General features: G+C 38.2%; 3 protein-coding genes, 1 long non-coding RNA gene and 2 pseudogenes across 8 annotated transcripts, besides 16 other annotated features; 4 read left to right on the top strand and 2 right to left on the bottom strand.

The window, feature by feature from the left end:
* Positions 1-29,128: 29,128 nt before the first annotated feature.
* On the bottom strand, positions 29,129-141,706 carry APLF (aprataxin and PNKP like factor). The gene is made up of 10 exons (NM_173545.3): positions 141,464-141,706; positions 119,030-119,101; positions 106,388-106,560; positions 96,064-96,211; positions 95,611-95,743; positions 83,049-83,230; positions 71,064-71,419; positions 63,979-64,104; positions 41,904-41,950; positions 29,129-31,471 (listed from the first exon to the last, which is right to left on the bottom strand). Exons 1-10 carry the CDS (start codon positions 141,557-141,559, stop codon positions 31,269-31,271), a joined length of 1,536 nt encoding a protein of 511 aa, NP_775816.1. The 5' UTR covers positions 141,560-141,706; the 3' UTR covers positions 29,129-31,268.
* Positions 79,752-81,277, top strand: LOC100420887 (putative UPF0607 protein ENSP00000383783 pseudogene; annotated as a pseudogene).
* Positions 140,973-141,867: an enhancer, noted in NCBI's record as "NANOG-H3K27ac hESC enhancer chr2:68694556-68695450 (GRCh37/hg19 assembly coordinates)". NCBI's record gives its function as "activates a minimal SCP1, AML or CMV promoter by ChIP-STARR-seq in naive H9 embryonic stem cells {active_cell/tissue: H9 hESC(naive)}" and the evidence as "EXISTENCE:reporter gene assay evidence [ECO:0000049][PMID:30033119]".
* Positions 141,422-141,631: a silencer, noted in NCBI's record as "silent region_11593". NCBI's record gives its function as "represses an Ori minimal core promoter by ATAC-STARR-seq in GM12878 lymphoblastoid cells {active_cell/tissue: GM12878}" and the evidence as "EXISTENCE:reporter gene assay evidence [ECO:0000049][PMID:35858748]".
* Positions 141,868-142,763: an enhancer, noted in NCBI's record as "H3K27ac hESC enhancer chr2:68693660-68694555 (GRCh37/hg19 assembly coordinates)". NCBI's record gives its function as "activates a minimal SCP1, AML or CMV promoter by ChIP-STARR-seq in naive H9 embryonic stem cells {active_cell/tissue: H9 hESC(naive)}" and the evidence as "EXISTENCE:reporter gene assay evidence [ECO:0000049][PMID:30033119]".
* On the top strand, positions 141,997-149,869 carry FBXO48 (F-box protein 48). Of its 4 annotated transcripts, none has more exons than NM_001024680.3 (4): positions 141,997-142,080; positions 142,821-143,147; positions 144,113-144,451; positions 144,921-149,869. In NM_001024680.3, the coding sequence occupies exons 3-4, from the start codon at positions 144,146-144,148 to the stop codon at positions 145,080-145,082; spliced, it is 468 nt and encodes a 155-aa protein (NP_001019851.1). In that variant the 5' UTR covers positions 141,997-142,080; positions 142,821-143,147; positions 144,113-144,145; the 3' UTR covers positions 145,083-149,869. The 4 variants fall into 4 exon arrangements, 3 of the variants coding, with proteins under 3 accessions (NP_001019851.1, XP_005264464.1, XP_016859926.1); XM_005264407.4 differs by having other exon boundaries at positions 142,818-143,147; XM_017004437.3 differs by having other exon boundaries at positions 141,997-142,084; positions 142,818-143,147.
* Positions 142,857-142,916: an enhancer, noted in NCBI's record as "active region_15957". NCBI's record gives its function as "activates an Ori minimal core promoter by ATAC-STARR-seq in GM12878 lymphoblastoid cells {active_cell/tissue: GM12878}" and the evidence as "EXISTENCE:reporter gene assay evidence [ECO:0000049][PMID:35858748]".
* Positions 160,105-161,400, top strand: WDR4P2 (WDR4 pseudogene 2; annotated as a pseudogene).
* Positions 167,251-167,490: a silencer, noted in NCBI's record as "silent region_11592". NCBI's record gives its function as "represses an Ori minimal core promoter by ATAC-STARR-seq in GM12878 lymphoblastoid cells {active_cell/tissue: GM12878}" and the evidence as "EXISTENCE:reporter gene assay evidence [ECO:0000049][PMID:35858748]".
* Positions 167,681-167,730: an enhancer, noted in NCBI's record as "active region_15956". NCBI's record gives its function as "activates an Ori minimal core promoter by ATAC-STARR-seq in GM12878 lymphoblastoid cells {active_cell/tissue: GM12878}" and the evidence as "EXISTENCE:reporter gene assay evidence [ECO:0000049][PMID:35858748]".
* Positions 167,821-167,870: an enhancer, noted in NCBI's record as "active region_15955". NCBI's record gives its function as "activates an Ori minimal core promoter by ATAC-STARR-seq in GM12878 lymphoblastoid cells {active_cell/tissue: GM12878}" and the evidence as "EXISTENCE:reporter gene assay evidence [ECO:0000049][PMID:35858748]".
* Positions 184,948-185,057: an enhancer, noted in NCBI's record as "active region_15954". NCBI's record gives its function as "activates an Ori minimal core promoter by ATAC-STARR-seq in GM12878 lymphoblastoid cells {active_cell/tissue: GM12878}" and the evidence as "EXISTENCE:reporter gene assay evidence [ECO:0000049][PMID:35858748]".
* Positions 185,178-185,417: an enhancer, noted in NCBI's record as "active region_15953". NCBI's record gives its function as "activates an Ori minimal core promoter by ATAC-STARR-seq in GM12878 lymphoblastoid cells {active_cell/tissue: GM12878}" and the evidence as "EXISTENCE:reporter gene assay evidence [ECO:0000049][PMID:35858748]".
* Positions 185,758-185,827: a silencer, noted in NCBI's record as "silent region_11591". NCBI's record gives its function as "represses an Ori minimal core promoter by ATAC-STARR-seq in GM12878 lymphoblastoid cells {active_cell/tissue: GM12878}" and the evidence as "EXISTENCE:reporter gene assay evidence [ECO:0000049][PMID:35858748]".
* Positions 204,082-204,131: a silencer, noted in NCBI's record as "silent region_11590". NCBI's record gives its function as "represses an Ori minimal core promoter by ATAC-STARR-seq in GM12878 lymphoblastoid cells {active_cell/tissue: GM12878}" and the evidence as "EXISTENCE:reporter gene assay evidence [ECO:0000049][PMID:35858748]".
* On the bottom strand, positions 211,838-244,009 carry PLEK (pleckstrin). 2 transcript variants are annotated; one of them, NM_002664.3, is made up of 9 exons: positions 243,898-244,009; positions 228,808-228,963; positions 228,387-228,568; positions 226,658-226,749; positions 222,605-222,789; positions 220,800-220,904; positions 216,046-216,129; positions 215,115-215,184; positions 211,838-213,611 (listed from the first exon to the last, which is right to left on the bottom strand). In NM_002664.3, the coding sequence occupies exons 1-9, from the start codon at positions 243,937-243,939 to the stop codon at positions 213,475-213,477; spliced, it is 1,053 nt and encodes a 350-aa protein (NP_002655.2). In that variant the 5' UTR covers positions 243,940-244,009; the 3' UTR covers positions 211,838-213,474. The 2 variants fall into 2 exon arrangements, with proteins under 2 accessions (NP_002655.2, XP_047300728.1); XM_047444772.1 differs by lacking the exon at positions 220,800-220,904.
* Positions 220,096-220,145: an enhancer, noted in NCBI's record as "active region_15952". NCBI's record gives its function as "activates an Ori minimal core promoter by ATAC-STARR-seq in GM12878 lymphoblastoid cells {active_cell/tissue: GM12878}" and the evidence as "EXISTENCE:reporter gene assay evidence [ECO:0000049][PMID:35858748]".
* Positions 221,396-221,815: an enhancer, noted in NCBI's record as "active region_15951". NCBI's record gives its function as "activates an Ori minimal core promoter by ATAC-STARR-seq in GM12878 lymphoblastoid cells {active_cell/tissue: GM12878}" and the evidence as "EXISTENCE:reporter gene assay evidence [ECO:0000049][PMID:35858748]".
* Positions 221,836-222,015: an enhancer, noted in NCBI's record as "active region_15950". NCBI's record gives its function as "activates an Ori minimal core promoter by ATAC-STARR-seq in GM12878 lymphoblastoid cells {active_cell/tissue: GM12878}" and the evidence as "EXISTENCE:reporter gene assay evidence [ECO:0000049][PMID:35858748]".
* Positions 242,887-248,074, top strand: LOC101927723 (uncharacterized). Its single transcript, NR_187652.1, has 2 exons — positions 242,887-243,876; positions 246,832-248,074. It is a non-coding gene; the product is annotated as an uncharacterized LOC101927723 (long non-coding RNA).
* Positions 243,970-244,049: an enhancer, noted in NCBI's record as "active region_15949". NCBI's record gives its function as "activates an Ori minimal core promoter by ATAC-STARR-seq in GM12878 lymphoblastoid cells {active_cell/tissue: GM12878}" and the evidence as "EXISTENCE:reporter gene assay evidence [ECO:0000049][PMID:35858748]".
* Positions 246,981-247,050: an enhancer, noted in NCBI's record as "active region_15948". NCBI's record gives its function as "activates an Ori minimal core promoter by ATAC-STARR-seq in GM12878 lymphoblastoid cells {active_cell/tissue: GM12878}" and the evidence as "EXISTENCE:reporter gene assay evidence [ECO:0000049][PMID:35858748]".
* Positions 248,075-249,545: the final 1,471 nt, after the last annotated feature.

The following is a 249,545-nucleotide window of genomic DNA, read 5'->3' as shown; positions in this document are numbered from 1 at the left end:
AATGCTTACATCAAGAAGTTAGAACGATCTCAAATTTGGAATAGAGAACCCAGTCATAAAGCTACTTACCTACAGCCATCTAATCTTTGACAAAGCTGACAAAAAGAAACAATGGGAAAATGACTTCCCATTCAACAAATAGTGCTGGGATACCTAGCTAGCCATATGCAGAAGAATGAAACTGGACATTTACCTTTCACCATATACAAAAATAAACTGAAGATGGATTAATGATTTAAGCATAAGACCTCGAACTATAAAAATTCTAGAAGAAAACCTATGAAATACCATTCTGAACATGGGCCTTGGAAAGGAATTTATGACTAAGTCCTCAAAAGCAGTTGCAACAAAACAAAAAATTGACAGTTAAACTAAACAGTTTCTGTAAAGCAAAAGAAACTATCAACAGAGCAAATAGACAACCTACATAATGGGAGAAAATATTTGCAAACTATCATCTGACAAAGGTGGAATATCCAGAATCTATAAGGAAATTTAACAATTCAACAAGCAAAAAACAAATAAAACAACCCCATTTAAAAATGTGCGAAAGACGTGAATAATCACTTCTCAATGCAAGTGGCCAATAAATATATTTTTAAATGCTCATCATTACTAATCATCTGACAAATGCAAATTGAAACAACAACAAGATACCATCTCACACCAGTCAGAAGGCCTATTATTAAAAAGTCAAAAAACAACAGATGCTGGTGAGGCTGTGGAGAAAAGGAACATTTATATACTATTGGTGGGAATGTAAATTAGTTCAGTAGCTGTGGAAAGCAGTTTGAAGATTTCTTGAAGAACTTAAAACAGAACTACCATTCAACCCAGCAGTCCCATTACTGGGTATATACACAAAGGAAAATAAATCATTATACCAAAAATACACATACACTTGTGTGTTCATTGCAGCACTATTCACAATAGCAAAGACATGGAATCAGCCTTGTTGCCCATAAACAGTGGATTTGATAAAGAAAATGTGGTACATATTTATTTCTATACACCATGAAATATACACAACAATAAAAAGAATGACATAATATCTTTTACAGGAGCATGGATATAGCTGGAGGCCATATCCTAAGCAAATTAACACAGAAACAAAAAAACAAATACCACATGTTCTCATTTATAAGTGGTACCTAAACATTGGATCCACATGGACAAAACAACAGACACTATGGACTACTAGCAGAGGGAGGGAAGGGAGCAAAGGTTGAAAAACTACATATTATACCCAGCTCAGTACATGAGTGACAGGATCATTCACACCTCAGACCTCAGCATCACACAACATACCAATTGACAAATCCACCCACATACCCCCAAATCTAAAATAAAAGCTGAAATTATAAAAAAAGAAAGTCTCTAAGAATATATTGAAATGCATATTAAAACTATTAAGGCAGCTTATTTAATGGCCCAATAAAAGATCAGCATAGGAAAATTAAGTTGTTTCCTTATTCATAGCAATAGCAATAACTAATCAGAAAATGTTTCATTCACAAAGGTAAAAATAATTATAAAGTACTTAAAAATAAGAGTAACAAGAAATGTGCAAGACAAGAACACTATAATGAAAATGGACATGAAAAAAGAACTGAGTAGATGGAAGGGGTCAGGACACCTGGTTGAGATTAAATTTTGTAAATATATTAGCACTTCCCACATTAAATTGTACATTTAATTCATTCCCATTAAAAATTCGAATAGAATTCCTTATTAAATTTGACAAATGTATTCTTAAGTTAATCTTTAAGAATAAGCTTCAGTTTGCTTTCTCTGTGCCTTCTGTTAGAAGGGGCCTGCTTCTCAGTATCAACGGTAAGTTTTACCCTGTGGTAATTAACCAAAGAGGCAGAAGCTGAGTTACAAATGCTTCAGCAATGGCATGCCTCCCAGCTACAGCCACAAAAGTTTTTGCTTCTGTTTCAGTAGATTTACTAACGTGGGGGTGAGGGTATGCTTGTGTTTTTGCAGGAGATGAGCAAACCATGTAGGTACCCTCAAGATGTGTACAACCATGGAACAGGAGACTGGAAGGACCCATGGATCCCAACCATGGACCAGGTTCCCCCAGTACAAGCCATGCTGAGAAACTGCTGGAGCACCAGGGTTTTACCTGTAGATGCTTAACGGACCAATGCTTTCTGACTGAACTCCTCTCTACCCTGAATACAACAGACCCTAATAGGTAGGCAGGAGTATCATCGCCCCTATTCAGCATGAAGAAGTTACAGAAGACAGACTTTCATCCTTCTGCAACCCCTAGGTTGTAAAAGGGAAAGGGGAGACATGTGGGAAGCATTCAAACCAGAGTGACTCCATTTTGAATAAGGGCTAAGAAAAATGAAGCTGGACCACCAACCAGCAATTAAGGGCTACACATCCTGCAATTGCCTTGCTCAATTAATTTTTTTAAAAAAGGCCACCTTATGCTAGTAATAATGATAGCTGTGGCGATTTTATAAAAAAGAGAAGGGGGCACGTTGGGAGAAAAGAGTGCTGGGAGAGAAACTGAGGCAGGGCTTGCATGTCTGCTAGACTTTCTGGCTCCTTGCTTCTAGCACTACCATTATCTCAAGCAGCCATATATTTCTCATTCACTTGATACACCATTTCCTTTCAATCCCCACATCCTCACCACTTGTTTCTTTGTTTGAGCACCAATAAATAGCATGAGCTCCCAGAGCTCAGGGCCTTCGCAGCCTCCACACTCGTGATGGCCCCGTTTCCCACTTTCTCTCTCAAACTGTCTTTTTCTTCGCCCCCAGGACCTGGTGTTTGGTCTTATCAACGCTACACAAATGTAGGTCCAAATTCTATGCTGTCATTTAGTACCTTTAACTTCCACAGCAGGAAGGGGAACATCACTTTGCTTTCATTTCAGGTACTTGAGAAAGTAAGTGGATGCATATTAGAGGTATTTGAAATCACCTAGAGAAACCCAAAAGACTAGAAACAAATATTCACCTTAACAAGTCTGGATGCCATAAAACATTTTATAACCAGGAGTTTCAAACCTACATGTCTGCCTAGAAGGCAATGTAAATAGGTTAAGCTGTAAGAGATAACTAGACTTGAGGTTTATCAAATGCCTCAGGTCTTCCGGTGAGGGTAGAAGTATTGAGTGTTAGTGTTTATGGTGACTACTTAATAAACCAGCCAGTTGTGACATGGCCCATGCTGTGGCCTGCAAAATGTTCCAAGTAAGTTAGGGAAGTTGATGATAATTGAAATGGGGGCCACAGTGACATCACTGACCACATGAAAACAAGAAGATACAAATCTGCTGGAAAAGCATCAGAATCAACTACAGGAGACAGAAGTTATTTTAAGAAGACTGTGTCCAATTTGCCACTTCCAATGGTAGAAGATGCATTTACTTATTACTCCCTGATGTATGACTTTTCATTTAGATCAACCATTCTTTTAAGTTAATTAACTCTGTTTTAATTGAAAGTTTTTTGGTGTGTGCAAAAAATAAAGCAATAGCTATTAATGTATTGGCTCCATTTATAAAAGAAAAATTATATATAAACATTTTATATTGGTGTCCTCAAATAAGTCCAAATGAAATTCAGTTGAGCTGATTCCAACAAAGGTTTAATCTTTTCTTTTTCAACATTCAGAATTATAGTAAAGTTTTTGGAAGTTTATTCTAGCAAAGGAAAACATTTGAAATTATTGTAAATGTTATTATAAATCCAAGTAATAAGTTCAACAATGAAAATAGAAGTACTTATTGTGTGTGTCCATCTAAATTTTAATGAAGCATAGTATTATGGTAAAAGCAATGTTCTTCTTAAGAAACTTATGGAGCAGAAACATACAAAATTAGGTTTCTGCACACAAATTCATAATTATAATCAAATTTGCAATATTCTAAAAAACAAATGGAAGCCACAGTTGGCACCATTTATAAATATTACATATATACACAGAATAACATAAATACAACATCTTTACATTGATAATATCATTCAGTTAAAAAAAACTCTTTAGGTTGGCATCAGGCATTCAGTTAAAAAGAAACTCTTTAGGTTGGCATCCAGTACTTTTTCTCTTTGTTTTCTGTTATTAATCAGATTCTAGAAATGTTTGTGCCTTTGAAAAACTACTTCATAAATCAACTTGTCTCAGAAATGTATTAGAATTTTTAATACTTCCTCTAAATTTTGATTGCATTTTGAGCATAAACAATTTAAAGTCTAATTATTCAATGACTATAACACCAAAACGACTTAAATTTTGAAACTTTTTGCAACATGGTACAAGTCCCAAGGAGGGCAATTTGGCAATACAGAGTGAAATTATATTTTCCCCTTGACCTAGCAATCCCACATCTAGAAATTTACCCTGAAGGTATGCTTCCATAATTATGAAATAATACATGTATGAGGTTACATTTGTGGAATTATTTTTAATAAAGACTAGAAGCATCTGACATACCCACCAATAAAGGACCTATTGAATAAATTATCATCAAAAAAATTTTTTGAAATGTTTAGAAAATTACAATTATTGAAAACAAAGCTCCTAAACAGAAATGTTGACATTTATTTCTTTCAAATCTGGAGAAAGGGAAAAATTAAATGAGAGCTTTAACTCTGATAATGCTTTGGAATATCTCTACCTGTGAGAAGAGCCTTTTTATTTTTTTAACTGTGGAAAAAACACATAAAATAAAATTTGCCATCTTAACAATGTTTAAGTGTACAGCCTCAGTTATGTTAAGTATTTTCAAATTGTTTTGCATCTAATCTCCAGATCTTTTTCATCTTGCAAAATTGAAATTCCATATTCATTAAACAACTCCCCATTTTCCCACTAGTCTCAGCCTCTGAAATCACTGTTCTTTTTTAATTTGACTACCCAAGCTACCTCATATAAGTAGAATCATGCAATCGCTTTGTAACTGGCTTATTTTACACAGCATGATGTCTTCAAGGGTTATTTATGCTGCAGCATGTGTCAGAATTCCTTTTGTTTTGAGGCTGAATAATATTCCATCGAATGTATATGACATGTTGTTTATCCAATCATCTGTCAGTGAACATGAGCTGCTTCCACTTCTTGACTATAATGAATAGTGACACTATAAACATGAGTGTACAAATATCTCTTTGAGATCCTGCTTTCAATACTTTCGGAAATATGCCCAGAAGTGGTATTGTTGAATCATACAATAATTCCATCTTTAATTTTTTGAGAAACATTTTTTTTTATAACATAGTGTTTTCCACAGCGGCTGCACCATTTTACTTTCCTATCAGCAGTGCACACAGGAGTTCCAATTTTTCCACATCCTCATCAATGCTTATTATTTTGTTTTATTTGGTTTTGATAGTAGCCATCCTAATAGATATGAGGTTTTGATTTGCATTTACCTAATGAGTAGTGATTCTGAGCATCTTTTCATATGCTTGTTGATCATTTGTATATCTTCTTTAGTAAAATGTTTATTCAAGTCGATTGCCCACTTTTGAATGGTTATTTGTATTTTTGTTGTTGAGTTGTAGGCATTCTTTACATATTCTCAACATTAAACCCTTATCAGATATAATATTTGCAAATATTTTCTACCATTCTATAGGTTGCTTTTGTGTTGTTGATTACATCCTTTCGTGCACAGAAGTTTTTTATTTTGATGCAGTCCAATTTGTCTATTTTCACTTTGGTGGCTTGTGCTTTGGTGTCATATTCAAGAAATTATTCCCAAATCTAATGGCACGAAGTTTTGTCCTTATGTTTTCTGCTAAGGGTTTTATAGTTGCAGGTTTTGTGTTTAGGTTCTTTAAATCCTTTTAAGTGAATTTTTGAATATGGTATGAAGTAGGCATCCAACCTCATTATTTTGCATTTTTCCAGCACTATTTGTTGAAAAAACTATTCTTTCTCCACTGAACTGTCTTGACACTGTTGTTAAAAATTATATGACCATATATATGATAATTTATTTCTGAGCTCTCTAGTCTATTACATTGGTCTGTATGTCTGTGTTATGCCAGTACCACACTGTTTGGATTACCGTAGCTTTGTAATAAGTTTTGAAATCAGAAAGTGTGAAACCTCCAGCCTTGATCTTTTTCAATATTGTTTTGGCTATCTGAGATGCTTTGAGAATTGAAATATATGACTTTTAGGATGGATTTTTCTATTTCTGCAAAAAATATCATTGATATTTTGACAAGGATTGCATTAAATTTGTAGATCCCTTTGGAAGTGTTGGCATCTTGGTGATATTAAGTCTTCTAATCTATGAACACAGAATATCTTCCCATTTATTTTTGTCCTCTTTAATTTTTCTCAGCAATGTTTATAGTTTTCAGTGTGTAAGTCTTTTACTTCTTTAACTTTATTCTGAAATATTTTATTCTTTTTGATGCTATTGTAAATGGAATTGTTTTCTTAATTTTGTTTTCAGATTGTGTATTGTTAGTGTACAGAAATACAACTGATTTTTGTGTGTTGATTTTACATCCCACAACTTTGCTGAACTTATTAGTTCTAATAGTTTTTGTGGCATCTTTAGGGTTTTCTACATGTAAGATCATGTTGACAGTAAACAGAAGTAATTTTACTTCTTCTTCCTTTCCAATTTTGATGCTTTTTAAAAAACTTGCCTGATTACTCCAGCTAGGACTTCCAGTACTATGTTACAGAAGTACTAAAAACAAGTATTTTTATTTTGTTCCTGTTCTTAGAGGAAAAGCTTTTGGTCTTTCACCACTGAGTATGTTAGCTGTGTGGTTTTCATTTATGACCTTTATATGTTGAGGTAGTTTTCTTCTGTTCCTATTTTGTTGAGTGTTTTGTTCATTAGAGGGTATTGAATTTTGTCAAATGCTTTTTCTGCATCAGTCTTCATCAGGGATCTCAGGCTGTAATTTTCTTTTCTTGTAGTGTGTTTGTCTGGCTTTGGTATCAAAATGAGTTTGGAAGTGGCCCCTCCTCTTCGATATATTGGAAGAGATTGAGGAGGACTGGTGTCTATTCTTCTTTAAATGTTTGGTAGAATTCACCAGTGAAGCCATCTGGTCCTGGGATTTTCTTTGTTGGCAGGTTTTTTATTACTGACTCAATCCCCTTTACTAGTTATGAATCAGTTCACAATTTCTGTTTCTTCATGATTCAGTCTTGGTAGGCTGTGTGCTTCTAGGAAATTATTCATTTCTTCTAGGTTACCAAATTTGTTAATGTACAAGTGTTCACAGTATTATCTTATAATCCTTATTGTTGTAAAATTGGCTGTAATGGCTCCTGTTTTATTTTTTATTTTAGTTGGGTCTTCTCTCGTTTTTTCTTAGTTAAGCTGAAGTTTTGTCCTTCGCTATTCATTTCTAATTTCATTCCATTGTAATTGGAAAAGATACTTTGTATGATTTAAATTTTCTTAAATTTGTTAAGACTTATTTTGTGGACTAACATGGTCTGTTGTGGAGAATGCGCACCTGAGAAAAATGTGTATCTTATTCCTGTGGGTTGATGGTCTATATATGTCTGTCAGTACCAATAGGTCTATAGTGTTGTTCATGTCCTTTAGTTTGCTTATTGATCTTTTATAAGCTGTTCTCTCCATTACTGAAATTGAGGTATTGAAGTTTCCTATTATTGTAGATCTATTTCTCCTTTCAATTCTTTCAGTGTTTATTTTGTATACTTAGGAGCTCTGATGTTGGTGCATATATATTTATAATTGTTATATCCTCTTGGTAAATTAATCTTTTTATCATTAACAATGTTCTTTTTCTCTCTTGTAACAGTCTTTGACTTAAAGTCTATTCTGTGTGATAGTAGTAGTATGCTATTCCATCACTTTTGGTTACAATTTGCAAGGAATATTTTTTCCGTGTGTTTAATTTCAACCTATGCATGTCCTTAAATCTAAAATGAGTCTTTTTTGTCTCTAAAGTGAGAGAGCATATAGTAGAATCATGGTTTGTTATTCATTCAGCCAATCTATGTATTTTGGTTGGAGAGTTTAACCACTTACATTTAATATAATTACGGATAGGGAAGAATTTACTACTGCTATTTTGTTAATTGTTTTCTGTATGTCTTATAGCTTTTTGGTTCCTGAGAAAAGAATTTTCTGATGGAGCTCCTACTTATAATTAGATAATTGTATACCCTGTGCTGGAATGAAATGAAATTGAATGGGCCTATGATTTATATATATATATATATATTTTTAAATTATACTTTAAGTTCTAGTGTACATGTGCACAATGTGCAGGTTTGTTACATATGTATACATGTGCTATGTTGGTGTGCTGCACCCATTAACTCGTCATTTACATTAGGTATATCTCCTAATGCTATCCCTCCCCACTCCCCCAACCCTACAACAGGTCCCAGTGTGTGATGTTCCCCTTCCTGCATCCAAGTATTCTCACTGTTCAATTCCCACCTATGAGTGAGAACATGTGGTGTTTGGTTTTTTGTCCTTGCGGTAGTTTGCTGAGAATGATGGTTTCCAGCTTCATCCATGTCCCTGCAAAGGACATGAACTCATCCTTTTTTATGGCTGCATAGTATTCCATGGTGTATATGTGCCACATTTTCTTAATCCAGTCTATCATTGTTGGACATTTGGGTTAGTTCCAAGTCTTTGGTATTGTGAGTAGTGCTGCAATAAACATACATGTGCATGTGTGTTTATAGCAGCATGAGTTATATTCCTTCGGGTATATACCTAGTAATGGGATGGCTGGGTCAAATGGTATTTCTAGTTCTAGATCCCTGAGGAATCGCCACACTGTCTTCCACAATGGTTGATCTAGTTTACAGTCCCACCAACAGTGTAAAAGTGTTCCTGTTTCTCCACATCCTCTCCAGCATCTGTTGTTTCCTGACTTTTTAATGATCACCATTCTAACTGGTGTGAGATGATATCTCATTGTGGTGTTGATTTGCATTTCTCTGATGGCCAGTGATGATGAGCAGTTTTTCATGTGTCTGTTGGCTGCATAAATGTCTTCTTTTGAGAAGTGTCTGTTCATATCCTTCGCCCACTTTTTGATGGGGTTGCTTTTTCGTGTAAATTTGTTTGAGTTCTTTGTAGATTCTGGATATTAGCCCTTTGTCAGATGAGTAGATTGCAAAAATTTTCCCCCATTCTGTAGGTTTCCTGTTCACTCTGATGGTTGTTTCTTTTGCTGTGCAGAAGCCCTTTAGTTTAATTAGATCCTATTTGTCAATTTTGGCTTTCATTGCCATTGCTTTTGGTGTTTTAGACATGAAGTTCTTGCCCATGCCTATGTCCTGAAAGGTATTGCCTAGGTTTTCTTCTAGGGTTTTTATGGTTTTAGGTCTATCATTTAAGTCTTTAATCCATCTTGAATTTATTTTTGTATAAGGTGTAAGGAAGGGATCCAGTTTTTCCCAGCACCATTTGTTAAACAGGGAATCCTTTTCCCATTTCTTGTTTTTGTCAGATTTGTCAAAGATCAGATAGTTGTAGATGTGTGGTATTATTTCTGAGGGCTCTGTTCTGTTCCATTGGTCTATATCTATGTTTTGGTAAGAGTACCATGCTGTTTTGGTTACTGTAGCCTTGTAGTATAGTTTGAAGTCAGGTAGTGTGATGCCTCCAGCTTTGTTCTTTTGGCTTAGGATTGACTTGGCAATGCAGGCTCTTTGTTGGTTCCATATGAACTTTAAAGTTGTTTTTTCCAATTCTGTGAAGAAAGTCATTGGTAGCTTGATGGGGATGGCATTGAATCTACAAATTACCTTGGGCAGTATGGCCATTTTCACGATATTGATTCTTCCTATCCATGAGCATGGAATGTTCTTCCATTTGTTTGTGTCCTTTTATTTTGTTGTGCAGTGGTTTGTAGTTCTCCTTGAAGAGGTCCTTCACATCCCTTGTAAGTTGGATTCCTAGGTATTTTATTCTCTTTGAAGCAATTGTGAATGGGAGTTCACTCATTATTTGGCTCTCTGTTTTTCTGTTATTTGTATATAAAAATGCTTGTGATTCTTGCACATTGATCTTGTATCCTGAGACTTTGCTGAAGTTGCTTATCAGCTTAAGGAGATTTTGGGTTGAGACAATGGGGTTTTCTAGATATAGAATCATGTCATCTGCAAACAGGGAAAATTTGACTTCCTCTTTTCCTAATTGAATACCCTTTATTTCTTTCTCCTGCCTGATTGCCCTGGCCAGAACTTCCAACACTATGTTGAATAGGAGTGGTGAGAGAGGGCATCCCTGTCTTGTGTCAGTTTTCAAAGGGAATGCTTCCAGTTTTTGCCCATTCAGTATGATATTGGCTGTGGGTTTGTTATAAATAGCTCTTATTATTTTTAGATACATCCCATCAATACCTATTTTATTGAGAGTTTTTAGCATGAAGGGCTGTTGAATTTTGTCAAAATTCAACATCTTTTCTGCATCTATTGAGATAATCATGTGGTTTTTGTCTCTGGTTCTGTTTATATGCTGGATTACGTTTATTGATTTGTGTATGTTGAACCAGCCTTGCATCCCAGGGCTGAAGCCCACTTGATCATGGTGGATAAGCTTTTGGATGTGCTACTGGATTCGATTTGCCAGTATTTTATTGAGAATTTTTCCATCGATATTCATCAGGGATATTGGTCTAAAATTCTCTTTTTTGTTGTGTCTCTGCCAGGCTTTGGTATCAGGATGATGCTGGCCTCATAAAATGAGTTAGGGAGGATTCCCTCTTTTTCTGTTGATTGGAATAGTTTCAGAAGGAATGGTACCAGCTCCACCTTATACCTCTGGTAGAATTTGGCTGTGAATCCATCTGGTCCTGGACTTTTTTGGTTGGTAAGCTATTAATTATTGCCTCAATTTCAGAGCCTATTATTGGTCTATTCAGGATTCAACTTCTTCCTGGTTTAGTCTTGGGAGGGTGTATGTGTCGAGGAACTTATCCATTTCTTCTAGATTTTCTAGTTTATTTGCGTAGAGGTGTTTATAGTATTCTCTCATGGTAGTTTGTATTTCTGTGGGATCAGTGGTGATATCCCCTTTATCATTTTTTATTGTGTCTATTTGATTCTTCTCTCTTTTCTTCTTTATTAGTCTTGCTAGTGGTCTATCAATTTTGTTGATCTTTTCAAAAAACCAGCTCCTGGATTCACTGATTTTTTGAAGGGTTTTTTTGTGTCTCTATCTCCTTCAGTTCTTCTCTGATCTTAGTTATTTCTTGCCTTCTGCTAGCTTTTGAATGTGTTTGCTCTTGCTTCTCTAGTTCTTTTAATTGTGATGTTAGGGTGTCAATTTTAGATCTTTCCTGCTTCCTCTTGTGGACATTTAGTGCTATAAATTTCCCTCTAAGCACTGCTTTAAATGTGTCCCAGAGATTCTGGCATGTTGTGTCTTTGTTCTCGTTGGTTTCAAAGAACATCTTTATTTCTGCCTTCATTTCATTATGTACCCAGTAGTCATTCAGGAGCAGGTTGTTCAGTTTCCATGTAGTTGAGCGGTTTTGAGTGAGTTTTTTAATCCTGAGTTCTAGTTTGATTGCACTGTGGTCAGAGAGACAGTTTTTTACAATTTCTGTTCTTTTACATTTGCTGAGGAGTGCTTTACTTCCAACTATGTGGTCAATTTTGGAATAAGTGAGGTGTGGTCTTGAGAAGAATGTATGTTCTGTTGATTTGGGGTGGAGAGTTCTGTAGATGTCTATTAGGTCCGCTTGGTGCAGAGCTGAGTTTAATTCCTAGATATCCTTGTTAACTTTCTGTCTCGTTGATCTGTCTAATGTTGACAGTGGGATGTTAAAGTCTCCCATTATTATTGTGTGGGAGTCTAAGTCTCTTTGTAGGTCTCTAAGGACTTGCTTTATGAATCTGGGTGCTCCTGTATTGGGTGCATATATATTTAGGATAGTTAGCTCTTCTTGTTGAATTGATCCCTTTACCATTATGTAATGGCCTTCTTTGTCTCTTTTGATCTTTGTTGGTTTAAAGTCTGTTTTATTAGAGACTAGGATTGCAACCCCTGCCTTTTTTTGTTTTCCATTCGCTTGGTAGATCTTCCTCCATCCCTTTATTTTGAGCCGAATAGGGCTATGATTTTTATAACATCTGAAACTCTGCTAAAAGACTCCAAAAGCTTATACAGACAACTTATATTTGATGTGTCTGTTATGTAAAAACATTTCTTAAGAAAAAATATTCTGAATACAGGTAAAAGACAGTACCTCTGAAAATGTTGGGGTTGACATATTGTTTCATTTCAATATAAAACAAAATAGATTTGGGAATAGCCTCCATTTAGAATAATTTTCTTTAAGCTTACTGGGTACTTCAATATCTATACTGAGAGTATTTTCTCCATTAACGATATTATGTTCTGCAGAGAAGAAACAAATGAAGGCATAAACAATTTCAAATTCATTAACCATAAATGACAACTGTGAACAAGACTTCAGATAATTTTATGAAAAAATTAAAAATTAGATCATATTTTAAAAAATACATTCTTTAGTAAAATACTACTGTCACAGAATTAGAGACAAATATGGTTAAGAAACTGATTCAAGTACAAGAATATGTATGAAGAATAAATATTCTGCTTGTATTATTTTTTTAAATTTAAAAACATAATGAAATTTTAAATTTGGGCTAATTATAGACACAGATGTATTTATATTTTTAAAAGGATTTCATTTTTGAAAAATGATTTGAATAAAACTATTTTGCAGGTCTGCTAATACAACAAAAAAAAATTTGTTGTTTAATAAATAAGTATTTTAAAAGCATTTTAAAAGATTTTAGTGTTCTCTTTCATTTTCAGAAGTGTTCCAATGTGGTGTTGAATTATAGTCACCCTCACTGTACATAACATATCTGGACATCCCTAAACATAGGCTAAACATAGGCTCATCCTTACTTGTCCTTAGACTCAGAAATTTCATTTAAAGATGAGGCTGCCTCCCATAGGCAGCTGTATTCTTGAAGGCTACACCCTCCACTAACATGGGAGGACTGGAGAAAATCCAAGCTAGGTACCAACCAGACAAAGAAAGAACCCCAGCATGTTCTGCAATAGCCAAACTGATCCTGATAAGGAAGGGAAATTTTCTCCCAAGCAATTGATTCTCTTTGAAAGATTTGAGAAAAGGGTGCTGGGATTTCAAAGAAGAGGGCAACCTGCAGAGCCCACAAAGTAAGGGAAAGAAAGGTCACAAAGAGGACTTTGGATACACAAGAAAATAACAGCTGCATTACTCACAGTAGCAAAGACATGGAATCAACCCAAATGCCCATCAATAATAGACTGGATAAAGAAAATGTGGTATATATACACCACGGAATACTATGCAGCCATAAAAAAGAATGAGATCATGTTCTTTGCAGGGACATGGATGGAGCTGGAAGCTGTTATCCTCAGCAAACTAATGCAGGAACAGAAACCAAACACCACATGTTCTCACTTATAAGTAGGAGCTGAATGATGAGAACACATGGACACATGGGGTGGGTGGGGAACGACACAGGCTGAGGCCTGTCAAGAGGGAGAGCATCAGGAAGAACAGCTAATGGGTGCTGGGCTTAATACCTAGGTGATGGGTTGATCTGTGCAGCAAACCACCATGGCACACGTTTACCTATGTAACAAACCTGCATATCCCGCACATGTACCCTGGAACTGAAAATAGAAGTTGATAAATAAAAATAAATAAATGCTGATAACTTGGAAAAAAAGAGAAAAAGAAAATAACAGCTGCAGTTACATGTATCTAGTGCCACCACACCATGTGCTAAGCACTTGATGGACACATTACATACATATTTTCTCCTCATCCTTTCAACACTTCTACAAGATGGGTGTGTTATCCCCATTTTCCAGATAAAAATCTGAAGCTCACCCAGGTCTGGGAGCTCTTTGCTGCTACACCACCCTGTCTGCCCCGGTAGAGGGCGATGGAGAGCATATACAAAAACAAAAAGAAAACAAAACAAAAAGCATGTAAGTAAAGAAAGGCAAGTAAATCAAGGTTACAACTGGAGAAAACGATTTGTTCTTATAAGCAAGAATGACTAAAGACCTTAACAGACTATGAAAAACCTAGATGTTCAAAATAAATTGGCTTTGGATACACTTGAGAACAGTGGGCTGCCAGAGCCCTTATTAAGTCTACCAGAAACAAAAATGCCCTCTTTTGGGTGAAACATGTGCAGGGAGCCAAAGCTGGATATTAATTACCGAGTGACTTCAACTACCAGCCACCCTCTAGAAGTCCGCTGTGAAGTGGAATGTAAAATAACACAGGTAATCACAGACACAGGTTGCTGGAAATGATGCAAACACATTATTCTCCCCAAATTAAAACACTCTACTCATGTCCAGAGCTTGAAAATTTGTTTCCCAGTAAAGGTCAAGAAAAGCAAACATTGCTTGAATTTAATTATTAAGCCAGCTGTCAGTCACTGGCAGTGACACAAGCAGGAAGACATTTCAAGGCAGGAAATCAGCTGCAGTTAGCATGACAGGGTCCTTGCATCTTTAATCAGGAACTCCTCTGTCAGAATATTTTATTTATCACTGAAAGAATAATGCCAAGTTGGCATCTATTTTATTCCCTTACTGTATCTTTTTTCTTTTTTAAATAGCAAATCTAGCAAACAAGACCTTAGTTTACTAAGATTCGATGGATTTCAGTAGGGCTGATAACTGTATTAATTTGCATTAACTGTCCATATTCTAAAGTAGTGCCCTGAAGCAAGATCGAAACATGAGATACCAATGGCAATTCATTTTGCTTATAAGTTTAGGCATGAGAGTGACTGGTCCAGACAGAAGAACTGGTTCTATCCCCTGAATCCGCCACTACCAACTAGCAGTGGCTTCAAAAATTATAGGGGTGTGTGGGTAGAAACCAAGATTGGTAGATGGGAAGGAAGGGAGTACTTGGATTGATACAGAGTGAATGAGGAAGAGGCCTCAAACATCTGCCATTGCCTCTAGAACAACCACTGCAACTAATTTTTCCTCTGTAACTTTGGTGAATTCACATAAACTCTTGAATCTTTAATTTACCAGTTGCGAAACAGGAATAGGATACTCAAAAAGGAAGTTACTAATAATGGTCTGAAGGTGGTGGTGGCTATGAGTGGTTATGAGTGATTTTTATATTGTTCTTTCTGCTTGTCTGTTTTCTCTGGTTTTTCCAAAATAGAATTTAAAGCATGTTATAAAATTTAAATATTCTATGATTTTTATACATCAAAGTTTCCTTAAGATTGAGTTAAGGACTAGCTACTGATGAATTTTTTGATGAAAAATCCATGTTTACACATGGGTTTATAGTAGAGGAAGGAATTCATCATTGACTCAAATTATAGTCAACATTCGTCTACGGTCAACACTGCTTCTCAATGAATTCTAAAGCTTCTTCCAGCAGGAAAATTAAATGATTATGATATCTTTACTACTTTCTTCCAATACATATTTTCCAGTGACCATGATGGTACAGAAATACCATCAGGGCTTACTGTCTGACACGGGGTTAATGAGCAATATAGAAAAGTTCATCAATTCAGGAAACTACCTAAAGGTCATGATTAATTACATTTTCAATAGCCTTTAATTTTTTTCAGGATAACGATGGTCATAAAGAAAAAATGATTTTTAAATTATATTGAATTAAATTAAAATGATATAACTAAAAACAGAAAACAAAGATGCAAATGTATACTTAATACCAAAGAAAGTCTTATTTTTAAGTTTCTATCTCTCCTTTAGACACATATCAGCATATGTAATGACACATTTCATTAACATGCATGTACAATCTTCATCATTTCCACTTGGAGTTCTTTTTAAGCTTTTTAATAATTTGAGTGCTATTAATGGTTATGATAGAAATGTTTATGCTTCCCATGTATGGATTTATTATTCAGCTGACATGGGCTTGGATTTTGTTGGTTATAGTGTAACTCACTTTCTCTTCTAGAATATTCATTTTCTCAAAGTCACAAGATATACATTTAGTTTAGTAGAACAAATATTTACAGATAATCAGACATGTATATAGCACTGGGCTAGGTATTATGTGAGAAAAAGAGAACACAGCCCATTCCCTCAAGAAAAGTAGACCATCGGTGACACTTCTAACATGACCACTTCTTCCCTATTGAGACAGGGCTGTCAGCTAGAAGTTAGGGAGCCCTGAAGAGCTCTAGATGTCCTTGGTAATACTTCCTCTTCCCTGCCTTCAGGATGCCCCAAGCCTTGGCTGCCCACGGACAAATCCAGGTTGGAAGCTGCAATGAGAGCTCAGTACCCTGTATCACAACTTATCCCAACATGCTGTCACCCGTTTGCTTCAGTCACCACCAGGATCCAAGATGCCAGTTCACTTATTCCTCATCTATTATCTTATACCTGTGTGTTCAACAGGTATACAAATATGACTCAGTTTCTCACTCCTTCACAACCCTAAACTCTTGACCTTTGTAACTCACAGCCTGTCATTTGCAAAATCCCCTAAATGCTCACCTCTTCTCTGAACATTCCCATGATCTAGCCCTACACAATCTGGCTCCTGCCTACTTCTACCAGAGGAAGCCCTCTCCCACCCCTCCTCTCCACCTTGATCCTTCTACCATAAGCACTCTAGTTTTCCTGCTGTTTCTGGAACTCCCCAGGCTCCTTCCTGCCCGTGGCCTTTGTACTTGTCAGCTCCGTTTGGTATACTCTCTTCCTACACCTTCTCCTGGCCACTGCCTTGTTCACTCAGGTCTGTATTCACACATCACTCCTCAGGGAGGCCTTTCCTGACCACGGATCTAAAACAGCCACCACCCCTCACACCTATCGCAAGCTCCCACCCCACCATTCTCTATGCTTTTCCCCTGCTTTATTTCTATAGCACTTATTACACCTATCGTAGTCTCTATTTTGTTGGTGTATTTCCTGTTATCTCATTATACTATAAACTCCATTTGGGAAAGAACGTTGTCTCATTCATCTCTGCATCTTCTATGCCAAGAACAATGTCTGTGGCAGTTCCAGCTGCTCAACAAGTATGTGTTGAATGAATGAGTGAATGAGTATTTCAGAATTTTCAGAATGCCCCAGAAAAAAATTCATGGTTATATAAGTTTTAGAAACAGTAGATATATAAACCCAGTTTTAAAGACTCACAGGACACATTTGCTTATGCAAGGCTATGTCAAGTCTCAAAGCAACAAACCCATTTAATTCCGCATTTCAAAATTAATTTCATCATGGTACCCTTTTTAAGCCTCACCTATAAATATCTATAGAATCAGAATTCCATTTGGGAAAGATTGCTGTTGGCAACTGAAATCTGTTGAGGATACTTTAGAGGAGAATGACATCTCTTGACCTCTGGACAATCCCCTACTTCCTTCCCTTTCTTCCATCTCCAATTTCCTAATTTCTTTTATAGGCCAGAACAGAACCCACTCTCAGGAGTCTGGGCACTGGGAATCTGGGGCTCACTTAAGAGAAAGTCTCTCTGTTGGTGGACACTCAAGAGACTCTGTTACCCAAAGAGCTACACTGAGGTGAGCAATGTGTCACCCAAGCTTATCTCACATGGGTGACAGGAACCTCCAGTACAGCAGTATCCAGCCTTGCCCCAGTTCCAGCCTCCTCCAACATAAAACTCCCTTCCTCATGGTAAGATATGAGGGTTGGAGGCCATTGTTAGGAGAGTGAGGGTAAATCCCCTTGCCTCTTCAACTTGCTACTTTTTACCATTTTTACATGTATCCTGGGAGTTAGGTTTAAAGGCTTAATTAGATTCAGGTTAACATTTTTGGCAAGGGTGGAGTCAGCTCCTTCTTTGGGCGAACTCTGATGGAAGTTATCTGTGATCTGCCCCTCGGTGGGACCTGGCTGCACTCTCTTTTCCACGTCACCTCCATTGAGTATCAGGTCTGACTTGGGCTCAGAAGCTGAGTCTGGTGGCCTCATGTATTCATTGCCTGTTACATATAAACTGAAGTTCACAGCATTCTCTGTCTCCTTGGTATGCTGTAGGCATGGGCTACAGTTAATTTTATTTTCTCTTTACCAATTAAAACGATGCTTTCCCCAAATAAAGCATATTATTATTTTAAAATTTATGGACCCTGTGAATTTTACAACTGACTTTCCCCCTTGTTTGGGAAGACTGAGAGCTGGATTTGCTCCTCTATAAACCAGTATATGAGCTATGCTTTTCTGTACATTCTTGTGAATTAACTTCATCCCTGGCTTAAGCTTTCTATTCTGCTTTTGTGTTCAATTCTCCATCTATTTCTTTTTCATCTTGTGTATTTCTGTAAGCTGCCTTGGTTCCTTAATGGAATGAGGCAGGAATGTAAATCCACAGAGCAGCAGAGTGTTTGTAGGCATAGGAAGATGCCGGCATGTGTTGACATACTTATTTGCCTATCTTGCAAAGTTTAATCATCAGAACTGAAGGTCATGAAGCACTGCACCATACTGGGTAATGACATGGCATTTCCATTGGCATTTAATGGTAAATTGCATTGCCTTTCACAGTACTAAAACTGTTGTTGTAGAAGAAAGAAATACTTTGGATTCTGGAAATTAAAGCAAATGGGAGAAATAATGTAAACCACCTTATCTATTGGAGGCCAAAGTTTCAAGCTTGTATTCTGGCTGGAACTCTCAGCCTAGTGCTACCCAAACCCATCTGACTTCCAGTCCTCAATTTGCTCTTCCTGAGAGGGAAGGTGGAATTCTTTAAGAATTGTGATCTTTCCCTGAACGTGTTTTAAAATTGAGGACGATGGAAAAGAAAAAATAAAATGAGTATCAGACACTTTGCAATTAGCTATTTAAGAGAAATACATCTTAAGTAAGGAGGAGCTAACGGAGTCTTTTGTAGCCTACACAGCTCTGAGCTGACTCCCAAGTTCAGCTTCAGGTATTATCAGGCTGTCGACAGGTCAAGAAAGAAGACATGAGAAGAGCTGGCCCCTGCGTATAGAGAACACTAGCCTTGTCTTCCATGCTCACTTGTCTCATCTGCTTGAGAACTTCATTTCTGCCTGTCTTTGGGCTGTTTACCCCATAAAAGCCCAACTTTGCTATTCTGAATCTTGGATCCTTGCCCAAGAGATTAGTTAATGCATTTGTGTACATGGCAGTGTTGAAAAACAAAAGTTGCCAGGCAGCAGAAAGACAACCAACCATCCTCCCACAAACATGACTTTAGATCTTGGTTTGAACAAATCAAGTAGTGTGATGTGGAACAAATTCATACACTAGAAGGAAGTTCCTGGATGGCCTGGATTTCTGTCACCCCAGTGCCTGGAGCAGAGCTTGGCACTAAGTGGGAGCTCAGTAAGTATTTATTTGTTGAACAAATGAGAGGATGCTAGGAGTTACATAGGCCAGTACAACTTCGTAGCATTGGTGTTTAATGGTCACAGATCACAAAGGCACAGATCATGTCCTGTGCTGAAAATGAGTTAACAAATTCAAACAGGCTGGAGCTGAGCTGTCCCCTATTGCCCAGAGCTCCCAAATACCAATTGTTTGCTTTCCTTCCTTTGCAGCATTGGGAGCCATTCAGTGACTTAGAAGACGATGTTAGAGTGTGAGAGGTCACACAAAGATATGAGGCTCCTGAGTGTTCAGCTGACAGCCCCACCCCACTGACCAGGACAAAGGTTGCCCCTCTCTGCTTCTACTGCCCCCTTTTTTTTTTTTTTTTTTGAATCGGGGTCTTGCTCTGTTGCTCAAGATGGAGTGAAGCAGCACAATCTTCTCTGCTCATGGCAACTTCCATCTTTTGGGTTCAAGTGATCCTCCTGTCTCAGCTTCCCAAATAGCTGGGATTAAAGCGGGCACCACCACACCCAGCTAACTTTCGTATTTTTAGTAGAGACGGGATTTCGCCATGTTGGTGAACAGGCTGGTCTTGAACTCCTGACCTCAAGTGATCCACCCGCCTCAGCCTCCCAAAATGCTGGAATTACAGGTGTAAGCCGCTGCACCCAGCCTGCTTCTACCCCATGTTCTGAGAGTTCTGCCTGTGGCTTCTCCTCTGCAAAGTTACCTCCAACCTTGTCTTCAGCCCTGTTTCTCCTGATGGAGCCAGTGTAGGAAGTGGTGGGTAGGCAGTGCGTCCTGCCTCCAGTCCCTGGGAAGGTCCCAGGCCGCTCTGCCTCTTCTGTCCCTCTCATGCTGTAGGAGCTGCCAAGGACAACCTTGAGGAAAGGCAAAGGCGTTCCTCAGCCTGCCAGGCGGTGTGACCTGTGTGGCCCTTGCTCTGCTTCCCAGCTTTGGTGTTGTTATTTCTTTACCTATAATGTGTGTTAAACCTAAAACTCCATTCCCAGCTGCTGCAGTTTAAAGCTATACTTAACTCTCTAATAATAAGCTAATATATGTTGGTGCAACACTTTGCACTCTGTGGTCCAAAGATCTGAAGAACATTTTTTTATTCCCCCCGAAAATGTGAAGAACATTTTTTTTTAGTCAGGATGCATTTACATAGCACCTGTGTAACAAAATAAGACTCATTACTTGGCAAAATGCCAGAATTTCATGTTACAGCGTTGTCAAACTTTTAAAAGACAAACATTAACTTTGCAACATTTCTGTCAGCCTGACTCCTTACTTACTAACTTTTGGAGAAAGGAAAAGAAAGATCATAACAAGCAATGACCAAAATTTGCTTAATTGACACCATAGTGTTCATTACATAGCTTAATCTTAATTTAAACTCTAGTGTAATAACTAAAAGTTGGTTTGTTTCTCCTTATGCTGTATGTAACAGACAGGACTGACTAGCTTAAGGAAAATATGAAGAGCTGCTGGGGTCGTTTGATGAAAGGAAGAGTTGACCAGCCAGAGAACCAGACAGCTCTGAGGCCTCAGCAATGGAGGCCTGGGGACCTGCTCTCCAGAGTGCTGTGGTAGAGAGCGCCTCTGATACGAGGCGCTCCTTGTCCCTGTCCTTATCTACTCAAAAAAAAAAAAAAAAAAACCCTAGAAAAAGCACCCGACTGGCCCTGCTAGCGTAAGGGGTCACCCCAAACCAGTTGCTGAGGTCAGAAGGGTAAGGTCATGTGCCTGGGCCGTGGCCCCTGGAGGCTCTCTTCTGTGCGCCGGCACTGTCCCCAGAGAAGGAATCAGCCAGTGAGGCAGCTCCCCAGGGTCTCCACCAAGGGAAACACAAATGTTCTTCTTTAAAATGAACCAAGTAGGTGGGGTGCGATGGCTCATGCCTGTAATCCCAGTACTTTGGGAGGCCAAGGGGGCAGGATCCCTTAATCCCAGGAGTTTGAGACCAGTCTAGGCAACACAGGGAAACCCCATGTCTACAAAAAAAAAAAAATTTTTTTTTAATTACCTGGACATGGTGGGGCATGCCTGTAGTCCCAGCTGCTTGGGAAGCTGAGGCGGGAGGATTGCTTGAGCCCAGGAATTTGAGACTGCAGTCAATGGTGATTGTACCATTGCCCTCTGGCTTAGGTGACAGAGCCAGACCCTGTCTTAAAAAATAATAATAATTAAATTAAATTAAAAAGAATAAAATGAACCAATGGTGGCTCCTGTTGGTGTAATGTCGTGTTGAGAGATGCAGGGAATGTCATTAACTCGACACTGTCACTCCAACAGGCTTGATCTCACTATTTCGTTAACACTTCTAAGGTGAAGTGCTAATGACTTTTATTGGTTTAGGAGGACAATAGTCAGTGTGCTAGTTTGAAAGAAAAGTTTGGGGAAAACAAACATGTATCCTTCCTTAGGGAATATCTACATAAACATCCAGACTGCTAATTCCAGACAGCTGTTTATTTCACAGGCCAGTAAGCCTGCTAAGTCAAAAAACGGACATCTCCTTAGCAGGAGGCATGTGTTAATATTTAGGTATGGACGACTAATGCCATTTTGAGATGTCAACCATTAATTAAAAATAACAAGTGCTATATCTAAGAATAACAGGCAGATTGATCTGTGGCTATTAATTAGACCTAGCAAGCAACATGATTTTATCTTCTGTCAGTTAGCTCTTAGTAATCAACATTGTCAAAGGAAAGTGACTTTTATCAGCATGGAATTAAGGGTGCTGGGCACACAGTTTGCTTAATCTCAGTTTTGGAACAACAAATTTCTCTTTCAAAATAAAAGAGATGAATTACAATGATATACTTTCCTTAAGCTAGCACTAACACAATTAGGAAGATTCTGGTCCTCCCACTTAAGCACTGAGGTAAGGGGGGCAGAGGTTGTCTGGAGTCCTAATTAGCTCATGTTCTTCAACCCACATTTCTTATCCAGTGATGAGAACCATGGGGAGAAAGCCTCCTGGCTTCTTACCTTTTGGTGCTCTACTAACAGAAGAGAAACAATCCTGAGTGTTCACCTGCTGACCTAATGATGCCAACAGTGAAGAGTCCAAGCACCAAGATATCAAGGAGAACTGAATCATGCAATGTTTATGGTGAATGCTGAATATCACAGAATGTCAGGAGTTGTCCAGAAGAGGGTGGGAAGATGAAGAGTGAAGATGCGGGAAATTATTTGCTGAAAAAAAGTTTGATATAATTCATTTGTAATTCCCAATGTTTGGTACTATCCTACGAGTAGAAACGTGAATACTTTCCATTTCCTCTGTGGCTATTAATCTGTTCACCCTTTTTAATGTCTTATAAAGTACACTTTGGAAAGTTATTTTTTTTAGAAAGTCATACATTCATCTACATTTACAAATTGACATGAAGTTGTACATACTCTCTTACAAAATTTTAAAATATCCATATTTGTAGTTCTAACCCTTTTTATTTTTAATGTTTGTCTTTTTTTTTTTTTTTTTTTGCTAAGAGTTGTCTCTATTTTTTCTCTTATTGATCAAGTCTGTTGGGTTTTCCTTTTTTAGTCTTTTATCTAAAGATTTTACTAATTCTATCCTATCCTTGGCTAATTCGGATGCTCTGCTTTTGTCTAGCTCTAAAATACTTAGTTGATTTATTATTAATCTTTTTTCTTATACATGTAAGACAATATTATTTTTCTTCAAATATATTACTTGCTACATAATAGTAACATAATACTCTAATTGTTGCTTATTTTTAAACAGCTTACAAGTTCAACCTGATGCCTTTTTTTCCAGAGATATGATTTTAATCTACTCAGAAGGATGGATTAAAATATCACATCCATTAGATTTATTTTTCCTGTCCTTTGGTTGTTCGTTTCTAATTTCATTACACCATAGGAGGTTTCCACTGTGGGCTCCACAGACAAAATGAAACCCATGGCACAAACAAGGAAGTTTCCTGACAGTGTAGTTAGCACCAATGTGAGCCGCTAAACTCACAGCTAATGAAGGTTAAAATCTCAAGAATAATCTGTGTCACTGATGGAATTACTGTGTGTATAATTTTATGGTTTCAAAGAATATTGGCTACTTCTATTCTTGACTTTCCATCTTTTATGCTTTATGAAAAATGAAAGTCGCACAGATTAATCCCAAACTTCAGAATGATTAATTTTCTTTTGAGGCGTCACAAACTCTGCTTGCTTTTCATTGTTGGGCCTGGACTGAACTCCTCATTAGAGATATATAGAAGTGGGCTTATACTGCTTGCTTTCCAAAGCTGTCCTTCAACAGCATCTTATCCATGAACCAGAAAGCTGTGTGTGTGTGTGTGTGTGTGTGTGTGTGTGTGTGTGTATTTTAATACTAATACTAGTGCCCCATCTGAGAGATTCTGACCCAGTAGGTCTCTCATGGAACCCAGCACCTATTGTTTTTTAAAGAAATTCACAGGGGATTCTGATGCACAGCTAGGTTAAGGATCACTGTATTAATAAATTTAACTAATACAAAAATGCTAACAGAAGTACAAGTACCCATTCCTTAACTTTCACAACATTGTAATCTCTCTGCAGATTCCTTCTTTCTGACTATAAAACATGCTGTGTGTTCCCACCGTAAAAACAATGCCACACAAAACAAACCTCTACTGATTTTATCATCTCTACACTTCCCTAGAGTGATTGCAATCCATTTATTTCTTCTCAACCATTTCTTCCTGAACACCCTGACATCTTGCTTCTCCCATGCTACTCTTTTGGTCATCATCACTCATGTCCAAAGAGTCATTTATCCATTCAACAAGTATGTATTGAGCACCAGTTATGTTCTAGGCACTGTTCTTAACACTGGAAATTTGGCACTGAAAACAATGGACAAATACCCTTGTCTTGATGAAGTTTACATTCTAGCAAAGTGAGAAAGAAAAACGAACAGAGGTAAATTACACAGTATTCTGAGAAATACATATTATGAAAAAAATAGAGCTAGGTATAAGAGATCAGAAGTGTATATGTGGGGATGGAGTGGAGGAAGCAGAAATGTCAAATAGGGTGACCAAGTAAGGCCTTAGACATTTCCCTCAAGGGGAACAACTCTTGAAGGAGGTGATGGTCTGATCCATGTGATTATCTTGGGAAAGAGCATTCGAGGCAGAATGAACAGCCAGGCCGTAGACCTGAAGTCAGGAACATATGTGAGAAAAAATAAGGAGGCTAATCCAGCTGGATCAGAGAAAGTGAAAAATTGTAGTAGGTGAGGCTGGGGAGATAATAAAGGACATAATAAAGACTCTGGCTTTGGTCTGAGTGAGACTGGAGACCACTGGAGGGTTTGGGACAAGGGTGTAATATGATTTGACTTAAGCTGTAATAGGATTACTCTGACTGCTGTGCTCTGAATAAACTTATAGGAGACCAAAGGTTGGAGCAGGGAGCCCAAGTTGATAGCAGTTGAAGTGCAGAAATATAGTCAGATTCTGGATATATTTTGAAAGTAGAATCAACAAGATTTTGCTGATTGTTGAAGGAAGTGGGACTGAAGAATAAATATTCTTAAGGTTTTGTGGCCTGAGCAAGGGCAAAGAAGTTTCAGAAGGACAATTAGAATTCAGTATTAAACATGTGAAGTTTGAGGTGTTTATCCTACAGTCAAGTGGAAATGTTGGGTAGGCAGTTGGATATATAAAGGCTTGGAGCTTAGGGAAGAGGTCTCTCCTTGAGATACAAATTTAGGAGTTTTCAGCATATGGAAAAGAGCCACAAGATTGCATAAAATCACCATGGAAATGAATGTAGAGAGGAAAAGGAACCTAGGACCAAGGACTCTGCCCTGGAACACTTTAAGTGTTCATGGAAAAAAGAAATACCAAGCAAAGAACACTGGGAGTAAGGTGGGTAGAAAACTCAAGACATTCTAATTTCCTGGAAGTCAAGTGAAGGAAATGTTCCAAGGAGATGGAAGTGACCTTTTGTTTCAAATGTTGAGGAAAGATTGAGAAGGATGAGGGCTGAGAAATGACCATAGGATTCAGGAGAGTGGAAATCACTGATGCACCTGACAAAAGCAGTTTCAGTGGAAAAGGTGGTGGGAAAGGCTTGATTTTGTAACCAAGTTCAGGCTCATCCTACTCATCGCACAACAGCCAATAAGTAGGGAGACAAGGAGTTGGAGCAAGGAAGGCAACTTAATTTTGGAAAGCCAGTAAACCGAGAAGATGGCCGACTAACGTCCTAAAGTACCATCTTAAATCAGAACAAATTTCAGGCTGCTTTTATGTTAAGGGCAAAAGGAAGAGGAGGGGGTTGGGACAAAGAAGTGACCAATGAGTACAAATATGTGGGCACCAGTAAGAGTCCAAGGGCTTTGGGAACTTCTTTGTGCTTGGTCAGGTCACAATGCACCTATAAATCTTTAATAAAACATAATTGTTTACATACTTCCTCAATAATCACAGAATTAGTTTCAAAAACTACATGATTCCTGTTTTCACATTTAATCTCAGTGCTCTGAAATTATCCTAGCCTACGTGTAGCAATGGGTAAAGGTCCCTTAAATGAAAATGGAATTAGTTATGTTAGTTCTTTTGATGTTTTTCTGTTACAATTTTAAGGACTTAAAGGATGGGCACTGGTGACAGCAAGTATAGACAACACTTTTGACGAATTTTCCTGTTAAGGGGAGAAGATAAATAGGGTAGTAAAGCTGTTGCAGGGAGTGAATTAAGGAAAGTTTTTTTGTCTCTCTTTAAGATGGAAGAAATATTATTAAGTTTACATGGTGATGGGAATGAATCAGTACATAGGAAAAAACTGATGAGATGGGAGAGGGGGAGGAATTACCAGTGTAATGTCCTTAAGCACGTAAGAGATGCCTGGATCTAGGGAAATGATTTTAAATAAAATAATAAACAATTTATCTATAATACCGGGGGAGAAGATAAAGAATTTGAGAATAGCTGGTAGGTGGGTAGATGCAGGTGAGAGTTTGTAAAAGTTCTCATTGAATAGCTTCAATTATCTCAGTGAAGTAGGAAGCTAAATCTAATCTCAGTTCTTAGGTGTGTAACCATTCTATAGCAACTGACAATATTAACTACTTCTTCCTTCTTAATATTCATTCTACTTTCAGCTCCCGTGACACAGAAAGTTCCTAACATTCCTCTTCTTCTAATTCCTCTGAAGAATCTTTTTATCTATCTTCCTATCCCTTAAATTATGACACTAAATATCTTGTCCTCAACTCTCTTTTACCACTTACTCCTTTGGTGACTGTGGTAGACATTACTAGTGTTCACTCTGTTTCTCATCTTTTCTGGACACCCATAAGACTGTACTTCCCAAGCCCCTTCTAGTGGTTAAAGCCATGTAATTACTTCTGGCCAATGAGCTGCAAACAGGAGTGATGTCACTTCAGCCTGAAGCCTTTAATTACACTATAACCCTCTACTTTCTGTATTCCCTTGCAGTCATGATTAAGAAGGTCTCACGATCCAGATGATACAACTGCAAGAAGGCAGAGACTGTAAAATGCTGGAATGCTGAGTTGCTACATGGAAGACAGTGCCCTAGAGGGTCACCCAACACAGAAAATCTTGGCATAAGAAAATGTTCCTTGTGTTAAGACACTGAGATTTTGGGGTTATCCTAGCATAACTAGTCTAACTGAATGGCACAGTGACCTACTGGAGTGGTTCTCAAAATTTTCAGCCTCAGGAGTCTTTTCACTCTTAAAAATTACTGAGAAACCCAAAAAGCTTTTGTTTATGAGGGTCGTATTTGTAGACAGTTACCATACTGGAGATTATAATTGAGAAATTTTTAAAATATTTAGTAATTCACTTAAAAAGAAGAGTAAACCCATTACACACTGATACATGTATTTTATAAAAAATAATTATATATTTTAAAGAATTTAGTCAGATGAATGGCATTGTTTTACATTTTTGCAAATCTCTTTAATGTCTGTCTTCTCTAGAAGACAGGTAGATTCCTGTATCTGCTCTCCTATGTTGTTTTGCTTAAAGTACATGGAGCAAACCAGGCCTTACACAGATATGTAGTTGAAAAGGAAGGAGTATTTTAATAGGCTTTTCAGGTAATGGTGGATATTCTTCTTGATGTCACAAAAATAGACAAATTGCAGTTTCTGGAAGATTAGTTGAAATATGGAATCTGAAACCATATTAATGAACTTAACAGACTCTGTTACATTAAGTCCATTGCTTCATCTTACACTTTGACTGGATCTCTTACCCATGCCTGGTTTTATAACATCATACACTGGTTATGTGGAAAATGTTGGCTTACTAAGTTTTGCAGCTCTTCCAAATATTGATACATTTTATTATATCATATCACCTACAATATCATCAGAATAGTTTTTAGAGTTTTGAAAAGCTATCAAGCTAATGGTGATGAATCCAAGTTCTTCCAAAATTCTGATTTTTGCTTAAAAGCTCAAATTTCAGCATTACAGCAAATACTGTTGGTTGTTTTCCTTGAAAACAGGGCTCATTTAGTTCATGTTTGATAAAACATCTGCCAAATACTGAAGTTTGAATAATCATAATATGTCTGCCAGTCATTCTTTCAAGTAAAAATTTTGTTCCATAAAAAAATCTGTTAGTTCATCCTGCAACTCAATCACACCAAGATTTTCTCATGACTGAGACTGTATATACTTCAGTATACAGCCAGAGGGGTATTTCTGTTACACTCTAGCTTCTCCTTCTCTGACTGGTCCCATTCTATCCACTATGTTATTTGAATGCTTGCCTCATTGCCTTTGTAAAATCTTTTACTGTAGATACCATTTCTTTTTCTTTTTTGTATCTTTCATGGTATTTAGTAGTCACTGTCACTGAATGAATAAATATCCTATTGTCCAGAATAGAGAGTAAGCACATTGAAAATAGGGACTCTATGTTATTCTTTGAATTGCTGACACCTAAGACAGTATCTTGGGCACAACAGAGTATAAATGTGGTTGTTTATGATGATAAAGTTTATTATGTACATTATATTAGGGTGGCCAATAATAATCTCAATCATAATTATTCCTTATCACTTTACTTTCAGTACATATTGTAGAGGTGAAGCTTTGTAGGCTAGGTTTGTAGATTGGCAGGAAAAGATCCCCCTCCCCCACATGCACACACCATTATGGACTCCTGGCCAACAAAGAGACTGAATGGGAATGAGGTGGTCTCACAGAGCAGGGCTGGATGCAGCGTGCTGGTGGACAGTTTCCCCCTCAGTGAGGTGTGCTGGTGACACTGAACAATTAGTTGTAAGAAACTACCCATTTACTCTCAGCTTTACATCAACATTCTGGAGTAATTATGCTCACAATCTATCTGCTTTCATTACAATGAATGTTTAGGATCCTCTAGTTCTAGAAACTCAGTATCAATAGGGCCATCCTCAACCAGGGGAAAACACCAAAGTCAGTGTTCAAGTGTCCCCCAAAACTCTTCAGGTCTCCAGTTTCCCAGGGTCCTAGAAAACCCATCCCCCCTCAAAAGTTTAGCCAGAAAATATTTGCTTTTAAAATTAGGCACATAGGTGAGAAATGTATATATGATAATTTTTACCATGACAGAGGAGGCTGGGATATAGTTTCAGTTCCAGGAACACCATGACAGGGAGAATTGGCTCTTATCCACTGTATAGAACAGCAATTAATTTAAAAAATCAAGCTTTGTTAATGGTGCTCTTGAGACCACTGACAGCCTAATGTTACCGGTTTTCCCTCTGTTTTGGAAAACACAGATCTAAACACAGTCCAATTACACTTTCATTTTCATTACACTTCAGTCAATTAAGCTATACATTTATTTATACAATAGTTATACTCAAAAGTGTCTTCAGGATGATTATGAAAGTTGCATTAAAACTGTATCGTTAAAAGCAGCTACCATGAACTATTACATTACTACGAAGAATATCCTTTGATATTAAATATTTTTTTCCTTCTAAAAGACTGGTATTACCCTTTGCATTACTTTTTTGTGACAGATTTATTGAAATATATAGTTCACGTGCAATGAAATCTACCCTTTGAAAGTGTACAATGCATTGTTTGTAATATATTTACAGAGTTGTGCAACCATCACTGCCATCTAATCTTAGAACATTTTTATCACTCAAAAGGAAATCCTATACTCATTAGCAGTCACTCCCCATTCTTCCTCCCCAAGTCCCTGGCAACCACAAATTTGCTTTCTGTCTTTATGGATTTGCCTGTTTTGGAAATTTCATATAAATGAGTTCATACAGTATGTGGCCTTTTGTGTCTGGCTTCTTTTACTTGCCTTCAAGGTTCATCTATCTTGTAGCATGTATCAGTACTTTATTCCTTTTTATGACCAAATAATATTCCATTGCACAGATATACCACGTTTTGCTTATCCATTCACCCAGTTGATAGTTGATAGACTTTGGGTGTTTATACTTTTTGGCTGTTAAGAATAATGCTTCTATTGACATTGTGTACAGTTTTTATGTGGAAATGTTTTCAATTCCTCTGGGTATATACCTAGGAGTAGATTATGTAACACTTCAAGGATTAAGTTAGTGGCAGGGATGAGAATAAGTTAAATATTACATTCGTAGATTTGTTATACTACCAAGGCTAAAGGGACATTATAAGGGGAAAAATAGTTCCCAAATAACAATAAGAGATAAAAATCAGAATAATAGGTTATAGTCTAGAGAAATGTTTATCTTATTCTTGTTCCAGTTTAAGTAAATATTAAATATTGTATAATTACTGGGAGATATATTTTAAAGCAATGAGAAAATATTATTATAAATATGTTTTGATCTTTTAAGATATAAATTTTTAGGTTCCTTTAGAGTAGAAAATAATAGCATTTAACAAAGATTCTTTTGGCTTAGTGATTTATGATTTCAATAAATATCTCCTGCTCTGTGTACACAACCCAACTGTTATTAAAGATTCTAAACTACATTTTAACAATTCAAAGTCACGTAATATGAAGAGCATTATAGGGCTTAAAGTAGTTTTAGAACAGAAATACAGAAAGATACTTTGTAAAACTGGAGAATAAGTGGTTTCTTCTTGATATGGGAGGCCAGAATCTTGAACTTTCAACTGGCAAACAACTTGCTACTTTCATCTGAGGTCAAAAAAACTAAGGCAAAACTAATGCCATTTGAGAAAGTTATGTCGTTTCTCTATTCTTAATATAAAGACAGCACACTGAGAGTTAAAATAATCAGCTAGGACTTTAGTTTGAAAAAAAAGGTCAAGTTTTTTGAGTTTTTTTACTTTTAAATTCAAACATACAGTAAATTGCAGATGTGGAACACAAAATAACATTCCCTACATGGTGAACATTTCTCTTCTACAGCCTAGTTGAATCTATTTTCAGTACCCATTTGGAACCAATCTTCCCAAGTTTTGAAGGATAAAAGTAGTAAGTGAAATTGCAAAGCTCACATCTAAGGTACTAGAAAAAAAACGCCATTATGTAATGGCTGCATTTTTTAAAGCCTGGTTCTGCTTACAGAATTACTTCAGTAACAATGAAAAGAGGCATGTTTTCATGTACTTTGCCTGGTTATACTTGCAGAGTACTCCATAATCTTTGGAAAAAAATTTAAAAAGACCAAAGTTTTATGCAACCTATGGCTTTTACTTTTTATTACCAATATACAAAGTACATAAAAAATATCCATTTTTACTCTACCTTCTCTGTCTTCCTATTTCCAGATGCTTTAAGTAGGAAAGAAAAGGCAAGGCAACAAAAAATTCCATCTATTATACTGAAGGCTGACGTTTCAATGTCTCATTTGTAAAGAGTCAGTAGTAAAAGTCATTAACTATCAAAAGAAGGAAAATAACTGTCACTTAAGTACCTCCTTAGTTCATAAATGTTTTCCCACAAAGAAAAAGTAAATGTAAGGCAGATATGACTACAGAAGTTAGTTACTATTTTCTTTTCATAAACCTTTTTGCTTCTTTCAAAAGCTCTTCCACATCTTCCTTCTCTTCATCTTCCTTTCCTGGTTCCCAGTCAGAATCTTCATCTGTTGGCTCATAGTCTTCTTCCTCATCATCTAGAAAGCTGTCGTTCAGGTCATACTCATTGGGTTGCCCAACATTATCATTATCTTCATCTAAAACATTTCTCACTGCAAAACAGAAGATTGGTACACAACACATCAATCACCACTCAACCTGGGATGACAGACATCTACCTATAAAATGTCTTTCTGCATCCAGAGGATTAATTTTATTAATGCATAGCTTACCACTACAAATTTCTGGAAACGGCACTAAAATGATGCTTTGTTATTTATTATTCTAACTTTTCCTACCATGAGGCTCCTGAAACTAAAATGACCCATGAGATTAATAATAATGGTTCCTTAATCTCATAATCATATTCACAACATCCCATCTTCCCATGTGGTAGAATGTATTTTTGTCCCAATTATTCACTGCCCCTTCCTGTGATATGATTATACTTCCTCACTTCTCAGTGATTGCTCAAAGAAATGTGAGTGGAAATAGTGTGTGTCACTTCCAAAAGGATGCTTTAAGACTCTTTCTCTGGTTCTGCTATTGCCATTTCCCCTCTGCCACAAGAACAGCATGTCCCAGATAGAGGCTGATCCCTCAGCCTGGATTCCAAGATGAGAATACACATGGCACAGGGCCACAGCCAATTCACAGCTGCAATAAGGAGAAATACACTTAAATAAGTGTATTTATTGTTATAAGGCACTGAAATTTAGAAATGTTTGTTATCACAGCAAACCTAGCAAAAGCTTGCTGACACATCAGGGCGTGAGCTTAGATACTTTGGAAAGTTTAGTTTTATAGGTCTAAGATATTCTTACAGTTCATGTTTCAGTAAGACTAGGAATGCCATAATAATAGACATTAGAATTTACAGATTTCTAAGTAATATTATAATACTAGAATTCTTCTGTCTCCAAATTCATTTCTTCCCCGATCTTACTCTTTCCACAGCGAGCTACAGAGTTGCTTTAAAATAAAGCAGTGAAAGACTCTAGGACAGTGTGGAACATTTAAGAAACAATTAGGAAGATTTCATCTAGAAATCTGAATGGCAGAGGACAGTCCCTAATGAACAGCAAATGTATAGGTTAAAAACATTAATGTCTGTACTTTAGTATACACTTTGGTTAACATCTTTCTAAAATGTTCACATGCAACATATAGTTATAATTTTAAAAATAAAGTCAATGAATTGGGAAAAATGAGAAAAATGACAAAGGAAGTAATGTATCTGTCCTTTTAACCCTTATAGCCCAATATATTTATATTTTTCTTAATATCAGTACGCATTCCAGAAAGGATTTGAGACAGCTTATAATAATAAAATGCTAATAAAGGTAGAAACCAAAAACATAAAAAGCAGAATACACATATGATAACCTCAATTTTTAACACAATTATTAAAAATAGAGCATCAAATTTATCCCCAAGATTCTTGGTAGCCAAGGCTAAAAAGGCAATATAATAACTTGCCCAATTATCATTATAGTAGGAAGCTCACCAGTTCCTTAAGGAAAATCTTGCATTACATATATCTGTATATACAGCTCCTGTAAACATCTTGAGGGCATGTTTTATGTCTAATCTCAGTTACCCATATTTTTAAAATAATAAAATGCATTTTTTAAAAATTGGAAGGCAGTTTGCAGTCGGGAAAGGGAATGAGAAGGAAAGAACATCAATATCTCTATTTTTGTCTATTTTCCTCTTGGAAATACCTTATACACATAACTTTTTTTTCTAAGATGTGAATGCACATTATCACATAACATGTCCTAATGATATCTCAATAAACAGTTTCCTTTCAGATTCAGAAATCACTTACCAGCTTTACAAGAAAAACAGATATAAAGGTGAAACAACTCCAGGTTCTCTGCTCACTTCATTGGCTGCTCCTTCTCAGTTTTCTTTGCTGGATTTTCCTCATCATCCTAATCTCTAAATTTTAGAGCTGGAACCTCTTCTCTAACTCACTCCTTAGATGATTCCATCCAGTCTTATGTCCTAAATTCCCAAATTCACATCTTAAGCCCTGACCTACTGCCCTGAATTCCAGACTCATTTATCTGGATACTTAAGCATTATCTGTACTTGGATGACTTACAGGCACCTGGAATATAACATTTCCAGAACATAACTCTTTAGTTGCTTTACCCAGATCTGGTCATTCTATTTATCAGTCTTGAATATATGACTTCTCTAATCATCCAACCATCTAGTTGTTTTAGCAAGAAATCTTGTAGTCATCCTTTAATATCCCTCACCGAGAACCCAACATCTAATACCTCAAGAGATCCTGTTAGCTTTACCTGCAAAGTAAATCCACCACTTCTGATCACATCCACTCTAATGCCCTGGCCCCAATACTATCATTTTCTTCCTGAATACAATATCCTCCTAACTGGCTCTCTTGCTTCCATTCTAGTCTATTCTTCACAAAAAAAAGTCAGAAAACCTTCCAATAGCTTTCTGTCTCACTCTAAATAAAATCTAAAGTCTTTATTTACAGGTCTCAGCTTTGAAGACTCTACTCAACTAGCCCACTGGTAGTTTTCTGATCTCATCCTATGCCATTCTGTTTACTCACACTGTTCCAATTCTATTTGCTCTTTGCTATTCCTAGAACAGTCCAAGCATGGTCATCACCAGGGATTTTAAATTCATGATTCCCAACGCCTGGCATATTCTTCCTTAGATAATCACCTGGCTTGCTCCCTCCTCCAAGCTTTGGCTCCAATGTCAAATTATCAGAGTGCTTCTTTTACCATCCTGACATGGCATTCCCCATACCATGTACACACCCTTGCTATTCTGTCCTCCTACACAGCTTATTTTTCTTCTAATTATCAACACATGACAACAAATAATTGCTTGTGTGTCCACTGCCCATCTGTGTACAATTCTGCAAGAGCAGGGCTTTGTTTCTACTGTGTCCTTAGCTCAGACAACAGCGCTTAACATGTGGGAGCACTTAATAAATATATTTGTTGAATATATCAATGAATGAATAAATGAACCATTTGCAAATCAACTACTGAACATCTTTAGTTTTACAGAAACTCTTATTTTAGCCTACACTTTTGATCACTAGCCTGCCAGTCAATATAATGAATTACATAAAAGACTTTAATTCTGCTAAATGAAGCCTCAGTGAACCCTGGAAATATTTAGCAACTTATTAAGAAGCCTCATTTGTTGAGGCAGTAAGACCACATTAATCGGAAGAATTTTGTTTGTTTACTCAGAAAAAAGTTTATATCTGTCATCACTTACATTTTATGTTTACCTTTACACATTCATGTTCTTCTTACAGGAAGTCCAGAATCTAACAAAACCATCTGTAACAGAATTCAACGTGGCTAGTAGCCAAATGTAATCCACCTTAACTCACATGAACAGGTACTTTTATACTTTAAGTGAAAACACTTGAAGAGCCAAGTCATGACATGAGCACAAAGTCAGCTCTAGAATTCAGCTCTGTGTCCTGTTAGTGGTGTCACACAGATCCTTCATAACAGGGTTATAAATGCTGACATGTGATTATCTTTGTGGGACCAATTATTTAATAGATTATACTGTGGAAAATTCAATTAATAACTTTAAATGTTATATAAAACAAATGCTACCTAGATGACTTTCCTTTTTAAAAAATTGCTAGTAGAGTCTGAAGGTGTTTTTAGAGAAATATCCAATTCTGCCTTTCAGTGTAACTGGGCCAAAAAAAAAAATTAAACTTTACTTACCTGGAAAATACTCTGAATACTGATTTTTACAATAACACACGTATTCTCATTACAATATTCCCAAGTAAATTTATCTTAGAAAGCTTCCTTTTTTTTTTTTTTTAATTTGGGTTAACACTTCTAAGTCCAGGTAAACTTGAAAGAAATAAGTCTTTTCTCTATTTTTGCCTAGAATGCTTATAAATTTCTTCCTGCTAGTTACTGCTGCTCTCATTTGATTGTCTATGAGAACCTGAAGTTGTTCCGGCTTTTTATCTGTTTTTATTGTAAAGCTGTTAAGTGATTTCTGAATCTGAAAGGAAACTGTCTTATTGAGATATCATTAGGACATGTTATGTGATAATGTGCATTCACATCTTACCCAACAAAAAGACTCTTTAAAATAGCACAGTTTAAGAGAAAGAGGACTAGACCAGGGGTTAGAAGTCCAACTATCTGTGTTATAAATGAACTCATGACAATGAACAAGTCACTTAACCTAATGGAAATTACTTTTTTTTTTTTTTTTTTTGAGACAAGGTCTCGCTTTGTTGCCCAGGCTGGAGTGCAATGGCACAATCTCGGCTCACTGCAACCTCTGTCTCCCGGGTTCAAACGATTCTCCTGCCTCAGCCTCCTGAGTAGCTGGGATTACAGGCCCCCGCCACCACGCCCAGCTACTTTTTGTATTTTTAGTAGAGATGGGGTTCCACCATTTTGGTCAGGCTGGTCTTGAACTCCTGACCTCAGGTGATCCACCCGCCTCGGCCCCCCAAAGTGCTAGGATTACAGGTGTGAGCCACTGTGCCTGGCCGGAAATTACTTTTTAAACTACACATCAAACATTAAATGATCACAAAGATATTTCTAACTCCAGAGTTCTAATTTTAAGGCCACAACAGGAACCTTTATTTTCTCTACAAATCAGTGAAGTAAAATGAAATGTGGACAGGGATTGACAGCTTGACTACTTGAAGCCAGCACTGGAGAAATAAGCTGTCACTGGTTTGTAAACCCTGATGGGTAATGCTGATCTACCATGGTGATGAAAAATAACTTTTAGAAAAAATAATAAACTCTTTAACATGTTTAAAACAACATATTATTTACTATATGGGATTAGAATGTGGTAATTTCTGATTTTTTTATATATGCAGAGGAATTTGTAATATGAGAATGACAATTCTAAATGTTTTTCTGATATTTCTTTTACAATTTAAAATTTCACTGTTAGTTCTTATCCCAAGAACTAAGTCTTCAAACTACTGCAGAGTATACTGTGTGACATACATGCCAGAAGAAATGTTGATTTTGCATGGAGAAAAATCTTTTCAAATTGCAGTGTTTTGTTTTGTTTTGTTTTGTTGAGACAGAGTGTTGCTCTGTTGCCCAGGGTAGAGTGCAGTGACACAATCACGGCTCACTGCATTTTTGACATCCTGGGCTCAAGTGATACTCCCACCTCAGTCTCCCAAGTAGCTGGGAACAGAGGTGTGCCCATCACCACAACTGGTTAATTTTTTTTATTTTTTGTAGAGATGTGGTCTCACTCTGTTGCCCAGGCTGGTCATGAACTCCTGGGCTCAAGCGATCCTCCTGCCTTGGCCTCCCAGAGTGCTGGGATTATAGGCATGAGCCACCACACCCAGCCAAACTGCAGATTTTTACCAAAGTTTTTTGGTGTTACATCTAAGATGACAGGTGCTTCACAGCAGATTAATAGCTTAACATTGATAATTCTTCATGTTTTCTTTTCTTTTACTTTCTATTAAATCTTAGGACTAATTAGGATGTTAATTTTTATTAAGTAAATAAATATTTTGCCTCAATATTCCTAAAGATGAAAATTTACTATATCTACAAGAACAAACATTTTTAATAACGCTTCATTTTACTATTAAAGAGTAATTTTTTTAAATGCACTAAGCAACTAGTTGGTATTCATATTTTATTTTGTATATTTCTGATCTACTTTATTATATATAAAGTTCATTTCTTTTTATAATTCCATTGCATCAGGCTTTCTCATATTCCATATTCTCTTAGCTTTCCACACATTAAGCAGCAGTTTATAGAATTTCATGTAAATCCCACTAAGCCTCCTTAATAGTTTTCTTTCTGGATCTTTTAGTTTCAACTTCTGAATAAAAAAGTATATATAAGCACATACATGTATACAATTGTAGAAATAGAGAAACCTTAAAGTAGCTATCAGTGGAACATTCTAAATTTTCACAAATGGTATCAATCACCTAGAATAATACATATCACATAATAATAGAGGCCAGAAAGGAGGACCCCAATAATTAGATAAAATATTGATGATAATTTCCTTTAAATGTTGTCAACAGGTGAGGCAGCTAAAAAAGAATAAAATTCTTCAGAATTGGGAAAAACTACTTTAAAGTTCATATGGAACAAAAAAGAGCCTGCATTGCCAAGTCAATCCTAAGCCAAAAGAACAAAGCTGGAGGCATCACGCTACCTGACTTCAAACTATACTACAAGGCTACAGTAACCTAAACAGCATGGTACTGGTACCAAAACAGAGATATACATCAATGGAACAGAAGAGCCCTCAGAAATAACACCACACATCTACAACTATCTGATCTTTGACAAACCTGAGAAAAACAAGAAATGGGGAAAGGATTCCCTATTTAATAAATGGTGCTGGGAAAACTGGCTAGCCATATGTAGAAAGCTGAAACTGGATCCCTTCCTTACACCTTATACAAAAATTAATTCAAGATGGATTAAAGACTTAAATGTTAGACCTAAAACCATAAAAACCCTAGAAGAAAACCTAGGCAATACCATTCAGGACATAGGCATAAGCAAGGACTTCATGTCTAAAACACCAAAAGCAATGGCAACAAAAGCCAAAATTGACAAATGGGATCTAATTAAACTAAAGAGCTTCTGCACAGCAAAAGAAACTACCATCAGAGTGAACAGGCAACCTACAGAATTGGAAAAAATTTTTGCAATCTACTCACCTGACAAAGGGCTAATATCCAGAATCTACAAAGAACTCAAACAAATTTACAAGAAAAAAAAACAACCCCATCAAAAAGGGGGTGAAGGATATGAACAGACACTTCTCAAAAGAAGACATTTATGCAGCCAACAGACACATGAAAAAATGCTCATCATCACTGGCCATCAGAGAAATGTAAATCAAAACCACAATGAGATACCATCTCACACCAGTTAGAATGGCAATCATAAAAAAGTCAGGAAACAACAGGTGCTGGAGAGGATATGGAGAAACAAGAACACTTTTACACTGTTGGTGGGACTGTAAACTAGTTCAACCATTGTGGAAGACAGTGTGGCAATTCCTCAGGGATCTAGAACTAGAAATACCATTTGACCCAGCCATCCCATTACTGGGTATATACCCAAAGGAATATAAATCATGCTGCTATAAAGACACATGCACACGTATATGTTTACTGCGGCACTACTCACAATAGCAAAGACTTGGAACTAACCCAAATGTCCAACAATGATAGACTGGATTAAGAAAATGTGGCACATATACACCGTGGAATACTATGCAGCCATAAAAAAGGATGAGTTCATGTCCTTTGCAGGGACATGGATGAAGCTGGAAACCAACATTCTCAGCAAACTATCGCAAGGACAAAAAACCAAACACCACATGTTCTCACTTATAGGTGGGAACTGAACAATGAGAACACTTGGACATGGGAAGGGGAACATCACACACTGGGGCCTGTTGTGGGGTGGGGGGAGTGGGGGAGGGATAGCATTAGGAGATATACCTAATGTAAATGATGAGGTAATGGATGCAGCACACCAACATGGCACATGTATACATATGTAACAAACCTGCACACTGTGCACATGTACCCTAGAACTTAAAGCATAATAAAAATATATATATATATTAAAAAAAAAAGAATAAAACAAAATCTTCCTGGTACTGGTTACTTTTGCATTCAATAACTTGTGCAAAAATTGTAGCACTCGAAAAAGTGTGGAGACTTAAATAAAATTTTAAACCAATTATATATACAAGAAACTTAACAAATGACAGGAGTCCAACCTACAAGAAACAGAATGCACTATATAAACTGTTACATGTATAGAAGAACCCTATAGATGAAAGTGTTTTAGGGGTATTACAAATCAGAAATTAAAGAGTAAGAATTTAATGTAGTTATTTTAATGTTGGCACTATATTAATAATTGTATTATCTTGTTATATATGTTCTTATGATACCCCCACCTCAAATTCAACATGTTTAAATGAAAGCAAAAACAACAAAACTCCCCAGTTCACCCTATTCTCTATCATGTGTCTTCTCCAGTCTCCTGATAATGTGTACTATAATCCTGAGTCATCCTGACTTCATTTACCTCATCCCCATATCACAGCCAACTGATTAGTTGGTAAATCCTCTTGATTCATCCTTCAAAAATCCCTCTTGTATCCAATCCAACCTCTCCATGTTCATGATGGCCGCCCTAGTTCTAACCCTTTATTCTACCTAACTAATCTCCAGGCTTCCCCTTCTCTAATTCAAACTGTATTCACCAGCTTGATTTTGGTAAAATATTGGCTCATCATTATTTGCCAAAGTGCCCATGTCTTTGGTCTGGCTGTTGAGAGCTTCCATAATCTAGCTTCAATACACCCTTTTAGCATCAGCCACAGTAGCTATAGAGACTTTCCACATCAATTAAAATGATCCACTTGCTAACTCCAACTACAACACTTCTACCTTGATGTCTTTGATTGATCTATTTCTCACTTTGCCTGTGATGTCCTATACCAATCTCCCACACAGCAAAGAAACAAAGGTGACTGAAATCCTACCATCTTAAAGGCCAACTTTTACTTAAAATTCTCATATCAAGTCTACCTGATAATCCCCAGCAGAAAGTACTCCCTCCCTTTCCCTGGAGATTTCAGAGCATCTCACGGCAAGTTGGGAGACCCAGAGCTGGTTCCCATAACCACAATTACGAGCCGGCTCTCATCTCTCTGTAGCTTTGCTCACATGGAAGACATTCAACAAAGGAATATGTGAATGTGTGAGTAAATGAATCAATACATAGCTGAGATTAACATTTGGGGGTACTGTTAAATTTTAATGATTTGGGATACAAGAAAAACAAGTATGTTAGAATTCTGTATTAGATATCTCTAAATCAGAAAAATACAATGATACCTCAACATTTAATATTTGAAATACTCAAAATCCCCAATTTTTAGGTTTTGTAGGGTAAGAGATGTTCTGACTATATTGCCACATAGCAACTTTTGAAAGTACATTAAAAATATGACTAAACCTATAGCCTTAAACTTATTCCTTTAAAATATCTATACTTCTATTAAAAATGCTTTTCAATAAAGTTTTCCTTTAAAAAGTTAATTGTCCTAAAATATGTTCTTCATTCAAAAAATACTTCAATAATTTCAAGAAATTTTTCAACAAAAATTCAGATATTTTTAACTATGCTATATGATGTGTAGTCATAGTTTTTAGATAAATATTTCCTATTTCTATAAAGTTATATAAATGTGTCAAATGCTCTTGCATGGGACAATGCTATAATTTGTCAACAATATATACTTTTAATCAAATACAATTACATTATTTCTAGAAAGGAAGACTTTATTAAACTACCATAACTGCCACACCATGAGATATGACCACAGTAAAGAAAGTATAATATATAACATGTAACCTCCATACTATGTTAGCTCAGATAAAGGGAATATTTTTATGTCTGGAGTACTAAAGCACTAAAGTGTGTTTCAATAAGAAATGTCAAATGGAATTCCCTTACAGTGAAATCATTTACTTTCATCACTTACTTGATTACAAGTCAGCTGTTTGTATGCACATATAAATGCAAGTGAGTGCAGCCTGGATAGTATGCATTTTATTTTCTCATTCTGTGAGCAGAAATATTATGCGCTGAATCAGCCTCTGTATTATATGAATGATATGAAAAAGCCAGATTTTATTAAAGAAGAAAAATACAGTTTAGAAGCATAACAAACAGAAGGTAAAACAGATTGAGGTAAGTAGGACAGAAGGACATTTGATGGTTGCTTCTCTGGTGTCTCTCCCCCTCCTCTCTTCCTCAAAGCTCTAGCTTTTATTGGAGATGGCTATGGTTCTGATGAAGGTGACTCCATTCTGGTTTCAGGAGCGGTACAAACTAATCAGTGGCCATGGTGATTGGATCAAGGTTAAGACTGTGATCTAATCCAGTAATAAAAAGTGAATTTTCTGATTTTTCCTAGGAATCATGAGGGTCAAAGTTGTTTGTATTCCTTACGGGTGATTATCGTCCCAGCTGAATAAGGACACATAAAGTCCCTCGTTGGAAGAGGAGCCAGCCTTAGGATGATAATGACCCCTCTAAAGACAGAATGAAGGAAAAAATTGGGTCTTTGGGGACACTATTGACATTATTAATGAGCCAAAGCAATATAGCTTATCTAAATCCAGCCCTAGCTCTGGACGTTTTAGTTACAGAAGTCAATTATCATTTAGGCCAGTTTGAGATTTTGCTTTCAGGTACTTGCAAACAAAAGAATCCTAAGAGATACAAGGCAAATATATATTGTGGACAATGGGGAAAGCATTTGCTATACAAAAGGGTCACAGTTGTGTTTTTTTTTAATATAAGAAAAATCATTAAAATCAGCAATTCAACAAATTCACAGAAGCAGAGATTTTAAAATATTTTCATAATAACTGGAAACTAGGTTTAATAGGAAAATCATTTAAAGGTTTCATTTTGAATTTTCTGAAGTAAACTTACTTACCTGGAAGCGTATTATGTCTATATTCTATCTTGTGCTGGGGATTCTTCCTGAAAGAAGAATGCAAAAATAAGAGCTAGTCTTCCAATTACTAAAAGTTGATGACTATTTACACTAAACCAGAACACTGACTAACTTACAAATAAACTTAGGACCCAATAGGCCTCTTATGAAAAAGCATTTGTTGTTTAATTACAATATTTCCTGTGTGCCTACTCCATGCCAAGCACATTTCTAGATGCAAAGATAGAGTGATGAAGAAGACAAAGTTCTTACCTCAAGAACTTATACTCTAGAAAGAGGGAAAAGACAAAATATATATTTCCATAATATATCATATTTTTAAACTGTCATGTATCACATATATGCAAATATAAAATAGAATCCAAAACTATGACACAAATATCAAATATGTATTAAGTACATATGTGCCTACAGTATTAAAAAATTCTAAGGCTCTTCTTGAATCTAAAGAAAACAGTATTCTTTCAAAAGAACACCAATCACTTGTTATGAAAAAACACAAAAGTTAATTTTGTTGATAAATTCAGATAACATATTCTGAAGTCAAACAAAAAAAACATATTCTGGAATCAAACAAAAAGTGTTTGAAGATCTATTTTTGATTATACGTACTTATGATCCCTTCTATTATTTTGTTAGTTAAACAAATGTTTGGGTACCCTATATGTACAAGACATTCTCCAAATATCCCAGCAGTAAAATCCAAGGCAACAGATTCATCATGACCAAACTGACTGGTACCCCTTTCTTAGGGAACTGACAAAGCACAGCTGGGGTACACTAACAACAGATATGTGCTGAGGTGACAACTTTCGAATATACCTGTGTCAGGAGTGATTATTTTTACATGACAAATGTTCATTTGTTCATTCAGCAAGTATTGGCTGAATGTTTCACTATATTCCGGCTCTAAGCAGGCAATGAGGATAAAATATTTAACCAGATACACATTCTTGCCCCTAAGGAGACAGAGTCTGGGGGCAGGAGCAAGGTAGACATTAAAGAAGCACTTTCTTCACTGAAAAATAAGAACATCTTCTGTGAAGATAGGAAATACTCCTTATAATATATCTTTTAGGGCACAGGAACTAAGTCAAGCCTTAAATCTTCTCTTTCTCAGGCTAAATAACATTCGTTCTTCATTTTCTTTCTTTTCAATAGGGCAAGTAAGGCAATTTTTAAAAAGTATATAACAGGTAAAATATGACTTTAAATTTTTCTATAAATCCTCCCATTCAACTTTATAATTCCACATCTACTGCAGTGGAGAAAAATGGCCAGTCTCAGGAAGTGGATCTCTAGCCCCGAACCTAGTCTATGAGTCATAGGATGTAAATATGTACTAGGAATGATCTCAGAGCAGATACTTGCCTCCTCCAGGTGACAGATGAGCAATGTGAGCCTAAGGAGATGAAGTTCACCCCCAGGTTTGTGCTTTCCAACTTGGGTAACGAACATATTAAGAAAGACGTCCAGGCAAAATTATGGACTACATTCTTAAAATATCTCTGAAATAATCAGGCGATTAAATTTTCCACTTATAAATTCCTTTATGAGTCTATTGTAAAAAAATGTATCCAACTGCTTTTTCACCATTTAAAAAAGTATAGTGTGTTTAAAATATTTCATAATAAAAATTATACTTTAAAAATATTGCATTTTTTCCTCCGTGCCTTCGATACTATTGTGATATTGGTAAACAAAGTAAAATAATTTCTAACAACATAGAACCATCTGCTTGAAAAATATTTGTCTTCTTGTTTCCAGCACTGCCTACTATATTTGCTCCAAATATTAACTTCTTTTATCTATGTATGTATGTATGTATGTATGTATGTATGTATGTATGTATCTATCTGTCTATCTGTCTATCTAACTATCCATCCATCCATCAATCCATCTGTCTTAGAGACAGGTCTCACTCTGTTATCCAGGCTAGAGTGCAGGGCACAATCATAGCTCACTTCAGCCTCAAACTCCTGAGCTCAGGTGATCCTCCCACCTCAGCCTCTTGAGTACAGCTAGGACTGCAGGTATGGGGTCATTGAGCCCATCCTAATTTCCTGTCCCTCCATCATAATTTGTTGGGCAATAGGAAGTATTATAAATACATAAATTTAAATTACTTGATAAAACCAAGAAAAATAGAGTGTTATTGCTTTTGAGAGCTGTGATAATCATGAAATCTATTTTCCGAGATAGGTTTTAACTAGTGTTACTTTCAAGAGTTTCAACTGATAACCCTGGAATCTTTGTAATGCTATCCAACAGAACTTTTTGTCATGAGGGAAATTTGCTCTGTGTTGTCCAATAAAACCACTAACTGTATGTGACTGTTAAGCACTTGAAATATGGGTAACAAAGCTGAGAAAATGAATTTTAAATTGTATTTAGTTAATTCATATTTAAATGTAAACAGCCACATGTGGCTAGTGGCTATCATATTGGACAACAGTTTTAATTCAAAAACCAAGAAAAGAGTGATCCTCTCTCCTCAGCCAAGATTAATTACAATTAATCCTTCTCAAACCACAGCCAAACACCCTCTTTCTTATGAAGTGACTCTCAAACGAAGTAAACATTCTATAGGTAGAAATGCTATGATTGAAAGTATGAGGTTAGTGACTATAGTCAGAAAGACCCCATTGGAATCCTGACTCAGCCACCTCCCTGCACGCTGTCTGAGCTTCAGTTTTCCCACATGTAAAAGGGAGATAACAACAGAACCCATACTCACAAGAAGCTGTTGTGAGGATTCATGAGATAATGCAAAATAAGTCTTTAATCTAAGGGCTTGGTAGGTGTTAAATAAATAATGTTAGCCTTTGATCCCTTCATTATTAGCTCAAGAAACAGTTACAGAATACTTATTACATGCCAGGCCTTGTGTCAGTGTGACACTCATCCCTAATCTCTCTTCTTTCTGGTAACTTTTCCTACAATGCAAGTATTAAACACAGTGCAAAAGTGTAACTCCACAGTTAATTAAGGTCCTAATTCAACAGCTTTGAAAACTGGAAAAAAGATTCTATACAAGATTGTGTGTTTAGCATAACTAACCCAAATTTGACCTTTTGATGAAAAAGAAATTTAAACTTGAAAATAAAATAAGCTGTACAACTTAGTTGTGATGAAGACAGCTGCAAATGAACAAAGCTATGGTGACGATTTGTGGGAAGATCTTTCCTACTGACCATGCTGGTGCAGGTCACTGACTTAATTAAATTCAGTCTTTATTAAAGTATAATTAGTGCTGGGCATCAGGAACGGAGAAAGATAAAAATGGGGAACATTAATACCAAAGATATTTTTCATCTTTACTTTAGAAAAAATGGTTACTAGTCATTTGAGATTTTCAGTAAATTTTATTTTGAAAAAATTTCATACCTACTTTAAAAAGCAGGCAAGACTAGTACACTGAAATTCCATATATCTTCATCAAGATTTTTCAAGTGTTAACATTCTATATGGGTGTCTTACTGTTATTATCTATCTATAATCATTTGAGATTAAGGCTTTTCCTCCTTCTTTTAATATATGTTTGCTTCGGGTACCAAGCAGTTCTCTTTTCCTGCTTTGCCCTTAACAGTTAAGTAGGATCATTGAAAAGTTGAATATGGTCTTAATTGTTTGCTACTTCAAAAGCTGCTTTAGAAATGCTCAAGTAACTAAATGTCAGGCTTTTTAAATAAAGTACAGTAATGAAACCTAAGGAGTTAGAGACTCAAGTATGGTTTAAGCACCAAATACCGATTAAACAACTGCTGACATCAGTTGTCAGGCTAGAAAGATTAAAAAGGAGAGTAACTTTTTAAGAAGAGAAAGTGAAGACAGAGTATCACAAAGTGGGGGAGTGGGGTTCAACTTAAAAGTTTCAGAAGGTAGTTCCTCATTCTCTATTATCCTGGAAAACATTCCCAGTTGCACTCGCATGCACCATCTGCATCCACCAACCTCACATCCTACTTAGGAAAAGGCAAGTCATTTCAGAATAAATGAGCAAATAACTATGAAAGAAGTGTTACATTTAATTATTCCAAAAAGGAAGAGCAGAAAATGTAATGTGAAATTTTATATTTTAAAAAGGGGAAAAAATGTTAGGTACATGTACAGGTTTTCATCTGCCTTAGAAGGGGAAAGTTGTTTCTTTGAGAATCTTCCATCCTTTCCTAGAACGTGCTCTTTTCATAAAAAGACAGGTAAAATACTGTAATGCAGACCAGAAGAAACTAGCTGAGTTGGTGTTTTTCAACTGGACACTGAACTTCCAACCTAAAGCAAAAGAAATAATATCGATAAAACTTTGCCAGCTATTTCACTGAAAATGAAGGAAAAGAGTATCTATGACAGGCTCAAAAATTTGCTGTTGGGGTATTTATTCTCTTTGATGGTAAACAGAACTCACAGAATAGATGGACTTTAACAAGAAAATGAGCCCAAACAGAAAAGATAGTTTATCACACACAAAATCACACACTCAAAAACAAATTTTAGATATGTTTGGTTTACATAAAAATTTAAATGCTAAATTGAGTCTTCAAAAGCTACATTCTTAAATTATCTTTTCCTTCAAGGTCCTTCATAATCTCAGTGCCAATTATTAGCAGCTCAATCTTTTGTTTCTACTCTAGGGGAGTACTTTGTGATTCTTCCCCATTTTTATGAACTTGTTCATAGCTTTTTTGCCAAGTATATTCTTCTAACTCTATACTACTACCTAAGTTCAAATCATATCGCTTTCATGAAAGTAACTTTAATAATCACTGGGAAATAGCTCCAGAATATATTGTCTATATTTACCACTTGGTACCTACCATGTCATTTCTTGTCCTGTCATCTAAATTTTCAGCACACATACAAACACACACTTGCACATGTATGCATTATCTCTATCATCTGTCAAATCAGCGGCTGGAGGGCATGAGATTTTTCTTAAACTTTTTAATATCTTTCATAGCACCTACAAAAGTATCTCTCTCCAGCTGGTTTTCAATTACATTTTTCACAGATCAGTCCATCTATTAGAATATAATCAACCTTTTTCCTTCAAAAACATGTTTTAAATTAAGCTTACACATAAGTTTTCAAAATGAGTTTTGTATCCTTTGACCAATACCTCTCCAACCCACCCCTCCTTCCAGCCTCTAGTAACCACTATTCTGCTTCTATGAGTGGGAAGTTCTTAGATTCCACATATAAGTGATACCATGTGGTAACTGCCTTTCTGTGCCTGGCATATTTCACTTAACATAATGTTCTCTAGGTTCATCTACCTTATCACAAACGGTATCATTTCCATCTTTTCTAAGGCTGAATTGTATTCCATTGTGTATATATACCACATTTTCTTTACCCCTTCATCCACTGATGGACACTTACATGGATTCCATCATTTGCAACACAAACCAGAAGTTTAAAATTCTCATTGGTTGGAGTACAAAAAACAGTTTCTAATAATTTCTGGACTAAAACTTTCTCGAGTTAATGCTAACACTTATAATTTTTTATTTTTAGTAAACCCTAATCTATAGATTCCAATGATTTTCAGAAATCTACCCTTTGAAAAACAGTTTTTCTGTGGGATATGTTCCAGGGAATGGCTATTCTTATCAGGTTAAAGATACTGTCAATGTGCTGAAATCGCTCTGCACTCACACCTATAAAGTTAATAATCAAAGTACTCATTAAATCTTCTTACACAAACCCAAGACTAAAATATGTCAGAATTTCCTGCCATTAACAACGCACATTACTTCCTCAGGAAACAATGAAAATATGACACTCATATTAATCAGACTCTATTGCAATCAGATTCCTGAGATACAGACTGCTCCGCATTGTAAGACACTTAGCTCTAGTCAATCAATCACTCAGTTCAACCAGAAACACCAAGAGTCCTCCACAAATGCTGAAGATGTAGATGCCACAGTGTCTTGGGCCTGTTCTCATCTGGCAATTTAAACTTTGGATCACTAGCATTATGTTGTGAAAGGGGCTCAGATTTCAAGATCAGGAGAGCTGAGCCTAATTCAAACTCCACTGTTTATTGGTTGTACAAGTTACAGCAACTCCTTTGAACCAACTCTCTTTCCTCATCTGAAAAGGAGGGATAACACTGTCTACCTCACATAAGATTGTTCCAAGGGTTAAAGTAGTGTGTATAAAAATCTGCATGCTATTAAGCATTTTAGAGATATCAGTTATTCAGATAGACATAAAAATCAATTTTACTTTAGGATATTCAACAATGGCTAGAAATCCTATGTGCTGGTAAAAGTCACTGTCAATTAATATTAAATAGCTGAATTTTTCCTTCAATAATATATAAAATTCCTGCTGAATATTTTCCCTGTCATATCTCACACATTTATATAATATTTTCTAACATCTGTCTATGCATATTCCATTTTCGAAAGTCAGTTATTTCATAACAAGGCAAAATACCTTTTGCATGTAACTCTAAGTCAAAGCTAAATGGCAACTCTGTACAACTCTTTGGGGGAATACGAGCATTTGAAATAACTTTCAAGGGCAATGCCAAATTCCACCAGATCTTTTTCCTAACAATGAAGAGGATTACTTAATCAGAGCTCATTCATAAAAGATTTACATCAACCTTTTTCTCAAATGGCATTTTCTGTAACTCAGCCGGTCTCAAAGTCCTTTTTGTTTTTTTCATTGTTAATTATTAACAGTTTGAGATCTAAACATAAAGCTATATAACCATAACCACATCAGATTTTTGTGAGCTGCTGTATTTTAAAATATGTATTTTCAAAAACATTATTCTGATTTTAATGATGTAGGTGCATAAGTAACAAAAAGTTTAGGTAATAGCTTATTTAAATACTGTAAGGAACATAGTAGTTTATAAATTTTTCCATTATGACAAAGTTATAAATCTTTGTAATTATAATAAACCAATGGAAAATTTGACCCTAATATTTCCTGATGATGCTCCTACAAACCATGTTTAAATAGAAATAAATAAAACAGTCCTATTGCCATCCATTTCACTCAAACTGTCTATCAATAAAAATTCACTGAATACCTACTATATGCCAAGCACTGTTCTAGGTTCCAGAGACTCAGTCAGTAGTAAACAAGCAGAGAGTTTCTGCTTTCATGGGGTTTATATGCTGGTGGATAAGACAGTAAACAAATATATATTTATAATTTCAGGAAGTGATTGCCATGAAGAAAAATAAAGAGAAGGATATAGAGAGTGATTGAACATACAGGTAGAGAGGTCAGAGACGGCATTTCTGAGGAGGTATATCACACACATATCTGAAGGAAGAACACTTAAGGAAGAGGAAATAGCAAATGTCTTTATATTTGCTGAGGCCCTGATGTGAAAACAAGCTAGGATATTGGGTAAAACACAAAAACATAATGAAGATTGATACACTTCAAGGGGTATAGTAAAAATGAAAATAGTAGGAAATGAAGTCAGGGAACTTGTAAGCCATGACAGTTTGTTATAGGAAGCCACTGGAAAGTTATGAGTAAGAAGATACCATGAAACGACTTATCTTTAAAGAATTGCTCCAGTTGCTATGAGGAGAATGAACTACATGAGGACAAAAGAGAAAACAGGGATATCGGGAAACTACTGCAGTATTCCAGGCAAGAGAGGATGGTGGTTATGACTGGGGTGGTAGAGGGCAAAGGTAGAGGACCTAAGAAATGAACAGGTTCCTAATATATTTTAAAGGTTGGAATGGCAAGGACTGCTGATAGACTGAATGAATGATGTGAAGGAAAGAGAAGAGTCAAAGGTGCTTCTTGGTGAAGCACCTGAATACTATGTGAATGGTGGAGTCATTTACAGAGGTAAAGAACACTTGGGAAAGAGTTGTTTTCATGATAAAAATCAAGAGTTCTGACTTAGAGGTGGTAAATTTGATCTACCTATTACACAAAGTGGAGGCACTTAAACATATGTATCTGAACCATTAAATTGAATTAGCTCGCCTAAGAAATAAGAACAGAAAGGAAGAGATCTGAGAACTGAGCCCCGTGGCTCTGCAATATTTACAAGTAGGGAAGAAAAAGAGGAGACAGAAAAGAAGGCTAAGGAAGGGTAGCAGGCACATAACTGAGCTGACTTTATGAATATGAAGACACTGCTCTCTGCTCTAGATCTCTCCACAGTGAATCAAGACCCCCCAGAGCACAAGCAATCCACCTCTGTATTTTTCATGTTTTCACAAGAAACTGAAACCCAGGAAAATCAACTAGCTGATGCAAAGTCATGCTACAGAATTAGCATAACCATAACTAGAACCTAAGTCTGCTAATTTAAAAACACTTTATCACTTTGTCATAAAGAAGTACCTAAAGATTAACTAGACACTGGTAGCAACAACAGAATAATAGTTTTTAGTTTTATTTACTTCCAAAGATTTGCTAACTTAACACCATGATTGTAAATGAACCTGAAGAACTGTTTGAAAACCAAACACCATATGTTCTCACTTACAAGTGGGAGCTGAACAATGAGAATACATGGACACACTGGGGGGAACAACACACACTGGGTCCTGTCGGTGGTGAGTGGTCGGGGCGTAGGCAGAGGGAGAGCATCAGGAAGAATAGCTAATGGATGCTGGGCTTAATACCTAGGTGACGGGTTGATCTGTGCAGCAAACCATCATGGCAAATGTTTACCTATGTAACAAACCTGTGCATCCTGCACATGTACCCCAGAAATCAAAATAAAAGCTGAAGAGAAAAAAAACAGAACTGTTTTACATAAGCTCCTAGATCAGTGACTAGAACATTTTAGATGCTCAATATTTACCCAGTGGAGAAATGAACATACTATATTTTTGTCCTATCAAAACAAAATGGTTTATCTTGCATTTTTGAAATTCAATATGTATTTTAAAACCTGAAGCAAAACCATAAATCCCACATTATCAAAAATCTAGGTTTCAAAATTTAGAAGAAAAAGGAAAATGTTTAAATATGGTCTTTATTAAATAAAAAACAAGTAAACCAGCATAAAATAGTAAAAAGTACTCACTTTGTTACCTGATAATTACTACAATTTACTATGTATGCCAAAATAACTCTGAAAATTTTTATATATGTGTAATTAACAGTAAATATAACAAAGAAGAACAAATTTATTATTATGAAAATTAATGCACATTAAATGAAAAACAAAACCACGGAAGACATTCCAGTAAATTTTGTCAAAGCTACATGAATATAATTGATGTTGTTACTGTAATTTCTAAATGAAGTTTAAAAAAATTACAGCGGAGTCTTATGTAAAACTATGTAGCAAGTGATTAATATTTAAGATAGTTTTTTTCCAAGATCATATTCTTATGTACAATTAAAGAACTGTAAGCATGGCAAATGATGATAAGTTACTTTCTATATATGCAGAACCTATAAAAATGGATTAAGGTGCTATCAACTTTGACTATTTTTTTTTTTTTTCAGATGGAGTCTCATTCTATCGCCCAGGCTGGAGTGCAGTGGTGCGATCTCAGCTCCCTGTAACCTCCACCTCCCGGGTTCAAGTGATTCTCCTGCCTAAGCCTCCCTAGTAGCTGGGACTACAGGTTTGCATCACCACACCAACTAATTTTTGTGTTTTTAGTAGAAATGGGGTTTCACCATGTTGGACAGGCTGGTCTTGAACTCCTGACCTCAGGTGATCCACCCACCTCAGCCTCCCACAGTGCTGGGATTACAGGTGTGAGCCACCACGTCCAGCCAACTTTGACTATTCTTAACTACAAATAGATTGATAGCATCACATGACTGATTCTGAAAATCTTAACTACCTGATAACTAGAGGTCTCCTTATGAAGATTTATTTTTGCTTCATGAAATATAATCTGGATTTATACTAAACAACACACATTCTTATTTTTTGTTAAGTGGTTTCTAAAAATCATTATCTTGCAGCTTGAAGTGTACATCTGCAGATATAGTCAGCCCTCATAGCTGGATTCAGCACCTGCAGATTCAACCAACTGCAGACTGAAAATGTAGTTAGGTCTACAATGATTGCATCCTTACTGAACATGTACAGACTTTTGTTTCTTGTCATAGTTCCCTAAACAGTAAAGTACAATAACAATTACATAGTATTTACATTTTATTAGGTATTTTAAGGAATCTAGAGATGATTTAAAGTGCATGGAAGGATGTGTGTAGGATATATGCAAATACTATACTATTGTACATAAGGGACTTGAGCATCCCCAGATTTTGGTATGCCCTGGGGTCCTGGAACCAATCCCCTGCAGATACCAGGGACAGATTGTACTTTCTGTCAATTAAGATAACATTACAACAACTTGGAACACTTTTCAAAAATAAAAGAGGAACTAGCAAAAAATTTTAGATCATATCAGGATCAGCAAATAAAAAATTATTGATTTACTCACCATCACATATATGTCTTGAGAAAATGGAATTGTGCTTGTGGTAAAACATTGTGTTCTGTCACACTACACAGGCCATGTTGCAGATTCAGTATTACACTGAGAGCACTTATAGTTGATAACTGACACACCTCCTAAGGCCTTCCCTCTCAGAAGACATTATAATTTTAAAAAATAGGACACTAGCTTCTGAAAGACATCAAGACACCAACATTTTCATCTGCATGACACATGGTAGCCTAAGGTTTTGTAATCCAAGGCAAGGTACATGATTGTGACTTTACATTCTTACACCAAGTTGGTTGAAAATAGACTCCATTCATATCAGTGTGTTTATATTCTAAGATAAGTGCTTAATTCAACAAGTAAGAACAGGAATACACACTGCATAAAATCCTATTATTCATCAGAGGAACTGAATGAGTCAGAGGGAAGAACAGCAATCACTGGACATTAAGTATCCAATGTTCTAATTCAGACAAGTGCCTTAAACTAATGAAATCCATTAAACTGAGTGAGTCTTCTGATAAACAGCAGTGGACAGCACAAAAAGAATAAATTAGTTGACAGGCAAGATACCTTTTTTTATTAAATTTTTTTTATTTCCATAGGTTATTGGGGAACAGGTGGTATTTGGTTACATGAGTAGGTTCTTTAGTGGTGACTTGTGAGATTTTGGTGCACCCATCACCCGAGCAGCATACACTGCACCCAATTTGTGGTCTTTTATCCCTCACACCCTTCCCACTTTCTCCCCAAGTTCCCAAAGCCCATTGTATCTTTCTTTCTTATGCCTTTGCATCCTCACAGCTTAGCTCCCACATATGAGTGAGAACATACCATGTTTGGTTTTCCATTCCTGAGATACTTCACTTAGAATAATAGTCTCCAATCTCATCCAGGTCACTGTGAGTGCCATTAATTCATTCCTTCTTACAGTTGAGTAGTATTCCATCATACTTTCTTTGCACTGTTTATCCACTCGTTTATTGATGCGCATTTGGGTTGGTTCCATGTTTTTGCCATTGCAAATTGTGCTGCTATAAACATGCGTGTGCAAGTATCTTTTTCATATGACGACTTCATTTCCTCTGGGTAGATACCCAGTAGTGGGATTGCTGGATCAAATGATAGTTCTACTTTTAGTTGTTTAAGGAATCTCCACACTGTTTTCCATAGTGGTTGTATTAGTTTACATTCCCACCAGCAGTGTAGAAGTGTTCCCTGTTCACCACATCCACACCAACATTTATTATTTTTTCATTTTTTGATTATGGCCATTCTTGCAGGCGCAGGGTGGTACTGCATTGTGGTTTTGATTAGTATTTTGATTAGCATTTCCCTGATCATTAGCATTTTAATTAGCATTTCCCTGATCACTAGTGATATTGAGCATTTTTTCATATGTTTGTTGGCCATTTATATATCCTCTTTTGAAAATTGTCTATTCATGTCCTTAGCCTACTTTTTGATTGGATTGCTTGTTTTTTCTTGCTAATTTGTTTGAATTCATTGTAGATTCTGGATATTAGTCCTTTGTCAGATGTACAAATTGTGAAGATTTTCACCCACTCTGTGGGTTGTCTGTTTACTCTGCTGACTGTTGCTTTTGCTGTGTAAAAGCTCTTTAGTTTAATTAAGTCCCAGCTATTTATCTTTGTTATTATTGCACTTGCTTTTAGGTTTTTGGTTATGAAATCCTTGTCTAAGCCAATGTCTAGAAGGGTTTTTCCAGTTTTGTCTTCTATAATTTTTACAGTTTCTGGTCTTAGATTTAAGTCCTTGATCCATCTTGAGTTGATTTTTGTATAAGGTGAGAGATGAGGGTCCAGTTTCATTTTCCTACATGTGGCTTGCCAATTATTCATGCACCATTTGTTGAATAGGGTATCCTTTCCCCACTTTATAAACACAAACATCTTTGTTGAAGATCAGTTGGCTGTAAGTATTAGGGGTTTTTTTCTGGGCTCTCTATTCTGTTCCATTGGTCTATGTGCCTATCTTTATGCCAGTACCATGGTGTTTTGGTGACTATGGCCTTATCGCATAGTTTGAAATCAGGTAATGTGATGCCTCCAGATTTGCTCTTTTTGCTTAGTCTTGTTTTAGTTCCATATGAATTTTAGGATTTTTTTTTCTAAAACCCTAAAGATTCCTCCAGAAAGCTCCTAGAACTGATAAAAGAATTCACCAAAGTTTCCGGATACAAAATCAATGTACACAAATCAGTAGCTCTTCTATACACCAACAGCAATCAAGCTGAGAATCAAATCAAGAACTCAACCCCTATTATAATGGCTGCAAAAAAAAAAAAAACTTAGGAATATACCTAACCAAGGAGGTGGTTTCTTCTACAAGGAAAACTACAAAACACTGCTGAAAGAAATCATAGACGACACAAACAAATGGAAACACATCCCACGTTCATGGATAGGTAGAATCAATATTGTAAAAATGATCACACTGTCAAAGTAATCCACAAATTCAACTCAATTCCCATCAGGCAAGATACTTCAAATGAAAACACCAATTAGTTCTTTCAAATTACCATTTTTTCATGTTGAATTTAATTTTGTTAGATTTAAAAAAGTATAACAAGTCACAGAAAATGTTAACAATGCCTGTAGTATAAGTAGTACAAGTAAAATTTAATAATTACAGATCCTTTTCTAAAGATCAACCTGCTATATTAGCAGGGCTGTGGTAATCTTTATTTTTACTATGGTATACATTTACATATATGATCCATATCCTATTTTTTTCTCATTTTACTCATGGGATGGAATGGCTACAAATGAAATATATACCCATATACGTACAGTTTTTATGTTTACATACTTGCTCTACAGTGATAAAACTTTGAACCTATAAGACAATACTTGGAAATACAATATACTACCATATAAATGTAGGCATTGATATGTAGTATAATAGTAAGATTATCTAACATGGCATACAACATCTGAGATCACCTAGGTGTATAAAAAAGGAAACTGACTTGCACACATTCCAGTGATTAAAAGGTAGGACTGGGAAGCAAAATAATAATAATAACAAAATATGAAATCAACCTAGCATTACACTTAAGGGAATAATTGTTTTTACTTCAGAATAATTCTTACACTGTTTTGTGAAGGCAAATTTTTAAAGATAAAAAAGCAAGTAAACATGTTGTAGCTCATGAATTTCATCTCTCTTCCAAATATGTCATCTGTCATGGAAAACAGGCTTATCACAACTCTACTTTGGAATACATATCTTTCCATTTTTCTAAATATAATCATTTATTGCTCATTTTGATGGCTTATTTTATGATCTGTGGAACTTCAATATTTTTTTCTGTGGCTACAGGAAAAACCTAGCATGCATATGCATGAAAACTCACTTTTAAGCAAACTAAATTAGTACATTTTATAATTCTGATACACTGGGCATATTTTCTAGCACTAAACAGTATATAGCTAATAAAAATAATATACTTCACAAATATACCCTCAAAAATAATATACTCTCACAAATCAATATTTTTAAAAGAGTAAACTGATTATAATATAACTAAACTGAACATTGGTTTAGTTTCAGCAATGAAACAAAATAAATCTATTAAGTATGTTTTTTGCTCAATAATGATCATGTGACAACAGACAGTTTGTAAGGATTTCTATTATTTTGCTGACCTGGAAAATTTATGATTTCTTCAAAGTTCCTTATCTAGAGGTACTTTGAAAACTCCAAATATTATTTTTAAAACTCCAAAATATTATTTTGACATTTGGCTGAAAAGACAACCCCCCAGTGATACTTTAGAAAGCCAAGACTAACAGTCGTGGAGTCAGGCAATGCCATGGAGAAATTCTGGTCTCGAGGAGGGAAGAGATTTGGTTTTATCTCACCAGCTTTGGGGTCTTACACAGCTCATTTAATCTTTCTTAGTTTACATCCCCTTATTTTTAAAGCAGTAGGCAGAGTAATCAATCATATCTAACATTCTCTAAAAGTCTCTCTGAACTGTAATTAAAATTAACAAGAGAAAAAAATGTAAGTTTTTATCTGCAACCAGAATCAGGACACAAAGCAGTTCAGTAGGTGAAGAAAGCACCATATCTATACGTATACATCTACACGTATCTACAGACATGAAAGTTTTTATTAGCACATGTAAGCTAATTGGTTTTGGAGTTGTTTCTCTTGACTAGCCCCTTCTCTGACCTATTTTAAAAAGACTGATGACAAGAAGACAGCAATTTTTGACATTACTATCCTAAGCAAGGCTTTGTATTTTGTTTTTATTCTTCTGAAGAATAGGCATTATTTTTATTTTGCTTCTGAAAAGAATGTAGGACCTCATGGTAGGAGAATACTCTTTTTAACAACAGGAAAAAAAAGCCTGATAGGCTGTAAAAATCACTTTTATGACAGAATTGTGAGAGCAATGAAAATTTTAGATTATCTAAAATTCCAGAGATTTAATAATGACAGTCCTTCCTTTGTAAGCTGACAATCACAGGCTGCTTTCTTCCCTGAAGATATTTGTCAATTCTTGGTATTGGTTAAGGATAAGATTTAAACCAAGTGGAGAAACTATTCAAAGAAAGAGCTCTCATAGAGTTGTCATGACCATCTGGAAACAAATGGAGCCCCAAACACAAAGCTGATTTTTCCCAAGAAATATTTGTTGAGTTCCCTGAGAGGTGTGAGAGGCTGAGGGTCTGAAATTTCAAAAAAGGCAATGTGAAATATCCAGCTCAAGTCGTGTTTCAGAGACAAAGTCCCACTGGAGGGAAGGTATTTGCAACAAACATAACTAGCCTCCCCTCAAGAAATGAACCAAAATTTAAGATGCATGGGTAGTAGGCTAATAGGCTAAGCTCAAAATCGCCAAAGGAAAGTTTTATAGCTAAGAATACAGACTTGCCTCTCACATAAAAGTCGGGAAAAGCCATGCCAAACAAGCAGAAATAAAACAAAAGTGTACTGAGTTTTAATAAAACTCCAAACTAGCTACTATCTATCTAAATTTCTGACTGGACAGAGATGACTAGCCCCTACCTGCCAAGTAGAGGTGGTATCCTTACTGATGGAAGACAACATCTAGGGTACCTATAGTTCTTTTCATTAAAATATGTTAGAATTGCAATAAAGCGTTGCTAGACACAAAGAGGCAGAAAAATATGACCCAACAATCAAGAAAAAAAAAAAAGAAGCAGAACCAGAAATGTTGGTTCATAAATAAGAACATTAAAAGAACTAAGATTAATATGTTTTTTAAAAAAGAGTAGAAAATTGGGGAAAATGAATTAAAAATGGATAGTTCCACCAAAATTAGAATTGGCCAAAAAAAAAAAAAAAAAGAAGAAGAAGAATTAAATAAACATCCTAGAACTGGAAAATACAGTATCTGAAATTAGGAACTCTTTGAATGGGCTTAACAGCAGACTAGAAGAAACATGTGGGACATGGTCAAAGGGTTTAAAATATGTTTAGTTGGAGTACAAGAAAGAGAAAAGATAAAATAGAGTAGACACAATATCTGATGAGATAATAGCCAAGCAGTCTCCTCAAACTAATAAAAGGCATTAACTTGCAAAAAAGCTCAGTGAACCCCCAAATAGGATGGAATACAAAGAAAAATATACCTAGGCACGTTAGTTAAACTGTTAAAAACTAAAGGCAAAGATAAAAATCTTAAGAGTGGTGAAAGAAGAGGCACATTGATTTAAAAATATAATGGCAATAATAATATAGACAACTGAGTTTCAAGAGAAACTATGGATGCAAGAGTCCATGGCATGACATAAATGATAAAAGAAAAGGTATGCTAAGCTAGAATTACATACCTAGTGAAAACAGCCTTTAAAAATTTAAAATAAGAACACTTTCAGACACACAAAAATGTAAAGAATTTCTTTTTAGTAGATCTTCACTATAAGAAAAACGCAAAGAAGTTTTTAAAACTAAAAGAAAAGGATCCCAGATGAAAGGATAGACGTTTAGGAAGAAATAAAGGGCACTCAAAATAATAAATATGTAAATAAAGGGAATGTTGATGCTTAAAACAATTTTTAAACAATAATTACAATGTCTTGTGAGTTAATGTACAGAGGTATAACTATATAATAACAATGGTTTAAAAAGACAAAAGAGGAAGTAAATGAAATTAAAGTGATGTAAGGTTCTTGCACTGTTTGGGAAATGGTAAAAGCACCAACAGTAAGGTAGATTGTAATAAGTCACAGATGCCTATGGAAATAAAGTGTGGCTATTGAAAAATTAACAGAGGAGAAAAAAACAGAATGAAAAACATTTAATCCAAAATAAGTCAAAAAGAGGAGAATAAAAAACAAAGAATATGTAGGATAAATAGAAAACAAATACAAAAAAGAAAAAATTAAAATATATCATTAATAGTATTAAATGTAAATGGGGTTGGTGTGGTGGCTCACGCATGTAATCCCAGCACTTTGGGAGGCTGAGGTGGGCAGATCACTTGAGATCAGAAGTTTGAGACCAGCCTGGCCAACATAGTGAAACCCCGTCTCTACTAAAAATACAAAAATTAGCCGGGCGTGGTGGTGGGTGCCTATAATCCCAGCTACTCAGGAGGCTGAGGCAGGAGAATTGCCTGAACCTGGAAGGCGGAGATTGCAGAGAGCCGAGATTGCGCCACTGCACCCCAGCCTAGACAAGAGAGTAAAACTCCATCTCAAAAAAAATGTAAATGGACTAAGTATTCCACCTAAAACACAGATACTATCAGACTGGATTAAAAATAAAAACCAATGAAGCAACTATATGCTCTTTATAAAAGACATGTTTTAAATATAAGAACAGAAGTTGAAACTAAAAGGATTAAAAAAGATATTACACAAACACTAACCACATAACCTTGGGTAGTTATATTATATTAGACAAAACAAGGATTCCACTTTCAATAATGACAGAGTAGATTATATCGGACCAACACTCCGACAGGTTACAATTACACTCTGGAAAAAATATTAAAAACAATAATCAGAAGGTAGTGGATAGCTACCAAAAGCAAACAGAAACTGGAGAGTCAATATGTGGAAGAAAGATACAGCTCTGAGTAAATTTCCCACTTTTATGGCTTTTTCACTGAGGACAAATTTACAGCTGGAGTACTAAGAAAAACTGACAGAATTAAGCAGAGAAATAAACAAACCTATAATCATAGTGAAGGTTTTAATATTCCTCTCTCAGTAACTAGTAGAACCACCACAGGAAAAAAATCAACTAGCAAATATATAAAAAATTCTGAACAACACTATAACCATTTGACCAAATCGACATTTATAAAACCTTACTTCCAGCAACTAGAGAATACACATGTAAGTGCACACCATATGTTCAATAAAAGTCACCCATATGCTGGGCCAAAACAAATCTCAATAAATTTCCAAAGATTTAATTTCCAAAGTGTGTGCTATATAACCATATGGAATTAAATTATAAATCAATAATGATAATTATAATAGATATTAGAGCAATTCTCAAACATTTATAAATATCAAAGTAGACTTTCAGGTAAAAACATTTTAGAGACTAAGAGGGAAATAATATTCAAAGGACCAGGCAACTTTCACAATTTTTAGAACTGATATCTGATCAACCCTCTAGTTCAAACTATAAATTATTAGGAAATACAGGAAATGTGATTAATGACATCCTGAAAATACAATCAACAAAATGCAAATGATGGAATCCTCTTCAGAACAAATGATTAGCTTTCTTCAACAAATATATAGCAAGGAAAAAATGAAGAGAAACCTATTGATTAAATAAGTTAAGAGACATGGCCATCTTTTGCCATGTAGAATTTAAGCAGATCCTGATTCAGATAAACTGTTAAAAAAAATGACACTATAGGGAAATGTAGATACTTGACAGGATATTGAATAATATTAAAGATTTATTTAATAACAGTGTTGTGGTAGGTTTTTAGAGCTTATCTTTAGAGATACACCCTAAGATACTCATAGATAAAATGGGATGAAAAGATATGGGGTTAGGTATTTGCTTCAAAATAATACAGGGATGGGGTAGCAAGTGGTTTGGGGATTGATGAAACAATATTGATCATGAGTCGATAGCTGCACAAACTAGGTGATGGATTTCACTAGAACTTATTCTACATTCTCTCCACTTGTGTTTATGGATAAAATTCTCCATTACAAAAGTTTTTTTTTAACAAATGAAAAGGCATATCACCACAGTGCCACGAATTATATACAACATGAGCTATGAAAGGTGGCTTTGTTCCAAAATTATAAATAAATATATAAAAGTATGTTTGTTCTACAAGTACATCTCAACACTGTTTCATCAACACTTGGCATTTGATGATTCTTTGGAAAAGAATTTGTTGAATGAATAAATAGGAGAAAACAGTTACTTCAAGGTTATATGTTTATGTGTGTGTGCATGTGTGTCTAATGTCCCTGATTACTAATGACACTGAGTATTTTTTCATGTGTTTAATATTTGGATTTCCTTTTGGGCAAAAAGGCTATGTATGTTACCAAGCAAAAAGCAATAGCAATTTAAAATATTTTTTCATGTGTTCTAGATATATGCTACTGTCAATTATGTGGGTTGCAAATATATTTTTTCTTACTGTGTGCTTTGTTTTTATTCTCTTAATGTTGTGTACTGATGGATTAAAAACACCTTACTTTTAATGTAGTCAAATAATTAAATGTTTTTCATTTTAATTAATTTTTGTTTCTTGTTTTAGAAAATAATCCCTGCTCTGAGATCATGAAACAATTCCCTTATATTTATTTTTAAAGCTATATTATTTTTAATTACGTTAGAGAAGACACCAATTCATCTGGAAGTTATTTGTTCAGATGACTGCAGAGTTTTGTCAGTAATGTTTTGAGTTATCTAAACTTACCTTCCTTCTTAAACAGTAAAGTGGAACAAAAGGCACAGTTGATTCCATTTTAGTCTCTGGATCCATTTTTTATTCAACAAAGATTTCTTGAACATCTATCTAATGTAAGTCAGCAGTCTGTTAGATATTGGAGATTTAACTGTAAATAAGTTAAGTGTAATTCCTGAATCCTGACTTCATTTATAGTTGTAAAATAAGTAATTACAATAAATTTAGATGGCATATTAGTTTGTTCTCACATTGCTAATAAAGACATACCTGAGACTGGGTAATTTACAAACAAAAAAAAATAAAGCTATATTATTTTGTTTTTTACATTTAGTACTATGAGTCATCTGGAATTCAGTTTTTGACTATGGTGTGATATAAGGGTCAAATTTTATTTTTTCTTCAGATGAATATCTACTTATCCCCTTATAATTAATTGAAAAAATTCATTTTTCTCAATACCTGCAACGTCCCTTTTCATAAATATGTCACCTTACATATATAAGCCTATTTTGAAGTACCATTCTGTTCTGGTCATGTTACTTTATCTTTGTGCCCATACCACACTGCTTTAGTAACTATAAAGTATAACACATCCTGCCACCTATTCTTCATTATGTACGATTGTCATGGCTATTTTTATCCTTTGTAATCCATATACATTTTAGAATCACATTGTAAATTTCTTTATAAAAGCTAATATGATTTTGAATCAGTTTGTATACAAATCCATTTGAGGAAAACTGGTATTTTGACACTACTGAATAATTCAATCATGAACATTTTGATCTTCATAATTATTTAGGTCTTTCTGAAAAACATTTTCTCATTTTTACATTTAAAGTTTTATAGTTTTCTTCATAGAGGTTTCTACGCCTTTTATATTTATTCCTAAGGACTCTTTACTTTTTGATGTTATAATCTTTAAAAAATTTTATTTTCTTACCGGTTAATGCTGGAATATACAAATACAATTGGTTTTATATATTGATTTTTGTATCCAGTAAGCATCCTAAGCACTTACTAAATTTATAACTCATCAGTGGGCCACTTTGTATTTACTGCATATACAATAATACCATCTGTTAACACAAAGTTTTATTTCTTCCTTTGCAATCCTTATCCATTTTCCTTTTCTTGTCTTAGTATACTGTCTTGAATCGCCACATAATGATGAACTGAAGTGGTAATAACAGGCATTCTTGTCTCAGTTCTGATTTCAGAAAGGAAATTTTTAATATTTTAAGTATAATATTTGCTATAAATTTTTTGTAGATATTCTTTTTGATATTAAAGAAGTTCCCTTCTATTCTTACTTTATAACAAGTTTTTTTCATAAATGAATGCTGATTTTGGTTTGTCAGGTTTTTTTCTTTCCAATCATCTATGGAGATGGCTTTTCTACTTATTCTGATGACATGGTAAATGAATTTATTTTTTAACATTAAAACATGCATTCCTTAGATAGACCCTATTTGGTCATATTATATTTTCCTTTTTATTTATCACTTGATTCTCATAACTTTTCTCCCCTCAGGATATTTACAACTATGTTCAAAAGTAAGCTTATCCTATAATTTTTCATTCTTGTATTATTCTTGCTGGGTTTTGGTATCAAACTTGTGCTGGTCTCACATCATGAATTGGGAAATACACCCTCTTTTACTTTCTTTGGAGTAGTCTGTGTAAAAATGAAGTGCTTCTTCTTTAAATGTTTGTTAGAACCTGCCATTAAAACCAAACAGATCTATCACTTCTTTGTGGAAAGCTTTAAATTATATATTCAATTTCTCTTATATTAACTCAATTTTTGATTGTATCTGTTTCTTAAAGTTGTATTTTTCTAGGAATTTGTTAATTTCTCCAAAAATTTTCAAGTTTATTGGTAAAGTTGATTATAATGAACACTTACCTTTCAAAAAAAGTATAAGTCATTCTCCTTTCTGGTCCTAGAAACTTACTTTGCCTTCTCATTGAAAACCACAATCACAGAAATAGAAACAACTTCAAATAGCCCAGTAGGTTCAGCAATCTGTATTTAAAATTATCTAAGAAAGATGGCTGTCTGGAATTAAAGCTCTGTAAAGCTGAAATCACTACTTTTTTCTTTGATAGTTTGTTTCATTTCAAGTTCATTCATCTATTAAGCAAAGTTGCAAGATACAAAGATGAGAGTCCTTGCTGTCAAGATACTTGCTGCCTGTAGGAAAAGATGTTCTGATAAAGAAACAAACATAATCTCATGAGATAAATCCTACTCTGTGCATGATACGGACAAGGACAAGATGCCATGAAAACTGAGAGGAGAAGTATTCTTACTCTTCCTTTAGGATTGGACTTTCTGTGTTGGCAAGAATAGTGGAGTAGTAAAAGTTGAGGAAGCAGAGGGATGCAGAGATAACATCCCAAATAGATTTATATGTCACACCTAGGACATACAGAGTGAATTAAGTGTATATTGGGGTAGCATCAACAGCTTTTAAGTGATCTAATTTGCATTACAGAAAGTTGGAAATAAGGAAAAATTTCAGGCACTCGTAGATGTGTAACTTCAGTAATTCAGAATTAGCTAAAAGAAATATCATCCTACCTATTACCAACATGAAAACCTGTAATCTACAGAAGTTTAAAAATGAAAATTAAAAGGCTTGAGATAACAAGCTGCTGTCAGTTTCTCCTAGATAAGTAACAGAGATAAGAAAGAAAAGGAGTGCAGCCAAACATTCAGTTTCTATACCTATAACAGGATGGTCCATAGGGACATTCAGGCCGGTCATCAGTCTCATCTTGGCCCACGATTTGTACACCTCCATAATCACTATCACCAGGATGGCTAAAATGTTGAAAATGAACAGGATTCTTCCTAGGAGGGCGACAAATATACTGTCAGAAAAAAAAAATAGGATATTCTAGATTTTTAGTGGATATAGCAGGAAACCAGACAATCCACATCTGGCTATCCTTGAACATAAACCAACATGCTACATTGATGACATAAGCGCAGATTACATCAACATGCTAAATTGATGACATAAAGTTGATGACATAAACTCAGTACAGGACTCTCACAGTAACATACTACATTTCTGGTGTCATGTGATGAGCCATGATATCAATAGACAACTTGCAAACATTACTATATATATGACACATATGTATGTAAGCATATAACATAAATATCATAAATATATATAGCTTTTCAAAACTTTTAATAAAATGAGCACATATATTGTACCCTCTGCTAAGATAAAAAACAGAACGTTTCCAACATCCTAGAAAGGTCCCATGTGCCCTCTTCAATCACTAAATCCATTTACTACGCAAAGGTAACTATCCTAACTTCTAAAAGTGTTTTTCAAACTTTTCGGTCTCAAGACTCTTACACTAAAAAAAAGATTAAAACTCCAGAGAGCTTTTGTTTATATAGGATATTTACCCTATTAGAAATTATAAATGAGAAATTGAAAAAGTGCATTTATTGACTTAAATAGAACAATAATAAACCCTTTACATATTATCATAATAACATGTCTTAACATAAATAATTATTAACTTCCAAGAAAAAATTATTGTTTTATACTATGGAAATTTATTTAATCTCTACTTTAGAGAAGGCATTTGGCTTCTCATGCCTGCTTCTGCATTCAATCATTAACAACAACACATAACTTGTGGCCTCTGGGAAACTCCACTGTACACTTGTGAGAGAGTGAATGGCAGTAAAAAAAGGCATTCACAAAAAGTCACAATATTATTATGAAAATACTTTTGGGTCGGCTGTGGTGGCTCACACCTGTAATCCTAGCACTTTGGGAGGCCGAGGAGGGCAGATCACTTGAAGTCAGGAGTTCAGGACCAGCCTGGCCAACACGGTGAAACCCCATCTCTACTAAAAATACAACTAGCCGGGCTTGGTGGCGCACATCTGCAATCCCAGCTACTCAGGAGGCTGAGGCAGGAGAACTGCTTGAACCCAGGAGGCAGAGGTTGCAGTGAGCCAAGATTGTGCCACTGCACTCCAGCCTGGGTGACAGAGCAAGACTCCATCTCAAAAAAAAAAAAAAAAAAGAAAATACAATTGACTTAACAGATTTCTTAAACGTGTTCTGGGGACATCCAGGGATCTCTGGATCATACTTTAAGAAGTGATATTATAAAACAACAGATCAGTATTGTCTGCCTTTGAACTTAAATGAAAATATATACTAGTATGCACTTCTTTGAACCAGCCCTTTTATATTTATATGATTAATTCATGTTGTTACATGTAGCAGTAAGTACGTTTTCAATACCATGTAGTAATAGCATCATCCATTTGATGATGGTATTATAATTTATCCATTTTACTACTGATAAACTTTTGGGTTCATTTCAGGTATTGACTTCTATAAGTAATACTGCAATGAGCATTCTCGTATAAGCCTTCTGATGCACATCTATATGCATTTTCCTGGGGATATAGTTAAGAATGGTCACAGGGTATGTATATGCTCAGGTTTGATAAATATTGCCAAATTTCCAAAATGACTGTATTAATTTTCACTCCCAGTAGGTTATTAGAGTTCCAGTTTTTCAACAACCTCACCAACATTTAGCACTGTTAGGTTTCTTTTTTGTTTTTTCACATGGCAGTATTTATAGCAGAGAGTGGCAAACCATGAACAGCAGGCCAAATCTGGCCTACTGCTTTTTTTAAACTGTGCTAAGAATATATACGTAACATAAAATTTACCATCTTAACAATTTCTATGTGCACAGTTCAGTAATGTTAAGTATATTCACATTGTTGTGCAACCAATCCCTAGAATTTTTTCAACTTGTGCAACTGAAAACTCTATACCCATTAAACAACAACTTCCCAGCTCCTCCTGTCCTCCCCGGAATCCACCATTCTGATTTCTGTTTTTCCCCACAGGCACTGGTAACTGCCATTCTAATTTGTTTTTATGAATCTAACTACTCTAGATACCTCCTACAAGTAGAATTATGAAGTATTTATCTTTTTGTGACTGGTTTATTTCACTTAGCATAATGTCCTCAAGGTTCATACACATAGGAGCATGTGTCAGAATTTCCCTTCCTTTTAAGGCTGAATAATATTCCATCATATGTATATACCAAATTTTCTTTATTCCTTCAATAATTGATGGACATGTGGGTTCCTTCTACCTCCTGGGTATTGTGAATATAGTGCTGCTATGAACTCTTTGAGATTCTGCTTTCAATTCTTATGGATATATACCCAGAAGTGGAATTTCTATATAATAGGGTAATTCTATCTTTAATTTTTTTGAGGAACTACCATACTGTTTCCCACAGTGGCTACACCAATTTACACTCCCATCAACAATGCACAAAGGTTCCAATTTTTCCACATCCCCATCAACAATTGTTACTTGTTTTTCATTTCGTTTTTGAAAGCAGCCACCCTAATAGGTGTGAGGTGATATCTCAATGTGGTTATGGTCTGCATTTCCCTAATGTTTAGTGATGTTGAGCATCTTTTAATATGCTTGTTGGTCATTTGTATATTATCTTTAGAGAAATATCTATTTAAGTTCTGTCCCCAATTTCAAATTGGGTAATTTGTTTTTTGGTTGTTTAGTTATAGTTCTTTATGTATTCTAGACATTAATCCTTATCAGATATATAATTTGCAAATATTTTATCCCATTCCATAGGTTGTCATTTCACTCTGTGTTAATTTTGTTCTTTCATGTACAGAAGTTTTTAACTTTAAAAAGTCCAATTTTTCTATTTTTGCTTTTGTTGTCTGTGCTTTGGTGTCATATCCAAGAAATCTTTGTCAAATCCAATGTCATGAAGCTTCTCCCCCATTTTCTTCTAAGAGTCTTGTAGTTTTAGATGTTTATAGTTTTATATGTTCAGATTATTTGATCCATTTTAAGTTATATTTTGAAAACAAGTGTAAGGCAAGCATCCAACTTCACTCTTTTGCATGTGAATATGCAGTTTTCTGAGCACTCTTTATTGAAAAAAATCTGTCCTTTCCTCTTTGATTTGTCTTGAGACCATTGTTGAAAATTATTTAACCATATATATGAGGATTTATTTATAGGCTCTCTAGTCTATTCCATTTGTCTATATGTCTATCTTTATGCCAGTACCACACTGTTTGGATTACTGTGGCTTTGTAATACATTTTAAAATCAGGAAGTGTGAGACCTCCAACTTTGATCATCTTCAAGATTGTTTTGGCTACTTGAGATCCCACATGATTTTAGAATAATTTTTTCTATTTCTGCCAAAAAAAACCATTAGGATTTTGATAGAGATTGCATTAATTCTGTAGATCACCTTGAATAGTATGAACATCTTCACTGCCTGTGCTGTCTATGGCTGCTTGCACACTGTGACAGCATAATTAAGCAGTGGCAACAAAGACTGTACGGCCCATGAAGCCAAAAATATTTACTGTCTGGCACTTTTAAAAGTTTGACAACCACTGATCTGTAGTATTATCTTTTAAAATGTGTTTCCCTACATGACTAACAAGCATTAAACCTTTCTTGTATGCTTATTGGCCATTTCACTGTTCTCTTTTGTGCAGTGCCTTTTGCTCATTTTTTTTTCTTAACTGAGTTGTCATTTTCTTATTGGTTGCTAGTTATTTATTTTTGATACAAGTTCTTTGACATATGTGTAACAAATATCCTCATCTACTTTGTGCCTTGCCTTTTCACCCTTCTAATATTATATTTAAATATAACATAAAGGGTAATTTTAATTTTAATTTTGTCCAACTGATCAACTGGATAACATGATTATGATTACTTCATTTTATAACATGCTTAAGAAATCTTTGCCCAATGTCATGAATATATTCTATGTTATCCTCTGCTACCTGTACTTTATATGTTTTACAAAAATCTATCTGAGATTTATTTTGTGATAGGTATAAGGCAGGAGTTAAGATTCATTATCTTTTCATATGAATATCCAATTACCAAACACCACTCATTGAAAGTTCATGCTTAACCCACAGATCTTCAGTGGTACCTTTGTCATAAACACAGACATGTAGGTTTGGTTTTGAACTCTTTAATCTCTTGCACTGATTACTGTTTATCTATCCTTGCACCAATATTAAACTGCATTATATATGGTAGCTTTATAATAAGGCTTTCTATCTGGTCATGTAAGTCTTTCAAGTTTGCACTTGAAGATTGTATTCAGAGTTCTACGTCCTTTGCTATTCCTCTATAAAGTCAGTTTGTCAACTTACACACATACACACACATACACACACACACACACGCATGCACATACACCCTATTGGGATTCTGATAAAGACTGCTTTAAACTTACAGAGCGATTTTGAGGAAATATATATCTTTACAATATTGATTCTTGCAACAGGTGCTAGAGAGGATGTGGAGAAATAGGAACACTTTTACACTGTTGGTGGGAATGTAAATTAGTTCAACCATTGTGGAAGATAGCGTGACAATTCCACAAGGACCTAGAACCAGAAATATCTTTTGACCCAGTAATCCCATTACTGGGTATATACCTAAAGGAATATAAATCATTCTACCATAAAGATACATGCTAATGTATGTTTATGGCAGCACTATTCACAATAGCAAAGACTTGGAACCAACCCAAATGCCCATCAATGATACATTGGATAAAGAAAATGTGGCACATATACACCATGGAATATTATGCAGCCATAAAAAACAATGACTTCATGTCCTTTGCAGGGACATGGATGAAGCTAGAAACCATCATTCTCAGCCAACTAACACAAGAACAGGAAACCAAACACTGCATGTTCTCACTCATAAGTGGGAGTTGAACAATGAGAACACATGGACACAGGGAGGGGAACATCACATACTGGTGCCTGTTGAGGGGTGGGGGCAAGGGGAGGGATAGCATTAGGAGAAATACCTAATGCATGTGGGGCTTAAAACCTAGATGATGGGTTGATGGGTACAGAAAACCATGGCACATGTATACCTATATAACAAACCTGCACGTTCTGCACATGTATTCCAGAACTCAGAGTATAATAAGAAAAAGATTCTGAATTTTCAAAATTATACAATCATGTCACCTGTAAATAATTACAGTTTTATTTTTTCCTTTCTACTCTACATGTTATTTCTTTTTTTTGCCTTAGTGTACTGGCTATGATCTCTACTGCAATGTTGAATAGGAGTGGTGATAGCAGACATACTGGTTAGTTCCCAACATCATGGGAGAAACTCTAATCTTTCACCATTAAGTATGAAGTTAGCTGTTGGTTTCTGTAGATATTCTTGATTAAACTGAAGAAGTCTTTTCTATTCTTATATAATTAAGAATTTTTTTCATAAATGGGATGTTGAATTTTATCATATGACTTTTCTCTATTGAGATGACCATTATGAATTTTCTCTTTTAAATTGTGTTATGAAGTGCATTGTTCCCCACCTCCCAAAATTCATATGTTGAAGCCCTAATTTCCAGTGTGACTAATTTGGAGATAGGGGCTTTAAAAAGATGATTAAGGTTAAACGAGGTCATAAGGGTGGGGCCCAACCTAATATAACTGGTGTCCTTACAAGATGTGGAAAAGAGACCAGGAAGGTACATGTACAGAGAACAGGCTATGTGAAGACACAGTGAGAAAGTGGCAGTCTGCAAGCCAAGAAAAGAGGTCTCAGGAGAAAACAAACTTGCTGACACCATGATCTAGGGCTTCCAGCCTCCAGAACTATGGGAAAATACATTTCTGTTTTTTAAGCACCCAATCTGGTATTTTGTTATGGCAGCCCTGGCAAACTAATACAATCCAAGGTAACAGAAGGTATATATACTTCCATTCTGCAAGTTTTTACATTATGGTCCAGATGTGGAACTAAAGCCATTGCATATATACAAAAATGTTTCAAAAAGCATAAATCAGAACTATTCAAATTTTAAAATATGAGTTATTCAAGTGCTAAAATGGCAATACCTTTTAAAGAGAATATGAATGTGAAATTAACAGAATATATTAAAATATACTATTGCAATAAAGATATCTATCTTCTAGAAAATCCTGCTATAGGCTTTTAAGATACAGTGGGGGGAACTGAATGTTTTATATGTATACATGCTGACTAGTGTCTTATTGACACAGAAGACAAACTACTGGAAAGGATTGCTAGGATATTTGGTTTGGCAAGTTGGAATGGCAAGAAATCTTTCTGAAATAGGGTTATGTAATTATAAACATGTTACTATAAACACTATGGATGAAAGTATAGCCTAAAACTAAGAGATTATAATTTGAATTCTCAAAATAAGAAATTAGAGTATATAGGGCAGTGTAAATAAATGAAGCAAGTATAGGAGCAACCCATCAATCCAGGATTATTATATTCAGTTGTTTTACAGGGTACCATGATGATTCAAAGCACCATTACAAAAATATAAAGAAAAGACACCTAAATACAACTTAAAATTATAGTTATATTGTAGACAACAACTCTGTAGGAAGCCATCTCTCTAATATTTAAGAAAAGACTAAATAACAGGTATTTAGATCTGGGGGATTCAGTCTTCATGTCTGGATTCCCCAGTATTCAGATCCTCACATTAGTCAGCATGTCTATATATAAAACATTTAATTCTCCCACTGTATCTTAAAAGCCTTAAAAGGATTTTCTAGAAAATATACTGAGGAAGTACAAATAGTAGAAACACGATAAAGCCCCTAACCTTTAGGCCAGTGGGTTTTATTAAGTTTTTAATATACTGTAGCATGTATCTACATAGCTACACGCTATCAAAATAATGGAATTAAATGTTACTGTAATTTCATTTTACCTATAGCAGTTTGCCCCATACATGCAGGATGTCCTCTTGACCTTGTTTCCTTCAGAACCTTGTAGAACTGAATCAGTTGCCTTTGCATGCAAAGTTTCAGGATTGGAGGGATTAGAGCTGGACTCAGAATGAGACCCTTGAGACTCATCCTGAAGTGAGTCGCCCTGGGCACTCGAACAATTTTCAGAACAGCTCATTGCCTCATCTTCTTTATGTGGTGTTCTTTTAGTGGCAATTTTATGTTTAGAAACTTTACCAAGTTCCTCTATTGGAAGTTTGTTTCTCTGTGCATTAGTCTTAATATTATTCATCTCTGTGTTACTTAATGTGATTGCAGAAAATGATTGTGGCATTTCCTGTAAAACAAATATGAAAAACATCAGAAATAAATGAAACATTTTTAAAAAGATATGAGCATAACAGCACAAAACTACAAGATCCATGCAAAATGTAAACTTAAAACTTCAAGATTCACATTTTAAAGTTCTTAAATGCCACTATTTTCTATGCGCTTAGTTTAATAACTTAAAACATTTTTAGTTTTTTGAAAAGAAATTTGGCCAGGCACGGTGGCTCAGGCCTGTAATCCCAACACTTTGGAAGGCTGAGGCGGGTGGATCACCTGAGGTCAGGAGTTTGAGACCAGCCTGGCCAACAAGGTGAAACCCCGTCTTTACTAAAAAATACAAAAAATTAGTTGAGCATGGTGGTGGGTGCCTGTAATCCCAGCTATTTGGGAGGCTGAGGCAGGAGAATCGCTTGAACCTGAGAGGCAGAGGTTGCAGTGAACTGAGATTGCACCATTGCACTCCAGCCTGGGCAACAAGAACAAGACTCCATCTCAAAGAAAAAAAAAAAAGGAAAGAAAAGAAATTTACAGTTGTATCAAACCTTTACAATCATGTCAAACATTCAGTGAAAAATAACCAGAAAATACAAATAAAATATAAGAGAAGACATTTGCTTTCATTTGAATCTTTAACTTCTCTTAAATGTCACTGTTCAACAATGAGTCATGTTCTTAACATGCACGGTCCTTATAATTTCTCTTTTTTTTTTTTTTGAGATGGAGTCTTGCTCTGTCTCCCAACCTGGAGTGTGGTGGCACGATATCTGCTCACTGCAACCTCCGCCTCCCAGGTTCAAGTGATTCTCCCACCTCAGGCTCCCGAGTAGCTGGGATTACAGGCACATGCTACCATGCCCAGCTAATTTTTGTATTTTTAGTAGAGACGGGGTTTCACTGTTGGCCAAGCTGGTCTCGAACTCCTGACCTCAGGTGATCTGCCTGCCCTGGCTTCTCAAAGTGTTGGGATTACAGGCATGAGACACCATGCCTAGCCCCTTATAATTTCTTCTAAGCTACTGCAATACTTTATTTCTGCCCTCTAAATGTAATCATGATTTTACCATAGCTGAATGACAAAACTGTTTTGCCCTCACGGAAAATTTTGCATAAAGCTATGTTCTGACCAACTTGGAAAAAGATAGGATTCCTTTAAATTTGTCTTAATAAAGTTTTGAGTTTAACCAAACTGAAGGTGCTTTGAACCAAATAAATACTCTCATTAGCACTGCAGAACCTTTATAATTTGTACTTACCAACAGCACAAACAATAAGCCTGGTCTTATTCTGTTAAAAATGACCCCTTAATTACTTATACTTCCCGTGGAGTAGAAACAATGCTCAGATATACCCCAGTTCTCCTGGTAACCATTTCTAGGATGTGATAACAACATACCAGATACACATCAATGTTTGCTTCCACTTATAACTAAAGACTCATGTATGCTGGATGCCATCTGAAAAAGAGCTGGTTTTACATGACCTAATATTCAATAGCTTAAATTTCTTAAGAAGATATTTCATTTTTTAAGAAACAGTACATTAAAATGCTACCCAAACTGACTAACTGCCTTGAAAAAAGGAACCTAGATCTTATCATGGTTCCTGTATAGTAACAGATAACCTATGGGGAAAGCAATCCTTTGGCTACACTGGCAACATTCATGTCATGTCTCTCTAAAACATACGCTCTTTGCTCCCACGCTGCACAAGTACACCCCAATCTCAACCCCCCAACTCCAGGACCAACTGGTCTGTACCAGCAACTGGAACTCTCGAGTGAGAATTGGGCAATCCTAACCCACCTCCCTACTAGGCAGTTCCCCCTGGGTCAGTTCTCCCCAGTTTTCTTTTTCCTTTTTCAGGTAGCAGTGGAGCAGATCAGCAAATCCACTGGCTAACAGATGTTCAATAAAATGTATCTCTTGTTCCTGCTGGTATTTCCAAGCTCCACAAGTAATTATCTTAGAATGCCCCTCTTCTCTTGATTTTAGAAAAGGAAGAAATAATTTCCCCCATAAACACTGCACTTCTCTTAACCTTAAAACCTTTTGGCCTCTCAATTCCCTTTGTATCAAGCCTAGGGGGTTGGGATGGCAATCGCTTTTCATACCTTTCAATAAACCATAAAGGGAAAGGGCTGTTTCTTACTGCTGAGGGCCCCTTAACATGGGATACTTTATTAGTACTTCTATTCCCAGCTTTGAGCCTTAGCAGCAGTTCTGGGACAAGGAAACAATCCCACTCAATATCTTATCACATTAAAAAAAAAAAAAAAGAGCACAGCTAGGGAAGTGGTTAAATAAATTAATTATATTCTTACTATGAAATACTATGCAGACATTAAAATAATAATGACACACCTAAAGATATTTTTTAACTGAACAAGAATAATATCCATACTTGGTACCATTTAGCTTTTAAAAAAAATTCCTTATATATCTATGTGTGCATTCATCTGTGTAAATCCAAATGAAAAGAGTTAGAAGGATACAAACCAAAAAATTAGTAACGCAATGAGGTCGAAGGATGAGGCAAATGGAGGTTTTCATTATTTACTTCAAATGCTTCTGATACTTCCATTTTTGACAATAAGCATCTATTATGTTGCCATTTAAAAATAAAAAATAAGCCAATGAAAATGAAATATAACAAAATCCATAGTATCATATTTCAACTCCATCTACTTCCATGAATTAGAGAAGAGTTTGTTTTATTTTTAAATCCTCACAAGGAATAGGTTTAACATGTTAACTTATTCTAAAAGAGAAAGGAATGTTAAAGTCCCAAATATCAATACTATGGATCAGGGGTTCTCGAATATATTTTAAGAGGCACAAAAGCTGGAAATCATAATGCTCTTTATGGAACTCCATGAAATATTGATTTATAGTACACCCTTGGCATTCAAGAATTTAACATTCATGGTTTAAATTATTTATAAATGACCCCAAAATCCATTACATGCAGTAATTTGTAAGTTTGCTGAGACATAAATTTGCACTGTGCCAATTAAAAAGCTCAGGAGCTAGAGTAAGTCACTGAACTGACGAGTGAGGGAACAGGAAACATGGAAGTTGCTCTGTACTTGGAAGAAGTAGGAGAAAGGCAGAGAGCTCTATATTTCCTAAGCATCCCACATTGCTTATTTCTTACATTAGATGAAAATGGGCAGGACTAAATGTGGAAGGCTGGCGACTCATGATAGAGTGGCCAAATCCCCTACAATGTAAATATACATGTTAGAGACCTGAGGGACGGAAGAGCATGGAGCTGGTAGAGGGTGACCTGGGTGTTTGGAGGTGGTGGGAATGTATTATTAAGGCTATTAAAATAGCCGGTTAACTTCTCAAACAAGCCATTCCCCTGCCCCTCAACCATCTGAGTGTTATGTACTAGAAGGGACAAGATAAAGAACTTCCACCTAGAACAATTTAAATCAAGTAATTTATTGCTGTTTCCAAACTGCTCCTGGCAAGAATGTCTGTGGTGACAAATTACCTTAAAAGTCCTGTCTCAATCCCATTAACACTGACTAACGCTAAAGACTAAAACTCCTAACCTCTAGCCCCAACTTCACTCCTGAGCTTCAAACTCATATAGCCAGACATTTCTTTCTCAATGTTCTATGCTCCTCAAACTCTAAATGTCAAAACTGACATTCTGCCTCTGAGTTCTCTGCCATAGTTTCTGCCAACATATTTCATCTATTCATGCTAGCCAGAAATTTAGAAGCTTTTTACTCCTTCTTGCCCTCTCTCCCCAGATCCAAGCAAGAAGTCCTACAATTTTATTCCTGAATACTTTTATAATCCAATACTTCTTACCATCCTTAAAGTCACTGCCCTAGTTTAGATTCTCTATTTCTTCACTTTGTTAATGCCACAATCTCTTCCCTTACCTCCAAGTCTTTTATCTTGTTCTTTTCCAATCTCTCCTCTAGTGAGCTGCCAGGATTACCTCTGTGACTGAAAACATTTCAAGGGCCCTTCTCTATGAACTGGTCACACTGCTGTCTTCACCCTATGAGACCTGGTAACTTGCTCTGACCAAAAGAATTCAGCAAAAATTACAATTCCAGTTCTAGGCCTTAAAAGATCTAACAGCTTTGACATCACTCTCTTGGGGCCCAGATGTCAGGTGAAGATGCTCAGTCTAGGCTACTTCATGGTACAGGGAGGGAGGTGGGCCCAGCCAGCCCCCAGCCATTCCATCAACCTTTGCTGAGGCACCATTCACACGAGTAAAGCTATCACAGATGCTTCATCTTCAGCTGAGTTCTCAGCTGAATGAAGCCCAGCTGACACCAAAAACATGTCATAAAAGAATTGCCCAGCTGACCCCAGCCAACCCACACAATTATAAGGCAGAATATAATCATAATCACTGACATGATCATGTTGTGTTAAGCCACTAAGAGTTGGAGTAGCTTGTTTCACAGCAATAGACAGTTAAAACACTTTACCATACTATTTTCGCTTATGTTGTTTCAGTTAGGCTTCCTTCTGTCATTTACAAGAGTTCTCATTAGATTATAATATAATATAGATTATAAAGGAAATACATAGTCTGTTTTGTAGCTGTGATAACAGAATATCACAAACTTGAAAATTTATAAAGAACAGAAATTTATTATCTCACAGTTGTGGGGTCTGGGAAGTCCAAGATCAAGGCACCAGCATCTGGTGTGAGGCTCCTTACTGCATTCTTACATGAGGGAAGGTGGAAGGGCATGAAAGGATGAATGCTGTGCCCTTATATGGCAGAAGAGTGAAAGAGTGTAAACCCACTTCTACAAGCCAAGCCCCCGACCTTTTTTTTAGAGATGAGGTCTCCTTACGTCACCCAGGCTGGCCTTAAACTCCTGGGCTTAAGCAGTCCTCCTGCTTCAGCCTCCCAAGTAGCTGGGACTACAGGTGCATGTCACTGCATCCAGCTTCACAATCCCTTTTTATAGCAGCATTATCCATTCATGAGCACAGAGCCCTCATAACCTAAACAGCCTCCCATTAGGCCCACCTCCCAATACTGTTGCTCTGAGGATTAAGTTTCAACATAAATCTTTAGAGGAGATAAAAACACTCAAACCATGGCAACCATCCTTTTCACTAAAGTTAATCAATTCAAGTACCCTCATTTTCACATCTAAATTAGAAAGTCACATAACTGGGAAGGAGTTGTAGAAAGACATACAAGAACTGATGAAAAATATAGACTATTTCTGACAACTGTCTTATGAAGAGAAGTTACTACAGTCACAAAACTCTTTACATAGTCTAATACGTATGGTAGAAAAATTCATTATACCCAAAATGAAAATACCTACATTTGAAGCCAAGTTTCCTAACAATGTGACCTTGGGCCTCAGTTTCCTCTGAGGTGTTCAATGATGATACAACAGTAGCTCTTAATTTTGAAGGGACACTAAAATTGGGAGAGTTTAAGATACCACTGATGCACAGGCTCCACACACCAAATGAATCAGAATCTCAGAAACAAGGTCTAGTTGGGCATAAGTGATTTTTGTCCCTTCTCTCCACTGATTCTCCTACTTTTCCCTAAGAGAATGTAATTCTTTCCAAGTAGATTGATCCAAATGTAGGCCTGGCCAAACTGTTGTTAGTTTTTTGTAGCTGGCAACCTCCTGCCATTAGAATAGATAGGTGAACCTAGCCTCTTGTTTTCTCTCTCACCTGCTCTGCACTACAGCTATCCCTTTAGGACTAGCTGTTCTAAAGGTTCAGTGTTCAGACTCAAACTGGGCAGGGATGGAGGGTGGGGTTTGGAAAGGCTCTGCTGGGATTTTCAGTCTAAGTCATATTCTCTGGCTCAGCTTTACCAGAGAGCCCTGCATAAAGGATCATGAAAATTTAAGCCTTATTTTTCCTGTGCTAGAAGAGGTAAATCTTCCTCACAAGGAAGGGAAGGAAAAGCAACTGGCCAAATAGAACTTGGGCATTCCTCGGACCTGGTTGTAATACTCCCTTGATGTCATCAAAACCTCACAAATAGCTTGAATATCTTGGATCTGCTCCTCTCTATAATCTATCAATTAAGATGTTTCTCAAAGTTTTTCTTGTGATTATCAAACCTTATGGGTTGGGATAAACAGAGGAAAACACGTATACTACAGATTTTCTTCTGAACACAATAATTTCTCTTGAAAAAAGGCAACGTCAATTGACATGTTCAGAGTTCAGAGAATAGAGTACATAAGGGCTCAAAGTTTATACAAAACAAATTTTGTTTTAATAAGTTTTATGGAAAATATATGTGAGCCAGAAAACATTTTGTTTTCATTTATTAAGCTTGCCTCCATAAGTAAAGCAAAGGAACTGAGTGTATAGCGACCAGGCCCCACTTCTGTAGCTGGAAGACAGGCTCCAGTGAGAAGCTGGTTCCTCTCTCTGGGAGAGAGGGTAGGAGTGAGGAGAATATATTCGAAGACTAACCTCTAAGGTAGATGTTGGCATTTCAATCATTTCGGTGCACAGTCTTCCATGACCAATCCTCTTCCTTTGGTTTTACCTGAGACTAAGACAGGGATCCACAGAGCTCAGCCATGGGACTACAAGGATCATGAAAACTGTCATCATAAGCTACCTCTCGCTAGAGAGGAAGCATGCCTGAACTTTCTGTCCTGGGGCCATCTCTATCTTTCTCTCTCTTTTTAAGTACTTCCAATAAATAGTCCTCATTTTCTTTAAGTACCCAGTGTTACAGAATGCGTATTTCAGCCAAACCATCCTAGTGAGTTAGCAAAAATTGAAAGAGGAAAGAAGGTCTAGAAATACTGTCAGCCCAGAAGTGATCCTACAATAGGCTCTTAAGAATTATCCCATCAATTTGTTTTTCTCATCACACTTAGCAAGAAAATGGTGGTTAAATGCAATCTGAGAACAACCAATGGAATAAGAGAAGTCAGGTTTTCAGAATGGAGGTGCCAAATTATGACCAGAGTCAAGTGGTCCTCCCTTTTTTTTCCAGTCTGAAAATTTTTTTTTAACTTCTTGCCTTTTAATAATATCTTTGAATATAGATGGTTTCAATTCTCCAATAACAAGATGTAGAGTGGCCAAATGGTTTTTCATACATGTTTCCCTAGTCCAGACACCCAAGAGTATGTCCCTCTCTTGGGCATAAGAAAACCTAGAGTTATATTTAGGGCATCATGTGTGTGGTGAATAGTTGACCAAGCTGGCATGCTCACAACAACCAAATTATGTTTATCATATTTTAATCCAATACATTGATCTACTATGAACTTGTAAATAATGTATTTGCTTTCTAGACACATTCCAGGAAGACCAGAGAAACTGACTTTTATCCATATGGAATAATCCACTGGCAAATTTCTTTTAGGACAGACCAAAGCTGATCTAGAACATAATCTTTACATACTTGGATCCTTCCCATCAGACGAGAAAGAACATCTGGGGTGAAAGGCTCCATTAGAAGAGCAATGTGGGATGGTGCTGTGCTGACAACTGGTAGTTCCTGCCCTACATCTTTGTAGAGGACTGGAGCCCAGAGCATGCCATGGTCAACTTGTATGTTGAAGTGAAGACCTCCTTCGAGGTGTGCATGTGCTTATTACAGATATGCCATGGTGCTAAGTACCCCAGGACTACAGGAAAAAATAAGAATAGATGCTGTATCCATGATCATGAGGCACACAGGCCAGAGCGCCAGCTGTGGAATCGCACAGCCCGGGTTCAAAGCCTGGCTGGGCCATGACCACCTGAATGACCTGAGGAATGGTCTCAGGCAAATTTGTAAAAAGTGGAGACCCTGCCTGCCAGGGAGGCATGTGGTAAGAGGTGCATCCAGTCAGGTCAGGGCACCGCGTCCTCTCTTTGGAAACCTGCGGAGCGAGGCTGGTGGCCCTTGAGGCCACAGCAGCCATGGAGAAGGCGGGCCTGGCTCCAGGCGGCACAGAGGCACTGGAGAGGCCCCGGGGGAGCCTGGCGGGATCTGGCTGGTCCTGCGCTCTGCTTCCAGGTTCTGGCCCTGTAACCCGGGGGACGGGGCCGGCCAAGACAGGGCCACTGGGTGCCAGCCAGCACCTGGGCCAGGCGCCAGGCAGAAGGGCTCTGGCGGATCAGCCCCACACCCCCAACAGCCCCACGGGGGGCCCATCCAGGGCCACACACCTGCCCCCAGGAGCAGGACGTCCCTGAGGCTAGAGTCCAGCTGGACCGGTGGAAGGGTCTCACCCTTTGCCCTCTGACTCCTCTTGCAGGCACCCTCGCTGGGCTCCTAAGCACTCCTCCACACCCTGGCTCTGTCACCAGCCCCATGGTGATGTCATAAACTCCCAGATGCCCAGTGTGCACCCAGCCACAGAGAAGTGGGTGACTTAGGAGTATCCTCTCCGCTTCTGACCCTTAGTTTCGTCTGTGCACAACTCGCTCAAAATGGACAACTCACTAAGCGTATTTTGTTCCTGGTTCCGCCGCAGGTCCTGGCCATGCCATCGGCAACCTGCTCGTCTTGTCCGTGAGGCCTTCCCAGCTGGCCGGGCTCACCCCGCGGCTCCTGCACCTGTGCCTGCCCCAGGACTCTTTGGCTGTTTCCCACTCCTCTTCAACCGTCAGCGACATCTTGGGCCTTCTTTTCCAGGCAGGTGGGACGGCACCCTTATGAGGCTGTGTCTTATCCCTTGGAACACGGGCACCCCACAGAGGGTCCTGCCTCCTGTTGTCTGGAGCCCCCCCTCAAGGAAGAAACCCGTGCTGTCTGCTCGCAACTCCAGGATGTTTGGATACCTCAGCCCCGTGAGGATCCCTCGTCTCAGAGGCAAGTTTAACCTTCAACTTCCTTCATTAGATGAGCAGGTGATCCCAGCCAGGCTCCCGAAAATGGAGGTGAGGGCAGAAGAGCCCAAAGAAGCAACGGAGGTGAAAGACCAGGTACAGACCCAGGAGCAGGAGGACAATAAAAGGGGCCCCTGTAGCAATGGGGAAGCAGCCTCCACCTCTAGGCCCCTGGAGACTCAGGGAAACCTCACTTCCTCCTGGTACAATCCCAGGCCCTTGGAGGGAAATGTCCACCTCAAGAGCTTGACAGAAAACAACCAGACTGACAAGGCCCAGGTGCATGCAGTGAGTTTCTACTCCAAGGGCCATGGAGTCGCCAGTTCACACAGCCCTGCTGGAGGCATCCTTCCCTTTGGGAAGCCTGACCCACTTCCAACAGTGCTCCCTGCCCCAGTTCCGGGCTGCTCCCTGTGGCCAGAGAAGGCGGCCTTGAAGGTGCTGGGTAAAGACCACCTGCCCAGCTCTCCAGGCTTGCTGACGGTGGGGGAGGACATGCAGCCCAAGGATCCTGCAGCTCTTGGATCAAGTAGGTCTTCTCCACCCAGAGCTGCCGGCCACAGGTCCCGCAAAAGAAAACTGTCGGGGCCACCACTGCAGCTGCAACCAACCCCTCCCCTGCAACTGAGGTGGGAGAGAGATGAGAGGCCCCCACCGGCTAAGCTTCCATGTCTATCTCCTGAGGCACTGTTGGTGGGTCAGGCTTCCCAAAGAGAAGGACGCCTCCAGCAGGGCAACATGCGTAAGAACATGAGGGTGTTAAGTAGAACATCAAAATTCAGGAGACTAAGACAGCTGCTTAGGAGGAGAAAGAAGAGACAGCAGGGCAGGCATGGTGGCCCACGCCTGTAATCCAGCACTTTGGGAGGCCCAGGTGGGCGGATCAGGAGGTCAAGAGATTGAGACCTGAGGAGCATCTCTGCCTGCACCATCTGGGAAGTGAGGAGCACCTCTGCCCGGCTGCTCCACCGTCTGGGAAGTGAGGAGCGCCTCTGCTTGGCCACCGCACTGTCTGGGCAGTGAGGAGCGCCTCTGCCTAGCCCCCGCCCTCTCTGGGAAGTGACGAGCGCCTCTGCCCAGCCGCCTCACAGTCTGAGAAGTGAAGGGCGCCTCTGCCCGGGCCCTGCCCCGTCTGGGCAGTGAGGAGTGCCTCTGAAAGGCCGCCACCCTGTCTGGGAAGTGAGAAGCGCCTCTGCCCGGCTACTCCACCGTCTGGGAAGTGAGGAGCGCCTCTGCCTGGCCACCGCACCATCTGGGCAGTGAGGAGCGCCTCTGCCCGGCCCCCGCCCTCTCTGGGAAGTGACGAGCACCTCTGCCCGGCTGCCTCACAGTCTGGGAAGTGAGGAGCGCCTCTGCCCGGGCCCTGCCCTGTCTGGGCAGTGAGAAGTGCCTCTGCCAGGCCGCCGCCCTGTCTGGGAAGTGAGGAGCGCCTCTGCCCGGCTGCCATCCTGTCTGCGAATCGAGGACTGCCTCTGCCCGGCCCCCTTACACTCTGGGAAGTGAGGAGCGCTTCTGCCTGGCCACTGCCCTGTCTGGGAAGTGAGGAGCGCCTCTGCCCAGCTGCCCACCATCTGGGAATTGAGGAGGAGCACCGCCTCTGCCCGGCCTCCACCCCATCTGGGAAGTGACGAGCACCTCTGCCCGGCCGCCTCACAGTATGGAAAGTGAGGAGCACCTTTGCCCAGCCACCATCCTGTCTGCGAAGTGAGGAGTGCCTCTGCCCCGCCTCCTCACCGTCTGGGAAATGAGGAGCGCCTCTGCCTGGCCACCATCCCATCTGGGAAGTGAGGAGTGCCTCTGCCCCGCCTCCTCACCGTCTGGGAAATGAGAAGCGCCTCTGCCTGGCCACCGTCCCATCTGGGAAGTGAGGAGCGCTTCTGCCCAGCCACTGCCCTGTCTGGAAAGTGAGGAGCACCTCTGCCCGGCCCCCTCACTGTTTGTAAGGGAGGAGCGCCTCTGCCCAGCCCCTGCACCGTCTGGGAAGTGAGGAGCGCCTCTACCCGGCCCCCTCACCATCTGGGAAGTGAGGAGCGTCTCTGCCCAGCTACTGCGCAACCTTCCAAGTGTGAAGTGACAGCCTTGTGTGTGATCTTTCTGCCTTCCCCAAGTTTGCATTTTCGACATTAAAGTTTACTTTTTAATTAAAAAAAAGGAGATCGAGATCGTTCCGGCCAACATGGTGAAACTCCGTCTCTACTGAAAACACAAAAATTAGGCGGGCATGGTAGCTTGTGCCTGTAGTCCCAGCTACTCGGGAGGCTGAGGCAGGAAAATGGCTTGAACCCAGGAGGTGGAGGTTGCAGTGAGCCGAGATCGCACCACTGCGCTCCAGCCTGGTGACACAGCAAGACTCCGTCCTGAAACGATGTTGTAGTTGAGAGCAGGATGGTCTTTTGGGACAGGAGGAACAAGAGGTTCTGGTTGCCACTCTTCAATCAGTTCTTCTTTTTCCTTGACTGTAAGATCAGATTGTTCTTGTAATTTGTAAGTCTTAGAGAAAAGAAGTCTGATTATCCAGAGTATCAGAATCCCTTCCAAAATAAGATGGTAAGCATGAGCCTCATAAAGCACCTGTACCATCTCCACCAGAACCCACTGCTCCGTGGCGGTCGCCATAGTTAGCCACTTCCTAAAATTTCTAACTTTTCAACAAATACTATATTAAAGATTAGTTTCAGTAAGTCTGAAAAAATTGGGCTAGTTTTGTCTTCATAAACTCAACAATAAAAGGCAGTTTTGATTTCTCTTTATATAGCATATGATTAATTTCTATCTAAAACACCTAACAAAAAAACAATCAAATAATGAATTTTTTAAAATCACCTTGGATGAAATGGTAGACTCTTCCTGATCAGTATTTTTGCACTCTTCTCCTGTGTCTTGTTCTGCTGATGTATTTTCTGAACTTCCTGATGAAATTAATTGCCTTCTTCCTTGCTGGGTTGTGTTTAGCTGGGATTTATCTTTGCAGATTTCTTCTTTTCCACTTCCCTGGATTACATTACCTTAAACACATAAAGAAAAAGAAGAAAATTATCTTCTGTATCTTCAAATGTCAATAATCCATATCAAAAAAAGAAAAAAGAAAAAGGATTCGAGACCAGCCTGGCCAACATGGTGAAACCCGGTCTCTACTGAAAATACAAAAGATAGGCAGGTGTGGTGGTGTGCACCTGCAGTCCCAGCTACTTAGGAAGCAGAGGCATAAGAATCACTTGAACCCAGGAGGTGGAGGTTGCAGTGAGCCGAGATCACACCACTGCACTCCAGTCTGGGTGACAGAGCGAGCCTCTGTGTTAAAAAAAAAAAAAAAAAAAAAAAAAGAAAGAAAGAAAATAAAAAGGATAAAAGGGCAAGTAAGATTAAAGGTCCATTTATAGTAATGCTAACTTGGAAACACTTATGTGCAAATCTCAGTAAGCATTAAGCAGCAAAATGGCCAAGAGCTCCAGCCGTGCATTCTACCAGGCTGAGATGCCAATGGAGGCTCCATCCCTTAACTATTTCATCGCACCTTTCTGAACTTTGGTTTCATCATCTGGATAATGGGAATTATAATTCATGGAATTATTAGGAAAAGTAAATGAAGTAAGATATGTAAACTATCTAGCAGAGTACCTGATACATGTTATTTTTTTAATTGTAGAATTGAATTTCTCTAACAGAAAATCTGACTTATAGCTATCCAATGAACTTTACATATACTACTTATTAAACCCTAACATCCACAGTGAGGAATTAAACTTAAGCTAATTTTTTTTTTTTTTAATGAGACAGAGTCTTGCTCTGTCACCCAGGCTGGAGTGCAGTGGCACAATCTCTGCTCACTGCAACCTTTGCCTCCCTGGTTCAAGCAGTTCTCCTGCCTCAGCCTCCCAAGTAGCTGAGATTACAGGTGTGCACTGTTCCATGCCTGGTTAAATTTTGTATTTTTAGTAGAGACAGAGTTTCACCATGTTGGCAAGGCTGGTCTCGAACTCCTCACCTCAGGTGATCCGCCTGTCTCAGCCTCCCAAAGTGCTGGGATTACAGGCAAACCCAAAATAACCCAAACAGGAGAGTGACTTCTACAGACTTTGCTGATAAAGTAAATAAATCTCAATAACAATGGACATTGTATCCCATAAAATACCCAAAGTTTAATGCAGTTGGCAAACCTAAGACACTATCATATTTTGTTAACAAATTCATAATTGTCCATGGCAAATTGTCCTTCTCCTCTACTCGAGAGTGATGTCTTCATGAAGGCAGAAACTTTACATGCCTTGTTCATTGTTCCTCCCTTGTCTCCAGTACCTTCAACTGTGCCTAGCACAAAACTGATGCTCAATAAATATTTCTGACTAAATGAAGTTTGAACATAAACAATTTGTCCAAAGATTCCCTTAAGAGCCAGGATATAGGTATATAAAGCAATCTGTAGTCATTATTCCATGTTCTAAAGCAGGGATTAGCAAACTTTTTCTGTAAAAAGCCAGAGAGTAAACAGATTAAACTCTGTGGGCCATACAGTGTCTGTCACTACTACTCAACTCTGCCTTTGTAACATGAAAGCAGTCACAGACAATGCATATATGGCTGACCATGGCCATGTTCCAATAAAACTTTCTTTACAAAACCAGGCAGTGGGCCTAATTTGGCCCATGGGCTGTAGTTTGCTTAGTCCAGTTCTAAAGGACATTCAAGTAGCCTGAAATAACATTCCCTCATTAAGTTCAGGAAAGAAATGCCAATGGAATACTGTCCATATTATCAAACTTAGGCATAAACTATTCTAATAACTAAATTTTAACTAAATTATTTAAATATTCATCATGAATCTAAATTAGAAAATAGTTCATATCATTTTTGGAAACTGTCATAAACAGGACTTAATAGGACTGAGTAGCTTGGTACAACAAATGACCAAATGCTGTAACAGTTATGAATTAAACCAAGTGACATACTGAACTAGTGGTATTGCTGATTATGCTAAGAACTACAGTAAATTAAACAAGACACAGCTTCTACACAAATGGTAGTTTATATATTCCAAGTGATACACATGTACTCAAAATTCTAAAATTAAAAAATATATATATTTAAAATACTCAAGTTTTTCAAAACTCCAAATTCCTTACTATCAACCACCTCTAGGGACTAGAGCTAATTTTTTTTTTCTGCATGAGAAGCCATTTTGATATTATTAAAATGCTCTTCACAAAGAGTATATAAAAAATGAATAGCTTAAAATGGCTGACAACAGTCTTTATATCTGGTATGGCAAATATTCTTCTGAAATCCAAAATAGGTTTGACCATTTTTATTTAAAGTTAAATGATAGAAATATAAAAGAAATTAACTATTAATACAAAACAGCTTGATTTTAACTATTACCAATGGCACTTATATGAGCTGTTATACTAATACTACATGAACAATAGCTCAATTATATATATATATGTATCATTAAAAATACATCCATCCAATCTTACCTTCTAGAGGAACTACTCCCAAACAGCTATATTAACTATTGCATGCGTATATTTCTCAATTTTTCCTATGTTTAAGCAAATATATCTACAAATACATATGCATAAACATATACAGGACTAAAAGTACAAATATTATTTCTGTGGTTTAAATACCTAGGATTGCAATTTCTGGATCAAAGTGTATTGTATATTTAAAAATTTAAAAGACACTACAAGTGACTTTGAAAGGCTATACTAATTTATACCTCCACAAGCAATGTTCGATAATACTCCTTTCTGCCAACAGTGGATATTATCAATTGCTTAAATGTTGATAAGTTAATGAACAAAAAATGGTAACTAGTTATTTTCAATTTACCTGATAGTAAAGTCGTAATATTTACTATGCGTATTTATTATTCTGTAGTATGTCACACATAATGCCCAAAATTTCTACTGAGTTTTATCTTTTTTGTTACTAAGTAGACAATTTTTTAAAAACCTTCTTTTATAAGTGTGGTAGATAATATATCTCAGTATATTGTTTGGCAGGCTATTATTTGCCTCTGACTTTATTTACAGTGTCTTTTGCATAGAAGTATTTTTCCTTTTTATTTAGGTAAATCTACCAGTTTTTCCCTTAGGATTCCAGGTTCCCTATCATCTTAAGAAAGTGTACAGGCATAATCAAAATATTTTTCCCATACTTTCTTCAAATGCCTTGTTTTAATTTTTATATTAAGACTTAATTCAATAGAAATTTGTTTCTGAATATGGCATAAAGTAGTACTTTAACATTATTTTCTTCAAAATGGAAAGCCAATTTTCTCAACATCATTTATTGAATAATATATCCTTTCTCCATCAGTTTGAACTGATATGTGTTTATAAATTAAACGTATTTTTCTTATCTGTTTCTGGGTGTTTCATTCTTCTTTTTTTTCCTGGCCTAACTTACCTATTCCTCTGCCAGAATTATCAACTACTAAAAGCAGGCATCAGGCCCAGATCAGGAGAGTTCCATGAAGAAACATAATTTTTCAATTATTCAAATTGTGCCTGACCGTATATGGAAATAATTCAGTGCTCTAACATTAAAATCTCACATAGAAGGCATACATAAAGAAAAATACGGACTAACCATAATATAGATAAGAGATGTCCTAAACCAAATATTAGCAAATTTAATCTAACAGAGTATAAAAATAAAAAGGTATCATAAGATTGAACTTATTCCAGGAACACAAGCATAGTATATTACATTAGGATATCTACCAATATCATTACTTACATTAACACATGAAAATGCAAAACTATTTCTATACCAAAACATTTTTAAATAATTCAAGTTATTCCTGAAAAAATAGTAAAAATAAAATGAACCATACTAAACATGATATGACTATTTATCAGAATCTAATATCAACCTTAAAATACTAAAATATTAAGAGAATTTCTATTAAAATCAGGAATAAGAACAGACCAATTTTAACCATTTTTATTTAAAGTTTATAGGGTTCAGCTAAAAAGACAAGAAAAGAAAGCAGTAGATAGGTCAGAAGAGCCAAAATTATCCTAATTCTATAGATAACATGATTCTACAGCTAGAAAATATAAGGTTCAAAAACTACTAAAATTAAATAACTTGGCAAAGTTGCTGGAAACAAAGTAAACAGAATAACTAGCACTTTACATAAATGTAAGTACATTTTGAACTGTAGTCCAATTACAATAATGTATAAATGCTCAATATTTATAATCTGCATCAAATTGCCATGGTGAAAATATTCACAGTACAAAATTAAATGCAAGCCAAACAGTATGGGGACTAGTTCAATCTTCATCAGCATGTGCCACTTTTTACAACTTCACGTTGGTAGCTTAGAAGATGCAGGAAGAAGAGCTCTATAGAATAGCATGATACCAGTGGAAATATAAAAGCTCCTTTTTCAATCTACCAGGAGTATCCTAACCTAAGAGTTATGATTAGTCTTGTGGCCTGGAAGGCTGAAAGAACAGAGATAACTGGAGATCAAGAAAGAGGAGACTCTGAAAGCCTTTGCCTAAATATATTTACTTCTCCATCACTAATGGACATTTAAAAAAATTTAGCCCAGGCCTAAGAAACTCATGACAACATCCAAGAACTAGTACCTGAGACATAAAAAATAAAATAAATTAGAACTATATTGACTGTCCACTTTCAACACTTCTATTCATCATAGCACTGGAATTCCTAGCCAGAGTAATCAGACAAGAGAAAAAATAAAGGGCATCCAAATCAGTAAAGAGTCAATGAGTCAAACTGTCACTGAGTCAAACTGTCACCATTTGCCAACGATATAATCATATACCTAGAAAACCCAAGAGATGCATCCAAACAACTCCTAGAACTGATAAATGAACTCAGCAAAGTTTCAGGACACAAAACCAGAGTACACAAATCTGTAGTACTGCTATACACCAACAGTTACCAAGCTGAGAATCAAATCAAGAACTCAACCCTTTACAATAGCTGCAAAAAAACAAACAAACAAAACAAAAACAAAAAACAAAACAGGAATATACCTAACCAAGGAGGTAAAAGACCTCTACAAGGAAAAGTACAAAACACTGCTGAAAGAAATCATAGATGACACAAACAAATGGGAACATATCACATGCTTATGGATCGGTAGAATCAACATTGTGAAAATGAACATACTGCCAAAAGTAATCTACAAATTCAATGAAATTCTCATCAAAATACCACCATCATTCTTCACAGGACTAGAAAAAACAATCCCAAAATTCATATGAAACCAAAAGACAGCCCAAAACAAGTCTAGCCAAAGCAATACTAAGCAAAAGAAACAAATCCGGAGGCATCACATTACCCGACTTCAAACTGTACTACAAGGCTACGGCCAGCAAAATAGCATGGTACTGGTATAAAAACAGGCACATAGACCAACAGAATAGAGAACCCAGAAATAAAGCCAAATACTTACAGCCAACTGAGCTTTGACACAGCAAACAGAAATATAAAGTAGGGAAAGGACACCCTATTCAACAAATGGTGCTGGGATAATTTGCAAGCCACATGTAAAAGAATGAAACTGGATCCTCATCTCTCACCTTATACAAAAATCAACTCAGTATGGATTAAAGACTTAAATCTAAGACCTGAAACCATAAAAATTCTAGAAGATAACATCAGAAAAACCCTTCTAGAAATTGGCTTAGGAAAAGACTTCATGACCAAGAACCCAAAAGCAAATGCAATAAAAACAAAGATAAATAGATGGGACTTAATTAAACTAAAAAGCTTCTGCACGCAAAAGAAATAATCAGCAGAGTAAACAGACAACTCACAGAGTGGGAGAAAATCTTCGCAAACTATGCATCTGACAAAGGACTAATATCCAGAATCTACAAGAAAAAACAAATCAGCAAGAAAAAAGCAAATAATCCCATCAAAAAGTGGGCTAAGGACATGAATAAACAATTCTCACAAGAAGATATACAAATGGACAACAAACATATGAAAAAATGATCAACATCACTGATTATTAGGGAAATGTAAATCAAAACCACAGTGCATTATCACCTTACTCTTGCAAGAATGGCCATAATTTAAAAATCAAAAACATAATAGATGTTGGTGTGGATGTGGTGAAAAGGGAACACTTTTACACTGCTGGTGGGAATGTAAAATAGAACAACCACTACAGAAAACCGTGTGGAGATTCCTTAAACAACTAAAAGTAGATCTACCATTTGATCTAGCAACCCACTACTGGCTGACTACCCAGAAGAAAAGAAGTCATTACATGAAAAAGACACCTACACATACATGTTTATAGCAGCACAATTCGCAATTGCAAAAACATGGAACCAGCCCAAATGCCCATCAGTCAATGAGTAGATAAAGAAACTAATATATATATATATACATATATTTATATATATTACTTCATGTGTAATTTTTTTTTGTCAATAACATCTCTGTATGTGTTGATCCTCAATTTGCAGGAAGGAAATGGGGAATCGTAGTGGGGAGGGGCAGACACTTTCCCTCAGTAGAATAATTTCTCTGATAAAAGAAAGACTTAACTTGACCAAAAATTGAACCAATGTGAACTGGTCCCTGCAAATAACTCCTTTTCTTTCAGAATTGTTTTGTACTGCAACTGCTTCTTTGCTACTGCTTATAATAGTTCAACATGTATTTCATTTCAAATACATTTTCTTTCACTTGGTAGATGTACCACTTAAAATATGAATCATGTTTTTGGGCACTTCACTTTGAAAATACAAATGAGAGTAATTTGACATTTTATATATACAATATACATATAATATATTATATTATATATAAATGATATATAATATATAATATATTATGTAATAAATATAGATAATATATATTTATATATTATAAATATATAGTCACATTGGTCCAATTTTTGGTCAAGTCTTTATATATATATAAAATGTCAAATTATATGTTTTATATATTATATATTATATTATTATATATTAATTATATATTATATTATTATTATATATTAATTATATATTATATTATTATATATTAATCATATATTATATATTATTATATATTAATAATATATTATCAGATATTGTATATTAATAGCATATTATTATGTATTATTAATAATATTATATAATATATTAATATTAATGATATATTATTATTTTATTATATATTAATGATATAATATTAATATTTTATTACATATTAATGACATAATATTAGTATTTTATTACATATTAATGATATATTACTAATATTTTATTATATGATAGATTATTAATATTTTATTATATAATGATATATTATTAATATTTTATTATATATTAATGATATATTCATGATATATTAATGATATATTATTGTATATTCATGATATATTAATGATATATATTCATGATATATTGATTTATTATATATTCATGATATATTAATGATATATTATTATATATTCATGATATATTAATGATATATTATATATTCATGATATATTATTGATATATTATATATTCATGATACATTATTGATATATTATTATATATTAATATATAATATAATAATATATTAACATTATTATATATTATTAATGTTATTATGTATTATTAATATGTTATATAATATATAATATATTATTATATATTATATAATAAATTATTATATAATATATAATATATTGTTATATATTAATAATATAATACAGTCATATATTAATATATTGCTATATTAATATATAATTATTTATTAATATATTATATATTATTAAATAATATATAATATATTAATATATTAATATTATATACTGATATATTATCTATTCATAATATATTAACATTATATATTAATGATCTATTATATATTAACGATATATTATTATATATTAGTAATATATATTGATAATATATTATATTACTATTATACATTAATAATATATTATTATATATTAATATATATTAATATTGTATATGATATATTATATATTAATATATATTAATATTATATACTAATGATATATTATATATTAATGATATATTACTGTTATATATTATTATATATTAGTGATATATTACTGTTATATATTAACACATATTAGTGATATATTACTGTTATATATTAACACATATTAGTGATATATTACGGTTATATATTAACACATATTAGTGATATAATACTGCTATATATTAACACATATTAGTGATATATTACTGCTATATATTAACACATATTAGTGATATATTACTGCTATATATTAACACATATTAGTGATATATTACTGTTATATATTAACATTATATTAGTGATATATTACTGTTATATATTAACAGTAGATATTAGTGATATATTAGTTATATATTAACATATATTAGTGATATATTATTGTTACATGTTAATAACATATTAGTGATATATTATTGTTACGTTAATAACATATATTAGTGATATATTGTTACATGTTAATAACATTAGTGATATACTGTTACATGTTAATTACATATATTAGTGATATATTGTTATATGTTATTAACATATATTGACATATGTTAATAACATATATTGATATATTAATATATAGTGATAACATATTGATATATTAATATATAGTAATAACATTGATATATTAATATATAGTAATAACATATATAGATATATTAATATATAGTAATATATAGATATATTAATATATAGTAATAACATATATTACTATATGAATATATTATATAGTAATGATATATTAATATATTATATAGTAATGACATATATTAATATATTATATAGTAATGACATATATTAATATATTATATAGTAATGACATATATTAATATATTATATAGTAATGACATATATTAATATATTTATATATATCAATAACATATATTAATATATTATGTATCAATAACATTATTATATATTGATATATTATATATCAATAACATATATTAATATGTTATAGATCAATAACGTATTATTATATATTAGTATATTATATATTAATAACATATTATATATTAACATGTTATATATTAATAACATGTTATTATATATTATATATTAATATATTATTATATATTATATATTAACATATATTATTATATATAATTATATTATATTATATTATTATATATTATATTATATATATTATATTATATATTATATATAATGTTATATAGGATATATAATATATTATTATATTATATATAACATTATATATAATTATATATATTATATATATAAAACGTGATGCCTCCAGATTTGTTCTCTCTATATATATACAAATACACCATGGAATACTACTCAGCCATAAAAAGGAATGAAATAATGGCACTCGCAGCAACCTGGATGTAATTGGAGAGCATTATTCTAAGTAAAGTAACTCAGGAATGAAAAACCAAACATTGTATTTTCTCATTTATAAGTGGGAGCTAAGGTATAAGGATGCAAAGGCATGAGAATGATGCCACAGACTTTGAGGGCTTGGGAGGAAGGGTCGGGGAGTGAGGGATAAAAGATTACAAACTGGGTACAGTGTACACTGCTCGGGTAATGGGTGCACCAAAATCTCAGAAATCATCACTAAATAACTTATCCATGTAACCAAACACCACCTGTTTCACAAAAACCTGTTGAAATAAAAAATATATATATAATAGTGATGATAATAATAATAATAAACTGTATTGGCTGAAAAATGAAAAAGCCTGACAACAGCAAAAATTCCCCTACATATAAAGGATTAAAGAGTTAAACTGAGAGATGATCCAGGAGAGATCGCAAGGGCAGATCAAAAAAGGCAAACAAAAACCAAACATATAAAGAGTAAATTTAGGCAGCTATACAGTGATATGCCTTAGTACATGGGCTTTAAAGTTAGTCAGAGCTAGGTCTCAGTTACAGCTCTGGCATTTATTATATGATCTTGGATAAGTCAAATAACATGAATTCATGTTATTTGTCCTGTTCCTAAGGATTCCAAAGGTTCCAAAATATCAAGTTAGTTTCAGATAATCTACATAAAGACCAATAACCACAGTTATGGTCCTAAAGCTGCAAAAGACATATGAAAGTTACTCATGTCTGAATAAACCAAAATGCATCCTGCGAATTAATTTTTAAAAATCTCTCATATTGGCCTATTGATCCCCATCATTTATTACTTAAACAAACAAAACAATTTTTTAAAAAATAACAGCACCACAGAATAAGTCTAATTGTTTTAACTTTTAATTAGCAGGATTCAGGTACTAAACTGTTCTAAAGTACTAAACTGTCTTTAAAGGAATTAAGTAACCTAATCTTGTTCTTATAAAGTACTTCTCCCACGGTCTTAGTTTATAAAAAGATTACCTGAATCCAAAGACTCTTCTATCTTATTTTGAAGCTTTAGCATTTTAAGTACATTGTACACATGCGATATTCCAGACCAATGTCAAATTACTCTCATTCGTATTTTCAAAGAGAAGTGCCCAAAAACGTGCTTCATATTTTATGTGGGACATCTACCAAGGGAAAGAAAACGTATTTGAAATGAAATACATGTTGAACTATTATTATAAGCAGTAGCACAGAAGCAGTTGCAGTACAAAACAATTCTGAAAGAAAAGGAGTTGTTTGCAGGGACCAGCTCACATTGGTCCAATTTTTGGTCAAGTTAAGTCTTTCTTTTATCAGAGAAATTATTCTACTGAGGGAAAGTGTCTGCCCCTCCCCACTACAATTCCCCATTTCCTTCCTACAAATTGAGGATCAACACATACACAGATGTTATTGCCTATATATATATATATATATTACACATGAAGTAACTGTGGGGGTGGGAAGAACTGAAAACAACTGTAGTAGAATAACTTACTGCAAAAGTCTTAGGCTTAGATTGGAAAATTCTCCAGATTAAACCACATGCCCCTTAACACATAAAGTATAGTGCACTTTTCCCATGAGAACACTTTGATCCTAGTATAATCCAAACTACCATTAAATAAGATATATTCTGTACATAATATATGTGATCCAAAACTTTAGAAGACTTCTATGACCACTGTGCAGAATACACAAAGCACTGAGTAGTAATTTTCTAACTAAAATGTGTATTCATTTGTGCTGTTAATTTTTAAAAAACAATGTTCAAGGTAAAATGGAAAAACAGCATAACTAAAGTAATTACTGCCAATAAAATCATTGTAAATTCAGGAAAAAAATATTTTTCAAACTATCTGTAGGCACTGGAGATTGACCAAAGAGGCAGAGTTGGAGAAGTGTCAAGGTTGAAAATTAACTATAATCTATAAAGTTTGTGAACTTGTGACTTTTTTCCTGAAGGCCTTCTCCAAGTCACACGTGGCAGAAAGCTGCAACCTTACTGGTTTAAATGGTCAGAGCAGAGAGTTTGAGGCTAGGAGAACAGGCAGAGGTGAGTGATAAAATCCTGGAGGGAAGGCAGCCACAGAAGGGGCAAGAGCAAAAACCTACATAAAAACTTGACCCAAATTCTTGGCTGACTCCTAAACTACATTTGTATGGGGCCCAAGGACCCAGAGAAAAACGCAGCAGCTGGAAAGTGAAGGAACTACCTAGACACTGCAGCTGCCATACATAACAGGGGAAACAGGGTAGGCTCTGAATCCAGCCAAATTAATTGCTATCAGAACAAAAATACTTCTTCAGAGGAACATAACAAAATCAAGAGCCTCTACAATGTATCATCCATAATATCCAGTATCAATAGAAAATCACTAGGCACAGAATACACAGGAAAATGTGACCCCATAAAAGAAAACAAGCAGTCAATAAAAACTAAGTCTGAAATGGCAAAGTTGTACGTAGATGCAGACTTTAACGCAGCTATTATAAATATGATCAAAGACTTATAGAAAAATACACCAAATGATTGAATAAATGGGGAATCTCATCGGAGAAACATAAACTTACACAAAAGAACCAAAGAGGAATTCCAGAACTGAAAAGTACAATAACTAAAATGAATAATTCACTAGATAGACTTAACAGCAAATTAGAGATGGCAGAAAAAAGAATCAGTAAACTTGAAAGTATATCAATTCGTCTGGCATTTTTAAAAATCAAATTAAACCCTCTTATTGTGCTGGCCTTTTATCCTAGACATAGCACCAAGAGGTTTGTTTGGAAGTCTTTATTAATATAATTCTAGCACATAATAGCACTTGTTAAATGAAAAAAAATTAGGGTGGTATTTGATAAATGGCATAAAGTAATAGCCTATGTTTTAGACTTCATGTTCACAACTAAAAAAACTAGGCTAGGCTATACACTTACACAACCTCTACTCTATCTCTATAGAACTAGTTTATAGTTTTTCTTCAGAAAAGCTTTCAAATTCTGTTTAATGTTTCCTTTAAAGTCAGCATTAGTAGAAACAAAAACCTACCTCCACTGATTGCTGGTACTGAAAGGTTTTGATCACTTAAATGTTCTGCTAACATCCAAGTTGGAAGGATTCTTTTCCTCTCGGCAAGGATTGGCTGCTGCTTATTGCAGTCTCTATTTTCACCTAGGAAAGACTAAAAAGACACCTATAAATTACTAAAAATAATCACACATCTTGAATGAATTTGCAAAATATCTGCTTTGCAGAATACTACCATTAAAATACCCATATGCAACTGTAGACTGAGTTCATAAAATTTCTTGAACAAAGAAATTATTTCTATTAGTTTAACTGTTGGATTACTGCCATATTCTCTAGAGCTTAACTTAAAATCAGCAAAAGTAGATAAATGCTGGCAATATTGTCATAATAGGCCTAATTTCAGTTGTCTTTTCTGCCTTCATAATAACTTGAAGAACATGTTATAAATGGATGAGATATCAAATTTCTCACCACACTATTTGTGGGAGTCATCTGGGTCTTGGCTATTTCTGTGCTTCCTTCCAGTTGTGAGGCACCAGTAGTCTCATGAGGTAAATTAATCACGGGGGATTTTGGTGTTTCATTCAATATATTATCTTCATCAAGCACTTGACTGTTTCTATAAGATAAAATAGAAACTGGTCTTTAATTTTAAATTTAACACACTTCTGCTGCCTTAGAACTACATCTAAGTTATGTCCCTTTACTCAGACTTAGCAAAACCAAAAAAAGCAGATTATAGTATACTAGAATATATAGACTAGAATATGTTCTTTATTTCCTACCTGCTGTATTGCCATAAAATACATCAATCTTTCCAAATCATGGGCCTAGAAACCACAATTATTTTTGAGATGTGTGGCAGCCATTTCTGTCAAGGCTTAAGAGCTCTTTATTTAATATTTGTCCAGATGGTCCACAGAAATTAAGATCACCACCCAGCCTCTAGAGAGATAATGTAAACTGCAAGGGCATCAGCTAAGCTAGTTAGACGTTTGGAGAAAAAATAAATAAAATCCTGAGTTTAAGTTGACACATAACTGCTACTGAAGTTCAGGGAAGTATTAAAGAGCTACTTATGAAATATCCCCAAACTTGTAGTATAGCTGCAAGCTAAATGTTCTGGAACAGGAACATCCATGGTCACATGTGGGACATGCCAGCAGAACCAATTACCTCATACTTCTGCAATATGCAGTAAGGTCATCCAAAGTTGTTGGGTTATTAATACTTATGTATGCATAGACATGATCCAACGAATTTGTCTTTTCGAAAATTTGAAACTATAGATGAAACACTACTCAGAAATAACAAGGAATGAACTACTGATGTGTGCAAGAATATAGATGAATCCCAAAGGCATTTTGCTAAGTGAAAGAAGCCAGACACAAAAGGTATATTGTATTACTCCATTTATATGACATCCTGAAAGGTAAAGTTACAGGGACAGAAATCATATTAATGGTTGCCAGGGATTGGGGGTGGAGTGAAGGGACAGACTACAAAGAGCCAGGAGAGAACATTTGGGGAAATGGAAATGTTCTATATCTCACTCTAGTAGTATTTTAAATGACTATATTATCATTTTTAGTGCATTGAATTGCACATTTAAAAGGGATGAACTCTACTGTGTGTAAATTGTCCTCATTAAATGTGAATTTTTAAAAACTAAAGATATAAGATTTTAGAAGTGTGTCTAGCTGAGAAAAGTCTAATTAACCGCTTGTTTTATTTGTTCGTTTTAGTATTTCTTATACAGGGAATAATCTCCTTCAAAGGCAGCCTTCAATGTCAATGGCAAGAATCAGCCAAAAGAGAAAATTTACTTAGAGTAAATTACTATGCAGCATCACATTTTTTGTTCATTCAATCAATATTTTTAAAACTTCTACTGTGTGTCAAACACTGTGCCAGGTGCTGGAGACATATCTTGGAAATGTCTGATTGTCCTAGCTATGAAAGTTCACTCCACTACAATACCCAGTCCTGTTTTACTCACAGGTTACAGGTGTACTTCCAAATTATAATTTTTTTCAAGTTTTCTTAATATTTAACATGAAAAATATTAAGAAACATTCAATAGTAGTTTGATGATTTTTCACAATTTATAGTATTAGGAATTAAGTAACATCATCAATTCCATTTCTAGTTTATTTTCTATTGTGGCATAAGTCTGAGATGAATTCATATACACTCTATAGTCCATATGTAATTTTTATTAATAGTTACCCACAATAAACGTAACAAAAAAAATTTCAGAACAAAATTCTATTTAACATTTTATTCAAAAAGTACAAGTACAAATTATTCTACTACACATTTATTTAAATATAAAACACTGTCACTGTGATATATATTTTTATTTTATCTTCAAATACATCTATGAGTAATCAACTATCACAGGATTTATAAAGCATCACTACAGAATATTTTAAATAAAAAATTAAAACTTGGAAAGTTAAATGTAGTCTAGTAAAGGTAATTGAGTTATCCTTTTTTATAACTGCTTTATTGAAAAATAATCCATATAGTCATAAGATTCATCCTGTTAAAGTGTACTATCCAGTGGTTATTAGTATGTTAACAGAGTTGTGCAACTATCACCAATATCTAATTTTAGAACATATTCAACACCTCAAAAAGAAATTCCATATGCATTAGCAATCTCTTCCTATTGCCTCTTCCTCCTGCTCCTCGCAACCATTAATCTACCTTCTGTCTCCAAAGATCACATTTTCTACATATTTCATATAAATGAAATACAGTATGTGGTCTTTCGTGTCTAGCTTTTTTACTTAGCATAATGTTTCAAGATTCACCTGTGTTGTAGCATATGTAAATATTTCATTCCTCTTTATGGCCAAATAATATTCTACTGTATGACTATACAATACTTGTTTATCTATTCAACAGTTGCTGGACAGCTGAGTTATTTCCACTTTTTGGCTATTATGAATAATGCTGCTGTGAACATCTATGTACAAGTTTTGATGTGGACATAGGTTTTCAATTCTTTTGGGTATATACATAGGAGTGGAAATGCTGAGCCACACAGTAATTCCATGTTTAAACTTTTGAGGAACTGCCAGAATATGTTCCAAAGAGGCTATACCATTTTATAATCCCACCACAATGTATAATAGTTCAGTTTCTTCACAACCTCACCAACACTTGTTATTATATTTTTGATTATAGCTTTCCTAGTAGATGTAAAGTGGTATCTCATTGCGGTGTTAATTTGCATTTCCCTGTGACTAGTGATGTTGAACATTTTTTCATGTTCTACTGACCACCTGTACACCTTCTTTGGAAAAATGTCTATTCAAATCAGTTATGCATTTTAAAATTGGGTTGTTTGCCTTTGCATTGTTGAGGATTCTTTAGATATTCTGAATATAAGTCTGTTATATGTGATTTACAAATATTTTCTCATTCTGTGGTTGTCTTTTCACTTTCTTTTTTTGTATATTATTATTTTTTTATTATACTTTAAGTTCTAGGGTACATGTGCGCAACATGCAGGTTTGTTACATATGTATACATGTGCCATGTTGGTGTGCTGCACCCATTAACTCGTCATTTACATTAGGTGTATCTCCTAATGCTATCCCTCCCCCCTCCCCCCACTCCACAACAGGCCCTGGTGTGTGATGTTCCCCTTCCTGTGTCCAAGTGTTCTCATTGTTCAATTCCCACCTATGAGTGAGAACATGCAGTGTTTGGTTTTTTGTCCTTGCGATAGTTTGCTGAGAATGATGGTTTCCAGCTTCATCCATGTCCCTACAAAGGACATGAACTCATCCTTTTTTATGGCTGCATAGTATTCCATGGTGTATACATGTCACATTTTCTTAACCCAGTCTATCATTGATGGACATTTGGGTTGGTTCCAAGTCTTTGCTATTGTGAATAGTGCTGCAATAAACATACGTGTGCATGTGTGTTTATAGCAGCATGAGTTATATTCCTTTGAGTATATACCCAGTAATGGGATGGCTGGGTCAAATGGTATTTCTAGTTCTAGATCCCTGAGGAATCGCCACATTGTCTTCCACAGTGGTTGAACTAGTTTACAGTCCCACCAACAGTGTAAAAGTGTTCCTATTTCTCCACACCCTCTCCAGCACCTGTTGTTTCCTGACTTTTTAATGATCACCATTCTAACTGGTGTGAGATGGTATCTCATTGTGGTTTTGACTTGCATTTCTCTGATGGCCAGTGATGATGAGCATTTTTTCATGTGTCTGTTGGCTGCATAAATGTCTTGTTTTGAGAAGTGTCTGTTCATATCTTTCACCCACTTTTTGATGGGGTTGTTTTTTTCTTATAAATTTGATTGAGTTCTTTGTAGATTCTGGATATTAGCCCTTTGTCAGATGAGCAGATTGCAAAAATTTTCTCCCATTCTGTAGGTTGCCTGTTCACTCTGATGGTAGTTTCTTTTGCTGTGCAGAAGCTCTTTAGTTTAATGAGATCCCATTTGTCAATTTTGGCTTTTGTTACCATTGCTTTTGGTGTTTTAGACATTAAGTCCTTGCTTATGCCTATGTCCTGAATGGTATTGCCTAGGTTTTCTTCTAGGGTTTTTATGGTTTTAGGTCTAACATTTAAGTCTTTAATCCATCTCGAATTAATTTTTGTATAAGGTGTAAGGAAGGGATCCAGTTTCAGCTTTCTACATATGGCTAGCCAGTTTTCCCAGCACCATTTATTAAATAGGGAATCCTTTCCCCATTTCTTGTTTTTGTCAGGTTTGTCAAAGATCAGATGGTTGTAGATGTGTGGTGTTATTTCTGAGGGCTCTGTTCTGTTCCATTGGTCTATACCTCTGTTTTGGTACCAGTACCATGCTGTTTTGGTTACTGTAGGCTTGTAGTATAGTTTGAAGTCAGGTAGAGTGATGCCTCCAGCTTTGTTCTTTTGGCTTAGGATTGTCTTGGCAATGTGGGCTCTTTTTTGTTTCCATATGAACTTTAAAGTAGTTTTTTCCAATTCTGTGAAGAAAGTCATTGGTAGCTTGATGGGGATGGCACTAAATCTTTTCACTTTCTTAACTGTGTCCTTAGAAGCACAGAACTTTTAAGTGTAATGAAGTCCCATTTATCTACTTTTCCTTTGTTTGCTTGTGTTTCTGGTGTTATAAACATTGCCTAATGCAAGGTCACAAAGATTTACACCTGTTTTTTTCTAAGAGTTTTGTAGTTTTAGTGCTTATATTTAGACTTCTGATCCATTGTAAGTTAATTTTTATATGGTGTGCAGCAGGAGACTAACTTCATTCTTTTGCATGTGGATATTCAATTGTCCCAGCATCATTTGTTGAAAAGACCATTCTTTCCCCCATTTAATTGTCTTGACACCTTTGTCAAAAACCAACTGACCCTAAATGTAGGGGTTTACTTCTGGACCCTCAATTCTATTTCCTTGATCTATATGTCTTTCTTTACACCAGGACTGTCCTGATTACTGTAGCTTCATAGTAGGTTTTGAAATCCAGAAGTGTGAACCCTCCAACTCTTTTCTTTTTTTCTAAGATTGTTTTGGCAATTAAGTTATTCTTAAGTCTTTCAAATATATTCCAAATTTTGTTTATGTTATGTATTTTCATATCTTTAATATAAAATATGCTACTATTATGAATGAGCTGGATCTAAAACTACATTTTAAATAATTATAAATGAATTTGAAACTTGCATATTATCATACTATCATGACATTTTCATCACCATTTTATTGTTTCTTCAATATCAATGATTAAAATTAGTAGTTATTTATATGGAATCTACATACTTAGATTTTCAACAATTTGAAAAAAAAGTAATTCAGTATAACAAAGGATTTACTTTACTTTCCTCATAAGTGTCTGAAAATAAATAATCTCCCTAGAGTGAAAATGTCATACTTCCTCATCAGCAATGAAATTCAGCTATGAAAACAAAATGTTATACTTATCACATTATCACTCAGTTTAATATCCTCAGATATTTCATTAATGCATTCAAAAAACCAACACTTATTAAGCACCCACTATTGGGGAGGAAGAATTAATATTAGTGCTTCTAAGTGAAATGTGCTATAATTTAATTTACTAAAATATAAAACCAAGTATTCTTCTCCTTATTTGGTTTTCTCTTTGACTTCTCAAAAAAGCATGAGTTTTGGTACTCCTGGCAGAATAATTTCATAGACACATATGTAGAGAAAAGAGTGAAAAATGAACAAACTAGAACTGACATCTATAGACTTAAATGTTCCTTCAAAGTAGGTAATGAGTAGGACTAATTATACAGAATCTAAATACTATATAAAAAACATTTTAATGTGAGTAAAAGGAAAACCTAAAGAAATGACAAGCTCTTCTATGGTTGGTTTGTGGTTCAGATCCCTTTCTTAAATTCAAACTGGCTGGAAGAAAAGAATTATGGCAAAGGAGTCCTAACAACTTCTACAAAGCATATAAGCTTTTTTCTATTCTTTTTTAATGTCTTAAATATTTCAACATGCAAAAATATATAGAGAATATATGTAGTCTATCTACATATCTATGAATATAAATACTTGTGTATCTACCACCCCGATAGAAACATTTTCTCATATTTGCTCCAGATTAATTACAAATACAATTCAAGCCCTCTCCATGCCCAGCCTCAATCTTGCTCCTTCCCTCCCATTCCTTCTCCAAAAGTAAACATTAGCCTGAATTTGATATTTATTATTCCTATGCATGTCTTTATACTTTCATTATTTGTATATATGCATCCATTATTTTATAGAAATTATGTATGTTTTATATGTTTATAACCTTTTTGGGTTTTTTCCCTCAACATTATGGTAGGGAGATTTATCCATGTTTTAACCTGAGCTCTCTCTTAGTTCATTCTCTTTCATATAGTTATAGGACTACACCAAATTTATTTAGCCTTTCTGCAGGTGTTTTCACAATTCAAATGAGTGCTATAGTAAACATTCTCATACAGCAGAGGGTAGTTAGTAAGAGCATCAACTCTGGAAACAGCTGGCTTGAGTTTGGATCCCACCTCTGCCATGTATTAAGCTGTGACCTTGGGCAAGTCTTAAACCTTCTGTGTCCCAATTTCTTCATCTGTCATATAGGGATATTAACAATACCTAGTCCTCATAGAGATTATTATGGAGAATAAAAAGTTCATACATGTAAAGCTTGTACAACAGTAAGCAGTGTTTTTATGTGGTTGACCCTGCAAAACAGAGCTAGTTCAAAAACAGGAAAACCCCAACGATATCAAGAAACGTCTAGAAGTGTATTTCAATGCTTCCTATCTAATACATAGTCCACTTCCCCTTGCTAGCAGACAGTGGACTCTCCCTCTCTGGAAATCAGGCAGCTGCCTCCCCCGGGTAGACATCTCTCATGATGATACTGCAATTCAAGATCTGCCCCCACCTCCCCTCATGGCTTCTAATCTAATAACTAGGGTTAACTCATCATTACCTGACTACAGAAGTACTGTCCTTGCTTCAATAGGAAACTAAATATTCACTAAGAAGCTACAGGACCTAGCTAATGGCAGAAACCACAAGAATGTGCCTGTGATGGTATGATATAGTAAGAAATACATATTTTGGTCTTCACTTCTGGTTCCTGGCTAGAGCTCTGAAACAGGTGAAAGGAGCGTCTTTTGTTATTCACAATATACCCCTTTCAACCACACCTGAATGTATGTTAATGAGGTGACTTTTGGAAAGCCTCTAAAGATGAAGGGCTGGTTGTTAGGAAAACCAATCATGATTAGAGGGTAGGAACTCCCAGCCTCACCACCAGGGAGGGAAAAGGGGCTGGAGATTGACTTAATCATACTGGTCAATGATTTACTCAATCATGCCTTTGTAATGAAGCCTCCATAAAAACCCAAAAAGACAAAGTTCAGAGGACTTCCAGGTTGGTGAACAAGAACATGTCCATGTGCTGGGAGAGTGGTGTACCCCAACACTCCACTGGAACAGAAGCTCCTGTGCTGGGGATCCTTCCAGACCTCACCCTATGTATCTTCTCATCTGGCTGTTAATTTGTATCCTGTAATATAGCACTTGTAATAAATCCGTAATCTAGTAAGTAAACTGTTCCTGAGTTCTGTGAGCCCTTCTAGCAAATGACAGAACCCAAGGTTTAAATAGCCTGAGAAAAGTACAGTGCTGTGAAAGTGGGTTTATTTTCAGTTTCATCAATACGAAAAAATTCAAAATTCACTAATCCCATAACCTGATAAATTTAAAGTGTGACACTTGCCCTAAAGACACTGGTCTTTCACACTAAGGGAATAAGCTAATTTGAATCAATATAAATGAAATTTAAATAGACATATAATAGCTTAAATAAGTTATCAGGTAATGACCATATTGTGTTTCATAAGGATGCACATTTTCCTAATTTTTGAAAAAAGTATGTAATTCTATTATGAAAGTTTATTGTAACAAAAAAATCAGTTCTTTACATGTCTCATTTCAACAGCTAGTTTAAATAGCACGCTTCATACATGTATGATAAGAGAAAAAGACATGTACTTTAAAGTAGTAAGCAATGATTAATGAATTTCATTTAACTAAAAAGCAACTTCCTGACATTTTTTTCCACTTACATTTAAGCATTTTTAGATATAATTTATATATGAAATGCACATATCTGAAGTGTGAAATTTGATTAGTTTTGACAAATGCGTACACCCACATAATCTGCACCCTTAACAAGACACAGAATATGTCCATATTTGTTTAAAAGCTGAAACAAAGCCAAACAAAAAGCTCCTTTGTAGCTTCTTACTAGTCAATCCCCTTGGAAACAACCATTGATTACATTTCTATTTAACAGATTAGTTTACTTATTACAGAACTTAATATAAATGTAATCATATAATAGACACTTTTGTGGCTTGCTTTTCTTTTTGGTAGATTACTAAGGATTTTCTAAATACAAATCATGTCATCTGCAAATAAACACAGTTTTACTTCTTCCTTTCAAATCTGATATATTTTATCTTTGTTGTATTCCCAATCTTAGGGGAAGAACTTTCAACATTTCACTAATAGGTTTTTTGTAGGAAAAAAGTTTCCTTCTTTTTCTTGTTTTCTCAAAACTTTTAAAAATCATGAAGAGGTGTTGAATTTTGTCAAAATTATTTTTGAGCATCTATTAAAATGATAGTTCTTTAGTCTGTTATGGTGAATTGCTTCGATTTTTATACGATAAACTAACCTTGTATCCCTTGGACAAGCCCCACTTGGTAATAGAGTATTATCCTTTTTACATATTGCTGGATTTGATTTGTAAATACTTTATTATGAGGAATATTGGTCTGTAGTTTTGAGGGTTTTTTGTAAAATCTTGTCTGATTTTAGTTTCTAAATTACAGAAGCTTCATAAAATGAGTTGGGAAGTATATCTTCTTTTATTTTTTGAGAAAAAAGAATAATATTGGCATTATTTCTTCCTTGTAAGTTTAATAGAATTCATTAGTGAAGATCCTTATGGGAAATACTTAAATTATGAATTCAATTTTTAAAATGAATATAGAATTCATCAGATTTCTATTTTTCCTGCATCAGTTTTGTTTTTTAAGAAATGTACCCATTCATTTTAACTGCCAAATTTATTGGCATAAAGTTTTACGTAATATTTCCTCATTATTCTTCTAAGGTCTGTAGTAGCAGTAATGATATCCCCTCTTCTACTGTTGATACTGATAATTTGTGTTTTCTCACTTTTTTCTCAGTAAGCCTTACTACAGTTTCACCAATTTTATTAATCTTTTCACCAAACCAGCCCATAGCTTTACTGATTTTATTTTGGCCATTTTCTATTTCACTGACTTCTAGTTCTTACTTTCTTTTTTTCTATTTTCTTTGGGATTAATTTGCTTTTTGTCTATCCTCCTAAAGTAGAAGCACAGATCACTGGTTTTACAGATTTCTTCTCTTCTAATACAGGCATTCGACTATAAACTTCCCCCTAAGGGCTAATTTAGCTGCATCTCACAAATTTTTATGCTGTTTTCAGTATCACTCTGTTCAAAATGTTTTCCAATTTCCCTATGACTTCTCTTTGACCCAAGGGTAATTTAGAAATGTGTTATTTAATTTCAAAGTATTTGTATATTTGTGTAGCTATTTTATTGTTAATGATTTCTGACTTAATACTATTGCTATCAGAGAACATACTCCGCATAATTCTGTCCATCTACTTCTATAAGTCTAGTTTATCCATTCTATAATTTAAAAGCTGAAATGAAGCCAAATAATCTTCTGACTAAAAAAACTAGTGTATGAATTTTAACTGTAAGCCAGACATCAGTATATTTATTCTAATACCTCATTTCCTCAGTTTCTCTGTTCTATATTTTCTGCTATTTTTATAAGAAAGAGGAGTTAGACAAGTGTAAGTCAGAAGTTAATACCTTAATAAAATTCAAAAAGCTAAAAAAATGAGGAAAAGGTAGTCAATTTCGAATTAACTATATTGAATACTGTTAGATGGAAAATACATTCTCAATACAATGGTAAAAGACACCACCTGTGGGAGCAACTGCTATCAACGCATAGTAAGTTTCCAAAGTCAAATGTTTTCTAGAAACAGATACACACATGCATGTGCACAAAACACACACACATGCAAAGGCATGCACACACACATGCGTACACACACATTACACACCTACTCTATCTCCAGTTTAATGGTTTCTACTGGTTCCTACCGAAGGATTTGTGATGGCTGAGGAATTAGATTAAAAATAACATTCTTACTCTCATTTCATCAGGCACTTACCTTAAGGTACATTGCATTTCCACTTCAGAGGGTATAGAGAGAATGCGGAAAATGTATTTGTCAACTAACAAAGAAAAGCTGTCTCCAGGATTCAAATAGCACCATAGATTTGGCTTCAATGGTAAGAGCTGACTCTTCTCTGAAGACTGGTAAAAACATGGATTTGTGTGTATCTAACAAATTAAAAAAGAATATAATTAAATTTAAAAAAGAATATAATACAATAATGTTGTAACTCAAAATTACAACAAAAATACAATTAAATATGAATTCATAATTTTGGTATCAAAAAAATTTAAGCATAAACTTAGACTTAAAAGTTTAATAAATCTAACTCTTATAAGTACCATAATTATTATTTATATATTAAAGAGAAAAGAAGCTATGGTATACCTCCCATTTCTCCAGGACTCAAAGGAAAAAAGCAAAGTTATCAACTAACTGGTTAAAAGAGTCTTCTATTTTGCTTAATAGAGACAACTAGACATCACAAGAAGAAATATGAAAAATAATTCTTAGTATGGAGAAACTGAGTCCCCCAACTTCCATATCCGAAATGCACTAATTTCCTGACAATGGCTAGTTTCTTTACCATTTATTTTCTCCTACTAATTTCTTATTACAATTAAAAAATAAGAAACTACAATGCTATGGTTTGAATGTGTCCCCCAAAGTCCATGTGTTGGAAACTCCAACCCTAAGGCAACAGTGTTGACAAGTAGGACCTTTAACATGTAGGTCATAAGGGAAATGTCCTCATGAATGGATTAATGACATTATCACAAGAGTGGATTCATTATCTCGGGAGCAACTTTGTTATCTCGCGAGTGGGTCTGTAATAAATGCAAATTTGGCCCTCTCTTGCTCACTCTCTCATGCATGCTCTCTCTCCATGTAATGCCTTCCACCACGTTATGATGCAGCAAAAAAGCTCTCACCAGATGCGGCCCCAGCATTTTAGACTTCCCAGCTTCCAGAATGGTGAGCCAAATAAATGTCTGTTCATTATAAATTACCTAGCCTCAGGTATTCTGTTATTGCAGCACAAAATGAACTAAGACATATAGGAAGGAAGATTCTAATCAAATCTCTCAAGCAAACAACACAGCTTTCTTTCTACCTCCTGAAAGAGGAATTGTCTTATTTGTTTAAATGAAACTCCCACTATGAAGACCATCCACATTCAAATCAAAGTAGTAAACAGATCTCAAAGTTAGAACTATTACAATATCCACTATTTTATATTATGTTTGCCACTATTTCCATGTTAGCAAAGATAACAAGAGTTGCTTCAAAAAACAAAAAGGACCTATTATGAGGTGCCTTAAAAATTCTAACTAGATTCAAGCTAAAATTGGCTCTTTCCATAAGTCAAATAGGCATTTTGTCATAATATCACTGGGTTTTTAAAACAAATAAGCTTTAGGATATGACAAAGCAATCTACATAATGCAGATCTTTGGTGTTTTTTTTTTTTAAGTACAATCTTATAGAGAGCACCGATCTCTATTACCCTTCCTTCTATCTATTTCATCAGTTTAAATGAGACTTCCTCTGGAGACATCACAGCAAAGTAATTACCACCCTGGGAATGGACATATGCTGAGCAATAACAACCACAAAAAAGACACATCTTTGAAGACAGAATGAATATAATCCACCTAGTTCTGACCATTCAATTTCATAAGAATCTGGCCATACATCATATTTCTATCCTTTAAATCTGTTACAAGAAAGCGGTAAAATAAAACTTGGAGATAAAGAGCAGAGGTAGAAATTTAAAACAGAGATGACACAAATTTGGTCGGCCATTATTTTATTAGTCAAACTATACACAAGATTGCATAAGAATGGAGATGCAGTGTGATTTATGCAATATTGTATTCCTAAAAAGAGTAGTGAATGTTTGATTTTTAAATTCAAGTTACAATTTAAACAATGTTTAGAAATCTTTCACCATGCTAACAGCCACTCCTAATTTCTCTCTCTCAAAGCTGTCCTCTGGCTCTTGGCAGGTTGAGCTTTTGAGTGCAACAAGCACATGACAAATTGACAGGCTCTGAGCTTGTGTCCGCTGCTGAACTTGGGAATCGTGCCCTGTATTCCTCATCCTTTTGGGCGAAGGCTCCCTTTCCTTGAGTATGTCATGGTCATCAGAGTCAGGAATGTTGAACTAACAGGAGAAGCAAGAGTCAGAACAGGAATCCACATAGCTTTGGTCTGAACTCTGAATATTCTTTAAGTGACGCTTGCTTCTGATTATAGGCTAAGACCATGTTCTTCTCATTCATGAGCATTTTAAAACTTCAGATGAGTCTCTAAACAACGTTAAATACTGACATGGTCCCAAACTTACAAAGGCTAGGATGTTAAATACAAAGGCATAACATTGTTTAAGACTGGAAAAGGTAACATACTTAAGGAAACTACATTTCTTTACAAAAGCATCACAAACCCAGAGATCACGCAATATTCTGTTTGAGTATGTTTTCCTCAGCGGAAAGCACTTAATATTTAAATTATACTTGGTTAAATATTGGCAGTCAGCAAATCCAGCCACAAAGAAAGTGAACCCATGAGTATGGTCCATGATCATCTTTTCCTTTTCCTAAAACTGTTAATACAGGAGATTCCAAAATGAAGAGTAAAAATGATACTCAAGTCTAATGTTTGATCCTCTAACGTAAACCTAAATTCATATTACTCACTGAATAAGTTAAAAAATCAATGTCAAACTACATATACTCCAACTAAAATGCTATACGTACATGAAGTCCAAAAAGTAGCTTTTAAAAAGTTACAAAGTATACAAAAACCTAACAATATTAATAAACAAAAAGGAAGATTACACACCAAAAAATTAGGAATGAAAACAATGGCATAATTACACAAAAAATAAAAGTTTTGAAAAATAACAGAATACTGTAAATACTTTATAGGAATACATTTGTAAATATGGCCAAAAGAGACAATTACCTAATAACACCAAATAGATTTTTTTAAAGTATGTTTACGTGTATGTATGTGCAGCCTGTTTGAAAGTATTTATTTATTTTTTCTTTTTTTGAGACAGAGTCTTGCTCTGTTACCCAGGCTGGAGTGCAGTGGCATGATCTCTACTCACTACAACCTCTGCCTCCAGGTTCAAGCAATTCTCATGCCACAGCCCCCTGAGTAGCTGGGACTACAGGCGCCCGCCACCACAACTGGCTAATTTTTGTGTTTTTAGTAGCAATGGGGTTTCACCACATTGGCCAGGCTGGTCTCAAACTCCTGGCCTCAAGTGATCCACCTGCCCTGGCCTCCCAAAGTGCTGGGATTACAAGTGTGAGCCACTGCACCTGGCTTGAGAGTATTTAATTATTAGAGAAAGGAGATTGAATTGGACCTGTAATATTTCAGAAGTACAATCAATAATTAAAAATCTTTTCAATCCCTCCCAAAACAAGACCCCAGTGGATTTAAAGATTTTTCTGAATATTCAAACTTTTCTTGATATCACAAAAGGGTTAAGGACTCCCAACTGCTTCAATGAGACAAGTTTAACTTTGATTCTAAAAGCAAACAAGAGCAGGCAAAATATTGGCAAACCCAACCTCACCATGATTAAAAGATATAACTACCTACATGAGAGACATTGTTGGTGTATGCCTTTTAACAAATTCATGAGATTATAAATTAAAACTTCAACAGATCATGCTATAACTTTAGAAGTGGTGCAAAGGATGCATTATCCCTGCAAAAAATGAAACTAAAATACAAATCAATTTCCTATAGCTTTCTCTTAGAGTTATCATTAAATACTAAAGAATGATAGATGTATACCCCCAAAAAGCACCTTATTTTCAGTGTTTTGTTTGTTTGTTTAATTTGGAAAGCTTTTTTTTTTAACAAAATAAGTTGAGGAAAGGCTATTATTATAGGATTTTCCAGATATTTCACAAGTACAATTTTAATTTCATGAGAAGAAAAACAATCTCAATTCGGGAACTTTGTGCAATAAAAAAACACAACCACCCAAAGACGTATATTTTGAGGGTCAATAATAAAAGGCAAAAAAGAAAAACTGCAACTTATAGAGCTACTGCCTCAATCATCCACGACCCCAAGTGAGTAAGATTTTATTAAAATGAAATAAAAGCACTGACAGCTATGAATTCGCCCTGAGGGCATAACCAATCACTGGTGATACAGTCATTTACAAAGAACATCATCATCAGTTTGCCTTTGTAATGTCTTTTCTCCCTGCTGATACTAGGCTGTAGATTAAATTTAGATGAAATATAAAAAAGCTAACATCATCTCCTCATGAGCTAGCATCATCTCCTCATGCACTATTTCCTAGAACTGCTGGAGAGCTACAGCATTTTTTGTAGGAGAAATATTAGAGGGAAAAAAGGCAGAAAGTCATCCAATTTAAAAGTACAAATTAGTAATTGCCCTAATTGCATTCAACTCTCCTTGTCAAAGCTATTTTTTTATTTGGTGGTAAGTTTGGATTTCCAAGTTAAAGAAAAGCAGAAAACCATTTAATCACTTAAATATAATTTGGGGCATGCAGTATACAGAAGGGATCATCATAACAAAACATTTGCCATATTCATTTATGTAATTTTACAAAGATTTTTAACTAAAATTTCCCTCTTGACATTTTATTACACTTGTATAGATAACTTGCTTTAGTAGATCAAAGAATTTGTGACTGATCAGGGAACAGAGAATAAGTGATATTTAACAAACATTAAGATAAAATGAATGAACTAGAAGTCACTTGTCCATCTCATTCTGATTTTCAAGATCTTTAAACTTCCATTAACAATTAAAATCAGTGTTAGAAATTCTCTAAATGTCTTTAAATTGCACCTTGTAGACAGTGCAGCTACAATAAGCTGCTGAATAAATACATCAATCTATTTCAAGATAATGGGCATTTTATTAAACTATATTAATATAAACATGGTTATTAGCTAGTCTGGTTTCTAATGTGCAACTCAAGTCTTCAGTCCATTTTTCTACTGGATTTTTTATTTTTTTCTCATTGATTAAAGGCATCTGTCATATGTTTTGGATAGCACTCCTGATATAGCTTGGATATTTGTCACTGCCCAAATCTCATGGTGAATTGCAATCCACAATGCTGGAAGTGGGGCCTGGCAGGAGGTGCTTGGATTATAGGGGCAGATGCTTCATGGCTTGGTGCCGTCTTAAAGATAATGAGTTCTCATGAGATCTGGTCATTTAACTAATACAGAGTGGGCACCTCCCACACTGTATTAGTCTGTTTTCACCTAAGACTGGGTAATTTATTTAAAAAAAAAAAAAGGTTTAATTGACCCACAGTTCTGTAGCCTGTACAGACAGCATGGCTGGGGAGGCCTCAGGAAACTTTCAATCATGGTGGAAGGCAAAGGGGAAGCAGGCAAATCCTATATTGCTGGAGCAGGAGAAAGAGAGAGAAGGGGGAGGTGCTACAAACTTTTAAACAACCAGATGTCGTGAGAACTCACTATCATGAGAACAGCAAGGGGGAAATCCAATACCACCATGATCCAATCACCTCCCACCAGGCCACTCCTCCAACACTGGAGATTACAGTTCGACATGAGATTTGGGCAGGGACACAAATCCAAACCATATCACCCTCCCATTCTCTCTCGCTTGCTCCTGCTTTCAACATGTGATGTACTGGTTTCCCTTTTGCCTTTTTCCATGATTGTAAGCTTCCTGAGGCCTCCCCAGAAACCAAGCAGATGCAGGCACCATGCTTCATGTAAAGCCTGCAAAACTGTGAGCCAATTAAACCTCTTTTTATAAATTACCCAGTCTCAGGTATTTCTTTATAGCAACACAAGAATGGCCTAATACAGAAAATTGGTACTGGAATTGGGACATTGCTATGAAGATATGTAAAAGTGTGGAAGTGACTTCAGAACTCCCTAACAGGCAGCAGTTAGAAAAGTTTGGAAGGCTGAGAAGAAGACAGGAAGATGAGAGAAAGTTTGGAATTTCTTAGAGATTGGTTAAATGACCAAACGATCAGCAAATTTGTGACCAAAATGCTGATAGTGATATGGACAATGACGTCCAGGCTAAGGAGGTCTCAGATGGAAATGAGGAACTTATCGGGAACTAGAGCAAAGGTCAAGTATGTTACGTCTTAGCAGAGAGCTTGGCTGCATTTGGTTCACACCCTAGGGATCTATGGAAGTCTGACCTAAAGAATGATGATTTAGGGAATCTGGTAGAGGAAACCTCTAAGCAGCAAAGTGTTCAAGAAGTGGCCTGGCTGCTTCTAACAACCTGCACTCAAACACATAAGCAAAGAAATGACTTAAAGTTGCAACACATATTCAAATAGGAAGCAGAGTGCAAAAGCTTGATAAATTTGTAGCCTAGCCACGTGGCAGAGAAATAAAAAGCTTTTTCAGGAGAAGGATTCAAGCAGGCTGTGAAGCAACCACTTGCTAGAGAGATATGTGCACAACTAAAAAAAAAGTCAGGCTGGGCACGGTGGCTCACACCTGTAATCCCAGTACTTTGGGAGGCTGAGGCTGGTGAATCACCTGAGGTCAGGAGCTTGAGACCAGGCTGGCTAACATGGCAAAACCCCATCTCCACTAAAAATACAAAAAAAATTAGCCGGGCGTGGTGACACGCGCCTGTAGTCCCAGCTACTTGGGAGGCTGAGGCAGGAGAACTGCTTGAACCCAGGAGGTGGAGGTTGCAGTGAGCTGAAATCACACCACTACACTCCAGCTTGGGTGACACAGCAAGACTCCATCTCAAAAAACAAAAAACAAACAAACAAAAAAACAAGTTCTAATATCCAAGACAATGGAGAAAAGGCCTCAAATGCATTTCAGAGACCTTCATGGCAGCCCCTCTTATCACAGGCCCAGAGGCCTAAGAGAGAAGAATGATCTCATGGGTTAGTCCCAGGGCCCTGCTGCCCTGCATGGCCTTGGGACAGTGCTATCCATATTCCCACTGCTCTGGCTCCAGCCATGGCTCAAAGGACCCCACATACAGCTTGAGCTGCCATTTTGGAGGATGCAAGCCATAAGCCTTGACAGCTCTCACACGGTGTTAAGCCTGTGGGTACACAGAGTGCAAGAGTGGTGGATTCTTGGCAGCCTCCACCTAGATTTCAGAGGATGCATGGAAAAGCCTGGGTATCCAGGCAGAAGCCTGCTGCAGCGGCAAATCCCTTACAAGAGAACTTCTACTAGGGCAGTGCAGAGAATAAATGTGGGATGGGAGGTCCCACACAGAGTCCCCACTTGGGACACTGCCTAGTAGAGCTGTGAGAAGAGGGCCACCATCCTCTAGACCCAAACATAGTATATCTACCAACTCCAGCCTGTGAGAGCAGCCTCAGAGAATGTACCCTCCAAAGCCAGAGGGGTGGAGCTGCCAAAGGTCTTGGGAGCCCACCCTTGGCATCAGTGTGCCCAGGATATGGACACAGAGTCAAAGATTACTTTGGAGCTTTGAGACTTACTGACTGCCCTAATGGGTTTTGAACTTGTGTTGGGCCTACAGACCCTTTGTTTTGAAACAGGGATGTCTACCCAATGCCTATACCCCCATTGTTTCTTAGAAGTAAATAACTTTTGATTTTACAGGCTCATAAATAGAAGAGACTTGCCTTGTCTCAGGTGAGACTTTGGACTTCTCAGGTAATGCTGGAATGAGTTAAGACTTTGGAGAATTATTGGGAAGGCATGATTGTATCTTGCAATGTGAAAAGGACATGAGATTTGGGACAGGTCAGGGGAAGAATTACACAGTTTGGGTATTTGTCCCCACCTGAAACTCATGTTGAATTGTAATCCACAAATGCTGGAGGTGGGGCCTGGTGGGAAGTATTTTAATCATGGGGGTGGGGATACCTCATGGCTTGGTGCTATCTTCCAAATAGTGCATGAGTTCTCGTGAGACTTAGTAATTTAAAAGTGTGTGGCTTAGCAAAGACATGGAGTCAACCTAAATGCCCATCAATGATAGACTGGAAAAAGAAAATGGGGTATATATATACCATGGAATACTCTGCAGCCATGAAAAGGAACAAGAACATGTCCTTTGAAGGGACATGGATGGAGTTGGAAGCCATTATCCTCAGCAAACTAATGCAGGAACAGAAAACCAAACACTGCATGTTCTCACTTATAAGTGGGAGGTGAATGATGAGAACACATGGACACAGGGTGGGAAACAACACACAATGGGGCCTACTAAAGAGTGGAGGGTGGGAGGAGGGAGAACATCAGGAAGAATAGCTAATGGATGCTGGGCTTAATAGCTGGATAATGGAATAATCTGTGCAGTAAACCACCATGGCACACATTCACCTAGGTAATAAACCTGCACACCCTGTACGTGTATCCCTGAGCTTAAAAGTCGAAGAAAAAAAAAAGTGTGTGGCACCTTCCCCTCACTCCCTCTCCCTTGCTCCTGCTTTCAACATGTGACATGCCTATTTCCCCTTTGCCTTCTGCCATGATTGAAAGTTCCCTAAGGCTTCACCAAAAACCTAGCAGATGATGGCACCATGCTTCCTGTAAAGCTTGCCCATGAGCCAATTAAATCTTTTTTCTTTTCTTTTTTTTTTTTTTTTTTTTTTTTTGAGACGGGGTCTCACTCTGTCTCCTAGGCTGGATTACAGTGGTGCGATCTCAGCTTACTGCTATCTCTGTCCCCCTGGGGTTCAAGCAATTCTCCTGCCTCAGCCTCCCGAGTAACTGAGATTACAGACACCCACCACCACGCCTGGCTAATTTTTTTTTTTTCTCTTTTGGGACGGAGTCTCACTCTGTCACCCAGGCTAGAGTGCAGTGGTGTGGTCTCAGCTCACTGCAAGCTCCGCCTCCTGGGTTCATGCCATTCTCCCGTCTCAGCCTCCTGAGTAGCTGGGACTACAGGCACCCGCCACCACGCCTGGATAATTTCTTGTATTTTTAGTAGAGACGGGGTTTCACCATGTTAGCCAGGATGGTCTCCATCTCCTGACCTCGTGATCCACCCGCCTCAGCCTCCCAAAGTGCTGGGATTACAGGCGTGAGCCACCGCGCCTGGCCACGCCTGGCTAATTTTTGTATTTTAAGTAGAGACAGGGTTTCACCATGTTGGCCAGGCTGGTCTTGAACTTCTGACCTTAAGTGATCTGCCCGCCTTCACCTCCCAAATTGTTGGGATTACAGGTGTGAGCCACAGCACACAGACTAAATCTTTTTTCTTTATAAATTACCCAGTCTCAGGTATTTCTTTATGTCAATGCATGAATGGCCTAATTACGTGTTCCAATTACATGTGTTTCAAATATCTTCTCCCTGTTGTAGTTATCATTTTCATTATAGTGTCTTTTGATAAACGAAGTTTCTTATTTTTATTTCATTGGCTTTTACCAACTGTTTTTATGGTTCATGCTTTTTATATCCTGTTTAAAAACCCTTCCCTACTCTAAAGTCATAAGGGTTTTTCCCTATATTATATTCTAAGAGTTTTATAGTTTGACTCTCACATTTAATCTACCTGGAGTAGATTTTTGGGTCTGCAGTAGGGATCTAATTTTTTTTTCCAAACAGATAACTGTCCCAGTACCATTTACTGATAAAAACTCCTCTTCCCCACTGATACGCAATGCTAGCCCTGGCCCAGTCAAATTTCCACATACATAAGTCCAAATCTAAGGTTGCTTTCAGTTCTAAAATATTATTCAACTGAAGGCACTAAAACTTCTTGTTAAGACAGATCATCAATTAGTTGTAACTTGAAGAAATTTTTTTAAAGAAAAGACACCCAATGCCAAGAGAATCCTGACTTCAGAAACATAACAACAACAAAAAAATACTACAGAGTTCAAAGAACCTGGGCTCTCATTCCCATTCTAGAATTTGCTGAGTATTTAAGATCAGACGTTCTCCAGAAGGCTATGACATTCTAAGTTGTCAAAAAAAGGTACTCGAAAAAGGATAAAAAAGAGCTACCTTTCTCCCATGTCTAAACATCACATTTATGGGAAAGTTTACAAAATTACACTAAATAATATTTAAAAGATCATAAACAGAGGTATAACTTAAATAAATCATTCCAAATTTTAGTTTTATATCTAGTGGTCATGAGGAATTTTTGCTCTAGCTTCTAGTATTATTTCTACTACAGTTTTGTGCTCAAAAGACACCTGTTAATGTCATACATAGTGGTTTTATGATCTGCGTACCATCTAATTAAAGACCCAGTAAAAGTGAAGAGTATTTTAAAAAGGAGCCTTTTTATAACTGAACACTGCTAAAATCTCACATAGAAATTTGGCTCAGTACATACTGGATAAAATTTAACTCAAGGTAAGATTTTCAACTAATAAAATCACCTTTAATTTGGGCATATTTATTTTACATTATTAGTACTCTTTTTTTGTTTGTTTTTTGAGGCGGAGTCTCGTTCTGTCGCCCAGGCTGGAGTGCAGTGGCACAATCTCGGCTCACTGCAAGCTCCGCCTCCCGGGTTCACGCCATTCTCCTGCCTCAGCCTCCAGAGTAGCTGGGACTACAGGCGCCCACCACCGTGCCCGGCTAATTTTTTGTATTTTTAGTAGAGACGGCGTTTCACCGTGTTAGCCAGGATGGTCTCGATCTCCTGACCTCGTGATCCACCCACCCCGGCCTCCCAAAGTGCTGGGATTACAGACGTGAGCCACCGCGCCCAGCCTTATTAGTACTCTTTTGAATAGCCACAAAAGTACAAAATATATCTGAATAATTTTCAGCCAAGTATAGACACAACTCCAACTAAGCACCTTTATTAAAGCCAATTTATAAAACATTTTAAAATATAAATGTCCTTGATTAACACTGAGAAAAAATGTAAATGTTTAAAATATTCATGCATTAGTAAATATGACGGTTTTCTAATCACCTATTTTTGATATAAAAAAATTTAATGCCATGTCAATTTTGTTATAAGAAGGGTTTCTTCTTATCATTGAGTAAACAAAGAGTGTAAAGAGAAAATCTGATATCTATTGAGTTGTCCACAATTCCACTGGTTAATTTGTTCACAAAATAAATGTGCTGACATGGACACAGTGGCAGAGCAGACACTGGAGACTCAGAAGGGTGGTAGTGTGAGAGGTGGGACAGGGTTGAGAAATTACCTAATGGGTACAATGTACACTATTCAGGTGACGGTTACACTAAAAGCTCAGATTTCACCATTTCACAATATAATCATGTAACAAAACTGCACTGCACTCCCTAAATCTATATAAATAAAAAATAATCATTTCTATATTTCAAGATCCCTCTATTCTTTCCTTTAATGTGCTTTAGTAACAACAAAAAAACTTATTTTAGGCCATGGTAGTTCATTGGCAGGGTATTAGAAATTGGGCACTAGAGAATAACATACTTTTGTAAAAATCTACCATGTTCCCACTCCTAGATATGCCATAGATAGTTCTCACCACAGCGTTTACTCATGCATTCAACAAATATTAATTAAATACCTACTATGTCTTAGGCACTATGCTAAACACTAGGGATACAAAGATTAGTCAGAGTTCCTACACTCAAGGGCCTTATGATCCAGTATGTCATCTCAGAAGAATAAGATAGCTGGAGAGGATACAGAGATGAATATCTAATGGTAAATACAGTGGCTCCTAAAGAAGTGTTGACTCCAGATATTAACACTTTTTCAAGACAATAAGATAATGCAGAATGAAGATGAGACATAAACTCTTTTAAAGATTATTTATTCAAGGTTGAGATAAGGTGAATACATTGAATAATTTTTTATTCAAAAAATTTCCAAGTACTAAAATTAAAAAGATGCTTTCCAAATTTGCAAACAGTTAAACATAGGATAATAAAAGCAAGTACTATCTGTGTAAAAGAAAGAACTAATGATTTAACAGGCAGTGGTATATAAAATATGAAAATACAAATTGGTTTTAAAAAGTTATAAATTAATGAATTCCATGAAATTTTACCACCATACGATCTAGTCTAAAATAAATGGACCCTTATGTACGTATTTCATTCTCTTACACAATAGACTCTGCAAATGAAAAGGAATAATCACATTGTATATTCTTGGAAACTGGCTGTCCCTGCATATCATCAGTGATTTCGCAGCAGTAAACTATAAAGCAAGCAATTAAAATTCGAGCCCTCAACAAAAACTTTCAAATTAAAATCATTTTTCAAACCTCGAAGTTGAACAAAGTCTAAGTTTTAGAAATATTCAACTCTATACAGAGTGATAGAGAATATGTTAAAATATAACCCTATAACATTTAAGTTACTTTGGTCACTACCCCAGCTCAAAAAACCAACCATTAATAGTTATGGGCTTTCTTATTATTTGGAGTATTCAATTTTAAACCAAATCATAATATATACATGAACTGGCAGTCATCTTTCATTGAAATTCTAATTAGGTAAATGTGGCATTGTCCTATGAGAAAATATGTAGTTTTCCTCACAGTTTAGATCTTTATCTCCTAATTATTTTCTGGCAATGAGAAGGGTATATTCTGACATTAATTCCCTATTCCCATAACCTTAGAAAATAGGCACCTCTGCTTGGGAACTGAAAGGGTAAGAGATGAAAGTTAAAATGAATCATTAATAACATATTTACCGGTTTGATTCGCAGCTGACCACCTGCCACCTCAAGAATGGCATGTCTTCTGGATACTCTCTTGTCTGTTATCTATACAGTAAAAAAATTAAAAGATTAAGAATAGCCACCTCCTTAAAAAGCAACAAAACAAAAAGGCAAACGAAACCCTTGGCGATGTTTCTGAAATCAGTAGACTAGATATGAAATATATCATTCATTCAACAACTGTATATTGAAATGATTGTCCTCATTTAACAAATAATGAGATTAAAAAAACCTGCCCAAAGTCATGGAAGAGTCAACAACAGAGCCTCAAGCCTAGAATCTAACGGATCCCAAAACCTTGCATGATAGTTTCCATTCATGACAGACATCTACTGGGGATTCTTACCAAGAAAATTCATAAAATACGAAAAGTCTGTATATAATATGTACTTACCAGAAAACATTTCAAATACAAGAAACATATAGTATGTCATGATGATAAAGGTTTTAAAAGGAAGAGATCCCATGCTCGAGGATCTGGTAAGTGTAAAAGGGTCTGACTATAGGCTTTGGGGTCAAAGAGACCCAGATCAGGCAGAACTGCATGCAAACTCTGGGGCCATCAGCAGCAGTTAAGAGTTCAGGAAGGCAAGAAGGGGAATAGTGAAAACCAAACATTTTCAGTAAGAAATAAATTAGCATTTTTTAAAAATATCTATTTGCTTCCTGTTTTGAGCCAACAGTGTTCTACTTAGGCTCACAATCATTTCCACATACCAAAGTTCAAAAATTGTTTGCATGTTAAATGCTGACAGTGCCAATCAAAGCTTTCCCTTTTCACTGTAAATACAATAGTTAAGATTGCCTTTTTTATTTGTGGTTGATTGATAGATAATGAAAACATGTTAAGCACCAACTTCAATAACACCATAACTACCTGACCCATCTCTTGGTAACCTTGATATTCAGCACTTGAATGTTGGCATTATCCGCATAAGGACCAAAATTATCAGTAAAAAATAGACCATACCAACACATAAACTCAATTAAACCTATTAGTTCCACAAAAAATGTGAAACTGCCAGGAGTCAGTACTCATTTTTTTAACCAGATAGCTGTTCCACACTTAAGGCTGTAACATATAGACAGTAATATCAAGCATCGGAATGAGTATCACATGAATGAATTTTTCACAATCTATTGTTAGCCACAATGGCTATCCAAGAAGTAAGTACAAACTAATAATCTATTGTTTCAGAAAAAAAGAGGCTAAAAATTTAAAGATTCCTTTCTTTTTCCCAGATTGTACCTTTTTTTTTATTATTATACTTTAAGTTTTAGGGTACATGTGCACAATGTGCAGGTTAGTTACATATGTATACATGTGCCATGCTGGTGTGCTGTACCCAATAACTCGTCATTTAGCATTAGGTATATCAGATTGTACCTTAGTAGGCTAAAAACAACAGCAGTTATCTGATGACTCATTGCATCATTTGCACAGAACTTTCACTTAAATGTTGTGATTCAACATAACATTGCCATAGCTATTATTAACACTTTACATAGAAATTGAAAGTCCAGAGAATTTAGGTAACTTGGGTAGGTCACTCTCCAAGTAGGCAGCACTCCAAATCCACACTCCTTTTAATAAAAATAGGTAATAGGCAGGGTGTGGTGGCTGCAATCCCAGCACTTTGGGAGGCTGAAGTGGGAAGACTCCTTGAGCCCAGGAATTCAAGACTAGCCTGGGCAACACAGTGAGACCCCCATCTCTACATAAAGTAAAAAATTAGCTGGACAGAGGGCATGTGCCTATAGTCCCAAATATTAATACTTGGGAGGCTGAGGTATGAAGATTGCTTGAACCCAGGAGGTCAAGGTTGCAATGAGCCATGATCGTGCCACTGCATGCCAGCCTGGGGGACACGGTGAGACCCTGCCTCAAAAAAAAAAAAAAAAAAAGATAATAAATGTAGAACACATTTATACATGACTGTACCTACATGTAATCATTCAAAAGTAATTTCAAAAAATGCGGCTGAGAGTAAGCAGTTCCTATTTCTGACTTGGGTACCAAAATCTCATTGTTACTTCCATACTACGAACCAATTTTCTAACCAACAGAGTAATAAGCTATCAAATATAAAACTATGGCATATAAAGCTGGTTCCTTTAACAGTCCATCTTAAATTTCTTTCTTTCCTTTTTTAAACTGTATTTTTTCAGGAAGCAATACATGAACTTTTCCTATCTCTGTCTTTCTTTGAAGTAAGCTTCACTGACACTACGAAGATAAAAGACATTTTAAGTAATATAAAAGTATAATGTGACCTCTAGTGGACACATAACTCCACAACAGTGTAATTTCATTACAAGCTATGTGTCTTTATAGAATACAAAAAGAATGCTATAAACAATCTTTGAAATTAACATCACTCAGACATTTATAGTGTTCCTTTTAAAGTAAAACCCTAAATAGTGAATACACAATAAAATAACCATTTGCACTTTCTCAATGGGAAGCATAAAGGTTTAATAAATTATCATTAAAACATTTTAATGTCACGATTGATATACGGAGAGGGGTGGGGAGCAAGTGACAAACAGATTATCCTAAAGATCTGATGATCTGCTTTATTTAACAGCCTATCACTGCTCCTTATACAGAGTGAATATCCAACACATTTTTATTATTTATTAATACATCAACTGTAATAACAATCAATTATCAACACCAAAGCACCATTCTAGACTTGTCATGTATCATCTTTTTCAGTCTTCACAAAATCTGTGAAGATACTATTATTATACTTCACTTCATAGGTGAGAAAATGGAAGTACAGAGAGTTTAAGCAACTACTCAGTTACACAACCAATAAGTAGTAGGGCCAGGATCTGAACCTAAGGAATCAGATTCCAGAACCATTCATGCTCTTAACGTTGTATTGCATCCCTCAATATCATTACATGAAACCTAAAGCAAAACCTGTTTTTAAGATGATTTACCCAGTTTAACTGTCAAACTAGAACACAGTAAAGAACTGGAAATAAGGCAGAAATGGCTATTTAATAACCAAATAGACATTCAGAGGAGATTCAGATCCTAAATAAAGCTCCAAGAGGCCCTCAGGCTTTCATTTGGTCCTGCTTATCTAATGGCATACCTAAGTCTAACAAGATATGTCATCCAAATTCTTAATTCTCTATTCATAAAGTGGATAGGATTTAGTAGACAGCACACTGACAACAGAAGAAAATGACTGATGTTGGTCTGCAAGTGGAAAGAGAAAGGCTACTAAAAAGCAAAGAAACCCAGGGACTCAAAAAGAATACACTGGTTAGAGGCCATTTAGGGTAGGACAAATGGCATAAATTACTTCAAAATATACTGAAGGCTTGCCCAAGTTTACTTACTGATTACCAAGAGTCACCAAGTTTAAATTAAAACTTCAACTGAAAGTCAGATATTTCACATCTTAGAAAGCCATAAAAAGTTAAATTGAAGAATTCCAATTTTTATAGAATAATTATAGTCACCTAAATTCTAATCACAACACACATTCTTCAAAGAAATCAACAAATAGAGCAAATAAAACTACCCATATCCCATCCCATATGTAATGTAAAACTAGGAGATGGAGATTACTAAAAACTTTAACTTACATGTAAGAGAGATGAGAAATGCCAGTTTCAGAAGATCAAGCCCCAGAACCTATGCTGGAGCAGAGAAAATCAGGTGGCAAATGACAGAAACAGAGGAGAGAGGGAGTGGGAATCTAGGGGTGCTGAAGCATAGGTATCACTCCCAAAAAAAATTAAGTCACACTTTTACTGGGAAATACTAAAAACACATTTCAGATCCAACATTGCAGAGGCCAAGCTAATAGAGAATCCAAAAGAGAGGCATAAAAATATGTGGAACCAGGTATAGCAAGCTCAGAAAAGGCACCACTTCTCAGGGAGAAGGAGGACACTTGGAAGAAAAAAATAAATCCAATAGTATAGATTTTGGCTTCAAAATACCATTCCCCACTGAAAGAAACCAGAGCTCTTTTGAGAAATGTCACATTCCAGGTCTGAAGCACAAAAAGTATAATGTGGACCTAGGATATCTTCTTGTGCCAGAGGACAAAGAAATGCTCAAAAATTGATGGGTGCATGTCAGAAGGACAGAGAAACCAGTGCAAAAAAACTCTGATTGACCAAATTTAGAACAATTCGAGCATCAAAATAGTGATAATACTGGAATACAGCAAATTGAATCCCAAAATAATCCATGATTCCATACAAATCTACGTAAAGTAAAAAATTAGTTGGACAGGGTGGCATGTGCCTATAGTCCCAAATATTAATACTTGGGAGGCTGAGGTAGGAAGATTGCTTGAGCCCAGGAGGTCAAGGTTGCAGTGAGCCATGATCGCGCCACTGCACTCCAGTCTGGGCGACAGGGTGAGACCCTGTCTCAAAAAAAAAAAAAAAAAAGAGATAATAAAAAAGATTCCATATGAATCATGGATTATTTTGTGATTCAGTGTGCTGTATTCCAGTATTATCAGAGGGTAAGGCTGGGAGAGATGCATTTCTTTATAAAAGAATGCCAGCTAAAGCAGAAAAAATGGTAGAACCAGAAAAATCACTATTTTCTAACTATCAATGTAAAAATTAAGTTAGGAACGGATAAAAGGATGTTTATTTCCCAACAAGAAAAAGGTCTGTTGGGAATAAATATTCATGAAGTCTCAGTATCACTCCACAGATTACTGACAAAGGAAATGGTAGATTAACTGCGAAATCTGGCAGATACCACCTTACCAAGGTGATTACACTTACCACATCACCACAGGAGGACAAACTGATAGATGTGCTTCCTAATGTGGTACTCTGAATAAACATCACCTACTTAATATTTTCAACAAAAATGTTTAATGTGAATCAAATTATGTGCAAACAATCGGAAAAACAAAAATTGTGGGACACTCTAGGAATAACTGGCCTGGACTCACAGAAGCACTGATGTCATTAAAGACAAAAGGCAAGAAAACCGTTCTAGATTAAATTAAAAAAAATTTAACTGGATCCTGATTTTTTTTAAAAAAATGCAAAAAGTGCATTATTGAAAACGATGTACAAAACCGAGTATGGGATATTAAAATTTATGGCACAGTTACACATTTCTAGAATATAATAACAGAATATAGCTATATAGAAATGTCCTTGTTCTTAGGTGACACATGTTGACATATTTAGTGAACTGCCATAATGCATGTATGTACTTTCAACTGTGTTCAGGAGAAAGAAAAAAATGTGCGCACACACACACACACACAGGCATATTACAGAAGAAAAATCAATACCTTATTTGATTAAATTGCTGTTTGTCAAATTTCTGTTACTTGTAGTCAAAAGCAACTGTGATTAATATACATTCCTCTAACAATTGTTGTATTTATTTTTTTTTTTAGAGATGGGATTTTGCCATTTTGGCCAGGCTGGTCTCAAACTCCTGGCTCCAAGTGATCTGCCCACCTGGGCCTCCCAAGGTGCTGGGATTACAGGCATGAGTCACTGTGCCTGGCCTTAAACTTTTTTTTTTTTTTTTTCAGACTAAGCTTCGCTCTGCTGCCCAGGCTGCAGTGCAATGGCACAATCTAGGCTCACTGTAAACTCTGCCTCCCAGGTTCAAGCTATTCTCCTGCCTCAGCCTCCCGGGTAGCTGGGATTACAGGCATGCGCCACCATGTCCGGCTAATTTTTTTTTTACATGTAGTAGAGACAGGGTTTCAACATGTTGGTCAGGCTGGTCTCGAATTCCTGACCTTGAATGATCCACCCACCTCTGCCTCCCAAAGTGCTGGGCTTACAGGTGTGAGCCACCGTGCCCAGCCCTAAACTGCATTCTTAATATTGTTTCTTGAATGTGAACAGGTCTCTCTATTCTTATACCACTTTTGTAGTGATACCATGTGGATCCCTTATATTTGACTTTCTGGTTTTAAATATTACTAGAATACTTCATCTACTATAATATACATACAGGTCCCTTCTCTAGTTTTAAGATATGAAGATTATACCAGAAGAAAAGATAAACACATGAAAACATAAAAGAACTCTTTATGATCTGTTACCAAATACTTATTTTTGGTATTTATTGAAGTCAAACAAAATGGAGATTTTCTTATGTGATGAGCAGAAATACTTAGATATTTTGTATCAAAGTCTGTGATCTGTTTGTTTGACTGCAATTCTCAAAATTCTAAAAACGAAAGAAACAACCCTGAATAAAGTAAAAGCAGAAAAGCTACTGGATCTTGAAATAGAATAGGGTGGTACCTTTCATTTCATTTTTTGTCTACATATAATATAGACAACACAAGTTAATTTTTTGTAAAATGCTTTTCTAGAGAAGTTTCTGAACATCATAGACAGGTATAATATATCGCATTAATTCAATGTTCTCATGTAACTTGGTTCCTGTACATATAAGAACAGAAAATAGTTCATTTTTCAGTATAAACTATATTACAAATTGTTTTTTAGTATAAACTGTATTACACAGGATATTATAGTACAAATATAGTACACAGGATGTATATTATAGTACAAATTATTTGTTTTTCAGTATAAACTATATTACACAGGAAAGGTTAAGATAATTATATAATACTTTATACTTTAATTTTATAAAAATTATCTTGTATGAATAAAATCAGAAAGATGGCTGACTAGAGGTGCCCAATGCGTGCCTTTGCCCCCCAAAAAGGGACCCAAACACAGAATCAACAACTACAATTCAACTGGATTGTCTGAGGGAAAGCACTGAAGTGCAGCAAGAGAGTGGCAAGATCCCTGTGGAGCACAAAAGCAGGATGAAAAGAGGTGCAAGGCACCCTGCCTCTGCTGTCCCATCTCCCCAGTGAGACTGGCTGGGAGCCAGGAGGGACTTCTTATGGGGTAATGGTAAGCACAGGGCCCCAGCCACAGAAACTTGCAGTCCTTACTACAGGAGAATCCCACAGTCCTTACAAGCCTTGAGCTGTTTGGAGAGCTACCTGGAATTTACAAAGCTACATTACTCCACAGTAGGAGCTCGTGTTATGCGCTCCCCACCCTTGCATGACCTAAGCTGCTACAGCATAGCATCTTCTTGAAACCAGAGCCACTGCTGGAGGGCGTCCTGCTCTGGGGGCCAATAGCCACTGTGTCTCTCTAGCTTTGAGGCTCTACCATCATTCCATAAAGACCACATGAAGGACTGTAATGCAATGACTCCAGTTACTGAGAGCCTGGGCCCAGGGACAGTCATGACTCTGGTACTGCATAGTGGGGAAGTCAACCCCAGGCTGGCCAAAACACCACATGCCTACACCTCCAGCTGCAGAAACAGCATAGCAGCCCACCCCTGGTACGCACTTCCCCAAGCTAGCCAAACCATTGTGAGCTCACACCCCAGCCAGAGAAACAGCAGACCACCCCCAGTGGGCATGCCACCAAACTGGCCTAATCATTGTGTGTCCATACCCCCAAATGAGGAAACAGTCTGGTGGAACCACCCTAGGCGGACATACTCCACAAGCCAGCCAAACTGTCCCACACCTGCACTCCTAGCTGGATAAACAGCCTGGTGGCTCTTTCCTCAGTAAGCCAGACCCTAAGCAGCCAAACCACAACATGTCTGCACCCTAAGTCTGATAAACAGCCCAGAGAGCCAGTCCCTGAGGTCTCTGCACACCAGCACCCTCAGCCTGAGAAGTAGCCTAGCAGCCCTGCCCTCAGTGACCCTGTCTCCAAGCCAGCTGACTCACTATGTGTACATGCATACCCCTGGCTCAACAACCAGCCTGGCGAGCCCATCTCTGGCAAAGTCACACCACCACTACCACCACACACTTCCACAGCCTAGGCCACTGAGGCACTTGCAAACATCACTAATATGGGTTACAGCTGAGGAAACTGCACAGAGACCATACAACTGTGCTCACTCAGAACCTAAGCCAATGTACTCTACCTGTCAGACACCATAAGACCCATCTAAAGGAATAGGTCTTTCCCTGTGAAAGCTACTGCATAAAATTAGAAGAGGCAACTATTCCACCAGATGAGCAGATATCAATATAGGGACATAAGAAACATGAAAAAAACATAACAACCCCAAAGGAACACATTAATTCTCCAATAGCAGACTCCACAAAAAAAAAAAGAAATTTATAAAATGCCAGAAAAAGAATTCAAAATAACTTTAAGAAAGTCAACAGGATAGAAGAGAATGCAGATAACCCAATTTACCAAAATCAGAAAAATAATTCATTATCTAAATGAGAAATTCAACAGAGAGAAACATCATAAAAAATAACCAAACAGAAATCTTACAGCTGAGGAATTCAGAGAATAAAATAAAAAATAAAATCAAGCCTTCACCAGACTATATCAAGCAGAAGAATTTCCGAACTTAAAGACAAGTCTTCTGAAATAACCCAAAGAAAAGAAAAAAGTATATACTAGAATGAAGAAAACCGATTGAATTTATGGGACAACATTAAGCGAACAAATATTCACATTATGAGAATTCCAGGAAAAGAAAATATGGAAAAGGCATAGAAAACCTATTTAATGAAATAATAGCTGAAAACCTCCCAAGCCTTGAGAGACAGAAGGATATCCAGATGCAGGAAGCGCAAAAGTTCTCAAATAAATTCAGCCCAAAAAGTTCCTCTCCAAGGCACTTATAGTCAAATTTTCAAAAGTCAAAGACAATGAGAAAATTCTACAAACAACAAGAAAAAATCATCAAGTCACATAAAAGGGAATGCCCATTAGACTAACAGCAGATTTCTCAGCAGAAACCTTACAGGCTGAGAAAATGGCATGATATGTTTAGTGCTGAAAGGAAAAAACAAACAAACAAACAAAAACAAAACAAAACAAAACAAAACTGCCAGCCCAGATGATACCCAGTAAAGCTATCCTTTAGAAATGAAGTTTTCCCAAACAAGCAAAAACTAAGGGAATTCCGTCACCACTCAACAAGCCCTACAAGAAATACTTAAAGGAATTACTACAAGGCTTCACTGCTGAATTCTACCAAACTTTTAAAAAAGACTAATACCAATTCTTCTCAACCTATTCCAAAAAATTAAAGGGAAAGGAACTATTACAAGTTCATTACATGAAGCCAGTATTACCCTGAAACCAAAACCAGACAAGGACACACAAACAAAAAGAAAATTACAAGTCAACATCCCTGATGAACATATAGATTCAAAAATCCTCAAAAAAATACTAGCAAACTGAATCCAAGAACACATTAAAAAGATTATACACCATGATCAAGTGAAATTTATCCCAGTGATGCAACAATGGTTCAAACATACACAAATCAATAAATGTGATATATCACATCAACAGAATTAAGGACAAAAACCATATGATCTCAAGAGATTCAGAAAAAATATTTGATATAATTCAGCATCCCTTCATGATAAACACTCAACAAATCAGGTATAGAAGAAACATACCTCAACACAATAAAGGGCATATGTGACAAACCCACAGCTAACATCATACAGAAAGGGGAAAAGATGAAACCTTTTCTTCTAAGAATTGGAACAAGCTAAGGATGCCCCACTATTACCACTCTTATTAAATATAGTACTATTAGTCCTAGCCAGAGCAATTAGGTAAGAAAAAAAAAACAGCCGGGCATGGTAGCTCACATCTGTAATCCCAGCACTTTGGGAGGCCAAGGTGGGTGGATCACAAGGTCAGGAGTTCAAGACCAGCCTGGCCAAGATGGTGAAACCTCATCTCCACAAAAAATACAAAAATTAGCTGCACATGGTGGTGGGCGCCTGTAATCCCAGCTACTCGGGAGGCTGAGGCAGAGAATTGCTTGAATCTGGGAGACGGAGGTTGCAGTGAGCCGAGATCATGCCACCGCACTCCAGCCTGGGTGGCAGAGTGAAACTCCGTCTCAAAAAACAAAAAAAAAAAAAGGAAAAAGAAAGGGCATCTAAATGGAAAGGAGGAAGTTGAATCATCCCTGCTTGTAGATAACATGATCTTACATCTAGAAAAACCTAAAGACTCCACCAAAAGAACACTTAAAACTGATAAACAAATTCAATAAACTTACAGGATACTTTAACAATATGGGGGTTAGGGGAACCAACCTTGACTCCCCCAAAACTTAACTACCAATAGCCTACTGTTGACTGGAAGCTTTAATCAATTATAAATGATTGATTAACACATATTTTGCATGTTATATGTATTTTACAGTATATTCTTATAATAAGCTAGAGAAAAGAGCATGTTATTCAGAAAATCGTAAGGAAGAGAAAATATATGTATTATTCATTAAATGGAAGTGGATCATCATATAGGTCTTCATCTTCATTGTCTTCACCTTGAGTAGGCTGAGGAGGAGGAGGAATAGGAAGAGCTGCTCATGCTATCTCAGGGTGGCAAAGGTGTAAAAGGTAAAGGAGGTAGAAGGGAAGGCAAGAAAGGCAGACATACTTGGTGTAACTTTATGAAAATACATGATAACTTGCCTAACTTTTTTGCTTTCCATTTCTTTAAAAAAAAAGTTTTTATACAGTTCCAATCTTATTCCACCATTTGTTTAGTTTCAGGGTCTGTATCATAGAAAGGTCCATGTTGTAAAAGAAAAGCAGTCTTGAATAAACGTAACCCTTCTGCCACAGTGTTTAGTGTTGGTTTGGTAACTGGCACTGCTGCTTCTACATGTCTTCCTCATTGCTGGCACTGGCTCAGAAGCATTCATCTCCATCAAGTTGTCTTGTGTTAATTAGTGTTTATTAGCTCTTGAATTTCTCCAATATCTATACCTTGAAATCCTTCACCCCTGACTTTTTGGCCATATCCACAATCTCTTCCATAATTTATTTGATTGGCTTTGTCATAAAACCTGTGAAGTCATGCATATCATCTGGACAGTTTCCTTCAGCAGGAATTTACTGCTTCAGGCTTGATGGCTTTCATGACTTTTTCCATAACAACAATGGTGTCTTCAATGGTGTAATCCTTCGGGACTCGTGATGTTCTCTCTAGGGAGGTTCTCTTCCATAACACTGACAATCTTTTCCATAGAGTACTGTGTATAATGAGCCTTAAAAGTCCTTATGATTCCCTCATCTAGTGGCTGAATTAGAGATGCTGTGTTTGGGGGAAAGTAGACCACTTCAGCACCTTCGTTACTCAACTCATGGGGCTCTGGGTGGCCAGAGGCATTGTTCAAAAGAATTCTAAAAGGCAGTCTCTTACTGGCAAGGTACTTCCTGACTTCAGGGACAAAGCATTGACAGAACCAATTCAGAAAAAGGATTTTCATGTCTACACCTTCTCTTTGTACAACCAAAAGAATGGCAGCTGGTGGTTATCTTTTCCCTCCAAGTCTCAGGGGTTAGCACCTTTGTAGATAAGGGCAGTACTAATCATAAACCCAACTGCATTTGCACAAAACAGTAGAACTGGCTATCCTTTCCTGCCTTAAATCCCAGTGCTCACTTCTCTTCCTTACTAATAACTGTCCTTTGTGGCATTTTTTTTTTCCAGAGTAGGGCACTTTGATCTACATTAAAAAACCTGTTCAGACAGACATCCTTTCTCCTCAATGATTATCTTAATGACATCTGGGAATTCATCTGCTGCTGCTTGGGCAGCAGACACTGCATTTTCTGTTACCTTGACATTTTAAAAGCCAAACATCTTTTTAAAATTATTAAACCATTCTTTGTTGGCATTAAATTCTCGAGCTTTAGATCTTTTACCCTCCCTTTGCTTTAAGTTGTCACATAATGGCTTTGCTTTTTCTTGAATCATATTAGAGTCTATAGGTATGTTTTTCTTATAGCAAGCCTCTATCCACATAAAAATTGCATTTTCAATACAAGATAAAAAGGTGTTTTACAAAAAGCACAAGGTTTTCCCACCTGCTGGCATAGCTGCAGTGAAAGCTTCATGAATTTCCTTTTCCTTTTTTTACAATCGTCCATATGCTGTATTCATTTATTTTGAAATGGCAGGCAACACAGCTGCAGACCTTAATCTACTGTATATATCAAGGAATTCAACTTTTTCTTGTAATTTTTCTTTTCTTTTTTTTTTCTGCCATTATTTTTCTCTGCTTTTTGGGAGAACTTCCAGTATCACTAGTGGTATTTCACATAGGTCCCATGGTCCCATGGTGTGTTAATCAAGGTTTACGGTATTGCACTAAACACAATAAAAAAATACAAGACTCATGAGACATCACCTTTTTTTTTTTTAAAGAGTGATATAGTATAGTTTGGCTGTGTCCCCACCCAAATCTCACCTTGTATTGTAACAATCCCACATGTCAAGGGTGGGACTAGGTGGAGATAACTGAATCATGGGGTGGTTTCTCCCATACTGTTCTCAGGGTAGTAAATAAGTCTCACGAGATCTGATGGTTTTATAAATGGGAGTTCCCCTGCACAAGCTCTCTTGCCTGATGCCATGTAAGACGTTTGACTTTGCGCCTCATTCGCCTTCCACCATGATTATGAGGCCTCCCCAGCCATGTGGAACTGTGAGTCTATTAAGCTTCTTTCCTTCATAAATTATCCAGTTTTGGTTATGTCTTTATTAGCAGTGTGAGAACAGACTAATACAGACAGGGTCTCACTCTGTCACTCAGGCTGGAGTAAAATGGTGCAGTCATGGCTCACTGCTGCCTCAATCTCCCAGGCTCAAGTGAGGTTCCCACCTCAGCCTCCGAGTAGCTGGGATTACAGGCATGTACCACCATGCCTAGCTAATTTTTTTTTTAATTTACTTTTTGTAGAGATGGAGTCCCATTATGTTGTCCAGGCTGATCTTGAATTCCAGGCTCAAGCTGTCCTCCCACCTCAGCCTCCCAAAGTGCTAGGATTACAGGCATGAGCCACCACACCCAGCTGAGATCTGTTTTTATTATGATATACAATTTACTGGAGAGTTGAACTGCTCATGCTGAGATGATTCACATCACACGTTGTCGTAAGCAGATACCTGCAACAGTAAAGCTCACCAAAACAGCAACAAGAAGTGGCTAGAAATTATTACAGAAGTACAGTATGTATTACAGTGAATTTTATGCTTTACATTTGTCTACATATCTCTCAACTGCAAATGGCACTATGTACACTCTGTGTTTGTGTGTGTATGTTTTGATAAATTTTACCTTTTTATAATAGATTTGAGTATATTTTATGGTAGTAAATGATAAAATAGACTACTACCTACATATATTTCATTTATTCATGACATATCTTTTTAATTTTTCAATGTTTTTTAAATATAGAGTTTGTGAGGTTTTTCAAATTGTCACAAATCTCCCAAAAACTTTTCCAATATACTTGTTGAATCTGCATAGAAGTGGACCTATGCCGTTCAAAACCCATGTTGTTCAGGGTTAACTGTATTCACAAAATTGTGCAACCATCACTTCTATTTCCAGGATGTATTCATCACTCCAAAAGGAAACCTCATACCCATTAGGACTTTGGGTTTTAAGTGTGACAGTAAGCCACTGGAAGGTTGTACTGAAAATACTATTCAGAATATTAATAATAAAATTTATAGTATAATATTAATTAAAAATCAGTGGTAACTATTGCACAATATATACACTGAATAAAATATATATACCTATGTACACAGATTAAATACATGAAAGAACTACATTGAATGTTTACAGTGCTTATCTCTTGGTAATTGACTTCGAAGTGCTTATTTTGTCTTCCTGCTTACTTGATTTTGGTGAAATTCCTACTTTTTTTTTTTTTTTTTTTTGAGTCTCACTCTGTTGCCCAGGCTGGAGTGCAATGGCACAATCTCAGCTCATTGCAATCTCTGCCTCCCAGGTTCAAACGATTTTCCTGCCTCCGCCTCCCAAGTAGCTGAGATTACAGGTGTGCACCACCACAGCCGGCTGTTTGTATTTTTGGTACAGACAGGGTTTCACCATGTTGATCAGGCTGGTCTCAAACTCCTGACCTCAGGTGATCTGCCCGTCTCGGCCTCCCAAAGTGCTGGGATTACAGGCGAAAGTCCTACATTTTCTACATTGAGTATATAATCTTGCAAAATTGGGAAAGAGCATAATACACACAAAAAACATTACTTTACACAATACTTCACAATTTACAGTGCTTTCCCAAAAGATTATCTAGTTTGCTGTATCAACAACAGACAAAAATAGACAAATTCAAATTTTCATGGTAGAGAAAAACAGAAAGTCATCTAGTATAGGATTTGAGCCAGTATTATGGTGAAATGCATAAACCTAAAAAAAAAAGCATGGGATCTATTTTAGACATAATTTCATTAGATTATTTCCTTCTACTTTTGTGGAGCAGAGGGTAAGTAAAATATATATATATATATAAAAGACTTAAACTGAATCCAGACTGGTTACTATAAAGAAATCTACAAATCATAAAATTGTCTTATCTAGATATCTTCCCAGTGCCAAGTCCAGCATGCATTCCAGAGCTCAGTCATCTATGCTGAGACTCTGCCATAATATTTGATAAGAGGTCGGTCTTATTCTTCAACAGAGCAAAAGTAGTTGATATAAGATGTTTGACATTATCGTATTTGGAATGTACAAAGTCCAACTTCTGATGTTAAGAAGGGGCAATTATGAAGAAATAGACTTGATTTTGCCCAGAGACTCCCCATAAACACTTCAATTCAGAAATCAAGTTCTCTTTAAAAGGTTAATATATTTGATGTGAAATGTTCTTTGGAACTTGTGAATATGCTTTCCCATAAGAATAATGGTGTAAATGGTAGGTTATCAGGCAACCTCACAAACACCTAATTCACAATACTGATTAATATGCATCACTTTAGATTTTAAAAAGCAAATCCAATGCTTTTTGAGCTCTAATTCAAGGCTGGTGAATTGTTAGCCAATATGATGAAATTGTGCTGACTATCATGATGTCACTGAAATTTCAACTCATCCAACCTGTTTGGCTTGCAATGCTGCTTACATAGTGAATGCTGCACAAGTGTGAGAACATCATCCTCATCATTAATATATGATGACAGAGGCAACATAGTAAGTAAAGACATAAGGAAAGCTTAAGAAGACAAAAGTGGGTTTAAAGCACCACTTGGGACTTTGGAAAATTAATGTGTCTAAGTAGTTATTTTGCTTATTCAGTTCGGTTCAGCAGACATTTCTTAAAGACCTATTCTGTGCCAAGTACTCTACTTAGTGTGTCTAGAAGTAGTTTTTAACTCTGGCTTTGCAATACAATCATCTTCAGAGCTTTTAAAAATACAGATACTACCCAGGCGCGGAGGCTCACGCCTGTAATCTCAACACTTTGGGAGGCTGAGGCAGGCAGATCACCTAAGGTCAGGAGTTCGAGACCAGCCTGATCAACATAGAGAAACCGTGTCTCTATTAAAAATACAAAATCAGCCGGTTGTGGTGGCACATGCCTATAATTCCAGCTACTCAGGAGGCTGAGGCAGGAGAATCTCTTGAACCCAGAAGGCAGAGGTTGTGGTGAGCCAAGATCGCACCATTGAACTCCAGCCTGGGCAACAAGAACAAAACTCCATCTCAAAAAAATACAGATACCCAGACACTACCTACAGAACCAAATTACCAAAGAAAGGAACTCATACAAAAGTATGAAGACATGTGAGAAGATAGCATATTCATGGTAAGTAGTAAATGGGGGATGAAAATTTGAAGGCATTAATTCAGGGGAAGATATATATAATTGTAAAATATAGTCTTTGTCCCTGTTGCCTGGCATAACCACTAAAATCCTCAGAATCTCCCAAGTGATGTCTTTTTGTATGCTAATGAGTTAAGTGACATCTAGCAGCCCCTAGATAGCTTCAGGGTGGGAGCTAGTCACTGGAAAGACCAAGGTATAGAGAATTGGGACTTTCAGCCCCAAGCCCCAGCCTCCTCTAGGGAGACGAGAGGGGCTAAAGGTTAGCTGATCACTAATGCCCAATGGTTTAATCAATCATGACTAAATAACGATGACTCCATAAAAACCCAAAGGGGACAGGGTTAGGAAAGCTTCCAAACAGGTGAACATGTAGAGGTTTCTGGAGGGTGGCACACTTGGTGAGAGCATGGAAGCTCAGTATCCCTTCCCATAGCTTACCCTATGCATCTCCTCATCTGTATCCTTTGTCATATCCCTTATAACAAACCAGTTCTAGGAGCTGCTCTAGCAAATTAATAGAGCCCAAGGAAAGGGCCATGGGATCCCTGGTTTACATCCAGTGGTTCAGAAGCACAGGTAAAACAACTTGGGGCTTGCAATTGCCATCAGAAGTGGGGGGAAATCTTGGGAACTGAGCCCTCAACATGTGGGAGCTGATGCTATCTCCAGATAGATGGTGTCAGAATTAAATTGAATTAGAGGACACCCAGTTGATGTCTGCTGTAAAAGTGACCGCTTGCTTGTTGGTAGGGAGAAATAACCACATATTCAATCACAGGAGTCTTCTGTGTTGACTGCTGTATTTTTGTCCACTCAAAATATACATATGAAAAGTGATTTACCTCACATCTATTAGAATGATCAAAATTTAAAACACTGATAACACCAAATGTTGATAAGGATGTCCAGTGACAAGAACTGTCACTCATTGCTGGTGGGAATGCAAATAGTACAGCCACTCTGGAAGACAGTTTGGCGGTTTCTTACAACACTAAACATACTATTACTATACAACTTTACTATCCAATCCAGCAACTGTGCTCCTTAGTATCTACCTAAATGAGTTGAAGACCTACGTTCACACAAAAATCTGCACCCAAATGTTTGTAGTTGTATTATCCATGATCACTAAAACTTGAAAGCAACCAAGATGACCTTTAGTAGGTGAATGGATAAACCGACAATGGAATATTATTCATCACTAAAAAGAAATGAGCTATCAAGCCATGAAAAGACTTGGAGGAACCTTAAATACATATTACTAAGTGAAACCTGAAAAGGTTATGTACTGTATGACTCCAACTCTATGACATTCTGAAAAAGGCAAAACCATGGAGAAAGTAAAAGAATTCAGTAGTTGCCAGGGGTCCTGGGGAGCCTCTGGGGGATGAATAGGCAGAGCACAGAAAATTTTAGGGCAGTGGAACAACTCTGTGTTATACTGCAATGGTAGATAAATGTCATTATACATTTGTCAAAACCCATAAGATGTACAATACCAAGAGTTAACCCCAGTGTAAACCATGAACTTTGGGTGATAATGACATGTCAATGTGGATTCATCAATTCCAACAAACATACCATACTGTGTAGAATGTTGATAGTCGGGGAAGCTGTACATGTAAGAGGGCAGAGAGTATATGGGAACTCTCTGTACTTTCCACTCAGTTTTGCTGTGAACCTAAAACTCCTCCATAAAATAAAGTCTATTTTAAAAACTAATATATTAAAAAACAATGTTTGTAAAAGTTAAACGGGATCATTGACATAATGTGATCATCCCACAAGCCTGGTCAACACCTACCCAATTATCCAACACACCATATCTTAGAGCCTTAAACCACGCAAGCCCTTCCTTACACCACCCACTCCACCTACCAAAATTCTAACTGTCCCAACACACCACAGTCAAACTCAACATGCTACCAAGTTCATGAAGCTTTCTTTCCCTGATCCCACCTCTTAACTTCAGGTTCCTTCTTATACCTCTCTGTACCCTGTGACATCATTCTGTCTAGCTTGAGGACTAAGCTCTGATTATTATTTTTTTTTATCTTGCCCAAATTCCTTTCTAAGGGGTCTGGGGAGTCATGCCCTACAAACCATAAATTCTCATCAGATGAGTTTTATTTAACCCTGTATAACGTGACTTACTTTCCAGTCTGACTCAGGCATAACAAGGAAGAAAATCAAAATGTTTTACCCTAAAATATATTTCTTTGCCATACCTTGGAACTGTCCTGCAAAGTCTCTTGTGGGAAAAACCCACATTCTATAGAGAATTCCCTTTCCCCTTTGTTTTCCTTCCTTCCTTTCCAGATCCAGGAGATAATCAATTAAGAGCCAGGCACTCTTTCAGGTCTCATAAGAAACATTTTACAACCTGCTATCTCTGAAGTCCGCTATCTGAGAGCTCTGCAAAATAAAACTTCGTCTCCACAATCCTTTATCTTAACCTGAACATTTCCTTTGATCTTAGGTCTTGAGATAAACTCAACTAATTGTCAACCAGAAAATGTTTAAATTTACCTATAGCCTGGAAGCCCCTGCTTTGGGTTGTCCTGCCTTTCTGAACCAAACCAATGTATTTCTTAAATGTATTTGATTGATGTCTCATGCCTCCCTAAAATATATAAAAACCAAGCTGTACCCTGACCATCTTGGGAACATGCTCTCAGGACCTCCTGAGGGCTGTGTCACGGGCCATGGTCACTCATATTTGGCTCAGAATAAATCTCTTGAAATATTTTATAGAATTTAACTCTTCATCAACAGACTCATGGTATTTAACCAAAACTTTTAATAAAAATGTGACCTTTTAAAAATCAGTGATTATATCTAAAAATTCAAATTTCTTACTATTCTTAAAAAAACAATATGACACTGTTACCAACTGGGAATAGGGGAAAGTAGCAGGGATTGCATAGAGACCCTCTCCTTGTGGCCTTCCCAACACTGAGGCAGAACTGTTGTCATTTATCACTGTCCCTGTGTTGTTTTTCTTCTTCCCTCCCACTTCGCTTACTCCAAGTGTCAGCCTGGCGCCAGTCCCCATGTGAGGTTGTAGCCTTATTTAGTTACTAATACTTGTTTATTTGTCTCTTAACCCTACAAAACTATAAGTTTCTTGAGAGCAAAGACTTGTTTCTCATTCACCTTTATTTCTCCTATACTCCCTCCCATCCAACCATAGTATATATTTATCAGCTATTTCCTGAATTTAGCGAATTATCAATCAACAAAACAGGAAAAATGTTAAAACTTAATTCATTATGAATGCTACTCAAGATTTAGCAGTTGGTAGGACTGCATCTTTACTATATTTAAATTCACTTCAAAACTCAATGATAACCCTTTTTCATATCTAAGTCACAATTAGGCTCTTTTTGAGGGTAGAGTGAATGAGAGGCTGAGATGCCGAAATGGAAGGAAGAAATCACGTGTTAAAGGCCTACTGTGTGCTAGGCACTGGTTGTAGGCTAAATAATAAAATGAGGGAAGGGCAAATCTAGAAATAAAAGAAACGTAAGGGAAGAAACCTATGTTGGAGCAGGTAGGAACAGCATTCCAGGACAGCCAGGATTCTGCAACAAGCAGTTAAAAGTATAGAGCTGCCAGGTCAGGGGATGGTTACTTTGTGTAAACTTTGTAGAACATTTACAACATTCTTAGAAGTGGTGAACTGATGCCACCTGAAGAGTCTATACTGAAGCCTATGACCTTCCCTGTTCCCCCAACTGAGGACTCTTCTCCTTTTAATCAAAGCAGTCAATTTAATTACATCTACATTGAGAAAGTATCACTAGATATCTTTTGCTATCTTGTTTCCTAGGAGGAAAATAGATCATAAAGAAATGTGTCATATAATCCCTGCTGTCAAAACAAAATAAGAAAAATCTGAAATCAGAAATAGTAGATTTCATTTAAGAGTGTAACAGCTTTAATTAAAACCCATAAAGCAAATACTTTGGCCTAACAGTGCTTGACATGTCGTACTGTAAAACCCTTTTAAATTAAATTTCTTAAGATAATGGTAGATTCACATGTAGTTGAAAGATATAATATAGAAATATCTCTTGTACCATTTATCCAGTTTCCCCTAATGGTAACGTCTTACAAAACTATAGTACAATATATCAACCTAAGATATTGATACTGACACAGTCCAGACAAAGCACATTTCTATCACCACAAATATCCCTCATGTTGCTATTTTATAGCCATATCCATTCCCTTCTGCCCTGCTGCCTAATTTTTTAACCTTTGGCAACCACTAATCTGTTCTCCATTTTTGAAATTTTGCAATTTCGCAATTTCAATGATGTTATATAAATGGAATCACACAATATGTAATCTTTTGGATTGGCTGTTTTAACTCAAGTTCTCTGAAGATTAATCCTGCTGTAAAACCTTCTAACTGATGCCAATCATGGAGCAGAATCAAAATCTAGTAAACAAAGACCTGGGGTTCTCTGATGACTCACATGAAAGCAAAGGGAACAAGAAAGATTAAATTTCATTGTCCTTTGTTCTCTGTGACAGGTTTCTCTGTTGTGTTTTCCTACCACCATAAAAATACAAAACCATTCTCATTGTCAAACTGTTTTACTACCAAGACTATTTTACACAGTCAGATTATAAACTTTTATGTTTGTGTGGCCATCAAGGTTTGTGAAGCTTGTCTCAGAAAAACATGCCCAATTAAGAAAGTTCAAAATCATCCTTATTTATATTAATCGTTTCCGATTCCAATTTACAATGAACTTACTGAGTTTTCCACTTAGAACTCAGTCTTCGCTCTCTCACAATACAAAAATAAATCTCACTGGAATTGCTGTTGTTGGAAACAGGAGCCCTTATGTTGTGTTTTAACCAGTGCAGAGAAGAATCGAGTGCATCTGTCAGCTCCAAAATCGAAAAAACTACAAGGCGATTTGTTTGTTCTCCAAATTTTTCCTTTAACACACTTAGGATGTCATTCATAACCACTTCTGATACACGCCAACCTTGGCAAAAGAATCTCATCCCTGAATGTTATTTCAAAAGGAAAAGCAAAATCTTGACCAGGTAATTGCCCAGCTTTCACTCCTTACCATTTTTAAAAACAGATACCAAATAGGCTCATCTCACATTAGCAAGTCGACAACACAAAGAACAAGCTACAAATAATGAAACGGTCTGCAATCTGTTGCCATGTTTCTAAACCACGGCCCTAAAATTCATCCACCTTTTAACCAGACCCACAGTACTCTACTGGTGACAATTTCTTAAGCAAGTCAAAACTCGTTAGTCACCAGACATATGATTACTAGATTAAGCACATACTCTTAAGTTTCAAACCTACGAATTTAAAAGAAAAATAAAGCCTCCAGACAGTTCCTTCCAGTGTTTGTATAGGCCAACAAACGATGAAAAAAATAGAAATGATGTTAAATATTTAAATAATCACTTGTCCAGTAAAAAAATGAACAGCAATTGAATATCTACTTCCTCAATAACCTTACCACATGCACATGTGCATGTACACAACACACAACACACAACACACACACACACACACACACACACACACACCCCTTTAGGACCAGCTTCCATAATACAATCTTAAACTACCACTCCTTTCCCTGCTCCCAGAAGGGACCTAAGGCAAGTACCAATGGTTCCATTTAGACTCTGGAAGTTAACCAGGACAACAGTACACACTCCTTACTCCTTGGTGTTAGCTCACTGACACAGGTGTCTCCCCGGTCCCAAGAGAAAACTCCTAAAGGGTAGGGACCCATGTTCCATTCATCTTTGTATGCCCCACAGTGCTAGAATCTGCAAAATGTTCTACACAGTGAGCACCAAACAAGAAATGTTGAATGTTAAAGAACAAAATAGAAAACTAGATGTACTTAAGAGATCTATAGAATTCCAGAATGCAATATGCAAATGTTCTTATTCCTAAACCTCTCCCAAAGAAGGTAGAGAATATTTAGCTTTGTGGCATTATGTGTCCAAAAGCTTATGTATGGACTTTAAATAATGTATGTATGGCTCAATTTTCTCATCTGAACAATGAGGATAATAAAAATAGCTAACTGATACGGTCTTGAGACAGTTAAAGATGTTGGTATAGGTAATGTCTCCTTAGACCAATGACACGAACGCTATACACATTACTTATGAAGGGTTAGCTACTCATTTTACTGGAAATAATAAATAATATAAATAAATAAGGTCCACACAGCTCTGCAAAGGAGACCAAAGGTTAAAAGAAATTAGCCTAGAAGACGTAATATCACAGTTTGGCAAACTTTTCTGTAAAGGACCAGACACTACTGTAAATATTTTAGGCTTTACAAGACAAGCCGCAATACCCTCAACCCTTGGAGCAACTATTCCCCCTGAAAAATTAGTAGATTTTTTGTTTACATTTTACATTTCAGAATTTAAGAATCATTCTTAGTTCATGGGGCCATACAAACATAGGCTGGATTTGGCCCCCAGGCACTAGTTTGCCAATCCCTGGATAAGATAATAATGGTAATACAGTCAGTGTTTTAAAAGCAACATAAAGAAATGTTTGTGAATTGGCTTAAAGGTAACTGAAAAACGTGCGGCCCCAAACTTCTAAAATCCGGACCGGCGGACCAGTGCGGTGGGGAAACCGGCCAGGACTAGGGCCGGTCTTCAGGAGCCGGCGCGGAACTCCACGGCTCTCGGGGTCCGCTAAGCCCCCGCCCACACTTACTCCCAGCAGCGGCCCGCGGCCGATCACCGTCTCCCCGGGCGCCAGGGCCACCCGGGGACCGCCGTCCCGCGGCTGCAGCTCGAAGCCCCCGGACATGGCGGGCAAGGATTAGGCCCCTTCGCCAGGAGACTGGCCCCTCCGCTGTTTCCGCCCTCCACAGACACGCGCGGGGCAAGCCCACGCCCTGGGAAAAAACACCGAGGGAGGGCCTCAAAGGCTCCCCGCGGCTGCGCCGGTCCTCTCAGAGCCCGGCCCCAGCGCAGCTTCACGAGTCCCGCCCCTCCACGCCTACTAATGACGCAACCGGGGATTCCCCAGTCTCGCCGCCTCAAAACTACTGTTTAAAAACCCCGGCTTATTCCCCAACACCCTTTTCACCTCCCTCCCATCTTGGAGGACGCCGGGCCTTGTAGTCCTGGTGGCTTTCTTCACTTCCTTTCCCGAGCGGAGACGCCCTGGAAAAAACTACCAATCCCCAAAGGCACTGCGCGCCCCTCTCGGCGCCTGCGCGAGTTCTGAGCAGGGCGGGACTCAGGTGGGCGGGATGCGAAGAGCTATGGGGAAGGATTCGAATTCCGGTGGATTTAAATCGCGGGAGGAGAAGCTACCGCGGCCTAGTAGGTAGAAGGGTCTTCCGTTCCCGTTGGCTTAGGTGTCTACGCTCCCGGGGACGCGGCCTGGACGCAAGCTCAGCCTTCCCTCCGCGGCCTGGAGCCGCAGTGACAGTCAACGCTGACGGTTGTTGTCACTTGTCAGTGCCCTGTGTTCTTGGGTTCCAGCAGCTGCAACCCGCGCGGGACACAAGGAGGGTGGCTCAGACGGGACGTGGGGTGATTAGCCCTGACCCGCGGGATTTGGACGGAGTGGGGCTCCCCGCCCCTCCGACTGCGCTGCCGCCGATCTATCCCTCCGAATGATAGTTGAAAGGGGGACGAGCTTTTACTTCACTTGAGAGAGAATTCAGGAAAGCTCAGTTCATAAAGGAGAAAGGGCAGAAGAGGGGTCGTTTCCAGGCATCCAGGCGAACCTGGACGTAGAAGAAAGATTCCTAGTGGGATTTTAGAAACTCGCAAAGGTATCCCCTGCTGTGAAATTCAAAAGCCTTCATTCCCGTTACAGGAATTCCACAAGGGGACGCATTTTATTCTCCCAGTAAGATCCTGGGAGAAGTGGATAAACACACTGTAACGTTTAAATGCACTGTAACGTTTTCCTAATGTGAGATTCTTTTCAAGAACGTTGTGGTTTGGCTTTGGTTTGTATTGGTGGTGGGAGGGGCCAAGGTGCATGGCAAAAACTTGCTCTTGACTCACCCGTTTTTACGTTTGCTTTCTTACTTCTCCTAACCCTCAAGAAGAAGACCTCTGTTGAACACAGACTGCAGTTCCAGCCACCACAGCTAATCTGGATCATGAATGGGAGCCACCGTGGTCTTGGCAAGTCCGAAAACATAGCTGAGTAGCTCGTCTAGAAAAGAGATTTGTGTTCAGCTGAGTTAAAAGAAGTATTTACCTCAAACCTCTCCTCTTGCACAACCAACCCCCGTTATAAAAGGAAGTGCAAAATGGAATAAACTGATTTTAAGTGAATACAAGCTGTCTTTATATACAAAAGTAACTCAAGGATGGTGATGTACCCAGTCATGCTTTCAACTGATTTGGGAAGCCTACACCATTCACCTTAGGTAAATTAGCTGAAACTGAGCTTTAAATCTGGGCTTCAAAGAGTCACATACTGTACCTAGCTGAGTTCTAAACATTGTTTACAGTTGTCACTCACTGTTGCTTGATGTCTTCAGTGACTATTATCCTTAGCTTGTAATTATGCATGTAGGATAGCTTCAAGGGGCCATTTCTAAAACACTACTCTTATGACTGAGTTGAATATTTGAGACTTTGTTTCATAATCCAGATCTCATCTTCTTGTCCATTTCAGATAGTAGTTGTGTCAAATGTAAGCACCTACCTACCTATAAGATACAAGTAGATAAAATTCTTATATAAACAACTAGAAGTCCAGCAAGTTTATGATTAAGTCACAAATTGCAAATTAATGATGAGGCATCAGTTCCCATGTACAACAAGTATTCAGGAGTTTAATAGGATTGACTCATATACATTTTCAAAGGTACAAAAGTACCGGGTATGGTGGCTCATACCTGTCATCCCAGCACTCTGGGAGGCTGAGGCAGAAGGATTGCTTGAGGACAAGAGTTCAAGACCAGCCTGGACAACATAGCAAGAACCATTTCTCCGTAAAACAGTTTTTGGTTTTCTGTTTTTTTTTTTTTCTTTTTTTTTTTTTTAAAGAGGGGCGGGGTACGCTGAGTCAAGAGAATCGCTTGAGGCTGGAGTTTGAGGCTGCAGTGAGCTATTATGACACATCTGCACTCCAGCCTGGGTGAGAGTGAAACTAACATGTTGGGTGCCTCCCATGTGCAATTCAGATGTAGCAAGACTAGATATTTTACCCACTATCACTGTTAATCCTTGCAAGAACTTTCAGGAGAGCGGCAGCATTGGCCCATTTTACAGATTGAGAAGCTAAAGTCAAGAAAGAGTTCTTAAATTATACCCAAAAAGCATCTGACTTAAAGTAGGATTTATACTCCTATTTGGAGACTGAGCATGTTTAAATTTTGCCTTTTAGGTTACATATGAGGATAACTTAAAACATTAAGCTATGCATAAAAACTCCAAGAGAAACAATAATTTAAGAGTTTCTCACACAGAAGCGAACTCTGTGGATGCTGAGAAGGAAAAAAATGAGAGTCAAAACAACTTTTTTGAACTGCTGCCTGCAGAAATCACTTTTAAAATTTTCAGTCAGCTGGACATTCGGAGTCTGTGCAGGGCTTCATTGACATGCAGGAGCTGGAATGACACAATAAGAAACAGTGACTCTTTATGGAAACCTCACTGCATGACTGTAAGAGCTGTGTGCCGAAGAGAAATAGATGATGATCTAGAAAGTGGTTATTCCTGGAGGGTAAGTTTAATCTTTGCGATCTGCAGTGTTGTTGACAGCGTTATGATAGCAGGTTTGCGCCAATTCTAACTTCTGCTTGGAGGAGTCAGAATTACATATGCAGAATAACACAGACAGTGTGTTGACTCTTGGAAATGAGTTAAAGTTATTAGTCTTTTCCTGCTAACCACACTGTTTCCACACTATCTTTCATTTATCCTTTTGCATTTTTAAAATTCTAAATTCGGGAATTTTCCTGCGTTAACCAGAAGGGAATTAGCTCCTTCTTTCCACTTCACCTTATGCCACTCAGTATAAATACACATATACATACACACACGTACACAGACACATACATTTATTAATGTACGTATATATAAATGTAAATACTCTTTTTTTCAGCCCTGTCAATCTGCTTCTCTTGCTTTAAACACATTCACTAACCAACCACCTACTACAGTCTTTTTTAACGGTGATTTACCTCTTTCAGGTGATACTGCTGAGGAATTACCAGAAGAGTAAAGTGAAACACGAATGGCTAAGTGGCAGATACAGCAACATTTGTTCTCCCATTAGCCTACCAGAAAAAATCATGTACCCAATGGATGCAGATACATGGGGGGAAATTCTAGAAGCAGAACTGGAAAGATAAGGGGAAAAAAAATCACAAATCTCAGGTCTTTGAAAGTTTAAAACTTAAATGACTCTTAGGTTGCAAAAGCGATATCTTTATTCGTTCATTTTGTTGTTCACCTTTTTAAAAGAAAATGAAATGGAACTATTATAAAAGTAAAGCTTTATTTTTGTTTTGCACTTTAGTAAAATTTTTCTGGTTTTATTGTAATGTGGAAAAATCATGAAATGTTATTTTTATAAGAAATAATATACTGATAGAGTGATTTCCAAATACAATGTTTCATGTATTTGTGTTAATATATTTGCAATACTAAATGTAAGAGTGATTTGTATGTTCAGCTTAATGATAATTCAAAATTTCAGGAAGCCACTTTAAACTGACTTAAAGATTCATTAAGTGGTGGTTATAACTAGGCTCATGGGAAGACTAGCTAAGTGAAATTAATAGCAATACATTTAAATTAATACATTGACATTTTAATGACTTTAACATTTCTATTTCAGTGGAATCAGATTGAAATGTCAAATAGTGAAACTATTTTTAATGTGTTAAGCCTGTGGTTTAGTTTTAAGTTAATGTCATCTCAGGGCTAAAGTTTGTCCAATTGAGATTCCCATTAATTTTATATAAACCTGGAACGGCTCTCAGGAGCTGAAAGTAAGTGGAAAGTTTCCAGAACACTTTACCATCAGAATGCCACACTAGCCTGGTAAAACTCTCTTTCTGACAGCCTTATAGCACCATCTAGTGTGCTATTCTTAGATAGCAAGACAAAGGACTTTCAGCTCCTTTTTGTTTTCTCCATATTAAAAAGAAAACTGTTATTCTAAAGAATCCTTAACACTTGTCTTTGTTAAAGTTTATAACTTTTTAGGAACCTTTATTTTAACTTTTAAAAACTTTTGTTTCTCTTTTTTCATAAAAACAGATTATATGCTACTCACTATAACAAATTGTTTATTCTGAATCTGTGGTTACCACCATAGTAAAAAAGTGTCTACAAACTGCTTTAGTTAGTGTGGGGTTTTCTTCTTAAAAACTGTTCTCTATAGCATTAAATATAAGAATCCAGGAAACCAATATTTAACAAATAGGCAAATATTAGAAAGATGCCCCACTATATGCAAATTCTGTATGTTGAATCAAGCAGTAGATAATTAATTGTCTCCTACTATCTTCTTAGAGTTGGAAGAGTCCTTGAAAATCAGGCAGTCAAGTGTCCAGGACTATTCAGTAATTTTCTCAATAGGAACACTGTCAGTCAGCCAGCCCAAGCTGAAATCCTGTACTTCTACTAATAGCATCTCTGTTATGTCACAGAACAGTCCAGTTGTAGTCTAGGCTTGCACTGAAGACCACCTCTCTGTAACGTTTGCCTTCTAGCCCCACTTCCACCCTCTAGAACCAGGCTGATTCAGTCCTTCCTGTCTATGATTGCCAGATATTTGAAGACTGATAGCCTGTCTCTTCCTATGTCTTCTCTCCAATTCCACTGATGATCATAGAGTATAATTTCTAGACCCAACAACATTCTCTTCTGCCCATTTACTCTTAACAAAAGAAAGGGGCTGTGCGCCATGGCTCACGCCTGTAATCCCAGCACTTTGGGAGACCAAGGTGGGTGGATCACCTCAGGTCAGAAGTTCAAGACCAGCCTGGTCAACATGGTGAAACCCTGTCTCTACTAAATATACAAAAATTAGCCGGGCGTGGTGGCAGGTGCCTGTAATCCCAGCTACTTGGGAGGCTGAGGCAGGAGAATCGCTTAAACCTGGCAGGCAGAGGTTGCAGTGAGCAGAGATCACGCCACTGCGCTCCAGCCTGGGCAACAAGAGTGAAACTTCGTCTCAAAAAAAAAGGAAGAAAGAAAGGTATCCTACTAATTTTATTTCATAAAAGATAAGAAAGCACTTGGAAATTTTCAAAGTATGGGAAAAATTAAAGCTATAAGCATTTTGCTGAATAGCATCTGTGTACAATAGTAAATGTACACATATATTTTTAGCTGTTTTTTTGTAATGGATGTTTATTATTTTTGTCCAGCCCCCTTACAATCTATCATCATCATCTGTTAATAGAAGTTATCCTAATTAGGGAGACTCACCCTTCTCACTTCCAACCAAGTGTGTGGTTTTTTTTGGCCGGGGTGGGGGGCAGTTTTTTGTTTTTGTTTTTTTGTTTTGTTTTTTGAGATGAAGTCTCACTCTGTCACCCAGGCTGGAGTGCAGTGGCATGATCTTGGCCCACTGCAACCTCCACCTCCCAGGTTCAAGCAACTCTCTGTGTCAGCCTCCCGAGCAGCCAGGATTATAGGCGCCCGCCACCATGCCCAGCTAATTTTTGTATTTTTAGTAGAAACGGGGTTTCACCATCTTGGCCTCCTGACCTTGTGATCTACCTGCCTCAGCCTCCTAAAGTGCTGGGATTATAGGCATGAGCCACCGCACCCAGCTGGGTTTTTTGTTTTCTTGTTTTTTTTTTTTTACATTATCCTGTTTTTCCCAGCCTCCGTGTTTAGTCCAAGGATGGAAACATGACCCAATCCCCCCTTTTCATAAGTTGGAAGAAAGAAGCCCTTTCCTCTTTGCTGATGAAACTGTTCCCTGCCACACAAAGAAAACGGATCTTGGCCGGGCGCGGTGGCTCACGCCTGTAATCCCAGCACTTTGGGAGGCCGAGGCGGGTGGATCATGAGGTCAGGAGATCGAGACCATCCTGGCTAACAAGGTGAAACCCCGTCTCTACTAAAAATACAAAAAATTAGCCGGGCGCGGTGGCGGGCGCCTGTAGTCCCAGCTACTCGGGAGGCTGAGGCAGGAGAATGGCGTGAACCCGGGAGGCGGAGCTTGCAGTGAGCCGAGATTGCGCCACTGCAGTCCGCAGTCCGGCCTGGGCGACAGAGCGAGACTCCGTCTCAAAAAAAAAAAAAAAAAAAAGAAAACGAAAACGGATCTTAAGTAAGAGAATGTGGAGCCACCAGGGGAAAGAACAATTGCAGGGAAAGAGGCCTGATTATATTCCAGACCCTGGTCCCAGCCATTCCTTATCTGCTTACCTAAATTAATTCAAATTGAGTTTCACCATCATACTGGGACCCCCACCTGATGTGGTTTCGTTGCCCATTTTTCAAATATGTATTATTTGTGGCTTACATTAACATCTTAGATTTCACTCTGACTTCCTCACCAGTCAGTCTTAATCTGCTATAATATGGCCATCACTCCATATGGTTGAAACTGTTGGTATCCAAATTACAAGTGACTTAATGTCTAAATCCACTGGATGCATTCTACTTGTTAATATATTTGACACACATAAACACTCACACTGACACACATAAGTACTTCTTAAAACTCTCTCCTCCATGGGTTGGAACTATAGTCTCTTGGACTTTTCTTTCCCTACTCTAACCCGTCTTCTCAGTTTCCTCCAAAGACTCGCTTTCCTTCACCTACTCATTACATGTTAGTGTTCCCCCAAAGTTCCACCTGTTGTCATCTCGTCTCTATACTCTAACATCCTTGGTGATCCCATCTACAACTCCTATGTCAGCTACCATTGTTGGTGCTAATGCCGTCTATGTCCGTGTCCCAACATCAGATCTCCATGAGATGTTCCAGAAATACATATGCTATTATCTTTTGGATTTTTATCCAAAGATAGTATAAGTATATATATATATATATAAAATATTTGATATATCCAAAGATAGTTTATATATAAGCACCTGAATCAAAACTTACCATCTCATAAAAGTAGTTCTTCCTCCAGTTCCTATCTCAGTGAATGGCATGTCCTGTTAGAAAATCACCATATTTTACTTTTCTCCATCATTCTCCAAGTCCAGCCGAGTCAATTCTTACTTGATTTTATCATCCAAATATCTAAGTAATTCACCTCTTCCCCATCTTTATCTCTGCCTCATTACTTAATTCTTGTCCTTATTTGACATTGGGATTTCTAAAATAACCTCTTACTGGTGTTCCTGCCTCCAGTTCCTTCCTTTTACTGTTAGCAGTGTAGTCTTTGTTAAACCCCAAATTTAGCACGTCACCCTAACTTAAACTCCTGACTGCATACAGGTAGAAATCAAAATTCCCCACTAAAGCCCATAGGGCCTTTAATGATGTGGTCTGGCCTACCTCTCCAGCCTGTTCTCTAACCACTGTCCCACCCTATATCTTTCTGTTCAGTCTTACAAAACTATTTCATAAAAATTTTCTCACTTCTCTGCCTTTGCACAGGCTGTTTGATATACCTGGAGTAATCCCCACCATTGATTCTTTTCTTGGCAAAAATCTATTGTAAAACTTATCATCTTGGCCTGGAAACAATCCATAACTTCTACTGTTCTGGATTAAGTGACTTTTTAGATGTTCTTGTAGTTCTTTGTATAGACCTCTCTCAAAACTGTCATATGACATTAAATTGTCTATTTTATTTGTGTGTTTGCCCCTTTACACTGTGAACTTCTTAATGGCAGGGACCATTTTTTATTTATTTTTGTGTCTTCAAAACCTGGCACACACTAGATGCTCTATAAAGATTTGTTAAATTATTTCTATAGTTATTTATTTTAATCCTACACAGAATGTATAAAAATAATTTACTATATTGTTAGTGAAGAAGATTGTATCAAAATGCAGTATACAATCCTTAAGGTATGTGGGATGCTTGATAGTAATACAAATGTATGAATAATTGTTCCAGTCTTCTCCAAACCTGTAAGAGGGAAATAGGAAAATAAAAATGTTTTGTTTTATTGTTTTGAACTCTTGAAAATAAACTTAACCTCAAAAATATCACTTATTATTTTGAATTATTGAATTACTTCCATCAGTTTTAAGTATTAGCTTTGCAAATTATGTGAATGAACATTAACTTCGATTTTTTTAGTGCTATTGCACTAAAATAACTAACAAATTATGTGCTATGATCAAGGTCTACACTGAAAGGAAACCTTTGGAACTTAGTGATAAATTTATGGTATGGGCTTAGAATGAACCATGCATTTATCAGGCCAAGCCATTAGCATCTGAAAACATGAGTGGGTGGAGCAGCATGGAAGGAAGGAATGTTCTTACTCATAGATAAAATAACATGTTAAGTGTGCACCCTGTGTACAAGAAGCAAGATTCTTGGGGAAGAGTATTAAGGAATTTTGAGTGTTTTAAATCAGTTTAAGATCTAGTATTTAGAAAAATAAATTTAGAAACCTTTTTTTTTTAGCTTCTTCTGGTTTATAACCCAATCTTAGACCAGAACATAATCATCAGTAAAATCTCTGTGAATATAAACTTTCGACCTGAGGCTACTTGCATATGTACAAACCTAATTTTAAAACTATGGCTGGGTGCGATGGCTCACACCTGTAATCCTAACACTTTGGGAGGCTGAGGCCGACAGATTGCTTTAGCTCAGGAGTTCGAGACCAGCCTGGGCAACATAGTGAGACCTTGTCTGTACTAAAAATTTTAAAAATCAGCCAGGTGTGGTGGCGCATACCTGTAGTCCAAGCTACTCAGGAGGCTAAGGTATGAGAATTGCTCGAGCTTGGGAGACTGAGGCTGCAGTGAGTTGTGATCGCACCACTGCACTCCAGCCTGGGTGACAGAGTGAGGCCCTGTGTCAAAAGAAAAGAAAAATGTAATATACCCCTGACCACTTTAACTTCATCTTTGCTTTGACTTTATATCATGTCTTCTCTCCAAGACTTCAAATGCCCTAGTAATATTAATGAAAGTAAGATGAGTAGCAACTTAAGGAAATGGGTTGGGAAGAATACATAAGATGGAAGATCACACATTTTTATTTAGAGTTTAAGACCAAAAACATCAAATTGATGAAATCAGATCAACAATGGACGAAGCTGATTAATTATAACAGCTGACATTAATTGAATGCCTTCTTGTACCAAGCATTGTTCTTACACGATGTATGCTTACTCTATATCCATTTTATGGATGAGGAAACTGAAAGAGAATGATGTTTTCCATCTATTTAATCACCACTTCCCAGCACTTACAAGAATGTGTCATACATAGTAGGTACTCAATAAATGTTTATCAAATGACTTCAGAAACTTAGAATGAATAACTTAGATGAAAGAGCCAAGAATGTCCCTCCAAGTTTTTCACTGGAAAAATTTCAAACCCACAGAAAAGTAAAAATATATGACAAATCACTATTTTGTACACCATCCACCTAGAAATACAAGTTGTTAACATGTTTCTATGTTTGTTTTGTTTATTTATTCATCTTTGCTGAAACATTGAAAAGAAGTTGCAGACATGATGATACTTCACCCCTAAATACTTCAGCATGTATCTCCTAAAAATACACTCCTACATGCAATATCATTATCACATCTAAAAATTCTTATATTAATTCAATAATATCATGTAATTTACAATCCATATTTAAATTCCCCAGTGGCCCCCAGAATATCTTTTATAGATTCTTTTTTTCAATTTAGGCTACAAGAAAATATTTATACATGCATCTGAGTTTTTTGTCGCTTTGCTCTCTTTTAACCAGAAGTGTCCCCTGGCTTTGGTTTTATTTTTTAGGATATTGACTAATTTTTTTTCTTTTGAGACAGAGTCTCGTTCTGTCACCCAGGCTGGAGTGCAGTAGCGCAATCTCAGCTCACTGCAACCTCCACCTCTCAGGTTCAAGCAATTCTCCTGCCTTAGCCTTCCTAGTAGCTGGGACTACAGGCACGCGCCACCACGCCTGACTAATTTTTGTATTTTTAGTAGAGACAGGGTTTCACCATGTTGGCCAGGCTGGTCTCAAACTCCTGACCTCAAAATCCACCCGCCTCGGCCTCCCAAAGTTCTGGGATTGCAGGCTTGAGACTGGTTATCTTATAGAATATTCTGTAGTTGATTTATCTGATTCTGTCTTCATAATTTGATTCAGAGGGCAGGCGTGGTGACTTACACCTATAATCCCAATACTTTGGGAGGCCGAGGTGGGAGGATCACTTGAGCCCAGGAGTTTAAGACCAGCCCAGGCAATGTAGCAAGATGCCATTTCTACAAAAAATTTTAAAAATAAATTGACTGGGCATGGTGGTGGGCGCCTGTAATACCAGCTACCTGGGAGGCTGAGGTGGGAGGATTGCTTGAGCCCAGGAGGCCAAGGCTGTAGTGAGCTGTGATTGCAACACTGCACTCTAGCCTGCAAGACAGAGTGAGACCCTGTCTCAAAAAAAAAAAAAAAAAGATTCAGTAAAACATATTTGGCAATTATACTACATAGTAATTATACTGCAAGTGATGAAATATTCTTCTCATTACATCACATAAGAAGCACATAATGTCTGATGGTTCTACTATACAAGATGGTTAAGTCTGATCATTTGGTTGAGGTGGTAATCACCAAGTCTCTTCACCAAAAGACCCATTTTTTCATATAGCCAATGTTTGTTTTTTTCAACAACCCATTTCTAGAGTACTCCCCTATGGCCAACTCTATGCTAAGTGCTTTATAGACATTATCGGACATATGGCTAGTTTTCTCCTCAAGACATTTACCAAATTCTGAAGCTCTGAGGGACTGTAAGCTAAGAAGCTAAGCAGAGAACCTCTTAGAAGCAAAGGAGATTTTGCCCAGTCTCACACTACTGAGGACACAATGATTACAGTTGAGGACCCAGTAGAGGGAAGGTAAACAACTCAGGTTCTCAGTTGAAATCTTTGGTGGGCTCTGTACAATGGGCTCCAGCCTAAATTCAGGTAAATCTCCGATTTGATTAAGGTGAGCAAACCCCACTGCCTAACGGAGGATAAGATGAATTCACTCTAGAGGAAGATGACGTCATCTGGAGCCTCTTCAGTTTTTCATATACAATGTCTGCACTTAAAACATTATCAAGCATCCTAAAAGACAGAACTAAATGATTGGAAATCACGGGTTGGGAGGGGTGGAAGAACATAGAAGCAAAGTCACAGGGATTTAGTTACTGGAGTTTGCAGGCAAGAATTTTTAAGTAGCTATGATTTTAAAATCCAGGCAGATGGATGAAAAGATGAGGAAAACAGATTAATATGAAGATGTTTACCAGAAAACTAGAGAACTAAATGGAAATTATAGAATTGAAAAATACAACAACAGAAATGTATGCATAGGCTTAATAGCAGTTTATAACACTGAAAAAGCATTTACGTACTGGAAAATAGAACAATAGAACAATGCCAACATTGAAGCACAAAAAGAAAAAAACAAAAAAAGGATTTAGAGATTGAAACAGCATACAAAGTTTCAATATGTTCATATGGGATGTCCAAAAGGGACGGACAGAGAAAGGTAGCTCTTAAATTTCCCTCCGCTTAGTGGGACATGGGATATCTGAGTGAGTTCCCCCCACCCCATGAGATAGCTGTAGAAGTAGCTGAGAACACAGCAAAGGAGCCTCACAGCCGAAGCCGTGGGATTGAGAGCCTAAACCAAGAGCCCAATAGAGGTTGCTGCAGTGTCTTTAGAGTAACAGTAGCCACAGTGCAAATTGAGGTGGGCCAGAGTCAGCTGAAGGAAGACTCCTATACCTCAATCCCCGATTGTGCTAAGAAAACTGACTGCAAATTACAGTAACCAAGAGTGCAGTGAGAGGAGAGGATTAGTGGAAAGTGGAAGGTTGTTAGGAATGGAAGGAAGCATGCAGGCCTAGGGCCTTGCCCCGATGCCTTGCTGTTACTTCAGCCGCCTTTCTGCATGGATGTCAGGAAAAAGGAAGAAGGGAAAAAAGAGGGAGCAACTCCAAGTAGAGTTGCCAGATTTAGCAAATAAAATACTTGAGTTTCAGATAAATAGCAAATTGTTTTTTGGTATATGTCCCCAATGTTTGCAAAGAACACACTTATACTAAAACAAATTCATTTTTATCTGAAATTTAAATTTAACTGAGCATCTTGTATTTTCTCTGGCATCTCTAACCCTGAAAGACTGAGTAACGTGCTGAGCCTGAGTTAATGTGGAAATGACTGGAGTATGGTTGTCCCTCTGAACCCGTGTGTTCTGCATCCACAGATGCAACCGCGGGTCAAAAATACTAGGAAAAATAAAAACAAATGGAAATACAACAATAAAAAATTATATAAAAAGCAACACAGTATAATAACTACATAGCATTTACATTGCATTAGTATTATAAGTAATTTAGAAATGATTTAAAGTATACGGAAAGATGTGCACAGGTTGTGTGTAAATATTGCACAATTTTATATAAGGGACTTGAGCATCTGCAAATTTTGGCAGATACCAAGGGATGACTGTACTTTTAATGGGCAAGATTAAATTTTACAGTGTGTCTCATTCCTCTCCCAATTCCACACTGCTCACGGAAAAGAAAATAGGAGTTGACCAAGTGGTGATATTGTAGGGTAACTCAATCTCCTCTCAGGCCCACTCTGCCTAAACACTCTACAGCATACCCCATTTCCACTCTACTGTGATTGGCACACACCTAAAACAAATAGCATGTCCTATTTGTCCCACCGTTTCCAGGTGGAACATACAGCAGAAGTCCGTTCTGTCACGAAATCATCAAATGTGTTTGTGGCTTTCAACACTGGAGGAAGGTGGAGGTAGGACCTCTTGGAAATGCCTCATGTAACCCTCCTTTACTCTTCTTGGATTCTCTTCTTCACGCCAACTGGCAAACTTCTCAATCCCTTTTGGGGTGGGAATGCTGTACTGCACTTCATTCATATCCTATCTTTTTCTTCCTTCCTATATCTGGTAGTTCATTTAATAAACACTGTTCTAGATTCTCTAAAGGGAATAATTTGGAATTAAAAAGACCTTTTTCTTCCTCAAGTGCCTCTATCATTTTGTTGTGCCAACTGAAGAATCACGAGGTTCATGAATGTGGAAAGGAGAGCTTTATTTCTTATAAAGGGTTGCAGCCTGCAGGCTGGCCATCCCACAGCCTGGGAAGGGTAGCTTCTGGCAGAAACCAGAAGCAGGTACTTCTAGGGAGGGAAGGGTAAGACAGGAATTTAGGCTGAAAGGGTCAGCTAAGTATATACATTTAACAGGCTATAGGAGGAGCTATGAATATTCACAAAAGGGGAGTGCACTCATGCACAGCAAGCTAACATGTATGTTACCTACATCCTATGTTCACTTTAGGATGGAAACTTAACATTTAAATGTATTAAAATTAGGCTCTATACGTCAAAAGCTGAAACAGAGGACACAGAAGCATCCTGTGTGCAGCTTCTGTAAACCGGCCAGAACCAGTCCATGGTTAGTGGCCTCTTATCAGGAAGGAATGATGGTCAGTTGTTGTGTCAAACTGCAAAAAGGAAGAAGAGTCCAGCAAGTCTTCAGAAAGGGCCTGTTTCTGTTTAACACTTAGGAGTGGAAGTATAATGGCAAGTAGCAAGGGAGGGAGTATAACAGGGCATGTCTGACCTCCCAATCCATCATGGCTGGGAATTCAGCTTTTAAGATTTCTCTAGGATCTCCTTAGCCAAGAGGGGAGTCCTTTTAGTCAGTTGCAGGGGGGACCTTTGGATTTTATTTTCGTTTCTCAGTTGAAAGCCTAGCAGTTAAGACTTCTGAGTCTTCTATGCTTGAAAAAAGTCTTTTGAAATTCAAAGCTGAGTTCTGACTTCTTTATTCTCGGCTGTACCTACCAGACCCACAAAGCACTGGATGCCTGTCTTTCCAGGCAGAGAGCTGCAGAGAAATAAGAATTACTGGGCATGGAAAATACAGCGGAATGTATTACAAAAAAAAAACAACCCATTCTAGTATTACTCTACACAATAAAATAATGCTGGAAAAGGAAGAAAGAGTAAAAACTATAAAGAACAGCTGAGACAGAAGAAGGTAATAAACAAGGCATGCGGGTTGGGTTTCTAATAAAAGCTTGACATCCTTATATTGAGTTCTACCACAAGTAAAACTGACTTTTTTCATGAACCTGTTTGCATTTTCCAATACCTCCTTGTCCTTACCCAGTCAGGGCCGGATGGAAATAAAAAAAGATAAAACTGCAGTTTTACAAGTACCACACCAATCATACTGTATTATCATAAACATTAACTGCTCAAGAAAAAATTTTTCTTAATTAATTAATTTAGTTATTTATTTTTAGAGACTGGGTCTCACTATGTTGCCCAGGCTGGCCTCGAACTCCTGAGCTCAAGCAATCCTCTCCCCTCAACCTCCCAAAGTGCTGGAATTACAAGCATGAACCACTGTTCTGGCCCAAAAGAAATTTTTAATAATCATTTTCTGAGGCCTACTTTTCTGCTATGGGTCTTCTGTGCCTTGTAGGGGAAAAAAACCCAGCTGCTGGTTTCCCAGTTTGCTCATTTTGATTTACTTTTAATATGACAAAATTATACAGTCCATTTGTCACACAATGAAATCCTGATAGAAAATATGTAAAACCATAAAAGAAGCTTTCTAAAAATCACACGTGAGAATCTCCCCCACTTATTGCTGTGGTTGTGTTTTTTTGTTGCCTAACAAGTAGATTGAGCACAATTTCCTGTCTTTATTCTCATTGGTTAGTGAAGAAAATAAAAAGGACTGCTTTTGCCATTGTTTTCCTGTGTATGGCCTACTTTTTTCATCAGTTCAACTTTTTTTTTTCTCTCTCAGACTTTTATTATATATTTTTAAACGTGCTTTCTCCCTAAATGTTTTATTTTGAAAGTTTTCACTCTTACAAAAAATTTCAAAGTCTAGAATATGGCATCATCACCTAGATTAACCAATTGTTAACTTTAACCATGTGTGCTTTATCTCTGTCTATACCAGGTCCCTAAACTTTATCACTATTAACATTCTGGGCTGGATAATTCTTTGTTTGGGGGAGGGGCAGGGGTGCTGTCGTATACACTGTAGAATGTTTAGCAGCACCGCTGGCCTCTATTCATTAGATGCCAGTAGCACCACTTCCCAAGTGCTGGCAACCAAAAATGTCGCCAGACATTGCCAAATGTCTCCTGGGGGAAAATCCCTCTTGTTAGGAACTACTGGTTTATACTACATTTTAAAAAAACACCTAAATGTCCATCAACCAAGAAGAGTGGATAAAGAATAGATATCTATAATATGTATATTTATATATAATATATATTATATATTTTATATATAATATATATAATTTATATATAATATATAATATATATTTTATATATTATATATTATATATATTATATATAAAATATATATTTAATATAATATATAATATAATATATATATATTTTATATAATATATAATATATATATTTTATATAATATATAATATATAATATATAAAATATATATTTAATATAATATATAATATATTATATATAATATGTAATATATAATATATAATATATTATATATAATATGTAATATATAATGTATATTATATATTATAATATATAATATATATTATATAATATACATTATATATAATATATATTATATATAATATACATTATATATAATATACATAATATACATTATATATAATATACATAATATACATTTTATATATAATATATATAATATACATTTTATATATAATATATATAATATACATTTTATATATAATATATATAATATACATTTTATATATAATATATATAATATACATTTTATATATAATATAAAATTATATATAATATACATTTTATATATAATATAAAATTATATATAATATACATATTATATATAATATAAAATTATATATAATATACATATTATATATAATATAAAATTATATATAATATACATTTTATATATAATATAAAATTATATATAATATACATATTATATATAATATAAAATTATATATAATATACATATTATATATAATATAAAATTATATATAATATACATATTATATATAATATAAAATTATATATAATATACATATTATATATAATATAAAATTATATATAATATACATATTATATATAATACAAAATTATATATAATATACATATTATATATAATATAAAATTATATATAATATACATATTATATATAATATAAAATTATATATAATATACATATTATATATAATATAAAATTATATATAATATACATATTATATATAATATAAAATTATATATAATATACATTTTTTATATAAAATAAAATTATATATAATATACATTTTATATATAAAATAAAATTATATATAATATACATTTTATATATAAAATAAAATTATATATAATATACATTTTATATATAAAATAAAATTATATATAATATACATTTTATATATAAAATAAAATTATATATAATATACATTTTATATATAATATAAAAGTATATATAATATACATTTTATATATAATATAAAAGTATATATAATATATATTATATAGATATAAAATTGTATATATAATATATATTATAGATAGATATAAAATTGTATATATAATATATAATATGTAGATATAAAATTATATATAATATATATTATATGATATAAAATTATATATCATATATTATATATGATATAAAATTATATATACCATATATATTATATATGATATAAAATTATATATACCATATATATTATATATGATATAAAATTATATATATCATATATATTATATATGATATAAAATTATACATATAATATTAAATATAATGTAAAATATATAATATATAGTATATATTTTATCTATTATAATATTATATATTATATATTATATATTTTATTTATAAATTATATATAAATATATATAAATTATATATAAATATATAAATATGTAAATAATTATATATAAATTATATATAAATATATAAATTATATATGAATATATAAATAATTATATGTAAATTATATAAATATATGAATAATTATATATAAATTATATAAATATATAAATTATAAATATATAAATTATATAAATATATAAATTATAAATATATAAATTATATAAATATATAAATTATAAATATATAAATTATATAAAAATTATATATATAATTTATATATATAAATTATATAAATTATATATATAAATTATATAAATCATATATATAAATTATATAAATTATATATATAAATTATATATATAAATTATATAAATTATATATATAAATTATATAAATTATGTATAAATTATATATATAAATTATATAAATTATATATAAATTATATATATAAATTATATAAATTATATATAAATTATATATATAAATTATATAAATTATATATAAATTATATATATAAATTATATAAATTATATATAAATTATATATATATATTATATAAATTATATATAAAAATTATATAAATTATATATAAATTATATATAAAAATTATATAAATTATATATAAATTATATATAAAAATCATATAAATTATATATAAATTATATATATAATTTATATAAATTATATATAAATTATATATAAATTATATATATAATTTATATAAATTATATATAAATTATATGTATAAATTATATAAATTATATATAAATATATAAATAATATAAATATATAAAAATATATAAATAATATATATTATAAAATATATATTCTATATAATATATAGAATATATTTTATATATTCTATATATTACATAGAATATAATATATTTTATATATATTCTATATAATATATAAAATACTAGGGTGTATATATATTACATGGTATATATATATTACATGATATATATATATCCACACCATGGAATACTACTCAGCCATACAAAGGAACAAAATAATGGCATTCGGAGCATCCTGGATCCTGGATGGAGTTGGAGACCATTATTCTAGGTGAAATAACTCAAGAATGGAAAACCAAACATTGTATGTTCTATCTTATGAGGGAGAGCTTAAGCTATGAAGACTCAAAGAATAATATAATGGACTTTGGGGACCCGAGGGGAATGGGAAAGTGTGGGCAAGGGATAAAAGGCTACACATTGGGTTCACCATACACTGCTCAGATGATTGGGTGCTCCAAAATCTCAGTAATTACCACTGAATAACTTATCCATGTAACCAAAACCCACCTGTTCCCCCAAAACTATTGAAATAAGTTAAAAATGTGCTGGGTGGGGAAATATGCATGGCGGCGAGGCGGGTAGGCACAAGGCAGACTCTGCGGGGCTGGCGTTGTGCGGGCAGAAGCTGGTGGTGCAGGGGAGCAGCCGGTTCCAGACCACCTCCACTGCAAGCAGTGACGATGACAGCCTCTTCATCTATGACTGCAGTGCTTGAAAACAAGTCACAAGAAAATAAAGGGGACGACGAGCCGCCCTTGGTTCAGGGGAGCGGTGCAATTGTCGGTCCACCTTCTCCAAGTCTGGCAGCTGTTTTCTTTAACCGATGGCAGTAAGTGTCTGATTCTTTTCTGTACATAACCATGGCAATGTCTGAGTGTCAGGACCATGACAAGGAGGTGTACGGACCTGACCTTCACAGCCTCCGAAGAGAAGGTCTTGGTGGCTGACAAGTCTGGAGGCGTCTCCTCTTCGGTGCTGGAGCCACACGGATGCGGCCGACTGGAGCTGCAGCACCTTTCTGTCCATGCTATTAGACGTGGCTGTGCATCCTGATGACCACTTCGTCCTCACTGCGGACCGGGACGAGAAGATCCAGGTCAGCAGGGCCGCCATGCCCCGCAGCATTGAGTCCTCCTGCCTCGGGCACACAGTTTGTGAACTACATCTCCATGTTGCCCACTCAGCCTGAGCTGCTTCCATCCTCCTCCGGGGCCTGCACCCTGAGGCTCTGGGAGTACAGAAGCGGCCGCCAACTTCACTTCTGTCACCTCCACAGTCTCCAAGAGTCCGCGGACCTCCAGGTCCCCCCAGAGGTTTGCCGCGTCCAGGATTGCGTTCTGGTGCCAGGAGAACCGGGTGGTGCTTCTGAGCACCTGCATTGCTGTGGGATACATCTTCCAGTTTCACGCCGGTAGACAGAAGCTGGTGTACAGGCAGCAGCTGTCATTCCAGCATCGAGTGTGGGATGTAGCTTTTGAGGAAACCCAGGGGCTGTCGGTGCTCCAGGACTGCCTGGAAGCCCCCCTCCCCTGGTGCTCTGCAGGCCTGTGGGTGGCCAGTGGCAGTCTGTTCCTGAAAGTGCCATGTTAAAGAAAGTCTCCAGTGTTCTTTGTGGGAACCGGGCCATGCTGGAAGGCTCTGCCTGCGTGAACCCCAGCTTTAGCAGTCTCTACAAGGCCAACTTTGACAACATAACCTTCTACCTGAAGAAGAAAGAGGAGAGACTGCAGCAGCAGCTGAAGAAGCAGCAGCGCAGTTGAGTCCCCCACCTGGGCCAATGGGCAGGCCAAGAAGATAAGGCCGGGGGAGTCAGCCTGGCGTTGCTGATCTTGGCTGTCGGTGGTGCCCCACACCCTCGAAACAGGAAAAGTAGTTTTCACTTGTTCCCCCTGCATCCTGGCATCTCCCTTCAAAAAGGAAAAGGTGGCCGGGCGTTTTGGCTCACGCCTGTAATCCCAGCACTTTGGGAGGCCGAGGCGGGCAGATCACGAGGTCAGGACATTGAGACCATCCTGGCTAACACGGTTAAACCCCGTCTCTACTTAAAAAAATACAAAAAATTAGCCGGGCGTGGTGGCGGGCGCCTGTAGTCAGTCCCAGCTGCTCAAGAGGCTGAGGCAGGAGAATGGCGTGAACCCGGGAGGCAGAGCTTGCAGCGAGCCGAGATCGCGCCACTGCACTCCAGCCTGGGTGACAGAGCCAGACTCCGTCTCAAAAAAAAAAAAAGGAAAAGGTGACATCAGGTGCGACCAGCTCAGCTCAGAGAACGGGACTGTCTCCTGGGCTCTAGAACATTCTGTGTTGCTGGGCACAGGCTCTTGCCTGGTGCCTGTGCTCCTTTCTGGTTGAAGGGAAGCCAGACGGGTGGAGTGGAAGCACTTTACCTTCACGTTGAAGGCAGCGTGTGAACCTGCAGTGGTGGCAGCTGTCAGTTTTCTGCTATTCTGGAGCCTGGCGCGCTTCCTCTAGGAGGATCTATCGCCGACGCTGTGGACGCTTTCCTGTTGTTCCCACCATCTCACGGTCCAGGTGATGCGCTGCCCCGCAGTAGCTGCTCGCCATACGAGGCTGTTGAAACTTAGTGTTCCATATTTTTGCATATCTACAACTATCTGATCTTTGACAAACCTGAGAAAAACAAGCAATGGGGGAAGGATTCCCTATTTAATAAAAGGTGCTGGGAAAACTGGCTAGCCATATGTAGAAAGCTGAAACTGGATCCCTTCCTTACACCTTATACAAAAATCAATTCAAGATGGATTAAAGACTTAAACGTTAGACCTAAAACCATAAAAACCCTAGAAGAAAACCTACGCTTTACCATTCAGGACATAGGCATGGGCAAGGACTTCATGTCTAAAAACACCAAAAGCAATGGCAACAAAAGCCAAAATTGACAAATGGGATCTCATTAAACTAAAGAGCTTCTGCACAGCAAAACAAACTACCATCAGAGTGAACAGGCAACCTACAAAATGGGAGAAAATTTTCGCAACCTACTCATCTGACAAAGGGCTAATATCCAGAATCGACAATGAACTCAAACAAATTTACAAGAAAAAAACAAACAACCCCATCAAAAAGTGGGCAAAGAACATGAACAGACACTTCTCAAAAGAAGACATTTATGCAGCCAAAAAACACATGAAAAAATGCTCACCATCACTGGCCGTCAGAGAAATGCAAATCAAAACCACAATGAGATACCATCTCACACCAGTTAGAATGGCAATCATTAAAATGTCAGGAAACAACAGGTGCTGGAGAGGATGTGGAGAAATAGGAACACTTTTACACTGTTGATGGGACTGTAAACTAGTTCAACCATTGTGCAAGTCAGTGTGGCAATTCCTCAGGGATCTAGAACTAGAAATACCATTTGACCCAGCCATCCCATTACTGGGTATATACCCAAAGACTATAAATCATGCTGCTATAAAGACACATGCACAAGTATGTTTATTGTGGCATTATTCACAATAGCAAAGACTTGGAACCAACCCAAATGTCCAACAATGATAGACTGGATTAAGAAAATGTGGCACATATACACCATGGAATACTATTCAGCCATAAAAAACGATGAGTTCATGTCCTTTGTAGGGACATGGATGAAACTGGAAATCATCATTCTCAGTAAACTATCGCAAGAACAAAAAACCAAACACCTCATATTCTCACTCATAGGTGGGAATTGAACAATGAGAACACATGGACACAGGAAGGGGAACATCACACTCTGGGGCCTGTTGTGGGGTGGGGGGAGGGGGGAGGGATAGCATTAGGAGATATACCTAATGCTAGATAACGAGTTAGTGGGTGCAGCGCACCAGCATGGCACATGTATACATATGTAACTAACCTGCACATTGTGCACATGTACCCTAAAACTTAAAGTATAATAATAATAATAATAATAATAATAAAGAAACTTAGAACGAACGCTTCAGCCTGCCCCAGCCCCAGCACTGCACCTTGTACTCAGGAGGTGCCCGTGGCGAGTGGTTCCCACGTGGGAAGTGCCCAAACGCGTTTCAGTGTCGCAGGGAGCTCTGTCAGGTGGCGCTTGCACAGACGGTGAACTTGATTCAGGAACTGTGAGGACATGGGTCCGGCTAGAAACCCGGTTTTACAGGAAGGTGATCGAAGACGTCGTGCGTGTTTGTTATTTTGATTTGACCTTTGCGCACACTGCAGAGCAGCAGGGATGTCACTGTATTTCAATCACCGATCCATAAGGATTAACTTTTGCAACTCCCTGGAAACGTTTAGCAGCAACACGTGAAACTAGTCTCAAAATACATCAAGCAAAACCTTTGGGTGCGTGCTCTGTTTATGAGTGAGGTGATCACTGCTTGATTTGGGAAGAGGCTTCTAGGTACATGGGGTAATTCGTTCAGGACGGCTTCCACCTGCTCTTCAGTGATTAAATCTCAACAAGGGAACAGATGTGCACGCTGGTGATGATTTTGGTGTGGGTTTTCGCTGGGGACTTAGAATCCTTAGTTTTCCTTTTAACAGTGATCTGGAAACAGTGCTGTCTGCAAAGCTGAGGCCCACTCCCCTGTGCTGGGGACCAGGGGTTTCAGAACAGAGGGGCCATGCCAGACCATTGTCCTCCTGTACCAGCAGCCTCACCTCCTTCACAATTCTGGGGAATCTGGAGCGGGGCATGCTCTTGTTAATAGTCTGCTTTGAAAATTTTGGTTTTAGGAGAAGTTAAGGTTGGTCTTGTCGGTATCTTCACGTAAGATAGGGTTGGCAAACTGGCATGTGGGCTGAATCCTGCCCACTGCCTGATATATGGCCTGCGAATGTTTTTTACATTTTAAAAATCGTTGAAAACAAGTTAAAAATATATTTCATGACATGAAAATCGTGAAATTCAAATTTCAATGTCTGTGAATAAACTTTTATTGACACAGTAAAAAAAAAAAAAGAAATAAGAGAGATAAATATAAAACCACACACACACTTTTGTTGAGCTGATGTATTTGAAAGTAGGTTTGCATACTTCATGACATTTTGCCCCAGAATATCATAGCATGTATTTCTTTCTTTTTTTTTTTCTTTTGAGGTGGAGTCTCGCTCTGTCACCAGGCTGGAGTGCAGTGGCGTGATCCTCTGACTCCATGGTTAAAGTGATTCTCCAGCCTCAGCCTCCCAAGTAGCTGGGATTAAGGCACATGCCACCACGCCCAGCTAATTTTTGTATTTTTAGTAGAGATGGGGTTTCACCATATTGGCCAGGATGGTCTCAATATCCTGACTTCGTAATCCGCCCACCTCAGCCTCCCAAAATTCTGTGATTACAGGCATGAGCCACCGCGCCCTGACATAGCATGTATTTCTTAAGGAAATGCACACATGCCTGCATAACCATAATCACACCCAAGAAATTTAACTTTCATCCAATAATCATATCATCTAATACCCAGCTCAGATTGAAATTTCCCTCAGCTGATCACAGAAAAATGTGTTTTCAAGCTTCTGAATGTGTGCCAACCTGAAAATGAGAAATATATTAATTTTTTCTCAGTAATTTACTATGAGCTTTTCCAAATATACACTAAAGTTGAGAGAACTTCCTCATTGTAAATTTAATTCAAATTTCTCTGCCATAAACATGAGGTTTATATGTTTAAGGGCATGGGTGGGTTTTGGTGTGTATGAATCTTTGTGTTTCTCAATTTTTGAGTGTTTTGTAAATTGAGGAGTTTAGTTCTTTATCTATGACATATGTTGCAATTATATTACTCCCAGTTTGTCACTTGTCTTTTGACTTTGCTTGTGATGCTTTTTTTTTTAAACAAATATTCTTTACATTTTATTTTATTTATATTTTTAGAGTTAGGGTCTTTCTCTGTTGCCCAGACTGAAGTGCAGTGGTACAATCATGGCTCCCTGCAGCTTTGACCTCCTAGGCTCAAGTGATCCTCCCACCTCAGCTTTCCAGCTCGCTGGGACTACAGAGATGCACCACCATATCCAAATAATTGTGTGTGTGTGTGTGTGTGTGTGTGTGTGTGTGTGTGTGTGTAGACAGCCTCCCCTTGTTGCCCAGACTGGTCTCAAACTTCTGGGCTCAAGAGATCCTCCTGTCTCAGCCTCCCAACGTACTGGAACCACGCCTGACCAGTCCTTTTTATTGATGTCAAAATTATTGCTTTTTTTCTGCTATTATATCTGGATGATGAACATGGTTTAAAATTTTTCCCACCACAAGATTACAAACAAATTCACTTATGTTTTCTTCAAGTACTTATGTGGCTCATTCTTTCTATATAAGTTTTTCCTGGAGTATAATGTATGTTAAGGATCCAAAGCTATCTGTTTTCAAGTGACTGTTCAGTTGTCCTAACACCATTTATTAATAAGTCTGTCTGTAATTTGAGATGCCACCTTATTTATATGAAAATTTTCTTTTTAGTTGGTTCTATTTCTGAACTTTCCATTATGTTCCAGATCTGTCTATCCATTCATACCACACTGTTTTAATTATACAAAATATTTATTGTGCATTGATATTTAATAGGGTTCTCTCTCTTCACTGACCTTTTTTACTGGTTTTCCTATTTAAGCATATATGTTTGTTTATCCACATGAACTTTGGAATCAATTTCTGTAGTCCCAGGAAAACTACATATTGCAATTTTATTAGGGTGGTATTAAATTAGAGATAATTTATTTCATCATAATGTCAAGTTATCTTATCCAAGACCAAGAAATATTTCCATTTGTCTTTTAGGAATGTTTTAAACTTTTCCTCATATGGATTTTACACATTACCTCTTAAGTTTACTTTCAAGTATTTTATATTTTTGTCATTATTGCAAATTGAATTTTTTCTTCTTTTATCTTCTAACTAGCTATCATTTACATACACACACATTTACACTCACACACACGTGTGATTTTTGTACACTCATTTTGTAGCCTGCTAACTTACTGAGGTCTTTTGTTCATTTAGAGTCATCATTTATTCTATTGGGTTTTCCAGATATACTGTCATATCAACTGCAAATGGAGAGAGTTTAACTACTTTTCCAAGTCTTATGCCCCAATTTTTTAACTAGTATACTAATGTCTCCAATATGATGTTAAATAGTAATGGAGATGGCAGACATTTTTACCTTGTTTCTTGCCTTAGTGGGAATGTTTCCAGTATTCTAGTATTACTCCATTATAATATTCTCTTTCTCTTTCTCTCTCTCTCCCTCCCTCTCTCCTGTGTCTCTGTCTCTCATACATATATAAAATCATGTTAAAGGAAAACCCATTAATGTCTATTTTATCTAATACTTCTACTGGAAATGTATATTAAATTTTATAAAGGGACTTTTTGGCATATCTGATTTGTTATACATTTCTCACCTGAAAATTTCTAAGAACTTTACTAATATTAGTACTCTACATTCTATAACAATAGTTTCTTCAGTTGATACAATGTATGTATGTTTTCTCAGCTCCAGAGAACCAATAACATTGAATATCATATTTTAGAACCATGAAAAAACTTGATAAACAGTCTGACTTTCTTCGCCAAAACTGTCTTATAATAGTATCTTTCAACGATTAAGTACTTTTCACATGGCCATTTATGTACTCATCAAAGAGTCTTGAAAGGTAGTTTCTGACATTAATATTTTTAAGATACAAAAATGCAGACTTATAGAAGTAACATTACTTAAGCAAAGCAAAACAGCTTGCATATGGAGGAGAAAGACCTTGACTCCAGGACTGGCTCTAAAATGCTTTCTGTCACATCGTCCTTGAGATCTGGTCAATGCTAATCCTCTGCCAGCAGAGGGCGCAATACTTCTATTAAAGCCCAGTCAAAGCGCTTGAGTGGGAGCAGCTAGTTCCCCATTGCAGCCCTGTTGGCTGATTGCAAAACCTCAAAAGTCAGAATTTGTCTGTACCCTTTTAGTTGCAAATGACAGAACTGAAACTAGTCCTGCCCAAACCAGGTGGGAGGGTTGGACTGAAAATGGAGTAGGGTGTTTCCCCAGAGAGAACATAGAGTATAGCCCCAAAATGACAAAAAGCCTCTTCTGCTAGAAATATAAGATATCAGGGAACATAATACTCCAATGAAGAGACTTCTCTTCCCACTCCACCCTTCAGACCTGGCCTGGCCAACAGGCCACCCCCTAGGTTTCTATCTGAACCTTCAAAGATCCAATTAAGAACACTTAAATTCAGCTTTTGCGTATTTTATCCACAAAGGCCCAAGTCATTATTCTGTATTTTGCCACAGGGATATTATTTCATACGGATTTGTTCTCCAAAACTTCAGCCTGGCATTTCCACTGACTCTGTAGCTCTGTGAAACCAAGCTGTAGGTGTGAGTATATTCTGTTGACATAGCAGATATGAGCTCTGAGGTTGGGTTAAGTGTAAAGAAATTTCTCACCCTTTTACTAACATTGTGAATAAATTCTAGTCTCTTGTGTGAAAAGACTGTAAAAGGAGTTCACCTGGGGATGAGAACATTTCTAAGATTATGTTTTTATTCTTTCCCTCTGAAAACTCGCATAGGCAGAAAGAATGAGCCAGAGGCCTTGGGGAGTTGAGCAAAGTAACCAAAATTCACATCCAAAATTTCATTTCATTTAAAAATAAACCTATCACATGGAAATTTTGAAATTCATCTCCTGGATTATGTGCTTTAGTACACACACACACACACACACACACACACACACACACACACACAGTATCCACACCTCAAAATGGAAAGTAAAATGTACCCAAGTATGGTGTATAATTTTATCTCAATATGACTTACTTTTGGATTCTACTTTCCTGACCCTGCCCAAAGTACAATGTATTTTTGATTCAAAAGTCAACACTCAAGATTAATGTCCATAGATAACAATAATAGTTGAGTGCTTACTATACAGAAGCTATCCTGCCAACAACCTTTGGAGGAATTCCCTTCCTTGGAATTGCTGTTGACATAGCAGATATGAGCTCTGCTTGCTGTTGACCAGCAGGCTTGCTGTTGGCATTAAACAGATACATGAGAGGTCACGCGCTGATCTGGTTTGGCTCTGTATCCCCACCTGAATCTCATCTTGTAGCTCCCATAATTCCCACATGTTGTCGGAGGGACACAGTGACAGATGATTGAATTATGGGGGCAGGTCTTTCCCATGCTGTTCTCATAATAGTGAACAGGCCTTACGAGAGCTGATAGTTTTTAAAATGGGAGTTGCCCTGCACAAGCTCTCTTTTTATCTGCCGCCATCCACATAAGATGTGACTTGCTCCTCCTTGCCTTCCACCAGGTCTGTGAGGCCTCCCCAACCATGTGGAACTATAAGTCCATTACATGCATTTTCCTGTATAAATTACCCAGTCTAGGGTATGTCTTTATCAGCAGCATGAGAACAGACTAATACACATACCCTGGCAATTCAGGCCCCCCTGCACTGCCCTCAAGAAACCCGACTGGAGCCCCCAACCCATGAGGGTTGTGTAGGCTCAGAGGCTGCTCTTAGTAAGTCATGTGGCTTGTCAGCTTTGTTTCTTCTTAAGTAATGGGAGCTTATTTTTCCAGACCTTTATTCCATAAATGCTTGGGGATTTAGAGTTAAATTTTAGCAAGTTTTAACATTTTGATTGTATGTAATTCCTCCTTTAGTCTTTTGTCACCTCTCTATTTTTGTTCTCTCTGTTTATCCTTCAGCTTATTTTAGGTTTGTCGTGATTTTACCTTTCTAAATCTTATGGGTCTAGCATTTTTACTTTTCACGTGGTCTATTCTTGACTTTACACTGTATATTTTATCCTTTTAATCTTTTTCTAAATTTTACCATAATTTTCTACCTTAATCTGTTACTTTAATTTTTTAGTTATAGCTCTTTTGATCTTTTTTATTTTTAACCAAATCTATTACTTTAATTTCTGAATAATTCTTGCCTCAATCTTTTTACTTATAGTTCCTTTTTTATTCTTTTAACTTAAATTTTTGTTCACGTTTTTCTTTTTAAATGTGTTCTCTTTTGCCCAGAGTACCTTTAAAAATATTTTATTCTTTTTTTTTTTTTAACTCTCAAGCTATAGCGCTGGGCAGAGTTTATGATCTAGAATTAACACAGCTGTGGTGAATGTACACACATGGAACATTGGATACTTTTTCCTTCTAGCCATCTCTGCATTTATCTTTCTGACTGCTTAGAAAATCATTCATCATATTCAGTGTTTTTCTCCAAAAATAAGTAACTGGGCTGTGTCAGAGACTGAGGAATGACAACCCCTTCCCAGGGCCCGAAGCTTCCTACTTATGCAGGCAGCAATTTGAAATACTAGAATGAATGTCTCTTTGTAAAGAATTACATCTTCTAAAAACCTGTGGTCTCCGATGTATAACTCATCTATAGAAGGGGTGGAGATTGGGAAGAAATTACCTCTTCTTCCTCCAATTTTCTCCATTGCTTTAAACTGTGAATTCCACTGCTTGAACCAGAAACCCATGAGACATCCACGCAAGTTCTGTGCATTCTACCTCATCAATTTCACTTCTCACCTGGACTACTACCATATCATCCCAACATTGCTTCTAATCTTGATTCCTTCTATCTATTCTCCAAATAGCATCCAATGTGATCATGTCACTCCCTACATGAAAACTGTCAATGGTTTCTCAATGTGTCTCAAATAAAACCAGAGATATTTACTGGAGCCTCCACATGTGGCATGGTCCCCACCTGTCTCTTCCACCTCAGCACGTTCCTTTAGCCTCCTCCCTTACACCAATCCTTTGGTTCCTTGGCCATGCCAAGCTATCTCTCACCCCTAAACCTTCGTACATATGAGTCCCTCTTTCTGGGGTACTTGCTCCCCTACTCTGTGTAATGTTGGTTCTTTCTCATCTTTCAAGTAGGGTGACCAACCATCCTGGTTTGCCTGGGACTAAAGGGACTCCGGGGATGCAGGACTTTTCATTTTAAAACCAAGAAAGTCTTGATCAAACTGGGACAAGTTGATCACCTACGTTCAAGTCTCAGCTCCTGTATCAGTTCCTCAGCAAGACTTTCTTTGCCTGCTATATCCAAAGCAGACTCCTCCCCTGACCGCCCTCCCAAGCTCCCGTTATGTTTCATTTCAACATCCTGTTTCCCTTGTAGGGAGGACTTAGTGCACTTTGAAATTATTTTACTTTATGTATGTCTTTACTGGCTTTTCTCTGTTTCTCCTTCCCTAATGACTAAATACTGTGAGGTGCCATCACTCCTGTCTCATTCCTTGTGAAATCCCAGTGTCTAGCACTGAACCCAGCACACATTTATTGACGGAAGCAAGGATGGAAAATAAGAGAAAGGAAAGATAAAGAAGCCCCCCTAATGTAGCTCAGGCTTTCTTTTATGAGGAACTATATGGTGTTTTTCTGTCCTACAAACTGCCATAGAATGTGGCAGACCCATTCTTTACAAGCCTACTTCTATGCATTTTTTTTTTACTGGATTCATGTCCATTTTCTTTGAAATTACTAACAAATCATTTTGTTGGGTGAGTTTTGTGTGTGAATTTTCTTTGCTCTCCTCCCTTCTTATTCCCTTCACAATGTCAAGGAGTTCCTGACGAGGTATTTGATTTCCTTAAATGCAGAAATGCATAAACCCCAAATGCCTCCAGAGGCCAAGGCAGTGACAAACAGGAATAAAACAGACTCGATGAAAGAAAAATCACCTGACGAAAGGCATAACCAGACTTGCCTTATTTTTATGGAACTATGGCACGAGCACATAATCTCACACATATTTATATAACATAGCAAATTTTATTTTGCCAGTGAAATGGAACACAGATTGAAAAATTAAATATTTAGTTATCCTGAATGCTGTGAGAGGTTGTGGTTTTTTTGTTTTGTTTGTTTTGACGCAGTTTTGCTCTTGTTGCCCAGGCTGGAGTGCAATGGCGTGATCTCGGCTCACTGCAACCTCCATCTCCTGGGTTCAAGTGATTGATTCTCCTGCCACAACCTCCCAAGTAGCTGGGATTACAGTTATGCACCACCATGCCCTGCTAATTTTTTTTTTTCTTTTTTTTTTTCTTTTTTTTTTTTTTTTAGTAGAGACAGGATTTCACCATGTTGGTCAGGCTGGTCTCGAACTTCTGACCTCAGGTGATCTGCCCACCTCGGCCCCACAAAGTGCTGGGATTACAGGTGTGAGCCACCGCACCCAGCCAAGGATTATTTTTTTTACACAACCTATATACATACAGAAAAGTGTCATTTCTTTTTAAAACTGATATAAGAGAGCAGGTGTTTCCCCCAAGACTCCAACCTTTGGGTTTCAGCAAGGGAAAAATATTTAATATTCAATCCATTTCAAACCTTAGGCCAATCCAATAACAATGATTAAATATCAGATTTTTGAGGAAAATGCTCAAGTGACTTTGAGCCAGGAGAAGTCATATAACATCCATTCTTCCATCATTGCTATCCCAAGCAGCACAGTATCTGGTGTTACGTCTGCTGGAGTATAATTGGCTGATGGTGTCCCTGGGCTTTCTGCTGGCATCTACTCCTGCCTTTCAGGTGATGCACGCATGGCCTCTTCTCTACAAAACAGTAAGTGTTGGGGGAGGGGGACAGGGTGTGGGAGAGACTGGCATCTCATGCTAATCAGGCCTACCCTTAGCTATTGCCTGGCTATTGACCAAAATCTCTTCCAAGTCCATGTAGTCCCACAGAGCCAGTCGGTCTCCCTCCAATGTCTGCTGTGGGGCAACCCACTCCTCCCAATGGCAGGGGCAATGATAAACCCTCTGCCTTTCAATCTGAAACAAAGAGGCTTGGAGTTTAAATCAGAGCTACTCTCTTCCTGGTCACACCCAGCAGCTGTCTTGGCTGGGCTGGTTCACCCTACATTGACATGGAGCCTCGTCTCCTCCAGAATCTCAAACTGTAAGCAGGGAAAGCCACTCTGTCTCCAAGTTATCTAGCTTCCCACTCTCCACACCATGGCTCAGAGGCTCGAGCACGACACATTGTTATTGGATTGGCCTAGGGTTTTTTCTGTCCCTCCTGATTCTCTCTCCCTGATTTTCCCATAGCACCAGAACAAGGAGGGGCAGGTTTCTGTCACCACCACCCCCTTCTGGCCTCATCACCTGGCATCCCAGCTGGAGCATCTTCTTTACATGAGCTCCACCATCTGAATTTCCAGGTCTGAAAACAGGAAACCCTTTCCCTCCCACCAGTGACTGGATTGTAAGCCTTGCTGTCAAGCTTAAAGAATGTCAGAGTTGGAATATTATCTTCCTCTCACTCTCACGTGGCTTCTGTAACAGATCCGAATCTCTCCCAAGGCTAAGAGTGATTGTCGTTATCTGGAAAGACACAGAAATGCTTCCCTGTTAAACGACATTGTCTTTTTTAAACTTGTTATTTCTTCTATTTGAAGCTAAAACCTCACACATTTTCTTCCTCACCAAGCTATCACTGTCAGGTCTTGTGTTTCTTATTCAGTTTACAACACAGAGTTGAGCCTTCAATCCTTTACGTAGGAGAGAGATTTATTTTTATACATAGTGAAAACAGCTGATAATAAGTATAGGTACTTCCAAATATGGATACAATCTTTGCACAATGATTTTCATATCTAGGCTAACCACTCTTAAGATATTTATAAAATTCTGCTCTTCTAAAATAACTTTGTTTCTTTTTTGTGATCTCCTTTAACAACTGTTTAGTAACTTCTTGTAGCAATTTTTCCACACTGTCAGTATTAAGTTAGATGGTAAAAAGAATAGTCTTAACTCATTTTCATAAAGTTTGAAATCAGATAATTTTTTGAAATTTAGTCCTCAGCCTCACAAATGTACTTCATACCATGATTTCTATTTTTGGAAACTGACTTCAGTGTAGCAAAATGGGTCAAATTATTTGCCAGTTGATTTCCCTCAAGAAACAATTTCACTAGGAATGAGTGGATTACACAATGTGTTTATATAACCACTTATGAATACCCATGAAAGGGTATGGTCAAAATGTGATGAGTTACAATGTCAATCAAAAAACCAAGTCTTTCATCCAATCTTCCTGGTTGTCCAAGGGAGGTTTTAAAAAAATTGGATGTTTTTAAAATTGACATTTCAAAAAATCCTTTCAACATTTGGCAGGACTAAGTCAACTGCTGCTACAACTTGTTTAGCCAATTGATTAAGGAGTGCATAGAACTGTGTAGGGATTAAGCAATGGGGCCATATTTTGTTTATACTGATACATTCATAGTGCTCTTCATGTTTTATTTTAAGGAGAGATCATTCCTGGTAACTGTAACACTCAGATGCATTATATTCTTACAAAATATTTTGGTTTTGAATTTAAATTTTATAACATGTCCAGCAATAACACCAATCATTGCAGGAGAATCATCATTTTCATTGGTTTATATTAAAAAGTTTGAGACTTCTTGAAACACAGGATTAAGTAGATAAAAAGAGGTCCAAGGACTGAGCTCTGAGTCACTCTATCTCCAGAGATGAAGCCAGCAAAGGGACAGACAAGTGAGACAGAGGGAAACTAGGAAGTAAAGTGAAATGCTGCAAGGAGGAAGGGAGGGACTATTGACATCAAGTGCTGCTCATAGGTCAAATGATGGAACCAGTAGGCCAATTGGCTCTGATGGCTCACTACTCCACCACTCCACTGCTACTTTCATCTCACCCTCAGGCCCTTTTTCTCCCCATCTCCCATGCCCACTGTGCTTTTGCCATACTGATCTTGATGCTCCTCAGGCAGACTCATGCCTCAGGGCCGTGCACTTGCAGTTTCCTCTGTCTAGCATGCTTTTTCCCCAGATGTCAACATGGCTCATTCTCTTCCTTTAGGTTTCTGCTCCAGTGCCATTTTATTAGCAAGGACTTCCCTGTCTAGCCTTGCCAAGAGAACACCACTGGCCACTGACCCTTGACTCTATTCCTATTATCTCACATATTAATGTCATAATATCATTATGACATATTTATAATGTGATAAACATCATAAATAGATAAAGCTATTTGGTAAGAATATCAGCTCAAGGAGGTCAGCAACTAAAATATTGCCTGGCATGTAGTGATTAATTGATAAGTATTTTGAATGCATATCAATTAATTGAATGCAATGAATAAAAACAGCTGATCAGAATATTTTTATGGTAACTAGGTACAGCCTAATTATTAATCTTCCAAGAAGAGTGAATACCCCAACCTTGACTAAAGGACATATTTTTAGAATCTGAAGAACAAACGTCTTGCAAACACTCTCCCCAGCCCTTTTATCTAACAGGAGGTAAATGGCTACCTGAGAGCATTCTTTTCAAAGTTGTAGGTTAGGCCAGGCATGGTGGCTCATGTAATCCCAGCACTTTGGGAGGCTGACGTGGGAGAATGGCTTGAGCCCAGGAGTTTGAGACCAGCCTGAGCAACATGGTGAAACCCTGTCTCTACTCTTGAAAAAAAAAGTAAAAAAACAAAGTTCTAGGGTAGATACTTTCCCATTTTTGAATACCCTGTAGTAACAACTCTTTCTAACGTGTTTAACTTCATTTTGAATGAATTAAAAAGTAAATGCTATATAAGCATTTGTTTGCACACAGATTAATACAAGAATCACACAGTACTAATGCCTACATATTACTTTAAATTTTATTCCATTTTAAATCTTAATTTGCCTATATTAACTATTTAATAAACTATGTGTATATGTAATTTTGAGACTTCGCTTTTCAACTAACACTTTTATTGATTTTAGAAATTTCAGCTTTTAAAAACCTGGCTTTGTAAGAGAAAGTATGCAAGGCAGTCAACCAATTGATGGTGGCGGTGGGACTTCTGGAGGGGTTGCTGCCATCATGCTGCCTGCAGTGGGGAGATGCCAGTGGTGGCATCAGGAGTGGCTTCAGGGGCAGCAGTGGCAGCAGTGGGCCCTTGTGCCCTGTGTCCCCAAGACGGCCAACTGTACCAACCCCACTCTCATACAGCTGGGCAGGACCCACTCCCAGGCCTGTAGTCTCCACCAGGGCCTCAGCCTTGCTCCCTGCTGCATCCCAGGAACCCATGAGCACCCAGCCACAGGCACAGCTGGGACTCACAGGGCTGCCCCTGGAGCATCAGGTTCATTTGTGCAGGAGTTGGCTGGGGTCGCTGCCCAACCTGCACCTCATCCACTGCTGCTACAGGGAAAATGTAGGAAGGAGGTGTGGCCAGGACTGTGCACTCCATGGAGCACACAGGAGCTGGGAACAAGCAAGAGCCCCGCCCTTTCCGAGTTGGCAGGGCAGAGCACCCCAGAGGCAACTGCAGCCACCCAAGCTGCAGCAGCAACCAGGGCACCCCTGTGCTCTCAGGAGCCAGAAGCAGGCAGGAGCCCCACCATCCCAGGCACAGCGGCAGCTGCCCAAGCTGTGGCTGCAGATCCAAGCATCTCTGCACTCTCAGAGGCCTGAGAAGGCATGCCCCCTTCCCCTGCAGGACAGGAAATGCCTGCTTCCACTGCCTGGCTTCTCCCTGCTGCCAGCACCTGCTCCAATCTTGGAGCAAAGGCGGGGCCAAGCTCAGGTGCTGTCACAGCCCAGCCAGGTGTGCACACACTCGGGGAAGCACTGACACGCCAGCCCCCTGCTGCCTCGGCCCCGTCTGGACTTAGGGCATTGACAAACACAGGAGGGAGGCTGAGTTGGGGGGCTGGAGAAAGCCCAGTGCTGGCCTAAAGGTGCCCCTTGGCATGAAAAGCCTGAGCGCCACGAACAGTGACAGGAGGCAGACAGGCTCCTGAGTAGAAGTGGGTGGGTACCTGGTGAAGCCGCACTTTCAAGCCGGGGAGGGCCTGAAGCCTGGGGGCTGGGCCGCCAGTCCTGAGGACCCAAGGGAGAACTTGTGGTGCTTTTTCTTGGGCCTGCCAATGGCTGCCCATGGACCAATCAGCACACACTTCCTCCTCTCTGAGACCTATAAAAACACCAGACTCAGCCAGAGTCAAAGAGAGGATGGAGAGATGATGGGGAGAAGACAGAGAGATGAAGGGATGACCTGCCTGCAGAGAGGATCCATCTACTCCAGGGCCTCCTCTCTGCTGAGAGCTGCAGAGATGACAGGACAACCTGCCTGCAGAGAGACACTACCTCTGTGCTGAGAGCTGAAGAGATGACAAGATGACCTGCCTGAAGAGAGGATTCACCCACTCCAGGGCCTCCTCTCTGCTGACAGCTGCAGAGACAACAGGATGACCTGCCTGCAGAGAGGTGCTACCTCTGTGCTGAGAACTGAAGAGGTGACAGGATGACCTGCCTGCAGAGAGGACCTACCCTCTCTGCTGAGAGCTGAACACTCCTCGGATTTACCTGACTACAGAGGGGAGCTACCCTCTCTGCGAGAGCTGACCACTCATTGTGACACCTTGGCTACAGAGAGGAGCTACCTACTGTGGTTCTCCTCTGAGCTGTTCTATTGCTTAATAAAACTCCTCTTCATCTCGCTCACCCTCCACTTGCCTGCATACCTCATTCTTCCTGGACATAGGACAAGAACTCAGGACCCACTGAATGGCAGGGCTAAAAGAGCTGTAACACAAACAGGGCTGAAACATGCCCCTGCTCGCCACATTGCAGGCAAAAAGAGGGAGAGAAGAGCTGCGGCCCTTTGGGGATCCCAGGCCTGGGTGTTCCCTGAGCCAGGGCTGTGACTCCCTCTTTGGAGCCCTGCAGCTTCTGGAGTCTGCAAGCTTCCAGGCCCCAGAGCATTTGCCAGTGCCAGCTATGGAAGCTGCTTGTGGTGCACCTAGTCCAGATGCAGCCTTGCAGGGAGCCAGCACCCACACCAGCACCTGGAGTTGCTTGCCCCACAGCAGCAGCTGGCATGCCCAGCTATGTGCGGTGGCTAGACCCCACGCTCACTCACATACCCTTCATTACTCCACGCCTGGCTTGCCCTTGGCAGGCATGGGATCCAGGCCAGTAGCATGAGCTGAGTGCAGCCTGCTGGGCCAACTGGGTGGAACAAGCCCAGCAGGCCAGAACAAAACTTGGGCAAAGGCACCACTGGCCACAGAGGTTTCCAGCAGGCGAAGCGACACCACAAGGATCCCGTAACACAATGAGCATTTGTAGCCATCATCCCAGTGTGTGGATTGAGTAGAAAGAGAAATAGCGTGCCCTCACTAGTGCTTCCATACACATAGAGACCACAGACTTTGGAACAGCATCCCTGGCATCTTTGTTTTGGAATGACATTGAAACACTGAACCAAGTCAAATAAGGGGACATTTGCAACTTTGCTGACTCATTTGTCAAGAATAAAAAAATACACAGGCAAATTTGAATGAAGGCCAGGCACAGTGGCTCACACCTGTAATCTCAAGACTTTGGGAGGACGAAATGGGAGAATCACTTGAGCCCAGGAGTTCAAGACCAGCCTGGACAATATATCGAGAGGCCTGTAATTCCAGATATTTGGGAGGCTGAGATGAGAGAATTGTTTGAACCCAGAAGGTTGAGGCTGCAGTGAGACTTGATCACGCCACTGAATTCCAGACTGGGTAACATTGTAAGACCCTGTCTCAAAAAATATATTAAAAAAGCAAATGGAGAGAATGTGAGGAGAATCATCTGTGAAGGAAACTGGAAGGTCTTTTCCAATTTCTAACCATACAGTGGGCCCTGAGAAAACACCTTTATAGAGAGAGAATGATTAGAACATTCTCTCTAATAATAATGATAGTCACATGAATGTCTGTAAATGTATAGGCAACAGGATAGTATCAATAAGTTGAATATGCCTTTAACAAGCTGAATGTACCTTATTCTTTAGCCTTCTTGAAAATAAAAGCCTAACCTAGTCATCTACCTGCATGGGGAGAATAGGGTGGAATTAGAAGTGCAGATAGGTTGTAATTAGAGGCTTTTAGTGGCTGACAATCACTGAGCATCTGTTGAAAGATAAGTGAATAGTAAAATTAGAAAATTACAGCCTCCATCAAGGAATGCAGCCCTCCCAACATCTCGAGACCCATTTCAGACTTATAACCTCCAGAGCTGTGAGATAATAAATTTGTGTTGTTTTAAGCTTCTAAATTTGTGGTTACTTGTTACAACAATAGGAAACTCATACAATAATTTTTATAGAAAGAATATACAATTAAATGCAAAAAGTACACTCATCTTAAGTGTACAGCTTGAAGAGTTGTCTTCCACATATTAATTGAGTGTAGCTAATTCATAGACCAAGTCATAGCACATCCCAGCAGCAGCCTATGATTCCCTCCTGCAACTGCCCAATTTGTACACTGCACCCCTAAAAGGAAAGAAAAATTCATACATTCAAAATACTTCTCACACCAAATGTGTGGAGTTTACCTCACATTAAGCAATTCTCCAACTCTCCAGATACCAAGTGGGTGTACTACAATTTACTCATGACACTAACTACCCAGAGTTAGTGCAGACCCCATAGGTTGAGGACTCAGCCTCGCAAGGCTGAAACCAAATTTAGACACCAGTCAGTAGTCCCAAACTGTGACCTGTCCATCTGGCTAACTAGCTATCCATTGGGGGTTGCCATGACCTTCTCTTTAGGTTTGATAATTTGCTAGAATGGCTCACAGGACTCAAGAAAGTGCTTTACTTACAATTAGCAGTTTATTTTAAAGGATACCACTTAAGATCAGCCAGATGAAGAGATACACAGGACAAAGTATGAGGGTGGAGCTGAGAGGTTCCGTCCTGCTCCACATGCTGCACCCTCCCAGCAGGTCTGTGTTTCCACCAACCTGAAGTCCTCCAAGTCCTGTCAGTTAGGGGGTTTATGGAGTTTCTATTCGGTAGGCATGATTGACTAATTAGTGGTCCCCAACCTTTTTGGCACCAGGGACCAGTTTCATGGAAGACAATTTTTCCACAGATGGGGGGTGTGGTTTCAGGACGATTCAAGCACATTACATTTATCATTCAATTCTCATAAGGATGACGCAACCTAGATCCCTTGCATACTCGGTTCACAATAGGATTCACACTCCTACGAGAATCTAATGCTGCTGCTGATCTGACAGGAGGCGGAGCTCAGGCGGGAATCCTTGCTCACCCACTGCTCGCCTCCTGCTTTGCAGTCCAGTTCCTAACAGGCCATAGACTGGTACTGGTCCACAGCCTGGGGGTTGGGGAACCCTGGACTAAATCATGGGCCATTGGTGACTGAGCTCAATCTCCAGCCCTTCTCCCCTCTCCAGAGGTTGGGGGAGGGAGGGAGTGCTGAAAGTTCCAACCCTGTAATCAACCATGTGATTCCTCTGATAACCACCAGCCTCCAAGAGTCACTTCATGAAAACAAACTCACATATGATGAAATAATATACAATAATTAATATAGATAACAAAAGACATTCCTCTTGCCTTTATCATCCAGGATTTTACAAGTGTTTAGGAGCTATGTGCCAGGAAATGGGGATGAAGACCTAATATATGTTTCTTATATTCTTAATGTATCACAATACCACAGCCTCCAAAAGTAATCTCTATTCTGACTTTTATAAATGTTGATTAATATTGCCTGAATTTAAACTTCACATAATTAAAATCATATAATTAATTCCTGCAAGATAGTGATTTAAAATAAGTCAGAAGTACTTTTTATTCCTGGCAATCTTTCTTACTCCCTTAGCCCCTTCAGAGAATAGTGAAGAACTCAGCTGCAAAAAAATTGATGTCAACTTTAGAGATAATAGTTATGAAAGCCAATGTTTTTCTTATCAAGTGCCAGGTTTTATTGCGAGAAGAAAGGAATTTTGAGTTTAGTTGAGCCAGAGCTAGAGGAGTATACCAAGCTTGTCTGACCCATGGCCTGTGGGCTGTATATGACCCAGGATTGCTTTGAATGTGACCCAACACAAATTCATAAGCTTTCTTAGAACACTGAGAGTTTTTTGTGATTTTTTTTTAGCTCATCAGCTATTGTTAGTGTTCTTGTATTTTATGTGTGGTCCAGGACAATTCTTGATCTTCCATTATGGCCCAGGGAAGCCAAAAGATTGGATATCCCTGGAATTTAGCATAGAATTCGTTTTAAAAGTTAACTAGACTTCCTGTCTCTGAACTTACAGTTTTTTCCTTAAAGGCCCCTGAACAACTGCACAGGCCATTCATCACTGTGTATGAGTCCATACACATATTATCACCAGGTGTCCCACTCAAATTCTGTCTGTAGGAAAGACTGCCCTTTGCTTTCAAGGCCAACCCTGGTGTCAGATTTGCATTGCAGTCCGAAGGATTTTCCTGCCCAAATTCTGCTTCCTTCCTTTTTTATCTCTCATGGGATTACTCCTTCCCCTTCTCATCAAACCTCCTCCACTTACTTCTGTCTCAGCTGCTTTCCAGAGAAACCAGCTGACCACTTCATACCTTTGGAGGAGTGATGTTTAGAAGAACGGAAGAAGAGCTATGTGCAAGTGCAGGGTGAGGCTGTATGCAGAGAATTACAGTAACTGCTTTATGTCATCGGGTAGGTGATGAGAACTAATACAAGAGGAAGAATTTAGAATGAGAACAGATAAAATAATATAAGTTCTCTCCTCTACTCTCGAGAATTTGGGGGAAAATTGGTGAGGTCATCAGCTTTCCCACAGAAAGTTGTACAAGACTGGAGTTACTTTATTTGGATGCCAAAGCAAAGGGCAACCCAGAAGGCTGGAGAATTCCTGGTACCGTGCATGCTAAATGCAGCAATAGGTTAGAATGATACTCCTGGGAAGAGTATGAGTAGGAAGGACAGAAAACAGCACTGATTAAAAGTGCAAACTCTGGGTTTGAATCCCATCTCTGCTATCCTACCTAGTTGTGTCACCCTGGCCAATTTACTTCACCTTTTTGAGCCTCAGTGTCATCATCTGTAAAATGGTGATAACAAAAGGAACTATCTCAAAGGGATAGGGTGAGGGTGAAATAAAACAATTCTTGAAAAGTACTTAACCGAGTTCCTGACCTAGACTACATATTCTGTAAACGGTTGTTTTCTTATTAAATTCTAGGAAACATCTGCCAGGGAAGGCAGATGATATTAAAGAAACAAGACCAGACCAGGGAATGTTATTATTCTCTCACACATAGATATAGTATTGCTATTGTTCAAGCAGAGCCTGTAGTTACAAGAACTTTCAAAAAGGACTTAGTTACTAAATGCATTAGAAATAATGTACAATTTCTACCCTACAGGTGCCACGTGACCTATTAAACATTTTATATAACCTTACTCATGGTTATGCTGAACTCTTAACATAGTGTTTCATCAATGTTTATTTAAACTTGCGGATATGCTGCAACCAGAAGCGGGGATTTCCAAATTGGTTAACCCCTATTCAAGGACAGTTGGGGGAAGCTCAGATGTTTTTTCTGGGTTTTTATGGTTTTTATTTGCAGCTGTGTTATTGCAACAGCAATCATATTGGTGCTGTGAACTTATGTAACAGAGAGAAAAGGTATAACACCAAGTAAAATGTATGAGACGCCCCTCGGAGAACCCTGCATTCCATTCCAGTACCCCGGCTTTAACTCTGTTGCTTCTCATCTCAAATCACAGTCTCCACATCTTGTCACCCTTTGCCTAGGCCTCAGCTTCCTTTCCTGATGAGCAACTTCAGATGAGGGGTGCATCTTGTTTCCTCAGTCCTCCAGGGTTCTCCTCCCGAACTGTCGTGAATGGTGAGACCCTGAAGACAATAGTCTATACCTGAAGCGGCCCAAAGACCTCCAAGCGGGAGCAATCCTTACACTGTGTTAAAAGTTTGCTTAACTTAGTGATTTCTCACCCTGGTACAGTCCTAATATGCAATTTTAACATTTTTTGAGCTTTCATTATGAACCAGGAACTGCCCTAAGGTATTTACATAATTGAAATATGTAAATTTTCTCATAGGATTTTGAATATGTAAATTTTCATAAGGATTGAATGTAATGTAATCCTTATATTAACCCTATGTACTATTATTCACATGCCCATTTTACTGATAAAAAATGAAGGCTGTGTTAAGTAACTGGCTGAAGGTCACCTAACCAGGAAGGAGCTGCTCTGCTATTAAACTGCCTCTCAGTGATAACTCCCTGGAAGAGATGAGACCTCTGGGAGACACCCACAGCCATTATTCTGCTCCTTCTAGTATCATAACAGACCCTAAGAATGGGACTGAACGTTAGTCTCTTTTTTATACATGTTCTTAGTTTCTACTTCTAAAACAAGTGTGCAAGGTTTTTTAAAATCAGAAAAAGATAAAGATATATTAAAAAGTAAAATATATCAAATTAATCTACAAGAAAGATCTTCTGGTCAGTTTTTTACTTCAAAAAGCATTTAAGGCCGGGTGTAGTGGCTCATGCCTATAATCCCAGCACTTTGGGAGGCTGAGGCAGGAGGATAGCTTGAACTCAGAAATTTGAGACTAGCCTGGCCAACATGGCAAAATCCCTGTCTCTGCAAAAAACACAAAAATTAGCTGGGCGTGATGGTACGCACTTGTAGTCCCAGCTACTCAGGAAGCTGAGGTGGGAAGATCGGTTGAGCCTGGGACATGGAGGCTGCAGTGAGCCAAGATCACACCACTGCACTCCAGCCTGGGTGACAAAGTGAGACACTGCCTCAAAACAGATGAAATAAAAAGCATTTAACCTTTTAAAGCCTCATTCCTTAGAGCAGCATATCCTAAACTATATACATATGACATCATCCAGGAATCTGGCTAAAATGCCCTCTTTGTTTCAGCTCCTGCATTACTAGTAGACTCCCAGGGGATGCTGCTGGTGGTGGTCTGTGGGTGATGCTTTTAGCAGCACTTTCACACCCCTGTGTTACGGCAAGGATACCCAGCATTTTGCCTATGCCAGAAGTCCAACCCCTCAACCCCACTCCGTATGCTAAAGCCCCCTGGCTCCTCCAGACTCTGGAGGGTATCCCACACTCCCTGGAGGGTATCCCAAACATATCCTTAACCTAATCTACCGACACACCCTTAACCTGCTGCTAGAGACTCCACACTGGCCCCTGGCACCGAGGCCATTCCCACTGACTTCCTCATTCTTGTCTTCAGATCACTAAGGACTTCTGATGGTCAAGGGCTTTTCTACCTCTGCACTGCATAGAGATAAATGCTCTCAATTCTCAGCTGAGGGGCCCCACATGTCTGTTCCAAATCTCCTCTCTTCTCAAGCTCCCAACAAGTCTTGTCACCCAAATCTCCCTCAACATATGACCTCATTTTTTATTTTAATTTAGAGCCATGTCAGGGGCCATTTGACACAAGCTGTGTCCTCTTTCTTCCTCTCAACCTCTATGGAACTCTATTTCTACATCCATCTCTACTTCCTTGTTCACATCAATGTGTCCTCCCTGCTTTCCACAGTCAATCCACTGTCTGGGCCATTGGCTCAATCCTTCTTCACCTCCTCCACCTCCTCTACCTCCTCCCAAATGCTCCTTCCTCATTTTCTTCTTCTCTTCCCATCTTTAGCAAACTCCTGTCCTCTATCTGCAACCTACAAATGTTCAGTTCTCCACTAAGAGAAACACCTTTCACCTGGTTCTTCCCATTTCTCTGATCCCCACCATTACTTAGATGACTCAGGCACATCATACACAAGCAAAATGAAGCCCCTGATTCTTCTCACCCTGCCACGCCACACCCCTGCACCTCCCCCCATCTTCCCAGCTCAGGAAATGGTCCTAGCTTTCACTCAGACCAAAAACCTAGGAGTCATCCTTCATTTGGCTTTCTTCTTAGACCCTACCCCTTCAACATCATTTTGCACATCCTGTTGATGTTTCTACCACCACAATATAGTCCAAAGCTGACCCCTTGTCACTATTTGCGGTGTACCAACTGGATCTAAACCACATTTATTCCTTGAATGAATTATTCAGCATCTTCCCGTCATATTTCCAACTTCAACTCTTGCCCTATACAGTCCATTCTTCACAAAGCAGCCTAAGCGAGTTTAGAAGTTGTAAATCTAATCAAGTTACTTCTCTGTTTAAAATCTACTTATAGCATCCCCTTGCACTTAGAGTAAAACACAAACTCCTTCTCTGCTTCTCTGATGTCTTCTACCACTTTCCCCATAGTTTATCAAGCACCAGATATACTGTGCTCAATCTATGCACTTTCTCTTTGTATAGACTGGAATGTGCTCATTGTGTGCCATGTTTCATTTTCATCATAGCACTTTTAATATCTGCAATTGTCTTCATCATTTACAGACTATCTCTCTCACACTAGAATGCAAACTCCATAACAGTGGTGATCTTGCCTGCCTTACTCACCTAGCAGTGAACAAGCACCTAGTGGGATCTAATAAATACAGGCCTCTTGAACAAGTAAATTAATGAGTTAACCTATTACTCCTGGTAGCTACAAGCCAGTTCTCCACTAGGTAATTCACTGTAGCAAACTTCTGAAATGAATAATCTATGACCATTGCTTTCTTTTTTTCACCATTGTTCCCCATTTTCTCTGTAGTGTAACTTCTCCCTTCACCATTCTTTTGAAACTTCTGCCCTGAAGGTCACCACGGCACTTTAATGACCAAAACAAACCGTCTTTTTTAAGATCTCAGCCACCTTAACCTTTGTGAATTTGACATTGTTAACCACTTCCCTTTTCTTGAAGAATCTCTCCTCTCCCTAGGCTTCTGAGTCACTTCTTCTGCAGACCAAATCTTTACCAACCCTTTTGCTGGCTCATCTTTCTACTCCTGATCTCCACTCATGAGTCTTCTCAGGTGACCTATATCAATTTCTCAATTCTACATATTCGTTTTTGGTGAACGCATCTCCTAGGACTTCAGCTGTTACTTCTTTGCTCATGAGTCTAAGTCAGTCTCTGCATCCTGACTCTCTCCCCTTACCTTCAAACTCATGTTCCAAATCCATCCTCATGCTATGACTTTCCTTTTTCTCTTAAGGAACTGCTCTTCCCAAAGAATGGAAAACACCTCTTAACTCTCACCATCTTACTCATTGCAATCTGTAGATTCTTCCTTTGAAATGGTTCTGTTCATCATTCTTTCTGCTACTGACACTCTTCTCACCTCCCATAGAGATATACTACAGTAGTCCACTAATTAATTTCCCCATCTCTGGAGTCACCTTCTGATATGGTTTGGCTGGGTCCCCACCCAAATCTCATCTTGAATTGTAGTTCCCATAATCCTCACATGTCATAGGAGGGACCTGGTGAGAGGTAATTGAATCATGGGGGCAGTTTCCCCCTTGCTGCTCTCATGATAGTAAGTTCTCATGAGATCTAATGGTTTTATAAGGGGCTTCCCCCTTTGCTTGGCTCTCACTCTTCACCTTCCTGCTACCAGGTGAAGAAGGATGTGTTTTCCACCCCCCTGCCCCCACCCCCACTACTGCCATGATTGTAAGTTTCCTGAGGCCTATCTAGTCTTGCAGAACTTTTAAACTTCTTTTCTTTATAAATTACCCAGTCTTGGGAAGTTCTTTATAGCAGCATGAGAATGAACTAATACACCTTCCTCCAAGCTAGCTACATCCAGGCCCCCTTTAATAAATGGCTCCCCATTGCCTACAAGGAAAAAAGGCAACACTCAGGTTCTTTAGTTATTCATTCAACACAAATAGTACCTAAAGCCAGTTTTCTGGACTTTCCTCAACATTTCCACTTTCTTACTTTTTAGGGTATTTTCTAGAAGTGAAGATATAATTCCATCACAGTGATCATCTATGTGGTTCAGTGGCATTAATCTTTCTCAACAGATGCTAAGCCCCAGAGGGCAGGATTGAGTCTTCACTTTTCTGCACCTGTGTAACACATCCAGCTCAGGAGATGTTCAATTAACATTTGTTCTATCAATTTCTTTTGACACATAAATCTTCTAAATCCATTTGCAGAGAAGAAGAATCAGATAATAGATAGAAGTGAACAATTACAATAATAAATATGATGGGCCGGGCACAGTGGCTCATGCCTGTAATCCCAGTGCTTTGGGAGGCCAAGGAGGGCAGATCATGTGGTCGAGAGATCAAGACCATCCTGGCCAACGTGGTGAAACCCCATCTCTCTAAAAACACAAAAATTAGCTGGGCATGGTTGCAGGTGCCTATAGTCCCAGCTGCTCGGGAGGCTGAGGCAGGAGAATCACTTGAACCTGGGAGACGGAGGTTGCAGTGAGCCGAGATCGTGCCACTGCACTCCAGCCTGGCGACAAAGCAAGACTCCATCTTAAAAAATAAATATATAAAGAAATAAATATGATTAAATCACTGTAAATTTTAACAATATTAACAGTTATGTGTATGATCAACTGAAAATGTTTAAGTTATTTTTTCTCTCATTGACAGAAAAGTTTTTCTCAAGTGTAGATTAAAAATTCAATGAAATTTTCAACTCCAGAATGTTTCTTACTTTTTAGGGTATTTTCTAGATGTGAAGGTATAATTCCATCACAGTGATCATCTATGCGGTTCTCCCTTGGTCTCCTTTTCCAACTAATTATCACTTTATTTGATTCTTTCCCTGCACAATCAGGTTTCTTGAAAGAAGAGTCTACACTCCTGCTTGTCTTTAAGGAATGCACTCTACCAGGTTGCTCTCACATTTCTTCAATCACCACACAGTGGACTCTTAATATATACTGAACGCATGAGAGAATGAATGCATGGGCTCTTGTTCTCCCTGGGCATTTTCACCCATTCTTACCACTTCATACCCACAGAAATGACTCGTTAGTGTAAAACTCCATTGTGACCTTTCTCCTTTGCTCCAGTCCTGTAGATCTCTAACTGCTACTGGGCATTCACTCCTGGATTCCTAACTGGAACTTTCAATTCCATATTTCCCTATCTAAATGCATCATTCTTTCCCCTAACAAAGTTGTTCATTTGTATTTGCTATACTCATCAGTGAAATGACCATCATCCAGGTCACTAAGTCCTAAACTGGCAATCATCTTAGAATCTTTCCTGTCTTGCTGGTTCTTCCTCTTAGGTGGCTTTCGAATCTCTTAGCTTTTTCATCCTGTTTGTCCTTTAAAGCTGTGCTCTGTTACTATCATTTCTAGGAACCCCTCTCTGAACAGTCCATTTGTCCCCACTTATCTGCCCATCATAGCACTGAGCAACCAGGGGATGCCGAAATCATTAACTTAGGAGCTCTTCTCTCTCCAAGAAGGAGGGGTTCTTGAGGGCAAGAGAGTAAGTCTCGGTTACCTCCCATCTTAGCACAGTTCCGACATAGGGTGGAACCTCTAAATATTTGTGGAGCTGCCAATTGAACTTAACTCCCACCTGCCTTACCTTCCCTGCTGTGATTCAAACCTAGTCACCTCTCACCTGGATTATGATAACATGTGTGACTGCCATTATTCTCCCAGTGATGCCTAGCTCCAAACAGCCTCCACAATGTGGTCAGAATGAGCTTAGAAAACTCTAATGTGAATATGCCATGGAGAGGCCCAAAGGGCAAAAGACTTGCCCAAGAGCACACAACTGGTTAATAACAGTAGGAAACTCTACTGATTGCCAATCACCAAGTCTTAAATGCAACCAAGGACTCCAATCCAGCCAATTCTATCCATAACCATTCACCAAAGATTTTTCAGAGTCAGAAGACTGCAAAAGTGACTGTTTATACTAAATTCCTTAAGCAGCAAGATAGAGGTTAGATGCTGCCATCCCTAGTATCTTCAAATGTGCATTATTCCCCTATTGAAACACTGTTTGCTTAAGAATCAAAGGAAAACTCCCTATGAATGTTGTCAAGAAAATATGAACAAGTTCAAATCTCCTCAAATGAAGTTACATCTGCTGTGGCAATCCCAGCCCCTTACAACTTTGCAGGAAATGGGAAAGGAGGCACAACAGAAAGAGTGTGTCTGCTTTATCCAACTGCATCACTCACTGCAACAGGAAACACATGGCCAAACTAAGGCAGTGAGTCTTCTGGCCTTACAATGGCCTCATTGGTACCCAAAAACAAGACAAGCAGAAAGTTATCTCCCTTGTGTGTCCAGACATTGATGACAAAGGAAAACCCACACGGTGATATTAGATTTGCCATTCTCCTGAATTACTACTCAACCAGAGTCCAATACAGAGGATGAGGAAAATTCTAAAAAGATTCTGATGTTTCCAGTTGTTGGGCATGGAGATGAGGGGTCTAAAGAAGAAAAATAGACATTTGTGGAGATTTCAGAGGATAGGATGGTGAGTGAGTTCACTTCTGCTGCCTTTCTCCTCCCTGCTAAATCAGCTGAGATAGCTAGGGTATGCATGATGCAATAACAAGCAACCTCAAGCCCCAGTGCTTTAAAACAGCAAACACTTATTCTTGCTCCATTATGCATCCATTGTCGGTTGTCTGTGGTATCTACCCATGTTTTTGACAGCCTCACTTTAGGAACCATGCAGACTGAAAAGGGAACAACTGTCAGGAACCATATCGTCCAATAAAAACATAATGCAAGCCACAAATGTGAGCCACCTGTGTGACTCTAAATTTTCTAATAGCCATATTTTAAACTGTAAAAAGAAGCACATAAAATTAATTTCAATAATATTTTTAATTTAACCCATTATATTCAAAATAGCATCTTGTCAACAAGTTATAAAATACAAAAATTATTGATGAGATATTTTACATGCATTTTTTTGTACTAAGTCTTCGAAATCCGGTATGTCCTTTTCACTTATAGCACATCTCAATTTGGACTAGCCACTTACAAGTGCTCAGTGGCTACATGTGGCTACACAGTGGCTGTAGGGTGGGTCTGTACATCGACAGAGAAAAGAGAGCTCCAGAGGATCTTACACCACAATGAAATGCTCAACAATGAACTGACTGTACTTCCCAAACCCAGGGGCTGGGAAGTACAGCCCTACCATGTCCCTGGAAGACAGAGAGCTGGGATTATACAGTGAGCAAACCTTCAAGACTACCACGTTTGTCTTTGTGAATAATATCTCCCTATAACAATAGCTACTGTAACAATTATGTTGAATAAGCCAGGCTCCTAGGAGGCCATCAGAATAAGCCTTTAATTTTTTTCCTTCCATAACCCATTCAAATCAGTTCTTTCCCCACCCCAGCACGGACTCTCAGGCAGGTTCTATCATATTCCCCATCTCTCTTAGAGAATAAAAAGACTTCCAGCCACTTTGAGTCACAAAACCATCTCGACTCAGTAATTAAAATATAACATTCCATCCAATACTCTGAATCTCATTTAGGGTTGAGGAGTCTGCCTTTTTCAAGTCGGGACTGCGAGGCTGGAGAAGCCTGTAGTGGGCAGGGTGGCTGATGTGGCGAGGTCTTCTCTATTTCCCTGTCCTGTGCCTGTCCCTGCTTCCTTCAGCTCTTCTAGAAATAAGGTAGGGTGGGGGCAAATGGGAGCCAGGGGCAGGAAAACTCATCCTTTCTTGGTGCCAATCTAACCTGGTATTGGTCTCCTGTCAGCTTGTAGATGTTCAAACCTGCCTTTTGGAGGAGGGCTTAGAAACATTTCTTCTACCCCTCACCCCCACCCTCACCCCAGCAGCATTCAGATGCGCTTCCCATGAGGCAGGCCACCTGTGTTCCTGTGGCTGGCTGCCTACATTTTCTCTTTCAGCCTCTGAGAATCGGGTGGTCATCCCCTTTGTTGAGATCATACCCCTGCTGTTCCGGCAGTCCTCTTTGGCAGGATTTTCACCAGACCCACAGGGCCTTATCCTGCTTGTCTGCAATGGGAAGCCCTCACTCAGGCATCCTTTACCCTGGCAATGCAGGAGCACAGGCTGATTCCAGTGCAGCCATTTCCTCTGCCACCAGGGCACCAGTCAGCCACAGCCTCTGGCCTTTAGGCTGTTTCCAGGCATGATCTGCCACCAGCCTCTGGGCTACACAGATTCTAACTGACACAGGTCAAGGTCAGAGCCTTCTTGAACCACCTCACAGTCTGTTTGGGGTAAAGGGAAACACCCTCCCACCACCCCCATGGAGGGGAAAGAAAAATTCCATTGCAATGCAACTGTTTTCCCCAAAGGAACTATTTCTCTAATTTCCAGCTAGCCTCCCGAGGTTCTTCAGCCTTTTTAGATCTTCCAGATGGGAGAAGAGCTAAGAGTTGCAGAACTGGCTTTTGGCCATCCCTTTGCAAGTCCCACATTGCTTTGATGTGGGAGTACTTGCCACCTACTATTTGGTTCTGGTTCTTTTGAGAGCTTCAGCTGAATACAGACAAAAAGAATCTCATTTTAACATCTTGTTAAACTACCATATATTGAATATCCACATTAGTGTCATTTTATTTACATTATCTTATTTAATCCTCACATCAACAGTGCAAGCTAAGTATCAATATGCTCATATCACACATGCATATACAAGGCTCAGAAAGGTTAGTTAGGAACTAATGAAGCAGGCCTGGTATTTAACCTGTCTACAGATTATGAGATATTATACCCTTCTGTAGAAGTGGTAGAAAAATTCAGAATCATTTAAAATTATTCAACTCCAGCAGATGATCCTCTGTTAGTGTCTTCTACACGCTCCTTGTCTGAACACAAAGCAAACAGTGCTTCTGTCTCAGTGTGAGTGCTCCACTTCTAGGTTCACCACCTCTGTGTCACTCTGGCCTTGTTTGGGAAGCTGCTTGGCTTTATGGGTTTGCACACTTCAGAAACTCTATTTCCTCTGAGCTGTCATTCAGAGAGAACTTCTCCAATTACAAGAAACTTTTAACCAAGCAAAACCCCACTGATCAGAACTCCAAAATAATAGGAATTTTCATCTATGTTTCATTTTTAAAAGAAAAGAGGCAAGTTACAACAAAGCAGGTCAATGTGAGAGATTTGGGGTTGGGGGTGTTTAGGAAAACAACTTCCTGGTGATGTCTTGACTCTGCTCAGACACACCTCACTCCCTTCCACATTCCCCCATTTCCTCCTCCTTCCCTGCACAAGTGAAATTTGGATACACCACAACGCTTTGGGGATGCGAAGTTCAGGCTGAGAGTTCTCACTCTTTGAGTATTAATCAGGCACCCTCCTAATATTAAGTCTTTAGCTTGACAACCTTTCTAAAGCTGTAAGGCCAGCCTCCTGCCGTCATAAGAACTGGAGTGAAGCTGCCTGAGATTCCCTCTGCTGACAGAGGATCTTGCTGCCCTCAGATGCTGCTCCCCTCACCAGAAATGAGGGATGGTGCTTTAAATCCTGTTGACTTCTCCTGGGCCAGCCCCTGAAGAGTGCTGAGATCAGGGGAACTCAGCAAAGAAAGTCCTGGGCAGCTATTCACACTTCAGGGTGCTGTGTCTGCCAAACTCTGGATTCACAGCCTTCTATGTGCAAAGCATGGCCTTATTGGGATATAACTGACATACAGTAAACTGTGTATATTTAAAGTATAAAATTTGGCAAGTTTTGATATATGTATCTACCTGTAAAAACCATTACTGCAATCAAGATATATGGACAAATCCATTCCTCTCAAAAATTTTATTTTCCCTTTGTAATTCCTTCCACCAATTATTCCTCTTTGCCCTCCCCTTATCCTCATGATAGCAATAGGAGACAGACAAATTCCTAGGCAAACAGGGACAGGTCCCCAGTGAAACCCAACCATCAAGCCAAAGACGGCCTAAAGTCTGAAAAACCGAGCTGCCTGTTCCAGATAGAGTCCATGACCGGAGTGAGGAGTGAGACCTGCTATCCCCATCTTACCCTATCTCTCTTGATTGGTTCCTTCTGGATGATGCTTTTTAACCAATCAAATGGTGCTTTTTCCGAAGACCACCCATGGACCAATCAGCTTGCATTCTCCCATTCTAAGGCCATAAAAACCCCGGACTCAGCCACACAGACAGCTACCCACTCAGGATCTCCTCTCAACTGAGAGCTTTCCTTCTGTCACTCGATAAAATTCTTCTCCGCCTTACTCACTCTCCAGTGTCCATGTACCACATTCTTCTTGGTTGTGCGACAAGAACCCAGAACCTGCTGAATGGCAGGAGTGAAAAAAGCTGCTGGTGCTGCACCCTCCCATTCCTCAAGCTGCAGGTAGTGGGAACAAATGGGCTCTAACCCTCCTGTTCACCTAGCTGCAGGTGACAGGAATGAATGAGCTGTAACCCGCCCTTCTGCCCACTGAGCTGCAGGCAGTGGGAATAAAAGGGTTTGTTAACACACACACCTGCTCGCCAGACTATAGGAGAAAGAGAGCTGTGACATGCTCCCACTTGCCAAGCTAGGGGAGTGAAGAGCTGCAACAACGCTTAGGGGTTCAGACCTTGGGACTCCCCGAGCAAGAGCTGTAACACCGTTTGGGGCTCCACGATTGCTGCCATCTCCAAGTTTTCGGGCACCACCACATTCCCCTTGTCTAGATTCTAGTGTCCAAGGTGGAAGTCACTTGTGGCACACCCTATTCAGCCACAGGCTGAGCGCAGAGTCACAGTGGGTGCAGGATCCCAGCCAGGGCATGAGCTGAGCCCAGCCTGCCAGGCTAAGCAGGCAGAGCGAGCCCAGTGGGCCCAAGCAAGGCCTGGGCAGAGGCAAAAGCAGCCACAGAGATTTCTGGCTGGCAAAGCAGCACCAAAGGAATCCTGTAACACCCAGGCAACCACTGATCTGTTTTCTGTTATTATAGACTATTTGCATTTTCTAGAAACTTTTATCAAAGATACACAGAATGTACTCATTTTTATCTGGCCTTTTTCACTTAGCATACTTATTTTGAGATTCATCCATGTTGCACATAGCAATAGTTCATTTATTTTTATTGCTGAGAAGTATACCATTGTATGAATATACATAATTTGTTTCTCTGTTAACCTTTTGTTTGATATTTAGGTTGTTTCCTGTTTTGACAATCACAAAGAAAGCTGCAATGAACATTAATGTACAAGTTTTGTGTGGACATAGGCATTCATTTCTCTTGGATATATATCTAGAAGTGGAGTAAATACTGTGTCTTTAGCTTTTTAAGAAACTGTCAAGCTGTTCTCCAAAGTGGTTGTACCATTTTACTTTTCCACCAGCAGTGTATGAGAGTTTCAATTCCTCCACACTCTTGTCAACACTTGGAGTTGTCAGTCCTTATAATTTTGGACATTCTAATAAATATGCAGTAGTATCTCATTATAGGTTTAATCTGCATTTCCCTAAAGACTAATGACAATGAACATCTTTTCATATATTTATTTGCCACTCATATATATTTGGTAAAGCACCCCTCTTTTTTATTATGTTCTTTGTTTTCATATTATTGACAAAACATGGCTTTTGATCACACAGCAGTTTTTTCTCTTGGATGTATATCTACGAGTGGAGTGAATGGTGTGTGTTTAGCTTTTCAAGAAACTATCAAGCTGTTCTTCAAAGGGCATAAACCCAGTGCTTATCATCGTAGACTTAGGCTTAAAGTTTTTAAGTACATTCACACATGCACAAGTATGTATATATAAATAGACACATGCATGCTATCAGGAAAATGTTTTGTGACATGATGTTAGAGAATAAAATCCCCAGAAGCCTCAAAACCAATATCAGCAGGGCAGAGCTACTTGCATGGCTGTATCTGACCATAGAGGTTTTCCTTTAAACAAAGAAAAGCCTAGGACACAATGTCATGGCTGGCTGTGGCCTAACGGGAAATGTTGCTGCAGCTGATAGGACATGAGTGGTGGGCACAATAAGCCAGGGGTTCCCATGGCAACAAGATAGCTAGCCAAAAGTTGGTAGGAACTAAATAGACCCACAACAGAGCCAAGTGCTTAAGTGCATGGATTCAGAAGCCAGGTGGACCTGGATTTGAATCTCTTTTCACTACTGGCCTAGGGCTTTTGAGCAAGCTGATGAACCTCATTTTCTTCACGTGTAAAACGGGAATGAAGCTGCCTCACGTGATTGTTGTGCAAATTAAGTGAGAAATTTCTATGCCATAGAGCAAGGCCCTGGCACTCACAGTGAGCACTAACTAAACTCTAGCTGATATAATGAAGGGGAATTTTAAAATGGGAATTAAAAGCATGAACTCTGGGATCAGCCAGAATGGGCTAGAACACTGACTCTGTCAATTCCTAGCTGTGTGACCTTGGACAAGTCACTTCACCTCTCTGTGCCACAATATCCTCATCTGTAAAATGGGAATAATATGGTAAAACCTGAGGTTGTTATGAAAGTTAACTGAGTTAACATAAAGTATGTAGGCTGGTGGTAGCAGACAGGACAGATTTGCTATTACAGCTGCAGTGATCTTCCTAAACTCACATCAATACACAGGATACCTTGGAGATATCACAGATTCAGTTCCAACCACCGAAATATCACAATAAAGGGAGTCACACAATTTTTTTGGTTTCCCAGTGCATATAAAAGTTATGTTTACACTACACTGTAGTCTATGAAGTATGCAATAGCATTATGTCTAGGAAAACAATGTACGAACCTTCATTTAAAAGTGCTTTATTGCTAAAAAATACTAACAATCATCTGAGCCTTCAGTGAGTCACAATCTTTTTGCTGGTGGAGAGTCTTGCCCCAGTGTTGAGGGCCTTGCTCTGGATTAGGCTTTAGCTTAAGGGAATATCATGACTGGTTTGATTTTCTTTTTTGAGACAGGGTCTCCCTCTGTCACCCAGGCTGGAGTGCAGTGGCACAAGCTTGGCTCACTGCAGCTTTGACCTCCCAGGCTGAAGAGATCCTCCCACCTCAGCCTTCCAAGCAGCTAGGACCACAGGCTAATGCCACCACAGCCGGCTAATTTTTTGTATTTTTTTTATTTGGGTTTCACCATGTTGCCCAGACTGGTCTCAAACTCCTGAGCTCAGGCGATCTGCCCACCTAGGCCTCCCAAAATGCTGGGATTACAGGTGCGAGCCACCATGCCAGGCCTGATTTTCTATCCAGGCCACTAAAACTTTCTCCATAGCAGCAATAAGGCTGCTTCACTTTCTTACCATTAATGTGCTCACTAAAGTTACACTTTTAATTTCCTCCAGATACTTCTCCTCTGAATTCACAACTTGGCTAACTGTCTGGCACACAAGTCCTAGCTTTCAGCCTGTCTCAGCTGTCAGCACGCCTTCCTCACTAAGAGTAATCATCTCTAGCTTTTGACTTTAAGTGACAGATGTGCGACTCTTCCTTTCACTTGAACACTTAGAGGCCATTGTAGAGTTATTAATTGGCCTAATTTCAATATTGTTGTGTTTCAGAGAATAGTGAGGCCTAAGGAAAGGGAGAGAGATGGGGAAACAGCCAATCAGTGGAGCAGTCAACAGATATTTACTAAGTTTGTGGACTTAGATGGGCATGGTTCATAGTGTCCCAAAACAATAACAATAGTAACCTCAAAGATTACTGATCACAGATCACCATAACAGATATAATAAGCATGAAAAAGTTTGAAATATTGCAGGAATTACCAAAATGTGCCACAGAGACACAAAGTGAGTGCATGCTGTTGGAAAAATGGTGCTGATAGACTTACTCCATGCAGGGTCGCCAGAAACCTATAATTTGTAAAAAAAAAAAAAAAAAAAAAAAAACAAACAAAAAAACAAAAAACAAACAAACAAAAAAGCAATATCTGAGGAGCACAATAAAGCAACATGCAGTAAAACAAGGTATTCCTGTATAAGGAGCCTCCTCATGATAACAGTAATTACTTCATTCCATCAGCTATTGATAATGTACCCACTATGCACAAGCACCATGTTAAGCATCAGAAAGGATTGAAAAAATTATGAAGCACGAATACTTTTCTGACCCCAAAAAACACCAACCCTAAAACATCCAACACGATATGTGACTATTTGTAAATGCCTGGTGCAAATAGATGGTAGAGATATTCTGTGGCAGACGGTCTATCATGGAAGTGGGGAAAAGTACAATGAATAACAGGGAGGGCTAAGCCTTCAAGAAAAAAGAAGAATAAGAGAAACAGAGAGCTGGAGCAGAGAATGTTCTAGGCCATGGGGTTATATAGGCAAGTCAAGGTTGCAAAAGCTGACAATCCTCCAAGGACCAACAAGAGGCCAGTATGTCTGTAGTGAAGGAGAGCAGAGGGGAAATCCTTCTGGAAAGGGAAGTCAGGGCCAGTTTGTGAAGGCCCTTAAATGCTAGGCTATTGCATCAGTGTCTGAACTGTAAGCAGTGGAGAGTCAAGCAATTTATCGGTAGTTTTTAACTTTAATTTTGGTAGAAATTACCGATCATTTTTTTAAAAAGCAGCAGTGCAAGTATATAGACCCTACCGCATGCTTAGGAAATCAGAATTCCTAAAGTTGGGCCTCAGGCATAAGTTCCATGAAAAAAATTCCACAGGCAATTCTGACATAGACCAAAAGTTGAAAGCCACTACTACAGAGTGTAGATTGCCATGAGTACCTTCTACAGCAGAGGGGTCAGAGGAAAGGAAACTAGAACTTGTGGAGTGCCACCCATTTCAGGTGACTTACAGGTATTATTTCATTTAGTCCTAACAACAAGCCTATGAGAAGAATACTATTTTCGTTTTAGAGACAAAGAAACTGATACTCAAGATATGTCACAAATGCAGTAAAACCAGGAATTCAAACTGAGGCTCCAGGCTCCAAGACCACTGCCTTTCCCACTCTACCACTTGACCTCCCATTAACAGCCTTGTGCATTTTCCCCTTGAAACTTACTGCAGCTCAAATTAAATAGCAAATGTGGTGTTAGAAAAACTCTCCTCCCATCCTCTTTTTTCTCCCTCAGTGACAGCTAAATTTTACCTTCCCTTTACCCTGAAACTGAGCCAAAACCACTGAGGGCTATAATTTCACACTAGGTTTATTTTTTTAAAGAAGCTAAATTAACTTCCTCATAACTTTCTTTCTCTTTCTTCTACGCTTTCCTCTATGACATCTCCCAATACACCTTGCAGTTCTGAAATTCCTTATTTAAAGCAGAACCCAAAATGGAATCCAAAATATTAAGTAATTACTTTAGTGATTTTCTTTTTACCCTAAGGCTGATGAGGATTGTCTATATCAGGTTTCACACAACATCCAAAAGAAATGATGATGACCCTCTGTTTAGCTTGCTACAAACAAACACGAAGAGACTAGGGTTTTCTTTGTCTGTTTGTTTTTTAGAGATGAGGTCTCACCATGTTCCACAGGCTGGAGTGCAGTAACTATTCATAGGCATGATGATTGCATACTACAGCCTTGAACTTCTGGTCTCAAGGGATCCTCCTATCTCAGTCTCTCAAGTAGCTGACAAGCATATACCACCTTGCCTGGCTCACTGTTGCTATTTTAACCCAAGGAAGTTCCTCATTCTGCTTTTGGAAACCGTTCTCTACGGGTAGAATTTTAGCCACTGTATGTGTGTATATTTCTGTGTGTATCTACAAGAGAAGCTTAATATCTCTCCTTAAATCAGTAATATATTTTCTTTTTTTTATTATTATACTTTAAGTTCTGGGATACATGTGCAGAACGTGCAGGTTTGTTACATAGGTATACAAGTGATACAAGTGCCACGGTGGTTTGCTGCACCCATCAGCCCGTCAACTACATTAGGTATTTCTCCTAATGCTGTCCCTCCCCTAGCCCCCAACCCCCCAACAGGCTCTGGTGTGTGATGTTCCCCTCCCTGTGTCCATGTGTTCTCATTGTTCAACTCCCACTTATGAGTGAGAACATGTGGTGTTTGGTTTTCTCTTTCTGTGTTTGCTGAGAATGATGGTTTCCAGCTTCATCCATGTCCCTGCAAAGGACATGAACTCATCCTTTTTTAAAGGTTGCATAGTATTCCATGATGCATATGTGCCACATTTTCTTTATCCAGTCTATCATTGATGGGGATTTGGGTTGGTTCCAAGTCTTTGCTATTGTGAATAGTGCTGCAATAAACATACATTAGCATGTGTCTTTATAGTAGAATTATTTATAATCCTTTGAGTATATGCACAGTAATAAGATTGCTGGGTCAAATGGTATTTCTAGTTCTAGATCCTTGAGGAATTGCCACACTGTCTTCCACAATGGTTGAACTAATTTATACTCCCACCAACAGTGTAAAAGCATTCCTATTTCTCCACATCCTCTCCAGCATCTGCTGTTTCCTGACTTTTTAATGATTGCCACTCTAACTGGTGTGAGATGGTATCTCATTGTGGTTTTGATTTGTGTTTCTCTAATGACCAGTGATAATGAGCTTTTTTTCATATGTTTGTTGGCCACGTAAATGTCTTCTTTTGAGAAGTGTCTTTTCATATCTTTCACCCACTTTCGATAAAGTTGTTGGGTTTTTTCTTCCAAATTTAAGTGCTTTGTAGATTCTGGATATTAGCCCTTTGTCAGATTGATAGATTGCAAAAATTTTCTCCCATTCTGTAGGTTTCCTGTTCACTCTGTTGATAGTTTCTTTTGCTGTGTAGAAGTTCTTTAGTTTAACTAGATCCCATTTGTCTATTTTGGCTTTCGTTGCCATTGCTTTTGGTGTTTTAGTCATGAAGTCTTTGCCTATGTCCTGAATGATATTGCCTAGGCTTTCTTCTAGGGTTTTTATGTTTTTATGTCTTACGTTTAAGTCTTTAATCCATCTTGAGTTAATTTTTGTATAAGGTGTAAGGAAGGGATCCAGTTTCAGCTTCCTGCATATGGCTAGTCAGTTTTCCCAACACCATTTATTAAACAGGGAATCGTTTCCCCATTGCTTGTTTTAATCAGGTTTGTCAAAGATCAGATGGCTGTAGATGTGTGGTGTTATTTCTGAGGCCTCTATTCTGTTGCATTGGTATATATATATATCTGTTTAGTACCAGTACCAGGGTGTTTTGGTTACTGTAGCCTTGTAGCATAGTTTGAAGTCAGGTAGCATGATGCCTCCAGCTTTGTTCTTTTTGCTTAGGGTTCTCTTGGCTATACAGGCTCTTTTTTGGTTCCATATGAAATTTAAAGTAGGTGTTTCTAATTCTGTGAAGAAAGTCGATATTTGCTTGATGGGCATAGCATTGAATCTATAAATTACTTTGGGCAGTATGGTCATTTTTCACAATATTGATTCTTCCTATCCATGAGCATGGAATGTTTTTCCATTTGTTTGTGTCCTCTGTTATTTTCTTGAGCAGGGGTTTGTAGTTCTCTTTGAAGAGGTCCTTCCCATCCCTTGTAAGTTGTATTCCTAGGTATTTTATTCTCTTTGTAGACATTGTGAATGGGAGTTCACTCAAGATTTGACTCTCTGTCTACTATTGGTATATAGGAATGCTTGTGATTTTTGCACACTGATTTTGTATCCTGAGACTTTGCTGAAGTCGCTTATCAGCTTAAGGAGATTTTGGACTGAGACTATGGGGTTTTCTAAATATACAATCATGTCATCTGCTAACAGAGACAATTTGACTTCCTCTCTTCCTATTTGAATACCTTTATTTCTTTCTCTGGCCTGATTTCCCTGGCCAGATCTTCCAATACTATGTTGAATCAGAGTGGTGAGAGAGCGCATCCTTGTCTTTGCTGGTTTTCAAAGGCAATGCTTCCATCTTTTGCTCATTTAGTATGATATGGGCTGTGGGTTTGTCATAAATGGCTCTTACTATTTTGAGATACGTTCCTTCAATACCTAGTTTATTGAGAGTTTTTAGCATGAAGGGCTGTTGAATTTTATCAAAGGCCTTTTCTGCATCTATTGAGATAATTATGTGGTTTTTGTCATTGGTTCTGTTTATGTGATGGATTACATTTATTTATTTGCATATGTTGAACCAGCCTTGCATCGCAGGGATAAAGCCAACTTGATCATGGTGGATAAGATTTTTGATGTGCTGCTGGATTCAGTTTGCCAGTATTTTTTTTGAGGATTTTCAAATTGATGTTCATCAGGGATACTGGCCTAAAATTTTCATTTTTTGTTGTGTCTTTGCCAGGTTTTGGTATCAGGATGATGCTGGCTTCATGAAATGAGTTAGGGAGGATTCCCTCTTTTTCTATTTATTGGAATAGTTTCAGAAGGAATGGTACCAGCTCCTCTTTGTACCTCTGGTAGAATTCAGCTGTGAATCCATCTGGTCCTAGACTTTTTTTGGTTGGTAGGCTATTAATTATTGCCTCAATTACACAACGTGTTATTGGTCTATTCAGAGATTTGACTTCTTCCTGGTTTAGTCTTGGGAGGGTGTATTGGTCCAGGAATTTATCCATTTCTTCCAGATTTTCTAGTTTATTTGCATAGAGGTGTGTACAGTATTCTCTGATTGTAGTTTGTATTTCTGTGGGACCAGTGGTGATATCCCCTTTATCATTTTTTATTGCATCTATTTGAGTCTTCTCTCTTTTCTTCTTTACTAGTCTGGCTAGTTGTCTATCTATTTTGTTGATCTTTTCAAAAAATCACGTCCTGGATTCACTGTCTCTATCTCCTTCAGTTCTGCTCTGATCTTAGTTATTTCTTGCCTTCTGCTAGCTTTTAAATTTGTTTGCTGTTGCTTCTCTAGTTCTTTTAATTGTGATGTTAGGGTGTCAATTTTAGATCTTTCCTGATTTCTCTTGTGGGCATTTAGTGCTATCAATTTTCCTCTAAACACTGCTTTAGCTGTGTCCCAGAGATGTTGATACATTGTGACTTTGTTCTCATTGGTTTCAAATAACTTATTTCTGCCTTCATTTTGTTATTTACCCAGTAGTCATGCAGGAGCAGATTGCTCAGTTTCCATGTAGTTGTGTGGTTTTGAGTGAGTTTCTTAATCCTGAGTTCTAATTTGATTGCACTGTGGTCTGAGCAACTGTTTGTTATCATTTCCATTCTTTTGCATTTGCTGAGGAGTGTTTTCCTTCCAATTATGTGGTCAATTTTAGAATAAGTGTGATGTAGTGCTGACAAGAATGTATATTCTGCTAATTTGGGGTGGAGAGTTCTGTAGATGTCTATTAGGTCTGCTTGGTCCAAAGCTGAGTTCAAGTCCTGGATATCCTTAGTAATTTTCTGTCTCAATATTCTTTCTAATATTGACAGTGGGGTGTTAAAGTCTCCCACTATTATTGTGTGGGAGTCTAAGTCTCTTTGTAGGTCTCTAAGAACTTGCTTTATGAATCTGGGTGCTCCTGTATTGGGTGCATATATATTTAGGACAGTTAGCTCTTCTTGTTGCATTGATCCCTTTACCATTATATAATGCCCTTCTTTTTCTCTTTTGATCTTTGTTGGTTTAAAGTCTGTTTTATCAGGGACTAGGATTGCAACCACTGCTTTTTATTTTTTCTTTCCATTTGCTTGGTAAATTTTCCTGCATCTCTTTCTTTTGAGCCTATATGTGTCTTTGCAGGTGAGATGGGTCTCCTGAATACAGCACATTGATGGGTCTTGACTCTTTATCCAATTTGCCAGTCTGTGTCTTTAAATTGGGAGCATTTAGCCCATTTACATTTAAGGTTAATATTGTTATGTGTGAATTTGATCCTGTCATTATGATGCTAGCTGATTATTTTCCCATTAGTTATGCACTTTCTTCATAGCATTGATAGTCTTTACAATTTGGCATGTTTTTGCAGTGGCTGGTACCGGTTGTTCCTTTCCATGTTTACATAGTGCTTCCTTCAGGAGCTCTTGTAAGGCAGTCCTGATGGTGACAAAATCTCTAAGCATTTGCTTGTCTGTAAAGGATTTTATTTCTTCTTCTCTTATGAAACTTAGTTTGGCTGGACATGAAATTCTGGGTTGAAAATTCTTTTATTTAAGAATGTCGAATATTGGCCCCCACTCTCTTCTGGCTTGCAGGGTTTCTGCAGAGAGATCAGCTGTTAGTTTGATGGGCTTCCATTTGTGGGTAACCTGACCTTTCTCTCTGGCTGCCCTTAACATTTTTTCCTTCATTTCAACCTTGGTCAATCTGATGATTATATGTCTTGGGGTTGCTCTTCTCAAGGAGTATCTTTGTGGAGGTCTCTGTATTTCCTGAATTTGAATGTTGGCCTGTCTTGCTAGGTTGGGGAAGTTGTCCTGGATAATATCCTGAAGAGTGTTTTCCAATCTGGTTCCATTCTCCCTGTCACTTCCAGGTACACCAATCAAACATAGGTTTGGTCTTTTCACATAGTCCCATATTTCTTGGAGGCTTTGTTCATTCCTTTTCATTCTTTTCTCCCTAATCTTGTCTTCACACTTTATTTCATTAATTTTATCTTTAATCTCTGCTATCCTTTCTTCTGCTTGATCGATTTGGCTATTGATACTTGTGTATGCTTCACAAAGTTCTTGTGCTGTGTTTTTCAGCTCCATCATGTCATTTATTTCTTCTCTAAACTGGTTATTCTAGCTAGCAATTCATCTAACCTTTTTTCAAGGTTCTTAGCTTCCTTGCATTGGGTTAGAACATGCTCCTTTAGCTCGGATGAGTTTGTTATTACCCACCTTCTGAAGCTTGCCTCTGTCAATTCATCAAACTCATTCTCCATCCTGTTTTTTTCCCTTGCTGGTGAGGATTTGTGATCCTTTGGAGGAGAAGAGGCATTCTGATTTTTGGAATTTTCAGCCTTTTGTGCTGGTTTTTCCTCATCTTCATGGATTTATCTACCTTTGGCCTTTGATGTTGGTGACCTTCGGATGGGGTTTCTGTGTGGACGTCCTTTTTATTTGATGTTGATGCTATTCCTTTCTGTTTGTTAGTTTTCCTTCTAACAGTCAGGCCCCTCTGCTGCAGGTCTGCTGGAGTTCGCTGGAGGTCCACTCCAGACCCTCTTTGCCTGGGTCTCACCAGCAGAGGCTGCAGAACAAGAAAGATTGCTGCCTGTTTCTTCCTCTGGAAGCATTGCCCTAGAGGGGCACCTGCCAGATGCCAGCTGGAGTTGTCCCATATGAAGTCTGTCAACCCCTGATGGAAGGTGTCTCCCAGTCAGGAGGCACAGGGGGGCAGGGACCCACTTGAGGAGGCAGTCTGTCCCTTAGCAGAGCTTGAGCACTGTGCTGGGAGATCTGCTGCTCTCTTCAGCGCTTGCAGGCAGGAACGTTTCAGTTTGCTGAAACTGTGCCCACAGCCACCTCTTCACCCAGGTGCTCTTTCCCATGGAGATGGGAGTTTTATCTATAAGCCCCTGACTGGGGCTGCTACCTTTCTTTCAGAGGTGCCCTGCCCAGAGCGGAGGCATCTCGAGAGGCAGTCTCGCTACAGTGGCTTTGCAGAGCTGCAGAGGGCTCTGCCCAGTCCGAACTTCCCAGAGGCTTTGTTTAAAGTGAGGGGAAAACTGCCTACTCAAGCCTTTGTACTGGCAGACGCCCCTTTCCCCACCCAGCTTGAGCATCCCAGGTCAACTTCAGACTGCTGTGCTGGCAGTGAGAATTTCAAGCCAGTACGTCTTAGCTTGTGGGGCTCTGTGGAGGTGGGATCCGCTGAGCTACATCACTTGGCTCCCTGGCTTCAGCCCCCTTTCCAGGGGAGTGAAGGGTTCTCACTGACATTCCAGGTGCCACTGGTGTATGAGAAAAAACTCCTTGCAGCTAGCTCGGTGTCTGTCCAAATGGCTACCCAGTTTTGTACTTGAAACCCACGGACCTGGTGGCATAGGCACTCGAGGGAATCTCCTGGTCTGCGGGTTGCAAAGACTGTTGGAAAAGCATAGTATCTGGCAGGAGTGCACCGTCCCTCACGGCACAGTCTCTCACGGCTTCCCTTGGTTAGGGGAGGGAGTTCCCCAACCCCTTGCGCTTCCCAGGTGAGGCCACACCCCACACTGCTTCGGCTTGCCTTCTGTGGGCTGCACCCACTGTCTAACCAGTCCCAGTGAGATAAGCAGAATACCTCAGTGGAAATCCAGAAATCACCTGCCTTCTGCGTTGATCTCTCTGTGAGCTGCAGATGGAAGCTGTTCCTATTCGGCCATCTTGCCAGTCACTTCTAGTACTATATTTTCAGCCATCTGTAAGATTCTCACCTTACATTCCTACTTCTATTTTTCCCAAAGCATGTTAAATTTTTCAGATTGAAATCTTTATTTTTCTGACTTATTATCAGTCACATGATGCAAAAGACATTTTCCTCTTTTACATAAACTTTCTTAATACCTCCACAATTGATTATTTTATAATTTGTTTTTCCCCTGCTTTAAACTGGAATCCTGAGTAAATGCTAACCATCCTTTCTTTTCAGCTTTAAGTCTTCTTCTAATGCATTTGACAGTTTGTATACGGCTTCCTTCACATCACTGGGGATAAAGTCTGTCACTCTGGGGTTCAGACCCATGTGGATTATCCTAGTACTATGTATGGGAGGGCCTAAGCTTGATTTCTCAGCCAAAGAGGCTCAGACAAAAACATCTATACCTATCCTTTAAATATCCACTTTGACAAGTGACACTTTCATTCTACCAGGAAGAATCAATTGCCCATGTTAGGAAGCCTTAATGATTCTTTGATTACTTGTCAGGCTACTGTGTACAGATATGCAAACTGTGTAATGCAAGCCCCAAGGGACAACAGTTACCTAGGTTACAATGTGAATAGTGCCCTCTGGACTTACACAGTGGTGTACATTCTGCTCAAACATACATGGCAGCCGTTCAGTAGGAAACTTCTTTTCCCCTAATGTAAGTAGTTTTTATATCTTTATTGGATTTTTTTTTGCCTAATCGTTGTAATCAAGATCTTGTAAATTAAAAATCAGTGATGAAGACTGTCCATAAATCTTCCTATTTCTTAAGCCTACTTTCTTAAGAAAGTAAAGATATGCTTTTCCTATATTTTTATTATCCCTTAGAATAGATTTTGTTTTAAAAAGCGGGGATTTCTGGCAAGATGGCTGAATAGGAACAGCTCCGGTCTGCAGCTCCCAGCGAGATCGACACAGAAGACTAGTGATTCCTGTATTTCCAACTGAGGTAACTTGTTCATCTCAATGGGACTGGTTGGACAGTGGGTGCAGCCCATGGAGGGTGAGCTGAAGCTGGGTGGGGCATCGCCTCACCCAGGAAATGCAAGGAGTTGGGAGATTTCTCTTTCCTAGCTAAGGGAAGCCATGAGAGATTGTACTGGGAGGAATGGTACACTCCTGCCCAGTTATTGCACTTTTCCCAAGGTCTTCACAACCGTAGATTGAACAGGAGATTCCCTCCAGTGCCTGGCTCTGTGGGTCCCATGCCCATGGAGCCAGCAAGCTAAGATCCATTGGCTTGAAATTCTCGCTGCTAGCGCAGCAGTCTGAGACCAACCTAGGAAGCTGGAGCTTGGCAGGGAGAGGGGTGTCAGCCATTGCTGAGGCTTGAGTAGGTGGTTTTATGCTCACAGTGTAAACAAAGCCTCTGGGAAGTTTGAACTGGGTGGAGTTCACCACAGCTCAGCAAGGCTGACTGCCTCTCTAGGTTCCACCTCTGTGGGCAGCATATCTCTGAGCAAAAGCCAGAGGCCCCAGTCAGGGACTTACAGATAAAACCCCCATCTCCCTGGGACAGAGCAGCTGAGGGAAGGGGCAGCTGTGGGCACTGCTTCAGCAGACCTAAACGTCCCTGCCTGACACCTCTGAAGAGAGCAGTTGTTCTCCCAGCACAGCATTTGAGCTCTGATAACGGGCAGACTGCCTCTTCAAGTGGATCCCTGACACTCGTGTAGCCTGACTGGGAGACACCTTCCACAGGGGCCAACAGACACCTCATACAGGAGAGCTCTGGCTGGCATCTGGTGGGTGCCCCTCTGGGGCAAACTTCCAGAGGAAGGATCAGACAGCAATATTTGCAGTTCTGCAGCTTCCGCTGGTGGTACTCAGGCAAAAAAGGTCAGGAGTGGACCTCCAGCAAACACCAACAGACCTGCAGCTGAGAGGCCTGACTGTTAGAAGGAAAACTAACAAACAGAAAGGAATAGCATCAACATCAACAAAAAGGACATCCACACCATCTGTAGGTCACCATCAAAAACCAAAGGTAGATAAAACCACAAAGATGGGGAGAAACAAGCACAGAAAGGTGAAAATTCCAAAAACCAGAATGTCTCTTCTCCTCCAAAGGATCACAAATCCTCGCCAGCAAGGGGAAAAAAATTGGATGCATAATGAGTTTGACGAATTGACAGAAGTGGGCTTCACAAGGTGGATAATAACAAACTCATCTGAGCTACAGGAGCATGTTCTAACCTAATGCAAGGAAGCTAAGAACCTTGAAAAAAGGTTAGACAAATTGCTAACTAGAATAACCAGTTTAGAGAAGAACATAAATGAACTGATAAGGCTGAAAAACACAGCACAAGAACTTTGTGAAGCATACACAAATATCAATAGCTGAATCGATCAAGAGGAAGAAAGGATATCAGTGATTGAAAACCAACTTAATGAAATAAAGTGAGAAGACAAAATTAGAGAAGAAAGAGTGAAAAAGAATGACCAAAGCCTCCAAGAAATATGGGACTATGTGAAAAGACCAAATCAGCGTTTGATTGGTGTACCTGAAACTGATGGGGAAAATGGAACCAAGTTGGAAAAACATTCTCCAGGATATTATTCAGGAGAACTTCCCTAACCTAGCAAGGCAGGCCAACATTCAAATTCAGGAAATACAGAGAACACCACAAAGATATTCCTTGAGAAGAGCAACCCCAAGAAACATAATCATCAGATTCACAAAGGTTGAAATGAAGGAATAAATGTTAAGGGCAGCCAGAGAGAAAGGTTGGGTTACCCACAAGGGGAGGCCCATCAGACTAACAGCTGATCTCTCTGCAGAAACCCTGCAAGCCAGAAGAGAGTGGGGGCCAATATTCAACATTCTTAAAGAAAAGAATTTTCAACCCAGAATTTCATGTCCAGCCAAACTAAGTTTCATAAGAGAAGAAGAAATAAAAGCCTTTACAGACAAGCAAATGCTGAGAGATTTTGTCACCACCAGGTTTGCCTTACATGAGCTCCTGAAGGAAGCACTAAACATGGAAAGGAACAACCGGTACCAGCCACTGCAAAAACATGCCAAATTGTAAAGACCATCAATGCTATGAAGAAACTGCATCAACTAACAGGCAAAATAATCAGCTAGCATCATAATGACAGGATCAAATTCACACATAACAATATTAACCTTAAATGTAAATGGGCTAAATGCCCCCAATTAAAAGACACAGACTGGCAAATTGGATAAAGAGTCAAGACCCATCAATGTGCTGTATTCAGGAGACCCATCTCACCTGCAAAGACACACATAGGCTCAAAAGAAAGAGATGCAGGAAGATTTACCAAGCAAATGGAAAGAAAAGAAAAAGCAGAGGTTGCAATCCTAGTCTCTAATAAAACAGACTTTAAACCAACAAAGATCAAAAGAGAAAAAGAAGGGCATCATATAATGGTAAAGGGATCAATGCAACAAGAAGAGCTAACTATCCTAAATATATATGCACCCAATACAGGAGCACCCAGATTCATAAAGCAAGTTCTTAGAGACCTATAAAGAGACTTAGACTCCCACACAATAATGGTGGGAGACCTTAACACCCCATTGTCAGTATTAGACAGATCAATGAGACAGAAAATTACTAAGGATATCCAGGACTTGAACTCAGCTTTGGACCAAGCAGACCTAATAGACATCTACAGAACTCTCCACCCCAAATTAGCAGAATATACGTTCTTCTCAGCACCACATCACACTTATTCTAAAATTGACCACATAGTTGAAGTAAAACACTCCTCAGCAAATGCAAAAGAATGGAAATGATAACAAACAGTTGCTCAGACCACAGTGCAATCAAATTAGAACTCAGGATTAAGAAACTCACTCAAAACCACACAACTACATGGAAACTGAGCAATCTGCTCCTGCATGACTACTGGGTAAATAACAAAATGAAGGCAGAAATAAGTTATTTGAAACCAATGAGAACAAAGTCACAATGTATCAACATCTCTGGGACACAGCTAAAGCAGTGTTTAGAGGAAAATTGATAGCACTAAATGCCCACAAGAGAAATCAGGAAAGATCTAAAATTGACACCCTAACATCACAATTAAAAGAACTAGAGAAGCAACAACAAACAAATTTAAAAGCTAGCAGGAGGCAAAAAATAACTAAGATCAGAGCAGAACTGAAGGAGATAGAGACACAAAGAACCCTTCAAAAAATCAGTGAATCCAGGACCTGATTTTTTGAAAAGATCAACAAAATAGATAGACCACTAGCCAGACTAATAAAGAAGAAAAGAGAGAAGAATCAAATAGACGCAATAAAAATGGTAAAGGGGATATCACCACTGATCCCACAGAAATACAAACTACAATCAGAGAATACTGTACACAACTCTATGCAAATAAACTAGAAAATCTGGAAGAAATGGATAAATTCCTGGACAAATACACCCTCCCAAGACTAAACCAGGAAGAAGTCAAATCTCTGAATAGACCAATAACAGGTTGTGTAATTGAGGCAATAACTAATAGCCTACCAACCAAAAAAAGTCTAGGACCAGATGGATTCACAGCTGAATTCTACCAGAGGTACAAAGAGGAGCTGGTACTATTCCTTCTGAAACTATTCCAATCAATAGAAAAAGAGGGAATCCTCCTTAACTCATTTCATGAGGCCAGCATCATCCTGATACCAAAACCTGGCAGAGACACACAAAAAAAACGAAAATTTTAGGCCAATGTTCCTGATGAACATCAATTCGAAAATCCTCAAAAAAAATACCGGCAAACTGAATCCAGCAGCACATCAAAAAGCTTATCCAACACGATCAGGTTGGCTTTATCCCTGAGATGCAAGGCTGGTTCAATATACGCAAATCAATTAACATAATCCATCACATAAACAGAACCAATGACAAAAACCACATAATTATCTCAATAGATGCAGAAAAGGCTTTTGATAAAATTCAACAGCCTTCATGCTAAAAACCCTCAATAAACTAGGTATTGAAGGAACACATCTCAAAATAACAAGAGCTATTTGTGACAAACTCACAGCCAGTATCTTACTGAATGGACAAAAGCTGGAAGATTTCCCTTTGAAAACCAGCAAAGACAAGGATGCCCTCTCTCACCACTCTGATTCAACATAGTGTTGGAAGATCTGGCCAGGGCAATCGGGCAAGAGAAAGAAATAAAGGGTATTCAAATAGGAAGAGAGGAAGTCAAATTGTCTCTGTTAGCAGATGACATGATTGTATATTTAGAAAACCCCATAGTCTCAGCCCAAAATCTCCTTAAGCTGATAAGCAACTTCAGCAAAGTCTCAGGATACAAAATCAATGTGCAAATGTCACAAGCATTCCTATACACCAATAACAGACAAACGGAGAGTCAAATCATGAGTGAACTCCCATTCAAAAAGTCTACAAAGTGAATGAAACACCTAGGAATACAACTTACAAGGGATGTAAAGGACCTCTTCAAGGAGAACTACAAACCACTGCTCAAGGAAATAACAGAGGACACAAACAAATGGAAGAACATTCCATGCTCATGGATAGGAAGAATTGATATCATGAAAATGGCCATACTGCCCAAAGTAATTTATAGATTCAATGCTATCCCCATCAAGCTACCACCGACTTTCTTCACAGAATTGGAAAAACTACTTTAAATTTCATATGGAACCAAAAAAGAGCCTGCATAGCCAAGACAATCCTAAGCAAAAAGAACAAAGCTGGAGGCATCACACTACCTGACTTCAAACTGTGCTACAAGGCTACAGTAACCAAAACAGCATGGTACTGTTACTGAAGCAGATATATAGACCAACGGAACAGAATAGAGGCCTCAGAAATAATGCCACACATCTACAACCATCTGATCTTTGACAAACCTGACAAAAACAAGCAATGGGAAAAGGATTCCCTATTTTATAAATGGTGCTGGGCAAACTGACTAGCCATAGGCAAAAAGCTGAAACTGGATCCCTTCCTTACATCTTATACAAAAATTAACTCAAGATGGATTAAACACTTAAACATAAGACATAAAACCATAGAAACCCTAGAAGAAAACCTAGGCAATACCATTCAGGACATAGGCATGGGCTAAGACTTCATGACTAAAACACCAAAAGCAATGGCAACAGAAGCCAAAATAGACAAATGGGATCTAATTAAACTAAGGAGCTTCTGCACAGCAAAAGAAACTATCATCAGAGTGAACAGGCAACCTACAGATGGGGAGAAAATTTTTGCAATCTATCTATCTGACAAAGGGCTAATATCCAAAATCTACAAAGAACGTAAACAAATTTACAAGAAAAAAAACAACAACCCCATCAAAAAATGGGTGAAGGACATGAACAGACACTTCTCAAAAGAAGACATTTATGCAGCCAACAAACTTATGAAAAAATGCGCATCATCACTGGTTATTAGAGAAACACAAATCAAAACCACAATGTGATACCATCTCACCCCAGTTAGAATGTTGATCATTAAAAAGTCAGGAAACAACAGATGCTGGAGAGGATGTGGAGAAATAGGAATGCTTTTACACTGTTGGTGGGAGTATAAATTAGTTCAACCACTGTGGAAGACAGTGTGGTGATTCCTCATGGATGTAGAACTAGAAATACCATTTGACAAAGCAATCTTATGACTGGGTATATACCCAAGGAATTATAAATAATTCTACTATAAAGACACATGCACACATATGTTTATTGCAGCACTCTTCACAATAGCAAAGTGTTGGAACCAACCCAAATCCCCATCAATGATAGACTGGATAAAGAAAATGTGGCACATATACACCATAGAATACTATGCAGCCATAAAAAAGGATGAGTTCATGTCCTTTGCAGGAACATGGATTAAGCTGCAAACCATCATTCTCAGCAAACTAACACAAGAAGAGAAAACCAAACGCCTCATGTTCTCACTCATAAGTGGGAGTTAAACAATGAGAACACATGGACACGGGGAGGAGAAAATCACACACTGGAGCCTGTTAGGGGGTGGCGGACTGGGGGAGGGATAGCATCAGGAGAAATACCTAATGTAAATGACAAGTTGATGGGTGCAGCAAACCAACAATTCACATGTGTACCTATGTAACAAACCTGCATGTTGTGCACATGTACCCCAGAACTTAACATAAAATAAATTTTAAAAATCATAAAGCTATTGAGATGATGAAAAATAAAAGATAGTGTTACCCTTAGTAAATAAAACTGAGTTGTAAGAAAGGAGAGTTATTTGTTTGTTTGTTTGTTTTGTTTTTTTTTAGTAGAGACAGTGTTTCACCATGTTGGCCAGGCTGATCTCGAACTCCTGACCTCAAGTGATCCACCCGCCTTGGCCTCTCAAATATTGGGATTACAGGCATGAGCCACCGTGCCCGGCCAGAGGGGAGAGTTATCAATAGGAGGCAAAACAGAGTCATCACACCAAAAATGCATTAAACAGAGTCATATATTTATTTCAAAACATTAAGTTGACTTCCCATTAATAAATACTTTAACACTGAGTGTAGAAAAACTTGTGCATATTCTATAAAGATAATTTATTAAAGAATCAGAGAAAAAGACAGTTCTTTACCTCTAGGCTATTGATAAAACCATCTGGGAGTGGGAACAGCTTCAGGAATGTTACAGGGGAATTGAGGGAGGGCAAGAGAGGATTTGATAAAATGAGGAAAAATGTTCTACTCTCCTTTCTTTCCTGGAGCCTTAAAATTAAAAATCTGGAATTGAAAAATATACTTTCACACACATATCTGCTTCAATGGGTGCTGTCTTTCTCAATTTTGGAGAAGAATCACTAGTTAGTGGTCAGGGTCAAAAATTGCAAATAAGTTCCCAATTTTAGTCTAGGTTAGATCACTCTGGTTAATCATAGGGCCATGATGCCCTCAGAACTCAAGCAGGAGCTGCTGCTACTTGTGCTTAAAGCTGAGGCACGAACGCAATATCATTTACTGGAGAACTGAAGATGCTGCGCAATGCTAACAGCCCCTCTCAGAAGTTCTGTGTGGCTCTGAGTCCTTACAGTGCAGTTGTTGTATTAACCCATCATCCAGTGAGCTGGCCAGTAGTTCAGCCCCTCCACTTGCTGCAGCTGCCGCAAGACACATTCACCAGGCAGTTGCCCAGGCCTCTCACCCATGGGGGGAACACATCTGGCCACTTTTTTTTTTCTGTAAACCTCAAATGAAACAGAATCTCACAGATGTGGGGTCCCCCTCCTAATTGTAATAAACGTTAGAGAAATGCTCCAGAAAGGAACAAAGGGAGACCCTCTCAGATCAGCCTAAAACCAGAGTGGAATAGGGCTCCTCTGGGCGGTTTAAGGGCACAGAAAGGACCCTCAGCTACTCCTGGCCTCCCCAGGTCTCTTTCCCAGAAGACACAACTTTCCAGGCTGCCAAAAGTAATAGAAGTCAAAACCCTCAAAACCACCACTGCTCTCGGGAAGTTTTTGAGTAGGATGAGGAAGAAAGAAGAGAGCCCTCCTTCATTTTGTTACACGATCTCAAGGCCAAGAGCAAGTAGAAGATGTCTAAAGAGAACAAAAGAGGTTTCTTCCTGGTACTGTACTACAGATCAGCAACAGTTTCACAGGGAGGCGTTGGCTCAGGTTCTGGTACATTTGAAGATAACTGAAGGCCAAGACTTAGCCAAGGAAGGACACCAGCAGAACAACTAGATACACTATCACTACTGCGAGTGTTAGAATCATGGGGCAGATTTTTTTTTTTTTTAAGCTAGGGGGACCTCAGGAATCTACTAGTTGAATTTCTTCATTTTCCAGAAGAGGCCCTGAGGCCTGGAGAGGGCAAGCAGCCTACTGAGGCTGCACAGCTTGTTATATCTGCTTGGGGGTCATGGATAGGGGCAGAGGGGCTGCAGTGAGCAATACAATGCAGGGGAACCTTGCACACCACATGGTGAGTTACATTCAGACCCCCCTGCAAATGAAAACTTCCCACCCCTGGGCTGTTTCCCGTTGATTTGTCACAGAAGTGGACAGGTCCTGGACTGAGCTTGTCCATGGGCTTCCCTCAGGAGGGGAGGAGGAATGCAGGAGTCTCTTTACTTCCCAGTTCGGGAGGCCATCTGGATGGCTCTGATCCACTCTGTGCGCTCCTTGGGGGTGGCTGCTTGCAAGAAATAGTGCACTTCATCTGCTGTGATGATCTCAAAAAGGTTCTCTTCCTCACTCTTCCTGCCTGGGGAAAGAGAAGGCAAATGGCAGCACGCACAGGCATCAGAAAGACCACTTGCTCCACCCTCCTCTGCAAGCCATGAAATCTCTGTTTTCTTCGTGTTCTAAGGAAATTGACTATGTGGCTTTCAAACATACAAACAAGGTATGATTATAGGATAATTCATTGCACAGTTATATACATAGTATTGATAGAGTAGATACATAGTATGACTGTGTGTATATATATATTTTTAAGAAATAGGTAAAACACTTAAGGAGAAACATTTTCTTTCATAGTTTACAGGCAAACTAAATTTCTCACCTTTGTATAGCAACAGCGTTTAATGAGTAACCTCTAATAGTTTCTAATGGGTACCTTCCCTCTGCTCATAATATAAATCAAGGGTTGCTCCTGATATCTACCTATCTATCTGTCTTTCTGTTAATATAGATTTGTATTTATAATATATATTTATATATTTATATTTATAATACAGATGTGTGTGTGTATATATATATATGTTTATATACATACACAAAGCCAGACCTACCAACAGTACCACAAGTTATAGCCTGAACTGTTTTTCATCAAGCACTAAGTCAGAGTTCTGCTGAAGACTAAAAGGCAATAACCTGGCCAATACTGTGACAAGATTTAAAACATCACAAATCAAATAAAGAACCAGCATGCTCCCTGCCCTAAAACCAAAGTATAATTCTAGGTGGTGGGAGTGGAGGTGGGCAAATTCAGGCACAGTAAAACTCTAGGCATTTGCAGTTATGATGTTTTCCTGTCAGCCTTTATCATACTACAAACCAAAATGTCAGGACAAAACCAGGGTTTGGGATGTCAAAACCACATCACCCCAGAGATACAATTTGTCCTCAGCACCTGAGAAGTCAAACTACACCCACGTGGTTATTCCATGCACCAAATCATAGCCTTGTGGTCTGGGGTCCTCTAGTGCAACCCCCTCACTGCTCTTCTTCTCAGCCATTGTGAAGTGATAGAGTTTTCCCAGCATTGCTCAGGGACTTGCTTGAGGCATCCACAAAGCCATCCAACTCCCCAAGGCCTGGAGAGCCTGGACAGCAGTTGGGAGACAAAAAATAACTCTGGTTTCTCCAAGGTTTTCAGACAGTAAATTCATTCCTGCTTTTTTTTTTGAGACAGAGTATTGCTCTGTCACCCAGGCTGGAGTGCAGTAGCACAATCTCAGCTCATTGCAACTTGCCAAGCTCAAACAATTCACAGGCATGTGCCACCATGCCCAGCTAATTTTTGTATTTTTAGTAGAGATGGGGTTTCACCACGTTAGCCAGGCTGGTCTCGAAATCCTGATCACAAGTGATCTGCCCTCCTCGGCCTCCCAAAGTGCCGGGATTACAGGTGGGAGCCACCATGCCTGCCCCATTCCTGCTTATCCTGATTAATTGATTGATTGATTAATGTTGGCCCAGGATGTCCAGGTGTGGGAGGGGAGTCTGAGCAGACCCACCTCTCTCACACAGAAATTCATCTTACCATTTGAGTTGCTCTCCACTGAAGTCACCACACAGCCTCTCAAGTGAATTGCTCCCAGGGGATCTTCTGCCTAAAGAAGAAAGGAGTTGTTCATTATGTTTCCAAAATGCAGAGTATAGATAGACCTCATCCTCTTGGTGAAAAAGCCAGACTCACTCTAATATAGATCAGGGCCCCCCAAAATAAGTAAGAGCAGAAGGAGATTAAAGAAAAACTGCTGACAGATCTAAGGTCCTTCCAGATCCTCCACACCCTGCTTCAGTGGGGCCAGGAGGCTCAATGAGAAAATGCAAGACGATCTGGACTTCAATCTGGAGAAAAGTGACAGGAGAGGTGGAGACACTGAGGTCACTGTATCCCACTAAAAAAGAGCTACATGTTTCCAGAGCTCTTTGGTCCCATGCACCTGATGCAGCAATATAACCACCCAGGGGAAGTCAAATAGCCCAGTGCTGCAAGCGGAGGGTGAGCACCCTACCCAGAGTTGTCTTCATGCTTTAAAAGTGGTTCATTTTATGGTGGAAAAAGTCCTCTTCGACAATCAACAGCCCAAATTGCTGGACTTAAACAATACCCTCATCCAAGTTGACCTGGATGAGGAATTATCACCTTTATGCATATTAAACCATGGACTGATTTAATTCCCCTGAAAATATCAGATTGGGGAAAAATATGTTGAGTTGACCAAATAAATTATAATATAGTGATATTTTGTTCCATCCCTAAGCTTATACTGACCTCAGAGGCCCAAGATCTCAGATCTTTGCATTGAAAGGGGATAGAAAAAGGTAGAGGAGAATGGGAGAAAAAAAAGTGGGCCAGTAAAGAGAAAAAGGGGATATCAACAGAGTAGAGAGGGGAATAGGAAGCCCAGATTATAAATGCAGTGGATTTATTTATTTGAATGGATTTATGAACCACAGGACCTTACCCCAGCAGGGTCATAGTAGTGCAGGTAGGCAGGGTCTTCTCTCAAGATGAACTTCCTCACTTTCCAGTTTTTCCTTCTATGCCCCTGTATCCAGGATCAACATTAAAAGAAGGGATGGTGAATTCCCAGCATCACTCTGTACAAACAATACCTACAGAATAATTATTTGCTGAATTGAGAAAAGAAAGAGAAAATGAAATACTAACTCCAGGATAACAATATCCCGGCCTAGGTCTTTGTCAGGGAGATAGTGCTACAGCCAATAAATAATATGGATGTTATTAGATCGAAGAGGTGGATTAAATTATTTCTAATTATTGTCTTCCAGTTTTAGTATGATATAAGGCAGTACTAGGTACAATGTGCTGTGTTAGGTAATGTAGGGGGAATAAAGAGGTTTAAGATGCCCTGATCTTTAAAGAGTTTATGACCTATGTTGAAATATAAAGTAGCAAATGCCCAAATCAAATAATTGGTATAGATAATGGATTCCAAAGGCATTAAGTAGGGAATATGTAATTGTGGGCTTTGGATATCAAAGAAAGCCTCATAAAGACCTGCACTTATCCATGTGGGACACAGGATTTAGATGGGCAAGACAAAGGTGGGTAGGAGGACAACTGACAACACAAGAGCAGAAGTGGGAATGCAAGAGACATACTCAGGTGTTGATGAATAAGACCAGTCTGGCTAGAATGTAGGGTTCATGAAGAGTAGCAGAGGCAAGGTGGGAAAAGTGGACAGAGATTTAGTGGAAATAAAAGGCAGGGTTTGTTGTTGATGGCTTTTGAGTAGGAAGTGAAAGAATTACAATTACATTTTAAGAAGATTAATATGGTGACAAAGTGCAGGATGGACCAGCTGGCTAGATTAAAGGAAAGCCCAGGAAAAGATGGTAAGTAAAAAAGAATTCATTAGGGAAGGATCACAATAATCCAGGCATAAAATCATTAGGAACTAAACCTTAGGTAGCTGCAGTAGGAATGGAAATGCCTGTTGCTGTAACAGACATGATGAAGGAAGAAGAAGAGGCGGAAGAGGAGGAGGAGGAGAAAGAAGAAGAAGAAGAAGGAGGAGGAGGAGAAAAGGGGGAGGAAGGTAGGAGGAAGGAAAGAGGAAGGAAGAAAGAAAGAAGAAGAAGAAAGAAGGTGACGACTTGGCCTTTCCCAACAGAATTAAACACTGACATTGTCTAGACTGAGTTTTAAGGGCAGGATTTGTGTCTTGCTTATCTTTGTTTCCCAGGGCCACAGTGCCTGGCATATAGCAGCTGCTTCATATCTGTTTGTACTTGCTGTGAGTTACCAAGTTATTTCCATTAGTGTGTAGCAGATTTTAAACTGTCATGGTAAACCTGACTCTATGATTTCCCACAGGAAATTCAAATGACTTAACTCCAGAAGCCAAAAATAGTATTATATTAAAAGATACGGAGTTTCTATCTTGCCAATACAAGAAATATTATTTGTAATTTCTAAAGCACCACATATTGGCAAGCATGTATACAAATTTTCCAACATTTTTCATTTTACTTGTGCTGAAAGCAATAAAACATGTGTGGTCTTAGCAAACAGTGCCTCCTTCATAAATCCAGAGGTGCTTCAAGGAAGCTTTCAGAAATGGGCCTAAGTTTTTTGGCAAAACATTTGGTGAAGGAACTCACTTCCAAAGAACTTTCTACTTCCTGAAGGATGGAGCTGGAACCCCTGCAGAGTCATATGCAAGGACAGAAAATATTCCTACCTGCTATATCATGTCCAAAATGGCTTTTGCAAAGCATAGACTTCCAAAAGTATACATTGCTGCTCTTTGCCTTAACTAATGTTGCCCTTCAGAATAACGACACTAAAGTTGCCACCCCATACCATTTCCTCTTCACTGACAGACACACATGTCATGCTGTATTATGCAATTGCTGGACAATCACCAACTTATTATGAGCCAATGGAAGAGGAAGGTAACAGGAGGATGTGAAATCAGCCAACCACCATATTCCCTTTAAGCCCTCACTGACATCACAATGTGACGTGTTGAAGAGTTGGAAGTTAGCAGGTACATTTCTGGTCATCTTTCACTTAATGAGCATTTTCTAAGGAGTATTAAGAAATGCATGTATGCCTCAGGTTTCCAAGAATTGTTACTGAACTGTCAAAGCCATCTACTTATATTTGACTTAATTAGCTCCCCAAGTGTTCATTGCCTATGATAAATCAAGAAGGATGCTGAACTCTGCAGCAGATACAAGAGAAGCATATATAACACATTGTTCCTCTCCCTCAAGGAATCTAAATGTGGTTGAGAATTAAACAAGCAGATGCTTTATTCATTGTCATAACAGAAACAATTATGTAAAAAGGGATTATACTGAATATAATCTAAGATCATTCATCCTCAAACTTGCTGCCAAGTAGGATTATTTATCCTGGGATGAGAAAATAATGGGGCAGGGATAATGGCCTCCAGTTAGCCACAGCTACTTCCCATCTGTGAGGCTTCCCATTATAACAAGCCTTCTATGAAGTTAATCCTGGCTAACTCCCAGCAGTAAACACAAGGGAGGCTTACTTTTGGAATTTTAAGAAAAAGTTTTTAAAATTCTGAAAATCCCTTGGGTGATTTTGATGTAAACTATGGTTACTAACCACTGAGCTAAGAGATTAGAAACATTAAGGGGAAGTGTCAATTCAAATCGAAGAGGTTTTTGCTCCCCAACCTCTGAAAAAAAATTCAGAGGAAAGAATATTGTAAAAGAACAAAATTCCTGAATGCACGTAGATTTCTGTTTTCTTCACATAAAAAGGAAGCTTCTAAGAAAGACTATTTAACTTGTATACTGATAATAGAATAAATTAGCTTTTAAGAAAAAGGCTGGCTCAGTGGTTCTCAGCTTTGGCTGCACATCAGAATCACTTGGGAGCTGTAAAAATCCAGAGGCTCTGATTAAATTGGCCTGGCATGCAGTTTTAACAGTTCCCTGGGAGATCCAAATGTGCACCAACCGAGCTAGCTAAGGCTAAATTGTACCTATCAAAGGCCAGACAAAGGAAGGCAAAGGAAAACACATAAGTTCAATCCTTGTCCCTATTGTCTTCAAAATACATCCAGACACTCATTACCCACACACAATTTTTGACCATCCCAGGTCTCCTACTGGGCTGCTTCACTGAGACGTGGCTCCAGTCCAGTCCCAACTTTATCTACTGTTAGCCTTCATCCTTGGCTTTCCAAGAGCCCCATTCTAGATTAGGGTTTGCCCAATCAACTAATTCAAGAAATAACTGATAACAATATAGAATTATGGAAGAAATCAACAAAATAAAGAAATTTCCTCCCAAGTTACTCTTCTTGTCTTAACAGCCACATTCCAGCACCTGCAATCAAAGAGCCAGGAACATAGGAATATTTGGCAAAACCAACGAGAAAGCAGCAGCGGGCAAACTGTCCGTAGGCAACTGCCCGAGCCTTCCCGGCATAAGGCTGGCTCTGCCCCATGCCTTTCTTTTAATCTAGCCAGCTGGTCACCCTGTCATAAAAAAATACTATAATAGTCCATGAATTCTTTATAAATTCTTGCCATATATTTCTTAGGACACTGTTCTCTTAAAACCTGATATGAAGGTAATTTTTCCATTCGAATGTCCCACTTCCCCCTGTGAAACTCAAAATCCATACCTATACCTCCTTTCAGCTATCCCAGCCCAGAGTCCCTCTTTATAAATGTAAATATGGGCTCTTCTCTGGTTCTTCCCTCCTTGCCCATTCCATTAATCACTAAGATGGACATTCAGGGTCCTAACATGAAATAAATCAGATCCCCCAGTCCCGTGGAGCCTATAGACAGTACATGGAAATCTCCTGATGGCAACAGATTCTCTCCATTATATACTGAGCAGCACTTTTAAGGCAGCTCACAGTGCAGCCAGGAAGGCAAGACCTTGGTCCTGCAAAGCAGCCTTGGCCTCTAAGATGCCTTGTGCAAGTATCAACTAGCTTCCCCCTGAATATTCTCATGTCTTCCTGCGACTTCCTCCACCAGGTACTGGTCCTGGCTTCCTCAGTCATCTTGGCCCCTGTCCATCTCTTACCTCTTGGCATCATATGCCTTGGCACCTGGTAACCGACTAGAGCTCCTCAGCACTCTCCAGCCCTTGCCTCCAAGACTGATGGTGGCCTGTACCTGTGGACACCTGGACATCCCCCCAGGACTCTGTCCATGCCCTCAATCTGCATTTGACTTTTGCCTGCTGTTCCTGTGAACTGGCCTCTGCATGCCCAGGTTTTGGTCTTGTCATGCCCTAAGCACAGACTGGAATGACTCTTCTTTGCTCTCAGTGGTGTACTCTGTTCCTCTTCTGGGTGTAGCCTGTTCCTGTTTTCCTGGTTGCTTTGAAGGGAGGAGGGACAGGTAAAATGGAAGTACTTTTACCATGAGACAGCTTTGTCTTTTGGATGGCATCTCTTAGACAATTTATCTCCTCCGGCCATATTTTTCTTGAAACACCTTTTTTTTTCCTATGATATTGATAAAAGAGGCATTTTCCTACTTTTAGGGACATCTTCTGCCCTGTCAAACTCAATCTTCCTGATCTAAAGCCACTTTGATATCTAAAGAGCTACTCATCTATCTTTCACTTTGTGGGTTTCATTTTCTGCTTGACTATTAACCAAACAAACCAAAAGTCACTGGGTAACTTAGAAACAAAAAGGACCTTGTAAAGGGAAAAGGCTAGATGGGAGCAGTTGTGGCCACTCACCTGCTTCAGTAAACATCCCTGCTTGATAATGACCCCTCTGAATTCTTCTTTCAGAATCACATCATCATCACTGGAATTCTCTTCACAGAAGAACCCACTGTCTGGCTGTTGGAAAATCAAACAGCAAGCTAACATCACCAGTCTTAGGCACATTGCAACTTGTGCCATCTCCATTCCCCCTCCCCTCCAGCCATGAGGGCAGCCTCCTCCTTTTTCCTCCATTCCTGTGTACATCCCAATCTGAACTTCAAAGGTCCTTGATGAGCGAGTTTCTCCTCCTCCTTTTACTTGCTTCCGGGGCTGTTCCTTTCTTGTCTCCACTCAGGTGTGATCTTGTCAATATCCTTTTATTCTGGAGGGTCTCCCAAGCTGTATCCTAACTTTAGCTCCATCTTCCTAACCAGGCACATGTCTGCCTTCAAAGCCTTCCTTCTCTTGGGATATCATGGTCACATCCTTGAAAGCAGGGCAGGCTAATTTCTCATTGGCAATACTATCACCAGCTCAACATTTGCCACTGAGCCCCCTCTTGGAGAAAAGTGACAGCATGTGTCCAGCCTCTTCCCCTGAGGTTATGAGGGAAGTGGGACTTGCTCAGCAAAAGTAGATGATGAATCAGACCGAGGAAGAGGAGCCACTGTGATGGGTATTTTTAGAATCCTGCATTGAAATGGCTATAAACGACCAGATCAAAGGACTGAAGAAAAAAAAAAAACAGACTGTGGAACTTCCCCTAAAGTGAAATGAAACCCTCTAGGGTGTTCACTTCATGTTTATAAGAAGAATGGTTCTCTTAGGTAACTTCCTAAATTCTGTGCTCTGATCCAAGATAGAAACAAAACTGCCAAAATCCCCCAAGAAATCCACCATTGCTCACATGGCCTAAGAACAGGTTCACATTGTATAATATAGTGTTTCCCAATCGTGGGTAAGCATACTGTGGGAGGTACACAAGATGACTGCAGGAAGTGACATCTGTGGACACATTTTGTATTAAGAGTCATGTGTTTTAACATACATTTGGAATAATGCACTTAATACATCAAACCTGTGATTTATAGACTCCTGTCTGGAAAGGAAGCTGCAGTAGGGCAGGATTTTTGCCTGTCCCTCCAGTACGCTTGTCTACGTGGCTGTATCTTCTTGTCTTAGAGAATGCTTGCCATGGACTAGGGTCTAAGACAGTTTTATAAATGAATTATTGCTTAGAATAAGAATAGATAGTTGGGAGGCAGAGGCAGGTGGATCACTTGAGGTCAGGAGTTCGAGACCAGCCTGGCCAACATGGTGAAACGCTGTCTTTACTAAAAATACGAAAATTAGCTGAGTGTGGTGGCGCATGCCTGTAATCCTAGCTACTCGGGAAGCTGAGACAGGAAAATCGCTTGAACCCGGGAGGCGGAGGTTGCAGTGAGCCGAGATGACACCACTGCACTCCAGCCTGGGTGACAGAGCAAGACTACATCTAAATAAATAAAAAATAATAATAAGTAAATAGGAAACAATAAACTTTAAAATGTCCTTTAAAAATTTTTTTTCAAGTAAACAGTAGTATCCTTTTATAATAACAAATTCACTTGGACAGGGCGAGTGTTGTAGAGAGGGCAGCTGTTGAGTTGGGAAATGCTGGTATAACAGAAGCTCTAAATGGGCCTGGGAGCTTCAGGTATTCCCTTGTTCTTCCTGGCTGACCTCCCTACCCGCTGCCTAACAGCGCTCTATAGATGTCTATGAACTGAAATCAATCTAGAATCTGCTCAGGGCAGCCTCCCTTACAGGAAGAAGAGATGGGGAGCTTTTCTTACAAAGTAGTAGAAGGCATCAGGGTTGTCCAGGAAAGGGTTTTCAGCAGTTCCATCCACTGCACTCTTGGACATGTCTCCAGCAGGCTGCAGATACCCCTCATTGAGCAGCGATGAAGCAATCATGAGGCCTTCCTGGCGATTCCTAACAGACTGGTTGGATACCAGCCAATCAATGACGCAGTTACCTAGATGGGACCAGCACAGGGAAGGTTAACTCTCCTTACCGAAGAACAAGCCCCTGACAATCACCCCTGAACTGACTCCAGCTCACCCACAGGTCTGACTTGTCTCGTCTCCCCTGTTATTTCAAGAAAGAGAAAACAAAATAAGTGGGATAGATACCCACTAGAAACAAACAAACAAACAAAAAACTATGTAAAGGGTTTTTAAGAACATCTACATGCTGCTTAAGAAGAAACACATGACCAGGTATGGTGGCACACCTGTTGTCCCAGCTACTCTGGAAGCTGAGGCAGTAGGATAGTTGAGCCCAGGAGTTCAAGACCAGCCCAGGCAACATAACAAGACTCCATCTCAAAAAATATGTACCCTAAAACTTAAAGTATAATAAAAAATAAATAAATAAAAACAAAAATAAAATAAAAAAATAATAACTTTAAAAATAAAAAAATAAAGTCTTTGTCTTAAAAAAAAGCAACACATGCATCAAAGAAATAGGTTTTACTAACCCACTCACTTATCCCATTGATGAACAAACATTTACTGAGCACCTACTCGATGCTAGGTACTCTACTGGGTGTTGGAGAAATTCCCTCAAGGAGTGTAAAAGGGCATGATGGGTGTAATAAATAAGTCTTGTAACAAGTGCTCTGCTATAAGTCAGTTGCGAGACTACTGGGTCAAATCTGAAGGTGTGAAAGAGGTGAAGGAGGTGAGAGAAGAGGGCTGTGCATCACCATCAGGAAAAGATTCATAGAGGAAGTGACACTGGGCAGAGGCTTAAAATATGAGTAGGCGTTTGCCAAGCATATGAAGCAGGATGCAGAGGAACCAGCACAAGCTGAGGGGGCAGCAGTGTGAACAGATGCACTCAGGCATAAAGCAGCCCCATGGGGCAGGGGAGGAGTTGGTGGAAAGAAGGCAAAAGGAAATAAGAGGAGGAGGGAGGTGAAGGGTGGGTGGGGAGAGCTTTGATGGCACAGTAAGAAATTTGGCTAATGGGAAATCATTTTAAGTTTTTAAATAGGAAATAATGTGATGGATATATGTCCTAAATTAAAATTTGATGACATCACCTGCACTGATTGTCATGACTTTGCAGAGTCTAGCAGGGACCTTGAGAAGTCATTTAAGCAATCTTCTGGTCAAGAGATGATTGCAAAGAGAAGAAAATGAAATTGACCCATACATTGGATTATTAGCAGGTTACAATGAAGCTTTGTATTAAAAACAGCATGTTTGTTCTTACAACAAAAAAAGATAGATATTTGAGGTGATGGATACACTAGTTACCACGATTTGATCACTGCACAATGTATATGTGTATCAGAACATTAATTGTGCCCCATAAATACGTACTATTATGTGTCAATTAAAAAAGATAAAAATAAAAAGCAGTGTGTTCCTTACAAATGTAGCCAACAAGGGAGTCAACATGACAGCCTGCCTGTCCTGTCATCCGGGCAAAAGCAGTAGGGATGCCACCCTCAAAACAGGAGTGACAGCAGTTGGATAGCGAGCCTTCCATGAATTTCATGTATGAAAGGCTTTTGCTCACTTTTCTTTCTCTACAAAGATAAACTAAGTGACACTGCATTTCTTCTTTTTATCTTCATAGCAGCCTGTGAAAGAGGCAGGGTGGTAATTGCAGTCCTCATTTTAAGGATAAGAAAATTAAGGCTCAGGGAATCTGAGTGATCTTAGGCCAAAGTTACAACTGCTCTGGGCTGTCACTTTTAAGTGTTCTAACCCTTGCATCCACGCTCACTCAGTGAGGCATGCTGAAGCTTGAAAGACAAGTTTGGTCTAGTCTGCCTGTCATCGGACATTTAAGGTCTTCCATCATGTGTCAGTACTGCTGGGTCCCAGTCTCTGCTACAGCCTTCATCTCCCAGCCGAGGCCACCTGACTCCCCCATGAAGGCTCTACCCATAGAAATGTCCAAAACCCACCCTGGCCTTCAACAAGAAGGATTTAAGAAGTACTAGCCCACCTGTAATCTTAGGGATTACAGGCCACTTTGAGAGGCCAAGGCAGGCAGATCACCTGAGGTTGGAAGTTTGAGACCAGTCTGGCCAACATGGTGAAACCCCGAATCTACTAAAAATACAAAAATTAGCCAGGCATGGTGGTGCACATCTGTAATCCCAGCTCCTCAGGAGGCTGAGGCACGAGAATCACGCTTGAACCCGGGCGGCAGAGGTTGCAGTGAGCCTGAACAACAAAAGTGAAACTCCGTCTCAAATAAAAAGAAGAGGAAGAGGAAAAAGGAGAAAAGAAGAATAAGAACAAGAGGAAGAAGGAGGAGAAGGAGAAGGAGAAGGAGAAGGAGAAGGAGAAGGAGAAGGAGAACAAGAAGAAAAAAACCAGCCCAATAGTCTGGGACTCAGTAACACATTACAGTGGAAATCAGTCTGACCTGGATTGGGTGCCCAAGTCTACATTGAAATGCCCTCCTGTTCCCTTTGCCCAAGGCTGTTGCAGTGACCTCGGTCCTGATAGAGTTGGGAACTTCCCTTGTTCTTGTCACTTTCTCATACCACCACCCACAGCTTGGTGTCTTGATCCCAAATCTCAGCCCTGCCTTGTCTGATGCTGGGCTGCTGCCTTGACTCTGAGGCTTATTCCCACGGGGGACTATCTCATCGTCAGTGATCAAAGCCTTTTCCCCTTAGCCTTGCTGATCCTGACCTGGACCAATTTCATGGATTATCTGTTGATGGCACATCCTCTTAGATTCCACATTTGCTGTATCAGCTCAGAGTTTTCTTCCTTTGATCTCTCCTGTCACCATAAGAAAGCCAGGCCTGGTATCTGACAAACTTAGTACCAAATTGTACATCCCATTTTGCTCCCCCTGATGAACCGTCAGCCCTACTAGGCTGGTCAGTTTCTTTTTCTAGATGCATATTCTGCACATGTCTGCCTCATAACTTTGTCCTCACCATCCTTTGCCCATCCTCTGCTCATCCTCTGCCCTGGCCCATCCTCTGCTCATCCTCTGCCCTGGCCCATCCTCTGCTCATCCTCTGCCCTGGCTCCTCATTAAAAATCCTCCTGTAAATATTTAATGAAATTCTACCCATCTTTCAGGGTCAAATTTGGGTACCACCTCCTATTCATCCCATCAACCCCTGAGTTCTTTCTCTTTTTTTGAACCCCTGGAATTGGTTGTACAGACATGTGACCACTTAAAACACAATAACCACTTGAGCTTGCACCATATAGCACTGAGTGTGTGCCAGGCACTACTCTACACACATAATGGCAAGCCTATGAGGTAGGTGCACTGTGATTATCCCCACTAAATAGACAGAGAAAGTGAAGCACAGAGAGGCTAAGTTATTGAGCCAAGGTTTTATAACTAGTAAGTTGCAGAGCCAGAATTTGAACCAAGGTGGTCTGGCTCTAAAGGACATGTTTTTAACCACTACACCATACTACCTAAACTCATAACACTTAATACCTGACCCTGTGCAGCCTCTGATAGCCCTAATATTGTCATTTAAAACTTACATTGTATGCCTTAATCCCTGTTTATTGTAGTAAGGGTTGCATCTTATCCAATTCTGTGTCTATTTCTAGCAAGTCTCAACATAATGCCATTTATTGAGAAAAAAAATCCTTTGATTGGAACGTTAGCTTGAACAAATGTTAACTTGAACAAATAAAGCTTGAACAAAATCGTTAGCTTGAACAACAAACTTCTTTCTATTTTCACTCTGTAGGAGCTTCATCCTCAGGCTCACCAGGCTGCATTCTGGGACCCCTTCCAACCCCCATACTTCATACCCCCACCTCACAGACGAGGCCGAAGGAGGACTCCATATCGCCTTCCCAGTCGCCCTATTTCAGGCCTGCAAGTGCTTTTACCTGTGAAGCAGTGATTAAAAATCTTCTTGTCCTTCTCTAGATTCAGTTCTTTTATTCCTTTTTCAGTGTCTTTCATGGACAAATATAAGGCACTGCACAGAGATAAAAAAGCAAACAAACAAACAAACAAAAAAAAACCCAGTTGGATGAGTGGGGAACATTTCAGAATGGTAAGTTCTCTCTGGGAGGTGAGCACAAGCTCCCCCACCCCAGGTATCCCCTGAGCTTAATCTCCCTCCATCAGATCATAAGTAGTGGAGGGGCAACATTCATATCTGCATAACTCTGTAGCCTGCACAGCGTTTAGCAATGCTGGAAGGTACTTAACGTCTCCTAAATTCTCTTAAATTCATTCAGCTGTTTGTTGATTTAATTATTGGTTCCTGGGATGGAAATTTGCCCCAATTTAGAGGTCAAAGATGAAAGGTTCCTAGGGTCCATTTTCTACACATTCTACATCTTTAATGTCCCTCAATCCTCATATCCCAATTCTTTAATGCTCTTCAAGGGACCATCTGTGGTAGACATTGGCCTTTAAGAAAGTGAATGCTTCCACTAAGCATATGTCTTATCTTTAAAATGATGAGATATAAGGCAAAATGGTGAGAAGTTCTCATTTTTGTCCTTGAAGTAATACATCAAAGATAGCCTTACGAGAGAAGCTCTAAGCAACAAAACAGAAGGCCCCTTCCATGTAGCCTGTGGCTCCCTATAGCCCGAGCATTTTTCCCACTTAGTTCTGACAGCACTGGCCAGGACTGTGGTCACTCGATGGCCCCCATCAGCAGCTGCAGCTGCACTAGGTGCCTCGTTGGAGCTCTTTGCCAAAAAGCTTTTGTGGTGAAGGAGGCTGCTGAGTCTCACTCAGCTCAGTTCACAAACTTTGTCAAACTCCTGTGCCATGCCAAGTCTTGTGTCGTCATGCAGAAGTGCAGAAGGGATGTCTTTAGGCTCCTCTCAGTGCTTCTCCCCACCCCACCCTCCATAAAAACAAAATTCTTGTTGGACATTTTAAGCAGCTGGCATGGGATTCTTCTCAACAGGGCTCCTGCTTCAGGGAATGCTCAACAAAAAAGCAAAACTACCAAGAAGAAAGTGACTCCTAGAGAAAGGGGCTCATGTGACCAAAGATGTGAGATACTCAGGAAGGAAGAAATCCCATTCCCAACCTCTGTCAGGAGCTAGATCTTCCTGTTGGCCTCTGACCACCTTTAGTCTACAACTATCACCTGCAATTCCAAGCCAACCAACATCAGCGGCCATTAAACTGGGTCAGGACATAAATGGCTTCCACCAGGATGGGTGTTTACCCTGGCTGGCCCTTCCTGAGTGTGTAAATGAATGAACTTGAACTTGAAACCTTGCTTGCTTGGATGCATAGCCCCTGCTTTTTCCTTTCTACCTAAAGATCCTAAAGCTTTATTTCAAGACTGACTTATTATGGCTATGTTATAAATGCAATGATGATGTTTCTTTCTCTCTCTCTCTCTCTCTCTCTCTGGTACCCAGTATGAGGGAATTTGTACTCCATTCGCCTCCTCTCCTCAGCTAGTAGGCCTTGGATCACTCCTTCAGACCCAGGTAAACATTTTAGTACACCAAGTGCCAGTATTGACCTGGCAGAGTGGATACAACATCAGAGGTGGTCAAAGCAAGCCTTGGAGCAGGATCTGCTATGTTTGTGTCTTTCAGAAGGAATGGGTAAAGAGAAGTAAACACAGAAAATCACCCTAAGTCAATGGTTTCTGGCAGTCGAATGGACCTCCTGGTAGATTTCCTGGCAAATTTCTGGCCTCCTTCAATGCATTTAATGGCCTTCTTGATATCCCGAACCCAGGCATCTCTCTCCTCCAGGAAGGCTGCCTGGAAGAAGTGGTCCTGCTGTTTGGTCGTAGTGATCTTAAACACAAACTGAAAATCAAAACACATCCCATTAGAAATGGCTTATTTCAAGGGCTTGGGGCCCCTCATGAAGCAGAGGCCATTGGCCTAAACCTCTTCTAGCCAAGAGAAACCCAAATGCCAGGGTGGGGTGTGGGTGGTGGTGAGAGGGACCAGCCCAAGGAGCACCACCCACATTGTAGGCAATGCTTGCACCAAAAGTTGAGTGCCTGACCAGGGGTTCACGGCAGCTCATGATGTCAACTTACCATCCTTTTGCCAAAGTCTTGACAAGGGCTAGTCAGAGTGCTCCCTTTCAGCGGGATCATTCCTTTGGGGCTGTTGTCACTTTTCTTCTTATAGAATTCAATTCCATCTTCTAACAATACAACCCACATGGGTTTCCACGTATTGAACACGCTCCCCTGTAATGACAACCAAAAGAGCTGAGATGGACAGGGCTCTTTGCAAACTGTATTTTCCTCCTAACAGGAAAGATTCTATATTTACTTACAGTTGGTTTTTAAAATGTTTGGTGACATCATCTCTGTTCCTTCAACACAAATCCTCTCAAATCAGTGGCTACTTGGGGAGCCATTCTCATTTCTACTCCCGGCTCTTTGCTCAAGCCAACCCCATTCTCTGGAATACTCCTCCCCAACTCTGCCCTCTCCTCTTTCTCACCTTGCCTAACCTCTCCATATCCTTCAAGGCTCAGCTTAGCCACCTCATTGATGAGGCTTCCCGAACTGCACAGACCCACCGTGATCTCAGGGGTGCCTCCTGCTTTTCTCACTGATTGTGCCATACAACCTGGAACTTTGTTATATATTTCCTCATGTAGTTCTTTAATTGTCTTCAGTATGGTTATCTTTCCTTCTCCATGGCAATTACATTATCAGGTACTTTCCTTGGTTCATGATACTGAGCACACAGGGGATGTTCATTAAAATAATACAAAAGAAGATCATTTCCCAAACTGCCAAATGCTAGCAGCTATCACACTTCATTGAAAAGAGCAACCAATCCTTCTTATTATCTACTTCATCCCCACCCAAACCCTTTCCTGCTATGATTTCCCCTGCACCTCCCTTTTCATGTCGGGTTCACACCATTAAGAACCACAAAGGACCCACCTCACAGAAACATTCTCACCCCCGCTATGTGTAAGAACTGCCGGCAGATCTTGCTTCTGAAACTACATCTGACACATGATCTTAGAGTATAGTTCTTTCTTTTTTTGAAGTCTTTATTTATTTTTACATGTTTAATTGCCTATTTTGAGGAGAAAAATACAAAAATGATAATTATTGGTGTTCGGTTGGAAGGGTTTTCATTTTTCAGGGTTTTAGAACATTTCAATTCTTGGGAGGGTTAGTCAGAATTGGAGAAAGAATTAAATATTCTAAAGCCTAGTGGTTTTCAAAATATGGCCTGCAAACCAACTAATCTGACTCACTGAAGACACATATAAATAAAAGCTGGTTTTACCCCAAATCTGCCTTCACTTACAAGCTCTGGTAACACTGCTGAGATGGTTGGCTGAATCTTAGATGATCTAGCTCAAGCACTCTCTCTCTGTCTCTTTTTTTAAATTTTATTTTTATTTTTATTTTTTTGAGACAGGTTCTCCCTCTGTCACCCAGGCTGGAGTGCAATTGCATGATCTCAGCTCACTGCAAGCTCCGCCTGTCAGGTTCAAGCAATTCTCCCACCTCAGCCTCCCAGGTAGCTGGGATTACAGGTGTGCACAACCACACCCAGCTAATATTTATGTTATTTTTTTCAGTAAAGACGGGGTTTCACCGTGTTGGCCAGGCTGGTCTTGAACTCCTGATCTCGTGTTCCTTCTGCCTCAGCCTCCCAGAGTGCTGGGATTACAGGTGTGAGCCATCGCGCCCAGCTGGTTCTATGACTTTCTTACTGCCCACACTTGTGTAAGCCACTTGCCCTCTCTAAGGCTCAGTTCCCAGCACTAAAATGATAAGAATGACTACCTCAGAGATTTCTAGAACATATGAAATGAAATAATTTGGATAAGATTTTATAAGTTCGAATGTGCTCTACAAATGAGAGGTTGTATTATTAAGTATCTTGACAGATGGCCATGTATGAATGTCTTCCATGCTTTGAGTTTTCATCCTCTCTATTCTTGGAAAAATGACAATGAACTGGTATCAGTATCATCCCAATGAGGAAGAGTCAAAAATATTTAGCCAGTTGCCATGTGGAGTAATGAATGGGAAAGCTGAAGGCCCTGAGGATCTGCATGAATGTATTTGTGAGGAAACACACTTCCCTTTGGTTTCTCTTCTGGTGGAATAAGGTTTGGGATTGTGAAGAATCCGGCCTGCCTCAGACTTGCAGGCCTCCTCCATTATTGTATGACATGTCATCCAATGATGCTTGAAGTATTTAGGATACTTCAGTGTATGCTATGATTTGGGGTCAAAACTCGAACCTACATTTGAGCCTCATGTCAACCACTTATTAGTTGTACATGTCTTTGGGTAAAATGTTTAATATTTCTGAGCCATGGCTTTTTGTTTGCTAAGAGAGAGATAATAATTCCATCTTAAAGCATAGTTTAGATTTAGATCATGTATAAAATATGTATATATAAGTGTATAATGCATGCCATATGCTTATATGTGAATAATGTACATATACATTATACAGTGTATATATCTTTAAATACATATGTATACACATGTTTTATATATAAAGTGTGTAAAATCACTCTGTCAACTATTGCCACCCAACTATATGTTCCAGGGGGGCAAGAACTTACTTCACCATCATATTGTCAGGTGTTCAATCAATAATTTGTGGAATGAACGGTGGTAATTAAAATCACATTATGACTGTAAGAAAATATTGGGGAAAATCTACAAGACATTGGTCTGGCCAAAAATTTCTTGAGCAATACCCTATAAGCACAGACAACCAAAGCAAAAATAAGCAAATGTGATCACATCAAGGTAAAAAGCTTTTGCACAGCAAAGGAAACAGGCAACGAAGTGAAGAGACAACCCACAGAATGACAGAAAATATTTGCAAACTACCCATCTGACAAAGGATTGATAGCCAGAATATATCAGGAGCTCAGACAACTCTAGAGGAAAAAAATCTAATAAACCATTCAAAAAATGGTCAAAATATTTGAATAGACATGTCTCAAAGGCAGACATACAAATGGCAAGTGTGCATATGAAAAGGTGCTCAACATCACTGATCATCAGAGAAATGCAAATCAAAACTACAATGAGATAACAGCTCATCTCAGTCAAAATGGCTTTTAACCAAAAAACAGGCAATAAGAAATGTTTTTGAGGATGTGGAGAAAAGGCAATACTTGTACACTGTTGGTGGGAATGTAAATTAGTACAAACACTATGAAGAACAGTTTGGAGGTTCCTCAAAAAACTAAAAACAGAACTACGATTTGACCCAGCAATCTCACTGGGGGGTATATACTGTAAAGAAAGGAAATCGGTATATGGATGAGATATCTGCACTCCCATGTTGGTTGCAGCACTGTTCACAATAGACAAGATTTGGAAGCAACCTAAGTGTCCCTCAACAGATGAGTGGATAAAGAAAGTGTAGTACATATACACAATGGAGGGCTACTTTGCCATAAAAAAGAAGGTCCTGTCATTTGCAACAACATGGATGGACCCGAAGATCATTATGTTGAGTGAAATGAGCCAGGCACAGAAAGACAGACATCACATGTTCTCACATATCTGTGAGATCTAAAAATCAAAACAACTGAACTCATGGACACAGAGAGTAGAAGGATGGTTACCAGAGGCCAGGAAGGGAAGTGGGGGACTGCAGGGAGGTGGGGATGGTTAATGGGTACCAAAAACAAGAAAACAGAAAGAATAAATGAGACCTATGATTTCATAGCACAACAGTGTGACTATTGCCAACTTAATTGTATATTTTAAAATAACTAAAAGAGCGTAATTGGATTGTTTGTAACACAAAGGATAAATGCTTAGTGGGGATGGATACCCCATTCTCCATGGTGTTATTATTACTCATTGCATGCCTGTATCAAAACATCTCATGTACCCTATAAATACATATACCTACTATGCACCCACAAAAATTTAAATTTTAAAAATTAAAAATTAAAAATAAGATCACATTATTAATAGATAAGACTGAATAAATAAGACATAATGAAATGATTAACATAAGAATAGACACAATAAGTGTGACAATATTTCCTAAAATGATCCTATAGACCTCTGCAGGACAATATGTAACTCAGCTTTGGCCAGTGTGGAGGCAGGTGGTCCACATTTGCACAAGGCTGCGCAGGAAGGATGCCTTCAGGGGAAAGGAGGACTGTCATTCTACTGGAATTTTTTTTAATTAAGATAAAATGTATATACAGTGACAGTCAACCCATAAGCTCCCCTGGTACATTTCAGGCTGACTTTATGTGGTTTGTTTTCTGCTCCCAAACCTGCCCATTGAGTTCAGTTCAACTCAAGAATGGCAAGTAGAATCTATCTCAAGTGTCAATTCAGACTGAGTAGTAGTGGATGCTTGAGGCTGGACTCAGTGGAAAAGTGTTGTGATCCAACAGCCGTGTCTCCCATAGACAAAGCAGTCATAAGTGGTGGCATGCACCCTGCAGTTGCTTCCATCTCTTGGGCTAATCAGATTTTATCTGAATATGAATGTCAAAAAGAAACTCAGACAGCAGCCTTGTGTGCAGGCATGGCTAAGTTGTATGAAAATCACTTGCAAAAGGTCTATAATGCCAGAATGAGGCTATCCACATTAATGTAGCCCTTAAAAAAATCCTTACTTAAAATGTTTTCAGTTTGGGTTCATGCCAGCTGCCCCTTTAGCAATAAGTTGACCATTCTGATTAAAACAGGGAAGTCTCTATTTCTGGTCTATATTTTGGAAGAATTTGGCAAAGGTCTATTCTTTAACCCATGATATCACCCTGTCATGACTACCACAAAATAGAATTATCATCCAGTTCCCAAGAGACCCTGCTGCTTATCTCAAAATACAAAGGGCCTCTATATAAAGGTCCAGTTGACCAAAAGGAAGACTATTTATGCAAAGATAAATACTTGTGGGACTATCACTTTGCTTGTCCAAACATTTCCTTTGTTCTAGTTACTAAAATAATTTTCTAAATTAAAATACCCTATCTCTTTTCTGCATGGGCAGAATAACTATTCCAGACGAACACTGGATTATTTCCCCTTTTAAAAATGAGCAAGATCAGACACTGTGCCAACACATGAAATAATTCCAGTAAAATGCCTTTCTGTTTTACAACTGAAACATATCTAGAATACAAAGAACTCCTGCAAATCAATAAGAAAAGTACAAATAATCCTATTTTTAAATGAGCAAAAAGTATCGAGCAGGCACTTTAGTAAAGAAAACATCCAAATGCTTATGAAAAAGTGTTCAACATCATTATTTATCAGGAAAATGCAGATTCAAATCACAATGAGATACCTCTACACACCTGCTAGAGTACCTAGCATTTTCAAAGTCAGAGAAGAATAAGACTTGACAAGGAGGTAGAATAACTGGAAGTACCAAACATAGCTGGCAGGAGTGCAGAATATCACATCCAGTGCAGAAAAAATATCTGGTGGTTTTATGCTAAAGCTAAACACATATATGTCCTTTGCACCAGCAATTTCACTCCTGGGCAAAGATCTGAGAGAAATGAATGCATATTGTCATAAAGGTTTCATCAAGAATGTTCATGACACCTTTATTCATCATAGCCAGAAACAAAGACTAACCCAAATGCCCATCAACAGGAGAAGGAATAAGTAAACTGTATAATATAATATATAAATCCATTATTAACACAGTAAATGTATACTATGGAAAACAACCTAGCAATTTTTAAAAAATGAACCGCTAGTACCTGGAACATTATAAATAAATCTCATAGATGTTGAGTGAAAAGCAAACAGGCAAAACATGTGCTTAGAGTATGATTACATTCATATGACGTTCAACAACAGGCATAGCTTATGAGAAAATATTACAATAATGGTTACCGACGATGGGAGTATAGACTAGGAAGGGAACAATGGAACTTTATAGCATACTAGAAATGTCTCTGTCTTTATCTGTGTGTTGATTACATGAGGTATAGGTATGTAAAAAATTATGACACCCTTCATGTACCTTATTGTAAGTTATCCTTCAATTAAAAAACAAAGTTGTTAACTCCAGGTCCTGTTAGTTAACTCCATGGAGGGGTATACAGTGATTATAGTAACACCACCCTTCAAGTTGCTTCTATAGAAGGAAACTATTCCACATTAGTTACTTCTCTCACTTAATCACTGGAAAAACAGCATATTCATGCAATGAATTGTCCTCGATTGAATCATGGATTCTTTTCAAAGCCGCTATGCAGAATATTATTGAGTGATCTGGCATCATTTGAATGTAAAAGGTGTATTAGATAAGGTCATTTTATTAGTAATAAATTTCTTAGATGTGATAATGGCATTGTGATTATATAGGAAAATGTCCTTTTTCTTGGAAGATGTATGTTGAAGTATTTTGGAGTGAGGTAGCGTGATGTCTGCAAATTACTCTCAACTATCTCAACCTAATATGATATGTGTGTTTATTTATACAGAAATTCAGAGATAGGGAGAGACAAAGCAAATGTGCCCATCCATTATCAATTGATTAATCTAGGTAAAGGCTATATGAATAATGGTACTAGTTTCCTCATTTTTCTGTGGGCTTAACTTTTAAAATAACTTGGGAAAATTATTAAATGAATGAGTAACATATGACTCTGCTATGTATTAAAATTTAGAATATACTTTTAGTGAAATACATAGACAAATCTATTTAATAAAAAATTTTAAAAATACCTGGAAATAAGAAAAGAAAGACATGTTCTCAGAGCTAGAAATGAAAAGTTGCACTAGATGATTGCCAGAATCCCTTTTAAACCTAACATTTAATATTCAACCTCAGGAATAGCTGAGATTATTAACTGCCATCATCACTCAGGGCTTTTGACTTTGAAATTGGGATGCATCAGTAGCGATAAGCTGGCATTGCATGCCTTCAGTAGACAAAGCCTCTGGAGCCAACTGTCCAATATGAGTTTGTGCTTTTCTTTTTTTTTTTTTATTTTCTTTATTATACTTTAAGTTTTAGGGTACATGTGCACAACGTGAAGGTTAGTTACCTATGTATACACGTGCCATGTTGGGATAGCATTAGGAGATATACCTAATGTTAAATGACGAGTTAATGGGTGCAGCACAACAACATGGCACATGTATACATATGTAACTAACCTTCACGTTGTGCTTTTCTAAATCAAGTGCAGCCTCCGGGGTCTGACTCTGAGGAGGATGTGTCATTTGGGATTCAGGGTCATTATGCACAATGAAGAGGCTGATACTTTATGAAACAAGAGAAATCTGACCACTTACAAAGCTTAAACATCCTTCCAGGCCTGATAGTGCTGAGTTAGGTCAGGATGATGGAATTTGAGGAGGTTTTTCTCTCCTCTTCACCACTACTGCAGCTACCAGTTTCTCACTCGGGTAACCTGGCAGCACCTCTCCTTGACCATTCCTAAATTTTTCCTTTTCTGGCCCCAACCCACTTGATGCTCACCCAAGAGCAAACCTGGAAGTGTGATTATGGAATGTCCAAATGACAGAGAAATTTAGGATCATCTACCAACACTGTCACCATATTGATAAAAAAAAGTGGAGGCCCAGTTAAGTGATTGGCCTACCACATCTGAACAATTAATGTTAAGTGATTGGCCTAGTACATCTGACCAGTTAATGTAGAATCCATGTCTCCTGATTCTCAATTTTATGTTTTTTCCCTTCCCCTCAGATGTCATTTTCATTTTGGTTCTTGTATAACACTGAGTCATTCTGGAATCTGTATCGATTTCTTTAGACCACTTAGCTAGCTATTTCACTTCAATGGAGATATATATACACACACACACATATATATCCATATGCTGTGTGTATGTGTGTCTGTGTGTGTGTGTGCATGTGTGTGTGTAGCATATATGTGTTTTCACCCATTATATGCCAAAACCTGTACATGTCCACAATGGGATGCTGAGTCAGATTTGAAGTTTTCTGGTAAATACCTGTTCATCATCATGGGACTGGTATAATTTAGCACCTAAGAGTCTGACATTGCATGACATCAAAAGAAGAAATCATAAAGAACGGCAGATTTGACCATATTAAAAATAAACTTCTCGGCTGGGCGCAGTGGCTCATGCCTGTAATCCCAGCACTTTAAGAGGCTGAGGTGGGTGGATCACTTGAGGCCAGGAGTTTGAGACCAGCCTGGCCAACATGATGAAAGCCAGTCTCTACTAAAAATATACAAAAATTAGCTGGGTGTGGTGATGCACACCTACGGTCCCAGCTACTTGGGAGGCTGAGGCAGGAGAATCACTTGAACCCAAGAGGTGGAGATTGCAGTGAGCCTAGATCACACCACTGCACTCCAGCCTGGGCAACAGAGCAAGACTTCATCTCAAGAAAAAAAAAAATGAACTTCTCTATATTTAAAAAACTGCAACAACTGAAAAGCAAATGAAAATGCATAGATATTTGTATCATCATATGATTAAAAATTAATATCCTTAATTCTTTAAACACTTTAGAACCAATAAGAAATATATCAACACTCCCAATTTTTTAAATGAGCAAATAATATAAATAAGCAATTCTCAAACGAATAAAAGCTGGGTCCAATAAAACATAATTGATTGCTTCAACTGCAATCAAAGAAATGCAAATTGAAATTAAATAAGATACAGCCTTTCTCTTTAATAATATTTTGTAAAGACTTATAAGGTGTGGGAAATGAGCATGTGGGAAAAAAGGAGCTCTATGAGTCAGCAATTTGATGTGGGCTGTCAAAAAAAAACTAAACTCGTTGTGGTTGTATACAGAGAAGTGTAAGATCGAAAGCAAGGAAAATGATAATTCTGTCTTTAAACGAAGCATAGCCTGCAGGTGACCATGGGCTCTGGAGCTGGATGGCTCAGGCTCAAATCCCAACTCTGCCACTTTCTAGTAATGTGGCCTTGAGAAAGTTTTTAAACTTCATTCTCTCCTTCTGGCAAGCAGATATGATGATATCTACTTCTCAGCTTTGTTGGGAGATGAAAACAATCCATGTAAATTGCTTAAATCAGTAATTGGCATATAGTAATCACTCATTAAATAGTACCTATTCCTTACAGTTCTATGCTTATCAGGTGCTCCTGGAGAACTATACTAAGTTCAAGTGACCTCAAAGCTGCAGGTAAACCAGAGCCTGTTCAAAGCAGAACACCAAGATGGTATCATCTCTCTAACTGTTGGAGGAACTAACTAGGTTTTAGCCCATAAAGGAACAGGTAGAGCAGGTGTGAATGCCTGGATTGTTTTGAGGTCCCAGCCGGTGGAGGTTTCAGGAAAACAGTTTTCTGCATAACTTAAGGGAGAAAATGTAATTAGTGAGTTCCCTAACAAGAGAAGTATTCAAGCATGCTTGTTAACAGATGAATAAAAGAAATGCAAGCTGCAGATGAGAAGCTGTATTAAATCTGTAACATCTCTTTCTACCCTGAGATCCTACACATCTATTCCAAGGTGCCTGCTGTCCCTCTTTTCCCCCTTTAGTCTTCTATTTCCAGGTGTCCCTGCTAACCCTTGGGCTTGCTTGAAAGCCAAAAAATAATAATAAATCTTTGAAATATATTCTACATGATCATCTAAAAATGACTACCCCCGTTGAAATTACTTTTTCTTAAGACTTAAGAAGTTACTTTGGTCTCTATGAAGTCTATTTTAGGCAAGTTTCTTTATTTGGGACACGTTCATTCAACAAATAATGATAGAATGGCTCCTATGCTTTCAACACTGGCCTGGTTGTTGGGATGTAAAATTAAGCAACTCTGAGCGCAGTACTCACACCTGTAATCCTAGCACTTTGGGAGGCCAAGGCGGGTGGATCACTTGAGGTTAAGAGTTCAAGACAAGCCTGGCCAACATGGTGAAACCCCATCTCTTCTAAAAATATAAAAATTAGCTGGGCTTGGTGGCACATGCCTGTAGTCCCAGTTACTTGGGAGGCTGATGTAAGAGAATCACTTGAACCCTGGAGGTGGAGGTTACAGTGAGCCAAGATTGTACCATTCCACTCCAGCCAAGACTACAGAGCAATACTCTGTCTCAAAATACATAAATAAATAAAATAAAAATAAAAACAAAAATAAACAAGACCCTATCTCTGCTCTCGAATAGTTCACAATCTCACATGGGAGAGAGTGACCTCCAGGTCAGTGTGATGAATGCACAAATTGAGGTGTGCCTTCTTGTGTACACCCAGCATCACAGAAAGAAGCTACAACCAATGGCTGAGGGTTGGGGCAATCGGATATTTGTGTTTAGAACCCCTCTCAGACACTCCCTACAAAGTGAAGGCATCTCTTTTAACTTCCCCTTTCCCTCAAATTTCTCTTTTCACATACAATGTATGGCTGGAATTCAAAGGAAAATTACACTGTGATCAAAACTGCATATCTAAAGCAGAACTGTCAGTTACTATTATCTATTCTTGCACACCCATGGGACATGTTATTTTAAGTTGATGCTGCATTCAATTAAGCCCTTATGTTGGCTACAACATAAATCACATCATCTAGTTTTCCAATCTGATCCATCAAATCACTGACATAACATCCCAAACAAATGGTTGTGTTGTGCCTATACAAACTCACTGAAGGCAAAGGAACTAGTCTATTCAGTAGCATATTTTTTACATAAGTGAACTCTTCCAGGTTGGAAAATTTATCAGTGAAAACATATTAAATAAGTAATACAGAAATGGCACAGAGAGTGCTTAACAGCATGACTTCTGGAGCCTTAGATTTAAATTCAGATCTCAATTTTGCCTCTTCCAGGCTCTGTAACCTTAGGTAACTTATTTAATTTTTCCAAGCATGAGTCTCCTCACCTGTAAAATGAAGGTAACAAAGCACCTGTTTCACATTGTGGTGAAGATTAAATGAGATAATATACATAAAGCATTCACCACAGTGGCCAGCATGTAGTATACATTTGAAAAATGGCGACCATAGAAACAGGTAAAAGTACGGTTTTGGGGGCGGAGGTTGCAGTGAGCCGAGATCGTACCATTGCACTCCAGCCTGGGCAACAAGAGCAAAACTCCATCTCAAAAAAAAAAAAAAAAAAGAGTACGGTTTTGTAGGCAACACTGTGGAGTCGCTCTGGCATAATGTTCCCCTGGGTACCCCTCATCATGGTGACAGTGCTTTGGAAAAGAATGTCACTGCAGTACGAGCCCACGAGGGCCACATAGAAAGTGGTTAGGCTCTGCGTGATACTGGGGCCACACTGCTGGGTTGCAAACCAGCTCTGCCACTTATTAACTGTGTGACTTTGGACAAGGCCATTTGCCTCTCTGTACTTCAATCTCCTTATCTGTTAAGTAAGGATAATAATTGTCCCCATTTTGTTGAGTTGTCTTAAGTATGCTGTATAAATGCATTAAGGCATGAAATGCTTGGAACTGTTCCTGCTTCAGGGTAAACACCACATGCGTTAGCTGTTACAGTGATGATGAATCAGTAGGCACAAATCGCTTCAGATTATTTCATGCTGCCTAGAAGACAAGGTAGATCCAGGAAAGAACTCCTGGGCCAGGACCCTGACTCTCGGGCTCTCTTCCACTTCTACCACAGCTTTCTGCAGCCCTTTCCTTTCCTGTCCCTGCTGCTTGCCCTTCCCTTTCCCATCACCCTGATTCCTATGCTTTCTCCCAGCCTCAAAGGACATCCAAATCCCTCAGCCACTTTCTGAGTCAGCGCTGCTGCGCCAAGTGCTTGTGAGGTTGGTTGTCCTGGAAACAACAGCTTGCTCCATAAACCTCTAGGAATTAGGCTGGTTTGAGACATGACTTGGAGGAGTCTAGGTTATGCAGAGCATATAATTTGCTCTTCTCTCATTTTTTCCAGTTATGATGATGAACATATCTAATTCAGTAGTAGGTATTCGAGTACCTTCCAAACATGTTTATTGGCCAGAAAGAAACCCCCTAAACAGAGAGGAAAGGAGGCTGAGGTTTTTAAACTTAATCTTGCCCACAAAACAATTTGTTCGTGCCTTGCTCTGGCTCTAGTGAGTTCTTTTGCAGGCCAGGGCAAGCCTGCCTTTCAGAATGCTGCCTGGGATCAATGAGATGGTAGGCTTTGCTGTTAGGCAGGCCGGGATTTGAATCCCAGGTCATCCTCTTGCCACATGTTTCACTGTGGACGAATCACTTATTCTCTGTGAACCTCAGTTTTCTTATCTGTAAGATGAGGATCACATAGGGTGGTTAGGATTAAATGAAGTCATGTTCGTATAGCAGCTTGCTGCTCCATGGTTGGCTAGAAGTGCTCTTTTTTAAAACAAAAAAGTAAGGTGAAAGACTCTGAGGCAAAGAGACATGGGTGTTACTTGGAATGAAAAAGCTGGAAAATGACAGAATCTTGTATTTTCCCTCCCCCTCTTAACCACTGTCTTCATTTGGAGATCTTATTCAGGAGGCAAAAGAGGAAACCTGGATTGTGAAATGTCAACAGTCATCTTGCACAGAAGAAAAGCAGAAACGTTTTACAGTTAACACTATTGACCCCAAGATTTCTGACCTGACAAAATTCCTGCACCAGCATTTTCTAATGCTATATTTTTTCCACCCAAAACAACTTATCTGCAATAAAATTATTTCATAAAACAAGACACAGGACAAAGATGTTCTCTGTTACTACCCAGGTATCTTGAACTGCATAAGAGAAAAAGGTGAATGGAGGAAGATTCACTATATTATTTTTCATGCTTTAATATCAAAAACCATAGCCAAGGCTTCTAAGAGCCTTTTCAAAGATTTTTATGGCCCTTCCTTCATAATTAATTTGGCAACCAACCCAGGAACCAGTACATAGCCCCATTAACATCTAGGGGAGGCCCCACTATCTACTGAAGCATATATTGATGCTGATACAAATAATCAGTGTCTTATGCAGCTTATGTACACCAATTATATGTCAGATTCTTGACATATACAGTTTTTAACCCACACGTGAGGTAACTGAAGGAAACTTAATGTCTAAAGTAGTTAAGAACTTTAATACCTTCTCAGGAAACTCTGTCTTTAGGTTTAGTTCTGCAGCTGAAAAAGGGAATATTTCTGGACCAAACATTTCTTTAAAATATCAAATGAGACGCTGGAAGCTATGTGAGAGTGGAGGGTTGGAGAAGGGAGAGGATCAGAAAAAATAACTATTGGATACTAGGCATAGTACTTAGGTAACAAAATGATCTGTACAACAAACGCCTGTCACAGGAGTTTACCTATATAACAAGCCTGTACCTATACTCCTGAACCTAAAATTAAAGTTTTAGAAGAATAAAAAAAAAAAAGAGAATCTTAATGCATTATATCAGAGTGTTCAAAAGGTCCCAGAGAAAAATGCAGTAATTATGGAAGATGTAACTTGTAAACATGAAAATTATGGAAGATATAAATTGTAAAACTATCAATACAAAATTTCACTATTTAATTCCAGGCACATTTTCTAGATTGGCTTTTACAATCTGAGAGAACTACTCTCACTAATTAAAAACTATTTATTAATTTAAATCCACATGCTTGACAACCCTGACTCTATCATCCCCAATTTTTAGTGAGACAGCTTCACTTATTAGAAATTTAGTCTTCATATTTTTGTAATTTAGGGAGATTAAAATATGAGCATACAAACTTTATAACAGCAATTTTCATTGCAAGATGTTTTTAATTGTTTAAAAAAACAAACAAAAACTTGCAGAAATGTTCCTATTCACTTGCTCTTCTCAGGATACTAGCACAAGTGATCAGGAAAGGAATAAGTCAATATTAATTATTACCAGGTCTCGCCAATTATTATTGGTGCCTATTGCAAGTAATCTTTTACACTTCTATGTATAAGTGTGTCTTTTCCAAAGGATGTTTCGAAGCACAGCTGGCTACAGAGATTAGCAGCTGAGGGCCCACTTATTCTCCAGTACCAACTCATAGCTCTCACCATCACAAATACACTACAAATCCTAACTTGGAATAAATCTGCTTTAAGAAAATGCTGGAGTAATGAACAAAGTTCAGTGCCATGAATCAGAAACCTAAGCATCAGAGAAGGAGTGGCTGGTCACAACTGTCATAGCCATGTGACTTGGGGCAATCACCGAGCCTTCTGGGTCTGTCTCCTCTTCTGCAAATGAAGGAATTAGGCCAGATGACCTAGGGTCCCTCCAGCCTGAAGTCAAAATGGAAGCAGGCAGCAATGTGTGCTATTTAACCCCCCTTACAGGTAGAACATTGTAGGTTAAAACGTGAAACAAATGAGTAGCCTAAAACAGACTCACATTCACTGTTCATTCAACTAAAAAGCTAAGCACCTGAAGGAAGGCACTACGTTCAGCTCATTTCTGAAACAATCCACTCACTAAGGTTAGTGTGAGCATATCTGTGTATATAGGTGTTGCCCACAGGACACCAAGTCCTATGTGTGAATTCACATCCCGGGGAGCTTTCACAACCACACAGCACACACTCAGCATCCGAAGAAAGACAAACAGCACTAAGAAAATTCAATTTTCATGATGCACACCAGGGAGGCTAAGCCTTTTTCAGTACCCTAATCTTTAAAATGGTGCATCTACCACCTCGATGCCACATTATGCAAATTTACTAAGAATTGTGAGTGAAGAGATTTCAGCCCAATTAAAAAAAGATAAGGTTTTTTTTAAACGTGTCAATTCCAAGAAGATGGCCCAAGAAATAAGCCGTAATTACTCTATCATTATATCAACTCTTTAATCACTTTTTTCCCCTTGCCTCCCAAAAAAAGAACTGAGGGGAAGTGGAATTTAAATAAAAAATGAATAGTCCCTCCAAGAAACCTCCATAGAAGAGGAGTATATCTTCTGACAGAACACATCTGTGTGCCTCTTAAAAAGGATATTCTAAATCTGGAGGGAGTTAGCTTAGATCCCCACCTTCCAGGCCCTGCCATCTGGAATTCTCAGACCCGTAATATCAAACTGTAAGGAAGCCGGGGCTGGATGAGTATCCCCACTCCCCTAACCCCACTCCAACATTCTATGTGCTACCACGCTCCCCTATTTCAACCCAACTGGTTGAACAGGAAACATTCCTAAGATGAGCAGGTAGCCGGTGGAGCTGAACCCAAGTCTCCCCAGCCCATGTCCACTGACACCCTGGTAAGTGGCACCTTCGCTCACCTTCTTCACAAGGTAGCCCTCTCTGATCCGCTTTGGTTCCATGCTGGCTGGACAGGCAGATGCAAAGGTCACTCTCAGGCAACTCCTCTCAGCAGCTGGGCCTCCTCTGCATGCTGAGGTGGCTGTGGGCCGCCTTTTCTACAGCAGGTCGCTTTCACAATTTCCCTTCTGCTGGCGGTCGCATGATCACATCCTCTTCCCCTCACTGGGTTGGAAGATCAGAATAAGGAACTGCAGAGTAAACCACCCATTCCTTGCTAATGCTGGAGACTTATTAAAACCACAGTTGGGTTGAATATTTACCTAAGGGAAATTCTTACTACCATACAGAAAATCCCTCTTTTAAAGAGAAAAAGAAGTGATGAAAGGAAGAGGAAGATGAACAAGAAAAACTTGTTGGTGAAAATTGTCCTGAGTAAGGATTATTCTTGAGATCCTGGAAATGCCCAATAAAAATGCCAAGAAATTCAGAACCATCTGGTTAGCATAACAAAGTTAACTACTAAATGAATGCCTACTTCTCTCTATGCCAAGCCCTGTATCAAGTGTTTCTCAGCCTACTTATTTTAAACTAAATTAGTCTGCACATCGGCCAGGCATGGTAGCTCACGCCTGTACTCCCAGCACTTTGGGAGGCCAAGGCAGATGGATCACCTGGGGTCAGGAGTTCAAGACCAGCCTGGCCAACATGGTGAAACCTTGTCTCTACTAAAAATACAAAAATTAGCCGGGCATGGTGGCGTGTGCCTGTAGTCCCAGCTACTCGGGAGGCTGAGGCAGCAGAATCACTTGAACCTGGGAGGCGGAGGTTGCAGTGAGCCGAGATTGGTCCACTGCACTCCAGCCTGGGCGACAGAGAAAGACTTCATCTCAAAACAAACAACAACAAAAATGAGTCCACACATCAAACCCATAGGGAAAGTATATTATTTTCCTTATCTTAGAGTAAGGAAACTCAGGCTCAGAGAAGAAAAGTTGTCTCAAGTTGACGCTGCAGGTCACAGGGGAAAGCAGAAGAACCAGGGAGGGATGTGCTAGGGTGCCACTGCCTCACATCAGGCATGAGAACAGGTGTTCCACGTTGAGTGCTGATCTCACAGTCAGCCTGTAAAAAGAAGTCCATCATCAAACAGGTTTTTGAGAAACTTTACAAAATAATCCCAGGTTGGCAACTCCTCTAAATGATGAACAAATTAAAGACCTTCGCCCCGCCAAAGTACTACAGTAAAGAATCCTATAATGGTGTTTTCCAAACTTACTTCGCCATAGCATTCTTTTTTGAACAATTTATGTTAACTTTTTTTGTCATAAATTGAATTAGATCTCCCAAAAAAGAAGTCCTAACCCTTAGCACTTCAGAATGCATCCTTATTTGGAAATAGGGTCATTGTAGATATAATTAGTTAAGATGAGGTCATACTGAAACAAGTGGGCCCTTAATCCAATGTGACTGGTGTCCTTATAAGAAAAGGGCACACAGAAAACAGCCATGTGACAACAGAGTGATGCATTTACAAGCCAAGGAACGCCAAGGATGGCCAGCAACCCCCAGAAGCTGGAAGAGGCACGCAACAATTCTCTCCTAGAGTTGCTATAGAGAACATGGTGCTGACGACACCTTGATTTCAGACTTACGGCCTCCAGAACTGTAAGACAATAAATTTCCATTGTTTTAAGCCACCAGTTTGTGGTACTTTGTTATGGCAGCCCCAGGAAACCAATATAATCCTGAAAAACGAATATTCCATAGAATAAACTTAGAGACCCGTTAATCTGACCATGTGAAAATGAGCAAGTTTGTTATTACTTTGTGCCTCAGTTTTCTCATCTGTAATACGGGGATAATAACACCTATCCAATGAGGTCATTCTGAAGATTAAATGAGATAGACATGGAAGTATTTAGAAGAGTGTCTGAAACATAACTAGTATCCATAAATATTAGTTGTTCTTCATCTTCAAGGCAAATCTCCGTTATCCTAGAGCTGATCCTTTTCAATGATAAGTTCAACAGAGATGATGAAAGCAATCGTAGGACTAGATTTTCCTCATTACACCCGTCAGTGTTCTTTCACTGCAATCAACAGATAACAACTCTGGCTAATAGAGGCAAATAGGAATTTACTGGAAGAGAATGGAGTGGCCCACAGACTGCAGGAAAAATGAAGACTGGGGTCTTTGAAAGGACAGGAATCAGGGCAGTTGTGGGGTTCCAGGAAGCAAGACACCAAGATGAAAGAATGCCAGTGGTTTTCAGACTCTGCAGTAGTCTCCAGGGATCAGGCCTCTGATTGGCCTAACTTGGCCTAGTGCTTCTCTCTCCGGTATCTGAAGGGGGAACATGTGAACCGACAGCCCCAGCAGGACCATGCTCAATGGGAGAAGGGAGGTGTCCCCTAAAGTAAAATCAAGATGCTATTAACAATAGATGAGCGATGGCTCCGAGAAAGGCAAAACTGACAGACGTCCACGAGGGCATCTGAGGAGCCAGGAAAGTTAGGGGAAAGAAGAAGTTCTGTTCTTGGGGTTTTCTGAGAGCTTCCTGATTCCCTCTCCTCTTCCCTCCAGCTGTGTTTCTAGCTAACAGTCACTGCCCCTGTATTTCTCACTTTTCATTTTATGCTAATATCCATTACTTAAAATCGTTGATGGTTTCTTTTCAGTTTCTCATTGCACCAAAATTAATTAGAAATTGTTATAAAGTGTTGGGGGCTGAGAGTAGAGGGATCAACGTTTGATGTCACCTGAGCAAAACAGGAACAAATAAAAGGGTAATTTTCTGTATCTGCACTCAAACAAGTATTTTGCTATGTCTGTATAGTCAATGGAAACCACTCTTAGATTTACCAAGTCTGATTTCATAGTTAAATATATCTCCTTTTGTTTAACTGACCAAGTGACTTCTAATTTGGAATGTCTTCACTGTTTGTCCTAGCATGATCAGAAGGCTTTAAAGAACCCTCACTCAGAAACCTCATATTATTTTTGGATGCCTCCGGTGTAAAAGCACCCCCTGCGTTCCGAATAATTCATTTCAAGAAACATGGTATTAAGTGTTTAGTATGTACCAGGCGCCTGAATAGGTGCAGGGGTAAAAATGTCTTGACACCAAGGAACCTCCGGCATTTGTGAATCTGCTGAACATCGCCATTGATGGACTGGATGCTGCCGCCTTTGCCCCTCCCCCTCCTGCCACGTGTCATCGCGCCTACTTAGCGACACCTAGTGGTCAGTAAAGAGAACTATCTGAATCAATGACGCCTTTCAGGACTTCTCTCAACAGAGTTTGACCAAGTTTTCTTCTGCTGTGTCAGATCCCTCTCCCAGATCAGATCATTAGAACCTCCTCCAGTATCTTATGTATATGTGTCTAGAATGACTTTTTTTTGAGACAGAGTCTTGCTCTGTCGCCCAGGCTGGAGTGCAATGGCCTGATCTTGGCTCACTGCAACCTCCACCTCCCAGGTTCAAGTGATCCTCCCACCTCAGCCTCCCAAGTAGCTGGGATTACAGGGACACGCCACCACGCCCGGCTATTTTTGTATTTTTAGTAGAGACAAGGTTTCACCATGCTGGCCAGGCTGGTCTTGAACTCCTGACCTCCGGTGATCTGCCTGCCTTGGCCTCCCAAAGTTCTGGGATTACAGGTGTAAGCCACCGCACCCAGCCTAGAATGACTTTTTAACATCTCTTTCTGTACACATTTGATCAATAACCTTGGAAACATTATTCTTGTAGCACATTTTATTGCTGTAAGGGCAAGTTAAGACTTCTGAATAAGCAAAAATGATTACTGAGCATCTCCAATGGAAAACTATGCATTCTTTACAGCACACTTTTCTAAGTTATTTGTTTCTATGGAATCTGTGTTTTTTTCTTGTCTTGGAGTTATTCTAGAGCTCGGTAGATTGTGGATAAATACAAATAATTCTTGTCTATAAACATGCAAATAAATTCTGCCTGATGGAAGTTCAGTAGACTCCACCTTACCCCACACCCGCACTCCACCCCGCCTCCCATGGAAAAAGTCAATTTTGTGTCCATTGGTAAATGAATTTCAACGTTGCTTTACTCTATATAAATTGGTCTTTGACCTTGCCTTTGAACTGGTGGTGACCTCTGGCTAGTTTCCCCTTTAATTCATGAGTTAAATAAAATTTTGACATGTTTTCATTCTATTATATGTAAGAGTCATCGTTTTATCTTTTTCAAAGTTATTCTTTAGCATTGGTAATTCAAAAGAGACATTAAATTTAGCTGAGAAATATCAGACTACCTCTAGTGCTAAATATAAATTAAGTAAAAGGTGTCAAAACCTGTGAGAAGAGTCTGAGATGTTACCCTACTTGTAAGTTAACAGGTCAGCCTGCCTGTTTCAGGGATGCTCACAGAAGACTCAAGACTTCTGGAGTTTTGAGTGAGACAAAGGACTTTGCTACTCACAGCACAGTAAACAGAATTAGCTCCATATTGGTCTTGATGCTTTTTGGCCCTAAGTCTACCAAGGACAAAGTGGAGCGGCCTAGATGGATGCTGCACATACTGAGGGTTCGCATCACAATTGAGGACCCAGAGCTTAGGGAACATGAATCTTTTGTAATGGGCTGCAAGCAAACCAGCCCAAACTTTGTCTCAGAGGCAGACCTTATTTTTATTTTACTGGACAGTAAGTGAATCTGCCCTTTGCTCTGGAAGGAGACAACCTCTACCTTCAAAGCTGTTGTTCACTGTACAAGCATCCATAAAATAGAGTACCTCTGCTTGCAAGTTGTACCTATACACAAAAAACCCATGGAGAACTTTCTCCCAACAAAAAGAAAGCATTAAGTTGTCTAATTCACTTAAACCTATTAGAGAATATCTAGTTGGTGCCCAATGGGCTTCAGTTCAAAAGAGGGAACTGAGCCCACATACTGAGTAATCCCCTTTCAACAGATACACAAATTCATATGGAAATGATTTAAGAATATATAAAAGTGTGAACATATACCCACTTGCTCAAAAGAAAGCACTTTCACACATATATTTCCTTGCTGTGTTAGTGGAGAAGGCCTAGAAGCGACAACACCCTGGTAGTGTCAAGCACATCTAGCTCCCAGATCTTGATTACTAATACGATTCTCCAATAAAAGGAATGAGACGTCCTTGGAGAAATAGATGGCTCTAAGATTTCAGCAGGAAATGCAAAAGATGACCCTGAAGCATCCTGCGTACCAGAAAGTAAGAAAGTGCTAAAAATTTTAACTAAAAACACAAAAAACTAAAACCATGATGGTGATCAAAGGGACCAAAGAGCCAACTGACTGAGCACCTAGTGGCCAAAGCTAGAAAATTTAGAGCAAGAAAATAAAGAAAATAGTATTGGATTATAACCAAAGTCTAAAAATAAATAAATTAATGATTGAGTAAATAAATAAGAGAGAATACACAGATCTATTCCAAGATTCCAAGAATTCCAAATAAGTTATCTAGACTCTCCACCCTTAAAGAGGTGGAGCATGAATCCTCACTCCTTAACTATAGGCTGTGTATAGTGACTTTTTAAAAAGTACGGTACAGAAAGGAGAAAAAAGGAGTAACTTTATGGTGGAGAAACATGATAAATGCAACCTCAGCCAGAGCCAGGTGATCAAGGTTAACATCATGGTC

This window comes from Homo sapiens, chromosome 2 (genome assembly GCF_000001405.40).
Source record: "Homo sapiens chromosome 2, GRCh38.p14 Primary Assembly".
NCBI lineage: Eukaryota > Metazoa > Chordata > Mammalia > Primates > Hominidae > Homo > Homo sapiens.
The sequence above is the reverse complement of the archived record's forward strand: the minus strand, read 5'-3'. Positions and strand labels throughout refer to the sequence as shown.

Excerpts from the sequence above, each read along its gene's own strand:
- APLF (NM_173545.3), bottom strand. The coding sequence starts at position 141,559 with ATGTCCGGGGGCTTCGAGCTGCAGCCGCGGGACGGCGGTCCCCGGGTG. Across the intron at positions 106,561-119,029 it reads GTCAGCTGCGAATCAAACCG|ATACACACAAATCCATGTTT; the intron begins GTAAATATGTTA and ends TTAATTTGTTAG. Across the intron at positions 95,744-96,063 it reads TGACTCCCACAAATAGTGTG|TCTTTCCTAGGTGAAAATAG; the intron begins GTGAGAAATTTG and ends GTGTCTTTTTAG.
- FBXO48 (NM_001024680.3), top strand. The coding sequence starts at position 144,146 with ATGCATAAAAACTCCAAGAGAAACAATAATTTAAGAGTTTCTCACACA. Across the intron at positions 144,452-144,920 it reads AAAGTGGTTATTCCTGGAGG|GTGATACTGCTGAGGAATTA; the intron begins GTAAGTTTAATC and ends TACCTCTTTCAG.
- PLEK (NM_002664.3), bottom strand. The coding sequence starts at position 243,939 with ATGGAACCAAAGCGGATCAGAGAGGGCTACCTTGTGAAGAAG. Across the intron at positions 228,569-228,807 it reads AAGACTTTGGCAAAAGGATG|TTTGTGTTTAAGATCACTAC; the intron begins GTAAGTTGACAT and ends TTTGATTTTCAG. Across the intron at positions 222,790-226,657 it reads TTTTAATCACTGCTTCACAG|GTAACTGCGTCATTGATTGG; the intron begins GTAAAAGCACTT and ends GGTCCCATCTAG.